Source organism: Chelonia mydas, chromosome 10 (assembly GCF_015237465.2).
Source record: "Chelonia mydas isolate rCheMyd1 chromosome 10, rCheMyd1.pri.v2, whole genome shotgun sequence".
Taxonomy (NCBI): Eukaryota; Metazoa; Chordata; order Testudines; family Cheloniidae; genus Chelonia; species Chelonia mydas.
Genome location: NC_051250.2, coordinates 32,368,673 through 32,602,550, shown reverse-complemented (window position 1 = coordinate 32,602,550; position 233,878 = coordinate 32,368,673). Strand labels below are relative to the sequence as shown.

Sequence of the window (233,878 nt, the reverse complement as noted above, 5' to 3'; positions counted from 1 at the left end):
TCTTGCTTTACAAACACTAATTCTCCCAACCTCTTGTGAAGTAGGTCAGTATTGTCTGCAGGTAGCCATTTCAGAGATCTAAAACTATCCAGAGTTTCTGGCCTAGGTTGGGTAGACAGCAGCTCAGGAGCCTGTTTCCCAAGAGAATTCCTACCCATTCTCCAGTTCAGTTTAATGTTCAAAAGCTGTCTTTAGGGGCAATTCTCAGGTCTGCTATGTGATCGTCAACCCAAAGGGATTGTGTGTGCTTTCTGAGGAAACAGGTTTTGTTTAATAGGAATGTCTTAAGGTTCCCAGAATGCCTGGCACTTTGAAGCGTTGTTGTAGCCATGGTGGTACCAGGATATGAGAGAGACAAGGTGGGTGAGGTGATAGTTTTTATTGGACCAACTTCTGTTGGTGAAAGAGACAAGCTTTAGAGCTACACAGAACTCTGTCTACTTCAGGTCTAAAAGGTAATCAGTGTGTCACAGCTAAATACAAGGTGTAACAGATTGTTAAGCATAAGGCGTTAACATGTATGACAAGAAACCATTCAAGATGAAGTGGGCAATTAACACCTCTGCAGTTGTTACCTGGGGTTTTCTGAATCTGAAACTATGGTAACTAGTCTGTGTTTTCCACGCGCTGTCAGGACATAAATCAATAGGGACACAGCTCCTCTGTCTGATGAATGATTGGTATGCACAAGTGCTTTCACCCCAAAATCCTTGTTTTTATTGAGTCTACAGCACACATCTAATCTAGAGCCCCTACATACAGTTACCCAAAGTCTGAGATGGTGTTGAATGCTCAGGGTTCCAGTGCCCAGCCTTCCTCCTAGCCACCGGGGAGTTAGATATCAGTCTTCCAGCTTGTAGAAATCCTCTCCAAACTTCTCCCAACTATCTCCAAATTGAAAAGGAGTACTTGTGGCACCTTAGAGACGAACCAATTTATTTGAGCATAAGCTTTTGTGAGCTACAGCTCACTTCATCGGATGAAGTGAGCTGTAGCTCACGAAAGCTTATGCTCAAATAAATTGGTTCGTCTCTAAGGTGCCACAAGTACTCCTTTTCTTTTTGCAAATACAGACTAACACGGCTGTTACTCTGAAACCTATCTCCAAATTGCACACACTTAACTAATCCTTATAGGTTGCTCAAAACAAAGCCCACAACTCATAGTAACCCCTAATGGGCTGACAATTTCCCTAGCAACAACAAAGAACTCATCATTTCTACTTATCAGCAAAAGCAACTCCCAGCAAGAAACTCAGAGTCAGACACCCACATCCAAGGTCAGCTATCCACACTCCCTTTCATTCTCATGAGTCTGTCACTTTATCTGTCCTTATTCATGACAAAGCAGCTGTGCAGCTGTTTTATCTGCCTAAGAAAAAGCCAAATTATTTCCGACTATGCGGTGTCTTGCTTCCAGTTAATGGTATCTGAACACACAAAATGGCTGCTGTTATGTCAAGTCCCATTCTCTCATAACACAGGCATAGGACAAAGCGGGGGGAGGTCTAGTGGGTTACAGATTGTTGTAATGCAGTGGTCTCCAACCTTTTTAATCACAAGATCACTTTTTTAATTTAAGTGCAACCCAGGATCTACCTCAAAGAAAATGTAGAAATAAGCTGAGATCAAGTGCTTAATATACATAATTATACATTTTCCCTACTTACCGAGTCTCACTGTGACACTTGTGACTACACATTATCTGCCAGTGTCTCAAAATTCAGGTTGTAATTTGAAATAGCTAGTCACATGCAGTCCTGCAGATGAGCATCTGTGAGACAGGTGTGATACTTGGACTTGATCATCTTCATTTGTGAGAACACCATCTCATACAGATGGGTGGAACAAAAGTAAAGCTTCCACTTTTAAAGCACAGGACAATAGAAGGGGATACTTTTCTCGGTTTACGAGTCCCCAAAATTTGCTGTCCCTTGATCTGGCTTTCAGCTCAATGTCACTTTGCACGGTAATTTTCTCTGTATCAATTCCACTACTTTGTAAATCAAACACCTGATGGAATGTCACAGCCAACGCACCAATGTCTGCTGGAAGGAATGGATTTGAGATACGCATAACGATTGGCTCCATCATGTCTAATTCTTGAAATCGCCTGTTGAATTCCTCTGCTAATTTGGTCAGCTATGCACAGAATATTTCTGGATGGAAGCATTTTTCTTTGTCTTAAATTTTTTCTAGTATTTTCTCCAGACTCAGGAAGTGTTGCAGCATTTTATCCTTTAACTGGGAGGACCACATGTGACGTTGCACTCCATATGTTTTATGGAAATATGCTTATGAGTGTGAATGTGATGTAACTGGAATATGCTTTATGCAAAAGGTCTATTGTAAGGTATCATAATAAAGGTTATAACCTACTGAATATATTCCTCCTATTTGTATGTATGCATATTTCTAGCTTCAGATACAAGAATGATAAAGTATAACTCTGAGGTCCTATTGTAATTATGCAAAGTGTGGGCCATTAATGGTGGTTTAGAATCTTGATGGCTCCCATTGACTCGGACAATTGGTTGTAAATGGCTCTGTTTACTTTCAAACCTTCCTGTGTGCTTGTGGGCCAGCCCAGGAAGAATGGAGTCTGGGGACTCACAGGACATGTGATCATGACACCTGATACTGGAATCCATTTTAAATCTGGTACTTTTCCATTTAAAAGGGGGGGGGGGGGGAGGGGGAGGGACCCAGAGAGACAAAAGAGTCCCACCTTGTGCCAAAGCTATGACAGGGGGTGGAACAGAACAAAGAGGGTTCCAAGTCATGAGAAAACCCCTGCTTTCCACCTAAGATGTCTGCTGGAACTAACAAGGACTGTACCAGGGGAAAGGATTAGGCCCAGACTAGGAGGGAGTCTAGTCTGTGAAAGAAGCTTATTGGAACATCTCTGAGGGTGAGATTTACCTGTAATCAGTTTCTTAAGGTACTAGGCTTAGACTTGCATGTTTTTGCTTTATTTTGCTTGGTGATTTACTTTGTTCTGTCTGTTATTACTTGAAACTACTTAAATCCTACTTTTTGTACTTAATAAAATCACTTTTCTTTATTAATGAACCCAGAGTAAGTGATTAATACCTGGGGGAGAAAACAGCTGTGCATCTCTCTCTATCAGTGTTATGAAGGGCGGACGATTTATGAGTTTACCCTGTATAAACTTTATACAGAGTAAAACAGATTTGTTTGGGGTTTGGATCCAACTGGGAGCTGGGTGTCTGGGTGCTGGAGACAGGTAAACTTGCTGAGCTGTTTTCAGTTTAGTCTGCAGGTTTGGGGGCATGGCCAAGACCCTGGGTCTGTGTTGCAGCAGGCTAGCATGTCTGGCTCAACAAGACAGGGTTCTGGAGTCCCAAGCTGGCAGGGAAAATGGGCTCAGAGGTAATCTCAGCACATCATGTGACAGTCCCAGGAGGGTCTTTGTGACCGAACCCATCACACTATCGACCCAGTATCAATTTGAATGCATTCACTGCACTGATCATATGTGATAAGTCTCTGTCCTTTCCCAGCAGTTCACTGTTCAGCTCGTTCAGTTAGGATGTTATGTCAGTAAGGAGGAACCTGAAATCTAGCAGCCATGCATTGTCTGATGGCTCATTGCACGCTTTGTTCCTTGATTTTAGAAAAGTGATGATTTCAGGTATTAGATCCAAAAATCCAAAATTCAATCCTGCTTAATCACCTCACATCCACATAGAGGAGCAGCTCACCATAAGCAGAATCCACTTCTTCAAGTAAAAACAATGAGGAGTCCGGTGGCACCTTAAAGATTTAACAGATTTATTTAGGCGTAAGCTTTCGTGGGTAAAAAACCCACTTCAGATGCATGGAGTGAAAATTACAGATGCAGTCATAAAAATACTGACACATGAAGAGAAGGGAGTTACCTTACAAGTGGAGAACCAGTGTTGACAGGGCCAATTCAATCAGGGTGGATGTGGTCCACTCCCAATAATTGATGAGGAGATGTCAATATCAAGAGAAGGAAAATTGCTTTTGTAAGGATTTAAACAAGCGGTGCTGGAGGGCTCTTGCTCAAATTGAGTTTACAGTTCTGACAATGATTTTCATTACATGTGAGAAATCCATTAACTTCACTCGCTAGTGCTTGCTGGTGTATTACACAGTGGTAATCCACAAATGAAGGAAAATCTGGATCATGTCAGCATGTGCGTCAAGCAGGGCGGGTGCACCATCTGTTGTGATCGAAACAAGTTTCTTGATTGGAATGATTTTCTCAAGCACGTGCTTTTTGAATTTGTCATAGATATCTTCACCTTTTGTTCTTTCTTTAAGGATCAAAACAGTCAGAAGGTCCTCTTTAGTTGTCACGTCCTTAAAAACCATTTGAACAAAAACAATTACCTGGGCTGTGTTGGTCACCTTGACTCATTCATTGAACTGCAGTGAAAAGCATTCGCAGTCATTCAAATCCTCCTGTAGTTGCAGAAAGATGTCTTCAGACAAAGATTCCATCCGTCTTGCTACTGTGGAAGCACCAAGTGATATGCTCTGGATTGATGTCATTATTTCCTCTTTGTTTTTAAAGTCTTTAAATAAGGAGTGCCACAGTCATTGCAATGCCACAGTCATTGCTTCTTTAAATACTTCTCCATCTGTAAACGATTTCTTGTGTTTTGCCAGCAGATGGCAAACATGTAACGATGCTTCCGTAGAGACCTTCCCTTTTGCTGCTGGTTTAGTAAAAAATGACAGTTGAGTTTTCAAAGCAGCCTTCAATTAATTAACTTTATTTGAATGAAGTGAGCTGTTCAAGGGGAAACTGTCCTTGAATTTGCTATGCATTGTTTGTGATGTCTTTCTAAATTCCCCTTTTTACTTCTGGATATACTTGTGTGACAGAGAAGACATACACACTTACCTTTTACTGTTGCAAACAGAAATTCATTTTCCCATTCCGAATGGAAAGTTGTAGGTTTTTGGTTTATTTTTAGATGGCTGGGGTTCATCACTCTTTGTTAGCTAGGTATGTATTTTTTATTATAGAAAGAGAAAACAGGAGAGCACTAGCTACGACTGTAGTCTATAGGAAACGCTTCTGAGCGGTAGACATACATGCCACGCATGATAAGCTTTTTTTCTTTTCTTTTTTTCAATTCTGCATTTGCAAACAATAATAAGTGCTGTTTTAAATGTAGTTACAAAGCTGTTTCAAATTAATAACTTGTCATGTTGAGGGGATCAATTCATCATGCCTAGCTAGCATGGGCAGTAGGTAAAGCTTCCCAGTGGGGAACCTAGCTCCCTGTCCCACCTCTTCTGTCCATGGCCAGCCCACATTCAACCCCAGCCCCGCCTCTGGCCCCACTCACTGCATCCTGCCACAAGACCTCCCCACCCAGTCCCTCCTCATCCCCTGCCTGCTGCAAGACCCCCCTTCCCGTGTCCAGACCCCCCCTCTCCTGATGCTAGTCTCTTCACCCAGCTGCCATGAGACACCTTCCCCTCTGTCTGCTGCTCACTTCCTCACCCCCCTGGCCTGCTCCCAGATCCCACCCGTCTGCCGCAAGAAACTCTCCCCACCTGCCACAAGACCCCCCACTGCCTTCTACTTGCCTCCTCACCTCCCTGGCCCGCCGCCGGATCCCCCCTGCCTGCTACTGGCCTGCTGCTCGCCTCCTCCCTCCCCCCCCCCGGCCTGCCGCCAGATCCCCCTCACCTGATCACCCGCCTCCTCCCCCCGCCCACCACAAGACCCCTCCCCCGCCTGTTGCTTGCCTCACCTGCCCACCACAAGACCCCCCCCCCTTGCCTGCCGCTCGCCTCCTCAGCCCCTGGCCCACTGCCAGATACCCAGCACTTGCCACTCACCTTTTCACCTGCCTGCCGCTCGCCTCCTTGTCCCCCGGCCCGCTGCCAGATCCCCCTATCTCCCACTCACCTCCTCACTTGCCTGCCGCTCACCTCCTCATCCCCTGGCCTGTTGCCAGATCCCCCCGCCTGCTGCTTGCCTCCTCACCCGCCAACCACAAGACATACCACCCACCTGCCACAGGATCCCTCCCCCGCCTGCTGCTTGCTTCCTCACCCCCCGGGCCTGCTGCCAGATCCCCCCTGCCTGCCACTAGCCTACTGCTCACCTCCTCACCTGCCCACCACAAGATCGCTTCCCCACCTGCCCACCACAAGGCCCCTCCCCCACCTGCCACCAGATCCCCCCCACCTGCCGCTCACCTAGACACCCAGCTGCCGTTCGCCTCCTCACCTGCCTGCCACAAACCCCCCCTGCCTGCCACTTGCCTCCACAGCCCACTGCCAGACCCCTCCCCCCCGCCTGCCGCTCACCACCTCACTTCCCTGGCCTGCCACCAGATCCCCCCCACACCTGCCACTCTTCTCCTCACCGCCCCCTTGCTGGATCCCCCACACCTGCCCCTGGCCTCCTCACCCCCGACCCGCTGCCAGATCCCCCCTGCCTGCTGCTCACCTCCTCACCCTCTGGCCCGCCACCAGATCCCCCCTGCCTACCACTCACCTACTGCTTGCCTCCTTAGCCACCCAGCACAAGACACCCCCACCTGCCACTCACCTCCTCACCCCCTTGGCCCGCTCCCAGATCCCCCCTCCTGCCAGTTGCCTCCTCACCCTCCCGCCACAAGACCCTCACCAGCCCACGGCTCTCCTCCTGACCCCCCTACTTACTGTGTCCCTCTTCACCCCCCTAACTTCGCGGGGGTGGAGGAGAGGAGGGACTTGGTGAATGGCGTGGACCTCTAGAGCGGGTGTGGAATGGAGGAGGAAGAAAACAAGATGGGAGACTGAGGTCGACTGTCAGAGGTTCCATGATCAACTAGTCGATCGTGATCTACTGGTTGGTGACCACTGTTGTAGTGAGTGAGACATGAAGTTCTGAAAAGCAGTCCCGCCTTTGGTATGAGATTCAGATGCAGGCCTATGTTCAGTGTCTATTGAGTCCGTCGTTTTTAGTGTCTAACAAAGTTATGGAGTACTTGTGGCACCTTAGAGACTAAAAAATTTATTTGAGCATAAGCTTTCGTGGGCTACAGCCCACTTCATCGGATGCATGCAGTGGAAAATACAGTAGGACGATTTTATATACATAGAGAACATGAAACAATGGGTGTTACCACTAAAACCTCTCCAGCGCACTATCAAGGATCTACAACCTATCCTGAAGGAAGACCCATCACTCTCACAGATCTTGGGAGACAGGCCAGTCCTTGCTTACAGACAGCCCCCCCAACCTGAAGCAAATACTCACCAACAACCACACACCACACAACAAAAACACTAACCCAGGAACCTATCCTTGCAACAAAGCCCATTGCCAACTGTGTCCACATATCTATTCAGGGGACACCATCATAGGGCCTAATCACATCAGCCACACTATCAGAGGCTCGTTCACCTACACATCTACCAATGTGATATATGCCATCATGTTCCAGCAATGCCCCTCTGCCATGTACGTTGGCCAAATCGGCAGTCTCTATGTAAAAGAATAAATGGACACAAATCAGACGTCAAGAATTATAACATTCAAAAACCAGTCAGAGAACCCTTCAATCTCTCTGGTCACTCGATTACAGACCTAAAAGTCACAATATTACAAAAAAAACCTTCAAAAACAGACTCCAACAAGTGACTGCTGAATTGGAATTAATTTGCAAACTGGACACCATTACATTAGGCTTGAATAAAGACTGGGAGTGGATGTGTCATTACACAAAGTAAAACTATTTCCCCATGTTTATTTCCCCCCCCCCCCCCCCCCCCCCCCCCCCCGTTCCTCACACGTTCTTGTCAACTGCTGGAAAAATGGCCCATCTTGATTATCACTACAAAAGGTTTTTTTCCTCTCCTGCTGGTAATAGCTCACCTTAACTGATCACTCTCGTTATAGTGTGTGTGGTAACACCCATTGTTTCATGTTCTCTGTGTATATAAAATCTCCCCACCGTATTTTCCACAGTATGCATCCGATGAAGTGGGCTATACCCCATAAAAGCTTTTGCTCAAATAAATTTGCTAGTCTCTTAGGTGCCACAAGTAACCCTGTTCTTTTTGCGGATACAGACTAACACGGCTGCTACTCTGAAACCTAACAAAGTTATGAATTTAGGACAGGCTTGTCTTTTGAAGGTGTTGTGCAGATTTCCTTTGAGAATAAGGAGTCAGAGGTCAGATAAGGAATGACTGTTTTGTGAAAAGTGTTCACCCAGGGAAGATACGATGTTTCTGTCTTTTATTATTTTTCTGTGTGAGTTCATTTGAGAGTGCAGTGATTGGTTTCAGCTGGACACTGGGGCATTTGATGCATTTGAATGAGCTACACCACATGTTGTGATAGGCACGTGTAGGACCTATGGATATTGAAAGGTGGAAACTTGGCTTATTTGAATCCCAGGAACCATCCCCAACAAAGCCCCAATACATAACCAAGCTGTGCATGTGTGAAATAAGGGCCATTAGGGATTTTTATTTCAGATAGTCTTGCCAGAAGGCCCAACATAGTTGTTTCTCAATGCTTAAAATGTAAAACCATTGCAGGAGCCTGAAATACTGAAAAGCATTCAATGGCTCCTTTGGTATGAGATTGAGAGAATGAGTTTTGCAGGCTTACATTCAACAAAGCCACTCAGGCCCAGATCTTCAAAGGTATTTAGGCTCCTAACTTCCATTGAAAGATTACCCTTGTTTTAGTATGCATAATTATCATTGGTGTTAAAATAATCTTCCTCTGTCCTCCTGCGACAGTGAACTACCCAGCTGCTGAGACTATATTGTACAAGGGGGATTTCTTTTCTTTTCTTTGAAGTTATTGGGCTAGTAATGAGATTCCCTATTGTCAGATCACAGGGCTGGGCGAAGGGAAGCGACTGCTCCATTTTCCGTGCACTGGTAACTACGGATAGGGCAAGTTCCCTCTACTAGGCTGTGTCTCCACTACAGACCTTGTCTCATGGGTAACTGCTCTTTGCTGGCAGGAGAGAGCTCTCCTGCTGACTTAATTAAACCACCTCCAAGCAGCGGCGGGAGCGAGGTTGGCACAGGAGCCTCTACACCACACACCTGCACTTTTGTTGGTGAAACTTATGTCATCAGGGGGCTGGTTTTTTCACACCCCTGACCAACAAAAGTGGTAGCGCAGACAAAGCGGAACTTCCCTCCTTTCCGGACCCAGGGCCACTTCCTGCTGCGACGACCCCGGCTGCCCAGGGCACTAGGACAGGTGCGCCGCCGGGCAGCTGAGCGCTCCAGCACCAGGAGCGGCCCCGCCTCCCGGGACTGGCAAGAGCAGAGCCCCTCCCCACAACCGGGCCCGCTCTCCTCCCTTCTCACGTGACTGACAAACGGCCGCCGCCACCACTGGGGGAGCTCCCCTAACTATTATTTCCGGCCCCTCCCCTGCCTAGCTCTTCCCAAGCATGCCCAGCAGGGCACACAGGTGTGGCTTTGCGCATGCGTAGAGAAACACGTTTGGGAGGTGGACCTTGTGAAGTGACGGTGTGCTTTACGCATGCGCAAAGGGACAAAGCGACGGAAAGCGCTCTAGTGTTCACGGGCAACCGCCACCGTTTGTTCTACGCATGCGCGCCAGATCATGCGCGCATGCGCCTCGGACGGAATTTGTTGTCGGCTGGCTGTTTGTGCCAAGGGATGCGGAGCGGATGGAGCCCGCCCCTCCCAGCAGAGGTCAGAGGGGCCAGGGGAGGCCGGGGAGAGCCGGTGTAGCGGGAGGGGGGCCCTGTCTGCATCTTGGGGGGAGATTTCCTATTGCCCTGACAGCCCTGGCACCACTGCTTGTTCCGTGACATCAGCACCGCATCCATGATGTCAGCACGTATAGGTGATGTCACTACTGTGCTGTTATACCATGGTCACGTCAGGCTGTGCTGCTTTGATGTCGTCGTACCATCATCACTGTGTTACCTGGCAGCATGATGTCTCCCCAGCACCTGCTGGGAAATGGGGCAAGACTAGAGACAACTCGACGGGCAGCCTCTGCCCACCGGCAGATGAGGCACTTGACACAGCACTGCGCTGGTTAAGGTTTCCTGATGTGCATTCCATGCCTACCAGTGTTACCTCCTCCTTTCTGTAGCTAGTACACGTGCAGGAAGGCGAGCTGGCCTGATCACCTTACACCTTTCCAACCTCCCACGGCCTAGAAAGGGACAAAGGACAAACCCTGGTTCAAGGGAGCATAAACAATACTAGCTCACTTTCTTTTTTTTAAGCATAGGTAAAGTTATCTGTAACTCATATTTAGGGCAATGGGAAACATTGCTATACAATTCAGTCTGATTTTCATGGATTTTAAAAAGTGGCAAAACATCTAACTGGAATTGTGGAGAAAACATATTACAGTATGGGATTTGGTGAATAAATGCCCTTTAAAAGGAAGAGTAAAGCCACTGTTAAATTATCCTCTTTTTATTATACCTTTTAAAATGCTCATCTCTTTTCTAAGTGGATTGTGATAGTACATGATAAAAGTCTTATCAAATAATTACTGGTATGTAGAATGTAGATCAGGAGTTTCTGTTCTCCCTGTCTTCCAACACAGGAACAAGGGGATATCAATGGAATTAAATTATGGCAAATATAAAAAAATTTCACAGGTGTAATTATACTGTGGAACTCATTGCCGCAGGTTGTCTTTGAGGCCATAACATTAGCAAAATTCAAAGAGAGATTGAGCATTTATATGGATAACAAGAACATTCATAGTTACAATAGATAATGGTAACAAATTTTGAAAGAGAGATGAAAATGCTTCAATGCTCAAACCAACCTCTAACTATTAGGGATTATGGTGAGGTCTTCATGGGGGCAGATAATCCCATATCTTCATACTGAGTGGTTTCATGCATCTTTCTCTGAAGCATCTGGTACTAGCCATTGTTAGAGATAGCATATCAGACTGGATGGATCTCAGGTCCAATCCAGGTGGCAATTCCTATATTCTGTAGTAATTGTTCTGTGGATTGAAGATTTCAGTATCCAGTGTGGCATCTGTCCCTAGGATTAAATTCACTAAAAGTTAAATTTATATTAGTAAAGTGAAGCCAAAACAATTGCCATATCTAGGGCCTGCTTCTCCTCTCTTATCAGTGTATATCAGAAATAACTCTATTGACTTCAGTAGAATTAAACAGGTAAGAGAGGTGAATCAGGCCTTTCATGCAGATTCTACACATAACCAAGCGGTGCAGAGATGAAATAATAAATGCCTTTAGGAATTTGCAGTAAAAATTAAAATGTGGGATATCGTTAAAAATTGCGTGGATTTTTCTTTAGGCTATTGCAGCACTGTCTGATGGTTACAGATATTTATAGTAATCAAATTCGCGGTTAGCTACTTCACTCACTTGTGCTGTTGCTTAAAAATAGGTAATGCACGTTCACTCAGGCCACATTACCTGGGGATTCAGCAGTTGAGGACTCTCTCTGCAGCTTCTTCAAGGCAGCAAAGTGGAAATCTGCCTTTCGCTTTCAAGGACAGAAGGGACTGGGTACAGAAAGAGCTCATCCTGGGTGGAAAAGCAGGGGGTGTGGTGGTTTAAAACAGTGCTACTCAAAGTGGTGGTCCACAGGCCGGTGCCGGTCCACGGGCCATTGGCTGCTGGTCTGTGCGCACATTGGGGGAAAAAATTGCCGGTCCCCCACATCAGATAGCTTGAGAAGCACTGGTTTAAGACAAAGTGTTGGCCTTGAGCCTACAAACATTCTGATGCTCAGCTTTATTTCCAGCTTAGGGTTACTGTGCTACTGGCCTGGTGTGTGACCTTGGGCAAGTCACCTTCCCCCACTTTATGCTTCAGTTTCCTCCTCTGTAAAATGCGGTTAATGATACTGACATCTTTTGTAAAGTGCTTCAGGATCTATTGATGAAAAGTGCTATATAAAAGCTAGGTCTTATTATGATTTATTATTACTATCACAGGTAGTTGAATTGACTTCAGTGGGCTACTCGAGATAGTAAAGTTAAGCACAAGTGTTTGCAGGGCCTTTATTATTATCATGAGTAAATAAATATATTATAATACTCAAAGGCCCTAGTCCTAATTGGGGCGCCATTGTGCTGGACATTGTACAGATGTTAGAAAATCTCATGTCTCCAGGTGGGTGCAGTCATTGCTTTAGCACTGAAAAAGTCCCAAGTGGGACTGAAGTTCAGATCTCATTGAGATCCATGGAGTGGGTGAGTTTCCACCTTTGCTGCCTGCTGCTGCTGATTGGCTGGAGGTAGTTTTTTGCATGCTGGTTATTAGGACACAGTGCTCTGTACAAAGATGTATCTTTGTTATTGAAACATCTAGAAACTTTTTAAAGATCAGCTTTAGAGTCCAAGAAAAATAGACCACAGGTCCTTTTACATATGATTTCCCCCCCAGCCCTAGCCGTATGTGATAATAGTGATATCCAGTGGAAGTGCCTAGTGATACGGTGCAGCAACATAAACAGGGTGCTATGATTAAATACTTTGTTCTAGACGACTCAATCTCAAACTATGTTTCAGGAGTGTGCAAAACCCTTGTTTATGGTTTGTAGAATTAATCTTTTTGAAAAGCAGGCATCAGAGCATTTCAAATGTAGGTCTGTGAGATGGTCTCTTGTTCTTTTGCAGTAGTCTGCAGAATGGAAATAAGTGGGAATTCCTGTTCTAAACTGAAATTGTTTGTATGATATCAGAGCTTAACAATAGCATTCAGATGGGGTGTGTAACAATGGTAAGTAACATTGCAATGGGATACTGAGTGGTCTGGAACTTAAGTTAGTAAGAGAAAAAGTAGTTTACTTGAGAGAAATGTAAAAATACATTATGGGAGCAATGAACCAAATCAGAAAGTCTATTTTTAATAGACTTGGTCAGCTTGATGAGCAGGTGAGGTTATTAATTACTTCTTAAAGCTATTTGACTTGAATGTGGTACTGATGGTATTTTGTGGTTGCACTTGTACATGGATTCATAAGAACATAAGAATAGCTATGCTGGGTCAGACCAATGACTGGTCCATTTGTCCCCGTATCCTGTCTTCCAACAGTGACCAGTGCCAGATGCTTCAGAGGGAATGAACAGAACAGGGCAATTATCAAGTGATACATTTCCTGTGATCCAGTCCCAGCTTTTAGCAGTGAGTGGTTTAGTGACACCTCTGACCATCTGAGTTAATAGCCATTGATGGACCTATCCGCCATGATCTTTTTTGAAGCCAATTATAGTTTTGAAGCCAAGTTCCAGAGGTTGACTGTGCATTGTGTTAAGAAGTACTTAATGAAATTAAGGGACCCCTGGTTCTTGTGTTATGAGAAGGGGTAAAGAACACTTCCCTATTCACTTTCTCCACACCATTAATTATTTTGTAGACCTTTATCATATCCTACCTTAGTCATCTTTTTTCTAAGATGAACAGTCCTCATTTTTGTTGCTCTTTTCTGTACTTTTTTCAATTCTAATATATCTTTTTTGGGATGGGATGTCCAAATCTGCATGCTGTATTCAAGGTGTGGGCATATTATATATTTCTGTGGTGGCATTATGATATTTTATTATCTATCCCTTTCCTAATATTCTTTTAGCTTTTTTGATTGCCATTGCATATTGAGATGTTTTCTGCTCACCCAGGGCCATAGAGAAGCCATACCTTATGGACAGTCCAGCAATATAGTGAGTCTGCCATACTGTGTTTACAGATAAGTGCATGTGCTGGAGATACTACTGTGACGAGCATGGTATAAGAACCTGTGTAGAACTGGATAGAGAGAGACTGCATGAGGGAAGGTGTGTGAGAGGCATAGAGGTCTCTGGTCCTCAGGAAGGTCTGCTTTGTATCTGTGAGTTTCTTTCTTGAGGAATGGGAAGTACTGAGGACTGTAGGAAAGTTTTTAGTTGCAGTATTTGGGTTGGAAATATTCCAGGGGGTTTGTCTCTTTCTATGTAGTTTCCAGCACAAACACCAATTCTTTCCCCATGCTGTGTTTTGACTGGCTTGATTGAAGACTCTGCTACCAACCTTCCAGATCTTTTGTAACTAGCCTTCAAGGGAGGGGAAGTAATATTTATAGTGCCAGCACAGCAGCACGGAGCAACTCTTCATTGGGAACTTTCTATAATTAGAAACCTAGGTGCATATGGAAAAAAGAAACATTTAATTTAATTTTTGAAGAATGAGGCGCCTCCAACCTTCCCACTACTTTGACCCTATCCCTTGGGACCTCCTTAAATTATGGCCACCCTTGAGGGACCATCAGTGCCAATACTTTATTGATCTGCTCTTGAGTGAGATGATGCACTCCCCCAGACATGGGTGAGCTGCTTTTTTAGCAGTCCAAGCTATGGCTGGCACACAGACTGTGATTTGAGTCTTGGTCTCCTGCTCTTCAGTGTCAGGCACTGCAAATGTATCAGTTCCTCCCAGTTCTCTGCATCCCACGTCAGAATTCGCACTCTCCTTCAAAGCTGTGCTGCTGATGGAGCCGTGGGCATATGGAACCAGCATGGCTCTCTGTAGGATGTAGGATGGCTCTCCTCAAGGGAACAACAAATAATGATGTTAGAATCAGACCCTTAATTTTTAAAGGGTCTGATTTTGCCACCCTTACTGATGTTTCGTGCCTTATTCCCCAGGTAATCCTGTTCAAATTAAGGAATAATCACAGAGTAACACATTATTTATCAGTAAGGGTGGCAGAATCCAGATCTTTGAGAATGAGGCCTTCATGAATAATGGACATGGAAGTGTATTTAGTAGCAAGGTAGAAAACAAGTGTCTACAGAATACAGAGGAGGTTTCAGGAAGATATCTATCCCAGACCTGCACTTTTCTGATGATAAAGATGAGATAGTCGCTGAGATTGAGATGACAGAAGAAGAGATCCTGGAACAAATTGATGATTTAAAGACAATAAGTCACCAGGCCTAGATGGTGCATCAAAGAGTCCTGAGGAAACCGAGCTGCTAGGAAAAAATGTTCAGTCTCATTAAAAACAGTTACTGCACCAGAGGATTAGAGGGTAGGAAATGTTTTACGTTATTTAAAAAAAAGATTATAAGGGTGAGCTGGGGAGTTACAGACCAGTAAGCCTTGCATTTGTACCTCGTAAATTGGTTGAAATGATATTTAAAAATATAATGATAAAACCTGTGGAAAATCATAATGTGAGGGTCAGATCAGCATGGTTTCTGCAAAGGAAAATCATGTCTCACTAACCTTTTGAATACTTTGAACATGTCAGGAAAGTACTGAATAAAGGAAAACCAGTCAACATAGTTTACTTAGACTTTCAAAGGGCTTTTGACAATGTCTCTCACAGGAAGATGCTAAAGAAGCTAAGCAGGGTGGATAAAAATATTTTTTGTATTTAACTTGGCATTTTAAAATTTAAGTTAAATACAAGTTTATTTATTTTTTAAACAAACATAGTTAAATTTGAAATTGATAAGTTATATTAAGTCCTAAACTTATAAACTATTAAAATCAAATTAAAATAAAAAAATAATGGTAAGCAGTACGTGTTTGCTGCTAAGTTTTAAAGAAAGTCAGACCCCTGAATTGGTGGTACTCACTGGTTGAGCATCTGGAACCAGAGTTTGTTGAAGTGCTAAACTAGTCTTTGACAGCAGCAGCCTCCTCTTCTGCAGGTACAGAGAGAATATTCTTTTCATATCAGTATATTCAGTTAGTTTAGGTCAATGACTAATTCATTCAAAGTTGAGAAACTGAATGGGAGCTGAAAAAGCAGGAAAGCTTGTTTTCCTCTTCCAACTTATGAATAAAAAGTAGGTGGGAGAGAACCAACTCTACTAGTTCTAAAATCTTGATGGACAGGGTGACTGGAAACAATCAGTTCAGTTCACTAACTACAGATAATACTTGTTTTGCTTAATAAATCAGTTAATTTTAAATGCAAAGTATATTATGATATATTTTTTCCTTATGTGTCCAGAACATTTAAGATAATTTTATTTATTATTTTTTTAAATGCTGTTTTGGTGCATTTTTAATTGAACTTCAATTTCCATCCAAATAGAACTTGACACAAATCACAAGTAAAAAATTAATCATCTAGTAAATAAGAAATCTATCGTTCATCATTTTCTAATATAATAAAAAATATAAATGCTAAGAATCTGAATAAATGGGAGTTGAGCTGTGTAATTTAAACAAATGTGTATAGATATAGTGTATCCTCCTGGTTATCAAAAAGAGGGACCAAATTTAGTGTAGAGGCTATATTTAGTTGCAAATCAACATGTGATAATGGTTTCCAACCATTGAGAATCAACCTTTCTTTAGGAAAGTAACTAAAAAGTACAAAAACAAAACAAGATTAAAAATCAATGAGTTAAATCAAGGTTTCCTGATTGCTGATTTAAATACTGATTAAAATTGGTGATTCAGATCACTTTGATTTAAATCAATCCACTCTGAAGTTAGTTATGGTGTGAGAAGCAAAGTATTGTCATAGATCAGAAACTGACTAGGAGACAGGATACAAAGAGTAGAAATAAATGGTCAATTTTCATCAAGGCAAAAAGTTAACAGTAGGACTCAGGGTTTGATACTAGGTCCGGTGTATGTATATTAATGATCCAGACAGAGAGGAGAGCAGTGAGGTAATAAGATTTTCCAGATGACACAACATTATTTAGGTTAGTCAGGACCAGACAGGCCTGTGAGGAAATTCAGAAAGATCTAATCCATGGCACATGAAGTTAAGGGTTGATAAATGCAAAGGAATGCACATAGGAGGGGAAAATGTAAATTACTTGGACATAGACAGGCCATTTGTCTGATTTTTAAGCTTCTGGTTTTATGTTTTTGTGTGGTTTGTTCCCTGTCTGGTACTAATATAAAACCTTTGTCCAGTGTCACACGTGGAGAAAGCAATTTTGAAGAGTGTGCCGCTTAGCCCTCACTGACATGATCTCGTGCACCAGTACCAGAATACCAGGTATTCTGTGGATTTGTTGGTGACCTAAATTCCCTGTAAGCTGCACAGCTGTGTGGCTGCGCAGCAGCCTATTAAGTGCCGCACGGGCGCTCAGCGAACCCGCCTGGCTGGGACCTGCTGGGGGAGGGGTATCCCTCCCCCGGCCCGAACCTAGTCCCTGCCCGGAACAGCCAGGGTAGGAGCACCCCTCCATCAGCCTGAACCCAGCCACAGCCTGAACCTGCTGGGGGTGGGGCTCCCCTTCCTCGGCCCCAACTCAGTCCCAGACCTGCCATGGCCAGGGGAGATGCGCCTCTCTCCCCAGCCCAGGTGCTGCTGGGGGGAGTCCTCTCTCCCCACTGTGGCCCTGGGACAGCCTGTACCCCGAGCCCCTTATCCCCACCCCCACCCCAGAGCCCACACCCCCAGCCAGGGCCCTCACCCCACCACCCCAACCTTCTGCCCCAGCCCTGAACCCCTCATCCCCTGCCCCACCCCAGAGCCCGCACTCCAACCCTCTGCCCCAGCCTGAGCCGCTCATCCCTGGCCTCACCCCAGAGCCCACACCCCCTCCCAGAGGCCTCACACCCCTGCACCCCTACCCTCTGCCCCAGCCCTGGGCCCCCTCCCACACTCCGAACCCCTTGGTCCCACCACACATCACCTCCATATTGGTGCACATAACAAAATTCATCACACATATGCGTGGAAAAAATTAGAGGGAGCACTGTTGGTGACCACCCTACTTGAACACCTTACAGGGTTTTAAATTAAAACCTGGTGAAGTCAGAAGTGATAAAAAGAAATACTTTTTCACACAGCACCTAATTAAACTGGGGAATTCATTGCCACAGCATGTCAGTGAGTCCAAAAATTTAGCAAGATTCAAAGAGGGATTGGATATTATATAGGTAACAAGAATATCCAGAGATGTTGTCATTACTGCTAACACATTTTGGAAGGGATATTAAATTTCATGGTTCTGGGTTTAAGATAATCATTAGGGATTAGGATGAGATTTAATGTGGGGTGCAGATTATTCCACATCTGCCTACTGCATGATTTCTTGTACCATCCTTTGAAGCATCTGGCCCACTGTTGGAGACAGAATACTGGACTAGATCCAATGTCAGAATTCCTATGTTCCAATGAGACAAGAAGTCATCTATTTCAGGAGTAAATAGAGAAATAAAGTATTTTTATTAATAATAATTATTATTTTTGTGGTGTCTAGTTTTCTTTCTCTTCCAGTAGATTTGCTCACTGACTTTTTCATGCTTTTCCTCTTGAGAAGGGCTCATGGTTCACTTTCTTTTTGTAGTCATAATTTCCATAGAGTACTTCACTACTTGGAAAAAAGAAAGCCTAAAGCAGCTGAACCTTCAAATCCCTGAGACCCTTATAGCTGATCTCACAGACAATTTTAAATAATTTACACTATTTAAAGGAGATGGCAAATTCTTTGAAAAATCTGGCACCTTTAGAGTTGTGTTCCCTGTCTGTCAAATAGCCTAGGTGAGAGAGGCACTCAGAACATAATTAACTCTTACCTTTTCCCCCCATATTTTTCCAGGTCCCAACATCCACCTTTATTGGTCCCATTTTGTATGACATCCCAGCATGCACTACCCTAGAGATGGGAGATCAGTCACAGGACCCACCTGGATCATAGAGTTGGCATTTAGGTGGTCTAAGTGATGGCGTTTTTATTTTATTTTGCTAGTTTGGGTGGCTTTGAAAGATTTTTTGATCCCATAGGGGAAGAGCATATGATATTTAAAAGAAGCACTTTGCAAACCCATGAAGTGTTGTGAAGAAGCAATACTTCCCTTCCCTTTTAAGCCAATGCCCAAGGATTTCTAAGGGCTTGTCTACATGGGAATACTCAGGAAAGTTAATCTGAATGATTTTTTAAAAATGGATGAGTTAAACTGCATTGGACCCCTGTGTGGACACTCTTATTCAGATTTAAAGCAGCATTAATTTGATTTATCTTAATTCACTTTGGAAGTGAATCAGAAAACATGCAGGGATTTAATGCAATTTAACTAATCCACTTCAATTTCACACCTTTTTCATTTGGATTAATTTTCTGCGTGTTCTTGTGAAGACAAGCCCCAAGTTTCATATGATACTGTCAGCACAGTGGATGACCAAGAGCCTGCAAATCCAGACTTTGAGACCTGAAAAAGAAGGAATATAAAAAGTAAGTTCTACATCAGTTTTGTGCTTTGCCCATCTCACATTGAACACATACCGTAAACAAAGAAGTGCTGGATTTGTTTCAAAGTACAGTATTTGAAAGTCACCATTAAGTAATGTGACAGCACTAGTTTGTCTGTGAGGACTGTGTAGAAACTTAAGAGGCTGAAGATTCAGTTTCTCTCTCTATGCTGTCTTCTACTTAGAAGAATGTGGTCAATTTGTCGTGACAACTGCCTCAAGACTCTGTCCAGGAAAATAAATTTAATGAACTAGCTACAAAAAAAAAAAATCTGTTTCTCTCTCATAAGAAATTACTCTAAGATTCACAGCAAAATCTCTACAGGTTTGGGAGACTGTTGAAAGAAAAATATCCATTAACATCTGTCATTGCTTATAGGAGAGGCTGACCCATAAAGTGTGTAACCAGCATTCCTTCGCCTTGTGTGTCTGAAGCCAAGCCATTTGAGAAAACAATCCATCTTGTGTTTTTCCTGCATTTTGACTCTTTTGGTGCCCAGAGTTTTGCTGGAGAAACTGAACAGTGACTGCTACCATTCCAAGTGAAATGCTCAGTTTCAGGATTGAAAGCAGTAGGAATTGGGAGCAATATAAAACCTCTTGTAAATGAATCATGCCCATACCATATTCTGGGACTAGGAAGAAGTCAGTCTAAGAATAGAGATCTAGCTGTAATATCACTTGGGGTTTGATCAGTTTCCATCTGGACATGTCTATCCAGGTAACCCCTGAGTAGTGTGTTATGTTTACTATAACTCAGAGAGATTAAAGTTTTTTTCTTAAGTATCAGAGGGGTAGCCCTGTTAGTCTGTATCCACAAAAACAACAATATTTGTTGATATTTTTTAAAACGTTCTCAGATTTATTTTAAATAAACTTGTTAGTCTCTAAGGTGCCACAAGTCCTCCTTTTCTTTTTGCGGATACAGACTAACAAGGCTGCTACTCTGAAACCTCAGATTATTTAGTCTCTGTACTTTGATGGAACTTTGTAGAGTGGCCAGTGTCTGGTTTGCTGAGTGAACCTTCCTCAGGCCCTGCAAGGCAGTGTTTACCAGCAATGACCACAGCAAACACTGAAAGTGATCAGACAGCAGTAAGTATCTGTGTATAGAGAGAGTGGAAAGGGAAGGGATGTGGGTTTGACTATGTAAAGTGGGGTTGCTCCCAGACACAGACCAGGAGCAGAAAAAGCCTTATCCATGTCAGGCCGTCCTATTAAAAGGTGCTCTGACAAAAACCTGAATTGCACACTATGATGGCATAGGTGTTCAATCTGAAGTGTGTGTGTGGTTTTAGTTCCACTCCCTGGCATTCACTTCCAGAACTTTTTTTTTTTTTTTTTTTAAGTCACTCTTAAGTCCTGAGCTCCAGCCCATTCATAAAGTAGGAAACATGCTTCTGTGTATGTGATAGTTGTGCCTAATGTCAGGGACCTACTTTGAAATGCTTGTGTCTCACCTCCTAACACGCCCTGTGTCTGTTGGCAGTTCAGTGGTTGATCATACTTTGTGTCAGTTATATACCTTATCTATTCAGGGTTTTCCTGCACTGATCCTCAAAGCTCCACCTTATTCCAGACCATCCTTCATTTACACTCTTTTTTTATCTCTTTTGTTTAGATGCTGTGATAAAGCTCCTCGCAAAGCCTTCTTCGCAAAGAGCAAGGAAGTCCCCTAAATATGAATGATATCAAATGGACTCCTTGAAGATTGTACTAGACTTAATGCCTAAGTTGTAGTTATAGAGGGCGAAATATTGGACCAGCCAGAAACGTTCCCACTATTGATCTTGTTGGAATCCAGAGCGTGCAGATCTCCGGGATGGTGGAAGGCACAATGAGGACTAGGTCAACAAAGGAGGCAGATCTGCGCTGACCCTGCTGTCCCAGTCCAGTACTCCCACATGCTCCGTCACACTGAAGCCAAGCTGAGTGTCTTGAGGCTGGTGGCTGATGGATGAGCTGGACAATGATTTTAAAGAACTCTGTGCTAACCTATTGAGCAGGGTCAGGAAAAAGGCTGGAGATGCCGAGGGAGGGAGGAAGGTTCAGAGCGGGACAAGGAGCACTGCAACAAAAAGCAAATTAAAAAAGAGCAAGTCAGCTGCTAAGAGCAAAAGCCAGCATGACTCCTCTGTTGGAAAGAGAGTGGGCTTGCCAGGGTGCACGGACCCCAATGAGCAGGCATTGGGGCATGAACCAGAAGGTGAAGCTACAGCCTGTGGAAATGATAGGCCTCCACTGGGAGATGGAAATGGAGTTCCTCCTTCTGCCATTCAGTTGTATGCTATGGCACCAAACTGTAATCAGAACAGCCTGGCAGGTAACATCTCCAACCTCTGTCTCCTTCCCTCACTCTGAAATGTTTCTAATGGAAAATAGCCTGGGGCTGGAAGGACTCTCCCGTTCAGTGGAACTTTTCTAAACTCCACCCGAGAGGAGTACCAGGCAGTTAGGATGGCACAGGGGGTGCATTTTGCATTAGACAGTGCATTAGACAGTATTCTACTCGTTAGACTGACACCTTTGACTGTTTCTAGTAACTTTTCTTCAACAGTGCTGTCAGATAGGAGAGGTCTCCCTCGGTCAGGTGAAGCACAGAGAATGGAGGGTTCCCCAAAGCAGCCAAGGCTGCAGTGAGGTGTTGCCCTGGCAACTCCTTCTACCTGCTGCTCCCTATTTCTCCTCTCCAGAAACCCTTCTCCCCTACTGCTCAGCATCTCTCAGGCCCCATCATTGGTAGAGGTTGGAAGTCAGATCCTAGAGCGCTGGTTGGGAGTTGGTGTGGCCCAATGGATAGCGCATGGACTGGAATTCAGGAGATCTGGGTCCTGTTCCTAGCTCTGCAACTGACCTGCTGTATGACCTGGGGCCAGACATGTCACTGCTCAGTGCCTCAGTTTCCACATCTGTAAAATGAGGTTGATGACACTGACCTCCTTGGTAAAGCACTTTGAGATCTACTGATGATAAGTGCTGTAGAAGAGCTAGGTATGATTATTGTTATGGGGTGAAACTCAGTAGCTAAGCAGATTGTGCATCCAGTCCACTCAGAATCAGCATACTCCAAAATCAAGAATCTCTCAGGCTGCTGTAAAAGGAGGCTTCACTGAAAAACCTCTCATCTGGCCTGTTAGCTGGGTGTTTAATGCAGATTTGCAAAGCCCCAGATGGGACAGTTATTAGGACTGCTTTTTTCCCCACCAGGCAGTGACAAGTGCAGATCATCCTTTGCTGCTGCTGCAGAACCAGCAACCTCCACCTCATCCCCTGCAAAGATGAGCCAGATCTCAGGAACCAGGCTGCGGGTAGCAGAGCTGGTGCTGGAGAGGATGCAGCAGTTTAAGAGAGTGGAACCAAAACAGCTGAAACACACCCTGGGCAGCATCTTGCCAGAGACAGTAACAGATGGAAACATCCCTGATGTGAGCCAGGAGAATCACCAGCCAGGAAATGGTATATGTCTCTCGCAATCTATCCTAAATATACAGGGAGTGTTGTCTAGTGGTTAGAGTGCCAGACTGGGAGTCAGCTTCAGGAGTCCTGGATTTTATTTCCAGCTCTGCCACTGTCTCATTATGTGGCCTTGGATAAATCCGTTAATCTCTGTGTGTCTCACTTTCCTCATCTGTAAAATGAGGCCAACAATACCTGCCTCACAGGGCTGTTGTGTGGCTTAGTTAATGTCTGTAACAGGCTTTTAGATCCTGAAGGGGATGATGATCTAAGTATCCTGTTTGAAATAAATTTCTTGGAAGCACAGATTCAAATCCCAACAGGATCAGTTCACTCTTTCGTCCTTCCAGTGTAACAATAATGATAATAGCTAACTCTTATATAGAGCTTTCATCAGTACATCTCAAAGCATTTTTTCAAGGAGGTCCATATCATTGTAGATAAACTGAATCTTTGAAAATTAAGGTCATCTTGGTTCTGTGTGGACATTAAAAATCTCCTTGGCCTTCAAGTAAGAGCCATGGTTTGCCCTAGTGACCCTAGCCAAAGTTCCCCGTCTCCTCCAGTGGTGCAAATAGAATTCATTTCTCACCAATACGTTGCACCAGCTAAAGGGGGGGACATGTGACCTGCACATGTGACCCGCCCCCAGCCCAGACCCCTGCACTCTCTCTCTCCATGATTCATCCCACGTTACCTTGGGGAGGGGTGGGGGGGCCCTGTCCTCCTCCTGCTGCGCCACAGACTTCTGAACTAGAGAGCTCTCCAGAACCACAGCAGCGAAGGCCGCAGAACGTGGGGCCACTGGGCAGCCCCCCGCCAGCAGCTCTTCCAGCGCGGCTGAACTGCCCCCAGGCCTTCCACGCAGCTGTTCCTCCTGAGTCCTGTCTGGGGTCTGTACAGCAGCGCTGCTGGAGGACAAGGCTTGGGGGCAAGGCTGGGGCGGTACAGCCATGTCAGAGGAGCTGCCAGGTTGGGGTTCTGCTCCTTTTGCCACTGCTGTTCCCGGGAGAGCCCTGAATGGCAGGGCTCTCCTGGGAACTGCAGTGGCAAAAGGAGCCCTGGCAGCCCCACACCAGCAGCTCCTCCGGTGCGGCTGTACCGCCCCCAGCCCTGTCCTCCGGTGGGGCTCCTTTACAGACCCCGGAGAGGAGAAACAGGCATGTAGCTACGTGCAAGGGCTGGGCTGCAACAGGCATGTAGCTACGTATAGCCGCGCCAGAGGAGCTGCACATTCTGCTCCTTTCGCCACTGACCTTCCTGGGAGAGCCCTGCAGTTTAGGGCTCTCCCGGGAACCGCAGCAGCGAAAGGAGTGGAACGTTGGCCCCATGCCAGCAGGTCCTCTGGCGCGGCAGTACCAGTACCGCCCTTGGCCGTGCCCTCTGGCAGGACTGCCTGCAGACCCAGACGGGAGACACTAGACAAAGGTGCGTGGAACAGGGTGGTGTTACAGGTGGGGATGATACAGCCACGCCAGAGGAGCTGCCCCACTTTCTGCTCCTTCTCTGTCTTTCTGGTACAGCGTACCAAGTATAAATATCTTACTGGCAGACTGGACCAGACCGCCCTCCTTGCACCACTGCTCTCCTCTGCTGTATTGTATGGTGGTGTGCTGATTGCCAACATCCACCCCAGAAGTGGCTGCATTTCAGTGATGCTGTGTGTGTAGTTTGCAATGCACTTTGAGACCCTTTAGAATGAAAGGTGCTAGAGAAAGTTCACATTTTATTTTTAAGTATCCAATTCAATAAAATAACTGAATATAACAGGTTCAAGCCTTTCATAAAAATGCTTAGTGCTGTCTCTGAGAAGATCTTTCCTTCACCCTAGTGACCACTCCGGATCTGCCTGCGAAGGAGCCAGATGTTGCCCTGGCAGTGGCCCTCCAGCAGGAGCTCAAAGAAGTAGTACCTGGAAGTCTGGAAGAGGCAGGCTTATTTTTTTGTCAGATCTGTCAGAAGGACCTCTCAACCATGAATGCAACACGACGGGGGCAGCATGTTAACAGGTGAAAGGCCAGTGTTTATTATTGCCCTCTCTCCCCTGGGCTCCTAGACTAGAGACTCAGCCAGCCTAACTACTGTAGAAAAGGACAAAAGCTGAGGTTGTGTCACAGTAATTTTAACGTTGAAGATGTAAGTAAATATAACCTGTTGTGAGGGTCACAGCATGGACTGAATTCTTTGTCCTGTAGCACAAAGTTGTTTTGTTCAATAGGAACTAATTATTCCTGGCTATAGGTGGTGTTCCTTTGAGGGAGCTCACAATGCAATTAGGCAGCTTCAGTATTTTGGATACCAATAAAGGATTTATTACTAGAATTGGTCTGATAACTACTGAGCTGGGTGTGTGCAGGCGTGGGTTCATTAACATCTGGAGCAGAGATTTACCCATCATGCAGTGCTTTCCTGCTTTTCTGGTCCCACAGTTCAGTGCTGTTCTTGCCTTGGAATCTCTGTTCTCCATTCTGTATGCTAACTAATGGAGGTGCCTCCCTGTCCCATCTTCGATGCAGATGAGGCTGGGGGAGTTTCCTTAATCCTGTCACCCTTGTCCCAAGGGTTTAGGTGTGTCTTCCACTGCCTTTTCATTGCTTTTTGTAAATCTTTCTTCTGATCGGCTTTGGTTCAAGCTGAGGGGGTGGGGGTGGGGGTGGGGGTAGAGGGAGGAGGTCTTTCGTGAATCAGACAGGCTGGATACTGTGCCCTGGTTCCCCAAGAACACAGAGCTGCTAGGTAACAGTGTATAATATGTAACACACACTTCTTTAGGGAGTGTTGCTTTGGTTGTTTCAGGCATTAGAGCTGATTACTCCAGTTCTTCTTTAATGTGGTTTAAAAGTGTTAGTGTGAGCAGAGTTTAAATACTTTTAAGAGCAAACTCTGCTGTTTTCCTGCAGGTGTCTGGATGAGATGGAGAAGTCACAGGTGCCCTCTTCTAGCAACCCACAGATCCCTGAGTGCCCCATCTGTGGGAAGCAGTTCCATACACCCAAAAGCCGAGCCAGTCACTTGAAACGCTGTGCTGTCAAGATGGAGGTCCCTCCGCAGTTGCTTCTCCAGGCAGTGCAATCGCAGGCATTGGCCCTGAGTGATGGGCTCCCTGTAGCACCCAGGTGAGCTGGAGCAAATAAGCGATGTTAGTAGAATCCTTTTGATTGAGAGAAGCACTAACTCCATGTCCATGAAACCAGTCTGTAGAGCCAGGGTAAGTGCACACACTGTGTGGGCTCTGAAACCAGGAGGAATCGGACAGGAGCCAGCTTCAGCACCGTAGTTGAAGAAAGCTGCAGTTCAGTTGGTGAGAGCACAGTAGGGCAACCAAGATGATCAGTAGGGTGGAGGGGCTAATGGCTTAGCAGAGAGGGGCAAAACAGGGATTAGTCTTGCATTGACTTGGCTGAGGTGTTTACACTAGCTGAGGTAATTATGAAAAATAAACTGAATGGTCCATTGGAGTTTATTAGACAGGCTGGAGCTTAGGAACATTTTGTACCTAGACATGAAGGGGGAATACACATAAGAATCGGATGTATAAAAATTTATTCTGAGAATGGGGGCTAGGTGGAATCGACTTTTCTCTGAGCAAGTGCCTCAAGTAATGTCTATATAGTAAATCAAACACTGACTGACTACTAAATTCAATACGTGGAAAGTCTGTTAGTCCCATTGGGTTGGGGAGAAGCTGATTCCTGTCCCCCCAGCCAAGTTGGAAATGGCAGAGCACTTTATGGTGTTTGGGCTTTTTGCCCCACATTGACTTGTTTTTTGCTGTTCTATGGCACCAAGTTTTAAAGGATGTGGGACTTAAAAGGCAGAATTGCAAACACAAGATTCCAGAAGCAGCTGTGAAGCACTTACAGCCAGCTTCTGGTACTGTGTAACACGCTTCTATGTTTTGCTTCAGTGGCATCCTCTCTGCCCTTCTCTTAACCTCCTAGATAGTGAAATTGAGGTTTCCCATGCCTGGATGATTTTCTTTCTAAGAGGATAGTCCTAATGATCATCCCTAAAAAGGGCAGATCAGTCAATTAGAAACCGTATCAGGTTTCCAGTCTGCATTATAGAATCATAGAATATCAGGGTTGGAAGGGACCTCAGGAGATCATCTAGTCCAACCCCCTGCTCAAGCAGGACCAATCCCCAATTTTTGCCCCAGATCCCTAAATGGCCCCCTCAAGGATTGAACTCACAATTCTCGGTTTAAGTGCCACTTACCCTTTCAAACAGTCTCCAGATTGCTCTAAGGGTCCACAGATGATAATAAATGCTTCCCTCTGTTCAAGAGTAGTTTACTGTGAATGTTTTCCCCTTATCCTGGAAATGGGAATCTACCTAAGTGATTAGAACAGCTGATGTGGAGTGCTCCTTGTCTCTGATCCAGTTGCAGTTAACTTGTGTGTCATGCTGCATTCTTACATTTCAGCAATCAGCTAGGTAGGTCAAAGCGAAAAGGCTCCTCCAAAGAGAAGGAGTCAAAGAAAAAGCAGAAGACATCCAAGGTGGAGACCACCGATGAGGATCTTCTGGTTGCCATGGCAATGTCACGATCTCTGCTGGAGCAAATAAGGCAGGAGGAAGCAAAATCGGTAACAAGCATTAAACTGGAGAGTGCTTTGCCGATCAAGTGGAAGCCTGGAGCAGGTACATATTGAAGTGTTTTAGTGTCAGTGGCTGGCAGTGTTTTTAGAGCAATGTAATACAGTATATCCTGGATTAAAACCTAAGTGGTGTGTATGTATGACAACCCTGCCTATATCTCATGTCAGTTTCTAACGCAATATATAATCCCTACACAAAACGTAGTTAAAAGGGATTCCTGGTCGTCAGTGAGTTTCAGTGGAGTCCCCTTGTAGTCTTACACTTTCTTTCTGTTGTTGGGAGTTTTGAAGTTGTAGACGTTTTTTTTTTGTACAGTGTAGAAATGAACAGCTAAGGGGTCACTCCATTTTTCCACTGCCACGTACTCTGCATTACTCGTTATCATCCAACCTGAATCACGCTGCTCACCCAACTGTACCTGTGCTCCATGTTGCGGCTGTGATGGACATGTGATGGAGAATGGATAGTGGGGGTTGCATGCCTTGCTTATGCTTCATGCAATAAAGATTTTGAAAGAAAGCCAGTTGTCTGGAAAATAAGGAGGGTGAAGATACTCTTCAGGAGCGTGCTCTAATTCTTAGCATCCTCCTGCCAAGGCTCCAGTTACTGAGCTCACAGCTGTGTTGGGGAACGCAGAAGAGCCTGGCAGTGCAGAAAGCAAGCCAGTAAGGCATAGAGATTGGTGAATGGCAGTTGTGTGAAGTTGGGGACCTGGTGTTGGGCATCAGAAGTCACAAAGAGACAGTGACAGTGGCTGCAAGGTGCTGCGCTGTTTTCCTGCAGCAGGGACAGGCAACCAAAAGCTGCATTGGCATCTTGCCATGAACCTGGAAGATGCCCATAACTTCAGTAAAATAGAGAGATTGCATATGATGAAAGTGAAACTCAAAGTTCACAGCTCTCATCGTGGAGCATGCATAGTGGGAGCTGTAGTTTCAAGGGGGTTGTTGCTCTGTATTAAAAATGAAGGCAGCTGCAGGCATTGTGGAGCTCTGTGAGCCCCATTTGGCCTGTGAGCTGCACTTCATGTTCCCGGTCTTCAGCTCTCAGAGGAGCTTGCATGTTGTGCTCCTGCACCCTGTATGTTCTATTCTACACTTTTTTTTTTATAGAGAAAAAAAGGCGTAAGAACACCCCCCTCACGCCTCCTCCATTGTTACTTCAAGATCCAGAGACAGCCCATAAACGGATCCAAAACCGGATGGCCATGCTATTAACAGAGGAGGTGGAGTTCCCGAGCACCCCTCTGCTCCCTGCCAGCAGGATTTTGGAGGAGGAGCCTAGGAAGGCAGCCTGGCTTCTATCTTTGCCCAAAGACCAGCGTTGCATTTTGTGGGAGTATAGTACTTTGACGGGACCCTGTGTCCCAGAGTCCTTCTATGCAGTGGGATTAACCCCTCCTATTTTACCTTGGAAACCTGTGCAGGTGAGGAATCCTTCTGTTCTTTCCTCTACTACTTATTCTCACCAGTGGCTTGTCCCTTCCACCTTCTTTCTTTCACACTTGCAATTGCGCTCCTTTGCTCTGGGGCCCTGCCGCCCTCCTGAGTCTGCACACTCATTGGCACTGCGTGTTTACCTTTCCAGTTTCCACCACTGCCCTCTTGTGGTCTGACTGTGTACATCCGCTTTTAGAACTGAAGGCAAAGGCACCTGCTGGTCTGTTTAGAGTCTCTTTCTTTTACATTTCAGAAAAAGAAGCTGTGCAGCGATAGAGGGTAATTAGATAAAGAAATCTTAACCAGTCATTTTGACCCCAGTTTAGGTGTATGTTTGCCTCCTGCATTGTTGCGGCCCAGAGAGTTCCTGGTTCTTTGATTGGCTCTGGCATGCTCACCACCTTCTATATCTGTTTCCTAATCCATATACAGTACTTGACTAGATAGGAATTAAGTTGCACCTGTGTTTTGAGGACATTTGTTAGTATTCCATACAAAGAGTATGGCCCAAGTAAATTAAGATTGCAAAGTGAAGCATTCAAACATCAGGCTTTGCCAAATCTGAGGTTGCTCGTGCAAACTTAACTCTGCCCCCTCGTGCATATGCTTTATGGTACACTCTTTAATTACACAATCACAGACTGTTTTTTTCACAGATCTCCCGCCTCTTTCATTGCACTTCATTCAGTGTAAACATTGATAGGACTCCTTCAGAGTTCTGTCTTTTTTCACACTTACTCTCCAAGAGGGAAAATTTCACTTTGCTGCCTTCCTTGTTCATGGACACCAGAAGAATAGTTGGACATTCTTTTTTAAAACAAGAAATGTGGTGTGCATGTGCAAGTACCTTGTTTCAACTCTTATAACTCGGTTAAATCCCAGCAGCTTTTCAGTTGGTGACTCAAAGGCACACATCTGACCTAAGAGCTACTTCTGTGCCAGATTTCAAGTGTCTAATGATGAGGCACTAGAGCTGTTCAAAAACAGGTTACAAACCATTTTAAATAATGGCAAGAGTGTATTTTTCCCTCATAATTTTCATTCTCCGAAATGGCTGAGCCGTTTTCATTGAAATAGCAGGGGGGACCCAAACACCACAAAACCTAAAGGAGAGACCAAACCTGGAAAATTTCAGCCCAAAAGGTAAAAGTTCTAAGTTATAAGTAACTGCAAAAAGACCCTTCAGAATGGAGCCATTGGCTGCCTTAGCCATAGCTGTCTCCATGAGCTCCAGCCATAATGAAATGTTCAGCTGTTAGAGTGGGACTACTTCTACCATCCATCCTCCCTGCTTAGCAGCTGCTGTCACACAGGTACACTCCCAGGGAAACCCCTCTTCTCACATTCTCCATTGCAGTCAGCTTGCTTCTGATGGTGGTTTGAGTTCTCTTATCTCCATAGACCTCTCCGTATGCAAAGAAAATTTGCCTCTGTAGGTAGCAACGGCATCTGGGGACTGTTTAACCTTTACGCTAGGGCTTTAAAACTGAACTAGAGTGTAGTCCAGCCACTGAGTGATTCCCAAGCTGTATGAACACACAAGACAGGAACCAGTTCTTTCTGTCTGTCTGTCATAAGTCAGGGACTATTTTGCCATCAGTGAGATCTGACTAACCACAACTATCTCAGCAGTTACAGACCAGCAGCAATCATCCTGATCCTGCTTCTGTGGGGCTTGGAAACAGAACTTCTGATGATCCCCAGGCAGACCCTGATGGAGAGCAGCAGTTTCTGTCTTGCAGCCAGAAGGATGTTCAGACTCTGGAGGACCTGGTGGAGCTGGCTGGGGAAGGACTTACTCTCACGCAGTGGAACATTGACGTTGACCACACCGGGGCAGTGAAGCAACTGAGTAAGTTCTGGCAGCCCTGTGAACTGATCCCATCAAATCACATCAGCTAAGTAGAACTGGGCCTGGTCAAAACTTGGATAGCAGAGGCTTGACCAGAGGCTGCAGGAAATAATAAAGGTGATTCAGTAGGTGGCACTTTTCCCACGGAATCATGAATGTGCCAAGCATGGTGTATGGGGCACTGTTCAGCGGCAGGTGCGAGCCTGGGAGACTGTCAACTTGACACTTTTTAAACTGACTTATTTTTCATACATCCCAGTTTGGATAGAGTCCCTTTAAACAGCATATCCTGAGTTTTATTTTTACAATTCCTTAAAAAGTGTTTTTCTGCTCTTCAGCTGATGCCCAGGAGGGTCTTTTGGACACATCCAAGAGCAATGCTAAAAACACCTGGCCCAGCCCTCCTCACCTCCCCCTTTTCTTTCCATGCACACCCCTCCCTGTTCATGTCTGTTGGCGGACACTGGCAGCACACTCTTCCAGAGTCCACGGAAGGCCGTGATGTTTGTAAGCTTCTCCCAAAACAGAGCACAGTAGTGATGTCATGCTGGAATGTGAGCCAGGAATTGCAAATGACCATCAGCAAAATAGTGAGGCTGACTATACACAAGGAAACTCTGTGTAAACAGAAAACAGAATATTTATTTCTCTCTCATCTCACAGTTATAGTCCCCTAAGGCAGTGGTCTCCAAAGTGGGGTGCACAAGACGATCAATTGGGGGACGCAGCAGGAGGAGCACCGCCGGAGGGGGGAAAAAAAGGGTGGGGGGACGGCCCTGAGTCCCCCGGCCCGTGGAGGAGCAGGGCCAGCCGCGCAGCCAGCGGATGGAAAGAAGCGGCACTTCCCCCTTCAAAGCCAGCCAGAGAGAAGCGGCGCTTTGAAGGGGAAGGCGCCACTTCTCTCCGGCCGCTGGCTGCACGGTTGCCCCTGAGTCCTCCGGCCCGTGCTGTCAGGGCCACATTCTGAAAGGGGCTTTAGAGCTGCAGGCCAGGACCCCGGGTCCCCCTTAGCCCAGAGCCCTGAAGCCCCTAAAGCCCCTGTGTTCTGGGTGGCCCTGCCTGCCGGGGGGGGGGAGCTCGCAGAATCGTGGCCATGGGGGTTGTGCTGCGCTGCGCAGAGCCAGCTGCACACCCCCTGCACCAAACAGGAGCTGCCCCAGGTAAGTGCTCTGCACCTCCTGCCTGCCCCAGCCCTGAGCCTCTTCCCGCATCCCCATCCTGAGAGCCCCCCCCACACCCTAACTCCCTCTCAGACCCCGCACCCCCACCCTGAGCACCCTCCCACACCCTAACTCCCTCCCAGACTCCGCACCCCATCCTGAGCACCCGCTGTATCACAAAGTGTTAAACCAAGATTTTCAAAAATAATAAAGCATATTCCATCACATTGCTCTCACTAAAAATATTATTAATAATAATTTTTTTTAGTGAGAGCAAAAAGGTTTTTTGTACCATTAATAAAATAAAAAATTATTTTAAAAATATCGTTTATTTCATCTTTATCTCATCATTTTTTAATTTCTATTTTTTGTGTATGTTTTATTATTTACACAATATATTAGTACAGTAGTACATGTATATAATTTATACATATATACATATATTGGGGGTGCATGCTCAAAAAATTTTTACTGATAGGGGTGCGTGATCAAAAACATTTGGAGACCGCTGCCCTAAGGTTTTACTTAGAACAACAGCAGGTGCCAGATTTTCAGAGGGTGAAGTGATTTTCAAGTTGACAGTGGCCCTTGAAAACTGAGGATCTGGCCACTTGTCAGGAATGGTTATATTATGTATTTTCTGTGTCCCTGTAAAGGAGAACTCAGTTAATAAATTGTGCCATCTCTGCATTTTCAACTGGGTGTAGTATTCTTCACTTCCTGTTGTGTAGCGCTGCTGGGCATGTTAAACTGCAGCCATGGTCCACTTTGGAGGGGACTTCACTTTGCTAGTGATTGAAGTAATTCTCATGCATATATGTATTTTGGCTTGAGCCCTCTGAGATGAAAGGCATTAAATAGATGCTAATGAACTTGTACCAGTTTCTCCAGACTTAGGTTTCTTCCGCCACTCCCCATTTTGTTCTGCACACCACACTTTGAAACCCCAGTCTCAGATTCACTCAGGATCCATGGTAGGTGGGTGTTGCCCACAGCCGAATGGGATTCAGACATCAGCAGCCCAGCCCAGAGGCTCACTGTTAAGTAAGGGAGAGGGAGGCTGACATGTCAGGACTAGTTCACGTGTGAGTGGGGGGAATCACAAGTTTGGGGTATCTGTCAAAGCACAGGTGCCATTAGGAATGTTTACGTTGCAGCTTGTCTCGCATAGAGGTTGTGTTTGAGTTTGGTTTGTATTTTCTTCCTTGAGGAGGAGAATCAGTGGCCAGCGACATTCCACTTAGTGGCTTCGTCCCTCCATCCCAGGTGAAAATGTGCCAGAGCGGCAGCCTTCACACAGTAAGGACAGAGCCTTGTTTAGTTCTTCTTATTTTTTTTGTATTTTTACTGTTGTGTATTTCGGGGGTTGAAGGGGGCATGTTAATTCATGTAAGAGCAGAAATATCTAGAGAGTGACACAAAATACATCCCTATCTGTAGAAAAGGAAGAGGTGCCCTGAGGTCCCATCCTTCTGTGTTAGGGATCATCAGAAAAGGCAGCTGATGTCAACACACCCAGTGTCTCACTAATGCCCACGAAGAGGCCTGTGTATGTGACCAAGACTTTGTCCTACAGGGAAATGGAAAGATCTAAACTATGAGAACATTAGGTAAATATCCAGGTGATTTGTGTAAAGACAAGTGCCTTGTGTACAGGAGGTAATGCACTTAGTTTCTAAGCTTTTCAGGGCAGAAAACCATGTCTTCTTATCTGTCTATCCAGCACCTAGTTATATAAATAAAAATAAAGAGATGGGTTCCTACAGAGTCAGGCTGATTTACACTGAACTCACGCCATCTGGCATAAGAAGCTTGCAGATGGGATGGAATGCTGGGAGATCTATGGATGAGAAGCACTTTGTAAGAGCTCAGCACTATTATTACTCTCCAAGAAAATCTTTCTGTGGTACCCTCAGTCCATAGGTGAACACATTTCAGAGAAGATAGCTGGATGGGTCGAAGTGTCCTTTGAGAGCTGCGGCCTGCCAGATTCTGCACTCCCACATGGTGCGCAGTGCAGTGCCACGTGGTATGCAATCCCCAGGGGGTTTCCCATCAAGCCTGTAATACTTCATCGATCACATTTAACCCCAGATGCAGGGACCTTGCCCTGCAGAATCATACTCAAGTTCCCACACTTGCAATATATGTATAATTTTGTAGAGGTTTCTAATTCTTATCTTTGTTATCAAGATCATCCACTTTATGTAGTGGAAATTTGTTATCCTTTATTTATCCGGTGCACATGTCATGGCGCCTTGTGGATTTTCAGGCCAGATATATTTTGAATCCTTGAGGATGAAGACTTTTGTTTTTGGCTGATAGCATTAAGAGACTTCTGAAAGGAATCCAGTCTCTTAGGGGTCAGTGGTAAGCTCTGGCATGTAATCTGTTGGGGGTTTGGGAGCCCCTCTTCTCAGCCTGAGGTTCTCGCTGCAGAAATTCCAGCAGAAGTTCCAGTCTGAGACTGTGATCCTTTGGGGCGATCAAAAAAAATCCTTGAAGATCCAGTTCTCTATGTGACCGGAACTAGAGCAAAGACAGAGGAGTTCAGGCTTCCTCACACTACTCAGCCTCTGTGCCTCACGCCGGAGCCTTTTCTGTTTTATGCGGAAGTTCAGTTCTTTGGCACATTGCAGAACTTGGCCTTGCTGTTGATGCTGCCAGGAGCAGTGTGTGGGTTCTGTGATGTGAACAGCTGTCCACTCAGAACTGGATTGAGACCCAGCCACTCACTTTTGCCAGGCTACTGTACAGCCAGGAGAAGGTTTCTAGTTTGAATTCATTTCCCTTTTCCTCATTCATGATTTTAGCTGCAGCAGGAAAGCCGATCTTGGCTCCCTGCTCGGAATGTGGCGCCAGTGTGTTTGGTTCGATGGCATTGTCAGGGAACATCTTGCCAAGAATAAGACAGCGAGAAACATCTGATTGGTTTCCAGCCTCTGCTTCCTGTCTTCCCCCTTCCTCCACGTTGCTGCCCAGACCCATGGAGCCTTCTCCAGCCAACCCAGCAAGTCCAGGAAGGCTGTTTAGGATGTGCACTGATAGTTCAGTACTATGTAGTATCAGCCGCCCATGAGCACGTACCGTGTCAAATCAAATGTTGGTTTCCACAGTCCGCTGCAGAATGCAGAAACCTGCTAATAAATTAAAGAGCTGTGTTGTTGCAGATGGAGCTGCATCTCGTGCAGATGTCTATAGGGATAACACTGGGAGTTCCTCAAGCTACTACAGGTTAAAAATGTACCAGGTCTGTGACCAGTGCTTCAAGTGTAAGCTGATTCCTAGTTGGGTGGGGGAAGCCCCTCCAGTGTACAACTGACAAGATGAGGATTTTCACTTTCCTTCAAAGAACAGGCGGTGTCTGGTGGCCAGATATCAGACTAGTTGGATTCAGTCTCTTAAAGATCTGACTATCTGGGGCAGTTCCAAAGCTCCTAAAGGAGAAATGGACCGTACGCTGTTTTCTTTTCCTTTGAATTTCATGCTAGTGAAAAGCACTGGTTTGGCAGCCTGGGTAGTGAAATTCTCTAGCCTCAGAACAGGTGCAGCACAGGAGGTGGCAGGGCAAGTTTCCCTCACGTGATGCCCTGGCAGTGTGCCCCAGTCCTGACCTGGGGCACCATCACGAGCCATGTGAGGGAGCTCAGTCTCTATGTCTCCCCTCTTCAGCCTGCGAGCGAGGGACCCTATTTCTGCTAATAGTAGGGTTTTTTTTTAATGACGAGTGAGTAGGATTTTCAAAAGTGCCTGAGTGACTGGACAAACGCCTAAGGTCACTTAAGCACTTTTGAAAATCCCACCCAGTGTACCTATCTATTGGGAAACGGAGTGAGAACACAAGCCATGGAACACCCAGTTAGATGGTGACATCTCTCAGCTCATATCAGTGTGAGCCAGACTACAATGAACTAGAGAAGAGAAGGCTCTGTATCCCATGATGCAGTCCCTGAGTCTTCCACTTTCCTTTCCTTTCCCATTATTCTGCATTCAGTTAAAATAATTCCAGGTAGACATTGCAGCCAGAGAGGTGCTATAAATTAGCATGCTGATGTCGCTTGGGGAAGGCCCTGTGTTGATATGCTTGTTGCATTGGTTGGGGATAGGTGCACCTCATGGCATGACTTTGTTTCTAGCTGCAGTACCAGTCAGAACAATTTCAGAAGTCTGCTCCAGCCTCACCTCCCAAGTTTGGCTTAGATGCCGAGTACATCCCAGTGAGGACTGCTTACCCACACTGCAGTCAGCCTGTGGGTCAAATTCTCTGCTGGAGTAAATGCAGTTGTTTGCTGCTACGCCTGCAGAGAATTTGGCCCAGTGTGTTTAAGGCCAGTTAAACTGAAGTCTCACTAAAATTGTCCTGTCTGCCAGAACAGGCAGGGTAACAGAGCTCAGCAGGAAGCATGACTCCAACTGCAGGGTAGTAACTCCGAAGGGAAAGCTTGATACTAGTTGCTTCTGAAATTCATTATTGTTGGCTTAGAAGTGAAATTTAATCGAGGACATGAATCATCACAAGGGGGAAAGCTAAATCCATCCAAACCTGGGCCCAGAGTACAGCAGCACTGACAAATTGGGTTATCCCCTCTGCCTTTGTTAGGGAAATGAATTACAGCGTTTTTCTCTCTCCTTCCTTCTTTGTTCTAGTCCTCACTCAGGTCGCTGGCTGTCGATTTCAGTGGAATGGTCAACAACCCCCATCTAAGTGACGTCCAGTTCCAGGTAGACAGTGGGGAAGTCCTTTATGCCCATATGTTTGTGCTTTATGCACGGTGCCCACAGCTGACTGAAGTCGTAAGTATGGCTGGATGTGTTTGCTTTTGCATTTGTTTGCTGTGCTGCCTTCCTCTTCCTTCTGGCAGTGCTGCTGTCTCTGGGCACAGCTGCCATGCGGTACTCTCCTCCTAACTAGGAGGAGATTGGCTCCAGTGTCTACAGAGAGTACTGCTTCAGAGTCAGGAGCAGGTGCTAAAGCCTGGTGCAGAAGACACTTCTGACCCAGCTGTGAATTGCAGCCACCCGCCCCTCCCCGCAGGCAGGTAGCAAGAGTCCTGTGGTGTTGTCAAAGAGAGTGCGTGGCAGTTTGCTTGAAGGAGTGAGGGGGATGGTAGACACAGCAATCTGCCAGCAGTTTATATGGGAGGGTATCTGTCTAACTATATGTTTGCCCTCTGGATTTCCATAGCCTCCCACCCCACACAAGCCTAGGCTGGTGTGTCCTGACGGGTACATCTGTCATGCCCTTCTCCTAGAGCTGAGCTTGGGCGACACATGAAATCCAGGGACTAGACTGTGGAGAGTCTAGCTATGCCTGTGCGTGACCTTTATGAGGGTCGGTCTCCACCCCTCCCCCGGAGTAGAAACCATTTCCCTGTACAAGGCCTCTCCTCCCACAGTTGCCATTGCGCTAACAGTGCTGAACAGAGCTTCTCACCAAGGACAGTGAAATGCTCCTCACGCTCCCCAGCAGGGTGTGCAGTCGAGCAGCGCACAGTACATCCTCAATAGCATCCCACCAGTGCAGTGTGACGGGCCGTGAGTCTAGGATCTGAACCCTAGGTCGTAGTACCAAGAGCTGCCACCAGCATCTGAACACATTTTGAGTTTCCTTAAATGCTGTTAACTCAGAGGCACCTGTACACCCTGAGACCCCTTTGTAAATGGAGTTAGGAGACTGAGGTCATGGTTTAGCCCCATGCACACTCCCAACATCACTGATCCATAGCCCAACCCTGCAACCCTTTCTTACCTGAGTAGTCCTCATTAATTACTTGCGTGCATAGGAACTACTCGTGTGCATAATTGTTGTAGGATCCGTCCCCTACGTGATGTGTTTAATCCCTTCTGTGTGGATCGTTTCCCTTTTCTGCAGTGTAGAGTTTTCCATTTAGTCTCTCTGTTGGCCAGGGGAGTGTTGTAAGAGTCAGGTCTTGCAATTTTCAGAGATCTTGAGCCACCGGGAGTTAACAGAGGAATCAGAAGCAACTGGGAGCCTGTGTTTTCTGTTTGGCTATTTCTACACTTGGAGTTGGGGGATTGATTCCCAGCTTGCATAGGCAAACTCATGCTAGCTCTTGAGGAGCTAGTGCACTAAATACAGAAGTGTAGTCATAGTACCATGGGTGGTGGTGAGCAGCAGCACGGCTAGCGGCCAAGAGTACAAGCCTGTGGGGTCTGAATGGGTTTTTACTCGGGCACCTAGCCCATGCTTCCACTCACTGCTACCCTTGCTACTGCAGCTACACTGCTGTTTGAGCATGCTAGCTCAATAAGAGGTAGCATGAGTATTTCTGCACAAGCTGGGAATCACAGCCCTAGCTCCAAGTGTTAGCTGTAGCTTTTGGGTGACATTCAGTACCATAAGAGAGAATCTCAGATACTGCAGTAGATGCTAGGGGTGGACGGGGTGGAAGCATCCCAGCAAGAGAGGGGAGCAGGGTGGATCCATGTGGGTGCAGTGGGTATGATTCAGGGTGCGAAGGATATGGGAAAAGCTGATCAGTCCCTCCTTTCTGTGCTGTCCCATAACAGGATAGCAAGAGGCCACTCAATGCAACCCATGATTGGTAAATTTAGAACCAATCCAAGGAAACTTTTCTTTATCCAGCATATAGTCAGCCTATGCAGTTCACTGCTCTGGAAGGTACTGGATTTAGAAAGGGGCTGGATAAGGTTATGACTGATGTGTGGCAGTTATACAGAAGGATCAGATGTCATATTTCCGGGTGTAAGGTGGTGGCTGTACGAGTTAGGAGGAACACTCCCCCGCCCCCATAAAGAGCATTGCATATTTGACTTTTTTAGCTTTCCTCTGAAGTCTCAGGTACTGACTACTGCCAGAGTCCAGATGAGGATTTGGTGGATGAAAGGTCTGATCTGGTGTGGGCATTCTGGGGCTGATCCCCCTGCGCCCCTCTCTTGCTGACAAATGACCCTGCTTTGGCTGTTTGATTCTTTTCACTCTCAGGTCCACGGTGAAGGTTTCTTAGTGGAAGAGGATGGGAATTTGCAGACCCGTCGAGTGCTGCTGAGTGAGGTGACGGTCGAGGCAGCCCGTGCATTTCTGCAGTACCTTTATGCAGCTGATACCAGTATCCCTGCCCAGGTGCTCTCTGATGTGGGAGCTCTTGCCATCAGGTGTGTATGCTGCTGTCTAATCACTTAAACAGTGAGATTTATTTAGGGTCCCAGCCCGGGAATTTACACCCAAGTTTCTGCAGAGGTGACTCCCCCAGGCTGCATTGGTTTAGGTGAAGTCCTTTCAGTTCAGTGGGGGTCAGTGTTTTGCAGTTTTCCTGCACACATCTAGCCTGCCATCTTCATTCCTGGCCTAAGTGGCTACAACAAACTTTTTAGTTCTCTGTGTACGTTTCCAGTGTGACCATTGTCACAAAAGTGTCACTCCCCTCATCTTCTCACTGGGTGTATCTGCCAAGTTACACCTGTCAGCACAGGCCCATTATAGTCTGGGGGAGAACAAGCCATTCCATTCCGCCCCTAGTGTCCTCAGCAGCATTTGATTCCATGGTCTCTGTTGTTGCTGCTGGTGGCAATGTAATAATAGTTAGCGTGTCTTTCATCTGAGGTTCTCTAAGCACTTCACTATCTATAGTTAGTGAATCCCCAGAAGACCTGCTGAGAGAAGATCAATACTGTGTGTAACACTAACTTGCAGTATCAGCCTTACTGTCATTTCGTGACTCTATGTGCACTTCAGAAATAATCCTTAAAAAAGGGACAGATTCAAGGGATTCCGTCAACTTAAAAATCACCCCTCTGAAAATGTGGACCTGTTAGTTTTACAATTAACACCTAATGACTCGGAGTGAAAGAAGTGAAAGAAAAACATATTCTATATTTTCTGTGCATTCATGGTACTTTCCTCCGTACCAACAACTAGTCAGTCAGTTTCCCCTGACGTTTGTGTATTCCTTCGCAGTAGTGAGACAGAAACAGATTTTTAAAAACAGGAAAAAAGTATGATTCTAAAACCACAAAAATGGACACGGGGAAGGGGTAAAACTTGACCTTTCGACTGAGTAGATTTCAAATTGATTGTGTCCCGCTAAGGAAACTGCATCTAATTTGCAAGGACATATTCACAAACCAGGCCCTAGTTCTTATGCCTAGTGAGCGGCAGGAGAGGTAGGTGGAAACAGAGCAGACTGTGGGTTGGAGTTGCAATGTAGCTACAGCAAGGCTGATGAGTTTGCATGGATGTTGTATGTCCGATCGATGGAATGTATCAAGCATATTTTCTAAGCCTATCAGTTTGACTGAGGCTCTGTCCTTGACACCTGACCTTCTGCCCCTTTTTGCAGTGTGGCAAATTTAGACCCTTGAGCATTAAATGTTCTCTGCTTTGGGGGGTGTTAAACTGAGCCTACTAGCTTCTTTTTCAGGGAGAAGCTGCTCAGACATCAGAGCCTTCTTAGCAAAGGAGTCCATGATGGAGGCAGAAACACAAGAAGCGTAATCATGATAGTCCTGCTCCCTGGGAGGGCTCTTGGTTTGCTTCTTGATTTTTGTCTGTGGTGCTAGGAATTTTAATTCCAGCCATGTAAAGTCTTTTACCTTTAAATATAAGCTTTAAGGAGTGGGACTAGTGCTTTTGGGTATCGGCTGGGAAAGGGGATTCTGAATAATAAAGTTAGATTTGAGCTGATGCACCTAATGGAAATGAGACACATGATTCTTGTAAGGAAATCTGCTGAGGATGCTGGTGAGCCAGCTAACTGGTGGAGGAAAAACAATAACCTTCCATTGTATCATTGCAGGTTTGGTGTGAGTGAACTGATCTCTATATGTGGAAACAGCCCTGGGGAGAAGCAGGAGCATGCTGGGGTAGACTCAGGAGATGAACTTTTCTCCATGGGGGAAGAAGAGAATTGTGAGAACAGAGCTGAGAACTTCCAGGAGCTCTTGAGGTCAGTGTGGGTAGATGAAGATGAGGAAGAAGTAGCTTTGCTGAAACCTGAAGACCAGGAAGAGGAAGACAATGAGAAAGTGGATGAGCAGGAACTGGAGGAAATTTATGAGTTTGTTGCCACTCAGCGAAAGATTGTTCGAGATGAAGCAGAGGTGGAGGAAGGCACAGGCAGATGCACTTATAGTGAAACAGAGGAGGCCCAAAATGTGAACCGACAGACTGAGGATGAAGAGGTGGTGGTGTGTGAATCTCCCTCAACAAGCAGCAAGATTAAAGAATGGAAGGAAAACTTTGGCCTGGGAAGATCCAGCTGTGAATCACCTGGGCAAGAAAAGAAAATCCTAGGTATAAGTAGGAGTGAGAACGTGAGCATTACACGAATTGCGCCTGTGCACTTGCAGGGTAAGCCTTGTGAGTGCGGTGACGTTTCGGCTTCCCATGGTGGAGCCTCTGATGAAAGAGAGGGCTGTCGGAGAATGCCCAAAGTAGTGAAGGTTTCTAGAGTCTCTCAGATTTCACAAGGTGAAGAAGAGGATGATGCCCGGGAAAAACTGTTCCCTAGTTGCCAACACAATGATGCTGACCTCAGTAAAAGTTATGATCCCATGTTTTCCGCAACCCAAGGGGAACATTGTGAGCCTTCTCCACTAAATGAAGCCAACAAAGAGTCAGGAGAGATTTCCAGTGGAACACCTGTTGAGGTTAATAATCCACCTGTTCACCATCAGTCACAGAAAGACCTCCTGTCAGTTAGGAGTGATTTGCGTAGCAGTCCTCTTATCAACCCTTCCTCACCAGTTTTGCCAGCTGTTGGTTCATCACCTATGTCTCCAGAATCAAATAGGACATTTTCCAGAGTATCCACAGAAATTTCTCCTGTATCAGCACCAAAGCAAAAGCAAAATAAAGGACTCTTTCAGTCTGATGGTGCATCCTTCCAAAAAGCCAGCGAACAGAATGATGATTCGGGACTTGAGAAGATCATAAAGAACACACTTTCTCCAGCAAAGTCTCCCTGCATTGATTTAAAAAAGCAAAAACATGTCCCAACTTGCTCATCGTTGGTCCTCACAACTCAGAATACTGCTTCTCATGTGAACCAAGAGGCTGAAGTTATTCTTTTGCTGGATTCTGATGAAGAAATGGAGTTAGAACAAATGAAGGAGAAATCAGATTCTGAACCTTCCCTGAGGGAAATGGAAATCTCCAGGCGATTGGATTATAACTGTAAGAAAGTGGAGCAAGAGCACGAGGTACCAAACTCTGGACCTGTTTCAGTTGCTGACATTGCAATACACCAGAGACCATTTCAAGTGTCACTAGGAAGTCAAGACAAGGTGCCCAGTGAGAATGCTGTAAAGCTGTCAGGAAAGATGTCTCTTAACAACCAGGTTGGGACCTGTATTGATAGCAGACTGAATCTGAGCCATGAGGAGAGCTCTAAACTGGACACCTCATGGTTGGTGCCAGACACACCTCTTCTTACCAGAAGCAGGAACTGCTCAACACAGACCCAGACAACAAGTTTGAGTTGTTTCAGGAGTCAAGGGTCTAAGCACAGGACTAAAGCTTTATTGGTAAATAATAGTGACCATAAACAAGATGGGGAAGCTATGAAGATTCCAGAGATAACTTCAGATCTGTTACTTGCAACTTCCTCACAAAAACATTTGCTTATAGAGAACTCCTCAGTCAGCAAAAAAACCTCTCCTGGAAGCCCTTTAGGTCACTTTTGGAAGGATTCTCTGCGAGTTTCTCCAGCTCCACTCTCACCTGCCTGTGTTCGTGTGAAAGAGAAGTCTTCAGAAAACCTGTCTTCACCCAAACAAGGCCTTCTATGCCGTGAGCTGTCTTTGGAGAATAAAACAGACATTAGTGTGGTTGAGGTAGAGGACAGTGAGGAGGAAAAGGAGGTGGCTCTGCTCCCTTCGAGTGGCAGCTTCCTGCTTGGTGATGAGCCACCAATTCCAGTTGATGACGACTGCTGGAGTGTCGAACATCTGTCACCAATCAAAGATAACAACAAGGTGCTTGAGAGGGCGGACTGGGCAAATACGAGCAGTCTCATCCGCGGAGAAAGTGGCGTTCAGCACGACCAATGGAAGAGCCCAACCAGAGCCCTGGAAATTACAGGTAGCACTCCTCTTCGAGGAAATCCTGTTGGCAGTAGAAAGACCTTGCTCTGTCGTGAAGAGAGTCCTATTGAGGCACATTCTTCAGTGAGCAATAGGCTAAGTTTTCTGAACTCTAAAGTCTGGGATGAGTGGGATGAAGATGAAGTCCCCGAGATTCTTCCTCTCACACAGAGGGTGTCAGCTGCAGCAGCTGCCCAGAATACCCAGCCCCTAAAGACTCCTGGTAAGTACTTGTATGAATCCTAGAAACATTGCAATGAATTGTGCTGTTTTCATTTGAACTCGTCGCTCTGTCTGTAGTTCACCTTGTTGTGTTTAGGCGGTTCACCTGCTGGTCTGACATGATTTTCAAGGCCAGGTGCCAAAGAGGTAGTGTCAGCTTCACGGTTCCTTGTTGCTAGGTAGGGGATTCCACTTGACACTCAGTATTATTGGAATAGAGTGTTTTTGTGTTTCATTCACATTGTTTGTTTCATGAGTCCCATTCCCCAGGGAGGTTTCTGCAGTGAGCGATATCAAGGTCACAATACAGGTGGTTTTTTTAATCTAAATCCTACTGGATGCTTGGCTGCTGTGGGTATGGTTTGGTATCAGTATGATCCTTACTGTTCAAACACTGTGTGACCCTTCTGTTAACAGCACGTGAGGCCTTCAGATCAGCTACTTTGTCAGTAGAACAGTTGCAGTTGTCTTTCTTTTTATGCATATGAATGTGGCACTCAAGAAATTGGGAGATTTATAGCACTGGTAAGCACTAGGCAGCCTGCAGATGGGCATCATGCAAGCTTTCCTTTAAAGCTCAGACAGTGCCCCTCAGTCCTGACCTGCAGCCCCAGTTCTGGGCCCCTTCCCAGAGGCTCTCGTAATACACCCAAATCTTGACCTACGAATAGGGAAATAGTATGATCTATGGATATGAGCGGGAGGTTGGGCTCTTCCCATCTCTGACACCGACTCACTGTGTGATTTGGGCAGCAACTTAACATCTCTGTGCTTCAGCTTAAATATCTATACGTGTGACCTGACACTTGCCTCTCTGCAGTGCTGGAGAGCTTATTTGATTACAGTTTTTAAATCTCTATAGACTGACGTAGCTCCTTCTGTCCAGGATATCATAGTGTTAATTAGTCACGCTATTTTGGGTGATAGTTTCACGGTAAGGGATTAGGAAGTGGCCAACAAACTAATTTTGCTTTAGACCCGGCTCAGCGTTCTAGACCCAACTCTGCTCTCCAGAGAGGTAAGACCCATTTGTTTACCTCTGGAACAACAGCCCCTCTCCTCTGAATTTCACCTTCCTGTGCTACAGACATGGCTCATGCCAGCCGTGGTCCCTTTACAAAGTTCAATAACACAACCTTTTGTTAACTGGCAAAAGGTGCCTGTCCTTACAGCATAGGGACTTTGGGTCCAAAATTTGTCCTTTCTTTTAAATTAAAATGTTTTCTTAGGTAAAGTGAGTAAAAATAAAACAATAAAAGGCCGACTTGAGTCCACCCAAAACCCCCCAAAGTTTTCAAAGCTCTGTCTAAAATGAACATGAGATAGCTGGTAAAGGGCTGTGGGATCTTTTGGGGGAAAATGATGCCCTGGATATTACTATTATGTGTCCTTGTAATATCTCTCACAAAGACTAGAAATCATCAGCCAGTCCCAGGACCCTCCATGTTGATATATTTATTCTCATTGTAATTTCATTTTGCTGCAGACCTTGCCTGTCACAAAAGAAACCAGCCCCCCAGAGTTCCCATAACACCAGTACCAGCTTATTCCATCATGGAGACCCCAGAGCTGAAGAAGGAACTGAACAGGTTAGTGTTGCCTCCATTAGCACCTTGGAGAGCAAGGCCAGTTTCTTAATGTGCAGATATCTGCAGGGAAGTAGCTTGACAGAGAAGCCCCTTTTCAGCAAGAGAGAAACATTTGATGGCATTCCAGTAAATGTTGCTTGAGACCCAGTTAGTAGTGATGGCTGGACTGCAGACTTCATGTGGGATTGGAGCCTTCAATTCCTCCACCCACGCTGCGACACCACAAAGATGGGGCGTCACCACATCAGCCTAAGCTTACCATACTGCTTAACTAAAGTGTCACCTTTCTATTTTAGATTTGGAGTCCGTCCTCTCCCAAAACGGCAGATGGTGTTAAAGTTGAAGGAGATATTCCAGTATACTCATCAGATCATGTCCTCTGACTCGGAGGATGAGATCCCATCCTCCCAACCACCTTTACGGAAAGCCACTGCCAAGCACCCCAGCCAACCCCAACCGGACTTGATTGAACTGAGAGAAGAGAATTCCAAGGCCTCCAGTGTAGGGTGCGAGCAGAAGCTGGGGGTTTCGGTCCCTTCCCTGCCAGTTCTGGGCAGTGGTGATGCTGACAGCTCAACAGGCCCCTCTACAACAGGCTATCTGAGGACTAAGAAAACAGCTGAAACTAAAGGCCACCCAGGAGGAGCCAGAGGGCTAAAGGGAGCTACTTTGTCTCCAGCTACATCTCCAGTTAAAGGTTCTCTGGTGGGCAGTGCTGATGGACAGGTGCTCTCAGCATCTCAGGAGTCTGCAGCTTCTTCAGCAGCTGGAAGTGATAACTCCTTTGGGTCACAGAGGTAAGGAACTGAAACCGCAAGGAAAACCTCATTACTGGTGTGGTCCAGGGGCGTGGGGGAGACACCTCAGCTCTCCTTCAAAGTAGAGAAGCCCTGTCCTTTGTCCTGGGCTTAGGTCACCCACATATCCTTTTTGGGGGGTTTTCAGTTTAATTCCTAGTGATCTCTTGTCAATCACAAAACCGTAGTTTGGCATATCTGATATTCTGAGCTTGGTAAAGGCCCACGCCTGGGATGTCTGGGCTCTGTAGGTCAAGAGTGAGAAGCACTGGCAAAGCTGAATGGAGGCCCAGAACTGGAATAGCAGGGGTCCCTGCTGGTCACAGGAGGTGCGGTAACAGAGCTGTGCCTAAGGAGTCCAAGAGTAGAATAGAAGCAGGTAGTGCTGGTCAGGAGTGAGGAGCACCAGCACAGCTATGTATGAGGGGGCCAAGACTGGAATAGCGGGAGATGCTGCCGGTAAAGCAGGAGGGGCATTGGCAGAGCTGAGAATGGAAGTTCACTGAACACTTGCCCACGCTGCCTGTCCCATCAGACAGTTATTTTCATGAGACCTAAAATGTCAGAGAATTCGTAGCACTAGGGAGGGCCACACAAGGGCGTTTAATCAATAACTCCACCATGTTCCCTGTTGGTCCATGATCACTGGCATTTAATTGATCTCTCCTCTCTCTCATTTTCAGTTCTTCTTCCAATGAGTTTGAGACAGGTGTGCTTACATCTGAAGAGGAGGAGGAGTTCCCAGCATCTCAGGCTGCAGCCCGAGAGGCAGATAAGCTGGAGGCAGTGAGACGCTACATCCATTCAAACCCTGGCCTGTACCAGAAGATCCTCCTTTACCAGCCCTTTGAGCTGACTGGGCTGCAGGCAGAGCTGAAGCAGAATGGCATTAAGATTGCGCTGGGAAAACTGCTGGACTTTTTGGATGCTCATTGTATCACCTTTACCACGGCTGGGGCACGGAAAGAGAAGCAACAGCAACGCGGGGGCAAGAAAAAGGGATGCAAACGATACTGACTGGAGCCTCCTCTCCCTTCCCTGCTGCCTTGGTGCATTCACAGTTCCCCACTGCAGGCTCTAAAACTCTTCCCCTTGTTCCATGTCAGAGCTTCTTCAAGAATTGCTCTTCTGTTTTGCTACTAAACATTCTCCCTGCCCCGGTAGAATCTGCTGCACACATGTGCTTATGCTGCTGATTTTTCAGTCAGAACATTGCTCCCGGACGTGCTCGAATGGCTTGGAACTGTGAGGGAAGCATCTGTTCCCAGTCACTCCGCTTTAGAGGTGCACAGACCCGACATGCTTTCAGCACTATCCATCCCGCTCCCTGCTGGAAGAGTGCCTGCCGGATCTCTGGGACACCAAGGCCACTACCAGTACTGCTGGAGTTTCAGCATACGGTTAATATGATCCCTCTGCCGGTTTTTCTAGTTCTTTAGCCATCAGTTTCCTTTTGCCTTTTCTGTCATCTTTTCCCCTTCCATTCCACCTTTTTATCTGTCCTCCTCTGCCGTTTCCTCTCCTCTTGTCGTCCCCTCTTGCCTTCCTCTTTTCAAATAGATTTTATTTCAGCCTTGCTTCTAACTGCTGCTTCTAGAGGCAGAACTTCTTCTAAGGGCCAGACAGAGGGTGCTACTCCCAAGCTCCTCACTGAGTGCATCAGTGTTGGAACATAAGGTCCTGCCTGAATGGTAAGAGTTCCATAGGCAGTGCTGGCCGTGGAAGGAAGCAGGTCAAATCCCCCTGGATTGTTCTGTCCTAGAATAGAAACAGACCTGCCTACCTCACCACGCTAGCAGGAGTCACTTTGCCCTGATGTGTAAAGCAGTGAGAACAGCCAGATGTTCAGGTTTGTCTTTGGGACCCCATTGTTTTTTCAGTCTGTTTATTCAGTTTGAGATTTCACTCTACAGATTGAGGGGTAGGGACAGGAAGTGTTGTGGTGGTAACATTGTCTAGTGGGTAGTTCAGGAGACCTAGCTTCTGTTCCTGGCTCACTTTGTGATTTTTGGGAAGTGGACTCCAATTTTGGTTGCTTCATTTGTTGCGTGCCTAACAGTGGACACTTAGGGCTTGGTTTTTCAGCAGATACCGAGCACCAGCAGATCCCACTGACTTCAGTTGATGGTACCGGGTATTGAGCACCTCTGAAATTGTCCACAGGAGTTTGATGTTGGGCACCCAAAATGAATGGCTGCTTTGAAAGTCTGAGCCTTAATTTCTCTGTGCTTCACCTGTAGAAGAGGGGAATGAGGGCTGCCCACCTTTGGAAAGCATTTTGAATGGCTCAGAATGGAAGAAAGTGATACAGAAATACAGAATGTTACTTACTGTATTGAAAAGGTAACTTACTGGTAACAGCTGTGTTGTGGAGAATGCAAGGAAGAGATACTGTTTACATACAATCTACAAGCACTCTTATTCTACAGATTTGAGATGGGTACCAGGAGTCCTGCAGCCCTCTTCTATTTAATACAGTGATAAGGACCTCAGAGGCTACAGGTCCCAAGATGCAGTGGTGTGTTTTGACTGCTTGAACTGAGGTAGAGCATTGCATACTGGAATCTGTAGGGTTAGACCTCTTTGTTAAAGATACTGTCGACTCCATTTTCTGAGAACTGCAAGTCGTACTGGAACTCCTGTCAAGTTGCCATGTGGCCTGGGCTTGGACAATTTCCACTGCTGCCCCCCCACCTTTTTTTACAGGAGACCCCCACAGTTATGTTGCAGTGACCACTGGACACCTTCAGAGCCTCGTACTCATTCCTCACCTAACCACACCTTGCTACATAATCTAGTTTCCAAACTGGACTGCTGCCAGGCGCTTTGCTAAATTTGCAACAGGGAAATCGTGGATCCTAGAGAATTAACTTCTGTTTATTTAATCTTCAGAGATGTGCTGACTCTTTCCAGCCTTGGGAGTTGTGAATTGATGATGGCCTCACTTTGTAAAAAAAGAAGCCAAGCTCCTCAAAACCAGTGTTGGTATTTCTGTAGCATAAGAATGTCTGTTTGTTTTTTAATTTCTGATACAGTATAGTGTGGTTTTTATTGGATGTACATTATGTGCAATAAAAATTGTAAGAACCTTCAGCTGTAAACTTTGTTAACAGGTAGCATCAAGTAAAAGGCTTGTAGGCAATTTATTGTTTAAAATCTTGGGCCCAGCCTTGGAGCTGCAGGGGCATCCCAGCAACTAGTGTGCCTCTCATGTTGGCTAAAGACCCTGACAAGGAGTTGGAGGAAGAGGGAGGAGTCAGGTTACTGTGGGGAGCAGGAGGCTGGAGAGCTGCTGCAGCACCAAATGGGAGTCTGGCCTTGTTACATGGAGAGGACTGAGGAAGGCAAGCAGATCCATCTGATCCGGGGAGCCAAGGGCAGGGCTGGGGAAGAAGTCTCCATCTGCCAGGATCAGAGGCAATGCTAGGAAAAACTGCGGGAGGAATCCAATCTGCTGGGCACTGAAAGTGGGTTGGTGGTAGGTGGAACTGGAGGAGGGGAGGCCGGAGGTGGAGTGCCCAGCTGCTGGACGCTCATGGACCCCATGCATTTCTGTGAGTCACGGTGGCTGTGCACTAGGTTGGCTGCTGCAGCCAGTTTGATGCTCTGGAGCTGCTACTACATCTCCATCTCCCTGGCCCTTCCTTCTCTTCAGGCACCCCACCTCTCCTCCCTCCTCCCCCACTCTCATGTATCCTCTCTCCTCCTTCACCCTGTCAAAGCCCTGCACAGGGTGAGATGGGAAGGGAGGTGAAGAGGACACATACAGCTGCGGTGTGACTTAGAAATTAGCCATTCAGATGTGCACATCATTGACCTGGCCCCCACGTCAGCTGATTTATTACCCTTGTCCTCCCTCCCTCTGGTTTGGTCAGGTACTGGGACAGGGGCTGAGACTCTTATTTCTTCATCATGTAAGGCTCCCAGGGCCTCCTTCCCCACATGCCTGCTAACTGCTCAGCTCTATGCCAACAGGAAGGGAAAGGCAGCTTCACCTGTCTGACGCCTGCGTTTCTCTCCCTTCCTATAGGATTTGTGGGGAAGGGTGGATGCATGTTAGGCCACCATCCATGCTGACGGGGTGTCAGACTAGTGTAACAACTCAGTAAAGCAAAACAGTCTCTGTGCATGTTCCTGGAATAAACAGCTACAAGAATTGTCCCCCAAGCAGTCACATTAGTATAGCAACTCTGAAGACTGTTCTAGTGACCTCCCTCTGTAAACCACCTCGACATGGCCCTCTCTGTGCATAGGGACTTGCTTGCACAGAAGAGTTCACCTGCATGCTATAGGATGAGTGCAAAGTATTTGCAGTCTGCCCACAGTTCTCAGCACTAGCTAATAACCATGGACATAGTTTGACGTCTATATTTGGGAGGGCGGCTCCAGTCAAGCCAATGGGGCTGTGTGTGGCCGGGGGCGACAACAAATTCTGTGCCTGCAGGGGCGCCATTTCAGATGGGGAGGGGGCACAACTTTAACAGTAATTCCAGGGGCTACTTAGGCAACTGAAAACTCTAGTGTTTTTGCAGATAACTTAGAAATATCTGGCAGGCGCATTATATCTAATTTCTATATTAAGAAAGAAAAATAAATAAATATTAGACCCACTCAGCTCTAATACTATCATGTTCTGACATCTTGTGGCAAGTCACTTGAGGGTCACTGGATAGGTTTAAAATTGTATCTTCTTACTCAGATACTCTTACTAAAATCAGACTGGACCATTGTGCTCATCTCGTCTGACCTCCTGCACATCACAGGCCATAGAATCTCACCTATTCACTCCTGTAATAGACCCCTAACCTCTCAGTGAGTTACTGAAGGCCTCAAATCATGATTTAAAGATTTCAAGTTACAGAGAATCCACCATTTACACTAGTTTAAACCTGCAAGTGACCTGGGCCCTGTGTTGCAGAAGATGGTAAAAAAAAAACCAAAAACCCGGTCTCTGCCAATCTGACCGGGGGGGTAATTCCTTCCTGACTCCTAATATAGTGATCAGTTAGACCCTCAGCATGTGGGCAAGACCCACCAGGGAGACAACTGGGAAAGAATTCTCTGTAGTAACTCAGAGCCCTCCCCATCTAGTGTCCCGTCTCCAGCCATTGGGGATTTTTGCTACAGGCAGTTGCCGATGGGCCACATGCTAGTATAGGCAGTCCTGTCATACCATCCCCTCCATAAACTTATCAAGTTCAGCCTTGAAGCCGGTTAGGTTTTTTTGCCCACACTGCTCCAAACTTCACTCCTCTGATGGTTAGAAACCTTCACCTAATTTCAAGCCTAAACTTGTTGATGGCCAGTTTATATGTATTTGTTCTGGGGTCCACGTTGATGCTTACCTTAAATAACTCCGCTCCCTCCCTAGTATTTAGCCCTCTGGTGTATTTATACAGAGTAATCATAGCTCCCCTCAGCCTTCTATTGGTTATACAAAACAAGCCAAGCTGTTTGAGTATCTTCTCATAAGACAGGTTTTCCTTTCCTCAGATCATTTTAGTAGCCCTTCTCTGCACCTGTTCCAGTTTGAATTCATCTTTCTTAAACATGAGAGACCAGAACTGCACACAATACTCCAGATGAGTCTCACTAGTGCCTTGAATAATGGTACTAACTCTTCACTGTCTCCACTGGAAATACCTTGTCTGATGTATCATATGACCGCATTAGCCTCTTTCACCACCACATCACATTGATGGCTCATAGTTATCCTCTGATCAACCGATACACCAAGCTCTTTTTCCTCCTCTGTCACTTCCAACTGATAAGTCTCCAGCTTATAGCAAAAATTCTTGTTGTTAGTCCCTAAATGCATGACCTTGTACTTTGCATTATTAAATATCCCATTTCTATTACTCCAGTTTAAAAGGTCATCCAGATCTTCTCGTATGATATTCCAGTCCTCCTCAGTATTGGCAATGTCCTCCAAGTTTGTGTCATCTGCAAATTTTATTAGCGCACACCCACTTTTCGTGCCAAGGTCAGTAATGAACATGTTAAATAAGGTTGGTCCCAAGACTCATCCCTAAGGAACTCCACTAGTAACCTCCCTCTAGCCTGAGAGTTCACCTTTCAGCATGATCTCTTGTAGTCTCCTCCTTAACCAGTTCCTTATACACCTTTCCGGTCTCATATTAAACCCCATCTTCTCCAATTTAACAGTGTCTCATGTGGAACTGTATCAAATGCCTTACTGACATCCAGGTAGATTAGATCTACTGCCTTTCCTTTGGCTAAAAAAATCAGTTATCTTCTCAAAGAAAGGTATTAGTAACTTTGTTACAACCTCGTGAATATAACAGTTGAAACAATTGTAGAAAAATCTACAATTATTTTCTATCATTTAGGTTATGTCTACACTGTCGCTACAGCCCTGCCGCTAAAAGATGTGCAGTGTAGCCACTCTTTGTCGGCAGGCAAGAGCTCTCCCATCCACAAAATAAATCCACCCCCAACGAGCGGTGGTAGCCTCGTCAGCGGGAGAGCATCTCCCGCCGACAAAGCGCTGTCCACACTGGCACTTTTCATCGGTAAAACTTTTGTCATTTGGGGATGTGTGTTTTTTTTCACACCCCTGAACCACAAAACTTTTACCAACGAAAGTGCAGTGTAGACAAAGCCTTAGGCTACTTACTTTTTACAGGTTTCAGAGTGGCAACCGTGTTAGTCTGTATCTGCAAAAAGAAAAGGAGTACTTGTGGCACTTTAGAGACTAACCAATTTATTTGAGCATAAGCTTTCATGAGCTACAGCTCACTTCATCGGATGCATACTGTGGAAACTGCAGAAGACATTATATACACAGACAATGCCTCCCATATCCCCCCCCCCAAATGCTGCCTATACTAATAACTTGGCGGTGAGGTCCGAAGAATGCTAAAATTTTATTATTTTTAGAAAAGATGCATCTGTAAATTAAACAATTGTCAAAACTCTGACAATCTTTTTTTATTATGTTGCTTCATAAGCTGCACTGATTTGCAATGAGCCTTCCTGCTCTGAGTGAGAATTAGTGAGGCTCTGATGCAATCAAATTCCAGATGAACCCAGAGAATTGTTTACAGATGTCAGTCATATGTACAGGTGACAATTAACCCCGATACCTGTTTGTAACATTACATCATTGTACAGCCAACACAATCTGAAAATGTTTCAGAGTTGTAGCGGTGTTAGTCTGTATCAGCAAAAAGAATGAGGAGTCCTTGTGGCACCTTAGAGACTAACAAATTTATTTGGGCTTAGGCTCAGAAGTTTGAGCGCAAATAAATTTGTTAGTCTCTAAGGTGCCACAAGAACACCTCGTTCTTTTTAGAGTTTGAAAAGTAGATCATCTACATCTATCATCTTGTCATCTGAAAGTCCCTGGTCCATACCTGTGTTCCTCTTGTTCTAATGCTGTGGCAGCATGGCACAATGTTTTCACTAGAGAACAACTTTCAGTGGGGAACAAATACCATGATCTACCCAAGAAACAGCAATGCGGCCTTTCTGTTCCTGGTGTACACATACGGATGTGTAGCATTCCGCATTTCCCCATCTGATAGGCAGTCTTGGCAGAATTTGTTTTTGTTTTTTTTAAATAATTTTTACTGAAGTTGTTTCTTTTTAAGCATTTTTCTATTTTTATCAATTTAAATTTTCACAGTTGTGCAAAATTATGTTAAGCATTTTAAAAACTTTTATCTATTTAAATATTCCCAGTTGTGGGAAATTATGGGGGAGAGTCAGACAACAGTGGGGGGGTCTGACTAATTATTTAATGACAGTAAATGTTGAGATTCAAAGAGTTAAAGCTTTATTACCATTAAAACACAAATGATCAACATCATATGCAAAATATATACAGTACCGATCCTTAACTCAAACTCTAAGTTCTCAAGCAGCATTTTTCTTATTTTGCCTATCTGTAAATATTGTTTATCAATGGAAATATTTTTGGTGGGTTTGTGTGTACATGATTAAATTGACATTTACCAACAAAAATCTAATCCATCCAAGTCTACTCATAGACTCATAGACATATGTATAGAAGGGCTTTTCTGTTGCACGATCTTGAGTGGCTCTCTAAACTTAAAAAGAAAGGAGTACTTGTGGCACCTTAGAGACTAACAAATTTATATGAGCATAAGCTTTCGTGAGCTACATGCATCCGATGAAGTGAGCTGTAGCTCACGAAAGCTTATGCTCAAATAAATTGGTTAGTCTCTAAGGTGCCACAAGTACTCCTTTTTCTTTTTGCGAATACAGACTAACACGGCTGCTACTCTGAAACCTCTCTAAACTTAGATTGTCCTTGTTATACAAATTGTCTTTGTTATACAAAGCTTGGGAAGGCTGAGAAGAGCCACATGGGAGTTCAGATGCTTAGCATCTGTGTACTGTTCCCTTTCATCTGCTTTTGGATTAGCTGTGTCTTGTACATTGTGTTGTGCTGCATTGTGCTGTGACCTTGGTTGCTGTTATCCTCAAAACCAGCGGCAAACCAGTTTCCCTTGCTTGGGTGTCACATGCCTTTTGGGTTTTCCTTCCTGAACAAATACAGTTGCATGGTCCAGTGTGTTGGCCCCATTGCAGACGTGACAGTACAGACAGGTTAAATAGTTAAGCAGCTGTGAGGATATGTATGCTGTGGCTTTAAATCTGTAACAGGAAGCTAGGCAAGGGAGCAGGGCTGGGTAAGATTCTAAGTAGAAATTCAGCAGGGAAGCAGAGAGAGAGAATGGCTTTAGGGATAATACTGTTTTCCTTGTTCTAATAAAGTTCCTTGTTCAGCATTGGGAGAAATCAACTCTCTCTCTCTGATTGGTTACCACTGTCACATGCCAGTTCCTTGTTCAGTGTTGGAAGAAAGGACTCTCTCCCTCTCCCTCTCCTTTACCACTGTCACATGATGAGGGTTGCTGCTGCAGCTGCCTGTTTTCTTCCCAGGAGCCTAGACTGAGCAACTGCTGCTTCCCTCCTCTCCTCTCTACACTATCTGCCTTATTTAAAGACCCTTCTGTTACTAGCCATGCTGGGGACTGTCTCCGACTGTAACTAGCCTCCTAGGGGAAGCTCCGGACTCTGCAAACACTAACTCCTGAGACGGAAATTCCAGGTAATTGAGAGAACTTGGGGAAAGTGATTCTGTAAAAATGCTCCACCTCCCCCATCTCTGCTTCATGTGTGTCTGTGAGTCACAGATCTGCTGCTTTATTGACACGCACAGGCTCTTAGCTGATCCAGCTATTGGAGCGAGCATGTATGCAGAAATGGAACAATAGCCAACTCTCCCAGCTGGAGGGGGAGGAGAGAGAAAGGAAGGAGACTGAAGGGGACAGGAAAAATAAAAAAAGAGCTGACGAGGTCCAAGAATAGTGCTGCCCAGACCCGTTAACTGCCTCATCCCTGGGCAGATTTAGTCTAACAGGAGTGAGACTAAAAGGCAGTGCCCTGTCTCTGCCTAATAATGATGCTGCTTCGGGGACACTCCCCACAGTGTAGCTGTTTATTCTTCTCTTTGACAGTGTTTAGTTCAGGCTCTGTTAAAGGGACATGATACACATGTCTGTGCATTTAGTGCTGGTGGAAGGTGCTGGGTCTGCACCGTAGTAAAGGCACCAAGCAATTCCCAGCGGCAAAGTGTAGATTTTTGTACCCAAGCTGGTAAAGCAGAGCTCAGAAGTTTGACTCCGCCACTGCCTGAAAGTTAACGGACCTGTGCCATGAGCTCAAGCAGTAGAGGCTCAGGCCCTTAGCTTAAGAGGTCCTGGGCTTGATCTCCCAGCTGTGGTGTTGTTACGACCAGCAGCCTCATAAATCCTGTCGTGGGGGACAAAGACCCACATGGGGTTACTATGGGTCACACGTGGACACACAGTGGGCACAGGATGGAGCTATGAAGTGTGTTTTCTGTAGCTGCTGCGTCCTTCTGAGTCGTTATTGACAGGGAGAGAGCAGCAGTCTTTATGGGGCGAGGGAAGTGGGTCTGGAGTGTGGGCACCCTGGGTATAAAGGCCCAGCTGGGAGTGATGAGTCTAAGCCAGGATTCATGGGAGCTATTATTGTTCCAGGGTGAATAAGATAAGGGAATCTGGGCCAAACCTGGGAGCCCCTTCCCTGCCCAGTGGGGTTGAAGCAGGCAGGGAGCTGGGGATACTTGTTCCAGATGCCAGCATTTGCGGAAGTGGTCATGTCTTTCTCCTAGGCAGAAAGGGGCCCTGAGGGTGAAACGCAGAGAGCCCTCTGCGGGGACACTGCAGGAGAGTGACGGGTTTCCTCATGAGTGTTAGGAGCTTTGTGGTCTCTGAAGCTCCCAAGGTTGCTTCTCTGGCCCCTGGCCCTGGCTGGTGGAAACATCCTATGCATTCTCCTTCAAGCAACCCATAAATGCTCAAGTAATTTCTGGGCTGGGAGGGGTGTCAGCCCCTCTGTGGGGGGCTGGGGCAGTTGGGCTCAGAGGAATTCCCACTGCTGCCCCATTCTAGACAGATGTTCTCCGTATTCTTGCTGTGCTCTGGTAAATACTGTGTTCACCAGGGAACTCCCTTTTGCTCCTTAGTGCTCTCCTACCATCCTTCCCTTTTCCCTTATTTTGCTCTTTCCCCTTTCTCATGCTGCTGTCTCTCTCCCTCTCTCTTTCCTTTCCTTCTCTTTCCATCCTCCCTTCCTTCCCTGACCCAAGCTTTCTCCCCCCTCCATTCTTTACTATCATCCTCAGCCCTGGCCAAGAGTTTCTCCACCTCTTCCCCAGCCCAGTCTCTCACTCAGCCCTCCAAAATCACCACTCTCCACTCACACCCCCCCATGTCGGTCACCCCCCCCCCCCCGCAACTCCTATACCAGGCACCCTGTCACTACAGACCGAACCACTCACACACTAGTCATCCCAGCACTCTGCCCTGCATCTCCCACACAACATTCAACTCCCCATTCACACCCCCAAGTCACACTCCAGCCCAATTCCCTTCCTGCCCAGCAGCAGCTTCCACTGAGGTTGTTCCCAGCCCTCCCCACCACATGGAAGAACTGGAGTAGCCGAGAGAGTCTTCCCTGACCCCCATGTGGGGAGCAGGAGCTGGTCTCTCTCCCCCTCCCCATGTTGAAGGGGAACTCTGAGTCCCAGATCATTCTCTCTCCCTGTGGTGGGGTAAGGGTGGAGGCAGTCCTGCTAGACAGATAAGTGGGAGCAGGCAGTGCTAGTAGAGAGCAATCACTGCTCCTGCACTGCTGCAGCCCCAGCCAAGGGGCCACCTGTTGGGGCCCATTCCAACCATGCTTTCTGCCCTGATGGCCCCAATGCCTTTGTCACCTCCCATACCGTCCCTCTGGGAAGGCGGTTGAGAGACATTGCACTGCTGCTGATCTCCCTCTGCTCAGGGCTTCCAAGGGGGACAGAACTATGACATTGTCCTGCCTGGGGTCCCTCCGCCCCAAGGCCTGGTTCTGGTCTCTAATAGGCCTGGTTAGAGATGTGCAAGTGGCTTGTTTTTGCTTTTTGTCAAGTCCCTCAGTGTGTGGAGATCCCTGAAGCGGCACAGCACACTTCCCAGGAGGTATTTCCTTTCTGTGCAGGTGAAATGTGCCCTCAGCAAAGAGAGGGGCTGGGTTTTAAACCCCAGAGGGATCTGTGTAGCAAATCTTTGGTGAAGATGTGACAAGCCCTGATCTTGCCCATTTCTCCTCCCCTGAGCAGGATTTCCCATTCCCAAACAAGACATGATCTCCAGCCGGGAATGAGAGGAAGAGCTGCGGGTCCCCACTCTCCAGAGCTACGATGAAAAGGAGATGCTGAGTGGCACCTGCGCAGGTGAGGAATAAACTAAACCATTTGGGAACTGTCAGTGAATGAGGTGAAAATCTGGATTTGCCGAAGTGCTGCCATGAGCTCCCAGGTGAACAGGAACAGCAAACGGGCGATTCAGAGGGCATAGCTGTGGAGTCTGTGCTTGTGTGTAGAGGGACTAGATGAATGGTGCATTCAGTCTGCCTATTTCTGTTCTCTGCAAGGGTTGTGTGGCTGGGCTGTGAGGCCGTGAATAGGCCAGATGAGACGGGGATGCTTGTGCCTCAGTGAGAGCTATGTGGCTTGGACTTTTGGGTCTGTGATCAGCCTCAGTGGTTGAAGTCTCTGTGGGGTGAATATGTCACTGGTACTGAGAGCTGGCCAGTGAGGCTTAGGCGATAAGTCAGATGCCAAGGGGAGAAGGAGGGGGAGGATGGGGTGGGACTTTTGAACTGATGAACTGGAGCAGCAAACAGGGGTGTTTTGGAGGCACAAAAATAAAATAGTCAGGCAGCCTTCAGTTAGTTGTGGCCCCTTCTCCACAGGGCTGTCTTTATGAAAACATAGGGTGTCCAAACAGAACAAAACCTGCCATAACGAAACAAAGACGGAAACTGCAACCAATGGTCTCCCCATGTAGACCTCAGGGTGGGACTCCAGCTCAGACCCAGCTGTTCCCCCATCTCCCAGGCAGCCCTTTATATGTCCCTTGCTCCCTCTAAGCAGCAGGGTTAATTGGTTGCTGCATTAACCTGTTAGGGTCTGGGCTAGGGAGTGCCTTTTTACCCTGTCATGCACCCCTGCAAGTGTGGCAAAGGGCACGCTCTGTGAAAACATCACCTGCCCCTTATGGGGAAAAAAATTGGTGTTTCCATGTGCTGTGGTGCACCAAGAAGTAAATGGCTGCAGGGCGTGAGTCTGGGGTTGTCATCTTTCATAGCCTGCAGCTATTTAAGGGGGGCCTGGTCCGTGACCAGGGTGAAGGGTGCTTCCAGGAGGTAGTATCATAATGTCTTCACTGCCCACTTCGCTGCACGACTTTCCTTTCCTATATTGGAATAGTTCTTCTTCTGTGGGAGAAGCTTCCTACTGAGATTTAGGATGGGGTGTTCTCCATCCTCCGCCACCTGCAATACAACCATCCCAAGTCCCACCTCAGAGGCATCACTTTGTAGTATGACTCCTTCTGTAAAATCTGGACTCAGCAGGTCCAGTTTACTACACAAGATGCACTTGACTGTGCCAAATGTACCTGCACAAGCCGGTGTCCATTGAACATTTTGAGGGGCTTGTCCTTTAGGGGGTCTGGGAGGGGTGCTGTTAGGGGAAAACCTGGAGACAAAGCACCTGTGATACCCTGATAACCCCAGGAATGTCTTCGCCTGCCTTTTGGTGGGCAGGGATTGGGAACTCTAGCGGGACTTTCACTTAGCTGGTCAAGGGTCAGATTCACCCATTCTCCAAGGTCTAAGTGTTAAATTTTGGTACTACTCACCTTGCACTTAGGCCTGCTTCCCTTAGAAACTTCAGCAATCCTCTGGAGATGCTCTCCCCATGGACTAGAATAGATTACAGCATTGTTGAGCTAGGCAGCAGCGTACTGCCGATAGGGCCATAAAGCCCTGTCCATTAGTCACTGGAAGGTGGCAGGCACCTCACAGAATCTAAATGGGAGGGTTCAGAACTGACATAGGCCAAAAGGGGTAGCAAAGGCCAGATTTTCTTTGGATTCTGGTGCCAGAAGAATTTGCCAGTAGCTTTAGTATGGTTGAATGTGGTCGTGAACTGGGCCCTATCCAGCAACTCATCTACTTCAGCATGGGATTTGAGCTGAACTTTGACATGGCATTAGAACATAAGAATGTAGGAACAGCCATACTGGTCAGACCAATGGTCCATCTAGCTCAGTATCCTGTCTTCTGACTGTGGCCAATGCCAGGTGCGTCAGAGGGAATGAACACAACAGACAATCATCAAGTGATCCATCCCCTGTCACCCATTCCCAGCTACTGGCAAAGAGGCTAGGGACACCATTCCGTCTTGGCTAATAGCCTATCCTCCATGAATTTATCTAGTTCTTTTTTGAACCTTGTTATAGTCTTGGCCTTCACAACATCCTCTGGCAAGGAGTTCCACAGGTTGACTCTGCATTGGGTGAAAAAATACTTCCTTTTGTTTGTGTTAAACCTGCTGCCTATTAATTTCATTTGGTGACTCCTAGTTCTTGTGTTATGAGAAGGAGTAAATAACACTTCCTTATTTACTTTCTCCAAACCAGTCATGATTTTATAGACCTCTATCATATCCCCCCTTAGTCGTCTCTTTTTCCAGCTGAAAAGTCCAGTCTTCTTAATATTTGCTCAAACAGAAGCCGTTCAATACCCCTAATAATTTTTGTTGCCCTTTTCTGAACCTTTTCCAATTCCAATATATCTTTTTTGAGATGGGACTACCACATCTGCACGCAGTTTTCAAGATGTGGCCATACCATAAATTTATATGGAGGCAATATGATATTCTCTGTCTTATTATCTATCCCTTCCTTAATGATTCCCAGCATTCTGTTTGCTTTTTTGACTGCTGCTGCACATTGAGTGAACGTTTTCAGAGAACCATCCACAATGACTCCAAGATCTCTTGAGTGGTAACACCTAATTTAGACCTCATCATTATATATTAACTGTTCTAACATCAACACAAAACATGAACACTATTGTCTGACTTGGGAACTAGAACAATTGGGCTGCACCATTCACTTTGCAACTCCTCGACTACCCCTCGTTCTAACCTACTTTCTATCTCCCTCTTGAAAATCTCCCATGTTCATTCAGGGATTTAGAAGCCTCTCTTCTGTGCACTGACTCCTGGGATAATTTGTATGTGATGCTCTAGGAGGTGAGTCTTCACAGGCCTGGTGGTGAAGACATCATTAAAGTTCTGGACTAGCTTTCAGGCTCACTCTCTCTGTTAGCTGCAGGTTAGTCTCCCAGAGTTAGACTTTAAAGTCAGAAGGGACCATTATGATCATCTAGTCTGACTTCCTGCACAACGCAGGCCACAGAATCTCACCCACCCACTCCTGTAATAAACCCCTAACCAATGTCTGAGCTGTTGAAGTCCTCAAACCATGGTTTAAAGACTTCAAGGTGCAGAGAATCCTCCAGCAAGTGACCTGTGCCCCACGCTGCAGAGGTAGGTGAAAAGCCCCCAGGGCCTCTGCCAATCTGCGCTGGAGGAAAATTCCTTCCCGACCCCAAATATGGCGATCAGCTAAATCCTGAGTATGTGGGCAAAACTCACCAGCCAGACACCCAAGAAAGAATTCTCTGTAGTAACTCGGATCACACCTCATCTAACATCCCATCATAGGCCATTGAGCATATTTACCGCTAATAGTCAAAGATCAATTAATTGCCAAATTTGGCTATCCCATCATACCATCCCCTCCATAAACTTATCAAGCTGAGTCTTGAAGCCAGATATGTCTTTTGCCCCCACTGCTTCCCTTGGAAGGCGGATCCAGAACTTCACTCCTCTGATGATTAGAAACCTTCGCCTAATTTCAAGTCTAAACTTCCTGATGGCCAGTTTATATCCATTTGTTCTTGTGTCCACATTGGTACTGAGCTTAACTAATTCCTCTCCCTCCCTGGTATTTATCCCTCTGATATATTTATAGAGAGCAATCATATCTCCCCTCAGCCTTCTTTTGGTTAGGCTGAACAAGCCAAGCTCCTTGAGTCTCCTTGCAAAAGACAAGTTTTCCATTCCTCAGATCATCCTAGTAGCCCTTCTCTGTACCTGTTCCAGTTTGAATTCATCCTTCTTAAACATGGGAGACCAGAACTGCACACAGTATTCCAGATGAGGTCTCACCAGTGCCTTGTATAACAGTACTAACACCTCCTTATCTCTACTGAAAATACCTCACCTGATGCATCCCAAGACCACATTAGCTTTTTTCACGGCCATATCACATTGGCGGCTCATAGTCATCCTGTGATCAACCAATACTCCGAGGTCCTTCTCCTCCTCTGTTACTTCCAACTGATGAGTCCCCAGCTTATAACAAAAATTCTTGTTATTAATCCCTAAATGCATGACCTTGTATTTTTCACTGTTACATTTCATCCTATTGCTATTACTCCAGTTTACGAGGTCATCCAGATCTTCCTGTATGATATCCCGGTCCTTCTCTGTATTGGCAATACCTCCCAGCATTGTGTCATCCGCAAACTTTATTAGCATGCTCCCACTTTTTGTGCCAAGGTCAGTAATAAAAAGATTAAATAAGATTGGTCCCAAAACTGATCCCTGAGGAACTCCACTGGTAACCTCCCTCCAGCCTGACAGTTCACCTTTCACCCATCGTAGTCTCCCCTTTAACCAGTTCCAGTTTAACCAGTCCACCTTTCAATTTTCATATTGATCCCCATCTTTTCCAATTTAAGTAATAATTCTCCATGTGGAACTGTATCAAATGCCTTACTGAAATCGAGGTAAATTAGATTCACTGCGTTTCCTTTGCCTAAAAAATCTGTTACCTTCTCAAAGACGGAGATCAGGTTGGTTTGGCATGATCTACCTTTTGTAAAACCACGTTGTATTTTGTCCCAATTACCACTGACCTCAATGTCCTTAACTACTTTCTCCTTCAAAACTTTTTCCAAGACCTTGCATACAGATGTCAAACTAACAGGCCTGTAGTTGCCAGGATCACGTTTTTTCCCTTTCTTAAAAATAGGAACTATGTTAGCAATTCTCCACTCATATGGTACAACCCCTGAGTTTACAGATTCATTAAAAATTCTTGCTGATGGGCTTGCAATTTCATGTGCCAGTTCCTTTAATATTCTTGGATGAAGATTATCTGGGGCCCCCCGATTTAGTCCCATTAAGCTGTTCGAGTTTGGCTTCTACCTCGGATGTGGTAAAATCTACCTCTATATCCTCAGTCCCATTTGTCATCCTACAGTTATCCCTAAGCTCCTCATTAGCCTCATTAAAGACTGAGGCAAAGTATTTGTTTAGATATTGGGCCATGCCTAGATTATCCTTAACCTCCACTCCATCCTCAGTGTTTAGCAGTCCCACTTCTTCTTTCTATGTTTTCTTCTTAATTATATGGCTGTAGAACCTTTTACTATTGGTTTTAATTCCCTTTGCAAGGTCCAACTCTACATGGCTTTTGGCCTTTCTCACTTTATCGCTACATGTTCTGACCTCAGTAAAGTAGCTTTCCTTGCTGATCTCTCCCATCTTCCATTCCTTGTAGACTTTCTGCCTTTTCTTAATCACTTCTCTGAGATGCTTGCTCATCCAGCTTGGTCTACAACTCCCGCCTATGAATTTTTTCCCCTTTCTTGGGATGCAGGGTTCTGATAGTTTCTGCAACTTTGACTTGAAGTAATTCCAGGCCTCCTCTGCCTTTAGATCCACAAGTTCTTCAGTCCAATCCACTTCCCTAACTAATTTCCTTAATTTTTTAAAGTTAGCCCTTTTGAAATCAAAAATCCTAATCACAGATCTATTTTTGTTTATCCTTCCATTTAGTTTGAACTGAATTATCTCATGATCACTTGAGCCAAGGTTGTCCCCTACAACCATTTCTTAGAATTTCATAGATTTCATAGAATATCAGGGTTGGAAGGGACCTCAGGAGGTCATCTAGTCCAACCCCCTGCTCAAAGCAGGACCAATCCCCAATTTTTGCCCCAGATCCCTAAATGGCCCCCTCAAGGATTGAACTCACAACCCTGGGTTTAGCAGGCCAATGTTCAAACCACTGAGCTATCCCTCCTTCTATAAGGTCTTCACTACTCACCAAAACCAAATCTAAAATGGCATCCCCTCTTGTTGGTTCAGCAACTACTTGGTGAAGGAATCCATCAGCTATCGCATCCAGGAAAATCTGAGCCCTTTTATTATTACTAGCACTCGTCCTCCAGTCTATATCTGGGAAGTTAAAGTTTCCCATGATCACGCAGTTTTCCATTAGTATTTACTTCATTAAAAACATTAAAGCGGTCTCTATCCATATCCAAATCGGATCCCGGCGGTCTATAGCACACCCCAGGCGCTATCCCAGGGGAGGCTCTAGTAGCTTTCTTCCCCAATGTGATTTTTGCTCAGACAGACTCTGTCTTATCCATTCCATCGCTTCTTATTTCTTTACATTCTACCTCATCATTGTTATACAATGCTAGTCCACCACCTTTTGCCTTTATTTCTGTCTTTCCTAAACAGCACATACCCTTCAATACCTGTACTCCAGTCATGACTACTATTCCACCATGTTTCTGTTATCCCTATAATTTCTGGTTTCACTTCCTGCACCAGTAGCTCTAGTTCCTCCATTTTGTTACCTAGGCTCCTCGCATTAGTGTACAAATATCTTAATTTTTGCTGTTTGGCTTCGCTCACATTCTTTACACGATTAGGCACAGACATTCTACCGCCAGTATCACCTATTAGACTGGTATCTACACTACCCTTCCTCCTTATGTCCATTCCTCTACTCACGGCTGTATCCGTTCTTACTTCGTTTTCTTCCCTCTCAATGCTAAAATCCGGCTTGGAGATTACCTGGACATCTCCCAGCCATCTCCCCCAAATTCCTAGTTTAAAGCTCTCTTGATCAGTTGTGCCAGCCTCCATCCTCGAAGTCCATTTCCCTCCCTACTCAGGTGAAGTCCATCCCGAGAAAACAATCCTCTGTCCATGAATGCCTCCCAGTGGCCATACATCCCAAAGCCCTCCTTATAGCACCACTGCCTGAGCCATCTGCTGATCATCATAATCTTGTCACATCTTTTGTTGCCATTCTCTGAGAACAGGCAGAATCCCACTGAAGATCACCTGAGCCTCGATTTCCTAAGCGTTTTCCCCAGCCTGGCAAAGTCTTCCTTGATATATTACAGCTAGATTCTCGCTGGATCATTTGTTCCCACATGAAGGACAATCTGTGGATTCTTTTCCACTCCCGTTAGGATCCTCTTCAGCCTCAGGTCCACATCCCATATCTTAGCACCCGGCAGATAGCACACCCTTCTGTTCTCTGGATCAGCTTTACAGGCCTGTCTATTTTTCTCAGTAAGGAGTCTCCAATCATGTAGACCTGCCTTTTCCTGGTCATGGTGCGATTCTCCGGTCTATCCCCTGTTCCCTCTGGCTGCAAGTCCTCTCGATTCCTATTCTCCCTTGCAATCCTCTGCAACCCATCCTGTATCCTCCCGGGGCTCATATTTGGTGTTGTTATCTCCATTGACTCTTCCCCTCTTCCTATAGAACTAGCTGCTCTTCTCTTCTTCTTTGTCCTCCCACCTTCAGTGACCACCTGCTGTGCCCCTTCTTCATTTTTCAACTCTGCAAACCTGTTCCTGAGCTCTATTTCTCCTTCACTAGCCCGTCTTTTCCTCTGCATGGTTCTCTTAGTCACGTGCTTCCACTGTCCACTTTCCTCACCCAGCAGTCTCCCCTCAGAGTTCTTTGATCCTACTTCCATCTGCAAGTCTGAGCTTTTCCCTTCAGCCTGCTCATGTCTTTGCTCCATCATCCACTTGAAACCCCTTCTAAACTCAACCAGAGTTTCCACCTGCATCTCCAATCCTCGGATCTTTTCTTCCATCAGCTCTATCAGGCAGTACTTCATGCAGACAAAACTCTTACCAGGTACCCCCTTCAGGATCATGTACATGCCGCAGCTTCCACATCCAGTCATCTTCATTGTGTCTTCCACTGCTTTGGTCACTACCACTGCTGCCTCTGTATCTGTCATAGCCTTCTCACCTAAGTCCTGTTAGTCCGGGAAACACAAACCAAACCAAAACAAACCCCCAACAAGCACCACAATACTGCCAGAACACCACACACTCCCTTCACTAACCTGTCTGTTCCTCTGTCTGGTTCTCCTAGTCTTCCCCTCAAACTCCCACTCAAACTCCCCTGCAGACCCCTGCCTCTGGTACCTGAGGGCCTAAGTCTAATTCTTGTTGAACAGGGTGGATAAACATGGCCTCACAGTTCTTTCAGGGCTTTAGTACATTCACTCAGTAGATCTACTAACCAAATCTCACAAGCTAACTCCCCTACTCAGCGCACTGTCTTACAGGGCCTCTGCCCTTTAGCTAGTAGTTTGCTCTCAGAGCTAGGTAGTAATAACATCATCCTCTGTTGATACACCATCAGCGCCACATTTCTATTATAATATAGCTCCTGTGAGTTTTGCAAAGCCTGAAAATTCTGCCGGACAAAGGCGGCCCTATCGAGTCCATCCATTCCTGCAGATTTGGGACATACTGCACAGCATTCTCAGCTTTGGTCCCAACAAGCTTCCTACACAAGGTCCAGAATTCCACAGGGCTCCCTTCCATGCACCATCTTAAAAGGAGAGAACCCCATGGAAGACTGAGGCACTTCCCTGATGGCAAACAGTAGATACAGCTGGAGTTTGTTCTAGTTGTGGGATTTGGCTCTTATGAACTTGAGCAGCATTTCTTGGAGGATTCGATTAAAACACTCCACCAACTCATATGTTTGGGGGTGGTAGGCCAATGTTCTTATGGACTTTATTTCAAGTAGAAAGCAAACTTCTCATGATAACCTTGACATGAAGGTGCTGCCTTGATTGGTTAATATCACCCTGGGAATACCTACCCAAGAGATGATTTTAGCAACTCATTGGTGACTAATTAGGCTGACATTGATTGCAAAAGAATGGCTTTGGGGTACCAGATGGTGTAATCTACAATGACTAAAATATAGCAGCACCCACTAATCCTCAGGTCAGGGGGGTTCAGCTAAATCTACCCCAATGCGCTCAAATGGAGCATCTACCAAGGGGAAAGAGGAACCAAGGGGGTCCTTTGGGTGGATTTGGAACTCATTAGCTGGCATTTGGAACAGGAGTTGCAATAGTTCTTGATCTTTTGGTATTCCCCAGGCCAGAAGAAATAAGAAATAAGCCCATATCCATTCCTGGTTTTTTTCCATCCCCTAAGTGGCCAGACCATGGTATTTCATGGCCCAGCCTGCGTACTTTGTTCCTAAAGGACCTGGAGACCAAATGTATCCCCATTTGGGGCTGTTTGGCCACCTGAATCAGGAAATATCCCTCTATCTCGAAGTGAGAATATTTTGCATCCCGTATCGCATCCACAGGGCTCTGTTCCCCCGTGGCTAATGGTCCGTACAGCTGGTTAACACCCTATGATTTTTCTGCTCTTACACAAAGTCACTGGAACAGGCTAGAGACTGATCATCCAGCAGTGGGAGGTGCTGGAAGAAGCAACACTTGTGTGGACTTCTTAGGGCTGTTCAAACTGCACTGGGTGATCGTGTCCTTGCACGATTATTTCACTGGTTCTGGCTTGGGGGACTGTAGGGCCCCTAGGACCTTGGATTTCTGCAGTTGTTGATGCCAAGGAATTTGACCCTGCAGAGGTATTTCCAGGCAGGTCAGAGTCGTATTAGTTGGCAGCAGATTTTTTTGGCCCATCTCCCTGGGCCCTAACATGTCACTAGAGCTTGTTCCAGGCAAGGTGACGCTCTTCACTTGTTTTCTGGGTCAGATTCCTAGGGCCTCAGAGCTCAGGGTCAGCAAAGGGAAGATCTTTCCCAGCAGTACATCCACCCTGTCCCTCTTCCCCAGGCAAGTTAGCATCTGGGCATGACTGGTTTGCCTCTTGTAGCAGGCCAGTTACCAGGCCCCAGTAGCAGCCCAGCACCACGAGGTATGACCGTTCTTTTGCCATGGTCACCAACAACTCTGTAGACCTCCTATTTACAGACAGCTTAAGCCAGGTAATGGGGGAGGGTGGGAAATCTCTATGGGTACACCCTATAAAAAACATTCCCTCAATCAGTGGGAAATTTGGGCCCAGTAGCTGCTCACGTATGAATGTCTGGAGTCAGCCAGTCCCTGGAAACTCCACCCCTTTGACTATATCGGGGACAACAAGAGCACTGGGATTCCCAAGGAGTGCTGAGGGCTTGGGGAAGCAGGCTATGGCATAGTCACAGTCCACATTGATGCAAGAGTGGTGGCTATGGCCTTCCTGCTCACAGGTGAAGCTCATCCGGCCCCTTCCTGCCCCTAGGATTGTACTAGCCTAGGGGTGGGCAAACTATGGCCTGAGGGCTGCACCCAGCCCTCCAGACATTTTAATCCAGCCGTCAAGATCCCGCTGGGGAGCAGGGTCCAGGGCTTGTCCTGCTCCAGTGCTCCAGCCAGGGAGTGGGGTCTGGGGCTTGCCCCGCTCTGGTGCTTCAGCCGGGGAGCAGGATCAGGGGCTTGCCCCACTCCGTGCAGCTCCTGGAAGAAGCAGCATGTCCCCCCTCCAGCTCCTATGCATAGGGGCAGCCAGGGGGCTCCACACGCTGCCCCCACCCCTAGTGCTACCCCTGCAGCTCCCATTGGCCAGGAACCATAGCCAATGGGAGCTGCAGGGGCAGCACCTGAGGAGGGGGCAGTGCGCATCGCTGCCTGGCCACGCCTCCCCATAGGAGCAGGAGAGGGGACATGTCGCTGCTTCTGGGAGCTGTTTGAGGTAAGCACTGCCCAGAACCTGCACTCCTGACGCCCCACGCCCCAACCCCCTGCCCCAGCCCTGATCCCCCTCCCTCCCTCCCTCTGAACCCCTCGGTTCCACCCTCCTGCACCCCCAACCCCTCATCTCCAGCCCCACCCCGGAGTCTGCACCCCCAGCCAGAGCCCTCACCCCCTCCCGCACCCCAACCCCCAATTTCATGAGCATTCATGGCCCGCCATACAATTTCCATACCCAGATGTGGCCCTTGGGCCAAAAAGTTTGCCCACCCCTGTACTAGCCTCTGCTAGTAAGATTTCTGCATCTCCCATGAGCCTCCCTTCCAATCTGTTCACAGCAAGACAAAACCAAAAAGTCATTGTTTTTGTGCCAGGGCAAGTCTGAGTCCAGGCTCAGTCAGGGATGTGTTTCTGCTTCCTTGGGGACTGGAGCCTCTCTATGCATTCCCTCCAGTCCTACTGCTACACAGTTTCTTCAAGAAGCTGAGGAAGGCACATGCCAGGCTGATACCTATAATCCCAGCATGCTTGAGACACCACTGGTTGTCAGACCTCCAGATTCTCTCGATACAGCCTCCAATGGCACTACCATTGTTCAGGCCTTACTATCACTGAACCATGACCAAAGTTCTCCACCCCAACCCTCACGGTCTCCACCTCACAGCAAGGGAGTTGAGTGGCTGAACCCAGGGGAAAGAGCCTGCTCTCAAGGAGTTCAAAACATTCTTATCAGTAGCAGAAAGGTTTCCACCAGGACGACTAATGTTGCAAAGTGGAAGAGATTTTCCATCTGGCCACTAGATACTCTCTCTCCCCATCTAAAATGCAGGAATATCCACTGCAATTGAAGGAGTTGGGCGTCTTCATGAGCTCAATAAAAGTTCATTTATCATCCAACTCAGCAATCCACTCTCCCATTTAAGAACATTTGGTTTTCTCACATTCCATGGTTGGGAGATTTCTGAAGGAACTAATGAGGATTTATCCTCCCATTCATGAACCCATCCCTCCCTTGGATCTTGTCATGGTATTTTTCCACTGGTCTCCCCCTCTTTTTCTCTTATGTCTAAAAAGACAGCCTTCTTGGTAGTGATCATGTCAGAGTGGAAGAGCTACAGTATCTGATGGTGGGGTCTCCATACATGGTGTTTTATAAAGATAAAGTTTCTTTAAGACTTTACCTCCAAATTCCTAAGTAAAGTGGTATCTGACTTTCACCTTCTGATATTCTTTCCAAAGCCTCATAGCCATAAAGATGAAGAGAGACTCCACACATTAGATGTGCTATGAGCTCTCTCTTTCTATATTGACAGTACCAAACAAATTAGATCCTCACTGAGACTGATGTGCAGAAAGGATGGGAGATCAGCGTCTGCTGCACAGAGAATTTCAAACTGGATAGCTTTCTGCATCAGGACTTAGACTCAGACTTTAAGACCAGAAGGGCCATCATGATCATCTAGTCTGACCTCCTGCACATCACAGGCTGCAGAACCTCATGCCCCACTCTTGTAATAGCCCATAACCTCTGGCTGAGTTACTGAAGTCCTCAAGTTACAGAGACTCTGCCATTTACTTTAGTTCAAACCAACAAGTGACCCAGGCCTCACACTGCAAGCAAAGGCAAAAAATCCTCAGGTCTCTGCCAATCTGACCTGGGGGGAGAAATTCCTTTTCAACCCCAAATATGGTGATTAGTTAAACCCTGAGCATGTGGGCAAGACCCACCAGCCAGATATTTGGTAAAGAATTCACTGTAGTAACTCAGAACCCTCCCCATCTAGTGTCCCATCTCCACTGGTTTGAAATATTTACTAATTGCAGTTGCAGATTGGCCATATGCCATTGTAGGCAACCTCCTCATACCATCCCCTGCATAAATGTATCAAGCTCAGTCTTGAAACAAATTAGGGTTTTTTTGGTCCCCACTACTTTCTTTGGAAGGCTGTTCCAGAACTTCATTCCTCCTAGGGTTAGATACATTTGTCTAATATCAAGCCTAAACTTGTTGATGGCCAAAAACATCCGCTCAATGTGTAGCAGAAGTCAAAAAAGAGAATAGAATGTTAGGAACCATTAGAGAGACATGGTGGGTAAGGTGATATCTTTCACTGGATTTCAAGGGACAGAATCAACTTGATTATTTTTATTGACTAATATAAATAAATCAGTCTCTGTAAGGGCTCCCTTTAAATAGTCTGCTGTGATTTTTTAAAATGTCCTCTAAAATTTGTTGCTGGCATGTTTTTGCTCTATTGTTTGTTTAGAAGGCTATTTTCGCTGGGTCTGAGAGCAGCAACAGCAGCAATTAGGGGTCACCTGTAATGATGGTAGGTATCTCATGTTCATACGGAAATACGATTTTCAAGTTGTATCCCTTTCAGTGCCCCTTCCTAAGATGTCCTTTCTCTCCAATGACTCATCTCTGGATTCTCATTTCAATGCACCAGGTGATAGGATTATGAGTGAAAATGAGGAGTATGCCCACCAGGAAGGTCCTGAGTTCATGGAACCATGTGACACATTATCTGGAATATCTCAAAAGAATATTTCCCAGAGTCCTGACCAGAGCAAAGCCTGTGAGGGTCAGCACAAATCAGAAAGGCATCAGACAACTGCTCCAGAGAAGAGGCAAGGTAAACCAACTGCTTGTGAAAGAGGTTTCAGGAAACTGCCAGACATTGACCAGCTGGGAAACCGCACTATGGGGAGATCAACAGTATGTGGTGACTGTGGGAAAAGCTTCAGGGTGAGCTCAAACTTCAGACAGCATCAGAGAATCCACACTGGAGAGAAACCCTTTGGATGTGCCGAGTGTGGGGAAAGCTTCCGGCAGCGGTCACACCTTATTCAGCATCAGACAAAGCACACGGGGGAGAGACCTTATGAATGTACCGAGTGTGGGAAAAGTTTCACTGTGAGCTCAAACCTTATTCGGCATCAGATAATCCACACTGGAGAGAAACCCTATAAATGTGCCGAATGCAGGAAGAGCTTTAGTGGGAACTCACAGCTTATCCAGCACCAGAGAATCCACACGGGTGAGAAACCCTATGAATGCGGTGACTGTGGGAAGAGCTTCAGTGTGAGCTCAGCCCTTACTCGTCATCAGCGAACCCACACTGGAGAGAAACCTTATGAATGCACCATGTGTGGGAAAAGCTTCAGTCAGAGCTCAGACCTTATGAAACATCAGAGAATTCACACAGGAGAGAGGCCCTACGAATGCACTGACTGTGGAAAGAGCTTCTGTGTGAGCTCTCATCTTATTCAGCATCAGAGAATCCACACAGGAGAGCGACCCTATGAGTGTGCCAATTGTGGGAAAAGCTTCAGTCAGAGCTCAGACCTTATGAAACATCAGAGGATCCATACAGGAGAGAGACCGTATGAATGTGCTGAGTGTGGAAAGAGCTTTAGTTGGAGCTCAGCACTTATCAAACATAGCAGAATCCACACAGGGGAGAGACCCTATGAATGCGAAGGGTGTGGGAAAAGCTTCAGTCAGAGCTCGCACCTTGTTCAGCATCAGAGAATCCACATGGGAGGGAATCCCTGAGAATGGGCTAAGGGTGGGGAAGGCTTCATGTCAGATATCCTTCCCAATGGATAGAAGCCAAATGTGTTTCTTTGGGCCTGTAGGGCTCTGACTTGTTCATAGAGAATGAAAAGTGGATTGTTGAGGATGGAGTGTAGGTGGTTGAGTTAGACAAAGAGGAATGGTTAGTGCAGGGAGATGAGTCGTGTAGAGGAATGTGTGGTGGGAGCCAGAGGAGGAACCAGGAGATGCTGGAGGGGATGGATCATTTGGGAGGGAGGGAGACCTGTTAGTGTAATTAGGCAGAAGTTACTTTCATGGGGTATTAATAAATACATTTAGGTGAAAAGGTAAACTTGCCCATTTCTCTGTGCACGGGGTGGGCTTCAGACAAGTTATAGAGGGAATTTCACAGTCAAGTGGAGGCTTTATAGGGACTGCATGGCTTATTGCTGTGGGATGGACTCCTGTAGGGAGGGTCTTCTGCAGGTCAGAGTGGGGTGCAAAGATTCTTTCCCAGCTCTGCCACTTACTTGTTTTACAACCTCAGGTAACTCACTCCACTTCTCTGTGCCTTTGTTTCCCCATTTGTAAATCTGGGATAAGAATCACCCACCTCACATACTATTTAAACTAGACTCACAGAGTCATAAGAATTGGGGCCACATTAAATTCTGCACAGAGAGGAATAGAATGGTCCCTGCCCAGAAGAACTAGATTCTTTTCCTAGGATTCTCTTCTCTTTGTTTATAGGTGTTGGGGGGTTTTGAGACCTTTTTCATTTATTATTTTAAAAACTTAGTTTGACCTCAGTCTTGTTACTTAGGTTTTCATATTTGGTGTACGGCAAAGCTACGCTAAGTTGATTAGACTCAAGCATAGGGAGTGACTGTAGAATGTACCACACATTTAAAGTTACACATCAAACCTCTTTTATATACAATTACACATTACATTTACTATATGTTGCATTACATGTTTTGAGATTGGCTTGGCTACTTTGTAGGAACCAATCCCTGTACAGCAGGGGTGGGCAAACTTTTTGGCCCGAGGGCCACATCTGGGTATAGAAATTGTATGGCGGGCCATGAATGCTCATGAAATTGGGGTTGGGATTTGGGAGGGGGTGAGGGCTCTAGCTGGGGGTGCGGGCTCCAGGTTGGGGCCAGAAATGAAGAGTTCAAGGTGAGGGAAGGGGCTCTGGGCTGGGGCAGAGGGGTTTGGAGGGTGGGAGGGGGATCAGGGCTGGGGCAGGGGGTGGTGCACGAGGGCTCTGGCTGGAGTGCAGGCTCTGGGGTGGGGATCAGGATGAGGGGTTTGGGATGCAGGAGGGTGCTCCAGGCTCAGATCAAGGGTTTTGGAGGGTGGTATGGGAATCAGGGCTGGGACAGGGGGTTGGGGTCTGGGGAGGTGGCTCAGAGATGCAGGCTCGGGGTGGCGCTTACCTCAAGCAGCTCCGTGAAGCAGCAGCATGTCCCTCTCCGGCTCCTATGCTGAAGCGCGGCCAGGAGGTTCTGCTGCGCACTGCCCTGTCCGCAGGCGCTGCCCCTGCAGCTTCCATTGGCCATGATTTCTGGCCAATGGGAGCTGTGGGAGCGGCGCTAGGGATGGGGGCAGCGTGCAGAGCAGAGCCCCCTGGCTGCACCTACGCATAGGAGCTGGAGGGATGACATGCCGTGGGCCCTGACCCTGCTCCCCGGCTGGAGCGCTAGAGCGGGGCAAGCCCCCGACCTTGCTCCACAGTGGGAGCTCGAGGGCTGGATTAAAATGGCTGGTGGGACAGATGCGGCCCATGGGCCGTAGTTTGCCCACCCCTGCTGAGCAGCATGCTTTGTCCATGCACTGTCTGTGTATGACTTACTCTTTACCTCATCTTATGTTTCAGGTTTATTTTATTCATTGTTATTTTGTCCATTGTAAATAGTTCCTTGAGTGTTCCTCCTTATTTCAGTTAGTATAGACATTTTGTTTCCAGCTTGCTAATCCACTTACCTCCTTAATCCTGTCTCCCAAGAAATGAGGCCTCACCCATGTCCAGTTACTCATGTCAAGCCAGGTGTACATTCCTCTGCTTTTGTTTGTGTTTTATGTATATTTTATTTTTTTGTATTTTGGGGAGGGGGGGTTGTGCTTTCAAAAAAAAGTTTATTAATTAGCAATATATTTTAAGGTTATAGTAGTTGTAATTATTTGAATTATTATTAATATTAGTCTTAAAATGTGAACCAGGGAGTGCAAGCTCACTTTTTATATATAGCCTACCAGGGTGTAATTTTATATTATAAATTACTTGTTTTTCTTTCAAAGTATATTTTTGTAATGTTAACTTTTTGCTTTTATTTTAATTACACTTTAAAAAACTGGTAGGGGACATAATGTTTTTATTTATTACTACAGGAAATTTAGCTGTGAAGTAGCACATAAGTTAATGAATATAACATTTTGGGGGGGTTATATTGGAAGTGGTTTTCTTTAGCTATTACACAGGACTTTCCATTTTTAGTATAGATAGGTTTATTTTACTAATGTTTTAACATCTTTAACTGTACTGTGCATTTTGGAGGTAGATTCCTTTTTTAAAGTGAACCCACATGCTAGCAGTTTTGTGTGTGTGACATTACACTTGCATGTGTAAGTGTTTTTAGGGTCAAACAGCAGTACAGTTTGGGGTGGGGGTTAGACTTTGCATTGTTTGAGGAGGGAAAACAAACTTTTTTTTTACACTGTATGGATTGCAGTGCTTTTACATTTAATTTTATGATATTGGACTCTTGTTTGTTTTTTTATTTTGCACTAACTGATGTTACTTTTTTGTACAAAATTTTTAATTTTTTTGTGGTGATAAAAGAGGGCAAGTTTTTTGTTTTTTTGTTTTGCTTTATATTACTTAAGGCTGCTTTTACTTTGTGTAGCATCTATTTTTTAAATACTACAAGTGTTGTTATTAGAACATATTGACTTAATTTTATATTTTTAAAGTAATTATAACATTACTGAATGGTTCCCATGGGTGTTCCCCCTTATTTTAGCTAGTACAGACATTCTGTTTCCAGCCTACTAATTCATTACCTCCCTAATCCTGTCTCCCAAAAAATAAGGCCGCACTAATGTCCAATTACTCATGTTAAGCCAGGCCTACTGTAAGGTAGGTCTCAGCTTCCTTATTACTAAGATTTTTCTTGGAGCTTTGAGATTGGGACTAGACTTCTTTTCCTTTTTCTCTAGGCTGAGGTGAACTTTCTGAAAATGTGGGCTTTAGAGAGCATCAGAGTTTAATTCTAGCTTCATAAAACAGTCTTTATCCTTTATTAAAATTCCTAATAAAAACTTGTTTTAAAAACTCCTTTGTGTCCTCCAGTTTCCTGGAAATGTTTTCAGTATCTGAGATGTTTGTGACAAAGATTCCCAAGGTGACAAATTTCCCCCTTACTCACTTATCTCTCCACAATCAGGAATAAGGGGTATGTGTGCACTAAACAGCTTGCTCAGACCCTGGCTACTTGAAGGAAATTTGCACCAATGTAATGAATGTACACGGATGCTAACCCCTGATGCAGACAAGCTGCATGGCACAAAGTGAGGCTTTGATCGGGTTGTTCAGTTTGGTAACACTAATGTAGGGATACATGTATGACTTTCCTTAATGTAGATAGGGCATTAGAGCTAGAATGGCTACTTCCCGAGAGCCTGGACGTATGGACTCTTCCAGCTGGGGCACAGCTTGTCTCCTCCCTGGCAGCAGTATCTGCACCTGTCTCCCCTCTGTTGATTCCATTTCTCTTTAGGAATTTAATTAACTGGTTTTATTTAAACAGAACAGCCAGAGCTCCTTTCAGAGGTTCTGGCCAGACTCCCTCCCAGGCTTCTGGTATTAATCAGCTGACCACCTCCTGTCCCAATTTTCTGGAACTTTTTGGAATACTCAGTTCCCTGGTGTGTTTCCCTGGTACTCCACTGGCCCATCTTCTGTGTCAAAGTTGCATCTTAGAGGTTCTGGCTATATAGATGGGACCACTGAATTTCAACAGCTGGTCTCTGATTGCATATCAGTCTACTTGTCTTTGCGCAGGACAGCAAACAACTAACATCACTGGACAAAACATCTGACTCTTGTTTACAATCTAAAATTATTAGTTAAATCATCTTAGTCTGTTATTTTAGAATAGACTCATATATGTCATCTAAATAGGAGAGAAACAAAACCATTCTGACGAAGGAATTTCTCCAGGATCTCTTGAAGAGAAAGTGAGATTTCATTCCTGAACTAGATAAATGGGGTTGGAAGGACTGATGATGACAGAAAAATAATCCAAAGGAGCCTAGACAGAATGGACATTTGAGCAGGAAATCACCAAATGGGAATGAATTTCAGGGGAAATTTGAAATCTTAATGATGAATTGGAAGCACAGATAGTGAGTGGGAGGATGAAAACTAGAAAGCAGCAATGGGAGAAAGGGAGAGGATGGAGGGGGCAGCAATCTTGCTATATTTGTGTTATGATACAAGGATCATGTACACAAAGGCCTCATAGCATGAAACAAGGAAGGGAAACAAGGTACCCCTTTCTTCACCCTCATCAAGAGATGGGGAGGGGGCAGACAATAGCAATGGGAGAGCTGGGGGTTGGAGAGGGAACTCACCGCAGGAGGAATGGCTTTTCTTCTTCTTCCTGAAATCAGTGCATGAGGGGAGGAGTTCCTGGGGCAGTCAGAGGTGGAAATTGTGGGGTGAGCAGGGTCTCTCCAGATGCTTAGCAGAGGGCCTATCTTTAACTGCTTGCCTTAATGGCATAGGAGGAGGAATGTTGCCCTGAATAAAGCACCATAGTCCTTGACATCCCCAGCACAGATTATTTGCAGTGAGTGAGGAGAGGGATGGTCTGGAGGAGGTAAATGTAGCTTGAACCATGCGGAAAGCCAGTGCACAAGCTGGTACATTAATAAAATCACCTAGTGGTGAAGCAAGATGTGTGTGTGCTTCTCTGTGCTCATCTGACTCCAGCATGTTATCTTACCAGCAGAGTCCGTAAAATGGGGTTAAGGCCTGAAGCAGGGCTAGAGGAAACAATGTGATGGGTCTGACCTTCCTGGTATGAAATGTCTCCCCAAATAATCTTGTCTGCAGTGGTGTTGTAGCCATGTTGGTCCCAGAATATTAGCGAGACAAGGAGGGTGAGGTAGTATCTTTTATTGAACCAACTTCTGTTGGTGAGAGAGACAAGCTTTTGAGCCCACACAGCTCTTCTTCAGGATCTGAAGTTGGTCCAATAAAAGATAATACCTCACCTATCTTGGCTCCCCAGACAATAACAGTTTGGCAGCAGTAGCCTACGATAGTTAAGGTTGAAGCCTGATTTTTGAACCCTCTTTACCCAAGATTTCCAAAAAAATAACTGTATCCCCCTGAAAATTTCATGTGCAGTATCTCATCCCTGAGCAGAGTTTGCTGGGCAGTTTGGTAAAATTCAGAAAAGGAGTTTTAAATAGTGGAGGTTCTCACAAGGTCCCTGTTCACTCTATAACTCCCCTCTCAGTTGGTCTGGCTCAGCCTGACTCCAGACTAGATGCCTGGGAGAGAGGAGGTAGACCCCCCTCAAGGGTGTCAGTTGAAAGGGAAGAGAGGGGGGCAGAGAGAGCCAGAGGGGAAGGTAGCATCCAGCCCCCCTCACAGATTGACTATTTTTTCAATTTTCCCAATCCTAAATTGGAAAACTCTGTCAAGTTAGGTTCCCACAGGGCCTACTGCAGCATTGTGAAGGGAATGACTGCCCAAGGGACAGCTCGGCTGGCTACCTCAGCCGCCATAGCCTACAGCCTGATTCCTGAAAGTTACTTCAGCCAGGAGGAAAAGGAGAAAGCTTATATCTAAGAGCATTTTCCCAAGATTCAGACCATCTCTTGGAGCTGAAAAACTATTTCTGAGATCCAGACTGCTTTGCAGATCATCGGATCCCTCAGACAAGACAGACACAGGACCACAGTGCCTGCAACATCTATAAGTGCAGCATTGACAGGTACCTGGAGCTAGGAGGGGTCAGTACAATGGGAGTAAGGGCTGGAGCAGGGTTGGAGGATAGAATGTTTCAGAGTGACAGCCGTGTTTGTCTGTATTCGCAAAAAGAAAAGGAGGACTTGTGGCACCTTAGAGACTAACCAATTTATTTGAGCATAAGCTTTCGTGAGCTACAGCTCACTTCAAATGTATTCAGTCTGATGCTCCCATTGTCCTTCCTAATAAGAAATGTGTCACAACTACATTACAGTATCAAAATTATTCAAAGCTTTATGACACAGCTTCTTTTATATGCTTCTCTGGAACATTTTAGTTATCTGTACTAAAACATCCCTATCTAAAGCTTCTTTGCTCTTTTCTGAGTGCTGTATTCCTCGATTTGTAAATGTTGTGAATCCTGCAAATCTTGGTAATTGTATTTTTACCCTCTCACTGAAATAATGTTTCGTTTGGAATGTGTCATTGAATATATAAATACCTGCTTTTCCCCAGTCTTCAAAGTACCTTTTACTCTACAAACATAGATAGTCTCGTTTTTATATATTGGTAATAGAGACTATTGAAAGGGCTTTAATTTCTTTGCAAGAGAATCCCATTTTTATAGTTAACGTAATAGTTTAAATATGGATATTAGCCTATATATTTTTCCCTGCTCAGTGACCACCCAGTGGTTCTCCTTTGTATGCCCCTTAGCTGCTCTTATGGGCTGGCTTGTTAGTTACAAATAATGTAAGTGTCACAAAAGGAAGTTACGGGGTGTTTGTTCGATAATCGTTCCGATCCCCTTCTTCGTCACTGGGAGCAATGTCCCTCTCTGTGATTTGTTAACACTGTCACATGACACTCCCATGCTTAGCAGGGGAGAAACTGTGATTCCTTAGCAATGTCACATGATAAGGGCTAGCTACTGCTGCTGCCTGGTTTCTTCGCAGAGCCCCCAGCTGGTCCAGGCCGTCCGCTCTCCTCTCCTCGGCTGTGCGCCCGGGAGGAAGGCTTCAATTACTAGCCTAGCCAAGCTGGGGACTGTCTCAGGCTGTAACTAGCTCCCTAGGACTCTCCAAACGCCAACTCCTGAGCCGGAGACTCAAGGTAACTGAGAGATCTCGGGTAAAGTGCGTCAGTAAAAACACCGCCCCCCCCCCCCCCCCAGCTGCCCCATCTCCGCTCCCTATGTGTCTGCGAGTCCCAGACTGGCTGGCTTTACTGACATCCCCTTAGCGCCCACAGGCGCTGACCCAGTTATAGGACAGCAAGTACACCCGGAAATGGAGCAATAACCAAGTCCCCCAGCTGGAGAGGGAAGGGGTTAGAAGGAAAGAGAGGGGAAGGAAAAATAAGAAAAGGGGTGATAAACTCCAAGAGAAGTGCAGCCCAGAGCTGTCATTGTATCATCGAGAAGAATTAATCTAAAGGGAGGCAGAGTAAAAGGCAGTGCCCTATCTCTGTTTAGTAACTATGCTGATGAAAGATTATGCTGCCCTCCCAGACACGGTCAGGGAAACCACCCACAGTGTAGCCTGTTATTCTGCTCTCTCCCAGTGTTTTGTTCGGGCTCTGTTAAAGGGAGGTTACACAAATGTCTTGGTTCATTTAGTCCTGTGGAAGATGCAGGGTCTGCACAGTAGCAGAGGGACAAGCAAGTGGTATCTCTGCAGAAGAGCCTGAGGGGACTTCAGCTTCAAAATGGACTGAAACCCTTTATAAAATCTCCCCGGTTGCCCTGATCTGAACAACATCCATGTGTTACTCTGTCCATAGGCGCCGACTCCGTGGGTGCTCTGGGGCTCTGCAGCCAGCGGCAGCTCGCCACCCTCCCCCCCCGCCACAGCTTGCCTTCGCCTTTGCCTCCTTCTCCTCCTCCTCTGTGACCGCGCCAGGTGCCCGCTTTCTCTCCCCCCAGCACTTGCCGCAGCGAAACAGCTGGGGGGAGGCGGAAAGCAGCGCGCTCAGGGGAGGAGGCAGGGCCGGGGTGTGGATTTGGGGAGGGATCCAATAGGGGCAGGGAGGGGGTGGAGTTGGGGCAGGGACTTTGGGGGAAGGGGTTGGAATGGGGGTGGGGTGGGGGGCACGAGCACCCACTGGCGCCATGAGAAGTTGGCTCCTGTGACTCTGCCTGATTTTCCCCGGGGAGCCAGGGGAAGTGAAATGACTGCAGGGGAGCTGGCTCGGGGAACTGTTAATGGAGATATCAGGAAAAGGGTGAGGAAGCAATAAATTCAGGAAGGCAGGAGGGAGACATTAACCAGTGTTGCCAACTCTCATAATTGGTGTTTCTCTTAAAGCTCCAGCTTTGTGATTATGTGAGAATCTGTTGTCATTTAAAACATGACCTCTAAAGGCTCAAAAACCAGAAGGCAAATAAATTTGTTTTTAAAAATTACATGATATTTGAACACTTAGGTTAGCAATGCTTTAATTAAGAGGTAGAGGCAGCTTTTCAGGACAGGTGAGTGGGAGCGGGCAGTGCCAGCATAGAACAGGTGACCACTACACCGGGGTGGGCAAACTTTTGGCCTGAGAGCCACACTGGGGTTCCAAAACTGTATGGAGGGCTAGGTAGGGAAGGCTGTGCCTCTCCAAACAGCCAGGCCCCCACCCCCTGTCTTCCCCCTCCCACTTCCCACCCCCTGACTTCCCCCCTCACAACCCCTGACTCATCCAATGCTCCCTGTCCCCTGACTGCCCCAACCCCTATCCACACTCCTGCCCCCTGACAGGCCCCCCGGGCCTCCCATGCCAATCCAACCCCCCCGTTCCCTGTCCCCTGACCTCCACCCCATCCAACCGCACCCTGCTCCCTGTCCCCTGACTGCCCCCCGGGACCTCCTGCCCCTTATCCAACCCTCCTGCCCCCTTACCATGCCACTCAGAGCAGCAGGACTGGCGGTCTTGCGGCCCGGCCCAGCCCAGCCATGCCACTGCGCTGCCCAGCAGGAGCTCGCAGCCCAGAGCACTGGCGTCACGGCTAGCTGAGGCTGCAAGGGAGGGGCCGGGGGCTAATCTCCCTGGCTGGGAGCTCAAGGGCCAGGCAGGATGTGGCCTGTGGACCATAGTTTGCCCATCTCTGCACTACACACAGCAAATGTCTTGTGCCTGTGGGGAAAGACTGTCAGCTCCTATTTCTTCCCTTTGGGAAGGAGTGTCAGAGAGGCCACATCTCCTTCTTCCCAGGGCTTCCAGCGGGGAGAGAACTGACGTTAACCTGTCTGGTTACTCACACACATAGAATCGCTGTCCCCTCCACTCCCCAGGCTTGTTGTGTTTTCTGATGGGCTCTGGTCTCTGCCAGTAAGATCTTTGCAAGTCGCTTAGTATTGTTCTCCACCTAAATCCCCCAATTTATGAAGAGCCGACTCTCCTACTGGGGATACAACACACGTCCTAGCACACATCTGACTTTAGCACAGGTATTTCCCTTCCATGCAACTAAAATGTCGCTCAGTAAAGAGAGTCCTGATCTTGCCCATTTCTCCTCCCTTGATCAGGATTTCCAGTTATCAAACCGGAGATGATCTGCCACATGGAACAAAAGGGAGAGCTGTTTATCCCCTCTTTCCAGGGCTATGAGGAAACAGCGAGACTAAATTGCACCTGCACAGGTGAGACATAAGATAAACTAGGGAATAGTCAAAAAGAAAAGGAGTACTTGTGGCACCTCAGAGACTAACAAATTTATTTGAGCATAAGCTTTCGTGAGCTACAGCTCACTTCATCGGATGCATGTGAGCATAATGAAAATCTGGAATTCCCTCAGACCTGTTGTGAGTTCTCACCACTTTGTCTTGTCTAACTCAGACCACTGTTGTAACCAGTCTTTTTTGAGTCTTTAAACATGTCCCTCATGCGTGTGAGATCAGAATCTTTCACCAGTCCATTGGGGCTGCCCCTGCATATCCTTGTGTCATCCATCTGAGTTCATAAAGAGTCGAGTGGCCACAACTGTTCCTGACTTCCCCCTTACTGCCCTTGGCAGCAAGATGGAACTTGGTGGTGTCCGCCTTCTACTGTGCATCATTTTTTCTCTCTAACTCTTAATAATTGGTGAGTTTGGGTTAGTCAACCAGTCATCTTTTTGTTAAGTAAAAAAAGGTTTCTTTATTATCTCCTTGTGTCTTTGTCACTATCACCTTGAATAGGGAATTCAAAGCCTTTGGGCTTTAAGCCTTGTCCATCTTGTAGTGGACTTATTCCCCTGGCTGACAGCCACTGCTGTTGCTTATTTTGTTTGTGTGAGAACCATGTGCCTGATAGGTGTTTGATCTGCTAGCCCTTCTCATCAAGAGCCTGTCAGTCGAGAGATACTCATCTGAAGCTGTTACTCCTGGAACAGTCAAGGAGAGGAACATCTCATCCAGAAGAATGCACCTCTGACACTAAAAAAGGACCTGGGGCCTTGAAATCATATCCAGCCAGTGCTCCGGTGAGTGGAGACCCAACACCTAAGACCAGTGTCAGTACTGGTGTTGGGTAATCCCTGGATTCCTAATCCACACCTGGCACCATTGGGAGTGTCAAAGACCAACCCTGCCTCCTCCACACTATGGCAAGGCAGGTCAGCGCATCAGTCAGAAGACTCCCGGCACCTATCTGTCTCCCCATAAAAGGAAAAATCTGAGAGGCCTAAGAAGAATCATATCCCTTCTGCCTCCTCCAGGAGCCAAACATTAAGCCATCTCCTACCGCAGGGGCTAATGTGGCAGGAATGCCTGCATGCTCAGTACCAAGCAAAGTCAAATCAACCCTAGTGCCAGAGTCCAAAACCAGGCAGTTTTACTAGACACTGAAGCCCTTGGTACCAGAACAAGCACTGGTGGTTGAATCAATTGTGGTGCCAGCAGACAGTCTGTTGGCTTCAGTCACCATATCATTGGTAGCTTCTGTCATCATCAAGATCACTACTTACAGCATATTCCTTCTCCTCTCTTGACCATGCTTTTTCTCCCTCCTCTAGGTAGAAACCATCCCCAGTTTCTTCTCCCTGTGCAACTGGGTCAGATGATGGGTCACCTTCTCACCATATAGCTCCTTATCCTAGGGCCCCATCTCACCCTTCACATTCTGCTTGGCCCTCACCTTGGCCTACTCAACCCTATCAGCCTTTTCCTTTTAATATTCCCTCTGGCAACACTTTAGAGATTGAAGCCCTCCCTCCAAAGCTTGCCCCTCTCACTCATCTATGCAGTGGTGAAGATCTAGCTCTGCTGCTGCTGCTTTTGACTTCTCATACTGAGATGTCCCTACCTAGACCTTCTTCAATAGCTAGGGAAGAGGTGGAAGAATACTTGATGAGCAGTTTCTAGATCCAGCCTCTCCAATGGACCTCTCATCTTCCTCTCCTGAGGCAGCAGTATCTTCAGCACGATTACTGGCCTCAGATGACTTTAAAGCCTTTCAGGATCTGCTGTTCAGAATCACTGAGACACTGGAGTTTGAGACTTCAGTGGTTCAACAGACAGGCCCACAGATTATTTGATACCCTCTGTCTAGAAATGCCCATTAACAAAGGCATATTGAAACCAGACAAAGCCCTCTGGCAAACCCCAACTAGACAACCCAAACTGCTGAATATGCAGAGCAGGCTGGATTGAGTTAAATCATAGAAGATTAGGGTTGGAAGAGACCTCAGGAGGTCATCCAGTCCAACCCCTTGCTCACAGCAGGACCAACCCGAACTAAATCATCCCAGCCAGGGCTTTTCAAAGTCATTTAAATCTCTGATTTAAATCATGGTTTAAATTAGCAAGCAGGAAACCTTGATTTAAATAGTAATTTTAATCTTGTTTTGCATTTGTACTTTTTAGTTACTTTCCTAAAGAAATGTTAAATCTCATGGTTGGTATAACTATTAAAAATATAGTGCTTTTCAACCAAATATAGCCTTTACACGAAATTTGGTACTTTTTACTAACCAGGAGTATACACTATATCTATAGGCATTTATTTAATATAATGTATAATGTATAAAAAATAAAATGTAGCCATGGTAGGACAAGTAGCTGGAGGGAGCCACCTGGCATGCTTGTCTGTCCAAGACCATAAACATGTACTCAGGGTGGCTAGCCCATCCTGCTGCTGGGGCTGCATTCTGTTTTTAGCATGCTAACTTAGATGAGAACTAGCATGAATATGTCTCCACAAGCTGGGAACTACACCCCCAGGCTTGAAGTGTAGACATACTCTTTGGGGTCACATGTAACAAGTGTAGGTGTCATATGTTCATATGTAAATAAGATTTTCAAGATGAGTCCTTGTTCTAAGGTTTCGTTTCTCTCCTGTGACTTATCTCTGGATTCTCATTTTATTGACTAGGTGATGGGATTGTGAGTGAGAATGAGGAGGAGAATCCACACCAAGAAGATCCTGAGTCAATGGAACCACAGGGCAAGTTATCACGAATGCCCCAAAGGAATATTTCCCAGAGTCCTGAACAGGGCAAAGCCTGTGGTGGTCAACGCAGATCGGAACGGCATCTGCAAACTCTTCCAGGGAAGAGACAAAGTAAATCAACTGCATGTGAAAGAGCTTTCAGGAAACTGCCAGACATTGTCCAACAGGGAAATTCCATGAGGAGGAAATCAATAATGTGTGATGACTGTGGGAAAAGCTTCAGGGTGAGTTCAAACCTCAGACAGCACCAGAGAATCCACACTGGAGAGAAACCCTTTGGATGTGCCGAGTGTGGGGAAAATTTCCGACAACGATCACACCTTATTCAGCATCAAAGAATCCACACAGGGGAGAGACCCTATGAATGTTCTGAATGTGGGAAAAGCTTCAGTATGAGTTCTAAACTCATTCGGCATCAGATAATCCACACAGGAGAAAAACCCTATAAATGTGCCGAATGTGGCAAGAGCTTTAGTGGGAACTGGCAGCTAATCCAGCATCAGAGAATCCACACAGGAGAGAGACCCTACGAATGTGGTGACTGTGGGAAGACTTTCAGTGTGAGCTCAGCCCTTACTCGTCATCAGAGAACCCACACTGGAGAGAAACCTTATGAATGTGCCGAGTGCAGGAAAACCTTCAGTCAGAGCTCAGAGCTTATGAAACATCAAAGAGTCCACACAGGCGAGAAGCCCTATGAGTGTGCTGAGTGTGGGAAGAGCTTCAGTGTGAGCTCTGCCCTCATTCAGCATCGGAGATTCCACATGGGGGAAAGACCTTATGAATGTGCTGAGTGTGGGAAAAGCTTCACAGTGAGCTCACACCTCATTCAGCACCGGCGATTCCACACGGGGGAAAGGCCCTATGAATGTGCTGACTGTGGGAAAAGCTTCCTTTGGAGATCAGCCCTTCTTCGACATCGGAGAATCCACACAGGAGAGAGACCCTATGAATGCACTGAATGTGGGGAAAGCTTCCGTCAGAGTGCGCATCTTATCCAGCATCGCCGAATCCACACTGGGGAGAAACCCTATGAATGTGCCAACTGTGGGAAAGGCTTCACTGTGAGCTCTGCCCTTATTCGACATCAGAGAATCCACATTGTGGGGGAGCCCTAAGAGCTGTCTGAAAATGGAGAAAACTTCATATCTGATATCCTTCCAGGGTCTCCCAGTGGATGGAAGCCAGTTGTGTTCCACTTTGGGGCCACAGGGCTCTTCACTTTTCATAGTGAATGAAAAATGCCTTGCTGAGGATGGAGTGTAGGTGGTTGAGTTAGACAAAGAGGCAGTGTTGGTGCTGGAAGAAGAGTCATGTAGGGCCCTAGGGTGTAGGGAGAAATGCGTGGTGGGAGCCAGAGGAGGGACCAGGAGGTGCTGGGGGGGGGGGTCATTTGGGTGATGGAAGGGGGGAGTATGTACTGTAATTAAGGGGAAGTCATTTGAGTCATTTTTAATAAATATATTTAAGAGGAATGAAAAAATGAGCACAGGGAGGGCACCAGACAATTTATAGTGGGAAATAAGTGGAGCATCGTCTAGCAGATTGAGCAGAAGGTGGAAAGTCAACACTCTTGGGTCCTATTCCCAATTCTGTCACAGACTTGTTTGGTAACTCTGGGCAGCTCACTTCCTCACTGTGCCTTCGTTCTCCCCCCCCCCCCCCCCCCCCCCCCCATCTGTAAAACGGAGACTATAATAATAATGATAATCACTCTCACAGGAGGATTTTATTATTTAATGTCTATATTAAAGTAGTGCCCAGAGGCATCATTAGGAATTGGGGCTATATTGTACTAGTTGGTGCACAATGAGGTTTGCACAGTTCCTGCCCGGAAGAGTTTACAATGTAAGAAACCAGCTTCCTTCTCTGGGATTCTGTAGCCCTTGTTACTGACAAGAATTTTTCTTGAAGTTATGAACTTTGAGGATTCTTTTTGTGAGTGCAGGGAGCATGGTTGTGTGTTTTTATTTGTGTGTGTGTTTTGAAATATGGATTTCACAGGGTATCTGAGTTTAATTTTAGTTTCAAAAAACATTATCTTTATTGTTTTTTTAAAGTTCTAATAAAAAGTTGTTTAAAATGATCCGTGATTCCTGCTGTGTCAAGAGTCCCTACATCCTCTTTCCTTGATACTCAGCTAGCCCATTTTATATCTCAAAGACCCCCTTGGAGGTTCTGGCTCTATAGACGGGGCTTATAGTTGCATCTCAATAGCTGGGCTCTGATTACATTCACCCACTTGTCTTTGTACAGGTCAGCAAACAACTGGGATTATTGGAGAAAATGTGTGACACGTGTTAAAATCTAAAATTATTAGACAAATCATTTTAGTTCGATGTTTTATACTAGCCTCACCCACTTAGTCTGAACGGGAGCAAAAGGCATTGCCACCTTCTTTTACCCCCCAAAATGCATTCAACCCCTCCCTCACCTCCCTCCCATAAATATCAAAACAAAAAACAAAAACCTGAAACCAATCAACTTAAAATGTGTTAATTTAAAAAAAACCACTCTAAGCTGATTTTTTTTTTATACTGAAAAGGGAGTAGTGACAGACTCCATAAAGGCCATTAGGACTAATGCTATTGATTTCACATCGAAGGTGCTCAGATACTAGCATGATGGGTGGCAGTATAAACCCTTATGGGTGTGTCTAAATGGGAGGGGTTTAGTCCGCATTAACTCAAGTTAGTCCAGTGTGAAAATGTCTGCGTATACACAACACAGTTCGTCACAGCGCATGAACGCCACATTTATCACACGCTCTGGAATTCTCTTTCAAAGTGTATTGTTTGATGCAAATCAAGTTAGGTCCCTTGTTTGTCTGCACTGTTTTGGCAGTCTTCCAACTTCTATCCCAGACTGCTTTGTGGATGTCCATTATTGACCTGTCTGTTTACGTGTGTGCCCTCCACTGCTCTGGGGTCAAGTTGACCAGATGTTCCTTCCTGCATTTAAAAACTGGCACAGGCCCAGAAGTTGCCCATTTGCTCCTGGATTTGACTATAGCAGCGTTGCTGTAATGCTATTTCAGAAACTTTGGAACATGCAATTTCTGTTATAAACTGGGGACGCATTACTTGGAAGTAACAGAGGAGGAACTGGCACATGAAATTGCAAGTCCATTAGCAAGAATTTTTAATCAATCTGTAAACTCAGGGGTTGTACCGTATGAGTGGAGAATTGCTAACATAGTTCCTATTTTTAAGAAAGGTTAAAAAATCAATCCGGGTAACTACAGGCCTGTTAGTTTGACATCTGTATGCAAGGTCTTGGAAAAAATTTTGAAGGAGAAAGTAGTTAAGGACATTGAGGTCAATGGTAATTGGGACAAAATACAACATGGCTTTACAAAAGGTAGATCGTGCCAAACGAAGCTGATCTCCTTCTTTGAGAAGGTAACAGATTTTTTTAGACAAAAGGAATGCAGTGGCTCTAATTTACCTCAATTTCAGTAAGGTATTTGATACGGTTCCACATGGAGAATTATTAGTTAAATTGGAAAAGATGGGGATCAATATGAAAATTGAAAGGTGGATAAGGAACTGGTAAAGGGGAGACTACAGTGGGTCACACTGAAAGGTGAACTGTCAGACTGGAAGGAGGTTACTAGTGGAGTTCCTCAGGGATCAGTTTTGGGACCAATCTTATTTAATCTTTTTATTACTGACCTTGGCACAAAAAGTGGGAGTGTGCTAATAAAGTTTGTGGATGACACAAAGCTGGGAGGTATTGCCAATACAGAGAAGGACCGGGATATCATACAGGAAGATCTGGATGACTTTGTAAACTGGAGTAATAGTAATAGGATGAAATTTAATAGTGAAAAGTGCAAGGTCATGCATTTAGGGATTAATAACAAGAATTTCTGTTATAAGCTGGGGACGCATTACTTGGAAGTAACAGAGGAGGAGAAGGAGGACCTCGGAGTATTGATTGATCACAGGATGACTATGAGCCGCCAATGTGATATGGCCATGAAAAAAGCTAATGCGGTCTTGGGATGCATCAGGCGAGGTATTTCCAGTAGAGATAAGGAGGTGTTAGTACCGTTATACAAGGCACTGGTGAGACCTCATCTGGAATATTGTGTGTGCAGTTCTGGTCTCTCATGTTTAAGAAGGATGATTTCAAAATCAAACAGGTACAGAGAAGGGCTACTAGGATGATCCGAGGAATGGAAAACCTGTTTTATGAAAGGAGAATCAATGAGCTTGGCTTGTTTAGCCTAACTAAAAGAAGGCTGAGGGGAGATATGATTGCTCTCTATAAATATATCAGAGGGATAAATACCATGGAGGGAGAAGAATTATTTAAGCTCTGTACCAATGTGGACACAAGAACAAATGGATATAACCTGGCCATCAGGAAGTTTAGACTTGAAATTAGTCGAAGGTTTCTAACCATCAGAGGAGTGAAGTTCTGGGAAGCAGTAGGGGCAAAAGACATATCTGGCTTCGAGATTAAACTTGATAAATTTATGGAGGAGATGAGATGATGGGATAGCCTAATTTTGGCAATTAATTGATATTCAACCACTAGCGGTAGATATGCCCAGTGGCCTCTGATGGGATGTTAGATGTGGTGTGATCTGAGTTATTACAGAGAATTCTTTCCTGGGTGTCTGGCTGGTGAGTCTTGCCCACATACTCAGGGTTTAGCTGATCGCCATATTTGGAGTCGGGAAGTAATTTTCCCCCAGGGCAGATTGGCAGCAGCCCTGGGGGTTTTTCACCTTCCTCTGCAGCGTGGGGCACAGGTCACTTGCTGGAGGATTCTCTGCCCCTTGAAGTCTTTAAACCACAATTTGAGGACTTCAGTAACTCAGACATAAGTTAGGGGTTTGTTACAGGAGTTGGTGGGTGAGATTCCTTGGCCTGCGTTTTGCAGGAGGTCAAACTAGATGATCATAATGGTCCTTTCTGACCTTAAAGTCTATGATTCTATTACTCTATGCCTTTTGGAGTGTTGAGACCTCATAGCCATCTGGGGAGAAGTGTTGGTGCAACTATCCTATGTGGCAAGTCACTGGAATAAAGATCTTTTTGTGGATGTGGCTAAGGAGATGTCTGCAAGGGGTTACAGCTGGGTGCCTACCAATGCTGAGCAAACAGCTCAGGGGTATTTACACTAAAACCAGGGTGTGACATTCTATACCTTGGGGGAGCATCCTGGAACCCCCATATTCCTCATTTTTATATTATCGTGATCTTACATCTAAAGCATGCCTTGAAAAGTATCGGAGAAAGGTTATGATCTGCTGAAAGTCATTTCTCTATCTATATATGTGTATCATTAATGCATATGAAGTTATGAGAATTGTGTTATATGATGGTCACTAAAACGTGCTGTAAACTGGGGACTCAGCCAGACATTAGCTCTCCAGAGGCAACCGTAAGGAAAGTAGCCAGCACCGAGGTGGGGGTGTCAATCAACCCTTCAATAACCATTGTCCAGCAAAGGAGCTACGATGCAATGACTCACCTGCATGAGGCCACACTAGGGGAATTGCTCAACCTTGCCTGGAGACTCAGCAATGCCCATCAGACATGCCTGGACTTGTATTTTCCAAGCACATGGACTGAGGGTATAAAACAGACACAGTGACCACATGCTTGGCCTTTTCTCCTGCCCCCGCCTATGCTGCAAACAACAAAGACACCAAGAAGAAGGCTGAAAACTCCAACAAAGGAGACTGGCCCAGATTTAAGGGACAAATCTGTATATTAAGGACTGCAATATCCAATGGGGCGAGAAAAACTGCTTAATCTAGATGTTGCCCAGTCTAATAGAGTTGAGAGTTTAGACTGCGTGCTTATATTTTATTTCTTTTGATAACTAACTCTGACCTTTTTGCTTATCACTTAATATCACTTAAAATCTATCTTTTGTAATCAGTACACTTCTTTAATTGTTTATCTTTACCAGTGAGTTTGCCTTGAAATGTGTGGTAAATCCACTTAGGTTTTACAAAGGCTGGTGTATATCCACTTTCCATTGATGAAGTGGTGAACCAATTAATAAATCTGCATTGCTCGTCTTCAGCAGTGCAAGATGATATATAAGGTATAGTGCTGGGGGGATTTGGTTCTGGTGCCTTTCTCTGTGTGATTCATGAGTGGCTCTGGGAGCATTCATGCAATATAGCTGGGTGTGGGGTTCTACATGCTGTTGTGCTGCGTGATCACAGCACCTGGACGGGTTTGCTGCTGGTCATTAGCAAGGCATTGTGAGAGACAGCCGAGGCTGGAGAGAGTTCGGGGGCACAGCAGTCCCACAGTCCCAGGCTGCACCCTGGGGATCCCGTCACACAGGGATGGCAGGAAATAGTGTGGATGTGGACATATAGTCCATTTTGGGGGAGCTGGACAAGATTTTATGCAATTACATCACTACTGAACCCAAGGAGGTTGTAGACCCTGTGACCCAAAAGCCCCTCAATCCTCCAAGGATGAGCAGAAAGTCATTGGAGGAGGGACACAATGAAGATAAGGTGAAGAGATCTCCCTGGAAACCCAGGATTTCCTCAGGTCATGACCCTCAGGGCAGCCCTGTAGGCTGTGAGGCCAATTCCCAGTCAGAAACCCAGGCCGGGACTCTGGAGGCAGATCCTATAGAGGGAACCTCGGCAAGTAAGTGTCTGTCTTCATCATATATTACTATACTGTGCTGCTGTGGTACCTTCTGTTCTGTCCCACAGCCACAGCCATTTTTCACAGATGTGAACTAGAAGCCTTTCTGAGTCTCCAGCCCTCACCTCCCTCCGTCAGCCAACTCTCGCGCACACCCCCTCCCTCCTGCATATACATTTTCATAATGGTGGCTCCTCTCGCTGAACAGTTGGCTTCTGTCACATCCTAGAGTCCTGATCATCAAATGTTTGCAAGACCATGCAACGGAGGGCACATACCGATTTACCTATTTTCCTTTCCCTTCCTGCCTCTGTCTGCCCAGTGAACCACCCCCACCCCACTCCCCAACCCTGTTTGTCTGCTCAAAATGTCAGCTAGCAGCATAGGGCAGCCACAACCTCTACCCCACCTCCCCTCTTCTCCCACAGCATAGTCTAACAATGAAAACATGCAATTCTGGGAAATTCAACTGTTTATTGAGACAGTGGTTACAGGAAAAGAAGTTCATTTAGTATTCTCTGTCTACGTGAAGTAGACATGGGCATTGCGTAGCCATACAGGTGCTAAGACTACAACTCCTTATAGCAACGCTTTTAATGGCTTTTCACACACTTGCATAAAGAAAGCCTGGGAACAGTGAATGCTTCAGTCAGTAAGTGCAAAACCCTCTCTATTTTTCTCTTCACTTTCACCATGTCTGCAGGAGAGATAAAGCAGAATCTGAGGCTGAGAAATTGCTCAGTTTTGGTCTGAAAATTATGAGGGATAGCTGCATGAACATTCTTCCCAGTATAACTCGCAATTTCCTTCCACTCCTGCAGCACTTCGGGGAGAGGACTGTAATGGGGTGTACAGACGGGGAAGGAGAGTCTCTCCTGTTTACGAGCAAGCAGCTTGATCACAACCCACTATGATATGGGGCATTGCAGGCTGGTACACTCCCACTGCAGCTCTGGAGCTATTTCAACACATATTTCACAAAAGATCACCTTTGTCATCCTGAAATTCTCTTGTCACTGTTGTTCATCCTAGGTCTGCAGTGCAATCCTTTCCCACCAATCAGTGTTGTTTTCCCAAGTCCAGAAACAGCATTGTACCATGTGAAACTGCCCCAGGAACCACGCTTGTAGTAGCAGTTGCTTGGTGTTACCCTCCCCACCCCCCTTCATCATCCTTGTCCTACTTCCTCCACCACCACTGAAGCGTTTGCTGCTGTTTCTGGAGGAGCTGCTGCCACATCATCTGCTTGGTGGGCTAGCCGGAGATGGGTCAGGAGTCCCAGGGGATCTGTCAGGGGGCGAGAAGCGGGGGAGGGGAAGGGGGATAGGAGGTGGGGGCCAGGCCTCGCCTGGCTTTTTTGGGGAGACACAGCCTCCCCTAACCGGCCCTCCATACAATTTTGGAAACCCGATGTGGCCCTCAGGCCAAAAAGTTTGCCCGCCCCTGTGCTATATGCATCCCATAATGTGCAGTGAGAAAAATCCTTGTATGCACACAGCTCAGCAGCAAAGCAAAGGATCATGGGATATCCCCTAAGACTCATGCTGCATGCTTATTACGCAGCAGACCCCCACCGTGTGCACGCCATAATGTAAACTGAAGTGGGTACACCCGTTCTGTAGGCATGCTATTAGTGTTGTTTCCTTATTGTGTGTTACCTAAAGCTTGCCAAATAGCTGCTGATTAAATCCCCTGTGTAGACAAACCCTAAAATAGAAACAGAACTGTCCTGTCCAGGAAATGGGAAATTTCTCTAAGATCTCTTTGGGAGAAAGAAAGGGTTGGGAGCTGTGGTGACATAAGAATGGCCATACTGGGTCTTCCAATAGTGGCCAATGCCAGGTGCTTCAGAGGGAATTAACAGAACAGGTCATCATCAAGTGATCCATTCCCCTGTCACCCATTCCCAGCTTCTGGAAAACAAAGGCTAGGGACACCATCCCTAATAGCCATTGATGGACCTATCCTCCATGAATTTATCTAGTTCTTTTTTGAATTGTTATAACTTGGCCTTCACAACATCCTCTGGCAAAGAGTTCCATAGGTTGACTGTGCGATGTGTGAAGAAATACTTCCTTTTGTTTGTTTTAAACGTGCTGCCTATTAATTTCATTTCATGACCCCTAGTTCTAGTGTTGTGAGAAGGAATAAATAACACTTCCTTATTTACTTTCTCCAAACCAGTCATTATTCTATAGGTGACAGAGGATTAATCCAAAGGGGCCTAGGGAGACTGGAAATATGGTCAGAAGATTACAAAACAGGAATGAATTTGGGGGGAAATGTAAAATTTTAATGGTGAATCAGAAAAACAGCTATTCAGTGGGAGGTGAAATGTGCAGAAGAAGCAATGGGCAAAAGACACCTAGAGTTGGGAATGAGCAGCAAACTTGCTATATTTATAATGAGATATAGGGTCAGCATATGCAAAAGGCATATAGCATGAAGGGGAAACCAGCTACTCCTTTCTCTGTGTTCCCTTCTGAAGTTTTGAGGAGAAGGGATGTGATGGGAGATTCAAGTGAGGATCACTGCTGGGACAGTGTTTCTTCTTCCTGAAAAGGTGTTTGTGTAGGTGGCGGGGGGGGGGGAGGGGGGGCGTGCCTGGTGCACCTTTCCCTGCAAGGAAGTTAGAGGTGCAATTACGAGTGAGGAGAGAAAGGGCTCGCCCTATACTTTGTACCAAGGCTGTGTTTACGATGCTTCTTTTGATGGGATAGGAGATGGGTGTTGATCTGAATGTAGCATTGTGGTCCTTAGAGTTCCTATGCGAGATTATTTGTGGTGGTGTGGAGAGGGTGGTCTGGAGGAAGTGGATGTAGTATGTATCACCAGGAGAACCAGTGAGCAAGCTGACATGTTAATGAAGTCAACTAGCAGTGAAGCAAGAAAGGAGGTCTCAGGAAGTGGGGCCTATCACTGTGCTCATCTGACACTAGTGTGTTATCTCCCCTAAAATGGCTGAAAGCACCAGAATGGGGGTGCCAGATCCTTCATTTCCCCTGTCCTCCCCAACTCTTTTTTTTTTTTTGGTAGCAGCAACAGGAATGAGAATTTGTCATTCCCTGTCCTGCTACAGGGAGGTCCCATCCCTCTGTCCTGAGCAGGAACATAGAGGTATCTGCCTACAGCTAGGAGGGGGTCAGTAAAATGGGGGAAAGTGCGGGCACAGGGTTAGAGGGTAGAATGTATTGGCTGTAGTGTTCCCTCTGACAAGAAACGTCGCCCCAAACAGTCTGACAGCAGTAGTCTTTCCATAGTCAAGGTTGAATCCTGATTTTTAAACCCTCTTCACCACAACTTCCCCCTCAAAAAAAAAATGGGATCCCATTGAAATGTCACTCGCCCTATCTCATCCCGGAGCAGAGTTTGCTGTGAAGTTTGGTAAAAGTCAGAAATGGTGTTTCAAATAGCAGAGGTTCTCACAACGTCCCTGTTCACCCTGCAACAACCCCCTGGCTTTCTCAGGCTCATCTGAACTCCAGCCCATCCAACTGGTGTTGTTAGAAGGCCTTTGAGGGAAAGGGGCCTCAGGCTGTGTTTCTGGGGTGCGTGGGATGGATTGCAGCATTACAACACTATAGGGAACTAGATATACATGTCTACAGCCTGACACCTACTGGCTTTGCTGAGCCATGGGGATGGGGGTGGGCTTTATGGATTTGTTGGAGGGAAATGCTACAGCACCTGAAGAGTAAACAAGCCAGTGGGATGAGCCATCTGACCCCTGGGGGAAATGTCTCATCGTGGAAAGATGTGTCCTTGTCAGAATTTTACCTCAGTTTTTTTTTTAAACTGAAGCCTCCAATCTCTCCCGTGCTCTCATCTTTGAGAATTCCTATGGCTAATTTCTGATTTTTATGTCAGAAAAAAAAGCACTGAATTATGTGAAATTCTCTAGAATTTATCCATGGACAGCCCCACAGGGAAATGGAACTTTCCACCTGTCTCTCACAATAGCATGTTCTGGCTGCTCAGGCAGTGGCTGAATCAGAGCAGAGGGGGAGCTGGGGTGGAACGTTTCTCTTGCTTTAAAGCAATTGAATTAATGCAAACACCAATTTCTCCCTTTGATCCCAAACAGAAAGTGGCCTACCCTCCTTTCCTAGTATTGACTGTATAGTCGGGGCATAGAAACGGGATAGGCAGAATATACAATGGAAAACTTGATACTCACAAGTGACAACGGCCTGTTTGAATGTAACTCAGGAATAAAAAAAGTACACCAAATAGACACTACAGTGGTGGGGACACATAAATTCCTGGATTAATAAGAGGAGGGTGTTCTTGGGGCTGGAGGTGCATACTTAATTGCTGGAGTAGGGGGAAGGCTGAGCTGGGATGCAGAATTAATTAAGTAGAATATGAGTTTGGGGAGAAGCTGTGAATTCTCTGTGCCATCAGGCAGTGTTTTAGACAACCTTTTATGATTTGATCTCAGCTGGGTCTTGTAGTGAGAGCTCCTGCAACAGGGGCCCAAATCCCCTTGTTCTATACTAGTGATAACTCAGACTGTGGCTCGCGAGCGGAAATTGGTTCTTTAATGTCTCCTTTGGCTCTTTGCAGCACGTGATATTAAAACAGTGTGTGATTTAATTACAGTAGAACCTCTGCATTATGTACACTAGAGTTACAAACTGACCGGTCAACCACACACCTCCTTTGGAACCAGAAGTACGCAGTCAGGCAGCAGAGATGAAATAAAAAAGCAAATACTGTACAGCACAGTATTGTGTTAAATGTAAACTACTAAAAAATAAAGGGAAAGTCTAAAGAAAGAGTTGACAAAGTAAGGAGACTGTTTCTGTGCTTGTTTCATTTAAATTGAGATGGTTAAATCATCATTTTTCTTCTGCATAGTAAAGTTTCAAAGCTGTAGTAAGTCAATGTTCAGTTGTAAACTTTTGAAAGAACCACCATAACATTTTGTTCAGAGTTACAAACATTTCAGAGCTACAGACACCCTCCATTCCCAAGGTATTTGTCCCTCTGAGGTTCTACAGTATTAACCAATCAAGTGCCCATCTTTAAAAAAGGAAAGAAGGAGAACCTGGGGAACTACAAACCAGTCAGCCTCACCTCAGTCCCTGGAAAAATCATGGAGCAGGTCCTCAAGGAATCCATTTTGAAGCACTTGGAGGAGAGGAAGGTGATCAGGAACAGTCAACATGGATTCACCAAGGGCAAGTCATTCCTGACCAACCTGATTGCCTTCTATGATGGGATAACTGGCTCTGTGGATATGGGGAAAGTGGTGGATGTGATATATCTTGACTTTAGCAAAGCTTTTGATATGGTCTCCCACAGTATTCTTGCCAGCAAGTTAAAAAAGAATGGACTGGATGAATGGGCTATAAGGTGGATAGAAAGCTGACTAGATTGTTGTGCTCAACGGGTAGTGATCAACGGCTAGATGTCTACTTGGCAGCTGGTATCAAGTGGAATACGCTAGGGGTCGGTCCTAGGGCCGGTTTTGTTCAACATCTTTATTAATGATCTGGATGATGGGATGGATTTCATCCTCAGCAAGTTCACAGAGGACACTAAGCTGGGGGGAGAGATAGATATGCTGGACGGTAGGGGTAGGGTCCAGAGTGACCTAGACAAATTGGAGGATTGGGCCAAAAGAAATCTGATGAGGTTCAACAAGCACAAGTGCAGAGTCCTCCACTTAGGATGGAAGACTCCCATGCACCACCACAGGCTAGAGACCGACTGTCTAAGCGACAGTTCTGCAGAAAAGGACCTGGGGATTACAGTGGATGAGAAGCTGGATATGAGTCAGCAGTGGGCCCTTGTTGCCAATAAGGCTAACGGCATATTGGGCTGTATTAGTAGGAGCACTGCCAGCAGATCGAGGGAAGTGATTATTCCCTGCTATTCAGCACGGGTGAGGCCACATCTGGAGTACTGCATCCAGTTTTGGGCTCCCCACTACAGAAAGGATGTGGACAAATTGGAGAGAGTCCAGCGTAGGGCAATGAAAATGATCAGGGGGCTGGGGCACATGACTTATGAGGAGAGGCTGAGGGAACTGGGCTTGTTTAGTTTGCAGAAGAGAAGAGTGAGGGGGGATTTGATAGCAGCCTTCAACTATCTGAAGGGGGGTTCCAAAGAGGATGGAGCTTGGCTGTTCTCAGTGGTGGCAGATGACAGAACAAGGAGCAATGGTCTCAAGTTGAAGTGTGGGAGGTCTAGGTAGAATATTAGGAAACACTATTTCACTAGGAGGGTGGTGAAGCACTGGAATGGGTTACCTAGGGAGGTGGTGGAATCTCCATTCTTAGAGGTTTTTAAGGCCCAGCTTGACAAAGCCTTGGCTGGGATGATTTAGTTGGTGTTGGTCCTGCTTTGAGCAGGGGGTTGGACTAGATGACCTCCTGAGGTCTCTTCCAACCCTAATCTTCTATGATTCTATGATCAAAGTTATGAACCAATCAGAATGCCTTTACTGTTATTAACCAATTAAGTTGTCAACTTGCACTGTTATTAACTTAGTTGCTGTGAATATAATATATAAACTAAATATTTCCGGGGGCATACTGTTTTTAAATATGAATAGTACTGTAACCCTGCTGCCTGTCAGAGTTGGCAGCAACAAGGGACAGGTTCAGTATTTAGGGGTTCCTTTTCAATAACACAATGCAAAACGGGCTCGAGCCCCCGCCCAATGACCTTGGATAATTACGTACCACCCCCCTGGGTGCCTCTAAGAGGCAATACTTCCCCTCTTGCAAGCACAGAATCTGAGTGTAGCAAAAGCCTTTTAATAAAGGAGGGAAACAATGCAGCATTAGGTTCGGGAAACGCAATAAACAGGATTCATAACACAAACCATGAGCAAAAGACCCACCGCCAAGTAAGTTGGGCAGTGTCCTTTTCCACTCAGGGTCTTAAGTCCAGCAACCCAAAAGTCCCCCCACTCACAGTTGCTGTCCTTGGTCAGTGCAGCCCTAGAGTTCAGAAGTTCATTGGTAGAGTTCACCTCCCAGCCTGGGTGGAGGTATAGAGGCACCTTACACTCTCCGCTGCTCGGGCCCTCGACAGCCGATTGCCACACCTGACTGTGGGGTGCTGCTCCCGTCCTCTCTGCCAGCTGTTTCGCTAGCCGTGCCTCTCCACCAGCCGCCCAGCTGGCCATGCCTCTCCGCCAGCCGTCCTGCTAGCTGCGCCTCTCCGCCAGCTGCTCAGTTGGCTGTGTGTCTCCACTAGCCATCCAGCTGCCCACGCCTCTCCGCCAGCCGTCCCACTAGCCACGCCTCTCCGCCAGCCACCCAGCTGGCCATGCCTCTTTGCCAGCTGTCCTGCTAGCCGCGCCTCTCCACGAGCCACCCAGCTGGCTGCGCTTCTCCACTAGCCGTCCTGCTAGCAGCTCAGCAATATGTCTTCAGGCCCCCGCTACTTAACACAGCTCTCTGTGATTTCAACTCTCAGTGATTTCAGCTGTTAGTAGGGGAGCCTCACTGCTGGTGCACCTGGATAGTCTTCTTGCATCAGAACCACTAGCCCAGAGTAGGTCTAATGCTTAGACCTAGGTATCAGTGATTTCAGCTCTGCAGCATGTAACAAGACTCTTACTTGAGTCTAAATTAGCTCTATTATTACACAGTGGAGAGAGGAAGGATCAAAGTGGTGTTTAGAACCCTTAAAAGGGGCCCATGCTACCAGGTACAAATACCTATCCCCAACCTCTCTCAATTCACTGGGCTTTGGAACCCATGCCCCTTGCCTAGTGAGTGCTGCTTAGTTGAGGGTGAGTCCCTTAGTCATAAAATGCCAAGTACAGTTCTACTGTCCTTGATTCACGTAACCGGGATAACAACCCTTTATTACTCCTGCCCCAATAAGGGTGCTAGGCAGGTTGGGTGTGCCCATGCAAAAGAGATCAGCCCCTGAAGTCCTTTTCCATAGCTCACCACCAGATGTCAAGGGAGAGCTCATTCTGACTGCTTACATTACTATAGTAAATGAAACAATGAATTCACACTACTGAGGTCTGAGTACCATTCTATACATTTGGGAGAATGGGCACCTCTGAAATTGTTGCACACACTGGGGGTGGGCAGGAGGAATTCAAACATCAAAAGATAGACCAAAGCATGATATAATATTTTTTTAAGTCTCTTGATTTTTTGGGGTCTGACTCATGATTCTGAACTTTTGAGGGTGTTAATACTGTGGTTACTCCCACTGCCCTGCTATGTTGGGCTCACTGCACAGCCAGTGTTGTCTACTCAGAGAATGAAACAGTGGCCTCTGGTGACTAACAGGGTATCTGCTGGCACTTGAAAAATTTTGACTGTAGCTGATCATGTCACTAAGCTACATTTAGAAATGCCCCAAAATAGGAATGCTTGGGATAATATAACAGGTCCTGGCATAATAAAGTCATAGGACTGGAAGGGACCTCGAGAGGTCATCTAGTCCAGTTTCCTGCACTCATGGCAGGACTAAGTATTATCTAGACCATTCTTGACAGATGTTAGTCTAACCTACTGTTAAAAATCTCCAATGACGGGGATTCCACAACCTCCCTAGGCAATTTATTCCAGTGTTTAACTACCCTGACAGTTAGGAAGTTTCTCCTAATGTCCACCCAAAACCTCCCTTGCTGCATTTAAGACCATTGCTTCTTGTCCTATCCTCAGAGGTTAAGAAGAACAATTATTCTCCCTCCTCCTTTTAACAACCTTTTATGTATTTGAAAACTGTTATCATGTCCCCTCTCAGTCTTCTCTTTTCCAGACTAAACAAACCCAATTTTTTCAATCTTCCTTCACAGGTCATGTTGTCTAGACCTTTAATCATTTTTGTTGCTCTTCTCTGGGCTTTCTCCAATTTGTCCACATCTTTCCTGAAATGTGGCACCCAGAACTGGACACAACACTCCAGTTGAGGCCTAATCAGTGTGGAGTAGAGCAGAAGAATTACTTCTCGTGTCTTGCTTACAACACTCCTGTTAATACATCCCAGAATGATGTTTGCTTTTTTTGCAACAGTGTTACACTGTTGACTCATATTTAGTTTGTGTTCCACTGTGACCCCCAGATCCCTTTCCACAGTACTCCTTCCTAGGCAGTCATTTCCCATTTACTGAAGTATTACCTTAAATCTTGTCAGTCTCTACCATTGCGTCACTGGAGAGCTTTACCGAGAATGCTCCCCAGCTTCCTAAGACAGAGTTAAAGAACAGAACCTATATTTAACAAATTACAACAGAAAAGATCCAGCTGAGAAAGCAGTTTCAGCACTCATCCAGATCTGGTCATCATCTGGTTTTGAGAGGTGGGTTTTTGTTTGGTGGATTCGTCTAGATCAGCGGTTGGCAACCTTTCAGAAGTGGTGTGCTGAGTCTTCATTTATTCACTCAAATTTAAGGTTTTGTGTGCCAGTGATAAGAATCCATGTGATCCATGCTGAGCTGCGCCCCCTCTTGGCCCTGTCTGCACCCCTCACTGCCCTAGGCTGGGGCCAGAGGGCCATAGCTGGGGGAAGCTGCAGAGCCCCAGGCCGGCAGCCGGGACCCCAGGCCAGCAGCAGAGCTCCCCGGACAAGTGGCTGTGACCCGGGGCCAGCAGCGGGCTGAGCGGGGCCAGCGACTGGAACCCCGACTAGCAGGGGGCTTGTGGCTGGTATCCCAGGCCAGCAGCTGAGCCCCCTGGACTGGTGGCCGAGACTGGGGCCTGGTAGCGGGCTGAGGGGGTGCGCAGCCAGAACCCCAGCTGGCAGTGGGCCAGCGGCCGGTACCCCAGGCCAGCAGCAAAGCCCCTGGGACCAGTGCCGTGACCCAGGGCTGGCAGCGGGCTGAGTGGGGCTAGCAGATGGAACTCTGGCTGGTAGAGGACCGGTGGACAGTACCCCAGGCCGGCAGTGGAGCCCCCGGGACCAGTAGCCAGGACCCGGGCAGTGTGAGTGCCGCTAAAAATCAGCTCGCGTGCCGCCTTTGACACGTGTGCAATAGGTTGCCTACCCCTGGTCTAGATTATCCAATCCCAAAGGTGTACCCTTCTTTTCAGTTAGTTCAGGATTTATTCACAACAGCATTTGCTCCTGTCACTAAAATTGTGATGGAAATGCCATTGCTATCAGGGTCACACAGTAATTCAGCTGGGTTTGGAATGAGCTGAAGATGCTGCCATTTCTTTTGTGCTTAGTACCTTGATCCCTGTAGGATCTTAAAGTACACATCTTATGTCCACTAACAACAGCTGGTGATGTCAATATTTGTCCTCATTCCCTTTTTTCAGAACTGATCTCCTGGTTTAAGCTTGGACGAGCTTTGTTCTGCATTCTAAACATCCCTCCGTTTCTGGGTCTGGTTCTATCTTGTGTTATCTCTGCCATTTTAGATATGTACAAGTGGCATATTATTGTCCTTTGCTAAAGTCCCCATGTCAGGGTTCCCTCCCCACTCTGAACTCTGGGGTACAGATGTAGGGATCCACATGAAAGACCCCCTAAGCTTATTTCTACCATCTTAGGTTAAAAACTTCCCCAAGGCACAAATTCTTCCATGTCCTTGGACTGTATTGCTGCCACCACCAAGTGAGTTAGACAAAGATTCAGGAAAAGGACCACTTGGAGTTCCTGTTTCCCCAAAATATCCCCCCAAACCCCTTCACCGCCTGTCCTGGGGAGGCTTGAGAATAATATACCAACCAAATAGGTAAACAAGGTGAGCACAGACCAGACCCTTGAGTTTTTAGGATGCTAAAAACCAATTAGGTTCTTAAAAGCAGAACTTTATTGTAAAGAAAAAAGTAAAAGAAGCACCTTTGTAAAATCAGGATGGAAGGTAATTTTACAGGGTAATAAGATTTAAAACACAGAGGATTCCCCTCTTGGCAAAACTTCAAAGTTACAAAAAACAGGAATAAACCTCCTGCTTAGCATAGGAGAAATTCACAAGCTAAAACAAAAGACAATCTAACGAATTTCCTTGCTTTACTTACAATTTTTGTAATCTTAGATGCTTAATTCAGGTAGGCTTTTAGGAAAGGGTTTTTTTTTTCCTGCCTGGTCCCTCTTTCTGTCCCGAGAGAGCACACAAAGAGAGCACAAACAAAATGTCCCCCACAGATTTGAAAGGATCTTCTTCCCTTATTGGTCCTTTTGGTCAGGTGCCAACCAGGTTATTTGAGCTTCTTAACCCCTTACAGGTAAAGGAGGGATTTTATGCTACAGGCGGCACAACATATTTCCAAGCACATCTGATTTTCCCAAGAGCTAGTTCCCTTCCATGCACATGAAATGTCCCCCCAATATATAGGAGAGACAAGGTGGTTGAAGAAATACTTTTTATTGGAACAACTTCTGTTGGTGAAAGAGACAAGCTTTCAAGCTTCACAGACCTCTTCCTCGGGTCTGAGAACCTCCCAATATATAGACAGGAGTTGGGTTTAAAATCATGGAGAGTTCTTTTTAGCAAATAATAAGTGAAGCTACGACAAAATCTTGATCTTCTCATTTCTCCTCCTCTAAACAGGATTTCCTACCCCCAAAACTGACAAGATCTCCCACATGGAATAAGAGAACAAGTAAAGCCATGGATCTCCAGGGCTATGAGGAAAGGTCATTCCTGAGTGGTACCTAAAAATTAAGTGCTGAAAGTTAGAAAATGCCAGCTATAAAGTTGCACGTGCAATCTTAAATTGGTCTCCCTCTGTGTATGCATTATGATGCATTCTTTAAGTCCATGATAACATACTTTTTCTTCAGGACCCTTGCCTCATGCAGTGCACAGCATGGAATCACACAGAAGCAGAATTAAAGAATTAAACCTGGAATTTCCAACTTTGGAGTGCTTGAATTTGCAACCTAATTTTTAACATAGTTTTTTTATGTAATATGATTTGAACACTGTATTTACTCTAGCTTTTTTGTTTTCTAATATAAAATAGATGTATTTTTCAGGCTTTTACACCTGTGTTTGCTACTTGTATGGGGGAACTTGAAATAGGAAAACAATACATTATATTATAAGTTTACTCTATTTTCCCAGGTCTTTGTCCAGATTGCTTGTAGCCTTATTTTGGTGAGGAGAAAAGAGAAAACAAGGAGCCACTCCTGAGCTTTTCATCATGTCTTTTTGCAAAAACAAGAATGTCATCATTGTATTTCAGCACATTATTCAGAGGACTCATTATTTGTCTCCAAATATCTTGCAATGTTTCTGCAGCCAATAGTATTCCAAATGACAATTTTTGATAGAATCAGAGGCCAGTGTGAGTTGATGCAGCTAGGGTGCAGTTCTGACAGATGGTAACTCTTAACGTTGTCCAGTTTTGAGAAGAATGCAACTCCATTATCGTCATATTAATATCCTGTCCAGAGTTGGTCTAATATGGCATTCTCATTGAATTGCAACATTCGGCTAATGCATGGCATACTGTATCTTTGGTTTGTCTTCTGGGGATTACTTCTTTTGGAGATATTAATGGGAAAGTTGTTTCTCTTTCTGACCTTCCCAGTTATCTTAATTTCTTGGGCAGTTGCATTTTCTGACATGAATAAGAATGCTCAGGTATTCCTGATTTAGAGATCTGATGTATCTCTATGTAAATTAACCTGGAAATCCTTTGTTTTACTAAAGCCATAAAATAGTCTTGTCCTCTAATAGTCTACAAATGTTGTATTTTATTGTTATCAGAATTTTGGTCAACCTTTGTATTTATAACATTTTTAATTTTAGTGTAGAAGCAAATAAGTATACATGTGATACTTGACAGGTTTCAGAGTAGCAGCCGTGTTAGTCTGTATTCGCAAAAAGAAAAGGAGTACTAGTGGCACCTTAGAGACTAACCGATTTATTTGAGCATAAGCTTTCGTGAGCTACAGCTCACTTCATCAGATGCATTCAGTGGTATTTTCAGTGGTATAAATTTGTAAGTCTCTAAGATGCCACAAGTACTCCTTTTCTTTATGTGATACTTGAGTGACACAGAACTCATTGCATCCGATGAAGTGAGCTGTAGCTCAGGAAAGCTTATGCTCAAATAAATTTGTTAGTCTCTAAGATGCCACAAGTACTCCTTTTCTTTTTACAGAACTCATCGATTCTGTGGCCAGTGCACTCCTTTGTCACTGTTTTGTTGAATGAACCCATCAAACCTAGCGGTTTCTCATTTCCATACAATAAAATCGTTCTCTTTGTTGGCACTAGTTTAGTCTTGTTCAGAGCAGAGAGTTGTTATGCTTTTGCCTATTATTTAACATTAAAAGAACGACAAAATGAGCCAGTAGTTGCATCTAGACAAATCCCTTGTTCAGCTCTGGGAAAAAGGGATTCTGTGAGTTGCTGCTATTGTCACATGACAATTCCTGGTTCCTTAGCATTACCACTGTCACGTGACAAAGGCTAGCGCTCCCGCTTCTGAGTCTGCTGCTGCTGCCTTATTTTTACCAGGAGCCTGAGCAGGGTAGCTGCGGTTCACTTTCTTCTCTTCCTGTTTTGCATGGTAAGATTTTTCTGTTCTAAGCAAGGTGGGGGATAGTTTCAGACTGTAACTAGCTTCTTGCGGAGCGAAGACTCCAGGTAACGGAGAGAACTTGGGGAACGTGATTGTAAATCTGCGCCTTCCGGGGCGGCAGGTTTGTATAATTTTTGGTGGTGCCCAGAACCCGCCCCTGCCCAAACTCCACCCCCCACCTGCCTAAGGCTCTGGGAGGGAGTTTGGATGGGGGAGGAGGTCTGGGGTGCAGGCCCTATGCTGGGGCAGGGGATTGGGGTGCAGGGTGCAGACTCTGGGAGGGGGTGCAGAGGGAGGGGCTGCAGGGGTGAGGGCTGCGGGGTATGGCTGCAGATGAGGGGTTTGGGGTGTGGGAGGGGCTCAGAGTGAGAGTAGGGGTGTAGGGGCTGAGGGCTCTGTCTGGGGCTGGGGGTTTGGGGTGTTGGAGAGGCTCAGGGCTGGGGCAGAGGGTTGGAGTGCAGGGGGATGAGGGCTCTGACTGGGACTGGGGATAAGGTGTCTGGGGTGCTGGAGGGGCTCAGGGCTCGGGCAGAGGATTAGGGTGTGGGGGGGATGAGGGCTCTGGCTGGGACTGGAGATGAGGGGTTTGTGGTGTTGGAGAGGCTCAGGGCTAAGGCAGGGGGTTGGAGTGCAGGCGGATGACGGCTCTGGCTAGGAATGGGGATAAGGTGTTTGGGGTGGTGGAGGGGCTCAGGGCTAGGGTAGAGGGTTGAGAGGGTGGGGGGGTGTGAAAGCTCTGGCTGGGGGTGTGGGCTCTGGGGTGGGGCAGGGCTAGGGATGAGTTTGGGGTGCAGGCAGGCTGCTCTGGGACAGGGCCCAGAGAGGAGGACTCCCCCAGCCCTTTCCCTGCTGGCAGCAGTGAACTCTGGGGGAGGAGCCCCCCTTTCCCGCCCCCTCAGCAGCACATTCATCCCCACCACTGTCACTGCATGTGTTCCTAGGGCCTCTCTCAGGTCCAGGAATCTCCCTCGCCTCCCCCATGGTGGGTGTGGGGGGGTGCTGCGTGCGCCTCCTCCCCTGCTGTTGCCCCTGATTGTAGCCTCACTGGGAGTGAGCAATGGGGCTGTCTCCTTGCCCAGCATGGGGCAGGAGCAATGACTGTGGGCAGGGGGCCCCCCCTGTGCTGGTGGAGGGTCCTGCTGGAAAAGGGAAGGCTCTGAGGTGGAAAGGCAGGCTCACAGTCAGTCTTCCCTGGCAGTCGAGAGGGGAAGGGGGGCATTAGGACCCTGCGGCAGCAGTTGCTGCAGGGAGGCAGCATGGAGCTGCACAGCAGAGGCAGGGACACTCTGCTCCGGTGGGTGGGGGCAGCAAGGGGAGGCCAGGGGACACTCCTAGGAGGCATGAGGTGGTGGCAGGTGGGCAGGGTGGGGGGACACCCAGCCCCAAATATTGGTGGAGCTGGGCCCCTGGGCTCTGAATATTGTTGATGCCAAGGCACCACGGGCCAATATAACTTGCCGCCTATGGCCCCTTCTACCCCCCATGTCTGCTCCATGTACGGCTCAGATCTGCTGACTTTACTGACACTCACACACAGGTTCTTGGTCCTGTTAGCACATGCAGGAGCCAATCCAGGTAGGGGAGCGCCTATGCACCCGGAAATGGAAGTCACCAAATCTCCCAGCAGAGTGGGAGGAGATAGAAAGGAAGAGGGACTGAAAGAGACAGGAAAAATAATGAGAGGTGATGAGCTCCCAGTGCTACCCAGTCCTGTTACTGCATCATCACTGTGCAAATTGAGAAGAACAAGAGTAAAAAGGCAGTGCCCTATCTCTGCCTAGTAACCATGCAGCAGAGGAAATGCACTGCTCTTAGGGACATTGTCAGGGAAGCTCCCCAAAGTGTAGCGTTTTATTTTGCTCCTCTACAGAAATTTGTTCAGTCTGTTAAAGGGAGGTTACACAAAGGTCTTGGTTCATTTAGTTCCGGGGAAGATGCTGGGTCTGGACTGTAGTAAAGGGACCAAGTGGTTTTCAATATCAGAGTTTAGAATATCTGTGCCCAAGGAAAGCCTGAGGAGAATTTAGCTTTAAAATGGACCAAAACCCTTTATCACCCTGACAAATTGTAGAATAGCTTCCTGTGTGTCACTCCAGATTACCTGTTATATTAATTTAGATGGAATATATGGGCTAAGATAACCCAGTCACTAAACAGTAAGAAGGTCTGAAGTTTAGCATATCTCAGCCTGCTTAGTACCATGGCAAATGCACCATTTTAACCTTTTATTAAAGATATAGAAAAGGAAAAACAGTTAGTGTTGAAATGTAAAGTATTAAGTAAGGCTTTCATTTTAACAACATTTCTTCTTCCTTTTCTCTCTAGCTGGAGAGAGTTTTAGAAGCAAAACCCCTTGTTTGACAATCTCTTAGATAGTATCAAAGATGGTAATAACTATCCTTTGGGGAAAAGACAGGAAGTTAGTTGAAGTGGGCTGGAGCTATTGTGTTAAAGACCCATCCCATTTCATCTCAGGTGGTATTTTGGATTCAGCTAGAGCTGGTAGGGAGGGTGATGTCATTTGTATCCCTCTTGCTAGCCTGGTCTAGTCAGGAAATCTCTTGGGATGACAAAAACCCAGCATCCCAAGAGGTGGTGGGGGGTGGCAGCTGTGATGGTGAAGTTTGCTTCAATAGTGTCTCTCTGTGCTTCTATCTATTCTAGTCCTCCCAAAGTCTCTTTCTTTCAGGACCAAAAAAAGGGAGTGATGCCAGTGACGCTTGAGGAAGCAGCTACGTGTTTAACCTCGGCAGAGAGGGACCTTTAAGGTGGGAGGGGCCCTCTGCAAAGACATTGAGCAGGAGAATGACCAGATTCTGCTATCAGTGATGAGGGATTTATTTGTCCATTTTTAGTAGGCGCTTTTGGTCTTTGGTGTTCCCAGGGTGACTTTAGCTTTGCGTTCTTCTCTGGTTCCTGGAAGGTAGAAACAGTCTACGCAATATCTTTCAAGCAGCCCCAAAATAACTGAGTAATTTGTGTTTGTCTCTTCTTTGGAGTTTTTCTTTCTTTCCCTTTCCTGTATGTATGTATTTATTTATTTATCTATTTTTCTTTCTTTCTTTTTTCTTCCCACTCTCATTTTATGCTCTATTCCTCTCCCTGCTTATTTCCTTCTCTCTCAGTCCCCCTTGCCTTTCCTGAATCATGCTTTCTCCTCCCTTTCCCCCTCTTCTCTCTTAATATTTTACCCCCACTCTTCATCCTTTAATACTCTCTTCACCTCCCCACCAACAGTTTCCTCACCTTCCTCACTCAGCCCAGTTTCTCATTCAGATGTCCCAAAATTGCCACTCTTAGGTCATGACCCCCCCATCCCCCAATTCCAGTCTACCCCACACAAATCATACGTCACCCACGCTGTCACATACAGACCTAGCCACTTACACACCAGTCATCCTGCCATTCTACCCCTCAGGCCCATATCTCTCACATATTAGTCAGCTTTCTATTCAGGCCCCCAGTCACACGCCAATCTACTTTCTTCTTTGGCTAGTGGAATGTCTCCCACAGGGGCCCTGAGGTCGTTCCCAGCAGTCCCATCCACATGGAAGTGGCAGAGATAGTTTTCCCTGGTCTCCATGGAAGAGTAGAGTAAGAGTGGGGAGAACAGGAGTTGGCCTCTTTCCTTCAGGTCAGGGAAAGTGTGAGCCCCTTACTGAATGGGGGAGGCAACCTAGTGACAGAGGATGTGGAAAAAGCTAATGTACTCAATGCTTTTTTTGCCTCTGTCTTCACAAACAAGGTCAGCTCTCAGACTGCTGCACTGGGCAGCACTGTATGGGGAGAAGGTGACCAGCCCTCTGTGGAGAAAGAAGTGGTTCAGGACTATTTAGAAAAGCTAGATGAGCACAAGTCCATGGGGTTGGGTGCACTGCATCCAACGGTGCTAAAGGAGTTGGCGGATGTGATTGCAGAGCCATTGGTCATTATCTTTGAAAACTCATGACGATTGGGGGAGGTCCTGGATGACTGGAAAAAGGCTAATGTAGCGCCCATCTTTAAAAAAGGGAAGGAGGAGGATCCGGGGAACTACAGGCCAGTCAGCCTCACCTCAGTCCCTGGAAAAATCATGGAGCAGGTCTTCAAGGAATCAATTTTGAAGCACTTTGAGGAGAGGAAAGTGATCAGGAAAGTCAGCATGGATTCACCAAGGGCAAGTCATGCCTGGCTAACCTAATTGTCTTCTATGATGAGAACTGGCTCTGTGGATGAGGGGAAAGTAGTGGACCTGTTATTCCTTGACTTTAACAAAGCTTTTGATATGGTCTCCCACAGTATTCTTGCCAGCATGTTAAAGAAGTATGGGCTGGATGAATGGACTGTAAGGTGGATAGAAAGCTGGCTAGATCATCAGGCTCAACAGGTAGTGATCAATGGTTCCATGTCTAGTTGGCAGCTGGTATCAAGCGGAGTGCCCCAAAGGTTGGTCCTGGGGCCGGTTTTGTTCAATATCTTCATTAATGATCTGGAGAATCACCTGGATTGCACCCTCAGCAAGTTTGCAGATGACACTAAACTGGGAGGAGTGGTAGATACGCTGGAGGGTAGGGATAGGATACAGAGGGCCCTAGACAAATTGGAGGATTGGGCCAAAAGAAATCTGATGAGGTTCAACAAGGACAAGTGCAGAGTCCTGCACTTAGGATGGAAGAATCCCATGCACAGCTACAGACTAGGGACTGAGTGGCTAGGCAGCAGTTCTGCAGAAAATGACCTAGGGGATACAGTGGACGAAAAGCTGGATATGAGTCAACAGTGTGCCCTTGTTGCCAAGAAGGCTAATGGCATTGCCAGCAGATCGAGGGACATGATCATTCCCCTCTATTTGGCATTGGTGAGGCCTCCTCTGGAGTACTGGGTCCAATTTTGGGCCCCACACTACAAGGAGGATTTGGAAAGAGTCCAGTGGAGGGCAACAAAAATTATTAGGGGGCTGGAGCACATGACGTATGAGGAGAGGCTGAGGCAACTGGGATTATTTAGTCTGCAGAAAAGAAGAATGAGGGGGGATTTGATAGCTGCTTTCAACTACCTGAAAGGGGGTCCAAAGGGGATGGAGCTAGGTTGTTCTCAGTGCTAGCAGATGACAGAACAAGGAGTAATGGTCTCAAGTTGCAGTGGGGGGAGGTTTAGGTTGGATATTAGGAAAAACTTTTTCACTAGGAGGGTGGTGAAGCACTGGAATGCGTTACCTAGGGAGGTGGTGGAATCTCCTTCCTTAGACATTTTTAAGGTCAGGCTTGACAAAGCCCTGGCTGGGATGATTTAGTTGTGGATCGGTCCTGCTTTGAGCAGGGGGTTGGACTAGATGACCTCCTGAGGTCCCTTCCAACCCTGATATTCTGTGGACAAGTGAGTGGGGCAGGCAGTGCTAGCATAGAACAGGACATTGTTCCTTCTCTTCAGCAGCCCTGTGGTCTAGATAGGGGGTCACCACCATCAGCAAATGCCTGGTGGCATACTCCCTGTTATGTATTCACTCCTGATAGCTCCAAAAGCTTGTGGGAAGAGACTGTATTCTCCTATCTCCTCCATTTGGGAAGGAGGATCAGAGATACCACACCACTGCCAATCTCCCTCTGCCCAGGGCTTCCAAGGGGGAAAAAACTGTGACATTAACCTGTCACTGGTCAGTCACATACATAGAATGGCTGTTCCTCCGCTCTTGGGGCTGGTTCTATTCTCTAGCAGGCCCTGGTCTCTAACCGGCTGGGTTAGAGATGTGCAAATGGCACAGTAATACTCTGCCATAGTCCCCCATGGTGTGGAGATCTCTGAATCTCCTACAAGTGACACAACACACTTAACAGCACATCTGACTTTCCCAGGAGCTATTTCCTTTCCATGCAGATGAAATGTCCCCCCAGCAAAGAGAGAGGCAGGGTTTTTTGTAGCAAGATGTGACAAACCTTGATCTTGCTCATTTTTCCTATCCTGAGCAGAATTTCCAGTTAAAAAACCGGATATAATCTCCCTCATAGAATGAGAGGAAGAGCCGTGGGTTCCTGATCTTCCGGACTACGAGGAAAAGGAGATGCTAAGTGGCACCTGTGCAGGTGAGGAATAAGCTCAACTGTCTGAAGAACTGTCAGTGAGTAGAATAAAACTCTGGAATTCCCTCAGAAATGCTGTGAGCTTGCACCATTTTGTCCCATTTTTGTAACCAATACTCATCATGTTCTCAAGACAGATATCTCTGAGGGCTTCCCAGCCATACTGATTAACTTCAGGTGGGTGTCTGACCTCACTTGTTCTGCTGAGAGTTCAGATGGAATGTGGAGGGAAAATAGGGCCTCTCCCCCTCTTTGGGGGAAGAATCTGCTCTCAGTTCATGATTTTAGTCCTGTTTGAAACCTGGAACCCTTCTAGTCCTGAAACCGTATTTCAAGCTAGACTGTGAGCACTCTGGGACAGGGACTCTACTTATTAGTTGTTTGTTCAGTGTCTAGGGAGTGGGTCCCTGATTGGATCTCCCAGGAGCTGTGGTCAACTTGATTTCTTTTAATTGACTAAATTTTTAAAAAAATCAATTCTCCCTTTAAACAATATAACTTAATTTATAACATTTCCTCTAAAATTCGTTACGGGTGCTTTTCTGCTGTGCTGTTTATTCAGAAGGTTCTTTTCACCATTCTTTTACTATCTTATGGGTCACCTGTAAAAAACAGTAGGTACAATGTGTTCATATGGAAATATGATATTCCCTTTCCCAAGGTTTCCTTTTTCTCCAGTCACTCTTCTCTAGATTCTCATTTTATTCTAACAGGTGATGGGATTGTGAATGAGAATGAGGAGGAGAATCCACACCAGGACAGTCATGAGTCAATGGAACCACATGGCACGTTATCAGGAGCATCCCAAAGGAATATTTCCCAGTGTCCTGAGCAGGATAAAGCTTGTGAGGGTCAGCACAGATCAGAAAGGCACCAAAGAACTCCTCCAGGAAAGAGACGAGGTAAATCAACTGCATGTGAAATAGGTTTTAGGAAACTGCCAGACATTATCCACCTAGGAAATCCCAAAATGGGGAAATCAATAATATGTGATGACTGTGGGAAAAGCTTCCGGCTGAGATCAAACCTCAGACAACATCAAAGGATTCACACCGGAGAGAAACCCTTTGGATGTGCTGAGTGTGGGGAAAGCTTCCGGCAGCGCTCACATCTTATTCAGCATAAGACAAAGCACACGGGGGAGAGACCCTATGAATGTACCGAGTGTGGGAAAAGCTTCAGTATGAGCTCAAAACTCATTCGGCATCAGATAATCCACACAGGAGAAAAACCCTATAAATGTGGTGAGTGTGGCAAGAGCTTCATTGGGAACTCACAGCTTATCCTGCACCAGAGAGTCCACACGGGTGAGAGACCCTACAGGTGTGGTGACTGTGGGAAGAGCTTCAGTGTGAGCTCAGCCCTTACTCAACATCAGAGAACCCATACTGGAGAGAAACCTTATGAATGCACCGAGTGTGGGGAAAGCTTCCGGCAGCGCTCGCACCTTATTCAGCATCAGAGAATTCATACAGGTGAGAGACCCTATGAGTGTTCCGAGTGTGGGAAGAGCTTCAGTGTGAGCTCTGCCCTCATTCAGCATCAGAGATTTCACACTGGGGAAAGACCTTATGAGTGTGCTGAGTGTGGGAAAAGCTTCACAGTGAGCTCACACCTGATTCAGCACCGGAGAGTTCACACAGGGGAAAAGCCCTATGAATGTGCTGACTGTGGGAAAGGCTTCCTTTGGAGATCAGCTCTTCTTCGACATCAGAGAATCCACACAGGACAGAAACCGTATGAGTGTACTGAGTGTGGTGAAAGCTTCCGTCAGAGCGCCCATCTTATTCAGCATCAGAGAATCCACACTGGGGAGAGACCCTATGAATGTGTCGACTGTGGAAAGGGCTTCACTGTGAGCTCTGCCCTCATTCGACATCAGAGAATCCACATGGGAGGGAAACCCTAAAAATGGGCTGAAAGCTTCATGTCAGATATCCCTCCAGAGTCTCCCAATGGATAGTAGCCAAGCATGTTTCTTGCTTTGAGTCCATAAGGCTCTTCTCTTTTCACAGAGAATGAAAAATGCCTTGCTGAGGATGGTCAAGTTAAACAAAGAGGAAATGTTGGTGTAGAGAGATGAGTCATATAGGGGCCTGAGGTGTGGAGAGGAATGTGTGGTGGGAGCCAGAGACCAGGAGGTGCTGTGGGCAGCAGGAGGATGGAGCATTTGGAGATAAAAGGGAAGCTGTTGGTATAATTGGAGAGAAGTCATGTTGTGAAGGTTGTCAATAAACATACATTTAAGAGAAAAGATAAAATTGCCCTATTCCCCTATGCCCAGGATGGGCTTTAGACAATTTATAGTGAGATTTTCACAGTCAAATGGGGCTTTTGGGGTATTTCAGGACTCATTGCTATGTAATATCAAGACGAGTGGGATAGGAGTAGGGCTGTTTTATTTCTGGCTCTGCTAGGGATTGTTTTCTAGTGGTTTAGAGAAGGAGGTGGAGAGTCAGGGCTCTTGGGTTCTACTTCCAACTCTGTCATTGATTTTTTTTCTGTGACCTTAGCTCACTTCACCTTGCTGTACCTAGGTTTTCCTGTCTGTAAAACTGAGATATTAATCACCTACATCACAGGGAGATTGTACTAGTTAATATCTATATTACAGTAGTGCCCATAGGCCCCAATGACAGTCATGGCCACGTTGTGTTAGGTGCTGCACGAACAGGATTACATGGTTTCTGTCTGGAAGAGTTTACAGTTTAAAAAAACAGCTTCTTTTTTGGGATTCTCTTGTACCTGTTAATAACTTGGAATATTAACAGAGTTATGGGATTAAGGATTCTTTTAGTTTTTCCTCTGAGTTTGGTTACTGCTGCATCTGGAAATGCTACAGCCTATGAGTTTAATTCTAGTTTCAAAAAACATCATCTTCATTATTTTTTAAATTGCCTAAAAATCCATGTCTCCTCCGGTTGCCTGGAAATTTTCTCACTGTCAAGAAGTATGTCAAAAAGATCCCAAAATAGGGTTAGCATAAATCACTATATCCAGCCCATTTACAAATGCTTGTGAACATCAGGAATCGGGTACGTGGAAACACAAGTGATCATTCAGGTTCTGGCTGTATTAAAGAAATTGCACCAGTATAATAACTGTAGATGTGCTGCACAGCACAAATTGGGGCTGTCATCAGAGCAGCTCAGTCTGATAACATAGATGTAGTGACACCGGTGCAAATTTCCTTATTGTAGACAGGGTCTTAGAACTGGCAAGGCTTCTTCCTGAGAGACTGTATATACGGACACTTCAGCTGGAGACAGCGTACCCTGTCTTCTTCTTTCTGGAGTGTCTTCAGCACTATTCTTCTCTCTGTGGCTTCCATTTATCTTTAAGAATTTAACAAATTTTCTTTGTTTAAACTGAACAGCCAGAGCTTGTTTTCATATGTTCTGGCCAGACTCCATCTCAGGCTTTTGGCTCCCATCAGATGTACGGATTTTGTCTTGTGGTACTTTTTGGAATCCCCCAATTTCCTGTTCTGTCCCTTTCTCTGGATTAACCCCCCCCCCTCCCCAAGCATACTCCACTGGCCTATTTTCTCTCAAAGGCCCCCCTTGGAGGTTCTGGCTCCATAAAACTCAAGCACCAATGACAGACCACTTGTGATCATCTGAATATTGTCTGCTAATTGAAGTATAAGATTCCACTGTATGGTGTTATTAACATGTTCCAAACTGAGGCTGACAAACAGGTCTGTCTCAAACAAAAGAATGTGTGCTCTGCTTAATTTGTATTTATATCTGTGTAGAGGTGTATGTACATTGTTTGTGAACTTCAAGTTGAACATGTAGTTAACAGTTCACTCCCCATCCAGGGTATGTGACTTGGCCAGAGAGCCAAACCACAGAAGACCCAGAGATGGAGTCAGGAGAAAGCGCTGGCTTGCACTGGCCCTCACAGAGCCAAGGAAATGGCCACAAAGGTGGGTATGAGTGACAAGGATCCCTTGCAGCATCACACCCTGACTTCCTCTCTGGGTTTCCTGTGGGTTGGCCCTCTATGCAAATCACATTATGGTAATGATAGCTCTAGCATGCGTGGGCCGGGTCCTCTTTGGTAGAGCTGTCTTATAATGGTTGTTTCAATAGACTCTGAGCACCCATCTCTGGAATGGGAGGTCACTGCTTGTGAGTCACCAGAAGTGGAATACATGTAGATGACATATCTTGAACAACCACAGTTGCTGTAGAGTAAGTAACCATTCTTTTCTCTTTGCCCTGGGCAGCCCTAATTTGCCATGTGGCCCCAAATCAGGGAGCTAAAAATGGTTCCATGGTCCCCTCTTTTCATTCCGTCCAAGTGCAATTCAGGTAGCGTGAAGAATCTAGGTCCAAGTGTCTAGCTTATCTGCTACAGCTACCCATTGCCCAACAGTGCACCATAAATTCTGTCCTGATCCACTTACTGGCATAGTGATTTTCAGGCCTATTTGACCATGCATGTTGAACACTTAAAAAAAATTACCTTTGAACAGAAATGGTATTTCAACCTTAATTCTGCTGCAGCTGTGAAGCTGCTCCATAACCTACAAACTGTATCCAGTGCTACTCTCCAATCAAACCATCTATGCAGATGAAGTGGTATCTAACCTGTAACACAGACTTACCCAGGCAGGTATATTACCCCTGTGTCTCACCGTCTTCTTAATATTTCACCAAAGGGGGTTTTGTCTGGTCTCTGCCAAAAGCTAAGAACTAGCTGATTGTTATGGTTATTGTGAGATGTTTGGACAGGAAAATAGTTTTAGAGTTATGTAATATGCAGGATATGATGTTCCAAAACTGTTGGAAGTGAAACTTGTCATCTGAGGCAGGGAGTCTGAGTGTTGACTCCGTCAACATTGAAAACAATTGACGTGGAGCCAGCCCAAGTCCCGTGTTTGCTGTCTGATTCAGATGTAGGCTTGCGCATTTACAAAGACAAAAGAGCCGCAAGAAAAGTCTCTGACTAGGGAACCCCCTGCTGTAAGAGACAATAGTCTGTAACCGTGTAAGAGAAGAGGAAAGAGCACAAGATGTTATCCATCATAGAGGTGATATTCAGCCAGTGGGAGTGTCTCATGAAAAGTGAATCCCAGCTCTTTGGACTACACAAGTGCTGTAAGGACTGACCATTGGGTGAGAAATACCTTATTAGACAGGAAAATAACTTAATAGGTATAGGCTGTAGGTTCATAGAACCATAGGGTTAGAAGGAACTTCAAGGGTCATCTAGTCTAATCCCCTGCCAAGATGCAGGATTTGTTGTGTCTATACCATCCAAGACAGATGGCTGTCCAGCCTCCTTTTGAAAACCTCCAGTGAAGGAGCTTCCACAACTCCCTAGGCAGGAAGTTTTATATTTTTCTTTTACCTGTAACCTTATGTTTCCAAATCCTTTAACTTGCCTTAGTTGAATCCTTAACTCAACCTTTGTTAAATAAATGTCAGTTTGATTTTACTATAGCTATGTCTGAGTGCCTTGTGCCAATGAGAATGCTGAACTGAAGTGAAGCCACTAAGCTGGAGTGCACGGCTTCCTCGGAGTCAGCAGATGTCCAGAAGACAATGGACTGGGCACTCAAGTATAGCAAGGTGGAGTGTGCTAATTGCTAGTCTCCAGAGGGAGAGAGTGGGGGCCGCAGAGCAGTTGTGGTTCCAGCAGCCAGTGGTTAGGGAGAGTTTCCCCTGGTGGGCACAGACAAGGCTCCCTCCTGTTGTGAATGGGTGGTAGTGATTTACCCCAAAAGTGTCACATACACCTAACATGTCTCTTCACCTCTACCCAGCTCCTAGTCTTGGGGAGGTGTTTTATTTTTATTTTTTTTATTTCAGTTTATAACAATATTTTGAAAGGCATCTATGATGCAAATTATCAAACTAGGAAATCACCTGTAAACTAATGGGTTAAATCTCTGCATGCTGGAAGCAAAGCTCCAAATGAGGCAGTCAGAGCCGACTGAGTGGATATTATAGCAACTGGCTTGTCTGGCCTCCTGGGTTGCACTGGCTTATCATTGGGCACTAGCCTCCTGGAGGTCTGAGTTGCCATGCTTGGAGACTCTGGCTGTCCTGTGAGCCATTACTTCCTGGAAGGACCTGGCCCTCTAGAGCACATTTGTTTCTTGAGATGCACTATCATAATTGCTGCAAGAGTATAGAGCTGTCTGGCTGAAGAACTACTGCTGCACTGTAAAAGCCACAGAAACATTTTAGAGGCTTATAAGTCACAAAGGTTCGTGTATGGCAGATTCAATTTCAGGCATTAAATGCCTTGTAAAAAAAAGTAAATTGAAAATACAGGTCTGTAGCTGACATAAATGATTTCTTATAAACAAGCAGTAATCATAATTCATCCATTCACTATAAACTCAATCCTGTCAGTAAAGCAAGAGTCAAAACTAAATGCATCAGGGATCTTGGTAGGATTTATCAAATGAAGATCTCAATCCCTTTTGTTTCAATGGCTTTGAATTCCCAGATTTTTGGTCATCTGTTATAAATTTCAACTTTGCCAGTATTCCAAGCCTATTTCCGAATTATTGGCTGATTTTCAGTTTTGGTGGAAGCGGGTGCTATTACTGTACACAGATGCTCAGATTTCCTCCCAATAAATGCTGCCATATTGTCAATGACAGACAGTATATAAGTATTGCCTTCAGGGGGGAAAGTAAGCCGGTCCGGTCCAGTGTACCGGCAAGAGCCGGTACACAGCCAACCATACCAGCAGGCGGCAGCTTCCCCAGGTGGGCAATTTAAAAGGGCCCTGGGCTCCTGGCAGCAGCCGGAGCCCCTGGCCCTTTAAATTGCTGCCAGAGCCCTGGGGCTCCCAGCCGCTGCCGCAGCTACAGCTACCATAGAGCTCCAGTGGTGATTTAAAGGTCCCCTTTGAGTTCTGCCGCGCCTGCCCACATTATGAATAAAATACCATATGAATGGGGGTGACTTTCTCCTATATGGAATGTGGTATAAGCTAGGAAACCATGAGTTCTAGTCCCAGCTGTTCTGTTAATATATCTGCGTATTTCACAACTGTTTCGAGGACAGGCAACTATTATGTAACTGTTTCATTGTGATGATAACTGAGAGCTTGCACAATGTCACTTCAGGCAGAGCTGGGAATAAAAAACAGGTCTCTGTTATGACAGACCCAAATATTTCCACTTTGCCACACTGCCTCTCAGAATGAGCATGCCAAAACTGTGCTTGGCTATCTCTAACCACTAGACTGTAGTTTTCGTATATTAATAAATCAAGGGCTGAAGGAGCATTATGATCATCTAAGTCTGACTTCTTGCATAGCACAGGCCAAAGAACCTCACCTAGTAATCTTTGCATCAAACTTATATTTTGTGTTTGAGCTAGAGCTGATCTTTTAGGAAGAATCCACCATGTCCCTAGGTACGTTATGCCAATAGCTAATTAACCTCTTTGTTAAAAATGTGCACCCTATTTCTAATCTGAATTTGTCTAGTTTCAGCTTCAGAATGGATCTCATTCAGCCTTTTTCTGACAGATTGTGTGGTGTATTGAAAATTGTCTTAAAATTATAACCTATCACTTTAAATTCTCCGGGGTTTTCCTGGTCCTGCTTCCAGGTTAGTTGTGGCTATGACGTTGCACTCCATATGTTTATGGAAATATGCTTATGAGTGTGAATATACTGTAACTGGAGTATGCTTTACGCAAAAGGTCTCTTTTAAGGTATCATTACAAAGCTTATAATTTACTGAGTGTGTTCATCATCCTATTTGTATGAATGTATCATTCTTGTGTCTGAAGCTAGAAATATGAAGTATTACTCTGAAGTCCTGTTGTAATTATGCAAAGTGTGGTCCATTAATGGTGGTTAAGAATCTTGATGGCTCCCATTAACCAGGACAATTGGTTGTAAATGGCTCTGTTTATTTGTAAGACTTCCTGTGTTCATGTGAGTCAGGCTGGAAAGAATGGAGGTTTGGGGTCTCACAGGACATGTGCCCATGTCACTTGGTATTGGAATCCATCTTAAACCTAGTACTTTTCCATTTAGAAGGAGGGGTGGAGACCCAGAGAGACAAAATATTCCCTCCTTGTGCCAAAGGCATAAAAGGAGGTGGATTAGAACAAAGGGGGCTGCCAGTCATGAGAAATCCCCTAGTTACCACCTGAGATGGAACTAACAAGAACTGTACCGGGGAAAGGATTGGGCCAGACTAGGAAGGAGTCTAGTCTGTGAAAGAAGCTTATTGGAACATCTCTGAGGGTGAGATTTACCTGTATTCAGTTTCTTAAACGTGTTAGGCTTAGACTTGTGTGTTTTGTTTTATTTTTCTTGGTAACTTACTTTGTTCTGTCTGTTATTCCTTGAAACCACTTAAATCCTTTTTATACTTAATAAAATCACTTTTGTTTATTATTAAACCCAGAGTAAGTGATTAATAGCTGGGGGAGCAAACAGCTGTGCATATCTCTCTCTCTGTGTTATAGAGGGCAGACAATTCATGAGTTTACCCTATATAAGCTTTATACGGAGTAAAACGGATTTATTTGGGGTTTGGATCCCACTGGGAATTGGGTGTCTGGGTAGAGGAGGTAGGTAACCTGCTGAGTGGTTTTCAGTTAAAGCCTGCAGCTTTGGGGGCGTGGTTCAGACCTGGGTCTGTGTTGCAGCAGACTAGCATGTCTGGCTCAACAAGGCAGGGTTCTGGAGTCCCAAGCCATCAGGGAAAATGGGCTCGGAGGTAATTTCAGCACATCAGGTGGCAGTCCCAAGGGGGTCTCTGTGACCAAACCCATCACAGTGGCCCTCTAGGGAAGTATGCTATCTGGGTCTTTCAGCAGTCAGTCTGCAAAGAGCCAACCTAGAACAGGGGTTCTCAAACTTCATTGTACCTTGACACCCTTCTGACAACAAAAATTACTACATGACCCCGGGAAGGGAGACCGAAACCTGAGCCTTGCCACCCCAGGTCGGGGAGCCAAAGACGAAGCCCAGCAAGTCCAATGCCAGCCATGGCAACCCCATTAAAATGGGGTCATGACCCACTTTGGGGTCCCAACCCACAGTTTGAGAACCGCTGACCTAGAGCAAGGCGGTGGGAGTTGGGCCTCTTTGCCTTAGGGAGCAACCTGTTTTTGGTTCTGGTGTGTGAAAGTTCTGGATCTTAAGAAATAAAGTAGTGTTATGTTGCAACCTTCCAGAAGGATAAAAACATAAAATACTTCAGCTTCGCTATTTGTATATTGTGAGCATAACAGATTAAAGAGCCATCTACTATCAGAAATCTCTTTCCCATGTAAGTATTTATAGACTGTGATTGAGTGAGCTCTTAACCCTGTCTTGGATAAACTAAATAGATTTATCTTCTTTAGTTTCTCACTATACGGCACGTTTTCCAGAGCTCAGATAACTCTTGTATGATTTTTCAACATCCTTTTTGAAATGTGGAAGGGCCCGCAACACCGCCCAACCGGACTTTTAACGGCAGTCAGTGGTGCTGACCGGAGCCGCCAGAGTCCCTTTTCGACCAAGCGTTCCGGTCAAAAACCAGACACCTGGTCACCCTAGTGCCTGCCCTGTTCTTTGAGAGTCTGCCCTGAGGTTGGTTCTCTCAGTCATGAGCCACTCCAGAGAGCATGACAATGAACTGGAGGAAAAGACTTCCAAGAGCAGCCTGTATTTCCATAGACACACCTACTTTCCCTAGGGGATCAGCAGACAGCCCTGCTTTGCCAAAGTGATCAATTTTGGCTGTTTTCAGTTAAAATTCACTTTAGTTTTAGACGTGGGATAATGAAATGTTGTTATCCTTACTGTATGACTAAAGAGCACCAGAACTGAACTTAACATGCCCTAATTAAGGGTTGACAGGCATCCGTTTTTTGGCCAGAATGCCTGGTCGAAAAGGGACCCTGGCGGCTCCAGTCAGCACCGCTGACTGGCCCATTAAAAGTCCGGTCAGCGGTGCAGTGGGGCTCAGGCAGGCTCCCTGCCTACCCTGGCTCTGTGCAGCTCCCAGAAGCAGCTGGCATGTCTGGCCCCTAGGTGCAGGGGCGATTAGGGAAGCTCTGCAGGCTGCCCCTGCCCCCAGCACTGGCTCTGCAGCTCCCATTGGCTGGGAACTGTGGCCAAGGGGAGCTGCGGGGTCGGCACCTGTGGGTGCGGTCACCGGGCAGAGCTGTTGGGGCACCTCTGCCTAGGGAACAGACATGCCAGCTGCTTCTGGGAGCAGCGCGGAGCCTGCCTTAGTCCTGCTGCACCGCCAACTGGGAGCTGCCTGAGGTAAGCGCTGCCCTGCTGAAGTCCGTACCCCTTGCCCCAGGTCAGAACCCCCTCCCACACCCTAACTCCCACCCGCACCCTGCACCACCTCCCCGCACTCCAACTCCCTGCCCCATCCCAGAGCCCCCCCAAACCCCTCATCCCTAGCCCTATCCCAGAGCCCACATCCCCAGCCAGAGCCTGTACCCCCTCCCACACCGCAACCTCCTACCCCAGCGCTGATCCCACTTCCACACTCCAAACCCCTTAGCCCCAGCCCAGAGCCCACTCCGGCATCCCAAACCCCTCATCCCCAGCCACAACGCAGAGCCCGCACCCTCAGCTCACACTGAGACAAATGTAGCCTTAAAGACTTTTATTGAGATAAATGGAATAGTAAAATAATCAGAGTTACAAAGACAATAATATTGTTTGAGATACATGTGATATTATATAGTATAAAGCTTTTGATTAATATACTCACACCCTTCCTTGATAACCTGGTGGTAAGAGACAAAAGAGCAGCCTCGCCTCTGGCATGCCAAGAGAGTTCAGGTCCAGGTTCCTCAGTTCTTGAGTGGGAGGTGCAGAGTTTAGGAGAAGCTAAGAGCTATAAAGAAGCTAACTTAGTTTTACTTAACTCACTGACTTAAAATTTACAATTAAGACCTAACAGCTAATAGACAAAAGGATAATAAACAAAGAACTAAGAACAAAGAAGCTTCCTTGGCATGGTGGGTCACCCCTCTTACAGAGCTTGAACCTTCTATGTCCAAACTTAGTTTCCTCACCCACACAAATGTTGGGGTACACTTACTCTATAGGCTGGTCTGTTTGTAGATATTGATGACATAGGCATACATATTAATGCCATTAGCTCATTCTCACATCTGTTGTTTCTGGCCTAATCGGTTCTTTCGGTTCTTTCCAAGTTCTTTGTGGTGTATCTCTGAAGTTTAAAGAGGGCATGAATTTAGGAAGTCCGCTTATACCAATCTGCTTCAAAGCATCCTTTATCTATCTATGTTATAGGCTGCAGCCATATATGGACCTTAGGCTTTAGTTCATTGCCACCTATCTAGGTGAAAGGTCCCACACATATGTACACTAACTTTGCCTTAGCTCAACGTACAAGATGTGGCCTGTAGATCCCTTGCATTACAGCAGGGGTTCTCAAACTGGGGGTTGGGACCCCTCAGGGGGTTGCAAGCTGTCAGCCTCCACCCCAAATCCCGCTTTGCATCCAGCATTTATAATGGTATTAAATATATATAAAAAAGTGTTTTTAATTTTTAAGGGGGGGTCACACTCAGAGGCTTGCTATGTGAAAGGGGTCACCAGTACAAAGGTTTGAGAACCACTGCATTACAACCAAAAATGCTCTAATATACACCTATAAATCTATTATAACAAAACAAATAAACCCCTAAGAAAAGAGAGATATACAGTAACCCCTCACTTAACATAGTCCCGGTTGTTTCATCGTTACGTTGCTGATCAGTTAGAGGAAATGCTTGTTTAAAGTTGTGCAATGCTCCCTTATAACGTTGTTTGGGCAGCCACCTGCTTTGTCTACGGCTTGCAGGAAGAACAGCTCGTTAGAGCTAGCTGGTGGGGACTTGGCACGAGGGTGGACCGGCAGCCCCCTTATCAGCTCCCCTAAGTTCCCTGTGTGGCAGCTGCCCAGCAGGCTATCAATTGCTGGGCAGTTCACCTGTCACTCCTCGCACTGCCCTGTGCTGCTCCTGCCCTCTGCCTTGGAGCTGCTCCCAGGAGCCTCCTGCTTGCTGTGCAGGGGTGGGGGGAAAAGGGGTGCTAATGTCAGGGTGTCCCCCTTCCTCCACTCCTGCCCCCCCGCTCCTGTACCCCATCTCCATAGAACGGTGTGGGGGATGACACACGACAGGGCTCAGGATTGTGGGAGCTTACTGGCAGCAGCTGCTGTCTAAACTTGCTGATCTACTTAAAAAGGCAGTGTACTTAGAGTGGGGTCAGCGTATGTAAAAGGGCAATGCATCTCTCTCTCTCACACCTACCGTGTCTCTGTCTCTCCCCGCTGTGCTGTGTCTCCTCCCTCCATTCATGCTGCCTTGTAGAGTGTGAGGCTACATTAACAGCAATGTGTTAACCCTTGAGAGCTCAGCCGAGTGCTAGTTCATCATTTAGCAGTAAGGCATTCCCTGGGAAATATCCCACCCTTTTCCACTCTCTGACTCCACCACCTTAACCAAGCTTCACAATCATCATTACTGTGTACAGTATTAAATTGTTTGTTTAAAACTTATACTGTGTATATAATAAAATATACTCTTTTGTCTGGTGAAAAAAAATTCCCTGGATCCTAATCACCCCCCGCTGTCCCATTTACATTAATTCTTATGGGGAAATTGGATTTGCTTACATCATTTTGCTTAAAGTAGCATTTTTCAGGAACATAACTACAATGTTAAGCAAGGAGTTACTGTATAGGCAAGCAAGCAGGCCAGCCCTATAGGCCACATCAGAGAGGATGGGGATGTGGAATCCTCTGCCCTTAGTGAATTCCTATGTGGTGTGTGGCTGCTGTTTAAAGAGTCCTAGATATCTTTTGATCTTTTTTTCTCCAGTGTTTAAAGACAGAGTTGATTGGACTCAATTTGTAGTCCTTGTTTCTGCTTACCAATCACTGGTGCTGAAATCAGTGATTTAGGGGGATGAAGCTTAAACCAGTGTTGTGATGAAAGGCAATATAGAGAGGGAAGCAGCGTGAGGTTCCCCATTACCCAGAGAAATCAATAAGAGCTGACCTCATTGGGGGTGAGTGAACCACGGGCTCGGGGAGGCTGGCCCCCAGCCTGGCCCACCCCTCCCGTCCCGTTGCGCACCTGAAGCCCAGAGGTTCCCCACCACCCACCTGGTGGCTGCCAGCCCCCTCCTCCCAGCCTCGGGTCACCCAAGTGCCTCCAGCCCCAGAGTGCCCGGTGGGCAGCGGGCGGTTCCCCCCCAGCCCCAGAGCGCCAAGTGGGCAGGTGGTGCACAGTCTCCCCTCCTCCCAGCCCTGGAGCACTGGGCGGCATAGCCCCAGCCATCCCAAGAAGTCCCAGCCACCCTAGCTCCAGGCCCAGCCCCAGCAGGCTTCCCAGAAGAGAAGCAGCCTGCCTGGGCTGGGGCCAACTAGTAGCAGGAGGGGGCCTTGGCACAGCCTTCCCCAGCCTATTATACATGCTGCCCGTGGCTGAAATCATTAAGAAGTAGGTTATGTGATAGAACCTCAGAACACAATGAGCAGTGGAGGAATTGCATGACCACTATCCCCCTTCAGGGGTTGGAGGTGAACCCATATGAATGCACCCTTGGATTCTGGGACTTTGCTGAACTTGCAACCACTGAGAGTTGGGGTACAGTGGAAGGAAAAGGGGAGTAGTGTGTTAAAGGGATATTCATCTGTTGGACATTCACACTGCAAGGTGGAAAACTGAGGCAAAGGACACTGCCCAAGATACTGTGGGGTGGATGTTTACTTATTGTTTGCACGCTTTTGAATTGTTGTGGTGTTTTCCCAAATTAATGCTGAGTTCCCTCTTCCTTTTAATAAAAGGGTTTTTTTGTTATACGCAGACTGTGTTTGCAAGAGGTGAAGTATTGCCTATTAGAGGCACCCAAGGGTGGTGTTTAGTTTTCCCACATTCTGGGTGGGTGCTTGAGCTGTTTTGTAACATTAGGAGGAACCCCTAAATATTGAATCCAGTCTTCGTTGATGCCAGCACTAGTTGGTAGAAGAGTTGTGACCGGGACCGGGTTACTTAATTAGGGCAAACTGCAAAGAATGGGGCAGACAATCCCTAAAGCTGGTGCTCATTCCAGTACTTAGATCCACCACGCTAGCCTCAAAACAGCTTCTATAATACCTTACTGGTTACCCAGAAGCCAAAACACAGTTCCCTTAAAGCAACCCAGCCTCAGGCCTCCACCCAGATACCCAAGTGAAATATGTTGAAGATTACTGAAAATCTTATTAATCAGATAAGAAAGTTCTACCAATCCCAAAGGACTGGACACATTACCTGCTAGGTTAATGAATATTTCAGATCTTACCCAAATACATGCTTACAGCCAATTCTTATTAACTAAACTAAAATTTATTAAAAAAGAAAAGAGTATTGGTTAAAAGATCAGTATACACACAGACAAGAGTACAGTTCTCAGATCAGTTGCATGGTAGAGATGGTGAGCTTTGCAGTTGCAAAGAGTTCTTTCAGAATTATTCCATAGGTTATAGTCCAATGTTCATATCTAGGGTGATCCAGATGGGACTGGAGATTTCAGTCTTATGACTCAAGCTTCCCCTGCATAAAGTATCAAGCAGATCTGAGATAAAAAGGATCAGGACCCAAGACATCTTTATACAGTTCCAGGCCTTCTCTTGACAACTCAGGAGTCCTTAGGCAAACCATAGGTAATCATGGAGACTTTGAAGTAGATCTGTTTCCTAAGCATCACTGGTAGAATCTATCACGGCCCTTGTAATTGTTAATTACCCTCACTGTTAAGAATGTATGCCTTATTTTTCAATCTGAATGTGTCTAGCTTCAACCCAAACCATGCCGCTTGCTGTTTGAATAGTGGCAGGGAGGCAGAACATCACTCCATGTGTTCCCATTACACACCGATTGTCAGTGCCTCCAGACTCAGCTGGAAAATGAGAACTGGCCTCTTGCTTCTGGTTCCTTATAAACACCAGGAGAAATAGATTTGCCCTGCCGAACTCACTGTTTGAGTAATTCCTCCTCTGAGTCTCCTTGGCCAGCTGGACTCTGCACTTGGGGAAGGAACAGGGACGGTGCTGCATTCTGGGGTTGTCTGCCATTTGGTGGCATTTACAGGGAAACTAAGTTAGGAATCAGTGTTTCTTCTCAGGCTCAGGTTAGGTGCCCCAGTTAGTCTATGCAGCCAGAATTTATATAGTGCAGCTCAGATCAGAGCAACAGCTTGTCCATGAGAGAGGGACATGTAACCTGGATACAGAACAAAGGATGGCTGGTGTCACTGAGTAACTGAGCATCAGGGAGAGTAAAACGGCAAATGCTTGTCTGTATCTAATTCAGGTGTTTGCAACCTTCACCATAGTGGGCACCACCCCTTAATAAAGAGTGTCTTGTGGGCCTTTACCCCCAGTCACGATTGCTCACCTCCCATGCACGATTGTCAGCCCCTCTCCTTTCACTCATCCCCCTATATTTGCTAGCAAACAGACTGATTTCCTTGTCGGACAAAATCATATATAATCTCCATGGCAACTGACACAATTTCTTACAAATCACCTTCAGTATTTGTTTATTTTTAGTTTTCTTTAATGGAATATAAGAGCTGAAAAAAGAAGAACCAGCAGCATGTGAACAGCCAATTCTGTGTGGGTGCCCTGCAAGGACCACAGTTGGTGAACTACTGTTTTAATATGTTTAAAATCAGTGGGGGAGGGGAAAGGATTTTCCCTCGGAGGCTGACGAGGAGCTTGAGAGAGGAAGCATTCTTCTAGTGGGGCAGAGAAGCATGGGGCCAAGGAATTCTCTAAGGGCAGAGGATTCCAGAAATATCCAAAACACAAACCTAATAATAATGGGGGATTTTAACTACCCTGAAATCTGCTGGAAATGTAATATGGGAAAACACAAAATTTCCAGTAAGTTCTTGGAACATATTGTGGACAATGTTTTGTTCCAGAAAGTGGAGGAAGTAACCAGGGGGACAGTCATTTTAGATTTGATTCTGATGAACAAGGAGAAATTGGTAACGAATCTGAAGGTGGAAGGCAATTTGAGTGAAAGTGACTCTGAAGTGATAGATTTCATGATTCTAAGGAAAGGAAGGAGTGAGAGCAGCAGAATAAGAATGCTGGATTTCAAAAAAGCTTACTTTAGCAAAAAGAAAAGGAGTACTTGTGGCACCTTAGAGACTAACACGGCTGTTACTCTGAAACCTGTCATTACTTTAGCAAACTCACTCATGTCCCATGGGGAGGAAATCTAAGGGAAAAAGGAGTGCAGGACAGCTAGTTGGTTCTCAAGGAGGCAACATTAAAGGCATAACTGCAAACTATCCTGCTGCAAAGGAAAGACAGGAAGACTATTAAGAGGCCAATATGGTTCCATCAGGAGCTCTTTAATGACCTGAAAATCAAAGGGAATCCTACAAAAAATGGAAACATGGACAAATTGCTAAGGAGATATACAAAAGAACAGCACAAGCTTGTAGGAACAAAATCAGAAAGGCTAAGGCACAAAATGAGTTAACTTAGCAAGGGCCATAAAAGGCAATAAGAAGTTCTTTAATTAGGAGCAAGAGAAAGACAAAGGAAAGTGTAGGTTCCTCTACTTAAAAGGGAAGGTGCGCTACAATGAATGACATCAAGAAAGCTAAGGTGTTTAATGCCTATCTTGCTTCAGTCTTCACTAAAATGGTTAATGGTGACCAGACAATACAATTCATATTAACAGGAGGAACGCCCATGAGCCAAAATAGGGAAAAAAAACAGGATAAAGAATATTTAGATAAGTTAGATGTACTTAAGGCAGCAGTCCTGATGACATTCATCCTAGGGTACTTAAGGAACCAGCTGCAGCAATCTCAGAACTGTTTGAGAACTCCTGGAAGCAGACATGCCAAACCCGCAAAACAAACAAACAAACAAACAAAAAACACAGAAATTGGGCTTGTTTTTGGCTTAATTGGCTTGTGAGTTGCTTGTTGGCTAGTTTTTGGCTTGTAGCTTGTTTCTTGTTTGGCTTGTAGCTTCTTTTTTTTTATCAACTTCCAGCAAGCAGGGACAAGGGGCAAGTAGGAGGAAGGGGGGAGAGAGTCAAGGGTGCCAGGCCCACCACGGTCCCAGACATAGAGTGTTGGGATTCTTAGGGATTGGCTTGTTTTGGCCTTGTTTTGAAAGGGGATTTTCTTGATTTTTGGCTTATTGTGAAAGTCGGGGTGCTTATTTACCAGGTGAAAGTTGGCAACTGTGCCTGGAGGACATGTGAGATCCCAGAAGAGATAGTATCTATCTTCAAAAAGGGGGAAAAAGAGAACCCAGGGAATTATAAAGTAGTCAGCATAACTTTGATACCTGGAAAGATACTGGAAAAAATTATTAAACAATCAATTTGTAAGCACCTGGAAAATAATAGGCTTATAAGGACTAGCCATCATGGATTTGTGAGAACAAATCATTCCAAACCAACATAATTTCCTTCTTTGACAGGGTTACTGGCCTAGTGGATGAGGGAAAGCAGTAGATGTCGTATATCTTCATTTTAGTAAGGCTTTTGGCACAATCCACCATGACATTCTCATAAGCAAACTAGGGAAATGTGGTCTAGATGAAATTCCTATAAGGTGGGTGCACAATGTGTTGAAAGGCCATACCCAAAAAGTAGTTATCAATGGCTCAATGTTCAACTGGGAGAGTGTATCTAGTGGGATCCCTCTGGGGTCAGTCCTGTGTCTGGTACTATTCAATATTTTCATTAATGACTTGGATAACGAAGTGGCAAGTAAGCTTATAAAATTTGCAGGTGACACCAAGCTGGGATGGGCTGCAAGCACTTTGAAGGGGAGGATTAGAATTCAGAATGACCTTGACAAATTGGAGAAGTGGTCTGAAATCAACAAGTTGAAATTCAATCAAGACAAATGCAAAGTACTTCACGAAGGAAGGACAAATCCAATGCACAACTACAAAATGGGGAATAACTGGCTGGGTGGTAGTACTGCTGAAAAGGATCTGGGGGGCATAGTGGATTGCAAATTGAGTATGAGTCAACAGTGTGATGTAGTTGCAAAAAAAGGCTAATGTGATGTATTAACACTAGTGTCATAAAACATGGGAGGTAATTGTACTGCTCTGCTCAGCACTGGTGAGGCCTCAACTGGAGTACTGTGTCCAGTTCTGGACACCACACTTTAGGAAGGGTGTGGATAGATTGGAGTCCAAATGAGAGCAACAAAAATAATAAAAGGTTTAGAAAACCTGACCTCTGAGGATAGGTTAAAGAAAGTGGGCATGTTTAGGCTTGAGAGAAGAAAACTGAGGAGACACCTGAAAACAGTCTTCAAATATGCTAAGGGCTGTTATAAAGAGGACAGTGATCACTTGTCTTTCCACTGAAGTTAGGACAAGAGGTAATGGGCTTAATCTGCAGTAAGGGAGGTTTAGGTCAGATATTAGGAAAAAGCTTTCTAGTTGTAAAGGCAGTTAAGCTCTGGCATAAGCTTCCAAGGGAGCCTGTGGAAAACAGCTTGGACAAACACCTGTCAGGGCAGGGCTGATCTAGGTTATTTGGTCCTGCCCTGGCGCAGAGGGCTCGACTTGACCACTCAAGGTCCCTTCCAGCCCTACATTGCTAAGGTTGAGATGATTTTATCACAGTTATTTTTAGTAAATATCAGAGACAGGTCTGGGGCAATAAATAAAATTCATGGAAGCCCAGGACCTGCCTGTGATTTTTACTACAAATTATGCGGGGGGTGGACCGAAAAGGGCAGAGACTTTATTCTAGGCTATGTATATAGTACCTACTGCAGTGAAGCCCCAGCCCTGACAGGGAACTCAGGACACTCATTAATGATGGACAATCAGGGACAGCTTGTTGGCTGGGGCAAGGGAGCACGTGGGAGTGCAGAGTGCCATCCACGAGCTGCAAAGCCAGGGAGGGTACGTGGACGTTCCCGATCCACGGGCTATGCGGGGGGGCAAATGAGGGGCGGGGCCTCTGCAAAGGGGTGGGGACTGTTACGTCAGGGCTCCAGTCACGTCAGCCTGGGCTGAATTACGGAAAAACTCGCCGGTGCCCCGCCTTCTCGTGAATAATTAATCAGCTCGACAGTCCTTTGTCCCACCTTTTCCGGCAGGCCGAGGCGGCTGCGGCGCTGAGAGGAGCTGGGCTGGAGCTGCTGCGGGTGAGTGCCGGGCGGGATGAGCCCAGCGGGGCTCGGCGGTGCCGCTCGGTCCCCCCAGGGCCCGCTCGGAGCGTCCCTCGGCCGGGTGGGCGCCGCGGGGCGAGGCTGGTGCCCTGCCCGCCGGCCGTGCGGCCCCAGCCCCGGCGTGCGCCCCGCCAAGCGGGCGGGCCGGCGGTGCGGCAGCGGCTCGGGGTCCCTGACAGGTGGTGGCGGGGCGAGCAGTGTTCAGACCGCCCGCCACGGAGCCGTGTCGGCGTGTGGCTGCCGCTCGCTGCCCGGAGCCGCCTCTGGCCGGGGCGTGATCGAGGGGGGCGCCTCTCGGAGCCCGGCTGGGACAGGCGGGGGCGTGGGGTGCTGGCTCCGCGGAGCGGCGCCCCTGGCAACGGGCGTGCAGCCTGGAGCGCGCGCGGTGGCAGGCGGAGCGGCCTGGGCCCGTTGCTGGGGGCGGGAACCGCCTCGCCTCAGCCCCAGGAGGGCAGGTGGAGACCGTGACGGGCGGGCCGAGACGTGCCGGTGTGAGATCATCCCGCCTGTCTGTCCCGGGGGGTCACCGGGCACGTGCCTGGGGCTGCACAGCGCTGTCTGCCTGCGCTTTACCGCCCTCCGTCCTCTTGCCACTGCCCAGGGGCTGGCGCCTCTCCTGCCTCCCGGGGCGAGGCGCAGCTTTTCCTGCCCGTGCCTCAATGGAAAGGGCAATGCCATTCCTCGGAGAAAACGCTTCTCTTGCACTCCTCTTTTGGGATGCTTCAGCTTCTATGTCCATCACCTGTCACATTGGCTGTCCAGCTGTTGGTCTCTGGGGGTAGACTGTTTTTTTTTCCTCTTCCTCGTCTGTTTTTTGGTCACTGACTCTATATGATGAGTCTCCCTGGGTCACTGGCTGTCAAAAAGTGCCCTCCTCCTTATCATTATTGCTTAAATCATTTCCATAAAACACACAATAGGGCATATGCATAATCTGAAATTAAAAACAGAAAAGATTTAATTTTACTTGTGTCACTAAAAGTCTGGGACTGATCTCACTGTTACATGTCTGGATCTGGGTGCAAGAGGAGCTGATATACTCTTCGCTGCTGCTGTGTGTAATAAAGTTTTGATGCCATTCAGCTTCCTGGGAACTACGGCATTAATGTCAAAGGTGAAGGGGGGAGGGCAATCTCTGACTTTGACTACTACTACTTCTTCTTCAGTAAAATGAAATGGCTAGCGTGTACATTTCTGTGTGCATGTCACATCTTAACTTAAAAGTCCAAACACCCAACACCTTGAGACCTCACAATTTAGCACTGAGTTAAATGGATTTTATTGAATATTAAGTTTGCGTTACTACATGACATACTGGTTTTGGACTGCAAAACTGACAAGTTAGGGGAGGATGGAGATTTTTTTAAAATGTAAATATGGAAAATACCAAGTCCTTGTACTGTCATTTCTCTTCATGTCCATGGGGGTGAAGGAAGGTGATACTGTTTTGCTCTCTTCCAGCTGAGCTCATTAAGGCTTTGAAAGCAGGGTTGCATGTTTGTGGCTTTTCCCCTCCCAAACCTTCACTGGAGCACTTGTACTGAGGTTCATGTCTGTTTTATAAAGTCAGGCTAAAATCTCTTCATGGTAACGGGAGAGCATTGCTTGCTCTGAATGAGCAAATATTTGACAAGTACAATGCAATTGTAAGACTGGAAGGGACCTCGAGGTCATCTAGTCCTGTCCCCTGCACTCATGGCAGGACTAAGTATTATCTAGACCATCCCTGACAGGTGTTTGTCGAACCTGCTCTTAAAAATCTTCAACGATTGAGATTTCACAACCTCCCTAGGCAATTTAATCCAGTGCTTAACCACCCTGACAACAGGTTTTTCCTAAGGTCCAACCTAAACAGCCCTTGCTGCAGTTTAAGCCCAAAGCTTCTTGTCCTATCCTCAGAGGTTAAGGAGAACAATATTTCTCCCTCCTTCTTGTAGCAACCTTTTATGTACTTGAATACTGTGATCATGTCCCTCCATAGCCTTCTCTTCTCTAGAGTAAACAAACCCAATTTTTTCAATCTCCCCTCATAGGTTATTGTAGCAGAGTGTAGCAGGGCCCCCTTGACTTCTGCCAGGTTCATAAAGTCATGCTGAGACCCTCGGTTTAGTAACCACTGAGGCACTTTGTTCTCAGGCTTGTTCCCACCACCGTTTCATCATGTGCAAGTAACCTTTCACTGTCTACGGGGGGGGAGAGCTACCCCATAGCTTCCATTCCCTCCATTTTTCCTTTCTCCTGCTCTCTCCTGGCTTTCTTCTCTGAAGGCTTTTATGCAGTCCCCAGCTAATTAGGTAGCAGCTGTCTCTGTCTCCCCAGTTAGGGCCAGGTTATCTCCAGCCTGCTCTAATTTGTTCCCCTAACAAGGAGCGGGTGTGACAGAGGGCTGGATCTGCAACCCTTTGCCCAGCACCCTGTCGCAGTCATGTTTTCTAGACCTTCAGTCATTTTTGTTGCTCTTCTCTGCTTTCTCCAATTTGTCCACATCTTTCTTGAAATGTGGTGCCTGGGATTGGACACAGTGCTCCAGCTGAGGCCTAATCAGCGCAGAGTAGAGTATAAGAATTACTTCTTCTGTCTTGCTTAAAACACTCCTGCTAATACATCCCAGAATGTTTGCGTGTTTTGGGGGTTTTTTTTGCGCAACAGTGTTACTCCGTTCACTCAGATTTAGCTTGTGATCCCCAGATCCCTTTCTGCAGTACTCCTTCCTGGGCAGTTGTTTCCCATGTTGTATGTAGACAATGGATTGTTCCTTCCTAAGTGGAGTACTTTGCATTTGTTCTTATTAAATTTCATCCCATTTCTCCAGTTTGTCCAGATCATTTTGAATTTTAATCCTGTCCGCCAAAGCACTTGCAACCTCTCCCAGCTTGGTATTGTCCACAAACTTTATAAATGTACTCTCCATGCCATTATCTAAATCATTGATGAAGTTATTGAACAGAACCAGACCCAGAACTGATCCCTGTGGGACCCCCATTCAGTATGCCCTTCCAGCTTCATTTAAAAGCAAATCATTTAAAAGAAGGAAAAAAAAAAAAAAAGCCCACACCACCTTCTTCTTTAAGTCATCAATAAGAGGACAGATCCCTTCTGTTGCCTTGACATCAGTACTAGATGGCACCTTCTTTAAGTTCTAAGCACCTGGCTGAGATCTGCAGCTGGCTGAAGCTAATTCTTGGAAAGACAGAGCTGAAGCTAATGGATAGAAGAAAATATTTTGAAGAACTCTCCACTTCTATAACATCACCTTCTTTTGGGGGTGTTTACCCTCTGATTGTTAATCTACAGCTGACAAGAACTCTACCCACTCCTGTTGGAATCAACTCAGTCACACATCCAGGTCTGATATCATACAGAAAATTGACAATTTCATTGCAATCTAAAAAATAAAACATGAAGACTTGACATAGGATGCAACAGTGAGGCTTCTCAACAACGCAAGCAGCCAAGAGCATAAAAATCTTTGCTGTTCTCTGCATTTGGTTCCCTGTTAACTTAGATTTGACTCAGCATTTTTCAGTTCTCCTCTTAAGTTCGCCATGAGATTGATCCATATTTGTACGGGGACCACTTTCTGCTGCAAAATCAGGAACTCCCATGATAGCCAAGTTGCACTGGAACTGTCAGTTTCAAGAATTGAACTCTTGTATGTAGAAGGCTGAGCTTTCTCATTGAACAGCCTGAGGGTTTGGAATGAGCTCCGGGATGACTGTGAATGTCGGCATTTTCTGATCGAACTGCAAAACCCACTTTAACCAAGCCTTCCCATAATAACTTAACACACACATCTGGTCCCAGTTGACTAAAGGAAAGAGTTAAATATCTTTGTATACTCTAATTTTTGTGAAACATTTGGATTCCACTCTGATGGGTGCCATGTAAGAAACGAGATTTTGGCAACTGTGGGCAATATAGTAAAGTCCAAGGATAACATTTTGCTATCCCCATCTTAAAATTCCTCACTTTCTATTAGCGCTGGTGTTTCCAGTGCTAGAGGACAGTGGAGAGTGCTTGGCTGACTCTGTTAATTCTGTTAATGTCTGCCATGATATGGTTCCAAACAGTAAATTGACCTTCAACGCGCATGTCCTGAAACACCGTTCATAGCTGTCCCTTTAGTTCTAAGCCTTTGTCTCTCAGTGAGAAGCAATAGCTGCTGGGCAGTTTATATTTTATTTTTAATTGGACTGCAGCTTTTTAAATAATGGCTTGAACAAAGGGCCAGGAATCAGCAGCTCCAGAGTTCCAATTCCTATGCTGACACAAACTTCCTATGTGCCCTTTGGCAGGTACTAATCTCTTCCTCCTATAAGATGAGGATAATTCTTGTTTACATCATAGGGGTGTTGAGAAGACAGATTAGTTGACTTTGTAAAGTGCCATATCACTGCAAGTAGAAATGCCCAGAAAACACATTGCCTGATTTCTTATTGAATAAATGACTCAAATGATTTGATATTTTTATCTTTATCCGTAAACAGTTATAAAAATGTACTACTCAGGAAACGGAGCCAAGCAGAGGCAATGAGACACTAGAAATGTATTTAATCTGCTAACCATGGTAATCCATTAACAAGATACAAATAGTGCATTGCTCTTTTCTACATGCCTTATTTCTGGAAATCACTCAGGGCCTAGCAACAGCAATCTTCTCACTGCAATGAAATTGCTTGGTACAACTACAGTGCTAGGCCTGTTTAAATTTCTAATATGCCAGTACATTAATCATAATGAGGACTGCTTGAGCAGTCCTCAACTAATCCAGAGTAAACCATAATTTGTGGCCTAGCAGCAACAGATATTTTCCTATAGTAAATAGCAAAAAACTGCTGCTGGGAATTTAGTTTCCTCAATGGGATTATCCTTCTGGTGTCTAGTCAAACCACAGGATGTACTTGGACAACTTCAAAATAAACCAATAATGACGACTGTGATTTTTAAAATGTTGCAGGATTTCCAACTTTCCCCTTTGTCAGCATTTCAGTATGCAATCACAATTCATAGATGTGTTCCTCTTTGCACAATCACTGCTGGTCAGAGGAGACCTCTGCAGTTGAACTCCAGCTGACTCCTGGAGAAACTGCTGCTGTACTAGAAATACCTTTTTGGAATATCCTTATTCTGAAATCAGTTGTAGGCATACATCTCTGAATTTATCCATTTGGCCTGTTTTTGTTGTTTAGTGTTGGCCTTAATAAGCATCTAGTCCAACCAGATGATTAACAGCTTACTCCTCTACCATTTAGGAGTTAAAGATGGCCTCTTATTTGTACAGAGGCAAGGAAGAATCCATCCCAGATGTGGTCCTTCCCAGGATCTTGAACAGAGGATGGGAAGGTCCACAAATATCTACCCTTAGTAATCACAGGAAACCTTCCACCTGTTCCCAACAAATTAGAACAACAAAAGGTTAGGTCACTGCTTCATCAGGTCCAGTTTCCTATTTCTGGCTATGGCTGTTTTATGTTTTTATGGAAAGTGTCATACCCCTATGATGTATCTGGCCAACTGCAACAATGTACACGTGGGCCTGGAGGAGACACAATCATGTGAGGAAGCAAAGTTCTAGTTGCCATACTGGAGTGACAATAACACCTTCCCATGATATCCTGGAAAGCCTTGTCACATCCCTTTTTTTGCCATTAAAAAGCTCTTCTGCCCATCTTGTATCCTGTGCTTTCAAAAGAGATGGTGGAACTGATCTTCTATGGCAAGTCCGGTAACTGAACTATATTGTCAAATAGGTAATCATGTACCGGTTTCCATGGGTAACTGGACTCCCCACGCTAGTGGGTGCTTGTTTTGCTAGCTTTTTTCAGAGAACTGGGGTAGCTTCATTCAGAATGTTGCAGCCTCGCTATTTACGTGTATGTGCAAATTTTATCCTTTCACCTCTGTTGTGGAGGAACCTATTTTGGTTTCTTATCTTCAACAAAATTTCTATCTTCTTGGTCCTTTGTGGTCTCTTCCTGTTTCAGTTTTGCCACATCTGGCCTGCTTTCCACTGTCCGATGTTAGTTCTAATCTGGTGTGGCATCAGCTAAATGAGGAAGAATCTTTTTCTTTCAAACCCAACACACAACCTTCTGTGCTGCCTGCAGCCACCTCACCTTGTGGTGCAACTGGCATATTTTGCACACTATTCAGGGTTGTGCTAGTCGGCCCTTGGAAGTAGTACATTGTTCCTCTGTGTGTGTCAGGAAGTGGTATTGGTGCTTTTCTTCCAGAGTCAGTACTGAACCAATGCCCCTGTATTATACTTTGGGGCACTGTGTTGCTGGAAATGCTGTCCTTTGGATAAGATATAAATCAAGGTACTGACTGGTGAAAAGGTTCGCAGAATTCTTTATCAAAGAGTAATATGTCTATTAGTGCAGTGTTCTGACTGAATTGCAACGTTGATAATCATTCTGTCTTCCTAAATTTACCCTTCAGTTTCCTTTGGATAGCATTCCCCATCATCCTACACTATTGTGTAGTGTGGTTAGATGATTGCATGTTCCATCTCAGAGAGGGCTGCAGTTAACGGGTAGATGGAAGATATCCTTGTGTTTACTGTAATTGTTAGTAAAGGACTTTTAAGGTCATTCAGTATGGCAATATTTATAGTATTTTGGATCTATTACAATCCATGTGCTGTTAACAGTACACACAAGTGTAAAGAACTGGCATCAGCCACTTGGACAGAGTTAGAGGTACAAATTTAGTTCTGTAAAGAGCTTTGAAAATGGCATTTCTCTGAGATCTCTTACTGTCCCCACCTCACTGGTAATGCTTCCATTGTGAGATACATGAATAACACATCTGTCATAACTGCTATGTATTGAGTCGTTAAAAGTGCCGGTGGTGGTGCTGCCCGGCTAAGGCAGGCTAGTTCCTACCTGTTCTGACACTGCGCCGTGCCCCAGAAGTGGTCAGCAGCAGGTACAGCTCCTGGGTGGGGGGGCCACAGGGCTCTGCACGCTGCCCCCATCCCGAGCACCAGCTCCATATTCCCATTGGCTGGGAACCGGCCAGTGGGAGCCTGCGGGAGGCGGGGTGGTGCCTGTGGGTGAGAGCTGTGCGGAGCTGCTTGTGTGCCTCCTCCTTGGAGCCCGACCTGCTGCTGGCCGCTTCCAGGGTGCAGCATGGTCCGCGGTGCCAGGACAGGCACCTGCCTTAGCACCCCGGTGACCAGGAGCCATCCGAGGTAAGCCCACGCCCCAATACCCTGCCCTCGCCCTGAGTCCCACCCCCCCAAACCTGGAGCCCCTTCCTGCACCCCAAACCCGTCATCCCCAGCCCAACCCCAGAGCCTACACCCTCAGCCCAGAGCCCTGACCTCTTCCCACACCCCAACCCTCTGCTCTAGCCCTGAGTCCCTTCCACATCCCAAACCTCTCATCCCCAGCTCTGTTGGGTCACAGGCATCAACAATTTTCTCCAACTGGGTAGCCAGGAAAGAAGTTTGAAAACCACTGCTCTAGGGAAGGGGACTCTAGTCTGTTCCTTTCACTCAACAGCCACAGTCTAGAACAGATGGTATGAAGGTAAATATGCCAAGTTAGTATGACTCCTTATTTTCAAGTTCCCATGCCCCATGAATGAATTCAAACCTTGGAGAGGGTTGGCCTCCTAGACTTTGCTGGCCTGGGACTTCCACAAACACTGTGGAGGTATTTTCAGTCTTTTAAAATTATCAGTTTACCCTTTAGAAGCTTAGTGTTTTGAAAGAGGTTTTCTCCAGCATATGGCCCTACATTGTATGTAGGTCTACGGGAACTGGTGCCCTTTTTAAAGGATAAATTACATGAAAATGGAGCTAGAAGAACCCTGTTGTAATCAGTTACAAGAAAATGTAAAATGAAGGTGCTTTTTTGGGACTTATCAATCTTTCAAGGTCTGTTTGCCTCTAAAACAGTATCTCCTGCACATGCCATATGCTTCAAAACTAGCAGTGTTATGCTATACCATTTTTCTCTCTCTGGCACAAAAGCTATGGGAAAGTGCTTGTATTAATTAAAGAAAATCTGATACGTGTGTGGAGAGGAGACTAATTGCTTTCAAGTACTTGCTGCTACTGAAACTTTATAAACTGTATTATGAATTTGCCAAGGAAAATGCTGGTCTTAAAAAAAAAAAAAAAAAAAAAAAAAAAAAAAAAAAAAAAAACTGTGGGAGAGGAGTCGAAAGGCCACTTGGTGGGATTATTTGTTTACAAAATAGACCCAAAGAGTCAGTGTTATATAAAACCTGGTTGCTAAGAACCTTTATCAAACCATGTTACTGTGGCTTATCTCATGCAGTTCCTCTTGCCTGTCTTTTTTTTTTTTTTTTTTTTTTTTTAAATCTATTCTTGTTCAGTTTGCTTCCCTTTACATGAAGGATTTTGCTGGGGAGGGCGGTGTTTGTTTTTTTTGTTTTTAACCTCTGTTGTATCATTGAGTGAGTGGAAGTGATGCCAGAGCAGCTCTCTGCTCTCTGAACACTGCCTCTGCCTTTTTGAAGAGTACGGTGCAATCTCTTCCCTACCAGATGTGCTGCACTGCATGGGGAAAGGCTTTACTCTGCCCTGCCAAGCTTCCTGGTGCAATGGCTTAACTGGTGTAACTTGCTGCAGTACCAGAGATGCTCTGCTTCCATATCAGTAGCGGTTCTAGATCTGTATACCATTTCTCCAGAAGTTTGGTTTATTTTCTGGGGAACACAAGACTGAACTTTTGGAATGATTGGGCTTGAATGCAAATTTATGACTTTAAAACCTGAATTTTGAAATATTGGAGCAGGGACTAAATCAAATGCTCACTAAGAGCTCAGCTGTAAGGAAGTGGTGTGCAGACAAGATTGACCTACTGCTGTTTCTATGCATGTGTCTAGAGCAGGAGACATTCTATTTCCATCCCCATCTTGGCCAGACTTCCTTGTGTGAGCTTGGGCAAGTCACTTAACCTCTCTGCCTCAGTTCCTCCTTGTAAAATGAGATTAATACTATCTGAGGGGCATTAAGCAAAATTGAGTATCTGTGTAGCACTTGGAGAACACGTACTGTTCGTTTAACAGGTAGCTGTTAGAGCATGCATATTTGCTGTTGGAACTGGAGCGGTAATCAAAGAAAGGGAATGAGGAAAATAAGGACATGGTTGCAGAGACAAAGCTTGGAAAGCTTTGTAACTCTGACAGGCTTACCATGTCCAACAGAAAACACGTAAAGTAGGCTTTGACTGGTTTTCCAGGAAGAGTGAAGATTGTGGGCACTGCCTGGCTTGTGGGGGGATTGATAATAGAGATACAAAGCTGTGACCTCTAAGTCAGAAATTTGAATCTGGCTCAGTTTTACATTGACAAACTTACCATACAAAGAGTGTTGGCAACTTGTATGAAATGAGATGCTGGGTCTTAGGCCAGTTCCCAGTAGGCAAGTGTCTTCAGCATAATAGCTATCACAATTCGGGGCAGTTGGTATTCTTAGTAGAGGCCAAAGATTGCATGAATCATAATTGTGGTCACTGTAGGTATGTCTACACTGTGATTAGACACCTGCAACAGGCCTGCGCCAGCTGACTTGGGCTCCTGGGGCATGGGCTAGACCCTCCCATCTCACAGGTCCTGGAGCCCAAACACCTATACTGCAGTTAAACAGCCCCTTAGTGCAAGCCCTTTGAGCCCGAGTCAGCTGGCACAGGCCAGCCAGGGGTTTTTAATTGCAGGGTAGACATACCCTGTGAGTGATAGCGCCTTCAGGTTTGGGCAAGGCACATTGTGCAGGGCTGGCTTATCTGGCTATTGTTTGTGCTGCTTGTGTATCACTGAAGGCTTCGGTCTTCAGGACATTCCAGCTGGAACCTTTTGCTTGAAAATTTTTTTAGTAAAACTTAGAGAAAGTGGTGGGGGAGGTAGGGCAGTTACTGGAAGGCAGAAGGAGAGGGTTAGGAAACCAGAGGTCATTAACTGGAAGGGCAGTTAATTTATAATTGGTGCATCCTTTTTGTGTCTTTGTTCTTCAGACTGGGAGCTGGGGACTGAGCTGCCAATTCTGGCTTTACATTAACTAGCTTGGCCTGCTCTGCACAGTCTTATCTCATTTACTGTTTTCCCAGCCTCTGAACATAGACATGTAGGATTAAAACAAGCTTTCTTAAGGTGAGTGGTGACCTACGTATCTGGCTCATAGTGAGGTGATTGGGAGACATGGTATAAGAGGATGAAATGTGTTTCGCAGACAGCGTTTAGCACACATGCTTTCTAAATAATAAGCAGTGGGCTTGGTCTGTGCCCAGCTGTCTTCTGGCATTATCTGTCAGCTCTGCCATCTTCTACTCTTAACTTAGTGGTGATTAGTGTCTACCAGCTAATTGTCTTATTTCCCATTTTACAGATTTGGGGGGGTAGGGAGAGGGAAACAGAGGCAGAGTGGTTTACCCAAGGTGTCAGTGAGTCAGAGTTGGTAATAAAAGCCAGATGTTTGGCTCCTAGTCCTTAAAGTAATATGCAGTGCAACAGATTCAATATTATCTCAAGCTTTTTCAAATAGTCCTTTTTAAAGCCTATTGAATAATTGGGATCTATTATTTGGGAGAGTCCATGCTGGAACAGAATAATGTAAGGGGAACAAAAGAAAAATGCTTCAGCCGCATAGGAGTTTTGCTTTGTCAAACTCTTTGGACAGGTGTGGAGCCTGTCCTGGAAAGCCAGGCTAGTGAACTCTGCCCTTGCCTTTTTGAAAAGAACTGTGCAATCTGGAGGCCTGTTTTGCTAGCATTGTTTTGTGATCCCATGACCCATTTCTCTTCCCTTCCAGATGTGCTACGTTGCAGAGAGAGAGGCTTTGTTAATTCCCTGCCAAGCTGTCTGCCTTTGTGGCTTAGCTGGTGTAACTTACTGCAGTGCTAGTAGGAGAGAGGAGAGGCTGCACGTTGCTGATGTAAGCGAGTCGGTTGCAGCTCAAATCACAGAAACTAACGCGGAAAAAGATCTAGGGGGGAGGGTTGTTTCCCTTCCTTCCCCAGGTCAGTCACTCTGCTCTAAATCTTGCTTTTCTGCAGATGGCCTAGGGATTTTTTTGCAGTCCTGGTGGAAGAGAATTGTTTTGCTCAGAAGTATCATCATGCAGGCTGGTGAAATACAGGTCTTCTAGTCTGCTCAGTTGATTCACCAAACCCGAGTGGGAAGCCTAACTTGGATTGCTTGCTGAGTTACAGGTGTCTTTCTTGCACAAGGTTATAGTTTATTAGTATGTGAGCTGCTTTGTTATGCACTGTATGTAACTCTGAGCTGAGGCTGTCAGTGCCTTTGCTTAGAGCTGCAAGAGGGGACACAAGGTTCTTTGTTTTCTAAGGCAGTGTTGGACCATAAACAGGTAAGCTTGTATTATGCCCTATATCCTTGAGTCCACCAAGGGAGAATGTCAAGTGCACAGCTCTGTCGACTGACAATGCATGTGTTTGAGTGAGTTAAGGCTTTCTTAGCTCAAGGAATTGTAGCTTTTGGTGCTTCCCTCCACCCCCCCACTCCTCATTCAGGAATCCTCTGCTTTATTAAAGTCAAGTTTTTGCTCTTCAGTCACTTAGTGTTGCTGAAATAACTGGATGATGAACTCTGGCTGTTTCCAAACAGGACTGAAAAGTGAAGAGAACATTAGCAAGATCAGGTCTGTGGAGAGATGCCGTCTGATGTAACAGAAACCTCTGAGGGGGTAGATGAGGCAGAGAATGTCCGCTATGAGGAAACAGAAGAGGACAACAATGTCAGGTGAGTCCTGTCAGGCCCTCCTGGCTAGTGAGTGTGGGGCTTTACTTGGTTAGAACAACTTGTCTTCTAGAGGAGTATCTCTGCATGTGGGTTGCAGGCAGGAATGTGGTGCTTGCTGTCCCCTCTCTTTTTCTCTTTTCCCCCCCCCTTTCAGTAATGTGGGAACACTTTTCCATATATATTCCACCCCCATTCAGGAGAGAAGGATATCTGTAAATGGCTGAAGTGAAAGACTAGTGATGAGGATGTATTGGGATGTGAATAGATAATCCAGCTCATCTCCCTGAGGCCAGCACATTTATTTCCTACAGTGTTATCCCATCCAGTTTCAAATGACAAGAGTTAATAGGGTTTCTTCCACTTACTGTAAGATTTTTCCACAGCCTAATTGCTTTCTGCCAAGAAATAATTCCTTATATTCTGATTGAGATTTTCCCTTTGTTGTATGTTTTGGAGTGCAATAATCTATCCCTCCGGAATCACTGGACGGTTCAAAAGTCTTGTCTTGTGCATTTCTGGGGTGAAGCAGCTGCAAAGCTGAACCCTTTCATTTAAGGATCCACCGGGAGATGCTGTGACTTGATAAAGTGCATCTATTCACTTTACTAAAAATCAAAAACCCTATAGTGAGATGAAAATGCAGCGCACGTCTATAACCAGGAGTATATTGACTCTTTTTGTTATGCACCAAGAGTGTTCTCAGTAGCTACAACACCCACAGTCCCTGCCCCAGAGAGCTTAGTCTAAAAGATGTAGATAAAATCAGATGCACTAGGAAACCCAGAAAGAGCCTTTCACGGTATCTCCCTTACTGAAGGTTGGGGTGGAGAGTGCATTTGAGTAATATTTGTGGGGCTACATGGAGGAGATGGACCTTAAAGTGGGATTTGAATGAGAGGCTGAGGGCATGGCATGGCACACTGGGATTGGGAGGCTGTCCAGGCATTGGAAGCATGGAAGACCTAGAAGGAAGTGAATGTGGTGGTGAGGCTGGAATCACTGCTGGATTGAAGGGTGAGAGTGTTTTATCATCTCCTATAGAGCAGTTTATTAGAGTGGATCAAAACTGACTTTAAAAATCAGATTTTGTTGTCTTAATTTAAATTCAGTTTTCATTTGAAAAGTAAACCCATTTAACATTAGCAACCAGTGTTAAGGCTTCAATAGACTATAGTCTAATTTAAATTATTTTAATAAATATAAAAACAATATTCAAGCAGTATATGTTTGCTGCTGAGCTTTTAAAGAAAGTCAGGCTAAAGAACTGGTGGAAGTCACTGGCTAAGCATCTGGAACCAGGTTTCTGCAGTGTGGTTGTAGCCATGTTGATCCCAGGATATTAGAGAGACAAGATGGATGAGGTAATAACTTTTATTGGACCAGCTTCTGTTGGTGAAAGAGAGAAGCTCTCAAGCTGGCAGAGCTCTGTTTACTTTCATCAACAGAAGTTGGTCCAATAAAAGATACTACCTCACCCACCTTGTCTCTCTAAATGAGCTTTTGATGGCAGTAGGCTATTCTGCAGATGCAAAGAATATTTTCTTAATTTCAGTTTATCCTGCTAATTCATTCGTTTTCAGAAAGCCTTTGACAAGGCCCCTCACCAAAGCTCTTAAGCAAAGTAAGCTGTCATGGGATGGTAACTGGTTAAAAGATAGGAAACAAAGGGTAGGAATAAATGGTCAGTTCTCAGAATGGAGAGAGGTAAATGATGGTGTCCCCCAGGGGTCTGTACTGGGACCAGGCCTATTCAACATATTCATAAACGATCTGGAAAAAGTGAGATGGCAAAATTTGCAGATGATACAAAACTACTCAAGATAGTTAAGTCTCAGACTGCGAAGAGCTACAAAAGGATCTCTCAAAACTGGATGACGGGGCAACAAAATGGCAGATGAAATTCAATGTTGATAAATGCAAAATAATGCATGTTAGCAAACATAATCCGAACTCTACATATAAAATGATGGGGTCTAAATTAGCTGTTACCGCTCAAAAAAGAGATCTTGGCGTCATTGTGGATGGTTCTCTGAAAACATCCACTCAGTGTGCAGAAGCAGTTAAAAAAGCGAACAGAACGTTGGGAATCACTAAGACGGGGATAGAAAAGACAGAAAATATCATATTGCCTCTGTATAAATCCATGGTATGCCCACATTTTGAATACTGTGTGCAAATGTAGTTGCCCCATCTCAAAAAAGATATACTGGAATTGGAAAAGATACAGAAAAGGGCAACAAAAATGATTAGGACATTGGAGCAGCTTCTGTATGAGGAAAGATTAATAAACCTGGGACTTTTCAGCTTGGAAAAGAGATGACTAAGGGGGGATATGATAGAGGTCTATAAAATTATGACTGGTGTGGAGAAAGTAAATAAGGAAGTGTTGTTTACTCCTCCTCATAACATAAGAATTAGGGGTCACCAAATGAAATTACTTCCTTGTGTTTTAGACCTGCTGCCTATTATTTTTTCATACAATGAACAGTCAACCTGTGGAACTCCTTGCCAGAGGCTATTATAGTCTTGGCCTTCACAGGGTTCAAAAAATAACTGGATAAATTCATGGAGGATCGGTCCATCAATGGCTATTAGCCAGGATGGGCAGGGATGGTGTCCCTAGCCTCTGTTTGCCAGAAGCTGGGAATGGGTGACGGGATGGATCACTTGATTACCTGTTCTGTTCATTCCCTCTGAAGCATCTGGCATTGGCCATTGTCGGAAGACAGGAACTAAGGCTATCTGTTGTAGTAAATTATTAAAATCTGCCATCTCAAGGCACTAGTACCAGAAACAAGAAAGTCCTGTGTCATTGGGAAGGAAGAGTTCCTGTTTCCTACCTGTGATGGGTCACAAGCTGAGCGATCTTCGAGGTGGCACTAGTTCAGGACTGACTATGGGACAATTCCACAACTGGGAGTAGGGAAAACATTGAGGTCAGGTTGTTTTTTAACTGAAGCAGCTCAGAGGTTTGGAATGTTAATAGACGTACGTGAGATTGGGTTAATGGGCAGAGTGCAGTTGAGGCTGTCAAAGGTGCACAGCTAATACAGTGATCACAGGGAGATCACAAGCCATGTGGTGAAGGGCTTGGTCACTGTTCTGAGATTACATTAGAAGCTCAGTTACGAACACCTTGGGAATGGAGGTTGTTTGTAACTCTGAACTGTTGGTAACTCTGATCAAAACATTGTGGTTCTTTGAAAAGTTTACAACTGAACATTGACTTAATACAGCTTTGAGACTTTACTATGCAGAAGAAAAATGCTGCTTTTAACCATCTTAATTTAAATGAAACCAGCTCAGAAACAGTTTCCTTACCAGGTCAAATCTTTTTTTTTTTTTTTTTTTTTTTTTTTTTTAGTGGTTTATGTTTAACACAGCACTGTACTGTATTTTCTTTTTCCCCCTCCCCCTCTCTGCCTCTGCCTGATTGCATACTTCCAGTTCCAAATGAGGTGTGTGTTTGACTGGTCAGTTTGTAACTCTGGGGTTCTACTATACTCTCAAAATTCACGGTAGGGGAATTTGTGCAAAAAAGTCAGTTTTAATGACTTGGTATTCGGGTGTCTGAATGTGGTGAATGGACCATACCTGTTAGCCTCTGTCTCCTGCTGGTATTGCTACCTGTCAGACCTCAAGGCACATCCAGACTGTGCTAGAATGTGGATTCACACTACCATAGCTCAGTAGTGTATTCAACATCTCTTATGAGCTGCTGTCACCTTTGTGCTTGATCTTATTCTCTGAGCATTGTCAGTTGGATTTCTGTTGCATCTGGGGTAATCACTGATGATGACTTTGTGGGACAGTCCTGGGTTTGATGAGACTGCCTGTTTGAGGTAACATATTGGGACTGGATGTTCAAAGCAACCCAAAATGTCAACAGGACAAGTGTAATGTCATCATGCTGTGGTTATTGTTCTTCAGCATGTTTTGTATGGTGGTGTTTGTACTTCCATGCTGACAGTGTGATGATGTGAGGCACAGTCCTATCCCAAAGACAACATTTTAAGAGACCATGATGGTGATGTCCAAAACCTCACTTGTGGGACCTTACAACACAGGTTTATGTAGTATATTTCATGTAAACTGTATCCCTGAAGCTTAGGGATGTGCACAGGAATAAAAAATTGGCTGATTTTTGGAGCGGCACTTTGTCCCCTGTGGCCAGAGGAGCAGGCTTTCCCCTCCACATTTTGAGCCAGAGAATAACTCTGTCTTGAGCTGGATGTCAGTTAGCACTAATTGACAAAAAGACACAGATGGCATCTTCCTGGAGCTTGCCATCAGCAAATAGGAATTCAGTTTCTACCAGGTCTAATGCAGGACTGGCCTGAAGCACAAACAGCTGCCTTGGTCCAATGTATGGGCCTGGGCCTGGCCCTGGCCCTGTGTAATTTAAAAGTTGCTCTTAAGACCTACAGAATCTTCCTGGGATCCTTTGGGCATGTTCTCCATCTCATGCCCTTTGTGAATTTCTGTTCTTCACAGTCCCACTGACCTCTCAGAGATGCTCAAGGAGGGGACGAAAGAGTCTCATGATCGTGCAGAGAACACTCAGTTTGTCAAAGACTTCCTGAAAGGACGGATCAAGAAAGAGCTCTTTAAGGTTTGCACTTTTAACTCTCTGCTTCCTTAACAGCATGTGTGATAAGCTCTTGAGCTGTAGAGTTGAAAGCTCTATCCCAAATTGGAGACATGACACACTGTTACAATGAGAGGAAGGATGGTCCAGTGGTTAGGGCACTAACCTGGGACTCTGGAGACTTGGGTTCAATTCCCTGCTTTTTCAGAAACTTCCTGTGCGAACTTGAGCAATTTGCTTAGCGCCTCTCCCTCAGTTCCCAGTCTCTAAAATGGGGATAATACTTCCCTATATCAGACTGAAGCCCTTTGAAATCTACTGATGACAAGGGCTATATAAGAGCCAGGTAATATTTTTATGTTCTGGGTGTGGATTTTTACTTGTCATGGGCAAACTAAATCAAACTAAACTGCTGGAAACCTGACTTGCCTAGAAGTGACAGTGTGTGTAACATGTCAGGGAATCCAGCATGGTGTCTCACTCCCAGAATTAGCAGTACCTTGTAGTGCTACAGAATTGGCATAGTTAGCAATTTGGGTTGGGAGTCAGCTTAAAGTTGCTCCACAGCACCTTGTGCTGGCTGGTCTGGAAAACAATTAATGGAGAGCTAAAGCAGTGTTTCCAAAACAGTGGGTCCCCACAGACAAGTGGGTTGCAAGAAGGTTCTAGATGGGTGGTAGGCTTGGTGTGGAAGGGAGGCCCCGGGGAGAGGTTGTAAAGTGAGCTTACCTCACATGTGTCCAGCAGCAGCAGCAGCTCATGTCCTGTGGGGCTGGGCCTGCCTCCCTGCTCTTGGTGTTTGTGACCTGGTGCAGAGCGTTGTAACTCCACTTGTGTTTGGCTCAGCCACCCCTCCATTGTCATGACTGCTTCTGGAAGCCCCTTAACGTCATGCCTCAGGTCTATAAATGCCAGGGCAGTTGAAATTTTCAGAAAGTATTGGGAATTATGTTAGCTATTTATACTAAGGTGTTTTCTCTATTGTTTTAATTGCCAGTCCCTTTTGAGCAGATCAGAGCATTCAGCATAGACATATGAACGTCATCTTTTGATCATAACAGTCTGCACATCTAAATAGGGGCTTAAAGCAGTAATGAATTAAACTTCTCTACACCCTTTTGAAGTAGGATGTGTTGTCCCCATTTTACAGATAGTATTGAGGCATAGGGGTTCAGTGACTTGCTGCATCACCTTAGACAAGTCCATAGCAGAACTGGCAGTAGAACCTAGAACTCTGGGCTCCCAGTCCAATGCCTTGAGGGGAAGTCTGTTCTCCATTACAGAAATCTGAGGGAGAGACGATTTCTCAGGACATCTCATCTGTGTTCTGTCAGTCCCTGCAGGATTGTCCCTACAGTCTCATGTCTGGATGTGTCCCAAGCAAAGGGACTTCACCATTTCCTTTTAAGATTCCTTCCCAGCCTAATAGATAATATGGTGGGGCAAGTGTGGTCTGTATGGAGTGTGGTTTATTGGGAGGAACGCATGGGTCTGTACATAATCTGTCTAAATACATCATTCTTTCCAGCAAGTGGTCTCTCACATACATTGTGCTTTTGTTCCTAGTTGGCTACTGTGGCACTTTACTACACATACTCTGCCCTGGAAGAGGAAATGGACTGCAACAAGGACCACCCTGCATTTGCCCCTTTGTACTTCCCTCTAGAGCTTCATCGGAAAGAAGCATTGGCTAAAGACATGGAGTATTTCTATGGGGAAAATTGGAAAGAGAAGATTCAGTGTTCAGAGGCAACTAGGAGTTACGTAGACAGAATCCATCACGTTGGGCAGTATGAGCCGGAGCTGCTGGTAGCCCATGCCTACACACGGTACATGGGGGACCTGTCTGGGGGCCAGGTACTCAAGAAGGTAGCCCAGAGGGCCTTGAAGCTGCCCAGTACTGGGGAAGGGATCCAGTTCTATGTGTTTGACAACATTTCCAATGCACAGCAGTTCAAGCAGTTCTACAGGGCCAGGATAAATGCCCTGGACTTGGACAAGAAAGCCAAGGAGAGGATTGTGGAGGAAGCCAATAAGGCATTTGAATTCAACATGCAGGTACCATGAATCCCCAAACTCTTGTAACTGCCTGTACCTAAGTAAGCTACACTGCTTTAATCTTCTACCTAGTTTAGACGGAATGTTACTGTTCCTGACAATGCAGGACTGATGGCGTTAGCTAAATCCAGGGGTAATGTAAACAGGGGAAGGAGGAAAGAGTAGAGCTATAAGCCTTTTAAACAAGAAATGCAAACTGCATCTGATGTCTCTACTAAGGACACGTAGAGCACTACCATGCTCGGGCTCAAATCTTTGTTGGGGCCTCCAGGAGTTATTGTAATGCCAATAATTAATACATGCTTAAGTATTCAGTAAGATAAAGGGAAGAAAACAGGCTTCCTCCAACGGGGAAAACCCCACAAACTTATCTGAACCTACGTCCAACCTTTGGAGTGCCAAGGAAGCACTTAATTAGCCAAATGCATCATACACTCAGGGGCTTCCACATTCTGGCCATCTAAAGGCTGACTTGACGATTTAGCAGGATCCTGAGGGCTGCTTTGTATTTATATAAAACGGAGCAGACTGCAGCTATTTTACCTCTTTAATCTGAAGGTGTAACCTAGAGACTAAACATTCCAGCATGCAGTGGGTCATCAGGACCACACAACCTGCTTTGACTCCCTATCAGTCAGATGGGAGAGTACAAGTTTGATGTACAGGTTCTACCTGTTTTGGCCTCTATGCACTTAAGTATTGTTGTATTAATTTAGATGGGGTTAACATGACCAGTCACTGTCCAGCATTAAATAGTATTAAATTAGGTTCCCCTCTGGCCTAGTCTGGTCAGAACATCTCGGGATTGAGATGACAAAGGCCCAGGGTCCCAGGAGATAGTGGGGGTGGCACCATGATGGTGAAGCTTGCTCAAGTAGCCAATTTTTTTCTTCCCCCAAATCTTTCTTTAAAGACCCACAAAGGGCCTATCCCCTAATTGTTCCACCGATTAGGCCTAGTCTTTGACACCTCTATTTTGTTTCATTGATTTTCTGATTCCGTGCTTGTTTACCAGGCATGATCTTAATACAGTCTTTGAATTACATCATTAGGCCTTTTCGTTTAGAGTAATTCAGTCTGCCCCCCCTTTCCCCTGCCTTTCATATCTTTTCTCATCAACACTCACTTCCTCCAGTTGAACTCACAATTAAGGTAAATTTTGTAGGCCCAATTATCCCAACAGCACCCATCTACCATGTTGAGCATGCTGGGTTGTATCTTCTACACAAGTTAAATGCAAACTATTTGAGCCTCCTCTCCAAGCTTCACACCAAGCAGCAGGATGCTTCTGTCATAGTCTTGCCCTATTTATTTGATGTGTTCTTCCATGTCATATTGAATCCCTACCTGACGCTTTCCCCTGTTGGCTGGAGTGTGAGAGCACAGAGGAGCACAAGTTATGATTTCTTACATTCCCAGTTCAGTTCTACCAAAAGTAGTTCTCTTCCTCCCCTTCTCCCCCCCGCCAAACCACCCCCCCTCCCCCCGAAACCCTGGAATAAAACTATCCAAGTACTCTCTTGCCTTGTTCAAGCTGTGATAGCTGGGTTCAGAACATGGGGGACACAGGTCCCAGCAAATGGTGCTGTAGTTCTCCTTAACTTTTGTTTTAGACTAAAACTCCCTCACACTCCAAGTTGGGAGGGGCTCTCTGCCAGCAGACAGAATCAAGGGGAATGATGAAGCTCAGCACTCTGTTTGGGGGCGGGATGTAGGGCAGGGGGGAACGGAAAATGTGTTCACAGGGACTAAAGGGAGCAGAGTGAAGCTCACAGGAATGTCTGAGGAGAGAATGGATTGGGAAAGGGGTTTTTCAGTCCAGAGCCTAAAGGGAAAGGAACAGCAGCAGAGCCTGGTGGCCTCAACCCTTCTACAATACTCAAGGCTGTTTTGAGTTGCTAATACGCTTCACTGAGACCTCCCAACTTTTCCTTTAGGCACTTGGGAGAGGCCTGGGACACTGCTGGTGAAAGCAGTATTCTCATCTGTGTGGAGTAGAATCCCACCCTGCCCTGTCTTACCTGGGACTCTGACTTTTTTTATTCCTGTAACAGTAGCTCCCAGAATATGCTTGGTGCTGTGCAGGCATTTCACCTTCAGTGAAACCCTGTAAAATGAACAAGAAAGATCTCTTGAATCTCTCACTTGCAAACAGGGCAGAGTTCCAGGCTGTAACATTCCCATGGCCTGGCCAGCTCTGGAGAAATCAGTTTTAAATAGGGCTGTAAATGGAGCTGACCCCTCCAAACTGACATTTGCCCTCCTTGGGAGTAAACAGGAGTAGAGAGACCATGAATCTCATTGCGTATGTGGATTTCACGTGATGCACTAGAGAACAATTAGTGCTGTTTATGACAGTCAGATGTTGGCACTTCTCCAATGTTTGTTTTTCAGGGGCCTGTAGGCACAGATAGTCCCCAGTAGGCATTTCAAGATTTTTGTTTTTTAGGACTGCTCTGTATGTAAACATAGTGGGGGGAAGAAGAGCCAAGGTCCCCATATAATAACGCTGTGGACTAACCGTGTGGGATGTGCCCTCTTGCTGGTGATCCCTGCTTGATGTATCTAGGGTTATTTCCCCTCCTTCATGACTCTCACGGAAGGGTGGAAGATGGGATTTCTTCACAACCTCTAGGATTTAAGGATCCACTCGTTCCAGTACAAGAGGGCCAGCACCCTGTCCCTCCAGTTTCACAGGGCTCACTGAAAGTTCTGCTACCTTTGTTGCTGGCGGGAGTGCTGTGTCATGTAAAGTCCACAGAAACCACAAGATTCACCTGCAACCTAGACACCTGTTTTAGGTGCCAGCATGTAAAGGGCTCATCCTGTTTTACAGTGCTGCATGAAACTGTTCTGTTTAATGAGTAACATTGCTGGAGCAAGCTGCACAATAGCATTTCAACAGAGAAGTCATGTTGTTAGCCTCAGAGTACTTGGAGTTGCACACTTCATTTAGTAAATATTGAACTAAAAATAAACCCTAGTACTCTGTTCAAGGGTTTAGTTCTAGTCTGAAAATGGCCCCGCTTGCCTAGTGCATCAGAACTAGAAGAGAGAATTTAATTCTCATTAGCCTTGCAGAGTAAGCCTGCCCTGGGGGAGTGAGCTAGAGCAGTGGTTCTCAACCAGGGGCCTGGGCCACCACCAACCAGGGCCAGCGTTAGACTTGCTGGGGCCCAGGGCAGAAAGCCGAAGCCCTACTGCATGGGGCTGGGGCCCTGAGCCCCACCACCCAGGGCTGAATCCGAAGACTGAGCAACTTAGCTTTGTGGGCCCCTTGTGGCATGGGGCCCGGGCAGTTGTGCGGCTTGCTACCCCCTAGCCCTGGCCTTGGCTTTTATATGCAGAAAACCAGTTGTTGTGGCCCAGGTGAGCCATGGAATTTTTATAGCATGTTGAGAGGGCCTCAGCAAAAAGGTTGAGAACCCCTGAGTTTGAGTATACTGGTTTGGTTCTTCACCAAAATTCCTAATTCAACTGACATATTAAAGGTAGGAGCAGAGCTTTAACACTCAAGCCTCAGACTGAGTTTGCAGGGCTGGCAGCTAGGAAAAGAAGCAAAGACTTTCAAAAGCGACTGCGGGGGGGGGGGGGGGGGGGGGGGGGTGTCCAATTTTTGAGAAAATGGGTGATCAGCATGTTCTGAAGACCCAGACCCCTTTAAAATGTCAAGTTAGGCACCCAAATTACCAGTCCCTTCTGAAGACCTTGGCCAGCAGCTCTTGTTAGCTGAGCTAATTTGATCTGGAAATTGAGACTAAATGTGAGATGACACTTCAGCTTCAAACTGCACTTAAGTGAAATTTACAAGAATGGCTGTGAAGTGCTGTTTGCTCTTGGTGACTCTCATTGAATCTTCATTTTCCCTTGCAGGTATTTGATGAATTGGACAAAATTGGTGCATTGTTAACGGAAGAAGCCCAGGATGGAGGGCTCCCAGTGCATGATGGAAAAGGAGACCTGCGCAAGTGCCCATACTATGCCACAAAACTAGGTAGGTTTTCTTTTATTACAAGTACCCCAGAAATGCAGATTAATGTGATATTGCTAACAGTGCTTTCTGCCCTTCCCTGCAGGCAAGGGGGACTCTGGCTGCCCTTATCACGTTGCCATGGCCATGCTGAAGCAGCCCACCATACAGTTTGTCCTTGCAGCTTGCATTGCCTTGGCTGCAGGTGTTGCAGCCTGGTATGTGATGTGATGGATGGACACTAGATGGAGTTACCTCGTGGTGACACAAGCAGATGAACACACACTTTTTGGGACTGCTCCTCTGCTGTTGGTGGAGTTTTTAAATGCAAGATTTAAGTAAACAATAAACCAGAATCTGCAGTGAATGCCTAGGACTGTTTGCATACCAATAACCCAAATACTGCATGGTACCACACCTAGTAATCTATATAATTACCCAGCAGGGTTCTGAGCTAGTAACTTAATGCAGGAATTGTAGTCTAGCTCCACAACTGCTACTTGAAGCCAAAATCTATAGTGACCTGGTGCGGGTGTTAAATCAGGGGATGGCTTTAGCCAGCTATTGTCAAATGATCAGCTCTTCATATCCCTGAGCAGGCTAGGGTTTGATAGTGTTGTTTGCCCCTTCCAATGTAGTATGGCTCCTCACATGCTGATCAAGCATGTAGTTTGTGACACTGGGACAGAGCATTCAGAGCTGGCTCAATCAGGAATTGCACTTTGTCCTTCCCAAGGAGAAGGTGGGGGGGGAATTCAAACTGCTCCAAAAACAGCTCAAAGGCAGAATAACTTGCTGCTCATGCTGCAAGGACCCTAGGCTCAAAACCAGTTTTATAAATTAGGGTCCTTTTTTGCCCTGGCATGTAGCAATTGCTGAGCGAATAACTTCGTATGGGCTGGGGGAGCAAGTCCTTGTATATATTTAATGGTTAACTTTTTCATGTAACTTAATTGTGATAAAGCCTTTGATCCAATAAAGTTTATACTCTGATGTCTTCGTAAGGGAGTTTTTCTTCCTGCAGAGAGGTGGAAGAGGAGAGGTCCAGTCCCTGAGAACTTCATTGCAAACTGGCCTTTACAGTCAGTTCATCTCTGCAAGGATGGATGTAAGGTTGCACAGGGAGCATGTATTCACAGCATGGAATTCATTTAGGAGGCTTAATTTGGCACTGGTAATTACTATGTGCAGTGTTGTGAAACCTTGACTTTCCACTCACTCCTTTCAACTGGATCTCCAACTGGCATTCTTCTGGGCACTCTGGACAGACTAGCTTTGGTTTTTGCCTCCAAAATTATTCAATTTATTAGAGCAACCTCAAGAGGTGGAATTGCTTACCTATACCATAGCTGCATGTAAAACCTTGTGACATTCTTTCCTATCTGAGACTCTCAAAGGAAGTAGTTTGCCTTCTGCTCCTTATGTCCAACAGACACTTGGTTGCTCAAAAGTGAGGGCTGCTTTTGTCACAAAGGAACAGATCTTGCCCCTCAGACTGTCTAATCATCATGGAAACCAGATTCTAGTGTGTGACAGTGAATTGAATTGCACTGTAGATGTTATTGCAGGAGCCCTGTCCAAGGGCTGGGTACGGTTTTGGAGGGATCTTCTAGCATGTGAATTGTATCTGGTTAACTAAGGAAACCAAGCTTTCCTCATGCTGCACAGGATGCAGATGAATATAATTATTTTTTCTTTCCCCAGTAGCTTTCATATGCAATTTTCTGTCTTTGTTAGTCTGAGAGAGAGCTGGGATTGCTTGATGTATTATCTTCTGAAACCATGGGCCACAGCAGGGGTTTGTGCTATTGGAAAGGGTATGCCACTGTACCTTTACACCAAGCCCACAGTGGGCAACCTGAATGCCTTTGGAGGAGTGGTGTCCCACTGCAGCCAGGTCAGTGCTATGAGGCAGAGGTCTGATTCCAGAGGAGCTCTTCCCACCCCTGTTGAGAGGGGAAAGAGTGGTGGGCAGAACACAAATAGCCTATGCCCAGGGGAAGCAGTACTCTCCCCTGCTGACAAAACACTATTAATCAGTAACAGCACAAAGCCTTGCCTCCTAGTGTATGGGGTGGGCTGGGAGATGCTATGCTGTAGGCAAAGCAACTGCCCCCAGCTGAGTGGACTGGACCTAGAGCCTGTGTGAAAGTGTGGGGCTTTTCTGCACAGGCTAATAAATCTTGCTGTCTATGGGGACAAAGCAGCTAGGGGCCTGACAAGGTGGGTTAATGCTTACTGCCTTTGCTGTAAGCTGCTTGCCTGCATTTCAGAATCCAGCCACCAGGGGTGGCTGCACAACCCAGTCATGTCCTTGTGGAAACTGCCCCTTTTTTATAAGGGCCACACTCATTTGCTGGGAGTGCTGATGGCTGGATTCCCTGAGGGGAGCTAACTTTTACTCTCCAGGCTAATCAGCTCCTTTAAAACAAGGCAGAGGTGTGGGGGTAACCTGTAGTCATACCTCTACAGGAGGGCAACAGTGTACCCCAATTTAAGCACAAACATCTATATTTGTCCCAAATGATGTGAGTGGCAGCTGTACCCCCTGATGCTTAAATCTCCCCTCCAACAGCTGTGGAACCCCCACCTCCAGGCCCAGCCCTGTACAATTACTGGTGGCTGCTTGTATTTTTTTTTTTTTTTTTTTTTTGTTGTCAGTCTCCTAGTGCTCAGTTGCTGCTGGGAGGTATTTGCCCAGGACCATGGCAGAAGATTGAAGGGATGGGTATATTACCATTCATCAATGCAGTTTGTATACATTGGGGACTCCACTCACAGGTGGAAACTTTCTTCCCATAGGCTGCTGGGAGGGTTGGGAGCATCAGTGAACTGAAGCTCAAAAAGCAAAGGGTGGTGAGTTAGTGTTCAGTTTTTAAAATGACCCCTCATAATGATCACTGGAAGTGATCATTGATCTTATCCCTCAAAACTGATATCAAAAAAGCTCTCCTTCCCAGCCTGCTTGCATGGGCTCTAGTCTCACCTGGAAAGTTTCCTACCCTCTCTCCCCCCACCCCCAGAGTTCTGGTGAAAGCCACTTTGACCTTTTCATGTTTTTAACTTTTCCTCCCACTTCAGTGCAGGAAGGGGTCCAATTAGCACATACAACTATTATTGATGCCCTAGAGGGAAGTTGTTGTTTTAGCCCCAGACCGTACTGCAACCTTCTCCACTGCCAGTGTGCCTCAGGCATGACCTGGCAAGGCAGGAATTTTCAGTCCTTAGTCTCCAACCAAGAAAGGAGCCACATTGTGCTGGCTGTAACCATAGAAATCTCTCTGCCAAGACCTGGGCTGAACCACTATCCAGGCAATGCTGCCCTGGGCCAGTTTTGTGGGCCACGTACCTCAGCGTGGAAAGACTGTCTCACTACCATTTCCTTGAAACATCCAAATCTCAGAGAGCTTAAAGAAGAGCAGTACAGTGAGATCAGGCTCTGTCTTTTATTTATATACAAACATTATGTAAAAGCGCCAACAGTTTGCTTTTTAAGTACAGAATAATTCACTCCTGACATCAAACAAAGCTGACACCTGACCCACAAGCCGAAGGAGTTCATTTTAAGACTTCCAGTTGGTTTAAAATGTTTACTTGCATTGGAGTAGTTTAAAGTCAGGGCCATGCTTTGGGCTGTTTCTCTCTAACCAATCAGCTTAAAGAACAAAATCAACCATTTCACATCCATGACCTGGAGGGCTAGAGCCCCCACGTGCATCCATCTGGCCTAGTTTAATGAGGGGGGTGACAGACAAAGAGCAGATCTTCACTGTGTTTTGATGGCATGCACTCAAGAGACACAAACCAGAAAGGATTACATCAGCTGGAATAAACTAAAATACAGAGCCACTGAAAAATGGAGATTCAGCAAAGGCTCCCTGAATAGCCTTGGGCTCAGCATCCCAATAACATCAGCTAGTTTTAACCCTCCAAAATCTACATTTCTTCTTCCTAGTATAAAAAAGGAACCAGAACAGAACCCTGTGCATAGACTAATTCATACCATACCCATTAGTGATGGACCTCTGGGCAGTGACTCTTCATTTTCATGCAAAAACTGATTGGGCTTGAAGGGTAGAGGATTCACATTTCTGGTAAGTTAGTTACAACCTGGTGGCCATTAAAATAAAAACAAGCCCCCCTACAGTGCTGCACTGAATTATCTACCTACTTGGATGCACTGCCATATAAGTGGGGAGTAATGAAACATTGGGCCCTAGGTAGCACAGTGAAAAAGTGCACTGAGGGAGATTCACCAGTTTTTCTATCCCCCAAACATAGACATTGAACAGAACAAAATAAGAACAAGGCATACGCTGCAAACCTACACACCTAGGAAGAGAGCAGTGTAATACTGTCATAGCCAGAAATGGCTAGAGTCATCCACCTTCCCTTTCATTGCACTACATGGGTTCGATAGGTCTTTCAGTATGGGGCAGGAGAGAGGCTGACTGCATCGGCTAGAGCTGAGGGTGATGAGTGTGGGGACTCCTCAGGCTTCCCCACCTCTTACTCTGACAGGGGAGTGCTCTTGACTGGAGACTCCCGACTGGCTGATGGATTTGGGTCAGATATTCAGTGAGGTCACCAAGCCCATTGCACTTGTGATTGGCTACTGATGTGAACCCAGGTCTCTGGTGACAAAGGCTAATGGCTACACCACTGAGTCCCAGGTGAAAGCTTATTAGAAAGTCAAGGCAGATGCACACATGGTTTCTATTATTTCACACTAGACAGACAGCTCCAGCTAGTCCATGAGGGAGCCTGGAGCACAGAGGGCCTGAATCTCCTGAATTCCACTGAATGAATGGGAACAAGATAAGGCCCATTCTTCTAGCTCTCTTCTCATGCTCATTGTTCACTAGATTTGGGGGTGGGGTGGGTGGGGGAGCAGGGAAAAAACTGCTACTTAATGCTGAGTTCCAGAGAGAACCAACCCTCACTACCTCCTACAGGCTGAGCTTTCACATCCCTTGGCATATAGTAGGGTCTACAGCACCCAAAGGGTAAACGTGGCTTCATGATTCCAGCAGACTCACAGCAGGAGCTACTGCTCCATTCCCCCTCCCTGGCTTTGTAAGGAAAGTTTCTCAAGACAACTGAGGATGGGGATTTCTAGTAGCTGCCAATTTCCATACAGAATTGGTGGGTTAATGCCTGCACCCGCACTGCAAATAAAGGCCTGTCTCTTCATCTGTGCCTCAAATGGTGGCAGATGCCTTCCGTAACCCAATGCCTCTGAGCTGCTGTGTGTAATCACCCTGGGGCTACAGGAGCCATTACACCCATGGAAGAGCCAGACCTAGGGACTGACACCTGAAGCTCCAAGATCCCAAAGCACTTCAAAAGAAACAGAACCGCACCCCTGAAAACATGCCCTGGCCACCTGCAAACTAAACAGAGCTGCTGCTTCCCCATCTCCTTCAGTGCAAGGCAGAGCTGGCTGGGCTCCAAGGCAGGAAACAAACATTAGCTTTACTCAGCTGCATGGCACAGCCAGATGTAAAAGCACAACATACAGAACTAAACAAACACTGGCCCTAAAATAAACCTTCCCTTTCACACCACGTAGTCCAAGGACGACGGCCCATCTTTGTCCAGCAACATGCACCCCCTTGCTGCTAGCCTACAGACAAAGCAGAGAAACTGAGTGAGTGTAGGTGTCCAAAGAAAGCAAACAGTCAGAAGCACTGCATTTCCTGGGGATGGACGGATGTGCTTGCTTTGAATTTGTGGTTTGTAGAGAACTGCAACACTCAACTAAACAACAACAGGATCCGTCTGCTTTAAAAAGAGACTGAGCTGGTGAGCACAGGAGTACCCCAGCACCCCACAGTCCTGTGGGAGCAGACGTATTCACAGCTTCTAGAGAAATAAGCGAGCTGCCATCATGGAATGGAAGGAAAGCGACCCCCTATTGCAATGGCTCAGTCTACCACTAACTGGGCAATAGCCCATTGGAATGGCCGTCCCTGCATGCTGCCTGTTGAAGGATGTCTGCCTTACGTCACTGTCTCCTTTAACAGTGGCTACCAACAGTGACTGATGAGGGGGATGCAGGAAAGTGAGGTAGGACAAACCAACAGAGGTGGCTCTGACGGGCAGACATAATCCGGGAAGGAAAAGTCTTCTGTGCAGTCTGATGCCTCATTTGCAATCCTAGTTCTAAGCCCTCTGCAAACAGCTGTAAGGATGAGACGAGACGGGACGGCTGGAACGGCAAGGTGAGTGTTGCAGCTATTCAATCTCATAGCTTAGCCCAGCTACCTGTCAGAGCTCACATCTATACACCAGCTCTAGCTGTTTGCGGCGTGGGCCTACAGCTTCCTTGTCAGTGTGTGAGTACCATCGCTCTACTACAGCATTCGAAGCTCTTTGAAATGGAAGGGGAAATAAACACACACTACCAACGAAGGGCTAAGCAAAGGAGCATTCGGCACGTGTAGATCGGCGTGGAGGAGGGGCTGACGTCATTCCAGCAGGTGTGGCTCCCAGGGGTGCTGTTAGCACATGCGCTTGTACGTGTAGATGTAGGCTTTGCAGTTGGGACAAGTGTGGGTCACATCCTTGAAGTCGTCTATTAGACATGGAATGAAGCAGCAGCCCAGATCACATCTGGAAAAAGAGGGAGAGATCAAAGCCAAGTGAGCAGGGGCAGGGCACGGCAAGCTCCGTTGGGGCCTCCACTCTGCCCCTCACAGCCTGGCCGACTAACTACACGCACACGCACGCACACACACACACTGCTGCCACCCCAGACACCCAGTGAAACCTGCTCCCACTGAACTCTGGAGGCTTCCCTAGTAAGTCCTAACATCCCTTTGGAACCCGGTACAGACGCCCCCCCCCTCCCAGCAGGCTGAGAAGAGCAAAGCCTTTTAAGGGTCCATATTTAAAGAACACAGCAAAACACCTGATTTAACATCATTCCCTGCTGGATGGATGCTCACAATTGGGAGCGTAGGGACGCCCACCTGGAAATTCTCCTTCCAGCTAAAAAACCAGTCCCATCGCTCTGCAGAGAGACGCTCCCCATGAAAGGAGCTCTCCTGACACCACGGTGAGTGCAGTGGGGGCAGCTTCCTGCTACCACCAGAGCTGTACTAGGGAGTGGCCAGAGCCCACCAGCAACTGGCCTCAAGCCCAGCTAAGATGGAAGGGACAGGCACAGGGTCACCAGGCAAGGTAAAAGTCCATGTGTGGCTCTGCACCGGCCCATCACACACACACTGCAGCTTGGGACCCGCATGGCGCCTCACTACCTCCTGGCCCAATTTCCTCCTCTGCCAGCAGCAGGCGAGAGGGGCTTCAAGGCCCAGTCCTGTGGGGGGCTCTGTAGGGGATAAAGCCAGCTGGACGAGTAGCCAGTTAACAGAGAGGAGAAGTCAGTGCTGCTTGGGCAAGTCCACTGCTTGCTCCTTTAGCTCATCCCTCCCCAATCAGTCAGTGACCCGAGTAGAAGGCACCGGAGAACAGCAAAGTTCTTCGTCCTCCCGGCACATACCCGACGAAGCAGCAGAAGAAGCCGAGGAGGAAGTTCATGAGCCCTATCTCATGTGTGATCGTGGTGGTGATGGCCTGCTGGCAGTGAGGACACACCGTCTGCACGGGGCTGCCCTGGAATATTTCCCCTTGCAGCACGGTGACCGTGGTTGCAGCCCCCGATGGTACAATGACAGTTGCTGTGTGGCCACCAGGAGAGGGGTAATGTCCCGCAGCCGGGTAATAGCCCATGGGAGGGTGAGGTCCTGGGGGTGGATAATAACCTGCCAGTGATAAACACACACACAGTGAGAGGCCTTAGCACATTAACAAGCGATCCCTATTCCACGTTTCTGAGCAGCGGGACTACGTTAGCATCCAGCTGCGCAGTGCTCCCCAACTGGCTAGCTCTGTGGGCTCAGCAGTGACAGTTAGTACACTGATTATGGTAATGCCTAGGGCCAGCCAGGATCGGGGCCCCACTGAGCGGGTACTGTACGAGTCGTAGGCACATCGTACCCCAGCGAGTGCAACTGAGGACACTGCAGCCCTGTAACTGCTAACCCAGCACATGGCTCTGTGGAGCGTGGGCACTGTGGAGAGAGGAACCAGGCAGAGTCAGTTGCAGATTACCACCAACACCTCTCCAGAAAGGCAGGTTGCAGGGGCCCAGGAGCTGAGGCTCCTACCTTGGCTCTAGGAGAACGCCAGACCCCTAATGAACATCTCCTCTGCCCACAGCACAGAACCCAGCACTTAAGCTCTGGGAGCTCCTGAGAGTACACAGCAGCCACTGTGTTTGCCTGCCTGGTCCTGACAGTAACTGGCACTGGGTCACGTGACACAAGATCCTATCCTGCTATGCCACAGAGAGCAGCGACTGTGTATCCCCCAGCAGGACAGCTGGCATGGCGAGAAGCCCAGGCTGCTGTGGAGAGCAGGCAATAGTCCAGTCAGATTTCTGGACTCACTTCACTGCACCAAGACAAAGCGTCTGGAAGGAGCACACATTCGTCGGAGCTCCCGCTGAAAGCCATTCTCCGCATTACCCAGCCCCTCGAATACTCACCATGGGGCATGTAGGGCACAGAGCCATCTGCAGAAACGGGAGGGGGGATGTAGCCCGGCTGCAGGGGTGGCTCATAAGGGGGTGGCCCAAAATCTGAAGGGGGCACAGGCATCCCATAGGGCTGGACTCCAGCAGTGGAGACTCTGTCTGAAAGGAAAGGTGGAAGGCATAAAGGATTAGCTGGACTGGAAGGAAGTCACTGGGGAGAGTGGAGGGGAGAGGCAGTGAGTGGCAAAGCACAGCTGAGCTGAGGCGTTCTAAGCCAGGCTGCAGTGGCAGCCAGGCCCCCAGCATATAGAGTGCAACATTAAGAGGGGCCTGGCAGAGACCAACCTGGTGGAGATCAACTTAATTTTGCAATGAGGGACACATCCACAACCAGGCACTGCCAATGGGAAGAATCCAGCAAAACTGGAAACCCTGTGCTGTGCTAGAGGGAATCAAGAAGTGTCTCTCAGCCAAGCAAGCTCTGCTAAAGAGACCCCAACATCTCCCCTTCCCAACTCAGGGACTTTAACACCCACCGTGTTCAGGGAGCAACTCATCTGCAGTGACCATACTTCAGCAGGGGGTGCTCCTCCCTCCCAGCCAGTACTGGAAGCCCCCCACACAGGCAAAAGGTGCCTAGAGCAGATCCCTGAGCACCGGGATTAAAGGCCCAAACTGTGGAAGAGGCATTAGCTGGAGACCAGCTGTATTTTGCTTGGGCACTGGCCTAACAGCCCCCTGCAGTTCCAGCCAACGTCTATAGCTCTGTGCCTCACTCCCTGCTCTGCTTTGGGGGGCTGGGAACCATCTGAGCCATGGCTGATGTGAGTTCTCTTACAGAACACTATGGACTCTTTGGGAAGATAGTTATGAACTACAGTCATTCAGTCTGGCCAGCTGGGGGAGCAGCCACGATGAGAGGGGGATGGGCAGGACCATTTGGGAGCTGAACTGGCCTGCCAGTACACTCTAACAACTGACGTCCAACTTGCCTGTATCTCCCCTTTGGCTGCAGCTGTGCCAGACAGGCAGGTTTCAGTCCCAGTCCTCATTTGGGATCTCCACATCCGAGATGGATGTGAACTGGGGTCTGTGGAGTTCCAGTATATATGCATCCACCCCAGGGGTGCACAGCAGGCCTCCACCAGCAGCTTGGCTCCTTTTGCTCTGAGAGAACTAGGATTTTAGACCTGCCATAGCCACCCTGCCTCAGACTAACGTGCTGTGTGCTGCATTGCGTCAGCCATGCCTGCAGAGACATACCAGTGCTGGGTGTCTCAAGGGCCTCCTTAGGAACCTGGAGAGCACCTGATCCATGCCCCAATATAGTCAGGTACTTGCTGCTCAAACCCAGCTGCAGAGTTACTGGGAAGCACAGCTCTCCCCCTCGCTCAACACAGGGGCAGTGCCAGAGCATGGGCTGATACTCAAAGTGCAGTAAAATCCCCCCCAAAGCCGATTCACATCATTGCATTAAGGAGCTAAGAAATCCCACCCGGTTGCTACTAGCCGTTGTTCTGATTTTTTGGGAGGTACAAAGAATGCTGAGCAGCCACCCTGACTCCAGTGATCCTGGGGCCGAGCATCTTTAAAAAGGAATTCTGGGAGACTTGCGAGCAGCCAATCACTATCCCTTTAAAGTAAAAGGCTCCTGGCATGCTGGGATTAATGCCCTTCTATCAGACAAAGGGTGCAGGCAAATGCACAGCCAGATGGATCTGAGACAGGCGTCTGAGGAAGCACATCTTTCAGCAGGAACAATGGGACCCATTTGGGGCCCACCAAACCTCAAGTGGCCAGGAGAGCAGTGGAAAAGAAATATATAATGAACAATTCTCTGTCTGCTTCAGCTTGTGAGGGGTCCTGTGGCTACAGAAACGTTTCACAAACCCCAAGGAACCATGCTGCATACTCAGTTATACAGCACCATGCAGCGGTGGCAGGATTTTGGGCAGGACATGGGTGTGAGGGGAGAAAGAAAGGGAGGATCCAGGCACGCCCAAGGAGGGGAGCAGCTGGTACTGAGAGAAGCAGAAGGGGAGACGGCCCAGTGGGAGAGCTCAGGGACTTTGTTTTAGCCATGCTGGGTCTAAGGTGGCAGCGAGCCATTCAAGATGGGACAGTGGAGAGACAGGCAGAGAAGCAAGACTGGACTGAAAACAAGAGGCAGATTTGTGAGGGGGGTACAGGGAGCCACAAGAGCTGGTGAGATCCTCCAGGGCAGGAGGAGGAGTCAAGGATGGATCCCTGAGAGATACCAGCTGAGAGGCAGAGGGTGGAAAAACACCCAAAGTTGGGGTCAGAACCCCCAGAAGAGCAGTTACTTGGAAGCCCAGAGAGACAAGGGACAGGCAGCAGGAGGGTGATCAACTGAGGCAGCAGCTGGCTCATGGAGCAAAAGCACAGGAGAGGAAGCGAGATTTGGTCAAGGGCCCTGGTGAGAGTGGTCTGCATGGGGCCAGAGGCAGGGGCTCCTCTACAGAGAGGAGTCAACCTGCTTCGACCAAGTCTGTCACTCCTTGGGCCAGCAAGGCAAGGACGAGAAATACACTGCTCAACTGGCCAACAGCTGAGTCACTGCCTGGAGGGTTCAGGAGAGAGAGGCAGGCCCTGCCATGCTGGGCTACAGTCTGGCCTGCACAAAGAGTCACTTGGCTGGGTGACCAGACCCCTTGGGGGTCGGGAGACCCTGGGATGGTTTTATTACAGCTTCTCCAAGCTACCCGCTGCATAGCTGCACCACAGACCTCTCCTTGTCTCCCTGTTAGGGAGTAAAGGGTCTGAAATCGAGGTGGAGCAACATGCTGACTTCACTGCTGTAGCAGCTCTGCATCAACCCCAGCGCACCGCACCCAGCAGTGTGACTGTAAGGAGACCACCTGCCCCGGGGTTTCCCCTGCATCTGCCCTACTCCCATTGCCATTGGGACTGGATCGCAATGTAGATGGGATGCCCCATCCTCTGCAACTTACCTGACATGGTGGGTGGGCCATTCTTCTCTTCTATTAGCGGTGCAGAAGGTCCCCCTGGGTAGGGTGGGGGAGGGTCACTGGACATCGCTTACAGCTGGTCTACAAGGAAAAGAATTACAATACATACAAACTCATCACCCTTGGAAGTACAGAGGCATCTACACACCCCCACAGACACCCCAGTACAGCTCAATGCAGGCAGAGAGGGAGAGCTTTAGGGTTACCGACAGGAACCAGATTTTTCCACAAGTGGTCATTTTTGTGGGATCCTAAGCCAGCTCATCGACGGACACTCGCTCCAACCCTAACACCCTGGGCTGTGATCTTGTCCTCATATCTCCCAAGCTAAGCAGCTCAAGCTGGGGTCAGGACTCATGGGGAACCCATGGTGTTGCAGGCAGCACTGCTGCTGATTCAGTGACCCTCGGTCCTTGGAGCCAGTGCTAAAATTAACCCAGCTCAGTGTTCAAGGTGCTATGCTGGAAGAGCTGAGCTTGCAAAGGGGATGCATAATAGTAGACCTAACCACTGCGGCATTTTTCATGAAAGGGAAAATATTAACCCAAGTGTCTAAATTTGATTTTAAGTAACTACATTCCACCTCCCTATATTCTCCTGCTGTTTCAATTGGATACATTATCCTTCTTCCCGTCGTACTTAAAAAGGCTGTAGAGAGTTAAAAAACAGCTGTAGGTCACTGATGCAATTCCTGCATATATTTCCTAAATGCTTTGGGATTATTCAGGATGGAAGCTGCTCTACAAAAAAGATCAGCAGCATCATTGTGGGATCGGGGTAGAGGACGCACATCTGAAAAACATAGGCCCTGAACTCTGGATCCACACTTCATTAGGGTTAGGATCAAAGCTTTGTCTTATGCTAAAAAAGCAACACCTAGGGGGCAAGAACAGGAAGAAAAAACCCATAAAGCACTGAAGGAAATTAAATATTAGTTCCTAGAAGTGCCTAGTCAGCTTCTAAGAGGCTTAGGAAAAGGATCATCTTTAGTTTCCAAATAGTTTTACCTTTCTTCTGCCTAGAGCTGGGCAAATCAGATGCCCTGACTGAGTCAAGAAAATGACAAAATTCTTGTCTAAATTATGCAGGTTGAAAGTCATGTTAATCAGATGGAGTTGTCTGCGGGGAAACACACACACTTTATCAAATGAGCAAAATGATTCCCCCACACCGCTTTCTGGGTGTGTCTATGTATATATGCAAAAGAACTTTGTATCTGCACAAATCTTCATTCAGACCAGCGGTTGCCCCCTCCCTGTGTGAATCAGTAGGGAAGAAGCCTGCGTGGAAGATCAGGATCCAGAAAGTCCTGGGTGCTTTATTTTGTACTTACTGGGAACGGCTTCTTTTCTGGATGTTTTCATGACTAAGAAAGCCCCCAGCAATGGAACATGCTATCTAGAGCAACACTCCTCACAGAGACCGTGCATGTGCCAGTGGGGAACCAGAGCTCTCAGGCTCAAGACATTCCTCAGAAGATTATAAACTCATCACAATTGGAGCCTCCACTTTCTCTTTTCACTAGAAAGTTCAGTTCAGGTCATGCAGTGCCAGCTTTTCAGCAGGAGAGCAATGGACAAGAAGCCATGTTGGGTATCCATTCCTAAAGGACAGGTTTACACCACACTCCCATTTGGAGCCTGCTGCTGGGACGCAGCTGTCCACAGCTCATCCATGCTTCTAGCACAGTGTTTTACTTCAGAAATATAAAACATTTTCCCTTACGCAGCACACACTGAGTATGGCTCTGAAAAGGTCTCAGGCTGGTGTCAAGCACACTGGCAGCACTAATCACCACTGGGTAACCATGTAGATTATAGATAGCACTTTGTTGGAGGGCAAGAGCTGGGACTTGCCCTGGGGCTAGACTGAGACTGTGTGATAACAACAGTATTAAACTTGGGGACCAAGCACTACCATATAGCCTTGTGTAGATCAGACACATTCCTACCAGTATTTCAAGACAGCTTTTCTACGTGGGTGAGGGATGCACTTGATATGGGAATCCATCTGGAAACTTCTCCCCCACCAGGATCTTTCCCTTGCTGCAGTCCGGACTACAGGGTCACTAGGAATGATCTGCTGAGCACCTCATACTGGGGTAGGGCTCCTTAGTGGGAAGGGACAGGGAGAGGGAAAGGGGATGGGTATCAGTTTACCTATAGGGCACTCATTTAGCAAAGCTTTAGATAAAAAGAGATTAAGAGGGTGGTTTATACACAAGTTTATACAGTATTTCTTGCCCCTTGAGCAGTATTTCACAGTGACTGGCAAGGGATAAGAAACACTATTTCCCCTCCAAATAGAAGCACATAGCTATTTTGAAAAACAAGCTGCAGCACGCACAAGAGCTATCTATTCCCTGGTACTCCAGCCCCCAGAAACAGAGTATTTTTTAGGGTCACCGTTAACCAGGGTTACTGGCTACTGGGGCAAACGGCACTGAAATGCAGCAGTAATTAAACAGCTCAGACTCTGCCAGGGCACAATTCATGGCATCACATCCAGTTCTAGGGAAATTTCATCCCCTTAGCAGAGTCCAGCACTAAGGACTGGGATTCCAGACTCCCATTGCAGTAGAGAAGGGGAAGAGCGACTTGGAGATGCCCAGAACTGGGATGTAATTTTTGCCTGCTCTTCTACCGCCTGTCTCTGAACCATGCGTCTTCCATGTAGCTACTAAGCAAGGCGCAGACAAGGCCTTGACGTGAAAAATTAAACAAGGCAAGTACCTGAGTAAGGACAAATCTATACAACAAACACTCGCCTTTCTCAAGAAACTTCAAACATGCAGCAAGTCTCCTCTGTGAAGCATTATACCCATTTCACAGAAAGCTAAATTGAGGGAGGGAGAGACTAACTTCCACCTGTTACGACTTATAGCTCCTTTTGCCTGTTTATCCTGCTCAAATTTTTCCAATGACCTTCCCTGTTTCTTTTGTAATAGATTACTCAAAGCATAACCCAGTCAAGGATAATTTTGTAGGAAACTGCAGAAAAATCTTACCACATCATCACAATGCAATCATACATCACCCTCTTCTCTTACAAACTTTTAATCATCCAGGAACCTTCTGATATCTCCAGGGGAGCAAGTGAATCCATCAAGGCCAGGAGTTCTCAAACTGGAGGTTGGGACCCTGAGGGGGCTGCGAGGTTATTACACGGGGGGTCGTGAGCTCTCAGCCTCCACCCCAAACCCCGCTTTGCCTCCAGCATTTATAATGGTGTTAAATTACAAAAAAGTATTTTTTAATTTATAAGGGGGGGGTCGCACTCAGAGGCTTGCTCTGTGAAAGGGGTCACCAGCACAAAAGTTTGAGATCCACTGATCAAGGCCCATATGTCTTCAGATGTCTATTTCTTTACTTAAGCCAGATCTACACTACAGACCTATATCAGAATAACTACATCACTCAGCGGTGTAAAAATCCATACCCCTGAGTAACAGTTATACTGACCTAACCCCACGCGTAGACAGCGCTACAGTGGCTCTCTCGTCAGCACAGTAGCATCTTCACTAAAGCGCTACAGTGGCACAGCTGTACCAGTACATGAAGACAAGCCCTTAGATTTATGCTCTAGGGCACCCTTGATGTAATTTCAAAATGCATCATAAGTGCAGCACTTGGGGAAAATCCACCACAAATCCCCCTCGAACAATTACAGTCTTCGCCAATTTCCATTTTCAAATGCCTGGGGGAAAGCAGTACTAGAAAGACAGAAATTGGGTTTATGCCCATTTTAGCTTCATTGAAATAACAGGAATGTCAGGTCTGCTCTTCCCCATTTGTACTTGGGGTCTCCACGAGTGACTCACATATGGATTGAGAGCTCTCCCAGCAATGAACTGAAGAGGTATTAAATCCTTTAAGAGAGCTGTTTTGCCCCACAGAGTGTTTGAGTTAAATAAGTGATAAACAAAACCATTACATTTTAAACCCTAATCTTTTCACTAAAAAGTCACTCCCCCCTCTCAGTTGCTCAGGTATCACTTACTTGGTACTTGTAATCTCAATTATCCTAGTAGTTCACGACTCATCCAGATATTCTTCCAGGGTAGATAAGACCTATATGTCTTATGTGAAAACCCAGGGAGAGGGGGGAAAAAAAACCCAGGAGGCCTTTTTTATAAATCATAAAGCAGAGAGAGAAAGCACAAACCCACATTTTGTGTTTGCCAGTCACCTTAAAGCCTCTGCAGATTTTGGTAGGGTGGAGCAAGAGTTAAATACAGTAGATATCTTAAATCCTAACTCTCAGTCCAGAAATTACCCTGGCCACAAGCCTCTCTCCTGTTTCTAGGGCTAATACACTTTTTTTCAGTGTGTGAGATAAACTTCTGCTCACTGGAAATAGGGAATAAAGACCCTTAAGGAATAACCCATCTTTTAAATACTCAGAGGGACTGACCCTTCAAGCAACCATTAAAACATCAACTGCTCACCCCTCTCTGCCTGTGGCTGCTAAATTGCCATTTCCTCCAAATTGCAACAAGTCAGACTGCTGCACTACAACATGTAAGTCCCTTTCATTCAGGATGTTAGGAGGGGAAGAGAATGGGGTATCTCAGCTGTGGCCTAGCGAAGAGCAGCGCTGACTGACGCGTTCCCAAAGGAAGGCGTCCAGTCCCCCTCGGCTGGACAGGCAGTGGCTGTACCAATCAGTTGAAGGGCTCATCTTCTATATACAAAGCTTCACTGGGTTAACTCAAGGTGCAAGTATTTTAAACTGATACAGTTAAAGGGCTGCCAAAGGTATGTGGACACTATCAGTTTAAACTAGGCTTATTTCTGTTTAGCTTAAGTCTATTCTTAACTGATGGAAACTAAACTGAAATAAGCCCCCTTTTAAGCCAAAATAAGAGTGTCAATAAACTAGAGCAAACGTGTGTAGAGAAAGCCTAAGGTGCTATAGGATCGAGGCAGTGAGGTAGGACAGAGAGAGGATCTTCAGAGAACAGAGAAAAGGGATACACTAAACTACAGTATTGTATAGTCCCACTGAATACCTGCTCCAGCCCAGGGTAGGCAGGATCTGCCCATTCTAATAGACCAGGGGTGATCAAACTGGCTCGCGAGCCACATGTGGCTCTTTTACCATTAGGGTTTAGCTCACGAAGTCCCCCATGGACCCCATTCTCCACCTACCAGACTGGGGGGGGGAGGGGGGGGGGCTCAAGACCTCTGCTTTGCAGCAGGGTGGTGCAGTAGAGGCTTCTGCCCAGCACGGAGGGGGTGTCACCTCAGGGCTTCGGCCCTGCAGGACGCACTTGCCAGGGCTCAGGGCTTCAGCAGGAGCGGGGCTGAAGCTCCAACCCCCAGCTCCCGGCAGATTTGTCCCAGTTCTCGAACTTCTGAAGATTGTCGTATGTGGCTTGGAGGGCCAGTAAGTTTGGCCACCCCTGTAATAGACAATGCGATTAAAGCATTAGTTTCAAAGATTACGATGGCCCCAAGGGAGTGCTATGGTTGTGTGTGCGCGGTTTTTGGTTTTTTTTCTAAATACTTCATTTGAAAAGTTTTGACCACATAGCTCCCTTTCAACAACTGAACCCCACTGATGGGCACACCAGTGTGTCATGGAAAATAACCCCCTCCAAGGATCGGTTTGGAAAAAACATGGTGGGCAGCAAGATAGCTTTGCTAAAATAACCAGAAGTGAAACAGATAATAAGGCTAGCAATTAAAATGTCATCATTAGGCTTCTGAATCAACATCATCTTAAGAGGAACAGAGGCAGTTCACACCTTGCCAAGCTATTGTTTCAGGTTGTGATTTTGCAGACTCAGCAAGACAGCTGCACAACAGGTCAGGGCCAGAATGTTTTCTTTGCTACGAAGAAAAAAGGGCTAAGAACTGAATTAGTTTGTAAATGAAAGTTTAAATTCTGTATAAACAAATGAGGCCATTGGAAGTACTTGCCGAGCACACCAAGTCCCTTTTCCCACTGGAAGAATGTGCCCATAAAGAGAGACATGTAAAGGGTAAGAAACATCTGTGCATTCCTTGTTGTTCCTCTAAGGTGTATGCAGAAAGCTGCTACCCCCTAAAAAGAAGCAGCTGTTTTTCCTGCTTGTTTTTAACACTAGAAACATATGGTCTGTTCTACCCTGTTTCTGCTGGAGGACTCTACGGCTGTCTGGAGAGCTAGTGGCAGGTGACATCACAAGATGCTGAAATCGAAGCTATAGGGGGAGGAAGGTATTTTTGTCAGACCATTTAAAGCTCTATTTTTCCATTTGCTTTTTGTTACAGCAAATGCAAAACATTAGCCAATCTGTTGGGAGCTGAATCTTTAACAGTATTTTCCCTCCACCTTCACAGGAGGGCTGAAGGCCCTCTTGGAGGACTCGAGAAGAAAAACAGGGAAGGCAAAACTTGACATGCCTGACATTGCTAAGATTAAAAAATAATCATAATAATCTGTCAGGTTTCATTTATACATCATGAAGCAGCAAAAAAGCCACGAAACAATTTCCACACTCTTTGCAAGTCACTTTTAAGTAGCACCAGACTGTTCAGTATGCCAGCCTTCAAGACAGATCAGGAGCTAAACTCCCTTCTGAGGATCATTCAGCTGGAAGGCTAAAGCGGACCTGCAAGGGAAACAAAATATGGGTTTGTGCCCTTGTCAGGGTTCCTTCCCCACTCTGAACTCTAGGGTACAGATGTGGGGACCCGCATGAAAGACCCTTGAAGCTTATTCTTACAAGCTTAGATTAAAAGCTTCCCCAAGGTACAAACGTTTCCTTGTCCTTGAACAGTATGCTGCCACCACCAAGCATTTTAAACAAAGAACAGGGAAAGAGACCAATTGGAGATGTCCTTCCCCAAAATATCCCCCCAAGCCCTAAACACCCCTTTTCTGGGGAGGCTTGAGAATAATATCCTAACCAATTTGTTACAAAATCATCAAAGACCCAAACCCCTGGATCTTGGAACAATGGAAAAAATCAGTCAGGTTCCTAAAATAAGGATTTTATTTTAAAAAAAAAGTAAGGTAAAAATCATCTCTGTAATATCAGGATGGAAAATACTTTACAGGGTATTCAGATTCAAAAACACAGAGGATCCCCCTCTGGGCAAAACCTTAAAGTTACAGAAAACAGGAATAAACCTCCCTCTTAACACAGGGAAAATTCACATAAAACAAAAAGATAAACTAATCCGCATTGCCTGGTTTACCTATACTGGTTGCAATATTGGGTTGGAGAAGATGGATTTCTATCTGGCCTCTCTCAGTCCCAAGAGAGAACAACCACATAAACAAAGAGCACAAACAAAAGCCTCCCCCCACCCCCAGATCTGAAAGTATCTTGTCCCCTTATTGGTCCTTTGGGTCAGGTGCCAGCCAGATTAGCTGAGCTTCTTAACCCTTTACAGGTAATAGGATGTTGCCTCTGGCCAGGAGGGATTTTATAGCACTGTATACAGAAAGATGGTTACCCTTCCCTTTATATTTATGACAGCCCTTTTTTGCTACTGATGTATTTGAGAAATAAAACTCAGGCCCTTCATGTTTGTTTTTGTTTGTTAAGCAGGGAGCATTCCGCTTGATTTTTCATTAGCAGTTCAGGTCTTGGCTAATGTGGCAAAACTAGGATTACAAGTCAGTATCATAAGCACCAAGGAAACAAAATGTAAGCCATTGAGATAGAGAATCTGAATAAAAATCACTTCCTAAATCTTGTTTGGTTTAAAATTCATTTAAATCAATACCTGACAAACCCACAGAATTAAAACTCTGTTACAGATTTAGCATCCCAGGCCCTTCAATTAAGGACTGAGAATGCTTCAGTGTACATCTCTGGGCCCTAACAAGATCTCCAGCACAGCAGAGAGCAAAAGGCTCAAGATTCCTGATACTGCTCAACAAGCAGAATCCTCCCACACTTCCCCCAACAAAAAAAACAGGGCACAGAACCAATTTTGAGTTTCTTTTACAGGTCTCTTTTCAGGAATGTGTAGCTTGTAAAGCTCTTTGGAACCGTTGAAGATCAAAGGCACTAAAGACATTAAATATGTTTTACCAAGGATAAAACTAAAGCATGTTCTGCAGTCTGGGGAGTATGCTGGGAAGCGAGGAAAAGAATAAATAACTGACAGCTGAACCGGACACCACACCTGGCTGTGTCGCACGCTCCCTTTCTCTCACCCATTGAGAGTACCTGCTCACAAACCAAACACTTGTTACCACCAGATACTGGGCAAGACAGCAAAAGGGTGTGACTACAGTTTGCATGTGCAGTGGAAATGGTTAGAAATCCAGTTAGCTCTAATGAAAGGTCAGTTATATTTCTGAGCTACTCTGCTGTATTTTCCTGGGCACAGGCTGTGTGTATTTAGCATTATCCTCCAGGAGCAGAGCCACACCATGCTGAAAGAGCCAAATCTACACTGGCACCCTCTTCCCAAAAAGAATTTGCCACTCACACTCTGCCGCCAGCTTCCAGCTGTAGAAATATTGCTGCTTCCAGGGTGGCAAGCTTCTTTGGTGCAGGGCTGGAGAGACCCGCTGGCAGAGCAGGACAAAAGCAGTACTTGCAAACGAAACACAAACAAACAAAAAGGGCTGCCTGCATAGAAAAATAACGACATTCACCTTGGCAAATCCATCTGAGTCAGACAGATGATGCTTCCCATCCCTGATCTACAACCTGCATTTCTCTGCAGGAAGATCTTGGGTTCCAGTCACCGCTGAGCCACTCATTTTATCCAGTGACCTTGGGCAAGTCACTTGACCTTCCATGTGCCTCAGTTAACGCAGCTGGAAAACTGAATGAGCAGTAGAAACCTCACTGAAAACCAGATGCTGCATCCAAGGCAAGATTCCCAGGGAAATAAATTACAAGCACAACAAAACAAACAGCATGCTGCTGTTAGGGTTCACCTGCTCCTCAGCTAGAAAATCAGATTAGTTTTTCCCACCCAGCTCCACAACAAGAGAGATCAGGAAAAACTGCAAATAAATTCCCAAAGAAAACAAAGGCTGATTCTCCCCCAGCATCCCTCAAAGGGTTACACCGTGGGAGGAGCACTCAGAAGGACCTTGTGCCTCCAGGTGGGTGCTTTGATCATGCACTGTTTGTCTTCAGCACTGGCAATGCCAGAGCAGAGTTAGCAGGAGATGGTTAACTTGAACATTTAAAACAAGCCTGCTTAAAAAAAATTAAAAATTAAACAGCAAATTAGGCTGCAGCTCTTTAATCGACACTTAAAACTAAAACCTTAAACAGAAACCAAATCCCAGCCTTGATAGTGCTAAACGAGAGCACACAAGGAAAGCTCAGACACGTGTTATACTTTGCACCATCAAAGCAGTTGTATGTGTTTCTTCAGACATTTTTCTAAGAATAACATGGAGACCCAGAGCACAACGCACACTAGGCTGTAGCATTAATCATTGAGAAATTAATATCCCCACAATTACTTGCTGTGTTGCCCTGTGCTGACAGTGAGGTGGATTCAGAACACAAAGGGCAGGCTTCAGTATACTCCTGGTGTTATAGTGGATGTAATTAACTCACTTAAAATGAACAGCAGAACCCAAATCTTAATTCTTCTATCCCTTACAAGTCTCTGCTCTAGAACAGCTCCAGAGCTAGAATGGCAGGGGTGCTGCAGGCCAGAACTGAGACACGTTGGCAGAGAAGTTTGCAATTCTCACTGTGGGCCCAATCAAATGCTCCATAAATTCAGTGGAAAGTCTCTCTTTGATTTCAGTGGCAACTGGATATGGCCCAATACCTGGATCTAATCTCTAGTCTAAATTTTCATAAACCCCAAATAACAATCGTCCATAGCACTATAACTAATGTAGTCTAATAGTCTGTCCAGCAGTAATCTATGATGGGCTTGTTACATTGTTTTGTGGGTTAACATATTATTGACTGAAATAAGATAAATGTTCCTATTTTAGATAAACTCCAAATGCAGCAATTCTGCAAAGCATTAGAAAATTCATCACTGCATATACAAAGTGCTTCTCTTCCTATTTTCTTCTGCTGGAATGTGCAGTTTAATAGGTTACTGTTTACTGCAATAAAATGTATCACATGAAACAAGCAGGAAGGACAAGGCCGAGTTCATGCTGCAGTTGGCTTGTTTACACTTGAAATGCTGCAGCCACACCACTGTCGTGCTTCACTGTAAAGTGCAGACACTACCTATGCTGACAGGAGAGGTCTCCCATTTGCACAGGAATTCTTCCATCTACCTAGCACTGTCTACACCGGGGATTAGATCGGTTTAACTACGTCGCTCAGGGGTGTGGATTTTTCCATTTTCTCTCTCTGCAGATATTCTGATCTTAGGACTAGGGAAGTTGTGCTTGCTTGCTATAAATGTCATGTGGCTGTTGTTACTGAAGACTTGTGAGAAATATCCTCTAAGTCAGATGTTTGATTTTTGATTTTTCAGATTCCATGGTCATTTCTAGCAAGGCTACATGGTCTTGCAGTTAAAACAGAACCCTGGGAGACAGAAGACGTGGGTTCTTTTCCCAACTCTGCCACAGGCTGAGACACCATGGGCAAGTCACTTAGCTGATCTGTACCTCAATTTCCCAAACTGCAAAATGACAACACTAACTCAGTGATGGTGTGAGGTTTAGCTAATATTTGCAAAGGGCCTGCAGATACTCAACCAAGGCTTATGAAAGACAAAACTTTCATCTAGAAGGCCCAGTTTTGGGCCCCACACTACAAGAAGGATGTGGATAAATTGGAAAGAGTCCAGCGAAGGGCAACAAAAATGATTAGGGGTCTAGAGCACATGACTTATGAAGAGAGGCTGAGGGAGCTGGGATTGTTTAGTCTGCAGAAGAGAAGAATGAGGGGGGATTTGATAGCTGCTTTCAACTACCTGAAAGGGGGTTCCAAAGAGGATGGCTCTAGACTGTTCTCAATGGTAGCAGATGACAGAACGAGGAGTAATGGTCTCAAGTTGCAATGGGGGAGGTTTAGATTGGATATTAGGAAAAACTTTTTCACTAAGAGGGTGGTGAAACACTGGAATGCGTTACCTAGGGAGGTGGTAGAATCTCCTTCCTTACAGGTTTTTAAGGTCAGGCTTGACAAAGCCCTGGCTGGGATGATTTAACTGGGACTTGGTCCTGCTTTGAGCAGGGGGTTGGACTAGATGACCTTCTGGGGTCCCTTCCAACCCTGATATTCTATGATTCTATGATTCTATGAAGGTGGACTCCTGGCAGTGGAAGACCTTAGATTTTGGATAGCATGCTAAGCTAGGCACAGCTTCAGGACACCTTCCTTGAGCTAACAGAGATGCGGGTGGGGCATAATCACTGAGGCAATGTTCCAGAGAAAGACAATATATAAACACTCACTAAGGATGGTTCAATGATGAGGGCACCAGCCTAGGACTTGGGAAACCAGGGTTCAATTCCCTGCTCCACTTCTTTTGTGACCTTGGGCCTCTCTGTGGCTCAGTTTTCCATCTGTAAAATGGGATATCAGCCCTGCCCTACTTCACAGGGGTGTTGCAAGCAAGCATTAAAGATCGTGAGGTGCTCAGATACATTGGTAAGTACCTAAGGGCTTGGCTACACTTGTGAGTTACAGCGCAATAAAGGAGCCCCGGGTGCACTAGCTCACTACCCATCCACACTGACAAGGCATGGAGAGTGCTGACTCCGTGGCTACAGTGCTGCTGGTACTCCACCTTGGTGAGTGGAATAACGTTTGCTGCGCCCCTGCTGGAGCACCGCAGCACCAGTGTGAACAAGGTGTTGCTTTACTGTGCTCTGATCAGCCTCTGGAAACGTCCCATAATCCCCTTAAGTCAAGTGGCCACCCTTGTCATTGTTTGGAATCGGCTGTAGAAATGCGGAAATGCCCTTTGAAAGCTCCGTTTCTGACAGCCAGCTGCTTATCTGCTCCGAGACAAAGCAACCATTAGTGTGGAATGCTGTGTGTGTGTGTGAAAGGGGGGTGGGGGGGACGAGGGGAGTCTGCTGCTGTCTTAACTTACAAGACAGCAGGCTGACATGCTCTCAGCCCCCCAAAAACCCACTCTCTCTCCCCCCACATACACACAACACACTCCCTGTCACACTCCACCCCACCCCCATTTGGGAAGCATGTTGCAGCCACTTGCATGCTGGGATAGCTGTCCATAATGCACTGCTCCCAATGCTGCTGCAAGTGCTGCAAATGTGGCCACGCCAGTGCACTTGAAGCGGTCAGTGTAGACAGACTGCAGCGCTTTCCCTACTGCGCTCTACCAAGGCTGGTTTAACTCAAAGCGCTCTACATCTGCAAGTGTAGCCATGCCCTAAGATAGAGAAACTGAATCCCAATTAAGCGGACCCTGCAGCCTTGGAGGAGGTTGCTTGCTTCTCACCAGATGCTGCATTGTTTTTATGGAGTTGTCTACCAGGAAGATAAAGATGGGGGGAAAAAGGGTGAACCAGAAGCTGAAAGCCACGTGGCACCCACTCAGGAAGATCAACTTAATGAGTTGTGGGCCATGAGATAGTGCTAAGTGAAAAGGTGACACACAGACCCTGCTAAAGATATCTCCACAGAAGGGAGCTTATAGAATCATAGAAATGTAAGGCTGGAAGGGACCTCAAGAGTCACCTAATCCAGTCCCCTGTGTTGAGGCAGGACCAAGTAATCTAGACCATCCTTGACAGGTTTGTCCAACCTGTTCTTAGAAACCTTCAAATAATGGTGATTCCACAACCTCCTTTGGAAGCTTATTCCAGAGCTCAACTATCCTTATAGCTAGAAAGTTTTCCCTAATATCTAACCTAGACCTCTCCTGCTGCAGATTAAGCCCTTTATTTCTTGTTTTACCTTCAGTGGACATGGAAAATAATTGAACATTGTCCTCTTTAAAACAGACTTTAACATGTCACACTGTCTGGAGCGGCTCACGACCATGAGTGCCTACCTCAGGGCAATTTGTCAGTAACAGGGCAGACACCCCAAGCTGGTGTTATGTTCTATAATTAGATTTCACCAAGCCAATAACAAACATGAACTCCTGGATCACTATAACAGTCTTACCATGGAGTCACAGACAGTACCCTGAGACTCTCCAGTTTATCCTGCCACCCAGACAAACTGGACTTAGTGATAAATGGTCACTTACTCCCTCCCCCCCCCCAAAAAAAAAAACCACCACACACTCAGGTGGCTTCCAGTCACTTACCCCCCAAATCAGTTGGTACCCTAGATCTTATGCCAAAGACAACGTTTGTAGCCAATCCTGTAATAAACTATCCATAGGTTTATTCACTAGGAAAAAGAAATAAGACAGTTATTTACCGATTAAAGCAAGCAAACATATACACACAAATAAGTTATCATCTAAATCCTAAGAGTGACAGAGTTGTAGTGATCTGTCAGTTCAAAGTGTCTCTCAGGGCAGCCGCAGGAGGCATCCCCTGAGGATCTCTGGTTTCAGTTTAGTGTCTTTCGTCAAACAGCCAAAAAGATGAGGTTTCTTGTCATGGATTTTTATTCCTTTCCCCCCAGAATTCAAGATGGACAAGTTCATGTGCACATCTCCTCTTCATGCGGGTATGGGGGGAAGCAATCAACAAGGTCTTTTGTCCTTTGATGTTCCACAATGGTTTGTCTGGTGTCTATGGGCCTTCTTTTGCTGGGCAGGAGGTAACACCTCCCGTGTTTCACACTGAGTAATGTCTCTCTCTTGAATGTGGGGGTTGATAGTTAAGTGTTTGCTCTGTAACTATTGCCTTATAACAGGGGATGTAGCTATTATAAGTGAGATTAATGCACACAGCAAAATACAAGCATTTCATAGACTCTAAATACATTCTTATAAGACTAATATCTATTTTGAGCAAAATGAACACACAGGCAACCTGGTCTGGTCTCCAACTGTGACACCATCAGCTCTTAGCTAATGCCCAAAGGGCTTAGGCAAGAGCTGGCATTTGGTCTGCCAGTGTTGTAACATATTTGAAGACTGATTGCTATGGGGTCCCCTTCAGTCTTCTTTTCTCAAGGCTAATCATCTCCAATTTTTTTTTATTTAACCTTTCCTCATAGGTCAGGTTTTCTAAACCTTATATCCTCCTTTTTGTTGCTCTCCTCTGGACTCTCTCCAATTTATCCACATCTTTCCTGAAGTGTGGCAACCAGAATTGGACACAGTACTCCAGCTGAGGCCTCACCAGTGCCAAGAAGAGCAGTACAATTGCCTCTCCTGTCTTCCATTCAGCCAGCACAGTATTAGCTTTTTTCACAACTGCCTCATATTGTTGACTCACATTCAATTTGTGAACCACTATAACCTCCAGATCCTTTTCAGCAGTACTACCACCTGGACAGTTATTCCCCATTTTGTAGCTGTGAATTTGATTTTTCCTTCCTAAGTGAAGAACTTTGCACTTGCTGTACTGCTGGCTTGTGTGCTGCATCAAACACTACTTACTGCTCACAGGATGTAATTAGATCTTCCTGCATTCACGAGGTATGGAACACAACAGATGGTGCAGGCTTATTCTTAAATGCAGAGGCACTGGCATGACCCATACTTCTAGCAGCTCCTTGCCAGAACAGGGATTTAGTTCCTTTTAACACTTTGGTGCTAGCAGTCACATTGTATTTTGCTCCTCACTAAGCCCCCTCAAAATTTAGCTCAGGATTAACACAGGGACACACTGGGAAGATCCCAGATCACACATGGGGTAACTCATTCTAATACCCTGAAAAATGTTAGGGGTGCCTATCGCTAAGTCTACTCTGCCAGCTTGTGGTGTGCCTTACCCCTGCACATTTCTGGGTGCTAGACATATCACTACACATGTGTTCATACACACCAGGAGCACACATAGGCACTGTTGCATAACACAGAAGCTAACAGAACTCCCCAGCTAAGCTGATATGTGTTTGGGGAGATGGCTCTAAGGGAGCAGTAGCGAGAGCACCAAACTTTCACCTCTGGAAGCCGGAACCCAGTTTCGCTCACAAGTGCTGGGGAAGTGCTCAGTGTAGCCACTAGGGAAGGTTCGGTTACATCACAAAACAAGGCTCTAGTTCCATTCTGGAGGAGACACTTTCTTGTTCACATGTTAGAATTTCACATGTATGTGTATGGGAAGTACTAGGCCCTTTGCCTTCCCCTCATGCCCCTCTTCTCTGCCAGTTCACCACCCCCAACTCAGCGTTCTTCTCATCCCCACCAACTCACTACTCATCCTTCTGTGGTTAGGAAGGAAAGAGGTTATGACATTCCCCTCTGGTGTTATCTGGGCCAGTGATCTGCTAGGTCACTCCAATCCTTGACTCTGGGAGCCAGCCTTACTCTGCTCTGCTGTGAGAACCCCCACTCCCAGGCTGTTCACGCACAGCCTCTGGCATGTAAGCTGCTCCCAGGTACTTGCAAACGAATGACACTAGCCAATATCTCCGGTTCCAGACACAACCCTAGGGATCTCCGTCTTACAGTGTCCAGTTATGCCCACTGGATGCTGCAAGCTTATATGAGTTCATCAATTTAACAAAGAAATTGATATGTACCAGGCTTGTTATCCCAAGGGGAGTCTCTGACACGCTTCAATCCAAATGCACTGCTTCAGGTAGAACAAACAAATAGATTTTAAGTGATTATAAGTCAAAGCATAAGTCAGACTTAGTCAAATGAAGTAAAAGCAAAACGCATTCTAAGCTGACCTTAACACTTTCAATGTCCTTACAAACTTAGATGCTTCTCACCACAGGCTGGCTGGTTGCTCTTCAGAAAGGATCTCCCCTTTCATCTGCACTTCAGTCACTTGGCGTGGGGTCTGTAGATGTAGGTGGAAGAGAGACGGAGAGCATAGCAAATGTCTCTCCTTTTTCATCATGTCCTTTCTTCTCTCTTGGCTTTGCTCCCCACCCCTTCAGAGTCAGGTGAGCATTACCTCATCGCAGTTCCAAACTGACCAAAGGAAGGGGGGTGCCTCCCTCGAGAGTCTAACAGATTCTTCTGTTGCTGCCTAGGCCAGCGTCTATTGTTCCTGTGAGGCTGGGCTTGGTTTGTCCCATCCATGCCCTGTTGAGGTGTGAACTGCCCCTCTGCTTCTGGAGAGTTTTTGTCTGGGCTTGCTTTAAGCCATGAGGATACATTTTTCAGCCTCATAAAGGTTATAATTTCATGTATATAGTTAACATTACTATAACAACACTATAACAACAATGCTCGGTACATCATGAGCCTTCCAAAGACCCCCGACGGAACAAACTTTGCATTGGATACCACACAATCATTTTACAAGGATGAACATGGGGGTGCTGGGTGTTCCCCCAAGGTACAGAGTGTCACAGAGGGCTCTTGGCCTTTGCATGAATTAGTCTTTCAGGGAGAGGACAACTTATCGGTTAGGCCACTTCCTTCTCCCTGCTCCTAACTGTGCTGTCTCCCTTACCAGGCAGGGCTAGAGCAGCAGGTCACCTCTACAGGTGAGACAAAAGCCACTGAGGCCTCAAGACCCTACCCAGACCTCCAGGCAGCCACTTGGCAGATGCCAAGAAGGGACACAACCTGGACATGGTTGGTCTGGTTCTGTAGAGTGATACATCAAACAGGAGAAAAGAAAGTGCAGGATGAGCTGAAAAATGTGTGATCCCCACAAACACATACTTAACATAAAGCCACGCCTTCATTTGACATAACTGGGGCTCAATAAGCAGGCCACCGAAGAGATGTAAGTCAGGACTTCAAGGTTCACTGACAGATCTGGGATAGGGAGCTCATGCAGCACTTACCTGCACTAGACTAAGCCAAGTCTGCTACAGCAACAAATAACGTTCACCCAAAGATCTCAAAGTACCTTACAAGGGAAGGCAAGTATTATTCCCATTTTACTGTGGGGAAACAGAGGAGGGATGGATGTATCAATTGATGATTACCTGTTCTGTTCATTCCCTCTGAAGCACCTGGGACTGGTCACTGTCGGAAGACAAGATACTGGGCTAGACAGACCTTTGGTTTGACCCAGTATGGCTGTTTTATGTTCTTAAGGAAGGTTAAGTGACTTACCTAAGATCATACAATGAGCAGGTGGGAGAGTCAGGACTAAACTCAGCTCTCCCGACCTCCAGTCCCATGCCTGTACCACTAGACCATGTTACTTCCCCTTTATCTGTGTGACACTTCCACAGGCACCAAAATTCATAAGAGAAATATTTTCTGATTGCAAAAGGATGCAGATTTTTGATTATAACCTCTTTTGAATCCCATTCAAGTCAGGGATATCCTACAACAAGCCCTACACGATGTTGGACTAACATCACCTTCCAGCCGCAGCATTTCAAAGACCCCAGCTGGTAATCTGGAGTGACTGAATCACAGAGAGACAAAGCTTTGCCTCTATCCCTGTCCCCTTCTCCCCTCCAAAATGACACTGATCAAAATTATTACACAGGTCCACCAGTGCACATTTCTCTAGTGTAGACAGGCCTATTGTGAAGGCAAATCTGTGAAAATGTTCCCTAGTGCTGTTTGAAATAGTAGTACATTAAAGTGCACTAGGGAACATTACAAAGAAATTACACATAACAGCATATACTGTACAAAAAGAAAGCCCACCCAAAAACCCTGATTTTGGACATCTACATAAAAACTCAAAAATTGCTAAAAATAAACCCTGAAAAATGAAATTAAAAAACCCTGAAAAACAGAAGCCCTACTTATGATGGATGCGTTATAGGAAGCTAGGCTTGGAGCACTTGAGACAGATCCTTGGGAATACAATAGTTTGAGCTCTACTCTTGCACTGATTCATTTGTCAATAATTTGACAAAATTGGGAACCTGGTGGAGTCTGCTAAGGCCCTCTTCAATAAGGATGCCAACTGTCACCACCAAGGAAGAAATCAGGAGTACTAATCCCCTATCTGTAATTAAGTTAGTAATAAGGACCTTCATCACAAGAGATCCTGTAGGAGAGAAACATATTATCCATTTCTTAGTCAAGGTTGAATAAAGCTTTCCTACACAGAGAAATGCAGCTTCCTGGTGGGTGTTAGACAAAGTTACCCATTCTAGTTCTGCCTCCCCTCACCTGACAAAGGGAACATTTATAAGGGTTTACCTGAGTACAAGCATTACCATCTATCTGGAGTGGAAGGAACACCTGCCAGCCAAATCAGGAGGACTTGGAGAGAGATTTCCCCACGCCTAAAATTTGGGTGATTCCAATTCCCCCTCCTCTCCTTTTTGTCAGTGTAAATTAAAACATCACTGTTTCGGAAGGGTAAATGTATTATTGGTGACCAAGTTTCTAATTCTAAAGCTTTCAAGAGTAGCCACTCCTTCATGAGACTGATACCAAGTGCCATGGCTGTGAAACCCTTCCAGGGAAACCTCTCTTCCTGCCTTTTCAATGAGAGCACCCCTTTAGCCAGTTTAGAACTGAACTCCTATCAGTCTAATCCATCTTACAGTGTCTCTTACCAACCTGCATGAATTCGTGTAGCCTGAAACAACTGCTAAAGGATTTCGACCTATGTCAATCATACTTTGAAGCAGAGTGTTTCAAAGGAATCTTTCAACTTCCAAAGGACAAAATGTATTCAGATGGCAATTCCAAAGAGGAATTGAAAAAAATCTAGTGAAATACTTTCCCTTTACACTCTGCCTCCCTTTCCCATCCACCCTACATTAAAAGTAACATTTAGGATTAGCCTCAAAATCCCATACGCCAATAAATTCAGAGTCAAGGAATCCTACTCCATCCTTAACTTACACCATCATAATCAATGGCACCACATAGATGTGGAAAAAAAAAAAATCTGTGTTCTTTCCTGCTCCTTTTGAGATGGATGAAAATGGAATCTACAGTTTAGAGAATACTTCTCTGATTTTTTGTTAGTAGAACAGGCAGGCAGCTCAGGTCCTGCTTTCTCACACAGTACTGGCAGAGTTTTGCAAGATTTTTGGAGGACCAGGATGGCTGAAAAGTTGCAGCTCTCTCCAACTTCAGGGAGAGAATTTTGAGCCTTCAGAAAGCTTGCTCTGTTAAACTGAGAGCTCCTCTTTATAATCATAAGGCAGCAATAAAGGCACAAACTTTGTTTTAAAGATTAATAACTATACACAAACCAGGCTATCAGCTGCCAGATATGATCCTATTTGGCTCACTTAAGGATGCAGTTGGAAGTTTCAACTCTGAATTTAGTTTTTGTGAGTTCACAGCTATTAAACAGATGGTGATATATAAAAATGTGTACTGCAAATGTGACACAAATGGATGTAGCATCTCATCAAATAATTTATTCTCAAAGGGGTTAATTTAGTCCTGTAGTGGAACATTTATAGCGCTTTCTTGCGTAGGAAGGTTTTTAGTTTGGTTGGCTAAACAACATGGCATATCCAAAAACAGAGGGGATTCTTAACAGAAACACTGCACTCTGTGTTCCAAGCTCTGTCCTACTTTTGTTAGTTTAATGGCGATTGGTAACCCCAGTCTTTGAGAAAATATACAATGCCTCAAGATTTTATAAAAAGCCGCAGTTATTTCAAGTCATGGGCTGCAATACCTCAAGAGTCTTGATCAATATCGTTTTGTTCTTGATACAATGTTATCTTAATCTGTCTCTGGTTGTGTCTAATACAAATTAACTTCAAACTGCCCCAGCAACAAATGATGGGAGACAGCATGATCAGCCTGGTACGTGCCACTTGTCATTGGTAAACAAGCCTCTTCCAATCAGCGGTGCAGTAAGTTGATGGACTCCCAGAAGAAGCTTAATAGCTCTCCACTATGAGAAGCTGCATCACAAAGCACGAGGTGTTTCAAAGAGAACATAAAAAGAATCCCTGAAGCCCTCTCCCACACACACATTTTTAAAAAAATTACACAGGCTGTTTCTAACTAAGAAAGCCATCGAAAGGATTCACCCTAGTTCACACGATCTTCCTAATTGTGAAGTTATATAGAAAGGAGGAGGCTCCCAAAATTATCCTTATCCATTAGCTTAAAATGGGACAGCATTTTCCTCTATCCCTGTGGTCAAAACTTGCAGGGTTTCTGAGATGCTGAGATGGTACAATGCAATGTTGTGATGCACTGTGGGACTGTCTACAACCCTCACAATTTTGTCTTGCATGGCAGATCAGTGAAAACCTAAGCCTGACAGCAACCTGAGAATTAGAGGGATACAGTCAAGGCTTTAAAAAAGTATTATGATATACATATGGATAGGTGCAACAGTGTTAGAGAAAGATGATCGCTTCAGACTCTGAAAGTGTTCCAAGCAGTGGTGCTGTTGGTAACACAGAACTGCAAAAGCACAACGCAAACAATCCCTGGAGGATTTTTTTACCATAATACCAGGGAAACAATATGCCCCTGCTGCAATCCTGCATCTTAGAACAAACAGATGATTGGGAAAGAGAAAAAAGATCACAGGATAGACTGAGAAAATCTTTAACAGCACCCCTTGTCAGTCAAAGGCAGGAAGCACTGTCAAGAACTGCAATTTCAGGCATCAAGAAAGCACTGAATGACAAGAACCTGAACCTGAAAAATTAAAAGGAAGGAAAGACAGGATAATTGTCTCAGCATTTAAATGTCATGCAGACACTCTGGCAGAATAACCTATATTTGCCTTTCAAAATATGGATCATGGCCCATTTTAGGGACACTGCTATTGGGTTAAGAGGAACTATTCCCACCACCCACACCAGAAGAATGCAATGTGCTCTGTGGCATATTGGCAGACTTCACGACAATACAACTCAGGGCCTCCCAATTTCAAAACAAAAGGATGAGAGCAATTACAGCAGGTCTGCTACTTGTGCAATTATTTTGCAGCCAACCTCAGTCCTGCCCACAACAAAGCAATGAATCCACCCCCAGTGCTAAGCCACAGTTAAGTTTTGCTAAAATCAGTCCACCCAACAATCTTTATTCTGTGAGCTAAATTAAAAATCAATATTTCAATAGTTCTCTACAGGAATTTAAGATTATTCGTTTGTCTAACAGATTATACCTTCTCTTCCGGCCATTCTTTTCAGCCATTCCAGCTGCATGGCTTTTGGAGGGAACACAGGGGATTTCTGAGTGATGGTGGTTTAGGTTTAATGTAATTAATATTCAGCTATTCTTCACACCCCATCTGGAGGACTCTACTTCTCACGCAATAACTATTTAGGCCTCAAACCACTTTTTTGGGGGGCGAAAATCTGATCTAATTTATCCGGAGAGTCTGATGGTAATTAAGTTAGAGAAACAATGAAGGCAGGAAGACTGAGGTCCACCAGCATACACCCCCTCACTAAACTGTTTGTGTGAGATGCATCCACTTAGAGACTGATGGATAATTGTGACTCAGTTTCAGTGGAAAAAGCCCATCTGCCTAGTTCTATTTGAAAACTCACCTTGCAGAGATGACTCCTGAATGATGGCATTTTACAGGACATACACACAGCTCGCACCCTTTCCAAACATATTCATTATATTCTTAATGTTAGTGAGCACATCACAGGCTCAAATCCAGCCAAGACTGGCGATGACCAATGACTGTGACCATATTTATCCTGGAAGGCTGCCTGTGTGAACAATCCAGTTCCCAGCAGCCAGGTGTACATGTTACAAAAATATCAACACAACGGCATTTCTGACTCTCTCTAACAGAGAAAAAGGACTGAATTAGTCACAAAGACCAAGCTACCTTCTCACACCTAGGCCAGGTTCACACGAGAAGCTTTTGCTGATAAAAAAAATCACACCACTATCTGACATTACTATATGACATTTTTATTCTGGCAAAAATCCCTAGTGTAGACACAGTTATACTAGCAACAAAATGCTTTTGCCAGTATAGTTTACTTTGTTCATAAAACTGGTGTAAACTATACCAGCAAAAGCACTCTTTTGCCGGTATAGGCTATATCTCCACTAGAAGGGGTTGCCAGTATAGCTACACCAGTAAACCCCTTTCAATATAGATCTAATGTAGATCTAGTCCTAGAATAGGTGCCTTCAGGTCAGGTTTGGAGCATGGAGGAAGTTTGTCTCATCACTCACTGCCCATGCTACATCTGGCTTGAGATTAAACACAGGCTTTCAGTCCAAGCCTGTCAGACAGGCATCTTTCACCAGTATAAAAACCACACCTAAAATTCAATAATATCTATAGAGAATGTTTCCCCAAAATGACACCATAGCACAGCAGCCAAGTGTTTCCATCATCATAATTTTATGTTGAGAGAGCACATGGTGCTCTCTAAACCCTCCACCAGGGGACTCTCTGTACTAGTAATAAAATGACGTATGTATACAGTGCTGTTGTAGCCACTTACCCTTGAATACTCCATTGTAACATGTGTTAACTACTTATGCTAAACAATCTGTTCCACCCTTGTATTTAGCTGTGACACTCTAAGTACCATTCCCAGACCCAAAGAAGTGTAAAGTTTCTCTTACCAACAGAAACTGGTCCAATAAGATATTACCTCACCCACCTTGTCTCTCTTCTAAAACAATGTCTGGTCCATCATGGCAACTACACTATATTGGTTCATTTTAATAGCTGAAAAAGGCCTATGCTTTGTTCTGCATTTAAGGGAACATAACTTATGAAAATCAAGTTGCTTTCTTTCTGGTTTGCACATGATCACAAATTACTTCTGTCAGAAATCAAAGCACAAGAAGAACAATGTAAATATCGCATCAAAAGATAGAAGTTGACACACTTGCTCTCTGAAAATAAGAGCGCTCAAGGGCCTGATCCTACAATCAGCTTTATTTTAGTGAGCTTTGCCTGCATAAAAGCTGCTGGGTCAGGCCCTTAATCAACCTTTTGCCTATTAAAAAAAGGAATTGATACAATAGGTATGTTTCACATAAAATATCATTTCCGCCATGAGGGGGGGATGGAAGAGAACTAGATTTAAAGCTTTCCTCTATGATGTCACAGATACAGAGATATCATCTTACTACCTAAGAGCTGCAACACAAGGCTTGCTTCCATTACCTTTTCACCACCCTTCCTCACCTTGGGTGCAAGCAGGACATCCTGTCCAAGCCTCCTATGCAGTTAAGTTAGGAGAGATGATTAAAGGTTGTGTGGGGAGGGGATTAGAACAACAGAATCAGCTCAGTCACAAAAACAAAACCATCCAACCAACCACCCAGCCACGTTCAGTCTAGGGAAGCAGTGCACCCGCAAGTACGTGGTTTGTTTTTTACCCAGCAGTTTAGTATGCAAGTTTAGAAGCTTGAAAATGTAAATTCTGCCACTGCTGCATGCACCCCCCATTCTAATGATTTCATTCTAATCACCATGTTATCAGGCTGCCATTTTGTCCTATTCGCACTTGGCAAACATTACACTACACTAAACTTAAGATGCCTGTTTGTATTTAATAACTAATAGAGTGCCTCACAATCTCAAACTCAAACTTTGTTCAGCCACATCAGACATTATGTTCACAGAACCCTGCTGACATCACTTCCAGAGGAGGACAAAACTCTGTTTTGTTCTAGGTCCTACAAAAATCATTTAAAGATTAGATTTTAATAAACTCCTTTAGAGCCCAACACACTCTCTTTCAGATTATAGCAATTATCTATATTATAGCCTGTCATAAATATAAAGGGAAGGGTAAACACCTTTAAAATCCCTCCTGGCCAGAGGAAAAACCCTTTCACCTGTAAAGGGTTAAGAAGCTAGGAGAACCTCGCTGGCACCTGACCAAAATGACCAATGAGGAGACAAAATACTTTCAAAAGCTGGGAGGAGGGAGAAACAAATGGTCTTGGTCTGTCTGTGTAATGCTTTTGTCGGGGACAGAACAGGAATGGAGTCTTAGAACTTAGTAAGTAATCTAGCTAGATGTGTGTTAGATTATGATTTCTTTAAATGGCTGAGGAAATAAGTTGTGCTGAAAGGAATGGATATTCCTGTCTTTTTGTAACCTAAGGTTTTGCCTAGAGGGATTCTCTATGTTTTGAATCTAATTACCCTGTAAGGTATTTGCCATCCTGATTTTACAGAGGTGATTCTTTTTACTTCTATTAAAATTCTTCTTTTCAGAAACTGAATGCTTTTTCATTGTTCTTAAGATCCAAGGGTTTGGGTCTGTGGTCACCTATGCAAACTGGTGAGGATTTTTACCAAACCTTCCCCAGGAAGTGGGGTGTAAGGGTTGGGAGGATTTTTTGGGGAAAGACGTTTCCAAACAACTCTTTCCCAGTAACCGGTTAAACGTTTGGTGGCAGCAGTGGAAGTCCAAGGGTAAAATAGTTTGTACCTTGGGGAAGTTTTAACCTAAGCTGGTAAAAGTAAGCTTAGGAGGTTTTCATGCAGGTCCCCACATCTGTACCCTAGAGTTCAGAGTGGGGACCTCTCTATTATATAACTCTAATATAGGCCTTTTAAGAGGGCATAAAGGAACTTCTCCAAAAGGGTCCAGTTGCAACCTCTTTGCTACATATATTCCAACCAAATATCTCTGGATCAGAGCACATGCTAAAGGACTGTGTGTATCTCGTATCTCCTTCCAAAACCAAATCATCCCCAGAGTGGGAAGAGCTGTGCATTAGTCACCGCTTTTAACAGTATTTTCTACATGGACCAACAACAACAAAAAATCAGTTTTTACATAATAAAGTTCCTCAGTGCTTTTTGCTTTCTAAAGTACCCAGTAAGGATCACCAATAGGTTAGAACAGAAGCTTGAGGAATTTAACAGCAGACACACTCATTCTGTTCTACTTCCCAAACTGATTCAAACTCATGCCTTCCTTTGAGTTTTCTACTATCAAAGAAAAAAGGCCCTTCGCCCCCCGCCCCCTTTCAGGCTTCCAACTGTGTGAAGCTGCACTGACATCAGAGGCAATTAATATAGATTTGACATTACCCTCCATTTTAAATACAAATGAGACAACTGCATTTGCCTATGCCACACACATTGCAATATGACAGGGTAAAAGAATTAAAAGGTGTGCTCTGGAAATTACCAGTGCCATGGACGTGCAGGGTTAGTAACATGGCTGAAAGACCCCCTCCTCAACTTTAAAAAGGAACAGGCACCACTAATTACAACTTCCTCCTCCTGTCTCCCCAATACTCACATCACTACTCTTGTGTTTCCAAAATGCACCTGCTAGAATTATTCAGACGATGTCATGCCCATCTTTGAATTCCTTCCCTTTCTTTCCCCCATTATCCACCACATCAAGTTTAAACTCTTGTTCTCACTTTAAGTCCTTCAGAACTGTGCTCTGGCCTATAGTCTCTGAACTAGTTTATATGCATGAACTTCACCCACTTCCTTCCTCCATTGATGACTATCGCAGGACTCCACTCATTTCCTCTCACTCAGTGCCATTACCACATTTACCACTCCCCAGCCCCTCTCTGGTTTCAAACCCCTCCTAAAGATTCACTTCTTACATGATACCTAAGTGGAAAAAAATAAGTCATTTTAATCCTGTCTCTGTGTCTATAGGGGCCTGCAGTCTTCTCAATGACAGATTTTTGACTGAAAGACCTTTAGAGCAGGATCTTATATAAGGGAAGAGCACATCACCAGTTGTTTACAAGTTAACAATAACTAATCACCACTTTCTCCCCAAACAGTCATTTCCTACCCCAGCTCACTCAGGTTTACTTGAAAAGGGGGAAGGCCTTCTTTGTAAATACATAAAGGTGAGCTCAGAGCAATGCCATGTCAAAGTGGAACTCCAAATATTTTGGCATATTAGGCCCAAAGGATGCCAAAGGGGAATTGAACATCTTGATGTTCGAAGTGTTCACAAAGTGCCTCTGAATGAGTTATGAGTGCCTCAGAATAACTTCTATTATAAAGAAGGGTTTTTTTAAACCTTGTATGAGAGTTAAAATAAAGTTTTAAAAGTGTACCAAAGAAAACATTACCACATTTAACCAAGTCTGTCATCTGTTAAAAGTGAACCATTTTTGTCATGACATGGAATGCTACAATTTACAAAGCACTCATGAAAAGTTTAGTGGAATTCTTTACTAGTGCATGAAAAAAAACTGTACTTATGAAACCACTTTCAAACTCAGTAATAATATAAATCTCTAATCAAAGGTCTCATACCCATGAAACCAACACTTACAACATTTTGTACCTACTTTCCTTCATATGAGTCATACCAGGAAATATCTGAAAACTACAATCCAAGATATTTGGGAGACAATCCAAGGCACATCTTTTAATATAATGAAAATCCAAAAATCTGGAATTGAGTGTATGGACAGAATGGAAAATATAGTAGCTATTTTGCTAAAAATTAAGGACGGCTGTTAGTGTACAGGACAGGAAATCAGGACTTCTGGCACAGCATTTCTGACTATATCACTGCCTCATTCGGTGACCCTGGGCAAGTCACTAAGGCCTGCTCTACACAGAGATTTTGTACCAGGGTAACTATTTTGGTTAGGGGTATAGTTTTTTTAAACCAATTTAGTTATCCCAGTACAAGCCCAAGCGTGAATGTAATTCTATACTGGTACATGCACTCCGATACCGGATCCACACCAGGAAGTTGCCCCACAGTCAATCCTTGAGGGGGCCATTTAGGGATCTGGGGAAAAAATTGGGGATTGGTCCTGCTTCAAGCAGGGGGTTGAACTAGATGACCTCCTGAGCTCCCTCCCAACCCTAACCTTCTATGATTCTATACCAGTCCTGTTAAAATGAGACAATGTTCATGCACCACCAAGGCCTTACACTTGATCTCAGTTTCCACCTATTTATGATTTTCCACTTTTCTAAACCGCTTTATGCTGCTCACACTGAAGGAGCTCTACAAGCAAAAAGTATTTTTATGGCTGCGTTTCACAAGTGGGGTGTGTGGCTGGGAGCCTGACCTTTGCTTTGCCTCACAAGATAGGAGCCTGCAAGACCTGCATAACGTTTCCCCCCAGGTCATGGTTTAGGGATTGGGCTAACAGGGCACGCAGCAGCCCAGATGATTTTCACCAGTTCCTTACAGGAAAGTAAACAGAGACACAGCGGGGGGGATCCTGCCCCGCAGACACACCCCAACAACATCCTCCAGACAGCTCAACCCGACTAGCGGCTCCTCTCATGCCCCAGGCTCGCCAGCCGCCCCGGCCCCTGCAGTTTGCCCCAGACTTGTGCCCGGGGCAGGGGGCGCAGCTCCAGCTCCAGGGAGACGCGGATCCGGACAGTGCCGGCTCCACAGCGAGCCGCCAGGTGGTGCCGCAACGCTCTGGAGTCCACAGCCCCCCGGGGGCGCCCCCCAGCCCGGCTCTGGCTGCCGAGCGGCGCCCAGAGACTCCCCGCCATGGGCCGGGCCCCGGGCCCCTCGAAGGCTTGCTGCCTCACAGGAGCAGGTTGGTTGCGTAGCGGCGGCCGCTGGGAGTTGTAGTTCTCGACCCCTCCCCTCTCCCGGCTCTCCCCGGAGCGCGAGGCCCGGCCGGACTACAGACCCCGGCATGCCCCGCGCGGGGAGTGGAGCCACCCTGTGGGAAGCGCCCAAGTCCCTACTGCCCCAACCCTGTTGAGGGAGCGCGGCGCAGACACCCAGACGAGGGGGCACTGCCGCCCCGTTGTCGGAACCACCCGGCCCCCCTCGCCGCACGCGCCACCTACCGGATAGCAAGGCGGCAGCGCGAGAGGCCCCTGACAGACCAGCGGCGGGAGGTAGCAAGACAATCCGCTCCGTTGTACTGCCTTGCTGTGACTGAGCATGCGCACTGGAAAGCTGTGCATGCGCAGTAACATCCGTTGAAGCTGGGGCCCCGCTCTGCCCTCACTTGGGATGACAGCGGCGTCCCTGCGGCTAGCGGCGCGGGGCCAATCCGAGGGGAGGAGGGGGGATGGGCGGAGCCTGTGCGGGAGCGGGTCAGACTCAGCCAGGTGGCGGCCGGGGGAGGGGCAAAGGGAGCGCACGGGGTGAAGGTCAGGCCAGGCTCTCGGGCCGGGTTAGTCCAGCTGTTGTTTAGATGCCTGGTGAGACTGAGATCACCTGACTGCCCTTATCACTCGCTGCGAGCCCACACACCTGGACAAGCCTGGCTCATGGGGTTCTGTGGCTGCTAGTCTGTAGGCAGACTCCACTGTCGTTCTTACACAGATGGATAACCCTGAGATAGACGGCCGGCCGCAAGAATTCAAAAGTCATGGGTTGTGCACCAAAAGTTATGAAATTGAAAAATATAGACACGCACACACATATTTTTTATTTGCTTTCTTGTGTCGGAGTCGTGGGTGGTGCACCAGCAACATACTTCTGCTGTTACCTTTCTCAAAGACAGGTTTCAGAGTAGCAGCAGTGTTAGTCTGTATTCGCAAAAAGAAAAGGAGTACTTGTGGCACCTTAGAGACTAACCAATTTATTTGAGCATAAGCTTTCGTGAGCTACAGCTCACTTCATCGGATGCATACTGTGGAAAGTGTAGAAGATCTTTTTATATACACACAAAGCATGAAAAAATACCTCCTCCCACCCCACTCTCCTGCTGGTAATACGCTTTTCACAGTATGCATCCGATGAAGTGAGCTGTAGCTCACGAAAGCTTATGCTCAAATAAATTGGTTAGTCTCTAAGCTTTCGTGAGCTACAGCTCACTTCATCGGATGCATACTGTGAAAAGCGTATTACCAGCAGGAGAGTGGGGTGGGAGGAGGTATTTTTTCATGCTTTGTGTGTATATAAAAAGATCTTCTACACTTTCCACAGTATGCATCCGATGAAGTGAGCTGTAGCTCACGAAAGCTTATGCTCAAATAAATTGGTTAGTCTCTAAGGTGCCACAAGTACTCCTTTTCTTTCTCAAAAAATCTGCATCCTAAAATCAATATACCTAAAACGTTTGTACATTCCTATAATATTCAGTACTATTTTGGACTGCCACTAGCATGTGATTCTGCCCCCTCCTCCCCCTTTTAACTGAAAATTTATGAAAAATACTTATTTGTATAACCAATCCCCCATCCTGCAGACACTGAACAACATGCTTTATTCATCTGTTACTTCACTTGTTGCATACATAGATGGTGATTTTTCTACTGAATTGTTTATATTTCTAAATCCATATCTGACATTTATAGCCTTTTATGTACGTTACATATTTTGCTATGATACATTGAAGAGATGTTTTTCATTCTGACAAGTTTACTGTTTTGTACTGCCGAAATCAGGGATTTTTTAAAATAAATGATTGTGTTACACCTTTGCATTGGTGAGCAGGAGGTATAGTTTGTCTTTTAGTGAAATTAAAATACCCTGTGTCCACTATGTTTTTACAGTGGGATAGCTAATGCATGTTAATTACCCTTTGGTAAAAATACATTTTCTTTGTAGTGAGGGGACAAACTATACTGCTGACTCAAAGATGTTAAATGCACCATTATTGTTTATGGCGTGACAACTCTGATACTGATTGTGCTAATAACATGCCTCCTTTGCCATCAGAGGTATTTGTATATGAATATCAGCCGCCTCCACCCCTCCTCATCTGGTCCCAGCCAGGGACTGCCCTACTTAGCCCCTATAGCTTCTTTTAACTGAGCCTGCTGTGCTCTGATTGGCTGCTTCTGTGCAGCCTTTTTGGGCAGGCTTGGAGGACCTTCGCTGCTTCTTCCTGGGGCGGTGTGTGGTAGGACTGTAGGGCCTCCAACAAGGGGCCTCAAAGGGCTGGGTGCACTGTGTCACAAGAACTCACAGCCAATTTGGGGTTTGTGCCCTGGTTTCTAACAGACTGCCCTGAGGTTGGCACTCACCTTCTTGGGCCACTCCAGACAGCTTGACACCTATAGGCCCAGCTGATCAGGACTCCATTGTACCTACAGGTGGCAAGTAAGAGTCCCTGCCCCAAAGAGCTAATGGTCTAAAGACCAGACATAACACATGGCACAGACAAACAAGTGGGAAGGGGGTGGGGAGGGTATGGTGGCAACTCATAGGCGTTAGCTCTCTTCCATGCTGAATTCCCAGACTGCTGTGACCTACACTCCGTGGACTAAGCACATGTGATCTCTTAGCTCTTGACTTCACTATGTTGGTCAGGAAATCTCCAGCAATGGGGATATATCCAGGACAGAGGCGTTTTTACCATGGTGCCATCTAGACACAGCCTACAGGGAAGAACTGGAATGTGACTGTTTTGTGCAGAAACCAAAATAACAATGCAGCCCACTGAGCTACGGACAGTGGGCCAGCAGATTTGCTGATCGGAGCTGGGTGAGGCAGGGCAGCCATAACCCCAGTGCAGCCGACCAGTTGCGCTGGGTGTAAAGCTGCTTTGCAAATCAGGCAGAATTCACCGGTCAATCTGGTGCTCTCTTTATTGTATTAGGGTTTGTATTTTGGAGTTAGTGTAGCCCAAGGCTAAAAATACAAGTTAGGAAGTCCTGGGTTTTATGTAAAGATCATGGGGCAGACTTTGCTGTTAGTTACACCTGCCTAAATCTGAGTAACTCTACTGACTCCATTGGAGTTACTCTACATTGGGCAACTCCAGTCAAGTCCATTGAGTGACTCGAGATTTACCCTGGGCTAACTGCTGGCAGAATCTGGCCCAGATGTGTTGCTTGTAGTGGCTGTCATCCAGGAGAATCCCTGAACATGCCACGCCAGAGAGGGACCCTTTCACCCATCCTTGTAATGCAGCCAGCTCTGGGATGACCAGCTTTTCAAAGCAATTATTACAGGGAGGTGAGGACAGCAGAGTGCAGGAAAGAGGGGGTCTAGGTGGGAGTCAAGAAGGTGCATTGGGGAGGGATGTGGGAGCTTGAGGGGAGGGGGAAAGGGTGCCTGCCAATTAATTATTATTATGCCACCTAGGGGATCTGATGGCATCAGGATCCTATTGAGTTAGGAGCCTGTATAAACAGAGAGGTAGACACAGTCTCTTGTCCAAACAGCCTTACAATCTCTCTCTCTCTCCTTCCTGCAGCCACAAAACAGGGCTGGGAGCAGACTTACAAACTGCCTAAGCTCTCTGGGGCAGTGACTGCCTTTCCTGTCCTGTGTCTGTACAGCACCTAACACAATGGGGCCCTGGGCCATGCCTGGGGCTCCTAGATGCTACAAAATAATAACCCAGGGAAAAAAGCTGGGGCTTGGCAATTCCCTGCGTGGCTCAGGGGGGTCATCCTGCCAGATGGCAGTCCAGAGAGGCATGGCCCAAGGGACCCCCCGTTCTCAGCCAGCCTGTGGCATTTTGCTGGCTCAGCTGGCCAGAAGCTCCCTCAGGTTGCCAGAGTCTGATGAGGGCTGCAGAAAACAGGACCAGCAAGCCGTTTCTATAGAAGTGACCGGGGTGCCAGGCAGGCCCTGAGAACAGAGACTTTCCTGGATGCCAGGAAGGTAGAATTACCCTGACGTGCCAAGGACAGAAAAGCAAGGAGCATCTTTTTCCAGCTGACATGATGAGGGTCAGCTTAGGCAGGTGCCATATAATCCTTCCCACTGGAATCTGGTCATGCTGCTGGGGCGAACACTCTTGCTCTGATGGAGGGCATCCCGGGGTGTTTTACACAGTCTAAGTCTCCTGCCAGAGTGGGGGGATTTGCCTTTGCCAGCGGTTTGTATTTCATCCCTAGGAGCCGAGTAAAATCCTGGGTGCAAGAGACACGGGCACGGAATCTCAAGAAGAATCCCTCGGTAACCAGCCACAGTTACCTCACGCTCTCAACAACCGGGCTCTCCTGCTTCCAAGAGCACATTCCTTTACTCCTGTACCAGGTGTCACTGCTTCTGATTTGCCCTGGTCCATGGCCAAACAGCACAGTGACTCACCCCATTCATCACCATCTCGCCACGTTTCTTAAGTTGCCCATCTTCTTTCAGATCTCAGCACGTTCCTTGGTATCCTAGCAACCAGCAGAAACTTTCAGAGGAGAACTCAGACCAGACCGATGCTCCCATAAGCCAATCACATGCCCATGGCCGTGACTTATTAACTTTGAGCCTATCACGGTGTGTTATTGTGGATCCCTAGGACGACTGGTCCTGGGAACTAACCTCACTGTATCAAGGCCACCTCAGTGCTCACAGCTGCTGGTCTCCCAAGGTCAGAGACTGAATGAAAAATGAGCTTCTCCGTTACGTTCGCGGAGCTGGTGAACATTGCGATTGGCACGCCTGAGCTCGGCAATGTCAACTTCAATGCCCTGCATGTCCTGCTACACGGCCTGCTGGAGCACCTCCAGCTCCAGGATATCAAGAAGGAGATCTCCCAGGAGGAGAGGGATTTTCTCCAGGCTGCCCCTAGCTTTACAGCGGAAGGCCAGGTCCAGGAGCAGGTCCCCCTGGAGAGGAAATCCAGCTCGCTCTTTCACCAGCTTCAGGAGAGGCTGACAAGGGTTGAAAGTCAGCTGATCCATCTGAATAATCCCCCTACCACAGCACAACTGCTGGCCCGGAGCCAGCCCTTCAACAAGCCCGCTGAGGAAATGTGGCAAATGATGCAGTTGAAGAAGAAGATGGAAATGAACGAGGAAGGAATGACTAAGGTGAGACAGCCCTGCTTTGGGAAAGTTTCTGCTTCCCTTCCCTCAGGTCTGTCAGGGCCAGATCCTCACTGGGTGTAAATCGTACTGCCTACAGCTCCTGCCACTGACATACCCAGGGCAGTGTCCTGACAAAGCCAGCTAGAGGGGGTGTCTGGTTCACAGGAGCCCAGAGAGTGCAGTTGGGAATCATTAGGCCATGGACTCTGTGGGGAAATGTCTCCTAGGAATCTGATCAGCACTAATGCAGGTTTATCTAAGCAGGTTACAGCCCAGTTTGGTCCAGATCATAGAGGAAGGATCAAACTGAGTTAAAGAGCACTGGTTTGATGTGGTGTATTTCACAGCATGGGCAGGAGAGGACTCCCTCAGACTGCTGTTAATCCACTCCAGGAAGAAGATGGGACACCCAGACCTGGGTTTCAGTCCCTGCTCCCCTAGAATAGGCTCTCGCTATGCCTGTCCCAGCAATAACTCACTTGGGGGCTCCTCTTGCGTCCTAAGAAGTCCATTTCAGTTTTGCTTTTGACTTCACTGGCCTGTGACCCCTGAGAAAGGTCCCTCCTAGACCTTCCCCACAGCACACTTCAGTATTGATAGGCCATTACTGCGATCCAAGGTCCTCTACCCATCGACACACCATGCCCCTGGTAAGGCTCTGCACTGGACAAGGAAACCAGAGAGCCCACTTCTCTGCTGCCCCAAATCTTGTGTTATCATTGATAGCAGGGTAAGGTGGGTATAAAACGCCACTGAATCAGAATGGTCTCACATCCCTCTGCACTGGTGGGAATGACTGCTAAAGGTGCAAGGCGATGGGGAATCAGGCCCCAAGACACATCATCTCCTGGCCTGAGCTAAAGATTCACACAGCCATTCTGGAGACATGGGTTCAAGGGCAAGAGTGCAGTGTTAGCTTCCCCGGGAAGTGGTGGTCCACCCACTGCAGAAGAGCAATGCATTTGGTCTTGAGTGACAGGTCGAAGAGGAGACTTGAGCATGTAGTTAATTAGCAGCCCCTACGTGCTTTGAGTGACATTACTGAAGGCAGAGCTGGAAAAGAACTAGGAGAAAGACGGTTCCTCTGGCACCTTCTCTTTATCCATCGCTACTGTGTTATTTCATTATTAAGTATTGTCAGTTTGTCCTGTCCTTCACAGATGTAGAGGGAGTCAGACCCTGACCCCGGGAGCTTATCTGTCACTCTCCAGGCAAGGAGGGACATTCTGCGTTATCTAAAACCTGATCCTTTTTAATTCTGTTCTCTGATGTTAAATCGACGGGCTTAACCCTGGAAGACCTCATTCATGTGAAAAGGCCACATTGTACCTAGAAAACATGTTGCAATTGCACAGGGAATTTCAGTTTGCTCAGAACGCAGCTTATTTTGTTGTTAAAGTGCAGTATGTCACCCTGATATGTGACCAGGCAAAAACAGCATCATCTTCTAGCCATGACTGCTTAGTGCTTTCCTCTCCCCTCCATCCTGCAGAGTCAGCTCGGCTCTGGGAGGGGTTGGAGTCCACACCTCCTCCTGCATCATCATCAGAGCCTGTGAGGACATAATTTACCTGCAAAATCCTCACTACTGTTGCTACTGATGTGCAGAAGGAAGGAGCCCACTGTCACTCTCGGAGCCCACGGGGAGGACACAGGACTGGCAGAAAAAAAAATCTTTGTAGTTGTAAATGGGGCCCACTTGATCTGGCAATTGGGACCCCATGACGTGATTGTCACCGCGTCCCTCCCCGGAGCAGAACCACATGCTAAGTTCTTCATTTACTGGCTCAGGAAGGGAGTTTGAAAACACAAGAGTCTAACCCCTTCCCAGCATAGTCAGAGAAAACCCCTTCCCTCAGAGCTCTGCACAGACAGAAAGCAGCACAACTAGCTCAGCTGTTGCTGCCCAGCCAGAATCCTCCATTCCCCGTCCTCTCATGGTCCTCTTGGCTTTCCGTCCAGGTAGCAAGTGCTGGTGTCCTTCCACCATCTGGGCAGGCAGTTTACCCCCGACCAGCATTGTTGTTCCAGGAGTGTTGGCCTGAACAGAGTTGTTCAGTCTAGGTCCAGTCCAGTTACCTGGTTAGGGTGTATTTGAGGCCGTGAAACAAGGGAAAGTTGTGAGCTCTCTAAGCGCCATCTCCTTGTCCTGTTCCTGGTCAGATGGAGAGGGGCTTTCCTTGGCCTTCTGCACATGATCTTGTCAGATTAGCAGCCAGGTTAGCAGTGGTGGGGTTGTCTGCCTCTGGGCCAGGTTAGTGGGGGAGGGAGTGCCGGTGCCCCCTCATCCCACCTACAGCCCTTGATGTAATCCTTGGTCTGTCTCTGCAGTTCCCCTTGAGTATCATTCATTTCCCTTTTGGGAAGGGGTGTGTGGGGGTTACCTGGGGGATGAATCTAGGCTTTCCCAGAGGAAATGCATAAGAATTGTCCTGTATTCCCGACCAGTCCCATGGCTCATGGGTTGCCATGCCCCTAGCAGGAGGGACAGACTGGCTGTAATGGGCTGTTCTGACGTTTCCTCACATGGGTCCGATGTGCTGTTGCAGGGTCATTCTCCTGCCTCCTTTCTCCACTGGGGACAGAGATTCACTTCTGTCCACTTCTTCTCTGCATGCAGCAGCACCTCCTTGACTCTAACTCAGCTGCGAGGGTTTAGAAACAGCGTGAGCAGGAGCACACAGACAGTCGTGCCCTGAGCGGGGGGAGGAATGCCACCTGGTAAGGCCACCTTGGCAGAGCATGCACTTCCTCCCCATGGCTGACAGGTGGTGCTGCTGTGCCAGGTGGGGCGAGAGAAAGGAGTAAAACAATGGGGCAGTAGGAGAACAAATAGCGCAGACCTACACTCCCCCTGCATATGGTACCAAAGGATCAGCATCGCAGTCTGGCAGCTGGCAGATGTCCCTTGTACGGGCACATGCCAGGCAGCAAATCACATCAGTTAGTTGTCCCTCTGAAGGGGCACACAGCCAGTACACCAGCAACCACATATCATGGTGCTAAACATACTGCAAGCCACAACACTAATAATACTCTGCACTTCCATAGCACCTTTCACCTGAGGGCCTTGCTGTGCTTCAAAAATGCTAACTGACTACAACTCATAATACCCCTGTGAGGCACTGAAGGATGTGGAGCAAGGACCTTACCCACCATTGAAATGTAACCACCTCTGGGGTGGAAAGTGACAGCTGCTTAACATCACACAGTACTTTAGGATGGACAGGAAATGAGATTCATTTGAACCTACAGGGGGAGTTTATGGAGGCCAGAATGTAATTGCCATATTTAGTCATCTTGCCTTTTAAAATGATTATCCCAGCATAAGCCCGTGTTGAATTAGTGGTATACTGGCCTTGCTAGCTGACAAATGTTCAGCTGTGTCTGTCAAGCTCCAGCCAGTTAGAAACCCACTTCCTGGGACTTTACATTTTGTTTCACTAAATCTCCTGTCAGATCAATCAGATGTAGCATTCCCATTCCCGTCTTCTCATAAATTGTTGTGTGGCGATGCAGCTGGGTTCCTTCCCAGAAGTGGCTGCATTTCAGTGGTAGGTGCAGTGATTTACACGTGCACCATACTAGAGTTGGCATATCACTGGAAAGGCATCCTTTAGGGCACTCTAGTCTAGAAACATCTGGTATTATTATGTTTTTAAATAAACATTTCAAGGACAAAATGGAAGCATTTTTGATAGCAGCACTAGGTCATAGAATCATAGGGCTAGGAGGGAGCTTGAGTGGTCATCTCGTCTATTCCCCATGCTAGGGCACGATCAAGTAAACCTAGCCCATCTCTGACAGATGTTTGTCTCTCTAACCTGTTCTTAAAAACCTTCTGTGACCAGGCAAGGATGCCATGACCTTCCCAGGTGACCTGTTGCAGTGCTTAGCTGGCCTCCCTTTGTTTGGTGCTTCTCCCTCCCAAATTAGGAATATGAGAAAGCTGTTTCTGTGTAAACAAAGAGGTTACCCAGCTGCTGCCCAAGGATCGAACACGGGGATTGGCACAGGTGCACAGGGATTGCTGTTGTGTCAGCTCTTTATTTGGGACAATTCTGCTTGCTGATACACTAATTCTGCTCGCTGCCCCCCTTCTGTTGATGTGCCAGCCTGCTCCTGTTGCTTGCCTGTGTGTGGCAGTAGGGGACAAGCAGCATCAGGGCAGAGAAGGTTAGCGAGCCCTTAGGAGGGGTTAATGCAACAGGTTCAGTGCTGGCTTGGGGCAGGTGATTGCTCAGATTTCTTATTTAATTTGTTTGAATCAGACCTAGAGGAGAGGTATACGTTTCTGGCTTCCCCTCGCCTGGCCAGAGGGGACATTTGGGAGGAAAGCTCTCTGTGTGAACGGCCAACTGTGCGGGGCAATCAGCTGCTGCGTGTTGGGGTGGAACCTGCTTGCCTGTAAGCTGTAAATGCATTATGGCACAGGGGCTGCTCTTGCTAGAAGCTCCCAGGCATGGGACAGACCGATCTCTTGCAGCCGCTGATAATCTGGCGCTGGGCCAGCTGCCCTCGTTACTTTTGAGTGCAGCCAACCTGTGGCTTGATTCCAAGAAGCTGAACACCTGCAGTGCCCACAGAGTCAATGGCAGTTACGGTGCAAGGTCAGGTCCTGGTAACCTTTCACTCCTGCGGAACCAATGGACTCGAGAGGTAACTAGCGTGCTCCATGTTTGTCGTGTTGTTACCATGGGAATGCCTGGTCCTGACCCTCCCTGGCAGCCCCACTGCTCAGGCTTGGGACAGGAGCTGATAAAAAATGTTGTTGTTTTTTTAACCAAAAAATGGGGGTTTGAGGATGACAAAACTCTCTGCAGAAAAATGTGATTTTTAATCAACAGCTCTTTGTTTTCCAATGAAATTTCAAAAAGAAAAATTTAAAACCGAAAAAAAAATCAAAATTTTTCTAAATGTTTTGGATTGAAATGACGAAAATCCCCATTTTACTCTTTTTTTTTTAAACTTTTTTCCAGTGGAAGGAAGGAAGAAAGAAGGGGGAGGCGCAGGAGAGATTTAAAAAATAACAGCGCAATTTTCCCTTCCAACAATAGTATTAAAACCTTTTTGAAAATGTTCTCAAGAAGCATCATTGGCAGCTAGCTCTAGCCGCAGTCTCTCGGAGCAGGCTGGCTGTTGTTTGGAAATGTGCTAGCTTGTCTGTTTGAGCAATCGCTACTGACACAGAACTTTGCACCTAGTCTAGGCAGGACAAATTGAGTTTAACTATTATTGATTTGTATTCCCCTAGCACCTAGGACCCCTTGTCATGGGCTGGGGCCTCACTGTGCTAGGCGCAGAACAGAAAGCCAGTCTCTGCCAGTACAAGACAAGAAGTAACAAGTGGGGAAGACAGGGGAGCACAAGGAGACCATGTGGCAATGATCTCAGCACTGTGACAGCTGGCTGGGGCCAATCCAGGCTCCTCCCAGGGTTGACCTGAGCAGGGGGCATGTTTGAAAACATGGCCTGTTTTCTTAGTCTGGATGTGGCCTTAAAGGGCCCTGCAAAGCCTTCCAACTGCAGCTTGCTGGGATGTTGCAAGGGCCAGTGAGGGAGCCACCCCACAGCATTGGTAGCCCAAGGCCTGTCCCCTGATGGTGCCATGGGGCATATCCACCCCAAAAGGGCATTCCCCAATTCACAGGCCAGCTGGCTGGCTGCAGAGGGGAGCTGCGCACTCCTATAGGGTGGGGGCAGTCCCCAGCATGCAGGGAGTTCTAGGAAGGATTATTGCCCCCCGCTCCATTGTGCTGTGGGGAAGCACAATCCCTGGCTTCCAGAGCTCTCCATGGGATGGGGCAGCTCTGCATTGCACACTCGTCCTGGTGGGGACAGGGGATTGCCAAGCAGCGTCAGAACTCCTTGTGCACACACACCTGCCCCCTCCCTAGCATTGCCAATTTTCATAGAATCATAGAATATCAGGGTTGGAAGGGACCTCAGGAGGTCATCTAGTCCAACCCCCTGCTGAAAGCAGGACCAATCCCCAATTTTTGCCCCAGATCCCTAAATGGCCCCCTCAAGGATTGAACTCACAACCCTGGGTTTAGCAGGCCAATGCTCAAACCACTGAGCTATCCCCACCCCCATATTTCTGGACGTTTTATCACATGACATAATCTGTAATTGAAGATTAATCTTTAATTTCTGGAGACTCCAGGACAATCCTGGAGAGTTGGCAACTCTACCTCTCCCTGTGGCATTCCTGTCAGACACTGTGTCAAGTGCTAGCTAGGCGCACAAGCCTGGACATGTCAAGATTGGCGCATGTTCAGCAGCTCAGCTCGCGAGTCCTGCTGTGGGGGCTCTGTTAACAGCGAACGATCTCCCAGGCACCCCGGCCGAGTCCAAGTCCGACGTGCTCTGTTGTGTAGGAAACGCTGGAATGCAGCGGGCAGTGTCTGCCTCTTGGAGAGATGGGCATTCCCCAAAGTTAACTGCCCCTGGGTCCGAGCACTGTGGTGGGCCTGGCATGGGGCCCTCTGGACCTGGCAGGGCAGCAAAGCAGTGAACTCCCGGAGAGCGCTCGGTTCTTCCTGCTCCTGATGTTTACATCTACGACGCAGGAGCCACCCAGCCTGCTATGGGGTCTGACAGGTCAGAATCAGAACCTTGAATTGCAATTGGAAGTGAAGAGAGAGCCAGGCTGTATGCCGCCCTTGCACTACAATCAGGGCAGCCCCACACCCTGCTGACTGCTGCCTGCTGGGTCAATCCCTCGGGGCCATTGCTAGCTTGCACAACTTAACACAGCCTCCAGGCTGCTCTAAGTTAGGCTGGGGACCAGCCCGATGTCCAGCCAGCCCTGGGCTGAGCTGTGCTGTACAGTCCTTGGTCATAGCCGAGGACTGGGGCCAGAGACAGCCTTGCCTTTGGAGTGCCTGGGCCTGATTCTGATCTCACGGGCACTGGTTTCATACTGGGTTACTCTGGGGGAGTTACTCCTGATTTACACCAGCGTGAGAGAAGAATCAGATCCCTGCCTCTAGTCACTGAGGGCTTGTCTGCATGGGAAGTTTTACCAGTGAATCAGTCAGTTATACCAGTCTGATCCTACATGTGGTTGCTCTTATATGAGCAGCTTTTTCAGTTTCACTTTAATCCCTTCCCAAGCAACATCCATTGGGTGGTCACAATCCAGGCCCCACTTCCCCACTCCTTGCAGGGGGGCTCTGCCCTTTGTGGGCCTCCTTAAGTCTCTCCAGCTGGGGAATCACAAGGAAAGTCACAAACCCCACACACTCTCTGGGGGTGGCAAATCTACAGTGCTGCCAACAATCCAGCACACGTGCGATGGCTCTGGCTGAGTCTGGGAGGCAGGCTCAGCCTGTCTGTCTTACCAGGGAGTCCTCTGTACTCTCCTTGGGGCAGAGGGAAGGTTTCCTGTCTGGCAGTTTCCTCCACAGCTTCAGGAGTCACTCCTAGGGCAACCCCACTCCTTCCCCTCACTGACTGCAGCTTCCTCCCTTTTAAAGGTCTCCTCTCCTCCCTGTCCTGTGTGATTGACAAGGCCAGAGGGGTGGAGAAGCCCTGCTCCCAGGACCTCTCTGGCCCCTTCCTCCGCCGCGTGGGGTCTCTGCACCCCCCTCACAGCTCTGTTGTAAAGTATCCAGGACCTGATTCTCCTCTGACCTACAGCAGTTCATACTCACCATAATGTATGGGGCTGGACTCTCTCCCATGGAGCCATTTACACCTGTGCCAACCAGGGGTGACAGCACAGAAGGGTCTCGCTTGGTAGCATTTTAGATCCACATTGCATGAGTGTAAATGATGTCACAGAGCCTCAGTCCTCTCCATTCTAGCTACAGCAGGCCGACGGAAGAGATCAAATCCCTTCTGGAAACTAGATTTGGGATTGTTTTTAGGCAAAGCCTTCTGCTGGGTATTCTGTACATGAGAGACTGCTCTGCATGGACTGAGCCCTGAGGGACTCCCCAGGGGAGAACAGCCAACAGGCTGCCTCATCCATATAGTCAATATCACTACTGCCAGAGATGGTTAACACCTCTTAGGGCACAGCACTGCTCTCCTAGGTGTCCTGGCAGAAGATGTAGGGTCTGATTCTCATTTGCATGAAGACCACTTCACACTGCTCTGCCCATGGTAAGGCCCCTTACAGTGTGAGGAAACCAATGACTAGAGAGGAAATGAGAATTGGGCTCATAGAGGCTGAACTGAATCAACGTGAGCGATGGAATGGATGCTTGCCTGATCACAGCCCAGCACTCCCAGGATAAAACTGGAAGCCAGATTTCCATCAGGGAGGCATGGCTATTCCAGCTGTACCTGAGGAGAGAACAGGCTGTGACAGAGTCAGGAGAGCCCTGGGCTCATTGAACCACTCTTCATCACTCTCCAACAGTTCTCACCACCTGATAGGTGCTGTTTGTAACAAGTACGTGGTGCCAGGTAAAGAAGCAGACCATTCCCAGAGGCCCCCGAGGATGTATTCTGCCCCAGTTTAACTGTGGCCACGCTTTAATTTCTGCAGGATGGACAATGTGACCTGGGAGTCTCCCACACAGAGTTTGCCCCAGTTGCCCTTTAACACAGAGGTGTAATCCATGGAAACTACAGATCCAAGCATCCAATGCTGCATCTTGATCCCAGGATAGGCTACTTGGCTGCAGATAGAACATTGTTTTCTGGGCCCCTGGAGTCTCCACGGCTGCTCTCTGGGTTAAAGAAGAGGTTGGTTGGCTGTAGTTGGCTCTGTCGGCAGCAAGTCGGGTATGGCCCTCTGGCGCCAGGGTGGGCAGAGTGTGGGCTCCTGCGTCATGCCAGGCTGACTGTCCATGCAGAGCACTCTTGGCTTGTTTCCAGTCCTGCCCAGTCTGCTTCGAGCTGGTGCTGACTCCTTCATTTCCCTGTCCTCTTCGCTTCCTCAGGCCATGAACACGCTGCAGGATCTGCTCACCAACATCTACTCCCTGCAAAGCACCGTCAACACCTTCCAGGAAGAGCTGGGGGTCTTGAAGGATAACTTCCAACAAGTACGTACGTCTGCCCATGGCAAAGGGGTGGCTGGGGGTGCTGCCCTTGGAGAGCTCTCTTGGCAAAGGGGCACCCTGGTGACTCAGGAGCACTGCACTGGCTTGCAGGGAATCCGGCTTCCCTGCCTGTGCTCCTGCTCCCCATAGCAAAGAAAAATGATGGGGGGTGGGGGTTGGAGTGAGACCTGGGTGCTCTGATGGGGGGACACAGGAACACCAAGCCTCCTCACTGGACAAAATTAAGTAGCCATGAAATCCTGAGTCCAAGCACAGCCCTGAGATCACTGGCATGCGCACTCTTGCTGCAGTGCTACCGACATTCTTCCAGGGCTGCTCCACGGGGCTCCTTTCAGACTTTGGTCCATGCTCTTCCTTGTCGAGCCAAGGCACGAGGCCTGGTCCCCCTTGACAGAGTTGGATGCTGACATGCAGCTGGAGGCTGCCCGCTGCTGGGATTGTTTTACATGCTTATTGTCTTTCAAGCAAGCCAGTTCCCCTTTCCTGCCTAAGCCCCTCTGCTTTGTTCCCTGCGGGACCCTTCCCTCCAAGGCCCTGTCCCCCAGCTCCCGTCCATTCAACCAGTGAAGCCAGGATACAGCGTCCTTGGCCAAAGGCATTCCTGAATTACCCGGAGGGGATCCGCTGAGTCTTAGAGAACACTGCCTCTCCATCAGAGGAGCTGAGCTGCTAATGTGAGGAGCCCAAGACTGGGCTCCCTGCCTGGCTCAGCCCCAGTGCAGCCCTTTCCAGCCCTCTCATGCTGTGTGTAACCAGAGATCAGTGAGCCTCAGCTAGCCCCGGGCATGAGGCTCATATGCAGTTAGTCAGGTATTCCCTTGCCACTCCAGAGCCAGGGCACAGGCTGGAGTGCAGAGCTGGCAGGACGCCGCTGGCCACTCATTCCCTCTGCACATCGCGCCATAGAATATCAGCGTTGAAAGGGACCTCTGGAGGTCATCTAGTCCAACCCCCTGCTCAAAGCAGGGCCAATCCCCAATTTTTGCCCCAGATCCCTAAATGGCCCCCTCAAGGAATGAACTCACAACCCTGGGTTTAGCAGGCCAATGCTCAAACCATTGAGCTATCCCTCCTCCACCGATGTGGTTTGCTTAACAGGTCAACATGGACGAAATGAGAGAGCGGCTCGCGCAGCTGGATCAGCAGAGCCAGCTCATCCAAGCCATCCTGGACAGGCTGGTGAGTGGGGAGATTCTGGGAGTCAGAGAGAACCTGCTGGCAAAGGGCTTTGGAGAAGGCTCGCACACTCAGGGAGCGTAGCCAGGAGGAGCCAGGCAGGGCTACCACAGCCAGTGAAGGAGCAGCAGAGCCTGCTTCAGCCTTACTGCGGGCATTGGCCTCTTCGCTTGGGAACCTCGGGAGATAAGTTTTTCAGAGCCTTGTGCAGAGTGCGAGCTGCCCAACTCCCCTGGCCACTCCGCTCAGCCTTGCAGAGCACAGGGAGTAGTGATGCCGCACTTCTAGTGCCCTTTGCATAGACACCAGAGCGTGGCCTTTCTGAAGGGTTAATTACGCCGCTGAGTTCCACACCACGTGGTACAGGTGACCAGTCCCACAGCACTATCCGTGCCCAGCGCAAGGGAGCAGCTCACAAACAACCCAGGGCTGCAAAGGCAATCCAAAGCAATCTTTAGAAACAATGGGCCAGATCCTTAGCTGGTGTATAAGGGTTCCACTGACTTTGGCAGAACGAGGATGATTTACGCCAGTGGAAAATCTAGACCAACAAGTTCACCTCCCCTGGTGGAATCCATCTCCATTCCCTAACCAGGAGAGCGGCTGTATTTGTGATAGCATCTGTAACAAACAGCTCAACTAAAGAGCAAGCTAGGTGCAGTGTGTAATATACACAGTCCCATGGGGAAGTCTTTACGCCTGGTCAGTCCAGATGTGTAGATGTCGCCAGCTCAGTAGCCGTGTTACCTGTGCGCTCGTTGGATCGGAAGCCGGGCTCTGTGCGGGTGAGCAGCTGGCAGCACAGCCAGGCCTCCATACCAAAGGCTGCCTGGTCAACATTCATGCTGCTGCTTCTCACCGCCCACTGGCAGTGGGGGAACCGACTTGTCTTCAAGGTGTTTGGACCTGCCAGCACTGGCCTGTGCCCCGCTGCTGCTGTGCTCCGAGGCACGGCAGGTGCAGCCCGAGAGGAGGGCAGCTTGCAGTATTGGTGCACCCTGCCTCTCCAGTGCAGGTAGCTGTAAGTAGGGTGCCCACAGGAAGGGTGACGGAGGCTCCTGCTGCCTTCGCACTCAGTGGGTGAGTGTGCGGAGTGTATCGTGTCCTCACTCCACCCTCTGCTCCTGAGAACGGCACTGGCCTGGGGCTCTGGCCACTGATCATCTGCAGTAACGTCCCCTGCTGCTCACAGGCTGTAGCAGCCGTACTCAGTCCATGGCCCGTGAGCCACAAACGCCTCTTCTGGGCCTCACATTCTGCTCAGAATTTAGCAGCTCAGATCAACTCTCGCTTTGCCTGGGGCTCGGGGGAGGGCAGTTGCATTCAGCACAGCATTGCTCCCTGCACAGCCCCATGCATGGCAGCGGGTGGTGGGCGATCGGCCTGCCGGTTGAGGAGGTGCCGGCTGGGGGAGTGCTTGGAGAATTATGCAACAGAGGCTGGCCCTAGAGCAGGCTAAGGGTGTCACTGCGCAGGGTGTGCCCTGCTGTGTGGGTGCTGTGTCCCAGCATGCCTCTCTGGTGTAACCCCTGCTTGTGCTTCCAAGCAGTAATGACCCCTACACATACCGTGAAAGGGTCTCAGGTTCCCCTCCCACTCCTCTCTGATCCCCTTTGCAGAGAACCACCTCCAGCCACATCCCTCAGCAGTGACATGCACCTTGGCCTCTCCCTGCCTACCTGCCCCCAATGGACCACCCTCAGGCACCTTACAAGACCACCGGTTCCTAGGGCCAGTCCTCTCTCCAAACCACTTAAACTTGCATAATGGAGCTGACAATCTCCTGGGAGCAGGCTGCCTAATGAGATCCCCGGCAGACAGGATCTATCATGGTACTTCTGCACTTCCAGTCCCAAGTGGAACCTGAACTCCATGGCCATGTGCAAGGGAAAGATACTGTGGGGATGATGCCATTGCTGAATCTGCTGAGAGGTTTGGGTCTGGCAGGGGGCAGGATTGGGTTTGTTCCTGCATGCCCTGTCCCAGATTGCCCATCCCTCGCTCTGATATAAAGTCCAAGGCCATTCCCCTCTGATGTGCAGCTCCTTTTCTCTTCCTCTGAATGCAGGACAAGATGCAGGCACAGCTGAGTTCTTTCCCCGAGCAGGTGGACATAGTGCAGTGGAGCTCTCTCTTTGATACGCTCGCTGACAAGGTAGGTGCAGATTTCCACCTGCCTGGTGGACCTTATCCCGAACTGAGGGCTCACTCGAGATAGAATTGAGCGGAAGCATCTTGGGAGCAATGAGAATTGTGTTTCTGTGTCCATCATGACTCTTTGAATGGGGCAAGCCAGCTCCCTCTGGATTTGCTGTGGGTTATTGTTCACCATTTGATCAGATTTTAAGAGCCTGCAGGGTGAGGCAGGGCTACTGTACTGATTCATGCTGAGATCAAGATCATGTGGGTCTCATCACTGATTGATTGGCTCCAATCCAGGGCACAAGAGGGTTGGTGTCTCTCTCAGAGCGGGAAGAGAATGCTGCAAAGTTGAAGCCTCTGGACTCTCAGGGTGTGCTAGGTCACAGTAAACTCTTCTGCCATCACACACACTCACCCTGTAACCCAGCAGTCTATGCCCTCTGCTGGGATCGGCTCACCCCTTGATGACCACTCCTCAGCACATCCAGTAATGCCCCCAGGGGATTATTGCAGGAGTTGGTTATAATCCCCAGCCAATCGCTCTACTCCCTATGCTACTGGGCCTCTGAAATCTATGGGGGACCTCTAGCAGCCGCAACCCTGCACCCTGGCGTGCAGCAACCAGCACCAGCCTGCATCCTCACTCAAGACACTCCTGAGCCCGCACACCAACAAGGTTAGCCCAGATACCTGGCTGATCTGAGCTCCATAATGCAGGGTGGTGTCATGATTGATGCTGTAAAGGGATGAGTGGGATCAGTGTCTGTATTAGCCGACCCCTATGGTTTGGGGAGGCCAGGTGAATAACTCCAGTGTGGGCACAGTTCTCAAAGGCAGAAGGAGGTTGCTGGACACTGGTTGCTGTTTTGTTCTTCCAATAGCGAGAACTTGGAATCTGCAAACATGACCCAACTGCCCCAGCCAGTCCCCTGCACTCCCTCACTCCAGCTCTGATCAGCACCCCCTTTCTGAGCTGTCTGCAGGAACCAACCTGACATAAAACCAGCGCGGGGGTGTTTTCTTTCAGAGCCCCTCAGACCCAGTGCCCAGCCTCGACTCAAAACGGGACACGGTCAGGGAGGCCCTTAGCAAGCTGTGCCAACTGCCGGAGAAGCATGAAGCCTTGGGAACCCGCATCAGCCTGCTGGAGAGTGAGCTCAAGCAGCAAGTGGATCACCTAGGTGAGGCCCCAGCATCCAGCTTCGCTCCCATCCCTGGGTTGGGCCTGTCTTCCAGGAGAAATCCGGGGCCTTAGAGGGCAGCAAGGGCCCAGACCTGACTGGGTGCAACCAGCTCCTTCCTACTGGGCAGTCAGAGCCACTGCCTGAAGGGACACAAGTGAGACTGGCAGCCTGCCAGTCCTGCAGAGCCCAGCCTGGCTCTGGGGGAGGGGAGTCGGGGTCTATTCGGTAGGTCCCAGCCCGGCTCCAGGAGAGGGGACCCGGGGCAGGGGGGGTGTCTATCTGGCAGGGCCCAGCCCAGCTCCACAGGAGGGGAACTAGGATTTGTCCCTGCAGGGCCCAGCCCAGTTCTGGGGGAGGGGAAGCCGACTCTCAGAGAGGCGGAGCAGGGGACTATCCCGGCTTGGGGCCTGGGCATTGTCCAGAATGCAGCATCTTTCTTCCTACTGGTGATGTTGGAAGCAGAGGGAGCCCAGCCCCGGGGAGCTCGCAGGGCTCGGAGCTGGGAAAAGCATCTTGCCTCCTGAAAAGTGAGGAGGTCGGGTCTGGACTCAGAGATGCAGTAAGTGCAGGAGCTAGGCTTGCCAGATGTCCCGTTTTCAACCAGCATGTCCGGTTGAAAGGGAACCTGGACAGTGTCTGGTCAATACATCTAACAGGACACCAAAAGTCTGGTTACCATGGGCGGCGGGGGGAGGTGGGGGGTGGAGTGCTGGGTCATCAACCCACACCAGCCCCTGCTCAGCCAGGGCCACCTCCTACCTGCATCTCATGGGTAGGCAGGCAGCAGGTACCATGTCAGGCTGCAGCTCCCATCCCAGCCCTGGGACCCAGGGAGCCCAGCTAGGGAGGAAGCGGGTGGAGAGGATCGAGCTACGAGGAAGAGGGATGAGGGAGAGAAGTGAGCAATGGGGAGTGGGGGGAAGAGGAGTGAGTGGGGGCATGGCCTCTAGGGAAGAGGCGGAGCAGGGATGGGACGGTGGGGCCTTGGGGGAAGAGGAGGGGCAGGGCCTTGGGAAAGAAGGGGGCAGGGGGTGAGGCCTCAGGGGAAGAGGCGGGCTGGGGGGGGGTCCAGTTTTCAGAAATTAGAAAGTTGGCAAACCTAGCGGGAGACCCCTACACCAGGTCTACAGTCTGTCTTCAGAGCTGAGTTGCCCTTGACGACCTTCCCTAGAGCTGACTTGCCAGGGAAGCATTGTTCCTGCAGTGAGGCTGCTCTCGGCAGGAACACCCCGCCCTGGATGGGGGCTCTTAGAGGGAAGTCCGAGGGCAGGAGGACAGAGTGCTAAAGCATTGAGAAGTTCCTCCAGCTACCACTGATGGCCTCACTAGTACCTACAGCAGAGCTGGGAATGCAGCCTGGGCTGCCATGTCCTCTGGGGCTCACCCCATCCACCCCCATTACCCTTTATCCCACAGACGGTGACTTATCTCCAGTAGCTCTGTGAGGCATTGCCTGATCTTGAATTAGCTTTAATGATGGGCTCTCACTATGAATCCAGGTCTGAGTAGCCCCCAAAGGCTTCTCTGTATTTCAAGCAAACCTTCCTTCCATGGTTCCTTTACTGCTTGAGCCATTCAGGACCCTGCCCCTATGGAGAACCATGTACATGCTATAACTGGGGGGGTATTCTCTCACCTCAGCTCTAGCACACCGGTGCAGCTCACCTGGGACGGGCAATATTGGGAGCACTAGTGTAGACAGAGCTCCAGCATCTTCATCCCTGGATGTGCCCAGAGCAGCCCTGGGTGAGCCAGTGGTAGAACCGCTGGCAGCTGGACTACAAGACCATTGCTGGCAGGGGTGGAGCTGCGCCTGTAATGTGACAGTGGTGGGCGAATTCCCTGGAGCTCTCCGTGCAGACACAGCTTTGGTGTCTTTCATTTGGTTCCAGCCAAACTTGGGATCTCAGATGACGTAGCCGCAGATCTGGAGAGAATGAAAAACGAAATAAGCAGCCTACAAAGCAAAGAAGACAAGGTGATCTGGGTCCAGGGCTGTGCGTGTTTGTCCCAAGATAGCACTGTAGCTCAGAGCACATCTTATTTCTCTCATGGTCTCTTGCAATGGCTACAATCAGAGCGGGGAGGGACCTGGAGCAGAATGGGGCATAGATGCAGAAATGGGGTGATTGCAATGGTAGTTGTGTTCCCTTGCCTAAGTGTGCATGCATGTCAAGGGCCCCGTGTACGGGAGTTCTCTATTGCATGGGCACAGGGTGTGATATGCTAATGCTCCCATGTTACAGGGTTGCTGCCTCCTGTGCACCCCCTCGTGGCCCAGGATGGCTATGCAGCTCCCTCAGTTTCCCCTCTTCAGGGCTCTGTATTAAACTTCACACAGGTTTTTTACCCAGTAATGCCCTTCCACTGGGGCCAGTTTATTGACACAAAACTCAAAACAAAACTCAGGCCTGGGGGCTTTTCTTCTCCCCCTTTTCCCCCGGGGTCTGCTCTGGGCAGCTCTTCCTTGCCTTGGCTGGCCACTCTGGGTGGAGTCAGCTCTCCCTGGCCCTCAGCCTTCGTCAGCCCTTTAGCTCTGGCTTCCAGGCCCAAACCTTTCATCCCGGTCAAGGGTCTCCCGCAGGCGCCTCCTGCTTTCTGATGCCTCTGTCACAGCTTCCTCTCCCTGTTTCTTTTTGTCTTTTGTTTGGTTTTGATGCAGCAGTCATACGAGTCTAGGAGCGCCACTTTCCTCATTCTTTTTTTGCCAGGGTTTTTTTTTTTTTTATACCTTTGCACTAAGTCTAGTATCCTTGAGAAACCACAGTAGGGCTTTTGTTGCACTATTCCATTTTCCTGACAGTCTCGCTAGTTCCTTTGATTCCAAGCCAACTTAATTTTTCATAAAGAAACTTACTTTCCATAGACAATTACCCACAATACCGGCGAACACAATCAACAATTGCTTTGGTTTTGCAACGTTACATAGCCCGTCTTTCTGTCTTTTTAATACGTTTAACTTATTATTTAAGGCACAAAGACATGTTAACCCTCTAAAAATGACTTACTCCACTTTTTCTGCCATGACTGCGGAGCGTGCAGTAGAACCTCAGAGTTACGAACACCAGAGACAACCGCACCCCTCCTTTGGAACCGGAAGTACGCAATCAGGCAGCGGCAGAGACCAAAAAAAAGAAGCAGAGACAGCACAGTACTGTGTTAAACATAAACTACTAAAAAAAAAAAGGGGTGGGGGGGGGGGAAGCAGCATTTTTCTTCTGCATAGTAAAGTTTCAAAGCTGTATTAAGTCAATGTTCAGTTTTAATCTTTTGAAAGAACCACCGTAATGTTTTGTTCAGAGTTACGAACAGCCTCCGTTCCCGAGGCGTTCGTAACTCTGAGGTTCTAGTGTAGTATTCGCTTCGATTTTTAAGCATACATCTTAGAACCTTCATCTTTTTGTTTCTTTAGTCCATAAGTCTCGCCATTCCTTTGTGAGCACCTTCATGACTGCACTCTTCTCTACATAAGGGTATTTTAATATCCACCTCCTTGTTTTTTAGAGCATGCTTTGTTGCTTTAAGAAAAGGAGTACTTGTGGCATCTTAGCGACTAACCAATTTACTTGAGCATGAGCTTTCATGAGCTACAGCTCACTTCATCGGATGAATACTGTGGAAAGTACAGAAGATGTTTTTATACACACAAACCATGAAAAAATGGGTGATTATCACTACAAAAGGTTTTCTCTCCCCCCACCCCACTCTCCTGCTGGTAATAGCTTTGTCATCCATCTCATTTCCTGGTATTCCCATATGCACCGGAATCCATGCCATTGTTACACAGAGAGCTAGAGCCCTGCACACAAAATTTTTATCCAGATCCGATCCGCAAACGTGGTCTGCAGCTATCCGCAGATATAAAGTGGATATCCTCAGATTTTCCGGGCTTTACAGGTAGTGCGCATTATTTCTGGAGTTAGGAACGTTACTTCACTGATTAGTCATTTCAGCTTTCTGAAGTTCCTGTTCTGATTGTCATTATGCCTAACAAGGAATCGGATAAAATTATAACTGTAGCCAGTCGCTCAGCTCTAATTCAAGTTAGTGCCAACATTACCCCATTAGTTCAGCTGTCAAAATGGCACATTATTCGATAGGCTTTTAGATATCTGGGTTCCAAGACTAGGAACACAGAAGACTGTTCTCACTGTACCCACGTTGTCATATTTTTGTAACCCTTCTGCCCGTCACAGTTGGCAGCAACAAGGGCCAGGTTCAATATCTAGGGGATCCATTCCAATAACACAATGCAAACCAGCTCCAGCCCTCACCCAGTGACCTGGGACAAATATATACCACCCCCCGCTGGGCGCCTCCAAGAGGCAATACTTCCCCTCTCGCAAGCACATAGTCTGAGTGTAGCAAAAAGCCTTTTAATAACAGAGAGAAACAATGTGGCATTATGTTGGGGAAACACCACCAACAGGATTCATAATACAACCCATGAGCAAAAAAAACCCACCCCAAGCAAATTGGGGCATTCCCCTTTCCCTTTGGTTCTTGAATCCAGCAACCCCAAATAACCCAAAGTCCCAAAAGTCCAATGACCCAAAAGTCTCTGTCCCTGGTCAGGGCAGCCCCAGAGTTCAAAAGTTTATCTGCGGAGCTTTACCTCCCACCCTGGGTGGAGATGGGACGAGGGTAAGAGGCACCTTACATGATCTGAAGCTGACCGTCCCACAGCTCCGCTCCGCCAGCTGCCCCACGAACTCCTTCGCTCAGCTCCGCTCCGCGGCCCACAAGCAGCTCCCGCTGTCCCACAAACTGCTCCACCAGCTGGTCCACAAACAGCTCCCGCCGTCCTATGACCTGCTCCGCCAGCCTGTCCACAAGGCACTCCAGCCGTCCCCCAAACTGCTCCACGATATATCTTCAGGCTCCCCCACTACTTAACACAATGCTCAGTGATTTCAGCTCTTAGTCAGTTCAGCTCTTTGGTGAATTCAGCTTGTAGTAGGGGAGCCTCAGTGCTGGTGCACCATTAGCCCAAAGTGAGCTCAGCAGCCTGTAACTAGACTTCTAATGAAATCAAAATTAGCTCTGACATTCCACAGTGGAGAGAGGAGGAAGTGCAATTAGCATGTAAGGCCCTTACCAAGGGGCCCATGCCACCAAGTATTAATACTTGTCCCCAGCCTCTCTCAATTCACACAGTTTTGGAACCCATGACCCTTGCCTAGCGAGTGCTACTTAGTTGATGGCGAGTCCCTCCATCATAACAAAAGGCCAAGTACAGTTCCAAGCACAGTTCCCATAATCAGGGTAATAACAATTTATTCTTCCTGCCCCAATAACAGAGACACTGGGGATCCCACAGCAGCCAAAGTGACCATTTGGGCAGCTATGGCCTCAGTCTAGGCGGGGTGGGTGTACCTATGCAAATGAGATCTGCCCCTGAAGTTTTTTTCCACAGCTTGCCACACCTCACCACCAGATGTCAGGGTGGAGCTCATCCTGACACTGCTTACATCCTCCCCCCAGCCGAGAATTTGTCGTCCCGACAAATCACACTCCCTTTATACCAACTCATTGGTTTCCTCCAAAGGGCCTCAGGAAGCCCACTTTAGCTTCCACAAGCCTGTGTGCTAAATGTATTGGCTCCTCACTAGTCACCCCAGGTGCATCATAAGTTAACCGTTTCACTGGTCTTATCACCCTGTCTCGTCTATTGAGACTCTCTGTTGCCGAGGTAGGGGGAACATCCTCTTGAGTGACGGATGGAGAGGCTTCCCTGGAGGGTCCCTCGGCTACTGGCGTAGGCCCCTGCACTCCTAGTTCTAACGCTGGAGGGTCCAAGGTGCCCAGGGCATCCTCTACCTGTGTGTCTCCATTGTCCAATAACCTGTGTGTGTCATCACAGGGGGGTCTCATCAGCGGCACCGGGGTGTCAGAAAGGGGCCTAAATAATTCTGCCATGGGGTTTAGGGCAGAAGAGGAAAAACTCTCGTTTGGTTCAGCTGATCGAGACTGAAATCTTGTCTCCATCCCAGGATACACCAGGGTTGTGTCTTCCTCCTCAGACTCACTCTCAGATGTGCAGAATAGGGGTAAGTTAGCTGCACGGGGCCCGCTGTCTGTGTTGGATGGCGGCTTTGGTCTAGCACCTCTGTTCTGCCCGGCTGCCCTGTCGTGGCCCGTCTCATAAGGGGTGCTTACCAATTCCCCCACAGGGAGCAAAAGGTTTCTATGCACCGTCTTTATTTGCCCTGGACCGTCTTCAGGTTTGATCTTGTAGACCGGCAGGTCTCCCAGCTTTTCCATCACCAGGTAAGGTATTGCCTTCCATCTGTCAGCTATCTTGTGTTTGCCAGCAATACCCAAATTTCGCAGCAGGACTCTGTCCCCAGGCTGGAGCTCCTGCAAACGCACTCTAGCATCATATCGATGTTTGTTGCGGTCTGCGTTCTTCCGAGCCGCAGCGGTAGCTTAGCGATAAGCATCCCGCAGCTTTTATCTTAGTCGGGATACATATTGCTGGTGAGTTTCATAGCTATCTCCATCCTCTGATACACCAAAGCACAAGTCTATGGGTAATCTGGGTTCTCGCCCAAACATCAAGAGATATGGGGTGACTCCCGTAGCATCGTTCTTTGTGGCATTGTAGGCATGCACCAGAAATGCGACATGCTGGCTCCAGGTTGCCTTCTGCTCTGGTCGCAAAGTTCCCAACATATCTAATAGGGTTCGGTTGAACCTCTCTGGCTGAGGATCACCTTGGGGGTGATAAGGCGTTGTCCTAGACTTTTTAATTCCTGCTATCTTCAGCACCTCCTTCAGAAGGTGACTCTCAAAATCTCGCCCCTGATCAGAGTGTATCCGAGCCGGGAATCCATAGACTGAGAAATATTTGTCCCACAATACTCGAGCGACTGTGGTGGCCCTCTGATCACGTGTGGGATATGCCTGTGCATACCGTGTAAAATGGTCAGTCACTACTAGAATGTTCCCAACATTCCTCTTGTCTACCTCTACAGACAAGAAATCAATGCATACCAATTCCAAAGGTTTGTTGCTGGTGATGTTCTTGAGATATGCAGCCCTCGTGGGCAGAGTTTTCCTTTGAACACATCGAGCGCAAGTCTCACATTTCCTGCGAACATCTTCAGCCATTCGGGGCCAATAGAACCTACTACGAATAAGTTCCAGGGTCCTCTCCATCCCTAAATGCCCAAAGTCATCATGCAGGGCCCTCATGGCCAGGGCTCTGTACTTTTTTGGCAGCACTAGTTGTGCTCATTGTTTTTGTAAAGGGTCAGTGGTCATTCGGTGTAGCACTCCCTGAATCAGTTTTAGTTTGGTCCATTCTCTCAATAGTAGTTTACCCTCCGGGTTAGGTGGGACAACCGCAGCTGGGCTTCGCCCCTCCCTTTTGGCAAGTAGTATATCATGAATGCCAATATCTTGCCGCTGGGCTTCTTGCCAGTCAGCCGCATTGAGCATGGGCAAAGGAGATTGGTCCAATGCAATATAGTTCACTGAAGCAGAAGGCATGCATTCAGGGGGCAGGCCCAAAGCTTCTGCAACACATCCCTGAAAGCTCTCACGGGCCTCTGGCTCTCGGCGACTCACACTGCAAATAGCTCTCACTCCATCTGTGGGTATCACAGCAACTTCTGTAGCCTGCGGACGCCTGGACAATGCATCTGCATCTACATTGCTTCTCCCTGATCGGTACTGAATGCTGAACTCATAGCTAGCCAAGGCGGCCACCCATCTCTGCCCTGTAGCATCCAGCTTAGCACTTGTTAACACATAAGTCAGTGGATTGTTGTCTGTCCACACCTGGAACTGAGCACCATACAAGTAGTCTCGAAATTTCTCAGTGATGGCCCATTTCAGGGCCAAAAATTCCAGCTTGTGGGTGGGATAGCGAGTTTCACTATCAGACAATCCTCGGCTGGCAGAGGCTACAGGTTTACATTTGCCTTCCACTTCCTGGTACAGGACTGCTCCCAGACCCTCCAAACTGGCATCAGTATGCAGGATAAATGGTTTGCTTGGGTCAGCAAAAACTAGGACTGGAGCATGAGTTAGGCAAGTAATGATTTCTCGAAAAGCCCTTTCACATCTCTCATCCCACCGTGGCCCAAATGGTTCAAATGGGCCATAGTGTCTCTGCACAAGGTGCTTTGGGGACCTCCCCTTATTCTTGGACTTAGATTTGTTCTTGCTGGACTGATGTCCCCTGGTAAGATCGTTCAGAGGCTTTACAATCGTAGCATAGTTTTTCACAAATCTGCGGTAGTAGCCACTAAATCCGAGAAAGGTCTTGAGTTCTCTGTAGTTACTTGGACGTGGCCATGTAGTGAGTGCTTCTATTTTATCAGGATCAGTACTCACACCCTCTTGGGACACGATGTGACCCACATACTTCACTGAGGTTCTGCAGAACTGACATTTGTCAATTGAAAGCTTCAGACCATAATCCTCCAACCTATCAAGCACTTTAAGAAGTCTTTCTTCATGCTCCTCTAAGGTTCTTCCAAACACAATCAGGTCATCCAAATAAACTAACACTTGCAGTAAATTCATGTCTCCCACAACTTTCTCCATGAGACGTTGAAAGGTGGCAGGTGCTCCAGAAATCCCTTGGGGCATGCGTTCAAACTGATAAAACCCTAATGGGCAGATGAAGGCTGTCTTCTCCTTATCTTCTTCTCCCAGAGGGATCTGGTAGTATCCACTTCGAAGATCCAACACAGAGAACCACTGGCTTCCCAGCAAACAGTCTAAGGCATCTTGCACTCGAGGCATAGTGTACTGGTCGACCACAGTACGGCTGTTTAGGGTGCGGTAGTCAATACACATCCGGATTTTCCCATTCTTTTTACGGACTACCACAATGGGTGAGGCGTATGGGCTGCGGGACTCTGTAATGATGCCATTCGCAGCCAGCTCCTGAAGATGATGTCGCACATCTTCCATCTCAGAGAGAGCAATCTTCCTAGATCTCTCCCTGAAAGGTCGAGAGTCATGTAGTCTGATATTGTGCTCTACTCCTTTTGCACATCCCACATCCCACTCATGCAGTGAGAACACCTTGGATCTTTCACAAAGTTTCTTCCTCAGGCGATCTTTCCAGTCCTCGGACACTGGTGAATCTCCAAAGTCAAACTTTGCTGGGTCTATTGTGGGAACTTGAGTTTCACACTGGGGTTTTACAATCGACTCAGGCTCAAAGAGGTCTGCTATCTTTTGTCCTTGCTTCACAACCACATCACGACTCGTTTCATTAGCAATCAGTATAGTCACCCTTTCCTGGGCTTCAACAGGTAGAGTTATGACTCCACTGGGGACCAGCACTCCTTCAGGGAGCTCTCCTCCCATCGGCTGCTCTATCATTGCTAACGTCCGTTTACTTCCTTTCAGACAGGTACTCATGACAAGCACTTCTTGCTCCGTCCTTGCAGGCACTACTAAGGGGGTCGTGCCCGCGTACTTCAGTGCCCCAAGCGGTAGCTCAGATGTGTCCCTTTTAGCGCTCTCAATTTTCCTATAGGCTTCAGCACAAAGCGTATGGATCATCAGGGTATTCAGGTACTGGTCCCCAGCCCGCCTCCTGCAGTAATCCGCGAGTACCTTGAAGAGACTGGAGTTGGTCCCTATCAGCACAGACAGATCAGAAGTCCCTTTAGGGTCAGGGCATATTAAGGCAGCTGTGTCTACCTCTTCTCTTACCCCAGCAACCTCCTCTGGGAATTCCAGGTGCACTATGACATATCCTTGGTAGGGGTATTCATCCATGCTGAGGCCACACAGGCCAAGACCAGTCAGTGGCTGTATAGGCAGGTGCCTAAGCATCTGCTGGTAGAATGACTGAAATAGAATAGTCACTTGAGATCCAGTGTCAAGCACTGCTTTACACTCCACCCCTTCAATCCTCACCGTGACTTCTGCTCGAGGTCCTATCAGTCCTGCGGGGATCCCAGCTGGACAGTCTTTTCTGGGGGAATCTTCAAATCCTGCAGACCTGGGGGGTCCCCATCCCCAGACCCTCTGGCAGCTACCGGATCTCTCCCAACTGATCCTCAGCTTTCCATACACTAAGGAGGGGTTTTCTTCATTACGGCACTTGGCAGCACTGTGTCCATCCTGACCACATCGGTAGCAGAAGAATTGACCTTTCCCCCTTCGCCTGGGTGGGATGGTGGCTCTAAGTGCAGGCTTCTCAATCGCCACAGTTTGAGGCTTCTTATTCCTGGAAGTCTTAACTTGGTCAACGGTACTTTGCAGCTCAGCTATTCGTTCCGTCAGGACCTGCATTTGTTGGGCAAGTTCCTCTCTGGTGCTCACCATCAGTACACTGGCCACTTGCAGTGGTGTTGTGCTGGCTGGATCCGATGTTTGGGCTTCCCAAAATTCACTGGCAGCCTGCCTTTCTTCCTCCTCTCTGACCTCTTTTATCAGCTGGGCGTAACTTGGGGGATGTTCCCGTCGTTCTCTTAGCTGGAGATGAAGTAGAATCGGGTTCTGATACTGAGTTCCTCTTACAATTTGAGCCAGTCTGGTCTGATCCATCTGCTCAGCAGTGACTGCTCCCCTCATGACAGCTCTCTGAAGCAGTCTCTCCAGTCTCTGTATGTAGGCTGAAGCCTTCTCGCCCTTTTGTTGTCGGGAATTAAGGAACTTACAGTAGCTGTCTTCAGGGCCCTCTACGCTCCCAAAGTTGTGTTCAAGGGCCTCTAGGCAGTCCTTCACACTGACCCCAGGGTCAGTGAGCTTCAGGGTGCGAATCACATCTAATGGTGGGCCGCCAAGGCTCTCTATGAGGCATCTTCGCTTTTCTGCATCTGGTACGGCCCACTCTTGCAGCATTTCAGTGGTATGCTCTAACCAGGGTTCAAACTCCTCCTCCCCAGCAAATAATCTTAACTTACGACAAGAGTTTGACGCAGCATGGGACAGCACAACCTTTTCCAATGTTTGCCCCAGAGCTTTTGTCCAATCATCAGCCGAGGCTGCAGCCTCTGAGCTAGAAGCTGCTGAGCCAGGGCCCAACAAACCTGACAAATTAGCCATTATACAAACAGTAATTTCCTCAAAATATAAGCACAAACAAAAAAAATATAAATTGTTTTCCAATGTAGTGGATCACTCAACAGGTGCTTGCGAGGGGTACTGAGCCAGGCATCCCGGACGAGCCCCCAAAAATGTAACTCTTCTGCCTGTCAGAGTTGGCAGCAACAAGGGCCGGGTTCAATATCTAGGGGATCCATTCCAATAACACAATGCAAACCAGCTCCAGCCCCCACCCAGTGACCTGGGACAAATATATACCACCCGCCGCTGGGCGCCTCCAAGAGGCAATACTTCCCCTCTCGCAAGCACATAGTCTGAGTGTAGCAAAAAGCCTTTTAATAACAGAGAGAAACAATGTGGCATTATGTTGGGGAAACACCACCAACAGGATTCATAACACAACCCATGAGCAAAAAAAACCCCACCCCAAGCAAATTGGGGCATTCCCCTTTCCCTTTGGTTCTTGAGTCCAGCAACCCCAAATCACCCAAAGGTCCAATGACCCAAAAGTCTCTGTCCCTGGTCAGGGCAGCCAAATGAGTTGGTATAAAGGGAGTGTGATTTGTCGGGATGACAAATTCTCGGCTGGGGGGAGGATGTAAGCAGTGTCAGGATGAGCTCCACCCTGACATCTGCTTACATTTTGATCTGTCTGTATAGACTTAGCAAAGCTGTCCCCATTTTCCATATGTAAATCCAGAAATGTCATTGGTCATAAAATGTTTGGTTTTTTTCTTCCCTCATTTTTTCTTTTTCATACAATTCCAAATCCACAAACGGGGGAATGATTGTCCAGCTATAATTGGACTTCCTATGACTAAAAAATTTTCATTCTTTCCATTTGTCTTTTGTACATGTCACCTTTACCCGTTTTTTGTCCCTGATAATATGAGGAAGTCTGTGGGATTCCATATTATTTTGTCTACTATGCTCCCAGCAATCCTCATAAATCTGTACTTTTATTTTCATGATTCTTTTTACCTTTGCCCAAAAGGTTAGATCTAATAGTTTCATCCTTAGATTTATAGGTGTTCCTCCAGTGGCTATTGGCAGCGCATACTCTAGTGGGGTTATCATTACACCACATGCCAAGCAGAGCTTGAGCCTGAGCAGCTCCAAATTTCTAAGAATTGTTTTTGAGGCTGAATCAAAAGCTTGGCATCTGTAGTCTAAAACTGACATCCATAAAGCTCTCTATATCATCATCAGTATCTTATCTGTATTCCATTGGCTTCCAGCTACCCTTTTAAGTAAGTTCATCCAACTTTTACACTTCTGTATGATATTATCTATGGGACCTTTCCAAGTTAATTTATTATCAAACACTACTCCAAGGAACATCAATTTTTGAACTATCTGAATTTTTTCACCATAAAAAAAATAAGTCCCGTTCTTCCCAAATTTTCTTCCTGGTTAAAAGCATTCCCCTGGTTTTTGCAAGTGAGAATTTCAATCCCGAATCATTTCCCCACTTGGAAATGCTCTGGAGTTTCTCATTTGTCTTTCTATGGTTACTTTACGTCTTTTGTGCTTAGTCCGTGGAGCAGTCATCTGCGAAAAGGGATGTACCTATTCCCATCTGCACACTTTCTTGTTCCTCTCTGGCTCTTTATAGAGACTAGCTGCCCTCTACCAGGCCCCATTTGAAAGGCTGTTAATGAGGCACAGGTGGGCTGGACCAATTCCCTCCTAAAGGGTCCCATCCACCCTGTGTCAGCTTTATTCTATGAAATCCAACCACTAGCCCCCAGCAAGGTCTCGTCTTTGCAAAGCTTCATGTTCACATTTGACCCATCTGGGCGTTTGGGGAATGCCTGATGCTAGAGCATCTGAAAGCCGGGCGTTGGAGGGAAACTGCTTGGCAGCCTTAGCTCTAAAGGGCATGAGGCGGCGATCGCTGTGCTGGGTGTCTGAGACGGCGCTGTGCCTTGCTCTCCGCAGTGGAGTGAGTTTCAGAGGGACTTGCAGGCCCAGGTGCAGAAGCTGAAGGAGCAGTACGAGAAGCTGCAGAAAGCCTCGGAGAGGCTGCTGAGCAGCATGGGGGATTTCCAGGTAAGAGCAAACCCACTGCAACCTTCCAGGCACCCCGCAAGGAGGGGTCAGGGGAAGGCAGCAGGGCGCAGGGCCCCTTGTGTGTGCCTGACCAGCCTTGCTGGGTGTAGAGCCTCCTGCACCACCACTGGGGAGGCCAGCGCCCACCAGGGCACCAGCAGGGACGGCCTTTGGCCTGCCCCCCGTGTGGGGGAAGCAAGGGGGGAAGGCTTCTTGTGCCTTTCTCCTCACACACGCATGCTAGAGCCAGCAACAATCTGGCACTAACCAGGGAAAATTCTGGGTCCCTGATCCCAGGGGCTTTCCCTCAGGAAACTGGCCTCTGGCTGCTTTGGGACCTCATAGGGATCAGAGGGGGGAGGGGTTAAATAGTTTGTATGAGGTTTTCCCTTGGGCCCTTCATGACTCATGGGATGCCACATGTGCTGTGTGCACCAGGCATGAAGGGAGAGCTGCCCAGATTTCCCAGAAGGCACTGGGACAAACACAGTTAGGCAGCTTGGTGGGGCTGCAGCACAAACATGGCTGACGCGTGGTCGTCCAGTGAGAAAAACGGCAGTGCAGACGCAGCTCAGGCCGTGCTCCTTGTCATTGCGCCTGGTGGGAACGCCACAAACCCCTCTGTGCCAGGGGGTAGATGGGGCACAAGGTGCCCAGGTGGGTGGGGAAGTGACATGGCCCAATTCTTGCCACTCATGGCCACAGACCGTGGGATGATTTGTGACCCTAGCATCCGCCACCGCCCTGTGGCTTGGTTGGCCCTGAAGTTCTGTGCTGACTGTCCCTGCCCAGGACTGACACATACAGGCAGTTTGACATGACAGGAGAAGAATGAGGCAGAGCTTCAGGCAGTGAGAGACTAAAGAAGCGCCGTCTGTTTATCTCAACAAAGAGAAGGTTAAAGAGTGACTTGATCATGGTCTCCAAGGGTCGACATGGGGAGGAGGGTTTCTGATCTAATCCAGCAGGAACAGGTAGAGTGAGAGAGACCCAGTGTCTTGAAGCCAAAGCTAGACAAATTCAGCCTTTTTTTAAATGAGGGAATTACTATTGGCACAACTTGCCCAGGGACCTGGTGAATTCTCCATCCCTTGAAGCTTTTAAATCATGATTGGACATCTCTTTGTAAAACAGCTGCTCTCACTCAGCCCCTAGTTCCTGGGCGGGACGCAGGAAGGTGAGGTTCTCTGCCCTGGGTTATACAGACTAGAGGATCATACTGGCCCCTTCTGGCCTTAACATCTAGGAAATGCTTGACTACAACAGTGTGTTTTGCCTGCCCACAGAACCTGCGGATGATGGTTCAGCAGCTGGACCTGAATAAAGCAGACAAAGCCCTGCTGGAGCAGGAGATGAATGTGGTGAGTGGAGACACCCCACGGCACCGATCTCAGGGCTAAGGGCTTATTCCCTCCTCCCCCATAATATGTTTGGCTTTGCAGTACAGGGTCAAGCTCAGCGCTCACTGCACAAATGGCCCAGGCACAGAACACATTTCTCCCGATGGTGCTCTTGAACTTGCAGGGCACCAGTCTAGCACTTATCCCACCACATGTGGGCAGGTCCTGGAGCTTAGTAAAGAGCACAGGAAAGGATCCAGCAAAGGGAATAAATCCTAGCAGCTGCAAGCCCGGTGCCTGGACCTTAAATTCTGATCATGGTGCATAGAGTGGCCCAGCCTTTCCCTGGGGATCTCAGTTAGCCCCGGGTGCTGCTCTCCTTGCAGGCTCGCAGGGGGTGCTGCGACCATCTGATCTCCGAGCAGAAGGCATTCCCTCTGCTACGGCTGAGATGAATTTCTCAGTATCTCTAATTCTTTCTCTCTCCTGCTGTGAATGGAGCTGGGTCCAGGCAGCCCTTTGAAGTGTAGCCTAGTCACCTAGGAAGGAGGAGGAGGATAGGTATCTCTGTTGCTTTAGGACCAAAGCCTTAGTGCTAGGCATTTAACCCTTTCTGTTTCTTGCCTGGGTCAGGGACACCACCCATCTCTGACTGAGCCCCAGGGATCTGCCCCTCTTTTCACCCTCCCAACCCTAGCCTTGCCCTGCCACCACTGCCTGTCTCCTGGGCAGTCCCTTCCTCTCCATGATGGGATGGGAGCTCTCAGCACCGTGCAGGGATTGTGCAGCACCTGGTAGAACAAGGGCAAGAGAGATGGGATCCTGCAGTTGGTACCAAATCCAGGTCTCCCATTACATAAATCCTGCCTCCTCACCACCGGTCTGGGCCCCTGAGGCCTGAGGAACCTGGACCAGCCTTAAATTGTGGCAGAATTCCTCCAGAAACTGCTTCCTTTCAGCTCCTCAGCTCACACCCCTTACAATGCCTTTGCCCACATGCTAAACCTTAGTGATGCTGCACATGCAGCCTACACAGAGCTCAGCAACCTCTGCTCCCGAATTGCAGCCCCTACTCCTTGCACTGAGGGAAAGTCCTAGCTTGTAGGGTATCTTCTTTGTCGGCTGCAGCTATGTGGCAGGGGCAGTGGAATCCCAAACCCCACCAGGTCTGAGTCCCTGCATCACAACCACTTAGGATGGGACCAGCCCTTTAAAACGCTGCCTCTGCACTAGAAAGCAGACAAGAGTGCGCTGGAGGCCATGGTGAACCACGGGGAGCTGCAAAGCGCCACTACTCAGCTGAACGAGATGATGCAGGATCTGCTGCAGAAGATGTCCCTGCAGGACAACGATTGGCAGAAGGCGCTGGAGAAGCTGTTCAGTGACGTGGACTCCAAGGTAGCAGCTTCACCGGGGAGGGAGGGAATGGTCAGCGCATGAAATCACTACACTCCAGAGCAAATGGGTGCAGGGGCCTGGGGTACAAGCAGCAGTTGAATAGGGTGTAAAGCACCATCAGCCTGATCTTCCTTTCACACCGTGTAAATGGAAAGACTCCAGACTCTGCTGGAGTGAAACTGGTGTGAGACCAGGATCACTCTCCCTAGTGCCCCCCTTCCCTGCAGCCAGCTCCCTGGGTAAAAAGCATGCTGCTTGGGGACAGGCTGACCAGCCCCCCTCTGTGTGAGGGGCAGGGGATCAAGGGAGCATGCAGGTCAGGCCCGGTTCTGTTCCTCCCAGGTAAATGCAGTTACTCCCAATGGCAGCAGGATCTGGCCCACATACTCCCTTCTGCCTCAGGGCTGCTTTGAGCTCTGCTGCCCTGGCCCCAGGGCACTAATGTGGCAGGGGTCTCCCCACAGAGGGAGCGTGCTGCCCCTGCTTCTGAGTCTTGTGCTGATGCTTCACTGAGGGATCCATTCAGCTGACACAGGGATGGAGAGGAAAGGGCACAGTCCTGGGCTCCATTCTCTAATCACTGCTGGCTGCACTGTGCTCTGATGGGCTTATCTGCCCTGCCAGCAGCCGGAAGGGACTGATTCCATCTTTGCTTATTGTCTGTCCCAAAACCCTGATTTGGGATAGGCAGAAATTGCACTTTTCCTTGTTCAACTTCAGTCCGGACTGACTGATTAGGCTCAGGACTTAGCTGAGGGTATTGTCGTGTCCTTCCATTGAAGACCCACATATCAAAATACTGTTCATGGAAACTACAGCTCCTTGTATGTTCGTTAACAGTTCTGCTGTCTTTCTGTGAAAACATTCAGGTCCACTAGCAATCCCAAAAGGGAAACTTCATATGCAAAATTCCCCAAAGGGTGTGATAAATGTACTCAGTTTAGCACTTTCTTTGGCTAAAGGAATTTGCTAGAGTCCACTTGAGACATCCAGTTTGGAGAGTATTGTAGCTCCTTTCACTTTTGGGGGGGGCGAGTCATCCCATGTTGGGAGGATATATTTTTCTCTGACAACTGCTTCATTCAGTCTTTTCAGATCCACACAGATTCGTATCTTTCCATTTTTCTTTGTAACCAGTACCAGCAGGGCACACCATGCTGTTGGTTCAGACATTTTCTTGATGTGCCAATCCGCTCCATTCTCTATAACTCAGTTTCTACTTTATGAAGTAATGAGATAGGAAGCCTGCCTGTCGTAGGGTTTAGCATTGTCTCTTCAGGTGATTTATACTGGAGCTCCTTTCAAAAGTCCAATATCACAAAATATTCCACATTCTTCCGCCTTTCTCACTGGGCCCATCAAGGGTGCCACACTGCAACTGAGAAGGCTATTGGTCTGTGGTCCTTTGATCACATACATTCTGAATGCACGGCTTCTGTAAGTTGTTTCTGTGGTGAACTGGCCCTTGCAGTTCACAACACCTCCGGGGCTAGTCAGAGTAGTGTCAGGTGACTTCAGCTCTGGAAGGGGTTCAAGCTGATTGTAAATCTCTTCTGAGATGACTGTCAGCTCCTGAGTCAATTTTAAAGCCAATAGTCTTGCCATGAATATTCAGTTTCACGCTCCAGGCAGATTCTGTATCATCACAAGTGATAGATCCCAGAAGCCATGGCCCTTGAGTCAACTCTTTGACTGCTTTTGTGCAGCAAACAGCTGCAAAGTGTCCATATTTTGTGCGTGTATTACACTGTGAGCCTCTGGCTGGACATGCATCATTTCTTGGGATATGACTTTTTCTACACTGTGTGTACGGAGGCTGGAATTTGACCCTCTTAGCCTGGGATTTCCCTCTCCTTGTCTCAGGGGTTTCATGATAATGACTTTTAACAATCAACTGTGTGTTTATAGCTTCTAAGCTAGTTTCAGGTTTTTCAAGTTGCTCCTGTCTTTGATTCTGCTGTTTGACTAGTTCAGACTGCTTTGTTATCTGTATAGCTGTAGCTAGGGTTAAATCTGTCTTCAACTGTAGCTGCTATGAAAGATTTTATCTGTTAATCCAATAAGGAACCTGTCTCTGACATTTTCATGTTCTGCAATCCCAGTTTTCAGTTAATGCATGCAGAACTCTTATAAAAAATTCAATATTTTCCCATGGTTGATGAATTCTCTGGTGAAAACATGCTCTTTCATAAGCCACATTTCTCTGAGGTATAAAGTATGCATCAAACATAGCCAGAACCCTTTCCTAGTCATCTTTGTGCCTGTCTGCGGTAAACTGAAAGGATTTAAAGATATGCTTTGCCTGCTTCTCCATAGTATAAATTAAAGATGATAACTGTGTATCTCCAGTTAACTGGTGGAGCTTTGTAGTGATTTGAAATCTTGCAAAATACTGCTTCCAGTCTGTCCACTGTGTTTGTCAAAGCTGAAGTTCTCTAGGGCATTGAAGAGTGGCATGTGGACAAACTCCTGCAACCTTTGTTGCTTTGTTCCTTCTGTTTGTTCCCCTCTGGCACTAGCTTACTTCTGACACCATGTCATGTACTTCTTGTACATGATAGGTTGCAGGGCTGCAACTAGCACGTCAAGCTTCTGTATCAATATGGACTGACTACAGAGCTTACTTCTCAGAGAGATGCACATCAGATGTGTTCACTATGAGATCCTTCAGTGCTCTGCCAGGTAAGACTGAGGTTAGCTTAAATAAGGTCTTTTACAGACAGTGCCATCTAATGGCTGAACAGTATAATACAGTTTAGCATTCCATTACAGGGGGAGTAAAGTGCAGACTGACAGAGATGCCTGCTGCTGCTGGCAGGGCTCCTTTCTTGGTCACCTGGCTTCTCTCTCCCCCATCCCTATGCAGTTGGACCGCATGGCCCTGGACCCTCTGCGGAAGCAGCTGGAGGAAGTGTGGAAGTTCATTAAGAAGTATTTGAGTGAGGGCCCCCGCTTTGATGCTGATAGTGCCGCTGGCTTTAAAAGGTGAGTGGGTGAGAGGCAGGGTCCTGAGAAGGGGAGCGGAGTATTGGGCCCTCCCTCTCTCTCTACCTTGGAGAGATCACAAAGGAACAGCTGGGCTGTGCCCCGCCAAGGACTGCGTGGGTAGACGGCCCAGAGTTGAGGGCTGTACTTTGCTGGATAAAATGGAGCCAAAGGCAGCCACGCTCATAGAGATGTGGCCAAGAGAACTACTAGTTCCAGCAAGAAATGCTGCATCCTGCAGCTAGCCGCCAAACTCCTTGCATCATGAGGGAGCCCCAATTGCCTGCTGGGAGCTGTAATCTCATTGGGCACCTCCCTTGAAAGACAAGGCCAGCTGCGGAGGACAGCTGCGGGAGCATTGTAGACACAGAGGCTTACAGGCAGGACTTCACCAGCCCTGCCATGACTAATGCTCTGGATTCTAACAGGCTTGTCAGTATCATGTTTGATAGACTCTGGCTTCGTGCGCGGTCAGTCACAAACCCTTAGTCATGGGAGGTCCTGCTCTCTCCTGAAGCTCAGGATTTAACCTGGCAGCTTGCAAGGTTCTCAGTGAAACTGGAGCAGCTGCTCCACATCCCCTCCAACTGCCTCCACACACAGGGCCCATAGTGTCAAAAGCTAAGCACAGGTTGGCCTCCTCGACAACTGCTGCAAATGCTCAGTCTCACCTAGAATATTTGGAAAATGGAGTTAATAGTTCTCTTTCCTCTGTTACTCATGCCCAAGGCAAGAATGACTGACCTGAGTTCCTGGGGCAGATTCATAGAGTGGGCTTTAGAAAGCCAGGCTGGTCAGTGGACAGAGCACTGGCCTGGGACTCAGGTGAACTGGCTTCTGGTCTTGGCTCTGCTCCTGACCTGCTGCGGGACCTTGAATAAGTCACTTCCCCACTTTGGTTCCTCCTTCCCCTTTGTACAGTATAAGCTCTTTGGGGCAGGGACTGGCTCTCACTGTGCATGTCCAAGGTCCTGATCTCATTTGGGATCTCATTTGCTACCATAATACAAATCAAAAGAAATGTGTTTCTAAGCTACCGTCAATGCCACCTGTGAGCTTTGCGGTAGGCTACAGCGTAGCATGAGCATGGCATAAGGTGAGTTGCTGTGTCTGTTTCAGGCAGCTCTTTGAACGAGTGAAGTGCATTTCCTGTGACAGACCCGTGGCCATGATGACTGGGCCGTGAGTATCAAGCAATGCCCCATTTCCTGCAGTTCTGGCGAGCACAGGATGTTTCCACTAGAGGGCACTGTTTGACTTCTTTTCATACCGTTACTTTTGTGCAGGCACCTGGTGACAGTCCGAAAAGCAAATCTGCTCTCACGGCCACGTCCGGCTAGTGCCAACGGTTACGAGTACCTGGCACTCAAGCAGCGAGCAAGGTGAGCAATTCCCCAGGGAGCTGCAGGTCCCCAGCACGGCTAAAACAGCCAGGAGGCTTCTCTTGTGTAGTTGCGTCTGACGAGGGACGTGCCATGTACCTGGCTGTTCCCGGGCCTGCATGGGGCACTGCTCACATGCCACCTGTGTACTTCCCAGCCCTCTAATTCAGGTGCCCGGCTCACCACATGCAAGCACAGGCTGATCCATGCAGAGCCCTGCTCATCCGCTTTCCTCTGGGAGACTGGCTGATTCTTGGCTGGTCAAGGTCAGGGTTCTGCAGCGGACTGGCTGCTTTCTCCTTCCCCAGGGAGCAAGTTGTAGAGGGCAATGACGGGCGTGAAATGACTAGCCATGGGCAGCTCTCCTCCCAGCAGTGCTGGCAATGCCAGGCACATGCCGCCTACCCCATCAAGCGATTGTCCAAGGTGAAGGCTCTTACCACCATGTACCCCTACGGAGACCCGACAGTCCTCACCTACGATAACGTAAGCCAGCCCGTGTTGCCCTGTGTTTTCCCCTCCCATGCTAATCTCAGCACAGCACTTCCCTTTAGACCAATCGGCTTGGGGCCACTTCTCCACTGGAGAGTCAGGCCAAGGGCCAGCATGGGGAGATGGGGCCACCAGAAGAACCTGCTGGAGGGGATTGATCTGACAGGGGAGCAGGGAGGGCAGTGGCTGTGGGTGAGAGGGAGGTGGGTGGCAGAGGGGAGAGGAAGAGATTAGCAGCGGGGAGGAAGTCAGGGCCCCCGGTGTGAGGAGAGCAGCATTCAGGTGAGATCTCCATGCACATTGTGTTCTTCCCTGCAGAGCGAAGTGGATATCCTGGGCATCAACGGAGTTCTCTACAAGGGTAGGGTGAGCTCACAGCTGGCAAACCGGAGCGTCTCTCTGGAGAAGGAGTTCTCAGGTTGGTTGGAGGGGCAGCTCCTCTGGCAGAGGGTGTGGGGCAGGGCGAGGGGTTCAGCCCACAGGCAAAACACAGCTGGGGCCACTTGCGCTTTTAGAGTGGAGATGCGGAGATGACCCCACCCCCAGCATGCAATGGACTAGCTCCAGGTACTCGAGCTACTCAGCCCAAAATGGACATTGCATGCTGGGCTCTGTAGTCAGCATGGGTGGCCCTAAAGATGAAGGGGGCTGCTATCAGCTCCATTGTATAAATGTTCTAAGTGGCCGTAGTGGTTCCCCGCAGCCGCCTGGGCTGGGCATTTTGGGCACCGCAGGGTAGCTGATGGACATACACCATGCATCCAGCCTGACTGAGTGCGGCCATGAGACATGAGCAGAGCCTGCTGTGGGGAGTGCTGTGTGGACAGCAACTCAGACATTCCTGTGGGGGCATCACATGAATCCCTGTCCCCACCTCGTTCTATACACCCAGGGCCAGAGCGCAAGACGGCTGCTTGGGGGTGAGATCTCCTCCCGGTAGGCTTGCACCCCCAGTCTTGCTCTGTCCTGGGGCTGTCCCTGCTGGGCTGCCCCCCCCCCCCCCCCCCGCACTCCCCATACTGCTTGGACACGGCTTTAGCCTCTTGCCACGCTAACTGGTCTCTTTCAATTCTTCTCTCTGCAGGAGCAAAGACCCCCCGGCCACCCTCCAAACATGGGATGGAAAGAACGCACTCTGCCACCTCCTATGGCAGCCACTATGTGTCACCCTATGCATGTGAGTGCTGGTGTCCCTGCAGGGTGGCATTCCGAGGGGCAGGTCAGGGCCTGCCTCTGTTGCGCGTCTCCTGGCTCCAGAGCTCTGCTCTGTGAGTGCACAGTGAAATACGTGTCTGTGATGGCAGGGAGAGTGCATCCGGCAGGCTCCTGACGTGGGGAACAGCCAGGGTCACACAGCGCAACAATATTCTTGTGTACTAGCCGCCACACAAGCTGTGCAGAGTCAGGGAATGCAGGTGGAGGGAGCAGGGCCTGGGCAAGGGGCAGTGGGAAAGACGTCACGCGCGGGGACGTGACACTCTATGGAGATCTAGTAGTGGCTGCAGTGCAGAAGGCTCTCGCACCAAGTGGGTGGAGGATTGTGGGGAGGGTTGTGCAGCGGCACAGGGTGGGTGGGTGCTGGATGAGCAGAGGCAGTAGGGAGAAGACTAAAGCAAGGAGGGGCAGGGTCTGGAGGCAGTCTGGAGTAAATCCAGGAGCGGGTCTGCAACTATGCAGGGTCGATCTGAGCTTCAGAGACTTGCAGGCGGTGGAGAGGAGAGCAAGCTGCTAGGCCAGCCAGCCGGCTTGCTGCCCTGGAGCAGCGCAGAGCTCCAGCCGCCCTCCGCCAGTGGCTGGCAGACCTAACTGGGGATGTGGCTCTCCCAGGTGGACCTAGTGGCTGCTGTCTGTGTCGACATCAGGGGGTGGGGAGCACCTGGACAACCACCACTGGTTGAAGGGGAGCAACCGGGTCACATGACCATCACCAACCTGCCATCCATCACCAACCTGGTACCAGGCAGCTCCTGGCGGTGAGAGTGGTGTGGCTGTGCCAGCCACATGCAAGGCCGTCAGAGGAACCCCACTGAGGTCAGCACTGGATAGAGGGCAGGAACCAGGCCCTGGCTCTAGCTCGCAACAGCCGTCACATCACTGTGGGCTCTGGCCCACTCAGCTCATCATCCCATGGGCAGAGTCATGGCTGAGTGGGGGAGGCAGATCCCTGGAGCCTCCACACAGCACCCCCTGCGGACCAGCCCCAACCCCTACCCCAGGCTGCCAGGGACCTTGGCGGTGGGCAGGCTTCCCTGTCTCACCCCCTTGAACTCCAGGGGTGGCTATAAAGCCGCCCCCTTGCCAGCTGGTGACCATGACTCCCTGGGGCTGGGGCCACCTTGAGTCACCCAGCCTGTGGGCTAAGCGTGTTTTCTTCCCTCGGTGTGTTGCAGCCTCTGTCGTCCGGATGAGGGCCACGTCCACAGGGAGCAAGTCGCAGCCTGCCCAAGAGCTGCCGGCCTGCATGGTGCGGGTGAAGACCGAGCTCCCCCCGAGGCAGCTGCCGAGCGAGGGGGGCGTGGCCAGCCTGTGAGCCACAAGGGGCTGTGGCAGTTCCACGGGCCCCGCCCCCACCCCTTCCTTTACCCACCATTCCTTGTGTAAATACCGTGCTACGTCGCTGTGCGGGACGGCCATCCCCAGGCGTTCCTGCTGCACATGGCCCCTGGACGGCATCGCCAGCGGGCCAGACCCACCGTCTCCCGTACAACTGGGCCAGCGAGCGGGGTTTCTTACTGGGCAGGGCACGCTCCATGCAGCAGGGACTCACCAGCCATCAGCTCCACCAGGAGCTCTACTGGGGGCAGCCATGAAGGGGGGCAGGATGGGGGCAGGGAGGGCTGCCCCTGACAGAATGTGTCACCTCATTATAAACCAGTCGCTCCCCCAGACCAACCAGTTCTGCCTTCACACAGAGTCACAGGCAGGATCCACGAGGCACAGAGGGACCCCTGGGGCAGAGCCGAGCCAACCGCCTCACCAGCAGGATCCCCAGGCCATGGGAGCTTGTGATGAGTCCCAAAGGCTGCCCTGCTCAGGGGCCTGTGGCTAGCTTGGCTGCTGAATTGTTATAATGATCACCCAGGCCCAGGCGTGTTGCATTGAGGTCAGGGGAGCTCCTTTGGGTCTGCAGGGGGAGATCTCTGGCCCTTACACAGTCGTCTAGCCTCCCTCCCTCCCCCTTACCTGGGTTCCCAGGAGAATTCCCTCCCTCTGTCCTGCCACCACCAGACCAGCAGGCTCCTGCTACTGTCGCCTCCAGGGCCCCATACGTCTCCAACAAACTGGATCCCTCCACCAGGTGCAGCACTCCTGGCACATGAGGATCTGGACCTCCAGCAGGGTGCATCACTGCATGGATCACCTTGATCCGCGAGGCACCGAGGCCTGGGGTTCTGAACAAGAGCCCGAGCACGGCAGCACGTGCAGGCCTCCACCAGACAGCGCCAGATCGGATTGCTGTTCCTGGGCCTGTCTACATTCCAGACCCAGCAGGGGCCCTTTGGTTTGGCCTGCGAACGCACTCCCCTTTTCCCTCCCAGCGCTGGGCATGGAAAGCAGGCACCCCAGAGCTGCTGCCCGCCCTCGCAGCTGTGCATTCACAACAGACTAACTTAAGGAACCCATAAAGTTTTCACTTTTCTAAGCGGCTTTGGGTGGGATCGTTTCATGCTGGCGCCGAGGGGAGAGCCCCACTGCAGGTGGTGAGAGGTTACTGATCACACGCTTGTTGAGGCCTGGGCGCTGGGCCACAGGGCATGAGGGATGGCTGGGAACATCCCCTCTTACCATGAGCAGCATCTTGCAGCCTATGCCTGCAGGGCTGTTGGGGCCAGTGCTGACCCGGTTTATACCAGTGTAAATCTGGAGTAACCCCCTAAAATGACAGGAGTTACACCAGTGTGAGATCAGTGACCAGCCCTTTGCCTCGAGGTCAGAGGTTCTAATCCAGTCCAAGCATGGGAAGAGAAAAGCCGTTCCCACCTGGCAGCTTAGTGCTGGCCTCGGTCCATCTTGTAGTACTCAGTGTCACACCAGGCCAGTGAGGCCAAGGACAAGAGGGCCATGGCGGCAGAACAGTGAGGCACATTGGTGCTGTCCCTGTTTTGTGGCCTCAGGGGTAGCGTGTCAGTCCAGTGCCATATTCCCCCACACACTGAGGAAGGTAGTTCGCTGGCTACAGTGGTTTGAAATCACTAGACTCTGTCTCTTCTACCGGGGACTAGTTCTGCCTTTGCTCGCACTCATGTACGCCAATTGTCCCTCCATTATGGGTAGGGGAGAAAAGGTGGAGAGAGGTGAAGTGACTTGCCCAGGGCTGTAAGGAGGAGTTGGTGCTAGGAGTAGGATTAGAATGCAGACGATCCTGGCTCCCAGGCATCTGCACAGCCCTGCACCTCTGAGAGAATGGCATGCTCTTGTCCACAAGTCAGGCCT

At 47.1% G+C, this 233,878-nt stretch overlaps 6 protein-coding genes and 1 long non-coding RNA gene across 39 annotated transcripts; 5 read left to right on the top strand and 2 right to left on the bottom strand.

Moving 5' to 3' along the window:
• Positions 1-9,522: 9,522 nt before the first annotated feature.
• On the top strand, positions 9,523-48,464 carry SLX4 (SLX4 structure-specific endonuclease subunit). 7 transcript variants are annotated; one of them, XM_027828820.3, is made up of 15 exons: positions 9,523-9,692; positions 20,782-21,483; positions 22,368-22,616; positions 24,448-24,625; positions 25,517-25,732; positions 27,043-27,260; positions 28,331-28,644; positions 30,290-30,509; positions 32,880-32,968; positions 36,317-36,463; positions 38,637-38,806; positions 40,447-42,956; positions 44,442-44,544; positions 44,841-45,341; positions 46,025-48,464. In XM_027828820.3, the coding sequence occupies exons 2-15, from the start codon at positions 21,114-21,116 to the stop codon at positions 46,356-46,358; spliced, it is 5,619 nt and encodes a 1,872-aa protein (XP_027684621.2). In that variant the 5' UTR covers positions 9,523-9,692; positions 20,782-21,113; the 3' UTR covers positions 46,359-48,464. The 7 variants fall into 7 exon arrangements, with proteins under 7 accessions (XP_027684621.2, XP_043379628.1, XP_043379627.1 ...); XM_043523693.1 differs by having other exon boundaries at positions 9,544-9,692; positions 32,883-32,968; XM_043523692.1 differs by having other exon boundaries at positions 9,544-9,692; positions 30,287-30,509; positions 32,883-32,968.
• A 2,852-nt stretch (positions 48,465-51,316) lies between these two features.
• LOC122462210 lies at positions 51,317-61,582 on the bottom strand. The gene is made up of 2 exons (XR_006284626.1): positions 61,519-61,582; positions 51,317-51,463 (listed from the first exon to the last, which is right to left on the bottom strand). It is a non-coding gene; the product is annotated as an uncharacterized LOC122462210 (long non-coding RNA).
• Positions 53,817-85,678, top strand: LOC102942191 (zinc finger protein 501). 7 transcript variants are annotated; one of them, XM_037910100.2, is made up of 4 exons: positions 54,153-54,441; positions 57,019-57,132; positions 80,691-80,804; positions 83,515-85,678. In XM_037910100.2, the coding sequence occupies exons 2-4, from the start codon at positions 57,111-57,113 to the stop codon at positions 84,708-84,710; spliced, it is 1,332 nt and encodes a 443-aa protein (XP_037766028.1). In that variant the 5' UTR covers positions 54,153-54,441; positions 57,019-57,110; the 3' UTR covers positions 84,711-85,678. The 7 variants fall into 7 exon arrangements, with proteins under 7 accessions (XP_043380580.1, XP_037766028.1, XP_037766031.1 ...); XM_043524644.1 differs by lacking the exons at positions 54,153-54,441; positions 57,019-57,132 and adding exons at positions 78,076-78,294; positions 81,473-81,625; XM_043524645.1 differs by lacking the exons at positions 80,691-80,804; positions 83,515-85,678 and adding an exon at positions 70,105-72,295 and having other exon boundaries at positions 53,817-54,441.
• Positions 85,679-103,547: 17,869 nt separating this feature from the next.
• LOC122462209 (zinc finger protein 501-like) lies at positions 103,548-114,212 on the top strand. Of its 2 annotated transcripts, none has more exons than XM_043524647.1 (3): positions 103,548-103,684; positions 109,681-109,755; positions 110,466-114,212. In XM_043524647.1, exons 2-3 carry the CDS (start codon positions 109,734-109,736, stop codon positions 111,659-111,661), a joined length of 1,218 nt encoding a protein of 405 aa, XP_043380582.1. In that variant the 5' UTR covers positions 103,548-103,684; positions 109,681-109,733; the 3' UTR covers positions 111,662-114,212. The 2 variants fall into 2 exon arrangements, with proteins under 2 accessions (XP_043380582.1, XP_043380581.1); XM_043524646.1 differs by having other exon boundaries at positions 103,586-103,684; positions 109,642-109,755.
• A 14,542-nt stretch (positions 114,213-128,754) lies between these two features.
• HMOX2 (heme oxygenase 2) lies at positions 128,755-152,273 on the top strand. 9 transcript variants are annotated; one of them, XM_027828843.3, is made up of 8 exons: positions 128,809-128,907; positions 139,715-139,837; positions 139,959-140,114; positions 140,530-140,664; positions 145,159-145,276; positions 146,819-147,310; positions 151,184-151,304; positions 151,387-152,273. In XM_027828843.3, the coding sequence occupies exons 4-8, from the start codon at positions 140,576-140,578 to the stop codon at positions 151,509-151,511; spliced, it is 945 nt and encodes a 314-aa protein (XP_027684644.1). In that variant the 5' UTR covers positions 128,809-128,907; positions 139,715-139,837; positions 139,959-140,114; positions 140,530-140,575; the 3' UTR covers positions 151,512-152,273. The 9 variants fall into 9 exon arrangements, with proteins under 9 accessions (XP_007066569.1, XP_027684646.1, XP_027684644.1 ...); XM_043524627.1 differs by having other exon boundaries at positions 139,959-140,272; XM_027828845.3 differs by lacking the exon at positions 139,959-140,114 and having other exon boundaries at positions 128,797-128,907.
• Positions 152,274-154,712: 2,439 nt separating this feature from the next.
• CDIP1 (cell death inducing p53 target 1) lies at positions 154,713-190,744 on the bottom strand. Of its 12 annotated transcripts, XM_043524638.1 has the most exons (7): positions 190,386-190,532; positions 175,991-176,076; positions 171,414-171,586; positions 162,792-162,890; positions 159,832-159,978; positions 158,785-159,046; positions 154,713-157,895 (listed from the first exon to the last, which is right to left on the bottom strand). In XM_043524638.1, the coding sequence occupies exons 4-7, from the start codon at positions 162,874-162,876 to the stop codon at positions 157,784-157,786; spliced, it is 606 nt and encodes a 201-aa protein (XP_043380573.1). In that variant the 5' UTR covers positions 162,877-162,890; positions 171,414-171,586; positions 175,991-176,076; positions 190,386-190,532; the 3' UTR covers positions 154,713-157,783. The 12 variants fall into 12 exon arrangements, with proteins under 12 accessions (XP_043380573.1, XP_043380567.1, XP_043380569.1 ...); XM_043524632.1 differs by lacking the exon at positions 171,414-171,586 and having other exon boundaries at positions 190,386-190,570; XM_043524634.1 differs by lacking the exons at positions 171,414-171,586; positions 190,386-190,532 and adding an exon at positions 187,873-188,099.
• A 3,806-nt stretch (positions 190,745-194,550) lies between these two features.
• Positions 194,551-233,090, top strand: C10H16orf96 (chromosome 10 C16orf96 homolog). The gene is made up of 16 exons (XM_037911495.2): positions 194,551-195,254; positions 204,149-204,253; positions 205,370-205,450; positions 207,516-207,602; positions 208,617-208,770; positions 210,666-210,751; positions 221,737-221,847; positions 223,134-223,208; positions 224,421-224,585; positions 227,452-227,570; positions 228,690-228,752; positions 228,857-228,952; positions 229,261-229,438; positions 229,763-229,862; positions 230,529-230,621; positions 231,835-233,090. Exons 1-16 carry the CDS (start codon positions 194,832-194,834, stop codon positions 231,972-231,974), a joined length of 2,076 nt encoding a protein of 691 aa, XP_037767423.2. The 5' UTR covers positions 194,551-194,831; the 3' UTR covers positions 231,975-233,090.
• Positions 233,091-233,878: the final 788 nt, after the last annotated feature.

Excerpts from the sequence above, each read along its gene's own strand:
- SLX4 (XM_027828819.3), top strand. The coding sequence starts at position 21,114 with ATGGATGAGCTGGACAATGATTTTAAAGAACTCTGTGCTAACCTATTG. Across the intron at positions 27,261-28,330 it reads CAAGTGGAAGCCTGGAGCAG|AGAAAAAAAGGCGTAAGAAC; the intron begins GTACATATTGAA and ends TTTTTTTTATAG. Across the intron at positions 45,342-46,024 it reads AACTCCTTTGGGTCACAGAG|TTCTTCTTCCAATGAGTTTG; the intron begins GTAAGGAACTGA and ends TCTCATTTTCAG.
- LOC102942191 (XM_037910100.2), top strand. The coding sequence starts at position 57,111 with ATGCTGAGTGGCACCTGCGCAG. Across the intron at positions 57,133-80,690 it reads GCTGAGTGGCACCTGCGCAG|GATTTCCAGTTATCAAACCG; the intron begins GTGAGGAATAAA and ends TCCCTTGATCAG. Across the intron at positions 80,805-83,514 it reads ACTAAATTGCACCTGCACAG|GTGATGGGATTGTGAGTGAG; the intron begins GTGAGACATAAG and ends TTTATTGACTAG.
- LOC122462209 (XM_043524647.1), top strand. The coding sequence starts at position 109,734 with ATGCTAAGTGGCACCTGTGCAG. Across the intron at positions 109,756-110,465 it reads GCTAAGTGGCACCTGTGCAG|GTGATGGGATTGTGAATGAG; the intron begins GTGAGGAATAAG and ends TTATTCTAACAG.
- HMOX2 (XM_007066507.4), top strand. The coding sequence starts at position 140,576 with ATGCCGTCTGATGTAACAGAAACCTCTGAGGGGGTAGATGAGGCAGAG. Across the intron at positions 140,665-145,158 it reads GAAGAGGACAACAATGTCAG|TCCCACTGACCTCTCAGAGA; the intron begins GTGAGTCCTGTC and ends TGTTCTTCACAG. Across the intron at positions 145,277-146,818 it reads TCAAGAAAGAGCTCTTTAAG|TTGGCTACTGTGGCACTTTA; the intron begins GTTTGCACTTTT and ends TTTTGTTCCTAG.
- CDIP1 (XM_027828836.3), bottom strand. The coding sequence starts at position 162,876 with ATGTCCAGTGACCCTCCCCCACCCTACCCAGGGGGACCTTCTGCACCG. Across the intron at positions 159,979-162,791 it reads TGGCCCACCCACCATGTCAG|ACAGAGTCTCCACTGCTGGA; the intron begins GTAAGTTGCAGA and ends CTTTCCTTTCAG. Across the intron at positions 159,047-159,831 it reads TGTGCCCTACATGCCCCATG|GTTATTATCCACCCCCAGGA; the intron begins GTGAGTATTCGA and ends TATCACTGGCAG.
- C10H16orf96 (XM_037911495.2), top strand. The coding sequence starts at position 194,832 with ATGAGCTTCTCCGTTACGTTCGCGGAGCTGGTGAACATTGCGATTGGC. Across the intron at positions 205,451-207,515 it reads AAGCCATCCTGGACAGGCTG|GACAAGATGCAGGCACAGCT; the intron begins GTGAGTGGGGAG and ends CTCTGAATGCAG. Across the intron at positions 228,953-229,260 it reads GCACTCAAGCAGCGAGCAAG|GGAGCAAGTTGTAGAGGGCA; the intron begins GTGAGCAATTCC and ends CTCCTTCCCCAG.